Here is a 288,358-nt window from a genome sequence, read left to right on the forward strand (position 1 = left end):
CTATAGTCTTCACGTGTATCATATTTCAGGGATTCAGTAGTGAACACCTATTCATTCCCTACCATTATCTCCGCAAGATAACACCCGAATAATGGTAAAACGTGTAAAACATGCCTTCCTGTCAACTATGATATTTTTTTAGAGAGTACAGCCCTTCATGAAGCGATCATTTAGTGTATTGTAACCTATAAGACAACGTTTACTGTTAACATCGCGAAAAATAAGCACTTCTCGATACGTATAAACCTATTTTCTATGTGCATGCCAATTTTCAGACCGATCTTTCACGTAAAAATGCTTGAAAATGCATTTTATTATAACGCCTGATAAGCCATGTGGCTTTCGCGTTCGGAGCTTTGATTTATAACGGGCGTTCAGGCGTAAAACGATTACCCTAAGTAATTACAATCGGTCAAAATACTTGAATGTTGTTACAAGCTATGTAGAAAAAGAAGTAAACAACTATTAAAACGTGTTCATGAGCTCTTTCAGAACAAATTGTTGCGATTTGAGATGCTCAAGACGAGTTTTTGTACGTTTTTTTTTCTTATTTTCCTCTGAAAACGTATTTTCTTCTTAAAAACTCACGATGCTCCTTAAATTCGTGAAACAAACGCATTTATTCCGTGAAATTCGCCAAAACGCGTCATATCCCATTAAAAGAATGATGATTTTTTGTAAATACAGCTCCTTTGAGACTTGACCTGGTTTTGCGTTTAGGTCATAATACACTAAATAGTTTCCCTATATAATTCAATGTAAAAGCGACAACTTTGAGCGAAAATAAATGCAACATTTTGCACATAGAGACCCCCATAACCATACCTTTTCTAAAAGGCCATTCTAAGCGGAATCGATTTATGCAATAAAAAATATATGTCATGTACAATGCAAGAAAGAACTTGACACAAATCAAAATCGACTGTTTTTGCAACTTTTTTTTTCGGCCTTTTCTTAGTGGAATGTAACCTTTTCTAGTGCAATGGTTTACTATAGTCTTCACGTGTATCATATTTCAGGGATTCAGTAGTGAACACCTATTCATTCCCTACCATTATCTCCGCAAGATAACACCCGAATAATGGTAAAACGTGTAAAACATGCCTTCCTGTCAACTATGATATTTTTTTAGAGAGTACAGCCCTTCATGAAGCGATCATTTAGTGTATTGTAACCTATAAGACAACGTTTACTGTTAACATCGCGAAAAATAAGCACTTCTCGATACGTATAAACCTATTTTCTATGTGCATGCCAATTTTCAGACCGATCTTTCACGTAGAAATGCTTGAAAATGCATTTTATTATAACGCCTGATAAGCCATGTGGCTTTCGCGTTCGGAGCTTTGATTTATAACGGGCGTTCAGGCGTAAAACGATTACCCTAAGTAATTACAATCGGTCAAAATACTTGAATGTTGTTACAAGCTATGTAGAAAAAGAAGTAAACAACTATTAAAACGTGTTCATGAGCTCTTTCAGCACAAATTGTTGCGATTTGAGATGCTCAAGACGAGTTTTTGTACGTTTTTTTTTCTTATTTTCCTCTGAAAACGTATTTTCTTCTTAAAAACTCACGATGCTCCTTAAATTCGTGAAACAAACGCATTTAATCCGTGAAATTCGCCAAAACGCGTCATATCCCACTAAAAGAATGATGATTTTTTGTAAATACAGCTCCTTTGAGACTTGACCTGGTTTTGCGTTTAGGTCATAATACACTAAATAGTTTCCCTATATAATTCAATGTAAAAGCGACAAGTTTGAGCGAAAATAAATGCAACATTTTGCACATAGAGACCCCCATAACCATACCTTTTCTTAAAGGCCATTCTAAGCGGAATCGATTTATGCAATAAAAAATATATGTCATGTACAATGCAAGAAAGAACTTGACACAAATCAAAATCGACTGTTTTTGCAACTTTTTTTTTCGGCCGTTTCTTAGTGGAATGTAACCTTTTCTAGTGCAATGGTTTACTATAGTCTTCACGTGTATCATATTTCAGGGATTCAGTAGTGAACACCTATTCATTCCCTACCATTATCTCCGCAAGATAACACCCGAATAATGGTAAAACGTGTAAAACATGCCTTCCTGTCAACTATGATATTTTTTTAGAGAGTACAGCCCTTCATGAAGCGATCATTTAGTGTATTGTAACCTATAAGACAACGTTTACTGTTAACATCGCGAAAAATAAGCACTTCTCGATACGTATAAACCTATTTTCTATGTGCATGCCAATTTTCAGACCGATCTTTCACGTAAAAATGCTTGAAAATGCATTTTATTATAACGCCTGATAAGCCATGTGGCTTTCGCGTTCGGAGCTTTGATTTATAACGGGCGTTCAGGCGTAAAACGATTACCCTAAGTAATTACAATCGGTCAAAATACTTGAATGTTGTTACAAGCTATGTAGAAAAAGAAGTAAACAACTATTAAAACGTGTTCATGAGCTCTTTCAGAACAAATTGTTGCGATTTGAGATGCTCAAGACGAGTTTTTGTACGTTTTTTTTTCTTATTTTCCTCTGAAAACGTATTTTCTTCTTAAAAACTCACGATGCTCCTTAAATTCGTGAAACAAACGCATTTATTCCGTGAAATTCGCCAAAACGCGTCATATCCCATTAAAAGAATGATGATTTTTTGTAAATACAGCTCCTTTGAGACTTGACCTGGTTTTGCGTTTAGGTCATAATACACTAAATAGTTTCCCTATATAATTCAATGTAAAAGCGACAACTTTGAGCGAAAATAAATGCAACATTTTGCACATAGAGACCCCCATAACCATACCTTTTCTAAAAGGCCATTCTAAGCGGAATCGATTTATGCAATAAAAAATATATGTCATGTACAATGCAAGAAAGAACTTGACACAAATCAAAATCGACTGTTTTTGCAACTTTTTTTTTTCGGCCTTTTCTTAGTGGAATGTAACCTTTTCTAGTGCAATGGTTTACTATAGTCTTCACGTGTATCATATTTCAGGGATTCAGTAGTGAACACCTATTCATTCCCTACCATTATCTCCGCAAGATAACACCCGAATAATGGTAAAACGTGTAAAACATGCCTTCCTGTCAACTATGATATTTTTTTAGAGAGTACAGCCCTTCATGAAGCGATCATTTAGTGTATTGTAACCTATAAGACAACGTTTACTGTTAACATCGCGAAAAATAAGCACTTCTCGATACGTATAAACCTATTTTCTATGTGCATGCCAATTTTCAGACCGATCTTTCACGTAGAAATGCTTGAAAATGCATTTTATTATAACGCCTGATAAGCCATGTGGCTTTCGCGTTCGGAGCTTTGATTTATAACGGGCGTTCAGGCGTAAAACGATTACCCTAAGTAATTACAATCGGTCAAAATACTTGAATGTTGTTACAAGCTATGTAGAAAAAGAAGTAAACAACTATTAAAACGTGTTCATGAGCTCTTTCAGCACAAATTGTTGCGATTTGAGATGCTCAAGACGAGTTTTTGTACGTTTTTTTTTCTTATTTTCCTCTGAAAACGTATTTTCTTCTTAAAAACTCACGATGCTCCTTAAATTCGTGAAACAAACGCATTTAATCCGTGAAATTCGCCAAAACGCGTCATATCCCACTAAAAGAATGATGATTTTTTGTAAATACAGCTCCTTTGAGACTTGACCTGGTTTTGCGTTTAGGTCATAATACACTAAATAGTTTCCCTATATAATTCAATGTAAAAGCGACAAGTTTGAGCGAAAATAAATGCAACATTTTGCACATAGAGACCCCCATAACCATACCTTTTCTTAAAGGCCATTCTAAGCGGAATCGATTTATGCAATAAAAAATATATGTCATGTACAATGCAAGAAAGAACTTGACACAAATCAAAATCGACTGTTTTTGCAACTTTTTTTTCGGCCGTTTCTTAGTGGAATGTAACCTTTTCTAGTGCAATGGTTTACTATAGTCTTCACGTGTATCATATTTCAGGGATTCAGTAGTGAACACCTATTCATTCCCTACCATTATCTCCGCAAGATAACACCCGAATAATGGTAAAACGTGTAAAACATGCCTTCCTGTCAACTATGATATTTTTTTAGAGAGTACAGCCCTTCATGAAGCGATCATTTAGTGTATTGTAACCTATAAGACAACGTTTACTGTTAACATCGCGAAAAATAAGCACTTCTCGATACGTATAAACCTATTTTCTATGTGCATGCCAATTTTCAGACCGATCTTTCACGTAAAAATGCTTGAAAATGCATTTTATTATAACGCCTGATAAGCCATGTGGCTTTCGCGTTCGGAGCTTTGATTTATAACGGGCGTTCAGGCGTAAAACGATTACCCTAAGTAATAACAATCGGTCAAAATACTTGAATGTTGTTACAAGCTATGTAGAAAAAGAAGTAAACAACTATTAAAACGTGTTCATGAGCTCTTTCAGAACAATTTGTTGCGATTTGAGATGCTCAAGACGAGTTTTTGTACGTTTTTTTTCTTATTTTCCTCTGAAAACGTATTTTCTTCTTAAAAACTCACGATGCTCCTTAAATTCGTGAAACAAACGCATTTATTCCGTGAAATTCGCCAAAACGCGTCATATCCCACTAAAAGAATGATGATTTTTTGTAAATACAGCTCCTTTGAGACTTGACCTGGTTTTGCGTTTAGGTCATAATACACTAAATAGTTTCCCTATATAATTCAATGTAAAAGCGACAACTTTGAGCGAAAATAAATGCAACATTTTGCACATAGAGACCCCCATAACCATACCTTTTCTAAAAGGCCATTCTAAGCGGAATCGATTTATGCAATAAAAAATATATGTCATGTACAATGCAAGAAAGAACTTGACACAAATCAAAATCGACTGTTTTTGCAACTTTTTTTTTCGGCCGTTTCTTAGTGGAATGTAACCTTTTCTAGTGCAATGGTTTTCTATAGTCTTCACGTGTATCATATTTCAGGGATTCAGTAGTGAACACATATTCATTCCCTACCATTATCTCCGCAAGATAACACCCGAATAATGGTAAAACGTGTAAAACATGCCTTCCTGTCAACTATGATATTTTTTTAGAGAGTACAGCCCTTCATGAAGCGATCATTTAGTGTATTGTAACCTTATGGAACGGGCGAAGCGCGACACGTATTATTGATTGTAACAATGAGATGCGATAAAGGAAGCAGCCGCTTATCCAATCTCCACGCAGAGTTGTCGTTCCTTGCTCTCACATACAACTCTGCATAAGGCTCAGCACGCCATTTTGTCTACCAAATAGCTAAAACCGAACAAACGCATATAATGTATATTTGAGTGGATATTTAAGATCGCATGCATTTAATTAAGAAATATGAGTTTTAAATGTACGATAAATCGTGCAAAAACTTGTGAGTTTTAATGCAACTCTTTGGAACTATTTTATTGCCCATTTACACAGATGTAATCATTCCACGCACTTCACAAATGTAAACAATTGTACATATATTTTATTGAGTGACGTTAGGCATTGCTTCGACGTATTTATGTATGTCGGTTTCTTAACATAAAAAACATATCAATTTTATAATAATTAATTAAGACTGATATAAGATATCATGGTATGAGATGGTTTTCTTTAATGCAGTTAATGCAATGTAACCGTCGTGCAAGAGACTGTTTAGTATACTGTAACCTTACTGATGAACGCTTGGAATGATCATGACATCAATGAGACGCTTTCATAACAATAGTCCGTTCTGAGCCCAACACAGAGGTGAATGGAATGTGACCGTCGTGCAAGAGATTGCCGCTTATCAAGGAGGAGCTGTGTCCCAGCAACCCGTTTCCATAGAGTCAAGCCCCCCTCGGATTTTTTTTAAGAACCACATATAGAGCGAGAAGCGCGACACGTATTACTATCCAGGTGGTATGGGCCCTTTAGCATTATCCGACCATTATGTTACGTCCATAGTTATCTCCTTAGAATTTGAGAAATTTGAAATCCTTGTTCAAAGTCCAAAATTCTCATCCGATTGTTCCCAAACTTTCACAAGTTTTTTTTTTATCAATGAGGACCCAACTCAAACTCTATATGAGCAATATCGGACCATAAGTCCAGAATTATGCCTCTTTGAATTTAAAAATAAAAGTGAAAAACTGCTTGGTTAGGTGATTTTTCATCAGATTCTTTTCAAACTTACAGTGTCTTCGTATCAATGAGCATTTTTACCTCATTTAAAATGAGAAACATCGGAACAATAAGTCCAGAACTTTTTTCTATTAAATTTGAAAAAATAAACAATTTCCACGTGTTTTAAAGATTTCACAACTTTCGTCTGAATCTTTCCAAACTTGTTAAGTGTTTTTATTCACTACTCGTACCCTATTGAAAATGTTGAATATCGGAGCAATAAATCTATTATGATCTTTTACTGAATTTCAAAGTATTGTGAAATGCCGCTTCTTTATACAATTTACAATTTTCATTCAATTTTTTTCCATACTTTTACAGTGTTTTCATATCAATGAGTACTCAACCCCTATCGTAAATGAGCAACGTAAGAATAAGTTCAGAATCATCTCCCCTTGAAGTTGAGAAACATATGAAATTACGCTTACAAGATGAAGCAGATTTTTTAAAACCTACACAGTTCTGTTCCATTAATGAAAACTGCACACGGATACCAGTAAAAAAAGGAAACCAATGTAAATAAAATGAACTATGAAATATTTGGGAGTTACAACACAAAATCATAGATAATGGTTATTTGGGGGTTATAACACAACATCATAAATAATGGTTATTTGGGGGTTATAACACAAAATCATAGATAATGGTTATACCAGTATTTTTTTCTATTTTGTTTAAAATAATCGGCCTATATATTAATATTTACAGTAGAAAAAAATCGTTCCATGTAACTTCATTGAGTGCCTTTTACACTGAAATTCCCGACGCCCTTTGATACTTTGCATCAATACTTATCTTGTACACTTTTGCAATAGTGATACAAATTGTCATTTAAAATACTCAGAGACCAGACTAAAGCATACATTGTTTTCTTTTGAATTTGGACGTGATGTTTTTATAATTTATGTATAGCTCTTGATACATTCTGCTGTACTGATGACCTTTTATTGAATATAATTTAATAATTTAACAACCAGCTTTATCCTGATCAGGTAGACATAGAAGTCGTGGGCATAGGTCGCTGATACTGTTTTTGTTTTATGATAAGGCTTATTTGCATTTAAATTATTAGAAAGGTAAAGGAAAGTGTAAAATGGAAACTGCACGTGCGCGAAAAAAATTGCATGTCAAAAACAACAGTCAAATGATTTCCACTCACGCAAAATCAAGTACAATTTATATAAACAGCCATATGAATACAATGTATGTTCTTTTGCACATTTTGTAAACTATGAATCTACAATTTGTATATCTTCGCGCCTTTGAACGCACTCGCTCAAAAAAATAAAATACATATTGATTTAAAGCAAGTTTGAATCCTTTAATTATTTCGCTATTTGGATTACCGATTTATTAAAAACATCCGTATTCTTTGCTGAATGAAATTGCTGTTTATCTCTGGTGTCTTATTGCACTTTGAGCCATGTTTGTACTGCTTTAGACATACTGTATATATAAAACGCAAATATATAATAAAGTTTTTTCAACATTGCGTCGAAGCGACTTACATTTAAATAGTGTTTTTGTATGCTCCCAATTTCGGGGATGGGTTTTCGCATGTCCGTCCGTCCTCAGCAAACATCTCGACCCGATTTTGACTGGATAATGACTTACATGTGTATTTCATTACCATAGTGTGTGTTGATGAACGGCAGATTGCGTCCGCGTTTTAAAACTATAAAATTAGCATGCAACTATTATACCGGCACGAAATGTCGATTTTGGCGGTGACCCTCTTGCTTGTCCAGAACATAACCCTTTGTGACCCGGACATACAGTGAACAAAACCATTACTCTGTATCGCATACTTGTGTACAAAGTTATTGCCTGGACATTATCTAATTTGATACTATTACACAATATCAAATAATAATACATAACTTTTATAGAGACCTTATTTTGGACCTTATTCTTCTCAACTTGTGATTGATAAAAGATTAATTATGCGGAAAGTAATTTTGTGCGAAATATGAATTGGGTTTCGTTTTGTTTAAGCAATGAAGGTTATTATTCAATCAATTTTTAAAAGCATCCAGCAGTAACAAAAAAAATCCTCTGGAAATAAAATTGCTTTAAACTTAACATTTCATTATCTCTTGTCGAAATTGTTTTAGTTACACTAAAGACGAAATTCCGCCAAAACGGTGTAACATATTAATTGCCCTTCGCCAACCATTACATACAGGCAGTATCATAGATCCTGTAATGGCAATATTCACCGTACCCTACTTGATATTCAACTTCAATGGGGAACATGCAACATGTATCATATCGGTCCAACATAAGGCCATCATGTTTGTTAATTGTATCATTCACATTGAAGCGGCAGACGGACATCGGGCCAATGTACACCTTTAGATCGGTCATTAACATTAGTGCAAAAGAGCGATGTGATATTTTTCACAAATCCAACATCATATGAACGTTTTCACTCTTGTCTTTAGTGAAGTGTACATGAATGTTATGTGTGTTGATGTATGTTCCAATTGTACGCTATTGCATGTTATGTGCAGCGTGTAGAGCATTTGAACGATTGGTAATTGTTTAATATTCCGCCCCACATCCCGCCTCCCTCTAAACAAAAATTATGAATCCTTCATATAGATCTGCATTAAAGGCGATGTTCGTGATAAACATTTAAACATTACTGGGCATATTGGAGACCATTTCTGTGCATTCGATGCGCTACATACTTAACAATGGAACAGATAGCCTGTTCACGAAATATATTTGTTCATAATGTCGCTTAAAGGGGCCTTTTCATGTTTGGGTAAATTGACAAAATTGAAACAAGAAATATCTTTAAAAAAGATCTACGGCGTTGATAGTTCATATATATCATCTATTCCATTTAAAACAAATTATGGAAAACGAGCGTTTTCGTTTCGGTCACATATGGAATTCAATTCCAATAAGCATCCGACACGTGTCTTCGAATACTACATTCAAAATAAATTTTAAAAAATACCTACAAACAAATCATTGATATATATATATATATATATATATATATATATATATATATATATATATATATATATATATATATATATATATATATATATATATGTGCTCATTTTGTTTTTAAATTTTTCTATGTAAATACTTTGTTGTGATGTGTCTGATGTGATTTATTTTGAAAGATTGATTTTTGTAAGATTGATTTTTGTATCAGATATTGCGCATATTTTGTATTATCATACTCATCATCGTCATCATTATCATGGTCGTCGTCATCTTCGTCGTCGGAATTGATAAGGAAGTCATTATATAGAGAATAATGTGTTGGTTTTGATTATAGATCAGGTTTATCATGCGAGGCTTAGAAAACAAAAAGCACGAGCCTTGGCGAGTGCTTTTTCGTTTTCGTGCCGAGCATCATGAACCTGATCTATAATCAACACTAATCTATTATTATATTTATCCCACTTTTAATTTAGTAAACCTTTTTATTTAAACAGAATGAGTTTGACTGGATAATTTCGATGGATTTATGACGTCATTTCGTCGAAATATTGACGTCATTTCCTGCCGTTGATTATAGATGATATTTAATCAACGGGACTTCAATCAACCGAATTCGCTGTTAAAGTGGGATAAAACAATTAAACTGTATAGTTAATTTTCTTTTTTCTTTTGTATGTTCGTATGCATGTTTCAATATGTATACTTGTGTTTTGTTACTGAAGACCACATTGTAAAAAAGAAATTATTTCTTAATGTGAATTCTTCATGAAATAAAGTTATAATAATAATAATTATTATTATTATTATTATTATTATTATTATTATTATTATTATTATTATTATTATTATTATAGTTCGATGAATGAGATCAAGGACAGCGAATGTCTTTTTCTGTTTCTGTGCAGTTCTTAGCTGCATCACACGCAGTACGGGATGTTACGCGGAGTTTTCGCGGCTTATTTTACATTATAACATATTGCTGGTCATAAACCTATAGATACAAAACAGTAAACCAAAAAAAGAATGGAAGTGAAATTAAAACATTTGAGTCAACCGGCCACACGCGAAGTATCCGTATTTATAGGCGCGTTCTTCGAACAAACCTGTTTTAGTGGTTTGTCGGGCATTGCTATTTGATTCGATTATTACACGCCGGGTATGCGAATACTTCGTTTACGGATGGCACTTCACTTACAGAGAACAACAAACGCCACGCGCGAGAGGTGAGTTCTTCAGCTTTTTTGTATTTATGTTCTGTTTATTTGGTTTTTAGACACAGAACATTGTTTGGGTGATTAATGGTATAGCACTTCGTATTGCGAAGAAAGAAATTCGCGGAAAAACGGTGAATTATTTTTTAAAAAAAACGATAAAATTCCATCGATAATCAGCATGAATTGAATGATCAGTACATATTTAAACAAAATAAACATACTTGGAAATAAATCAAGAACGTGCTTACTATTCGAAATAAAAGATCAATATATCCAGTAATGTTACAACATGTTACATTTTAGTTTACTAATGTATTTGAGAAAATTCAAATGTTTTAAGAGTCGCATGCACATTTTTCATCTGCACTTCGTTTACCGATCATCTAAAAAACAATGGCACTTCGTTTCCCGACATCTAGACACTTTTTTCCAGATATAACACACTCGTTTATTGTGAATCAAAAATACAAAATTCGCTGTGGAATACTGTTAAAGTAAGCAGGCAATAAATAAAAATGTATGTACTTAGTACGCAAATAAAAAACGAATAACCGAAGCATGTTCTTATCCCTTTGAAATATGATTATGATTTGGTATAAATGTGAAAGATAAATGTTAAACAAATTGGATATGTCTAATGAGTAAAATCTATATGACCATATATTTTAAATTACGTTCTAAGCGGTTGATCTAAAGCATTTATCTTTATGTCCAAATGAAGGTACTAAGGCTATTTTCTTTTATATTAGATAGCATGTCATGAATAATCACTCTGCTTAAACTGCCTCTCAGAGATTAATATCAGCAGCGATGCAGGTTCGAAATTCTATTGGAATTTTTTTGCTCAATGCCAATAAACGAAAATAGCAATAAAAGAACGGGCGGGGTTGATTTAATCACACGATAGTGGTGTAAAAATGATGCATATCCGTCTTTGTTTAAATATAAACACAACACATGCTGCATATGAAGTTCTATCCAATATAGCACCCTAAACTTCGTTTGTGTGGGTATACTAAGTACTGACTCCATAATATGACATTTAAACATTTTATGTACGCATTCCTTTTTTTCCAGAATCAGTTGTTTTTACGATTTAATTTTAACCGTGATTCTTAAAACTCAACCAATACAGTGATTTAGGGTCAGGTGAATCGCACTTCGAGCAAACGTTAGCGTTGCGTAAAGGGAAGTGCTCCCTATAAGCAGGGCTCAAAATACAGGGAGTTTTACCATTCTCTTTTTAATTTTGTTGCTACGCATAAGTATCGTCTTGGTGATGCGATTCAAATAAGCACAACCGACATAGGATTTTATGAAGAACAAATGTGTATTTGCGTCATAAAGACCCCTTCACTACCGTTATCTAGAGCCCTGCTATAAGTAAAATTAAACACGATTGTGTTGATCCGCATTATCCGTACACATTTATTTAATAATAAATATTATCTTATTTGAAAATTGCAATTATAATAAACATAGTATAAATTAATAGTAATGTGATTTTTGAAAAATATATTTTAAAAATGTTTCGTATGAAAAGCCATAATATAAATAAATGCATTTGAGGTAGAAGATAAAACTCAGTTATTAGAGTGCCCGCTTTGTTGAAAGTCTCCGTAATCTGAAGTGCCCTTTATCGGTAAACAAAGTGGCTGCAACTTTATGTATGCCACCTATTACAAAATGCACTATCTTTATTTATATTTCATTGAATGCTATCAAAATTTCAGTATTTGAAGCACAGTGATTACTCTACATGCTGGAATAGAAAACAATTTCTTGCAATAATTCTAAGTAGTTTTATTTTGTTAAAATGTTTACTGTTCATCCAGTTTATGCTGTTTTCCGATCGAATTTTCTATTTTTGGGGCAAAACTGTACCATTCTTCCGTGAAATTGTGTATTCCCAATACAAAAGGATACACCATTTATCAACTCGACCATGTGTCTTGTCTTAAAAACTAATCTTTAGGATATAACTTTAAATAAAACAGAGGAACTTACCTCTAGCGCGTGGCGTTTGTTGTTCTCTGTTAGTGAAGTGCCATCCGTAAACGAAGTATTCGCATACCCGGCGTGTAGCCGCGGGAAATTTTATTTGAATTTTAATGGACACTTACAAAGGTCGGGTAAGGTGAAAAGCTGGCTTAATACAGCTATGCCGAAAAAAGTTGTTTCAGCTTAGCAAATTTTCGTTTTAGTTATGATATTTGTAAGGAAACGGTAATACTGAACATTTACCATGCTCTAAAATAGCCATTATATACATCTTTTGACGATTTAAAGACCTGAAAATCATAAAGCGTTACAACGCGAAACGAATTAATAATTTGGAGAGTTCTGTTGTTGTCGTTATATTCTGTGAAACTACGAGGATTGGTTATATAAAGTATACAATGCATTCGATATTGTATAAGGAAGGATGGCCGAGAGGTCTAATTGGAGGACTCTTTTCTCCAGGACTCCAGGGGTCAGTGGTTCGAGCCCTGCGAAGGGTTAGATTTTTTTTCTTTTTTAAATTTTATTCTTAATTTTTTACTGGAGAATTTAAGATCTAATGTTTACATTAATCAATATAAAGAATTCAATGACAAATTTCAAAACATGCCAAAATCTGTGAAAAGGCCCATTTAAGACTGGAAAATTAAGAGCTAGCCGGCCAGTAAATGGTTGTTTGTGTCGGCGCGTTTGGTTGCGGCGCTATTCCTTTTGCTTGTCCAAAACATAATCCTTTGTAGCCCTGATATGCAGAGAAGATTGCCGTTACTCTGCATCACATATTCATGTACAAAGCTAAAGCCATTTCTGGGGATTCTTAAGTATCGTCCGAATCATAAATCGAAGCCTTTAACCGCTGGGAATTTGAAAGTTCAAGTCTAGATAAATCTCATTGACGGGAATTACAACCCATACGAACCGTCACTCTGACTCACAGTTATTGTCTTATGTTTTTTCGGCGTAAGCTGTATTAAGCCTAGCTTTTCACCCTGACTTGACCTTTGTAAGTATCCAATAATATGCAAATAAAATTTTCCGCGGCTAGGTACGAATGAATACACTTCATTTATTCCATTGGCTGATTTGAGTATAACACCAGAACATTGGAAACATATCCGCGTCTTTGTAACACTGTTTTACTGCATGAAACAATTTTATCTCTAATGAAAAGGCTCAATAGATAGAACAGTTTTACAATCAATTTTCGACATAAATACAGTTTGTGCGTTCACTTTTTATTTTCAGAGAATTACCAACGCAAAAGCGTTTATACTAAAGGCTATATTCTCATATTTAGTACTTACTTGCATTGCATTTCAACCCGCGAAAGTCAGAGTTTATATACAGTTCATCACCGGAGTTCGCAGAAGGGGTTGCGACCTTTTCATTGAAGGACAAAATTGGAATCTATGCTATTTTTGTCTGATGGAGTAAATAGTTCGTTTAGTCGCTTTATCAATATTTTAGGCACAGCTGTTGCCTTGGTCGAGTACAGTTGGCGTAAACAAGCCGTCGTTTCAGCAGCAGAATTGTTACCTAACTTTAATGCATTGCATTCCAATCCGCAAGGTATCAAGGTCAGTTTGCGGTCAGTTGCAGAAATCTTTATATAAACGCCGTCTCGTAAACTTTGTGCACTTGAAGTCTGTTTTGATCAGAAAGATACTAAATAAAGATATTCGGCAATATTATTGTGGTATGCCAATCATCGATTTTAATATGTTTTCAACATTTGCATGATAAGGACCAATTTTGATAAAATTAATTAGAAATATTTATCCATTTTGACCAGTTTATTAAGCATGAGCACAATAATTCACTATACTATAATTATGCAATTAAATAAGATTCGAGTATTGCCGGCTGACCTATATGCACTCGTGTATTTTCATGTTTCTTGTGTTTTTCTATTCTGTAAATATAGACATCTGAGTAAAAATATCACATAAAGCAAAATAAGCCACGAAATCTGGCGCAACACCCCGTAATTGATTTGCTTGTGATGTAGCTAAGAACTGCGCAGAAAAAAGGCATCCGCTACTTTTTATCTCATAGAGATAACTTTTGATCGTTCATAAACATCGACCACAATCAACGCCGTATATCTTTTTTAAAGATATTTCTTGTTTATATTACAGTATATTGTATTATAATTTACCACCACAGGACTTTTTTTAAGTAAGAATCTAAATGGAATAATGATTGGAAACAACGATATTACATTCTTTTATATATTTTTATTTTGAACAAAGCGTACTGATAATACTGGCAGTAGTATTATAGTAGTAAACACATATTCGGGGGCACAACATATCTGTAGGATATGAAAAATTAAACTAAAAGGCATTTACATGTACAAAGCAAAAGCTTTTGGGTCAGCCTGTGGATGAAGGCACGTGCCCTCTCTGCCCCCCCCCCCCCCCCCGCCCCCCCCCCCCCCACGGTAAAATCGGGCCCGAATCATTGACGTCAGGATGAAACCATGACTCAATACGGATAGTAAACACAATTTTTACTAGCATAATTGCTAGTATCATGAAAAGAATACATACTCACACCGGGTAATGAAAAATACGACTCAATAACAATTTGCTTTCTTCAGTTAAACATTCAATTGAAGCCGGCGAGAAAAGTTTTAATGAGAACTGCACACACGCGAAAAACAAGTATGTTTTATTTTGGTTTTCTAGTAAATGGGAACAGCACACACGCGAAAAAAACAAATATGTTTTATTAAGGGATTCTAGTAAATTGGAACTGCACACACACGAAAAAACAAGTATGTTTAATGGGGCGGGGGGTCTAGTTAATGGGACCTGCACACCGGTGAAAAAAAACACGTTTTATGGACTGATTCGTCAATATTGCCATGTTGTTTAATATTGAAAGTTATGTGAAAAAAATTACATTTTGAACATGCATTCGAATTGCAATCCGACATCTGCCCGATATCTAGCGAAACATGCAACATGTATCATATCGACCCGACATAGGGCCGACATAATATTTTTTAACAAATCCAACATTATGTGAACGTTTTAACTCTGGTCTTTAGTGACGTGTACATGAGTGTTTTTTCTAGATGTGTGTTGATATATGTTCAAATTGTACGCTATTGCATGTTATGTGCAAGGTGTTGAGCATTTGAACGATTGGTAATTGTTTAATATTCCGCCCTCGCCCCCCCCCCCCCCCCCTCCACCGCACCCCTGCCTCCCTCTAAACCAAAATCCTGAATCTTTCATATACATCTGCATTAAAGGTGATGTTCGTGATAAACATATAAAAAATACTGACCACGTAATGAGATAATTTCTGCACACTCGATGCACTACATACTTAACACTGGAACAGATAGCCTGTTCACAAAACAAATGTGTTCATAAGGTCGCTTAAGACTGGAGCATTTAGAGTTAGCCGGTCAGCAAATGGTTACTGGTGTCGTCGCCTTCGGTTTAGGCGCTGTCCCTCTTGCTTGTCTGCAACATAACCCTTTTTAGCCCGGACATGCAGTGAACGGAAAGCTATTGCCCTTTCTGATCATTTTTGATTTTTTGTCCGAAGCATAAGACTCTAAGTCTTCAAACGCTGACAAGTTTAAAGTTCATGTCAAGAAAAATCTCATCGACAGGCATTGCGTTGCACGAGAACTGTTTCTCTGCCTCGCATACTTCTGAAGTTATTTTCTTATGTTTATTTTAATGCTACATTGTATTTTGGTTAGACGAACCATCAGACGAGTGTTTACGTTGGTGCTGTTGTTATATTGTTGTTGGTGGTGCTATTGATGGGTTTTCTTTCTTTAAAAAGTCCATCTATTTCCTTGTTAGCATAGTTGTCCATAGATCCACCTTTGTTAACGGGTCTATATAATTATGGATTAGCGATACTTTTACTTGTTAAATAGCTGTAACTAAATAAGGTAACTATCATCATGAGTAAAACGGTCCGAAACAAATCTTTTGGAGTTATAATATAATATGTTTTCTATTTTGATGGACGTAGTTATTTGCCAACTACTATAAATATAAACCCCTTTGAAGTAAAGTAAAGCTATAAAGTATAAAGACGTAGTTCTTTCCAAACGGCTTCACATTGACAAATCAATTGCCCTTCGTCAACAATCACATACAGGTAGTGTCACACATCTTATTATGACAAGAGTTATCCTTACATACTTGATATAAAACTTCAATGTGTGGATTTTGTGTATATTAAGGGACTTCTGTTTGATAGTAATGGACATTCCGCTTAATTAAATTGCCTGAGCGAGTGACGAGCGTTTGTACACGGCCTTTTGTTAATTATATGATTATTGCATTCAGCGACACTCTGTTCGTTCTTAATTAGCCTACATTTTTATGTTTTCCGACAAGTCTCATTTCATTGGCAACCTAACGATGTATTTGATTTTCAGTACTTTCGGTCATCGTCAAGCTCACTGGCGTACAAAGTACATTTGTACCAGCATAATACATGCGTTCGGAAATAATATAATGACACTACATTTATAGAGATTTTCCTTGCTCGAGTATACTATTTGTAATTGTCATAACATCACTTACCAGTAAAATGATTACCACCTACCTTAATTAATACCATGTGATATGAGAAATACTTTATGTAAAAGTATAAATAGATTAAATGTGAACCACGAATATCTATGCGTTTCTTTATATACTCAACAAATAACCCCTTAATGTATGTAAATTGTTCAAAACACCTAGGTGCAGTATTTGATCAATTACTACATGGAGCTTAACCCATTTAAGCCTAGTGGACTCTCCCATCCTTCTAAATTGGATCAATCAATTTCCAAAATTCGGGATGTCTAGTATATTTATTTCTATATTTAGAATATTTCTTACAGAAATTCCTTTAAGCAATCAGCGCAGACCCTGATCAGACGCCGCATCATGCGGCGTCTCATCTGGGACTACGCTCTTTGCCAAGGCCTTTTTTCTAGACGCTAGGCATACATGGGTTAATATCCAGTACCCATTAAGGACAAACGACGCCATAGTCAACGCGCTCTTAAAGTGATCTTTTCACGGTTTGGTAAATTGACAAAATTGAAAAAAGTTGTTTCAGATTCGCAAATTTTCGTTTTAGTTATGATATTTGTGAGGAAACAGTATTACTGAACATTTACCATAGTCCAATATAGCCATTATATGTATATTTTGACGATTTGAAAACTTAAAAATTATAAAGCGTTGCAACGCGAAACGATTGAATAATTTGGAGAGTTCTGTTGTTGTCGTTTACATTTACGAAACTACGAAGATTGCTTATATAAGGTATAAAATACATATACTGCGTATATCCGGCGGAATAGCCGAGAGGTCAAATGCGTTTTTACTTCAGACTAACTCCAGGACTCCGGGGGTCACTGGTTCGAGCCCTGGTACCCAGAGCATCAGATAAGGATTTAGTCTAAAGGGTATTTCACCACCTGATATTATTGTTAAAGCGTATTTTACTCCTTTGTTTCAGCCATAAAGAGTATTTAGGAATATTTAGGGGTTCTTTCCATTTCCATAGAAAACTGGAAAAGTAAAATAAAATGGCGTGTTAAATCTAGAAATATTATTATTTGTTATTTATATTATTAAATGCAAACATAATGAATTAAAAATGATGATATGAACAGACTTTCTTTAAAAATATTCCCGCAGGAGCCGTTGGTCGCTTTAAACGTCCCTTTTTGATCCACAAACATGATGGGCCGCTATTTTTATGGGAAATTCTCTTTTCCATGTTCCTGATTCCATTGGCTGTTTCGATAGGCTGTTTCGGCTATGGAAAATAGTTGTATGGCCATAGACGAGAAAAACCGGTTAGTGAAGAGAAAGATCGGTTATAGAACATTTAGTTTTAGAAAGACGTCGGAGGACTAAAAGATAAAAAGTAAATAGTAACATAAATTGCATTCTTAAATACGAATGAAATTATATGTACTGGTACTAGTCTTCTATCTGCAATGGTCAAATATAAATGTGTATGGTGTACTACACGTATGGTTTATAAGTTTAATATACATCGATAATAAATATATAATCAGGCAACTTGATAGTGCGCGTGCATGTGATGAGCGCTACTGCAAGTCGACTATGGCCACAGTAAATAACTATTAAAATGACAACATTGCTCATTTCTTCAAGTCGACTATGGCCACAGTGAATGACACTAAAAATGAAACAATTTTTCGTTACTGCAAGTCAAATATAGCTACAGTAAATGAAACTTAAAATGTCACCACTGTTCATTAATGAAAGTCGACTATGACCACAGCAAATGATTCTTAAAATGACACAATTGTTCATTACTGCAAGTAGACTATGGCCACAGTTAATCACTCTTAAAATGACACCATCGTTCATTACTGAAAGTCGACTATGGCCACAGCAAATAGCTCTTAAAATGTCCCCATCGTTCATTACTTCAAGTCGACTATGGCCACAGTAAATGACTCTTAAAAAGACACCATTTTTCAGTACTGCAAGTCGACTATGGCCACAGTAAATGACTCTTTAAATGACACCTACGTCCAATACTACAAGTCGACTATGGCCACAGTAAATGAATCTTAAAATTACACCATTGTTCATTACTGTAAGTTGACTATGGCCACAGTAAATGACTCTTAAAATGTCACCACTGTTCATTACTGCAAGTCGACTATGGCCACAGTAAATGATTCTTAAAATGACACCATCGTTCATTACTGAAAGTCGACTATGGCCACAGTAAATTACTCTTAAAATTACACCATCGTTCATTACTGCAATTCGACTATGGCCACAGTTAATGACTCTTAAAATGACACCACCGTTCATTACTGGAAGTCGACTATGGCCACAGTAAATGACTCTTAAAATGTCACCACTGTTCATTACTGCAGTTCGACTATGGCCACAATAAATGACTCTTAAAATAACACAATCGTTCATTACTAAAAGTCGACTATGGCCACAGTAAATGACTCTTAAAATGTCACCACTGTTCATTACTGCAAGTCGACTATGGCCACAGTAAATGACTCTTAAAATGTCACCACTGTTCATTACTGCAAGTTGACTATGGCCACAGTAAATGACTCTTAAAATGACACCATCGTTCATTACTGCTAGTCGACTATGGCCACAGTAAATGCCTTTTATAATGACACCATCGTTCATTACTAAAAGTCGACTATGGCCACAGTAAATGACTCTTAAAATGACACCACTGTTCATTACTGCAAGTCAACTATGGCCACAGTAAATGCCTCTAAAAACGACACCATCGTACACTACTGCAAGTCGACTATGGCCACAGTAAATGACTCTTAAAATGTCACCACTGTTCATTACTGCAAGTCGACTATGGCCACAGTAAATGATTCTTAAAATGACACCATCGTTCATTACTGCTAGTCGACTATGGCCACAGTAAATGACTCTTAAAATGACACCATCGTTCATTACTGCAATTCGACTATGGCCACAGTAAATGACTCTTAAAATAACACTATCGTTCATTACTGCTAGTCGACTATGGCCACAGTTAATGACTCTTAAAATGACACCACCGTTCATTACTGGAAGTCGACTATGGCCACAGTAAATGACTCTTAAAATGTCACCACTGTTCATTACTGCAGTTCGACTATGGCCACAGTAAATGACTCTTAAAATAACACCATCGTTCATTACTAAAAGTCGACTATGGCCACAGTAAATGACTCTTAAAATGTCACCACCGTTCATTACTGCCAGTAGACTATGGCCACAGTAAATGACTCTTAAAATGTCACCACTGTTCATTACTGCAAGTCGACTATGGCCACAGTAAATGACTCTTAAAATGTCCCCATCGTTCATTACTGCTAGTCGACTATGGCCACAGTAAATGCCTTTTAAAATGACACCATCGTTCATTACTAAAAGTCGACTATGGCCACAGTAAATGACTCTTAAAATGACACCATCGTTCATTACTGAAAGTCGACTATGGCCACAGTAAATTACTCTTAAAATTACACCATCGTTCATTACTGCAATTCGACTATGGCCACAGTTAATGACTCTTAAAATGACACCACCGTTCATTACTGGAAGTCGACTATGGCCACAGTAAATGACTCTTAAAATGTCACCACTGTTCATTACTGCAATTCGACTATGGCCACAGTAAATGACTCTTAAAATAACACCATCGTTCATTACTAAAAGTCGACTATGGCCACAGTAAATGACTCTTAAAATGTCACCACTGTTCATTACTAAAAGTCGACTATGGCCACAGTAAATGACTCTTAAAATGTCACCACTGTTCATTACTGCAAGTCGACTATGGCCACAGTAAATGATTCTTAAAATGACACCATCGTTCATAACTGCTAGTCGACTATGGACACAGTAAAAGACTCTTAAAATGACTCCATCGTTCATTAATAAAAGTCGACTATGGCCACAGTAAATGACTCTTAAAATAACACCATCGTTCATTACTGCAATTCGACTATGGCCACAGTAAATGACTCTTAAAATGACACCATTGTACATTACTGCAAGTCGACTATGGCCACAGTAAATGACTCTTAAAATAACACCATCGTTCATTACTAAAAGTCGACTATGGCCACAGTAAATGACTCTTAAAATGTCACCACCGTTCATTACTGCCAGTAGACTATGGCCACAATAAATGACTCTTAAAATGTCACCACTGTTCATTACTGCAAGTCGACTATGGCCACAGTAAATGACTCTTAAAATGACACCATCGTTCATTACTGCTAGTCGACTATGGCCACAGTAAATGCCTTTTAAAATGACACCATCGTTCATTACTAAAAGTCGACTATGGCCACAGTAAATGACTCTTAAAATGACACCATCGTTCATTACTGAAAGTCGACTATGGCCACAGTAAATTACTCTTAAAATTACACCATCGTTCATTACTGCAATTCGACTATGGCCACAGTTAATGACTCTTAAAATGACACCACCGTTCATTACTGGAAGTCGACTATGGCCACAGTAAATGACTCTTAAAATGTCACCACTGTTCATTACTGCAATTCGACTATGGCCACAGTAAATGACTCTTAAAATAACACCATCGTTCATTACTAAAAGTCGACTATGGCCACAGTAAATGACTCTTAAAATGTCACCACTGTTCATTACTAAAAGTCGACTATGGCCATAGTAAATGACTCTTAAAATGTCACCACTGTTCATTACTGCAAGTCGACTATGGCCACAGTAAATGATTCTTAAAATGACACCATCGTTCATAACTGCTAGTCGACTATGGACACAGTAAAAGACTCTTAAAATGACTCCATCGTTCATTAATAAAAGTCGACTATGGCCACAGTAAATGACTCTTAAAATAACACCATCGTTCATTACTGCAATTCGACTATGGCCACAGTAAATGACTCTTAAAATGACACCATTGTACATTACTGCAAGTCGACTATGGCCACAGTAAATGACTCTTAAAATGACACCATTGTACATTACTGGAAGTCGACTATGGCCACAGTAAAATGACTCTTAAAATGTCACCACTGTTCATTACTGCAAGTCGACTATGGCCACAGTAAATGACTCTTAAAATTTCACCACTGTTCATTACTGCAGTTCGACTATGGCCACAGTAAATGACTCTTAAAATAACACAATCGTTCATTACTAAAAGTCGACTATGGCCACAGTAAATGACTCTTAAAATGTCACCACTGTTCATTACTGCAAGTCGACTATGGCCACAGTAAATGACTCTTAAAATGTCACCACTGTTCATTACTGCAAGTCGACTATGGTCACAGTAAATGACTCTTAAAATGACACCATCGTTCATTACTGCTAGTCGACTAGGCCACAGTAAATGCCTTTTAAAATGACACCATCGTTCATTACTAAAAGTCGACTATGGCCACAGTAAATGACTCTTAAAATGACACCATCGTTCATTACTGAAAGTCGACTATGGCCACAGTAAATTACTCTTAAATTACACCATCGTTCATTACTGCAATTCGACTATGGCCACAGTTAATGACTCTTAAAATGACACCACCGTTAATTACTGGAAGTCGACTATGGCCACAGTAAATGACTCTTAAAATGTCACCACTGTTCATTACTGCAATTCGACTATGGCCACAGTAAATGACTCTTAAAATAACACCATCGTTCATTACTAAAAGTCGACTATGGCCACAGTAAATGACTCTTAAAATGTCACCACTGTTCATTGCTGCAAGTCGACTATGGCCACAGTAAATGACTCTTAAAATGTCACCACTGTTCATTACTGCAAGTCGACTATGGCCACAGTAAATGATTCTTAAAATGACACCATCGTTCATAACTGCTATTCGACTATGGACACAGTAAAAGACTCTTAAAATAACACCATCGTTCATTACTAAAAGTCGACTATGGCCACAGTAAATGACTCTTAAAATAACACCATCGTTCATTACTGCAATTCGACTATGGCCACAGTAAATGACTCTTAAAATGACACCATTGTACATTACTGGAAGTCGACTATGGCCACAGTAAATGACTCTTAAAATGACACCATTGTACATTACTGGAAGTCGACTATGGCCACAGTAAAATGACTCTTAAAATGTCACCACTGTTCATTACTGCAAGTCGACTATGGCCACAGTAAATGATTCTTAAAATGACACCATCGTTCATTACTGCTAGTCAACTATGGCCGCAGTAAAAGACTCTTAAAATTACACCATCGTTCATTACTAAAAGTCGACTATGGCCACAGTAAATGACTCTTAAAATGAGACCATCGTTCATTAGTGCAAGTCGAATATGGCCACAGTAAATGACTCTAAAAACGACACCATCGTACATTACTGCAAGTCGACTATGGCCACAGTAAATGACTCTTAAAATGTCACCACTGTTCATTACTGCAAGTCGACTATGGCCACAGTAAATGATTCTTAATATGACACCATCGTTCATTACTGCTAGTCGACTATGGCCACAGTTAATGACTCTTAAAATGACACCACCGTTCATTACTGGAAGTCGACTATGGCCACAGTAAATGACTCTTTAAATGTCACCACTGTTCATTACTGCAGTTCGACTATGGTCACAGTAAATGACTCTTAAAATGAGACCATCGTTCATTACTGCAAGTCGACAATGGCCACAGTAAAACCATCGTTCATTACTGCAAGTCGACTATGGCCACAGTAAATGACTCTTAAAGTGAGCAATGGTATCATAGGATTTCTACATGTTTTAGTGGTTACAATATTTTAAAAGAAAGTCATATATATTTTACTTTTCATTGGATCACATAAGTTCATAGGAATTTGGTCGAAGTTCTATCGCCATTTCATTCCGATCTTTTTTATATATATTTCAGTGACGTTTTGTGGTTGCTTAACCATTGCAAATGTATTACAAACGTAGACGCGGCACCAAAAAGTTCCATCGGATATGGATTTTGCGTTTTCGCGTTAGAGGTATTAATTCATACATTACTCTCCGTTGCATGCCTATTGATTATCATATTCAAATATTAATGCACAATTTCATTAACGTATTGTCATACTCTTGAAACAGTGTACATGCTATAATAATTTGGTTCATTTTTATCAGTTTTTTCCTCATGTAATTCAGGCACTGACTGTCGTGGAGAAAAACATCCAAGATACCTTTTCAGAAAACGGGTAAGTTGTAATTGTCATAAATAAGGTAGCTTTTCTGCAATTAAATTCAATGCACTGATATACTAAGCTTATTCAAAATGTGCGTTAATGCTTACAAAAACTGACTTTGACAGCAGAAAAGCTTTGTAAACGGCGTAGTATTCGAACTCGGTCTTGCCACCGAAACCTATGTGTGACGGTGTTGTGGAATTGGTCTTGATGCGTCTGTTACTTGCCCAAAGTCAAGAGCTACTTCGAATTCAATGAGCTCCGAACGAAATAGATAAACTCTATGTGAGAAATTCGTAAAGACCAAAGTATCGCAATGATCCAGTTGCATTACGAACAGGCACTTAGTACAGTACAATGCCTAGCAATGGCAACTGTATATTGCATAAGCGCTTGGCATTCAAAATACCAATTATATTGAAAGCTATCTGTGTTCCCTTATTTATATAACCACTTTATATTTAGGATAAGAGCAGAAATATTTTGAATCAATTAACGATAAAAGTCGAGGTTCGATTGTAAAGAAAAAATATGTGTTATTCGCTTATTCACAATTTCTCCTGACAAACGGTACCATACACAATGTAAAACTTTCCCTTTCTTTGATTTCATACAAATTTCACAAAACATGGGAAATTGATTGCTTACTTAAACTGTCAATAATGACGACATTTACAGGAACCACCCTTTGGTAAAGCTCGTAGCTAACGAAAAGCTGAAATCAGCTTTCAAGAAGAACAAAAGGTATTTCGTATTATATTTTTTTATTGAGTATTGATTTTTTTCATGAACTATTCCAGTCAGCCATAACATAATCATTGGGCCGTTTACAATGGATTTAGAAAGTGAAAAATAAACATAATCTTGCATATGACCGATTTTGTAAAGGTTAAAAATTAGTATGTGGAAAGATATACATCTAAGGTCGTGCTCGATCGAGACTGCCATCAACATTTGTTAAAAACTAAACTTAAACTTATAAAAATTAAAACCAATACCATTTCTATATTAAATTACAGACTAGTTTCATCGTATACAGAATCCGTCCTCGTCAAGGAAGCGTGTTCAGTGATCATGCACGAGGTATAGAGTATGGTCTTTGATTATTTTTTGTAACAAGTATTATCTTACAATAATATATACGTTTTCAAAACATGATTTTATTTATAAGAGTGCGTAACATTTTGGTCATTTTGTGCACAACCACATTTTATTCACGAAAGTATAAACTTGCGCTGTGTTTGTGTAAATTTAATTCGTTAAATGTAAATATTTTAAATGTTAATGGGAAGAACAAAGTCTTAAAATGTACAATATCTCCATATAACATGCCTGTTAGACTGTCAATAGACATAGAATCCCGTTTTATTTTTTACGCGGTTTTTAAAGGCGAGTCCGAACAATATAAATAGTAAAAGCAAAGATTTAAAGTTATATTATTAATTGAAAAAAGTATATCGGTTTCGAATGTCATACAAAAATTATTTTCTTCTTTGGTGTCAAAGTAAACTACATATTCGTACAGAAAATATTTCACAGTACATGTATGTAAAATTTGTTAAATATTCTCATAATCGTTTGTTTCAAATCATAAAACTGCAGGCGACTGGATGTAGTTATAAAGAGGCCACAGAGGCGCTGCAACGAACGGTGGCCAAAAGTTTTTTCACAGCATATAGCCTGGCAACAACTCACCGTATGTATTGTCCATATCATTAATACTACAATGATCAGTTTTGTAAAAACATATAGCAGTCATATTAGGTTTTTCTTTTCGTATAAATATCATAGAAATTTCATTCGGATTTACGTTTTACAAAATGGTTTAAAGAGATATCTGTAACGTGTTTTGGCATAACCAAGCCATTAATACAATTACTAGTCACAGGCAATTTATGATAAGTAAAAGTTTATCGTATCATCGAAATAAAACAATTACTTATAAGTGTCTTCGTAGCCTTTGACACTTTAAAAGTTTGACTTGTTATGTAACTTGATGTGTTTTTAGTTCATTTTCACAAATATTTTGGGTTTTTTAATGCAGGCTCGAGCATAAAAGAATATTGGTCAAGCGCCCTAGCGGATAGACGTAAGTAAAACACGGAACATAAATTTTACAGATGAAATTGTAGGTGCTCATGAAGTTTCATTTAAGACATTTTTCTGGATAGTAGATGTATATTCATGTTAAAAAGCATGTTTTCTTGTAGCTTATGTCACAACTTTCATGGTACTCAAAAACTGTGTGAGAATCCTAGTCAATATGTCGTACCAGATTGGATTTTGTTGCAATCTATTTCAAAGGTAAAGCCTGGTGAACACAAAGACGCTAACATCCTGCAGAAAAGTTCAACATGGCTGACAACACCGTACGGTCGGAAGATGTGTAAGGACAAAAGTGGGATCGTTGCATTACAAACACCGGTTTACTGTTAACTGTTGAGTTATCGATTCCTACAGAACATAAGTGTGCACCACTGCAGTATGATGAAATTTAAGTTTTATAGACTTTCATGCAATAGTTACTGTCACACAGCTCCGGACATTGAAAGTGGAAGGACGGAGAACCACACAGAAACAATATCGGCGAATGATGATGTATATTTGTTTTAAGTTTCGTGAAATAGGTACTGTGAAACAGCCCCGGACGTACAACCTTCCTGAATTTCAATCAATTAAGGGGCAATAAATTAATTACGCGTGCACCGCAGTATGATTGAACACATTCATATTAAGTTTAATGAAATTTAATAAATAATTATTGATAAACACCTCCGGACATCGCCAAAATAATATTCATTCACTGTCTTAGAGGGGTAAAAAGCCATCATAAGGGAGGTGTCATTTTGTCTACTTACAAGAGTTGGTGCATTCGGATTAAATGCGTATTCTACATGCAATAATAAATGCATGCAAAAATAAATATCTTTCTTGCAACAAGCGTAAATCTACTGCAAATCTTAGCAAAACATTTGCAAACGTATATGCGTGTGTATAGTGACGCAATCATACGTTTTTCCATAGATAATTTGTTTCTTAATGACAATATGTTTGTATTTGATTAATAAAATACCTGGATATTATATGAATATGTCATTTTCTGTTCCGAATCGCCACCCTGCTTCTTTCTAGCAGCACCATGTACCTTTTGGGATCCAAGATCTTACCCTGTATTATACATACGTACGTGGTCCTTTATTCATGGCAGGTGATGAATTGCCAAAACAAAACGGCACAAAACGAAACAAAATACAAAAAGAGTACAATTAAGAGTCATTTACTGTGGCCATAGTCGACTTTCAGTAATGAACGATGGCGTCATTTTAAGAGTAATTTACTGTGGCCATAGTCGACTTGTAATAATGAACGATGGGTGTCATTTTAAGAGTCATTTACTGTGGCCATAGTCAACTTTTAGTATTGAAAGATGGTGTCATTTTTAGAGTCATTTACTGTGGCCATAGTCGACCTTTAGTAATGAACGATGGTGTTATTTTAAGAGTCATTTACTGTGGCCATAGTCGACTTGCAGTAATGAACGATGGTGTCATTTTAAGAGTCATTTACTGTGGCCATAGTCGACTTTCAGTAAAAAACAATGGTGTCATTTAAGAGTCATTTACTGTGGCCATAGTCGACTTTAAGTAATGAACGATGGTGTTATTTAAAGAGTCATTTACTGTGGCCATAGTCGACTTTTAGTATTGAACGATGGTGTCATTTTAAGAGTCATTTACCGTGGCCATAGTCGACCTTTAGTAATAAACGATGGTGTTATTTTAAGAGTCATTTACTGTGGCCATAGTCGACTGCCGGTAATAAACGGTGGTGTCATTTTAAGAGTCATTTACTGTGGCCATAGTCGAATTGAAGTAATGAACGATGGTGTCATTTTAAGAATCATTTACTGTGGCCATAGTCGATTTGCAGTAATGAACGATGGTGTCATTTTAAGAGTCATTTACTGTGGCCATAGTCGACATTTAGTAATGAAGGATGGTGTTATTTTAAGAGTCATTTACTGTGGCCATAGTCGACTTTCAGTAATGAACGATGGTGTCATTTTAAGAGTCATTTACTGTGGCCATAGTCGACATTTAGTAATGAAGGATGGTGTCATTTTAAGAGTCATTTACTGTGGCCATAGTCGACTTTCAGTAATGAACGATGGTGTCATTTTAAGAGTCATTTACTGTGGCCATAGTCGACTTGCAGTAATGAGCAGTGGTGACATTATAATAATCATTTACTGTGGCCATAGTCGACTGCCAGTAATGAACGGTGGTGTCATTTTAAGAGTCATTTACTGTGGCCATAGTCGAATTAAAGTAATGAACGATGGTGTCATTTTAAGAGTCATTTACTGTGGCCATAGTCGACTTGCAGTAATGAACGATGGTCTTATTTTAAGAGTCATTTACTGTGGCCATAGTCGACTTTCAGTAATGAACGATGGTGTTATTATAAGAGTCATTTACCGTGGCCATAGTCGATTTTTAGTATTGAACGATGGTGTCATTTTAAGAGTCATTTACTGTGGCCATAGTCAACCTTTAGTAATAAACGATGGTGTAATTTTAAGAGTCATTTACTGTGACCATAGTCGACTTGCAGTAATGAACGATAGTGTCATTTTAAGAGTCATTTACTGTGGCCATAGTCGACTTGCAGTAATGAACGATGGTGTCATTTTAAGAGTCATTTGCTGTGGCCATAGTCGACTTGCAGTAATGAACGATGGTCTTATTTTAAGAGTCATATACTGTGGCCATAGTCGACTTCCAGTTATAATCGATGGTGTCATTTTAAGTGTCATTTACTGTGGCCATAGTCGAATTTCAGTAATGAACGATGGTGTCATTTTAAGAGTCGTTTGCTGTGGCCATAGTCGACATTTATTAATGAACGAGGGTGCCATTTTAAGAGTCATTTACTGTGGCCATAGTCGACTTTCAGTAATGAACGATGGTGTCATTTTAAGAGTTATTTACTGTGGCCATAGACGACTTGCAGTAATGAACGATGGTGTTATTTTAAGAGTCATTTACTGTGGCCATAGTCGACTTTTAGTATTAAACGATGGTGTAATTTTAAGAGTCATTTACTGTGGCCATAGTCAATTTGCAGTAATGAACGATGGTCTTATTTTAAGAGTCATTTACTGTGGCCATAGTCGACTTTCAGTAATGAACGATGGTGTCATTTTAAGAGTCATTTACTGTGGCCATAGTCGACATTTAGTAATGAAGGATGGTGTCATTTTAAGAGTCATTTATTGTGGCCATAGTCGACTTTCAGTAATGAACGATGGTGTCATTTTAATAGTCATTTACTGTGGCCATAGTCGACTTGCAGTAATGAGCAGTGGTGACATTATAATAATCATTTACTGTGGCCATAGTCGACTGCCAGTAAGGAACGGTGGTGTCATTTTAAGAGTCATTTACTGTGGCCATAGTCGAATTGAAGTAATGAACGATGGTGTCATTTTAAGAGTCATTTACTGTGGCCATAGTCGACTTGCAGTAATGAATGATGGTCTTATTTTAAGAGTCATTTACTGTGGCCATAGTCGACTTTCAGTAATGAACGATGGTGTTATTATAAGAGTCATTTACCGTGGCTTTAGTCGACTTTTAGTATTGAACGATGGTGTCATTTTAAGAGTCATTTACTGTGGCCATAGTCAACCTTTAGTAATAAACGATGGTGTTATTTTAAGAGTCATTTACTGTGGCCATAGTCGACTTGCAGTAATGAACGATGGTGTCATTTTAAGAGTCATTTGCTGTGGCCATAGTCGACTTGCAGTAATGAACGATGGTCTTATTTTAAGAGTCATATACTGTGGCCATAGTCGACTTCCAGTTACAATCGATGGTGTCATTTTAAGTGTCATTTACTGTGGCCATAGTCGAATTTCAGTAATGAACGATGGTGTCATTTTAAGAGTCGTTTGCTGTGGCCATAGTCGACATTTATTAATGAACGATGGTGCCATTTTAAGAGTCATTTACTGTGGCCATAGTCGACTTTCAGTAATGAACGATGGTGTCATTTTAAGAGTTATTTACTGTGGCCATAGACGACTTGCAGTAATGAACGATGGTGTTATTTTAAGAGTCATTTACTGTGGCCATAGTCGACTTTTAGTATTAAACGATGGTGTAATTTTAAGAGTCATTTACTGTGGCCATAGTCAATTTGCAGTAATGAACGATGGTCTTATTTTAAGAGTCATTTACTGTGGCCATAGTCGACTTTCAGTAATGAACGATGGTGTCATTTTAAGAGTCATTTACTGTGGCCATAGTCGACATTTAGTAATGAAGGATGGTGTCATTTTAAGAGTCATTTATTGTGGCCATAGTCGACTTTCAGTAATGAACGATGGTGTCATTTTAATAGTCATTTACTGTGGCCATAGTCGACTTGCAGTAATGAGCAGTGGTGACATTATAATAATCATTTACTGTGGCCATAGTCGACTGCCAGTAATGAACGGTGGTGTCATTTTAAGAGTCATTTACTGTGGCCATAGTCGAATTGAAGTAATGAACGATGGTGTCATTTTAAGAGTCATTTACTGTGGCCATAGTCGACTTGCAGTAATGAACGATGGTCTTATTTTAAGAGGCATGTACTGTGGCCATAGTCGACTTTCAGTAATGAACGATGGTGTTATTATAAGAGTCATTTACCGTGGCTTTAGTCGACTTTTAGTATTGAACGATGGTGTCATTTTAAGAGTCATTTACTGTGGCCATAGTCAACCTTTAGTAATAAACGATGGTGTTATTTTAAGAGTCATTTACTGTGGCCATAGTCGACTTGCAGTAATGAACGATGGTGTCATTTTAAGAGTCATTTACTGTGCCCATAGTCGACTTGCAGTAATGAACGATGGTGTCATTTTAAGAGTCATTTGCTGTGGCCATAGTCGAGTTGCAGTAATGAACGATGGTCTTATTTTAAGAGTCATATACTGTGGCCATAGTCGACTTCCAGTTATAATCGATGGTGTCATTTTAAGTGGCATTTACTGTGCCCATAGTCGAATTTCAGTAATGAACGATGGTGTTATTTTAAGAGTCGTTTGCTGTGGCCATAGTCGACATTTATTAATGAACGATGGTGTCATTTTAAGAGTCATTTACTGTGGCCATAGTCGACTTTCAGTAATGAACGATGTTGTCATTTTAAGAGTTATTTACTGTGGCCATAGTCGACTTGCAGTAATGAACGATGGTGTTATTTTAAAAGTCATTTACTGTGGCCATAGTCGACTTTTAGTATTAAACGATGGTGTCATTTTAAGAGTCATTTACTGTGGCCATAGTCGACCTTTAGTAATGAACGGTGGTTTCATTTTAAGAGTCATTTACTGTGGCCATAGTCGACTTGCAGTAATGAACGATGGTCTTATTTTAAGAGTCATATACTGTGGCCATAGTCGACTTGCAGTAATGAACGATGGTGTCATTTTAAGTGTCATTTACTGTGGCCATAGTCTACTTTCAGTATTGAACGATGGTGTCATTTTAAGAGTCATTAACTGTGGCCATAGTCGACTTGCAGTAATGAGCAGTGGTGACATTTCAATAATCATTTACTGTGGCCATAGTCGACTGCCAGTAATGAACGGTGGTGTCATTTTAAGAGTCATTTACTGTGGCCATAGTCGACTTGTAGTAATGAACGATGGGTGTCATTTTAAGAGTCATTTACTGTGGCCATAGTCGATTTGTAGTAATTAACGATGGGTGTCATTTTAAGAGTCATTTACTGCGGCCATAGTCGACTTTTAGTAATGAACGATGGTGTCATTTTAAGAGTCATTTACTGTGGCCATAGTCGACTTTGAGTAATGAACGATGGTGTTATTTTAAGAGTCATATACTGTGGCCATAGTTGACTTGCAGTAATGAACGATGGTGTCATTTTAAGAGTCATTTACTGTGGCCATATTCGACTTGCACTAATGAACGATGGTCTCATTTTAAGAGCCATTTACTGTGGCCATAGTCGACTTTCAGAAATGAACGATGGTGCGATTTTCAGTGTTATTTACTGTGGCCATATTCGAATTTTAGTAAAGACTATAGACTATTTATAGTCAAGAACAATAATTCGATTTTAAAATAATCTTTAGTGGTTAAGGATGAGGTGTGCTAACGAATGCAATTTGAAATATTATTTTCTCACGCCGTGGCTAGACTTCTAGAAGGAAAGAACTGAAAAAATAGACTTTTTGTTTTAAATGTATTAGTCCGTCGGTACCGTACATATTACGAACAAACGTATTCGCTTTTAAATGTAACTTAAATCTTTTGAACATCATGCACAAACTATTTAGCGTTGAACTGTTTTGCTGAATAAAAAAAAATGTAGCGTAATTTGGTGTTTCACTGCCTTTTTGCAGACAATGGAAAAGAGATATTTCAGACAATGGAAAAGAGACGTTCCCTATTTTTATTACAAGCTCATTTTGATTGACTTACTTTTGATTCAAAGGAATGGTAAACTTACACTAAAAACTCAACTAGATTATTGGTTAACCGGTTACGCACTTAAATCAATTTAAATTACGTACCAAGATTTGTATTGCGTTTTGTTACGTACTGGGCTGATTTTTAATGCGTTTTTTTGTATTTTTTAAATGCGTAAATACGCAGATACGCCTCTTATCTAGAGCTCTGCTGGTACCGGCTACTTTTTTTCCTTTTTTAAATTTTATTCTTGTTTTTTTACTGGAGCTTTTAAGATCCAATGTTTACATTTATCAATATAAAGCATTTAATGACAAACTTCAAAATATGCCCAAATCTGTGAAAAGGCCCCTTTAAAGGTTTGCACATGGTGTTGTTAAGTAAAAATTTAAAATTATCAAAAATATATAATTGTTATAGTACATTCTCCTATACGAATAGTTCATAATATAGTGGTACTCAATGTACTTTCATCGTGATTTCATTTCTGTAGTTAACATTATAAAATATTTTATAAATGTGGTTCGGAAACATGTTGAAATAGAACACCTAGTAGTAGTAGTATCGTAGTAGTATACACATATTAATTCATCAATTGGAAGAATTTGTCTAAATATTGTTCCTTTCTGCAAGGGACACGAATGCTGATCGCAGATTTGATAAAATAGTGTTGACCATTCTGAAAGTTTGGGCATTTTGGTAAGCGTGTATTTGGTCTATTGGTAACGCGTTAGATTTTGCTTCTAAAGATCTAGGAAGATACCTGTATATATTACAGAGTTTCAATAGGTCTTTGATCAGTGCTAATCAATAGTTTTTACACACTTTAATTTTCTTGCTGTAATAATTATTTCCGATAATACATATTTTATATTTTTTATATTTTTGTTTGTAAATACATTTAATGACACTTTACAAAAATGTGATAATCTATACAGATGTTTCTTTATTTAGTATGTACTTTTATTGCGAAAAGATTGTGCGTGTATACAAAACACAAATAAAACACGACAGAATAATAAAGAAAATATTTGCTTAGTAACACGATGACAACACTTTACGACAAACACTGTAAAAATCAATTTACGAAAAAGACATTTATATACATATTTATAAATATCTATCTAAGATTTTGTTAACTTTTTGGTAATCAACATTAATGCAATCTTTGATCAACATTTAACAAAAGACCAACATGGACCTGGCGCTCCTATGGTCACACTAATTTACTTTAAAGTTTCATACATCAAGAATTTCAAAGTTGTTATTGTACACTTGATCCAAATTGCTTTGAGTAGATTCTTGATACTCTTTTTTCCAGCAGATAATGAATTTCCAATCTCGACAGTGACTATCAATGGGGAATCAACCTGCAGCACTTTTTGTTGTAAGAAAACAAGAGAGCAACGACTGCTCTTTATTACACCCGAGTTAACTTGATCATGCTATTGTTTGTTCAATACATGCACTGTTATTGATAAGCTTCCTTGTCAGATCAATGCTTGCCTTCCCTGAAAATACGTGGGTTTCAAGATCTTTAGTACCTTGCAAATAATAGTTCGTAATTGTCTGCTTAACATTTGTATCCACATTTGTTTTAAAAAGGCTCATCTCAACAAAAATCTGGTATGTTTTTCTTTATATTTTAAAGCAATTTATTCATTTTCCAGTATAATGCTGGTTAATGGATTTTCTGATAATACATCAAGAATAAACTAGCAGATCATTCATTACACAATAATAATATCCTGACCGCATCTGTGTCTACAGAAAGTCAACACAACACCTTAGTGCTGATGGTTTATTCTTGATACAGGCAAATAACATTAGATTGTTGAAACATACCATGGCTTCATATCATAAACTAGGAACATATAGGCAAAAATATTCCCCTCCCTGCACTGGTTGCAATCTTTACAGACCAGTAGCAATACTTTAGTTCTGTTTGACAGTAGTTATAAAACAACCAACGTTTCCTGTGAAATAATTGCTCAGAATGAGATGTTGTGCCCAAATGACCTACTTATGAAACAGATCGGAGTGATTATATACCGCCTGTACAAGTCCACCCAAAGTACATTACTTTGAAGGGTCATCCAAAATATTTTTGGTTTAGTAGATATGTCATCTTAATAAAGTTTGGACACACAAGGCACTACAAAAGTCAAGGTCAATCGCCGAAGACAGCAAGACGTTCAGTGAAACTATTGTATGTTTCCCGGCGATACACTTTGTAGATATATGGATTAATTGTGTGGTTATGAATTATTGTGCATGTGGCAATAACTCTCCGAAAAATCACTCAAGTTGAACGACAATACAATATGAACATATTTCCCTGAAGGGATAGCATATTAAGATTCATCAAATTATGATAATTAGTTTAAGTAAACTTACTTAGAAACTTAAAATGGATTAAAATGTCATATAAATTATCAAACGGCAATAAGTGCAGAATCAATTATTGGAGCGGAACGACCTGAGAACGTACACATGGCCACCAAAAAGGTATGCGACATATAACGTGTCATACAATTTGGTTCATTAATTTCTAACATGGAATAAAAATATTAATCTAAGGACAATAACTGCCTGAAAAAATAACGGAACGGAGCGACCTTTCATTGCGCGTTAGTCAACCCTAACAATTAAGTGCACATTACGTTTCATGATGTTCAGATCATTACTTCCTGAGTAAGATCATTTCCTGATATATTGCGCCGATACGAACTCACTTTAAGGAAATTACAAATTAATAATCAAATGACAACATCTTGAAAAATCATTTTGCTCGAACGACCTGACAAGGATGTGCATGTTATAAGAAAGCAGCATCCTGCATTTACAGTTTAATCAAATTCGGAGAAAATATGATGCGCGGCAGCAAAACAATTACATTAAAACGACAATAACTTTCCTGCAAAATAATTGGATCGGAACGAACTGAGAATTATGAAACAGGGATCATTAAAGTCTTAGATCTAAAACAGAAACAAAAAAAGACCAACAAATTAGCAAAAGAAAATAACACACCAAAATCATTGGATCGTAAATGACCTGACAGAGATGCACCTTACTGGGATGCTGCGTTTTGTTATATATGGATCATTAGTATCTGAGATATCACGCGGAAACAGAAAGTAGCATATGAATATCATATGGTGCCTGACATAAAGATGGTGCACATTAAGTGTCATCACATTCGGATAATTAGTTTCCGAAATTTTAGAGGAAACAAAAGTGTGACGGACGAAAGAACAGACAAACGTTGGACATCAAGGTGGAAAAACTATCATCAGGGAGCTCGTTTCACGCCCAAACAAACTCAAACTTTGGAGTATAAAAAGTTCAATACATTATTCAAGTTAAGTATTATATATATGCCCGTTTGCCCGGAATATATGCCTAAATCGGCAATTAACACATGATGCATTTTACATTACTTAGCTGGATTAAACTTGTGATTACTCGTTTATAAAGCATATTCACACTAATATGAAAAAGTTGTAGAAAAATACATTTGTAAATATATATTTTGATTTATATAACTAAAATAACATTCGAAGACACAGTGTGGTTGGTGGTGCCTGTATATATCCCCACATGGATGGGTCCCATGTCTTTGGTAGCAACTGTTTCTATCCCCATAAGAATGGGTCTCGACCAGCCTGCATGGCTCCCCTGAAACAAACACAGCAGTCAACATACAACAGCTAGAGGGATTTACTGGACAACTGTTAAATATGCAGAGATGCGTACTTGTTGTATGCAGAAGGGACGCGATTCTGTTAAATTGAAGGTCACGGTCATAGCCCTTGGTCAGTGATCATATATTACAACACCCGATGACATGTGCTAAATTTAAATTATATATCGTTATTAATTCATTTGCTGTGAAAATCGACCAAATTCATTGTCTACACCCATGTTGTTTAAATTGCCCTTTGCTTCTTCACCGATAAGGCCAGCACTATTTCGTACTCAGCAGTTTCATGAATTATTAATGAAACATCAAATGTATTCCTTATCCAAATTTGCAAGCAAATATACTGAATGAAACAACCCTTCATTTAAACATTTACAAGGCAAGCGATTTTTGCGTTTTCATATTATTATACCGTTATCCATTCATTTTTTGTAATATTTAGTCATCGGAGCAAACGATAGTTGCTTTCCAGACTCTGGAAATATGAATATTCAATAGAGATGTTTACTTCCATTGGTCATTGGGACATCAATATTTTTTAAATACAAAACTGTATCAGAAAGTTCAGCTTACGTTATATGATGAGTTTGTGTATTTAGAATTTTTTGAGGTCCATACCCACCCAAGGCTGCATTATATGAGGACCTGGCGTGGGTCTAAGCATCACATCCTTGCTAACTAACTACACATTCTTAAGTTTGGACGAATTTTTAAATAAACCTGCGATTTCCAGCCATTTAGATTTTACTGAAAGATATTCAATTTTGCTGTGGTCTTGTGCTGTGGGGAGGGGAGGGGGACTGGAGTACGAGGAGGAAACCATCCAAGCTCACATGCGCGGCTGAAGCGTTTGATCCAGGTCCCATGTTTACAAAACATTGCAGCTTCATTCTCCGTCAATTCTTATCAGTTATTAAGTTCAATTGACATATATCCTTTATATATATCCATATTCTAAGGATAAAAAGGGAACATAATTCTTAATACAGTTGTCTGCTCTTGTTTATAGATTGGGGTCATGTTGGTTAAGAAGTATGCAAAATATAAAAGCAATATGTCAAGGGACATAGACTATATTTGAGGTGGTACGCAAACTTTAACATAGATTTATCCATAATATGCATATTCTAAGTGGAAAAAGGGTCATAATTCTTACAAAATGCTTGATACAGTTGTCTGCTTTTGTTTATAGATTGGGGGCCATGTTGGTAAAGAAGTATGCAAAATATAAAAGCAATATGTCAAGGGACATGTTTGAGGTGGTACGCAAATTTTAACATTCCAACGCTCACGCTTACCCCGGGATGAGTAGGATAGCTCCACTATATATATTTCATATATAATAGTCAAGCTAAAAATCATTTCTGTGGAGTTTTTTTTTTTTTAATTTGCCCAGAAGTTTAGGGGAGGGGGATATCAATGAAAAGTTTATGGAAAACGCATAATTAACAAAAGGCCACAATTTGCAAGTTGTTTGACAGATGAGCAAAAAATTACACTGTAATTCATGGATACTGGACATTTATTCAATATCCACATTAAAGGATAAGAACAGAAGGGTGAGCTGTGTACTGACTCATTGAATTCCAGCCTGTCTGGTCGCTTGTTCCATTCACCCACATACCTGTCAAAGAAACATGGACAAGTGTCAAAAGAATCACAGACTAAACTAAAACAGAGCAGTTGGTATAAAGGCACTTTTATCTCATAAGAAACACATAACTAGTGTTAACGAAACATTATCTAAATCTACACGATATTTTAAATATTCTTATAACATTTACCCAAAACCCGTAGTAAATAAACACATTGTTAAACTGTTACAAACATGATTTGTACTTACGCTGTGTTGCGCATGTCTGTAAAACTTCTGGCTCGTCTGACAGGCGGCTCATAGTAGGTCCTACGGTTGTAGTTGGTCCTGGGAAGCAGGGCCTGGTCATCAACATATCTGCAACCATGGCAACCATGCAGGGGCAGTGAGAACGAAGGCAACTATGTGCACAAGTCATCACAAAAGAAATGGTTGGAATTAAAAATGTAGAAATGCATTCTTAATCCAACTACAAAAGATAGAGACTCAGTATCTTGCCAGGCTACACCTTAAACAAGCTTATGGAACCAATGGTTGGTTTATTAAATATGAAGTAACAAACATCTTGTACAAAGTCTGTACCAGGGTGGTTTGATCGCAAGTATAATAAAGTACTAGTACTAATAATGTTAAATACCCTAGATTCACTTATAAATGCCCCTGTTGCGGTATCAATTGTTTACTTTCTGCCATAAATTCCACTATAAGGAAAACATAACCATTTTGCTGTGTTGCTATGGTGGCTTATTTCAGCCATATCCTACTGGTGTGTTGTCGTATTGGCAATCTTCAAACCAGCAAAAACAAAAGAACTACTAAAATACCCGCCAGAATGACACAAACGGGCAACAAAATATCATTGCGGTCTTATCAGCGCTCTTTTCGATCTTCTGGAGAGTATAATTGTGATTCTTGACTGTTAGTAATCTTCAAACATGTCAATACAAAGAAACGTCAAATGTACCCGGAAGAAAAGACAAAACAGAGAAACAATGTCACTGGCAATTTGTGTTGATATCATTAGAAACTTAAGCTAAGCTTTTGACACTTAAATCAAAATAAAACAGTGTTTAACTTCTTGATTTAAGCGAAAAAGTCTATACTATATTATGCAAACTTGCTCAATATATGAGCTGGGAAAACTTGGTTAAATGCATGTGCCTAAAGTGTCCCTGATCAGCCAGTGCAGTCTGATGTACTAATCAGAGGCAACACTAACCACTTTATGCGGATTTTTACTAAGAAGAAACTTCCATTTAACAAATTTATTTATAAAAGATAAGTCTGTGCAAACTGTACAGGCTAATCTAAGATTACATTCACATGGATTAAGACCGGTTTTCCCAGAGCTCATATAAATACTTGAGGTAGATGACGTCCTGCTCTGCTCGTGGCCTGTCGTTGTACACCACCTCTGGCTCTGCAATCGGCACTACGATAGGCTCCTGCTGGTACCGAGCCTCACTGTGTGTTGGAAACATTAACACATCATTAGGATTGCAATCGGCATAAACACTGTAATTATTATGGAAGGGACCTTATGGCAGACAATGTCCAGAAAAAATTGGGCACATTTGACAAGAGTCCACATGATTTGTAGCTAGGCCGAAGGACAGTAAATCAGTAGTTTAATTGCTATCATTTGTGTCCCTGATATCTTATATGTATTTTTTCACAAACAATAGGCAATTTGATTAAGTTATTATTAGATTATGTTTGAAAACATATTCAAAATAATGTGATTATAAAACTTTAAGCCAGTCTTAAATCACGAGATGTATGCCCCCCCCCCCCCCCTCACAGACTTGAAGTTTAGTCATCCCTGTGACCATTTGATCTTTTGATTTGAAAATCATGAGAAGTCCTTCTCCGTCAATTCTTATCAGCATATTAATTTATTGGTCCATAGAAATCTAAACATATATTGTGTGAAAGTAATTTTAATGTTAATTCCACATAATACTTGATCAAGTGTACCTCATATTCAATATGCATCTTTCCTTTTGAGCCAAGTAACCACTTTAACAGTTTGCATGATGATTGATTAAAGCATTCTCATGATATTGTGCAGAGACTAATTTTGGTGTTACAAGCCCCTGTGACTCTGACCTTTGACCTCTTGACTACAAAATCTAAAGGCCTCATTCTCTTATCCAAAGTGACCATCATTCAAAATGAGATGATCATAGGTCAAAGCCTACAATATACTCCTGCTAGTTCGAAGAGGGGTATAATTATGACAATGAATGTATTAGTTATGGGCCGGACAAGATCATTTATGGCCATTTTTGACCTTTGAACTCAAAGTGTGACCTTGACGTTTCATATATCGACGTAATTCTTTTGCTTGAAACACCGTCCAATGATAGTGAACAAATGTGCCAAATGACTTAAAAATCTCACAATGAACGACATAGTTATTACCCGGACAAGCTTGTTTCGCCCGCCCATCCGCAGACATTCGCCAATCTAATAACCAGTTTTTTCCTTCCGAAAACCTGGTCAAAAACTCAACTTTAGTAGCCCTGACTAACATAGCTAAAAACTCAACTGTAAAAGCCTTGACTTAAAGCTAACAAGAGCTGTGTTCGTGAAACACAATGCCCCCTACTGCACCGCTTTGAAGCCATTATTTTACCTTTGACCTTGAAGGATGACCTTGACCTTTCACCACGCAAAATGTGCAGCTCCATGAGATACGCATGCATGCCAAATATGGAGTTGCTATCTTCAATATTGCAAAATTTGACCTTTGACCTTGACCTTGAAGGATGACCTTGACCTTTCACCACTCAAAATGTGCAGCTCCATGAGATACGCATGCATGCCAATTATCAAGTTGCTATCTTTAATATTGCAAAATTTTACCCTTGACCTTGAAGGATGACCTGGACCTTACACCACTCAAAATGTGCAGCTCCATGAGATACACATGCATGCCAAATATCAAGTTGCTATCTTCAATATTGCAAAATTTTGACCTTTGACCTTGACCTGCAAGAATGACCTTGACCTTTCACCACTCAAAATGTGCAGCTCCATGAGATATGCATGCATGCCAAATACGGAGTTGCTATGTTCAATATTGCAAAATTTGACCTTTGACCTTGTAGGATGACCTTGTCCTTTCACCACTCAAAATGTGCAGCTCCATGAGATATGCATGAATGCCAAATATTAAGTTGCTATCATCAATATTGCAAAATTTGACCTTTGGCCTTGACCGATGACCTTGACCTTTCATCACTCAAAATGTGCAGCTCCATGAGATACACATGCATGCCAAATATCAAGTTACTATTTTTAATATTGCACAATTTGACCTTTGACTTTGACCTTTCACCTTGAAGGATGACCTTGACCTTAACCTTTTACCACTCAAAATGTGCAGCTCCATGAGATACACATGCATGCCAAATATCAAGTTGCTATCTTCAATATTACAAAAGTTATGGGCAATGTTAAAGTTTTCGGACGGACGAAAGGACGGACAAACAGATAGACTGACTGACGAACAGACAGATGGACAGTTCACATACTATATCCCACCCTTCAGAAGCATAAAAAAGTTATGGGGAAATTTAGTTTTTGGATGGATGGACAGATGCTATATATTTGACCTTTGACCTTGAAGGATGACCTTGACCTTCCACCTTTCAAAATATGCAGCTCCATGAGATACACATGCATGCCAAATATCAAGTTGCTATCTTCAATATTGCAAAAGTGATGGCCAATGTTAAAATTTTCGGACGGAGGGACAGACGCCATATATTTGACATTTGACCTTGAAGGATGACCTTGACCTACACCTTTCACTACTCAAAATGTGCAGCTTTATGAGATACACATGAATGCAAAATATCAAGTTGCTATCTTCAATATTGAAAAAGTAATGGCCAATGTTAAAGTTTTTGGACGGACGGACAGACGCCATATATTTGACATTTGACCTTGAAGGATGGACTTGACCTTCACCTTTCACCACTCAAAATGTTCAGCTCCTTGAGATACACATGCATGCCAAATATCAAGTTGCTATCTTAAATAATGAAAAAGTTATGGCCAATGTTAAAGTTTTTGGACGGAGGACAGACGCCATTTATTTGACATTTGACCTTGAAGGATGATCTTGACCTTCACCTTTCACCACTCTAAATGTGCAGCTCCATGAGATGCACATATATGCCAAATATCAAGTTGCTATGTTCAATATTGAAAAAGTTAGGCCATTGAAGTTTTCCGACGGACGGACAGACTGACACACTGACTGACTGACGGACAGTTCAACTGCTATATGCCACTCTACTGGGGGCATAAAAACCTGTAGTAGCCCTGACTAAACTCAACTGTTACGTAGCCCTGACTAACATTGCTAAAAACCCAACTGTAGAGCTTTGGCTAAAAGCTAAAAATTCGCCAGCAGTAGCTCTGACTAACATAGCTAAAAACTCACCTGTAGTAGCTTTGACTAACATAGCTAAAACTCACCTGTAGTAGCTTTGACTAACATAGCTAAAAATTCGCCAGTAGTAGCTCTGACTAACATAGATAAAAACTCACCTGTAGTAGCTTTGACGAACATAGATAAAAACTCACCTGTAGTATTTCGACTTACATAGCTAAAAACTCACCTGTAGTAGCTTTGACTAACATAGATAAAAACTCACCTGTAGTAGCGCTTCTCCATTCGAGGCTGTTCGCCTCGTCCACCAAAGGAATCATAGAAGCGAGGAGCCTCCAGGGGGCGAGGGTGGTTGTAAAACACTGGAGGTGGCGGGGGTTGTGGGGGCAGGTACGGGGGATCATAGAAGGGGGGTGGCGTCTTCTCATACACCCTGATAACAGAAAGCATGATGAGTTTAGGTACAGACTTCCAAAAGCTTTGTGTTAATAGTCCCATGCAATACATTATTATGTCTTTAGCTTATGTAACTAATAGACAAATAAGATTCTATACTTACGTATATGGCTTCCTGTCATAATATACATCTTGATCAATAATGCTGCGACCTTTGTTACTGTAACGTCTACAAAATATAAAAACATCTGTTTGAACACATTACAAAACATGATTGTGTATGCATTTTAACATGATTGTCATTGGTCTATAGGCAAACACACAATTATTGTTGTAAAACTAATATTTGTCAAACTCTGTTCATGTCAGTGGTGAAAATATTTGTCAGATCAAGTTAGAATCATTTGTTTGCACTATTGTGTATTTGCCAATTAATAAATCTTTATTCCTCTTATGTGTATCTATTAAACCTAAAATGTGATAGCACTTGTATGTATCAAAACTCCGAATGATTGTAATTACTGGTCAATATACCATTACCATAATCAAGACCAATCAATTAACAATAAATACCTGAAAAAACAACAATAGGGGTTGAAATTACTGTTGAGATTGTACTCTATAAATTAACCATGAAACGACCAAGGTGTATGGTAACATTATTTCTTGGACCAAATAATATATTGCATACAAAAATAGTTTATCACAAAATAACAAAGATTATCCTTGAAGCCACTTATTGATACATGTACAATAGTGAAAATGATGAGTCAGACAGATGCCCATGATGATTCAAATATACCCCTTTACTCCATAGAGCCGGGTTTTATAAAAATGTGTATCATTAGTACGGGACTGGTTGTATTCTTGCTTAGTGAATCAGAGATTATTACTTGACAAAAAATGTGCTGCATAACGTGACTTTTTTTAACTTCATATTGCACTTGCAGAAAGATGTTCAACACATTTTTTATGAAAAAAGTAAAAGGACGGTACAATTATACCAAAGTTTTTATAAATTGCCACACAAATTGCAATAAATATGAATATTAACTGAAATATTATTCAATTTAAATTACCCATTTATTGAATTTCTTGGTTTGACAATTATATTTTACCCATGTATGGGTTATATAATATCAGCATGTTACAGTGTGCAATTGCTAGAATGATTTAATAATTTATTGACTGGATCCCAGTCCTTAAGAACTAACCATACAAGTTTTACACACTGATACAAGAACTTAGTAAATACAAGATACTAAGGAGTGGGTACCTTTTAGTTTCGCGCATTTTTAGCATGCAGCAGACAAACACAACTATCACCAGGAGAACAAGGCCTGCCACGCCCACACACACACCAATTATGATCTTATGCTCATCTGTCAGAGCTGAAACAAACCAGAAAACAGCACCTCCAGAACAAGGCCATTGTGGATTAGTTAACTTATCTGTCATATGTTCAATAAAGTGCTGTTATAAATTCATATAAATGGACACATGAAAATATTTATTCATTACGATTATCGTAGTCATAATCATTATTAATTCATTATTATTATGCTTATAATAATGATAATTAATTTTTAAATGTTTAAAATAATAATAATAATAATAATTATTATTATTATTATTATTATTATTGAACTTATAATAATAAGTATCATATTTCTTGATCACTTCTGTTACAGACCCATTGCGTTGATGTGAACTAGGATGTTCTGGACTGAGCACAGATGGTTTCACACCATACTAATTGCGGGTAGGCTTGCACTGCTTGTTTGATCCTCAGGAACGAAAAGCACACCCTCTGAAACAACCAACAGCTTGTAACATTGGCCCATGGTCAACATGGTATGGGCCTTTAAAGGGGCCTTTTCACAGATTTTGGCATTTTTTAACTTATTCATTAAATGCTTTATATCGATAAATGTAAACATTGGATCGTAAAAGCTCCAGTAAATAATCAAGAATAAAATTAAAAAGAGGAAAAGTACATTGCCCGGACCAGGTTTCGAACCAGTGACCCCTGGAGTCCTGCCAGAGTCATGAAGTAAAAACGCTTTAGCCTACTGAGCTATTCCGCCGAGTACATATTTCTGAAGTATTTTATACCTTATATAAGCAATCTTCGTAGTTTCACAAAATTTTAACGACAAAAACAGAACTCTCCAAATTATTCAATCGTTTCGTGTTGCAACGCTTTATAATTTTTAGGTTTTAAAATCGTCAAAAGATGCATATAATGGCTATATTAGACCATGGTAAATGTTCAGTATTACTGTTTCCTCACAAATATCATAACTAAAACGAAAATTTGCGAATCTGAAACAACTTTTTTCAATTTTGTCAATTTACCAAAGCGTGAAAAGATCCCTTTAAATATCACTGTAACAGAACTGAAAGTGTTTTTGTTTACATGGTTTTGATATTTGTTGTTTCATTGTAAAGTTTAGATACATCACTCAAACACTGAAATGGTCCTATATGGGCAATCTACTCCTTTAGGAGGTTTATAAGGTTCACAAATGCCTGAACAACTGGGAAATGCACAAGTGCACAGCATGAGTGCTTTAACACATTGTAAGAACACTGCTGTCACTGCATATACAAATAATCAACTGAATATATGAAAGCTTTTCGTAAAATCTCATGACAAAGATTATTATACAGAAAACTTCTAAAACCAAGGCCAATAACTTTTCAAAAAATGTGTGGACCAGAACAAAACTCACATTTCATCTATTAGTCATGTAGGTAGACTCACATACCATAAATCAGCTAAATATCTGAAAGCGTTTGTAAAAACCTCCTGTAAAAATAAAAATTACTAAGTTAAAGGCCCATTACTTTTCCAAAATCAATGGACCGAAACATAACTCACACTTCACCTGTAAGCAGAGGGCCAGATAAGATGCGTATTTGCGTAAAATACGCATGAAAACAAAGAATATACGCATGACTTAAAATTGTGCTGAGTAAAAAAACTCCTGGCTAAGTTCGGAATTTCTCATCGTGTGCAATTTCAATGTGTATTAGCCGTTTATATAAGTGACATCACCATCTATGTATAGAATGTGGTTCCCGACCTACTTTACTCCTCAGTCAGAGCATTTTATTTTCACCAACGATAATGGCCGATGTTTACACAACGGGCTCCTCGCTGCCTTGTTGAGAATCGATATACGCTTACGGTGACAGGGCCCTCAATCCATTTTAGGGGAAGCGGGTCGCTACCCATAGCAGGGGGAATTTTCGCGGCGTTTCCCTTTTGGGGGGGATTTTTTACTTACTCTCTAATTATAACATTTGTACATGTTGCACTATATTCATTGCTTTTTTCATAATTTAGTATGTTTGACAAGATTAAATTAAAATAGAATTGAGATATAATAATCATGAGACACATCTAATCTATAAAAAAAAAAAAAAAAAAAATTTTAGGGGAAATTTTTCCCCCAAAAAGGGGAAAAAGTATACTTTTAAGGGGGGGGGGGGGGTGGGGAATGCGGCCGAATTTCGGCCGTGGATTTGACAGATTGAGGGCCCTGGGTGAAAACGTTTGACATAACATTCGATAAAACCCGAATCGTCCAACATCAAGCATATAACTTTTGCTATCAGTTCATCTCTTGTGTGGCACTATGGAAAAACCTTTTTCCTTCAAGCACTTTTTAAATGGCGGCCGAAATACACATATAATAAACAAGTTTTGTGGCCCAAGCTTAGAAGATGTTGATCGTGGCTGTATAGTGTGTGCTAAACAGTGGCTTGCCAAATCAAGACGGAAAAAGAGAGTATTGGCTGCTTATAAGCCAAGGGCAAATAAAACAAAAAAACTGTTAAATAAAACAAAAGGGATTGCTTTATTGTGTACAAGACTGCTTGTTATAGCGAGTTAGCACTACATGTACAATTTATTATTAATTCTGATCCTTTGAACATAAATTCTCCTTAAAATGATCGGATTTCGATTTTTACTCCTCAATTAAAAATTTCATGAGTGAAATACGCCTCGGCTGAAAAAATTATCTGGAGCTCTGCCTGTAAGTCATGTAGATATAATCATATTCCACAAAAAAGCTAAATATCTGAAAGTGTTTCATTAAAAATCTCCGAAAAACAGTTATTATAGAAAAATGTGTAAGTCCAACAAGAGCTGTATTCGTTAGAAACACAATGCCCCCTACTGCGCCGCTTTGAAATAAAATTTCTATTCATCATTTGGCAGGTATAGAAATCATCTCCCTTTAAAGCTTACTACTTCCCTTGGATTTTGTTGAATCCAACTAGGGGGGGGGGGGGTCTGTAGACAGTCAAAAATTACCAAGTCAGACATCACTGACAACCAAGGCCTTTGGTTTATCAAAGAGATCATAGCCAGAGTTCATCATGTATCTATGGACATAAGTCCACAGTTATGTAATGAACCCTACCATTCACAAATTAGTACAGGAAAGAAATGATAATTATTTCATTAAAAAAAAACTTTGACAAATCAATCATTTGAGTTATAAATAATCAAAATAAAAAATCTGTACAGTAACTGTGAAAAGAACTTAAATATTCTTGGTAAGGAAATATATAATCTGAGATTTATAATTATATAAATTACTTCCCTTGAAAATAATTGTTTCTAACAAATCTCTATTTTTAGTAACAAATAATTTAAAGCCACTACCGTGACTGTAAATTCACCACTCAAAATGTGCAGCTTCATGAGATACACATGCATGCCAAATATCAAGTTGCTATGTTTAATATTGAATTATTATCTCCCTTTAAAGCTTATTACTTCCCTTGAATTTGTATTTTTGACCTTAGACCTTGAAGAATGACCTTGACCTTATACCACGATGTGTTTGTCAGAAATACAATGCCGCCTACTGCGCTGCTTTGATTTATCTAACAAAAATATATAATTTGGCAGGTCAGATAACTATGTCCATTTAAAGCTTATTACTTCCCTTGGATTTGTTTTTTCGACCTCGTGACCTAGTTTTTGACCCAGCATGACCCATATTCGAACTTGACCTAGATATTGTCTAGATACAACTTCTGACCAAGTTTCGTAAAGATTGGATGAAAACTATTTGAATAAGAGAGCGGACATGAAAAGTGTGACAGATGGACAGTGCGAAAACTATATACCCCTTTTCTTCGAAAGGGGGCATAAAAAGCAGCGGAACAAACCCACACTTCATCAGTCTGTTAGTTGTGTATGTAGACTCACACACCAAATATATGGCCAGTATTTATAAGCCTTTAGGAAAAAAGTCTCACACTTCATATGTAAGTCATGTAGGTAAACTCACATTCAAACAATCAGCTCAATATCTGACAGTATTGCATAAAAAAACATCCGGACAACGGAAAAATATTACTTCCTTTGTCAAAAATGATCTGTACATGCCAAATGATATATAAAACTTATCACCCTTCAGATCAGTCAAAGGCCCGTATCGTCGTTTAAAATAAACAGACCGGAACAAATTTTACTCTTCATCTGTAGGTCATGTAGGTGGACTCACATTCCAAAAATCAGCTCAATATTTTGCGCCAATTTAATTTTGGAATATGGAATTCATGGAATTGATGAACATGCAGGAGAAGTGGGCAGGACAGGAACACCCACTCTCATGAGATTGTTTGATCACGAATACACACAAAGTTTACACACTCACAGTGACCTTGACCTTCATGAAAACAACATGATTCTTGCATGCAACATTTTGTCTATAAGGAAGTATTTTTTGTGCGAATTATTTTCAATTGCTATAATGCACAAACAAAGTAATGAGATAGAAACGAATGTCTGTTTTCATTATGTCCATCTAAAATGAAGATTCAAAAAATAAAATGTGTCAATGGTGTACTTGACCTTGGAGTTAGCAATATGGCAAGTTATGGCAACATTTTGTCTTGCTATAATGATTATTTGTGCAAATTTATTTTGAAACCCCACCATGCACAATTAAGTAATGGGTCAGGCACAAAGGTGATCTTCACTTTACCCATATAAGAAATGTGAACAAATGTCAACTGTAACCTTCCCATTTAAACAAGCAACATGGCACGTGACATGTCATCTTGATATGATGATCATAATTATGTCTCTATTTATTTTGAAACCCAATCATGCAAGACAAAGGTATGTGCTGGAATGAAAACCCACACACCCATACACTAACAAGGACAGGGTAAACACTTTAATTCCTTCATGAAGAGGGAAAAATATATAAATTGGTAATTCACTATAAAATCGTAGTTTTATTGTCATACTCTGACATAAACATCACAGCTTTACGATTTCCATATTTCATACCTGGACTAGCACTGGTAGGGCTGGTTATGGAGGGCTTAAATACCCAGCTGGTTAATAATGAACTAATATGACATCCTTTCCATCTATAACTGCCTACTTTTTGATAGTTAACAATCCACAATGATAGACTTTAAGCCTCAGTGATCAAACTACAGCCTTGGAGTAACATTATGTACATTATATTCTTTCTCATTCATGCATGAAATCATTTTTCCTTAAAAATTGCTTTTGTGAGACTTGGCATAACATTAATATTGGAAGATCATTTTTAAAGGGACATGTTTGCAAATTGCGCAAATGACCAAGAGGACGAGAATCAATATCATGTAGAATATTTATAATCCTCAATTGAAAAGGATAAAAAAATTATGCATTTGTTGCAATGTTTTTATTCAATAATTTGGATATTAATACTCTATAATATAATACTCTAGACCACTGGTTTGCAGCTACTTCTGACAAAAGGGGCATAATTAAAACATAAATTATCTTGCAATACAAGTCTATTCACACCACCACACAGATAAGGCCACAGTGAGAAGGTAATTTTGACTAACTTAGTAGATTTCTGTTACATTCCAAATATATGAAACTAATGGTCACTGACCTCAAATAATGACCCAAAAACACATGTGTAAAGTTTCAATTGAATACCCATTGAAGAAACAGTGATTTTGAGAAGTTGTATATTTACCTCAACCAAATTGCTGCATACAAAAAGGGGTATCATTCTACTGAATTGAAGGTCAGATTTATAGACCTAGGTCAGTAACCTGACACTATGACCCATTTGAGGAGGCTGTAAGTTGAAGTGGGTTGTTGTATAGTTGGTTGTGGCTTTGAGTTTAAGTGGGTTGTTGTATAGTTTGTTGAGGCTGTAAGTTGAAGTGGGTTGTTTTATAGTTGGTTGAGGCTGTGAGTTTAGGTGGGTTGTTGAATAAGTTTGTTGAAGCTGTGAGTTTAAGTAAGTTGCTTATAGTTTTTTCCCAACAAAGCTCAGATCCATTAGGTTTAAAAACTGTCAAGACTGGTATCATTTACAGATGTTGGGTAAAAAAACAAAACCAAATAGAGATCTACAGACAATTTACACTGTATTTGAAATTGTTTAATAAATGTTTGCGATAGAGTTGGTCTGCGCTTGTAGATACAAATGTATGCCTGTTTAATATAGAGTACACAGATCGTCAATCTTAGACCATCAGCAAATGTTCACTCACAGAATTTACTAACTTTAAAGCAGATGCATTGTAGACACGCAAGTCTAGTTCCAAACCCTGTGCTGATTTTCTGTCTTTTGGTTGAACATTTCATATAAAAAAATTTTTTAAGGAATGGCCAATAGACAGAACAAATCTTAAAGAGCAGTAAATAAAATGGTAAATGTATGTTGTTTTTTATGTATCTTCTAAAAAGTTTGGTTTATTCAGTGTGGTCTATGTCCTGAGTTATTGTGTAAAAAGTAAGAGTAACATCCATTAGATCTTCCCTCCAGCAAATAAACACATTAGAGACTGATCTGATAACCAGTCTTTTCTCCATTAGTGAGGCCCATATCTGATAACCTGAGTCTCATCTCCATTAGTGAGGCCCATAAGGGAACACACACTTCCATCTTAGACAATATTTACACAATTGTTATTATCACCACGCTTTTTGAAAAGCATGGGGATATTGTGGTTATCTCCGCCGTCCATCTGTCCGTTCGTCTGTCCGTCCTAGCCACTATCTCCTCCTACACTATAAGCACTAGAACATAGAAACTTACACACTTGGTAGCTATGAGCATATGTGCTACACTGCACTATTTGGAATTTTGATCTGACCACTGGGTCAAAAGTTATGGGGGTTGGGGTGGGGCCGTTTCAGAGATTTTCACTAATTTTTATGCCCCCCCCCCCCCCCCCCCAGTATGGTGAATTGGCCATAACTTTTGCAATATTGAAGATAGCAACTTAATATTTGGCATGCATGTGTATCTCATGGAGCTGCACATTTTGAGTGGTGAAAGGTAAAAAAAAAAAATCCAAGGGAAGTAATAAGCTTTAAAGGGAGGTAAGTAATGAACCTGCCAAATGATAATTTTTTTTTTAAATAAATCAAAGTGGCGCAAGAGGGGGGCATTGTGTTTCTGACAAACACATCTCTTGTTTTATGTTATTTTACATTAACTTCTTCATTTCTACACCGATTCACTTTCAATTGATACTGAACATCTCTTATGACAATACGGTCAATCTCAACTATGCATGACCCCATTACCAACCCTGGGGTGCCCCCTGGGTCAAACATGCGGCGTGGGGACACGCGTCGGCCTCTGCTGCGCCATTTCTAGTTATCATTACATGCAACTGCAAAATGGTAAGATATCAACCCTTGTCACAATGGATTTATTGGTTACACAACAACACTTCAACTATTGCCAGCAAATCATTTTAGTCCGGTCAATGCAGATGTGCAGTCTGCACAGGCTAATCAAGGACAACACTCTCTGCTTTATGGTATTTTTTGTTTAAATGAAATCGCTTCTTAGCGAAAGTCCAGTTTAGTCTGAAAGTGTCATCCCTGTTTAGCCTGTATGGACAGCACAGGCTCATCTGGGACAATTAACACACATGCATTAAGCCCCATTTTTCCAGAGCAAGGCTCATATATTGTAAGTTTACATTGAAAATCTGTAGAGGAAAAGGAAAATGTTAATGACAACTTGAAATTTGTTATGCGTAACAAGATATATCTTAACAAAAGATTTAATTCGGCGCATATCCTGACTTTGAAATAAAGGTAGAAAATGACTTTTATACTTTATTAATTTAATAATAAAGGTTAAAGTATTGTTGAGTTCTTTTTTCAAGACAAATGGCATTTAGCGATAGGTTTTTATTCATTTCTCTCCCTAAAAATTGTGTTATTTAATATATAGAAAGCAATACTGTGACCATTTTCATCTGACAATTTACTGACCCAGCTTTGACCCTGAAAGTCTTGGGGATGCAATTGTGTAATTATAACTGGGCAAAATTGTTCAGCAACTCCCTACACTGAACAGTGTGACATCTTATACCGGTACTTAAAAGATGCAGTGATGTCGCCAATGTTCCGGGTGATTATGCTCAAATCAGCCAATTGAATAAATGATTGTATTCATTTGGGTCTGCTGCAGTTATGCAAAAGGTCATTTAAGGTGAAAAGCTTGGTTAAACAGCTATTCCTAAAAAGAATGCTCACTTTGACATGAATATTAGTCACACTTATCAAAATTTGCCAATGACAATATGATGTTATCCTGAAGACTTAAAAAATTTCAATTGATCATCTGTAGCAGAAACACTGATGCATACTAATTGTTGAAAGAGTCATTAACCTGAATGTGTGTAAGTGCACATGAGCATAATTGTGCAAAAATCTGGCTACAGTTATTGGTCTGCATCAGTGTATAATAACACTATTGAAAGACCCTGAACACACAAATGAACTTTATATTTTATGTCTGTTATGCCATTAGATTGTTGCCACACTCTTTAACCTGAAATACCGGTAAATAATAATACAAGATAAGTCATCATTTTTCTAAATTGCATGCCAGAGATACATGTTCAGGAGCGGACCCAGGATTTCTGTTTAGGAGGGGCGGGATATTGAAAGATTTGCTGGGGGTCCAGGGGGCCCTGGCGGGCCCCTGGTGGGTGCAGGGAAAAGCTCTGTAAGGGGGTCCTTTTGATAGCAATAATGCAACCCAATTTTAGTGATTTTGAAGGCTTTGACAACCACTTCTTGAGCATGCCACGCCTTATGTGAAATGGGAAATGTTGTGTACGAAATAGAAGAAACAGAAGTTCAAATAGGTGATTTAGATCTAGTTAAGTGTGAAACATCAAATGAATTGACTTTACTTTGGTAACCCCCCCCCCCTTTGATCCGCCTTTGATGTTTGCAATTACAATTGAAGACCTCTACTAATTAAAGAGATATTTTCAGTAATAAATGCAAACCTTAACCAAAGCATTACATTGGTGAACACTCACACAAACAGTAGATATTTTTGTACACAGCAATCAAATACAGACACAATCTCACAGATAGACTTGAAAAGTTGGATGGCTTTTGCAGATGAGGAGACATGGACACAGTTCATGGACTATTAAATATGACAACAGAAGATTGGGCTACCTAATGTACCTACACAAGACATTGACACCTCCACCCACCAGTCACACTTAACACATTTATCAATATCAACATGGGTTACATATTTTGATCTAAGGAATGTTTAAAATACAAATATCATTTAAAATAATACACTGTATTTTAACACTTTGAGCATTTGTTAACTAGATTTTATTGTGAAAACCCCGGTGAAAACAGATGGAAAATTATACCTCAATAAATGCTTTAAATCCAATAAAATAATTTCTTCACCAACACACCTTGTTGGTTAGTAATGTGACAATATTTTCAGAGTATACATTACATTTAATGCTTGGTTGATTCCATGCCCTACCCATATAGAAAACCACTTAAAGGTGGGTATACAGGACTTACAGTGTCCACAACTGGGTTTGCACATTTTAACTCTTCAAACTTTACTCTTTATTGTCAATTTTCTATAATATCAATAATAATGTAAATATTTGTTAAGTAACTACAGTTATAATGTTAACAAGCAAAATTCTATCTCACAATTATACAAAAATGCCATGATACAAATTAGCATCAAAGGGGCACCATCTAAGAGTTAATATTTAGACAGAACCAAAACAAAATAAGGCGTGATAGTATTTCAATATAGATGGTTCAGTCACAATAATTATTCATTTTTAATAACTCAGTTTTCTTTCATAATTTACAATACAATAAACATATAAATATTTATCATGTCATGTCTATTTCTATGATGTAATACAATGTTGTTGTTTTATTTCAGCATAAATTGTAATCAAATCAAAAGAAGCAATACAAATTCAGTCATTAGGCTAATAGCCCATTATTTAAAATAGTATCTTTATGCTCTCTGCGAACCATAATACTAAGATGCCAATTCAAATCAGAGCTATTTATATTCACCAAATTATAAAAAATATGATTTCGATTTCATAAAATATTAAAGAATGTGACATACTGAAATAATTAAAGGGGCCCTTTCAGGTTTTGGTTTAAATTGACAAAATCAATTAAAAAAATGGTTTCAGATTCGCAAATTTTTGTTGTAGTTATGATATTTGTGAGGAAACAGTAATACTTAACATTTATCATGCTCTAAATTATCCATTAGAGGCATCTTTAGACGATTAAAAAAAACCCAGAAAATTATAAAGCATTGCGATGCAAAGGATTGAATAATTTGAGTTCTGTTGTTGCTACTTTATTGTGTGACACTCAGGGATTGCTTATGTAAAATATTAAATACATCACTCATTGTATGAGCATGGAGTGGTTAGACTTTTACTTTAGGGATCAATGGTTTGAGCCCAGTTAAAGGCTACTTTTTTTGTTTCTATTTAAATGTATTCTTGTTTTTTACTGGAGCTCTTAAGATCCAAAGTTTACATTTATCAATATAAAGCATTTAATGACAAATTTCAATACATGCCAAAATCTGTGAAAAGGTCCTTTTTAAGGGTTCAGCGGAAAATCTTTTTTTGTTTTAATGATGGCGTTATATTTGAACTTATTGTCTTTGAAAGAAAGCTAAATGGTATTAAACGTTGAAAAACTAAATAAAGCAAATTCCTGAAATCTATTCCAAGAAGAAAGCAGTAGATATAAAACAAATTATTTGTCAGCTTGATTACTGAAATGTTATTGTAAGTAATTTTAAAATAAAATGTTCATTTTGTAAATTAAGCCATATGTTTGTGAAGAAGCACTTCTTATTCAGGGTGCAGGATCACGTGACTTTTTGGGGTTCCACCTTTTAACTTTTACTGATTTAAACAACAGTAAGTGGTGCTTTATATGTGAATTTAACTTGGGTGGCAGGGGATATATCAGTGAAAGGGGGGTCCCCTTTGAAAATTACATATCTTTAGGGTAGGGGTTACCTATGGTGTTTAAAAATCAATTAGGTATTTATAAGATGTATTTCTTGTGTTAGGTTGTAGAAAGAATGTCTCAAAATTTTGGAAAAAAAAACATTAAAACTAGCCACAGCTCCCTAGCAAGAAAATTTTGAATCTTTAAAAAAGGAGGTTTTCACTTTTTGCGGAAGTCAATATTTTTGCTGCAAACAGAACAAAACTTTGAAGGTTAATTGTGAAAAATCTAAACGTATGGGAGACACTTTTCTAGGTAAATAAACAAAGCACAGGGATGAAATTAATGAGTGATGTAGCCAAAACTAGGATTGCATTCTGTTTGAATGTTCTGTGCATGCCATGAAATGGGTCAAATTTCTCAATTTTCATTAAAAATGAGGTGGGTGGGGGAAAAGATCAAGGGCCATAGTTTCACAAGTGAAGAAGCCAGCCTTGTCTTTGATTGTATTTTCAATGTATATTGCCTATGTTATGACACTGACACAAAAAGGCTTTCTTGTGTCACTTTCTGTTTTGATGCAATGGATTTTACTGTTTGCCGCCTTTCGGAACTCGAAATTTGGTCAAAAATATATCCCTTGCCCGCTTTGTTTTTATATTCCGCTCACTAGAGGTTGTACAACTAGAAGAGCTCTGATTGACAATATAAAGCTACTTTTTAAACTTGTTAAATTGTCTCACAAACTTCCACATATAAATAACCTTTGGGACAGAAACTGCAACTGTTGTGTTTTTGATTTATTGATATTTTTTCTAATTTTTCTGGATATTTTTCTACTTGGATGAGGGTGGGCAAATTTTTTGTTTAAACCACTATTTTTTATGCCCCCGGATTGATAGATCAGGGGTATATTGTTTTTGGCCTGTCTGTCTTTCTGTCTGTCATTCTGTCCCAAAACTTTAACCTTACAGTAAAGTTTTGCAATAACTTTTGAAATATTGAACATAGCAACTTCATATTTGGCATGCATGTGTTTCTCATGGAGCTGCACATTTTGAGTGGTGAAAGGTCAAGGTCATCCTTCAAGGTCAAAGGTAAAAAAAAACACCAAAACTTTAACCTGACAGTAAAGTTTTGCAATAACTTTTGAAATATTGAATATAGCAACTTCATATTTGGCATGCATGTGTATCTCATGGAGCTGCACATTTTGAGTGGTGAAAGGTCAAGGTCAAGGTCATCCTTCAAGGTCAAAGGTAAAAAAAAAAGTGGCGCAATAGGGGGCATTGTGGTTCTGACAAACACATTTCTTGTTGATTTAGGTTATTGACCCTAGAGCAATTTGATCATATATTTTCATTGAAACAGAAAACAACAGGCACATGTTTAAAATTGTTCTCTGTTCTCTGTTATATAAAATGACTTGTACAATCCACTTCATAACTTTTAATAAGACATAATTTATGAAAAATAACAGCATTTTACAAGATTTTATTTCTTTGATGAGAATAACAGAAATATCCCAAAGTATTTAATAGTTTTTTATTTTGCATGCTTTATAATTTTCTTAATTTCAACTCTTGTTATAATACAGTAACTAACAGAAACTAACAGAGGGATCACCTATTATGTACTAAGCACTTAAGGTACTTTTGAATAATTATGCTGTATATTAGAAGATTCTTTGCAATAAACCCTCTTCCTCAGCTAGTATATGCATTATGTACATTTCACACATTTTTTTTATACCACATTTATATACCCAGTGGGCATCCAACGTTGCTGCAACGTTGTATTTAGGTTGCATTCGAACGTTGCAGTTTGGTTGTACGAAGAGTCCAAATGAAAGTTTTCTCGATGTTTTTTCCAAACGTTGCTGCAACGGTTTTTGCAAACGTTGCTGCAACCTTGTATTTAGGTCGCATTAAAACGCAGTATTTTTAAATTCTATTTTTTTTTATAATATAAAAATTTAAAACTATTTACTGCCAACCGTTCTTTCGATTATTATCGGCAGTTATGGAACATTATCGAGTTTGTTTCATACAAACAACCATTATTTGATGTCTAGAGAAAGTTCGCTGAAACGCTCCCCGAGTGGGAATCGAACCCACCAACTCCCGATCACTAGGCAGATATCTCATCCACTACACCACATCGACTGTTAAATGTTGCAGACAAAAATGTTGACTATTAATTTTTGGTTGAAACTTTGAAACTAGATTCTACCATTTTAATGCATAACGCAACTTAAGCAATATATTTTATCCGGCGATTTTGAGTTAAAGTTAATATTTAGCATCGTAAAGTTTAAGCAACTGATATGTAAAATTTAAAAAAAATAATTTCTAAAATGTACAATAAATCATATATGCATGAACTGCATTATTATAAAGTATGATTCCTACTCAGGGAGCGTTTCATTAGACCCTCTGTAGACACCAAGTACTGGTTCTTTCTAGGAAACGGACTCGACAGTGTGCATATCTGCCGATAATACTCGAAAGAGCGGTTGGCAGTAAATAGTTTGTTTATTTTTTTATATTATTTAAAAAACGAAATACTACGTTTGAATGCAACCTCATTTAAATACTGTAAACGTATAGAAATTCGTTGGCATGAAATTTCGTGGTTTAATAATAAACAACTAATTCGTTGACACGTTATTTCGTGGATTTATAATTTTGGGGAAGACTGACCGTCATAATATAAACTTTTATTAAAACAGCCAGAGTAATAACGAAGCATAATCTGCTTATCTGTGTTTACAGCAAGATTTGAGGTTGATATGCACTGAAGCATGACAATGTTTCTCATAATTGTCGATAAGAGCGATAAAGCGGCGTACTTGTGGGTCCCCGCTCGCTAATTGCCATCAACGTTGTTTTGACAATAATTGCAATTCTCAGCGCAATCGGTCACCTAGTAGTAACAATTGAGTAATAAGGTCCCCAAAATACACATGTGAAAACCGTTATGTCTCTTTTACCCCTAATTGGCACTAATTGACATATGAGATAAATCTGCAAACTGTTAATATGACGACGTCAGGTAAAAGAAAACAATCGTTGATGTACAGTTTAAATACCCTGCTTGATTGAAAAGTATTATTACCCAAACACTTATCAAGAAAACAACATATTGTATTAACTAGCATAAATCAATCTCAATCGAAAATGACATTCGGAAATTACCGATTTCGGATTAAGAATGTATAAATGATGGTTGGAACTTCAATTCGTGGTTCAACTGACCAACGAAATCCAAAAAAATTCGTACCACACGAAATTTAATGGTTTAACAGTACAACGTTGGAAAAAAATGTAGAAGCAACGTTGGAAAAAAAACGTCAGGAAAACTTTCATATAGACCATTGGTACAACCAAACTGCAACGTTCGAATGCAACCTAAATACAACGTTGCAGCAACGTTGGATATTGTGACAACAAAACTGCAACGTTTGAATGCAACCTAAATACAACGTTGCAGCAACGTTGGAAAAAAACATAGGGAAAACTTTCATATAGACCATTGGTACAACCAAACTGCAACGTTTGGAAAGAACATTGCAGCAACGTTGGAAAAACCGTCGGGAAAACTTTCATATAGACCATTGGTACAACCAAACTGCAACGTTTTGAATGCAACCTAAATACAACGTTGCAGCAAAGTTGGATGCCCACTGGGAAACTGCAACATTTGAATGCAACCTAAATACAACGTTGCAGCAACGTTGAAAAAAAACGTTGCAGCAACGTTGGAAAAAAACATCAGGAAAACTTTAATATACACCATTGTGACAACCAAACTGCAACGTTTGATGAAACATCCGGGTAATGTTTTGTTTGCAACGTTGTGACATCGTTCGGTAATGGTTGCCGACGTTGCTACCTAAATATTACGTTGCAGCAATGTTCCCACAACGTTTGATGCCCACTGGGATAGTGCCCTTTTCATACTTGAGATGTGTGTTCAAAGGCGCTTTACATTTTTTCCATGATCACTGGGTCATAAGTCGTCCGTTAACATCTTGGTGCAGTATGCAGCCACGGCACATTGGCTTATTTCCCTCACAGGTACCCATTTATACACCTGGGTGGGGCCCGGAGGAGCAGATTTTGGATAAATTTCTTGCGCAAGGAAATTCCAGTGGTCAGGGCGGGATTAAAACCCGGGACCTCTCAATCCCTAAGCCAGCGTCATTCCATTAGACCACTGCTCCAAAGAACCATCTTTATAACTATTGCGTGGAGTGTGCTACTCACTGATGAAAATGACAGTCATTATGGCATCTAATACCAAACCTGGCATCAATTACACAAAAAATACAGTATTCTAATACCAAACATGTTTCAACATGCCAAATTTTATCAAGTATACATTTGTTAATGCCTGCATATTTATAAATTTTAAGAAATAATATGTTTAACTTATAGGAACTTAAAAGAAACATGATTTCACCTATTTATACAGACTTACAGAGAAATACTGTATGTAAGTCAGAGAATAATAAAAATTCGTGATTGTTTTTTAAACGTGAAAATTACTCAATTTGTCTTTTTATTGTGTGAAAAAATACCAACCTAAGCACTAGGCTTTTCACCAAATAGGTGTGAGTCTTCTCTGGACCCAATATTGTGTGTGTTATTTTCACAATATTAGGTATTAATGCCATGGTCAAAGCATGTTCATCTGATTCTTTATACCCAATTCACTTGTATTCTATCAGTCATGTCACATATTTGAACTCAAAATGAATGAATTAACATTTCACTTTCCAAGTTATGCTTTATCTGGATAAAATCAGAGGTTTTGCATGTTGCACAGTCTAACACGTATGAATTTTATGACCCGGTCCTAGTATCACGAACATACTTAAGTCGATATTTTGACTCAACTTTGAGATTTTGCTCAATTATTGAGATGAATGTAAACACCTTGCTCAAGTTGGTGATCACGAAACGTTTTTGAGTACTCACCTTTGATTTTGAGCAAAAACATTTGAGCAAGCGTTCAACCTGTCTCATGTTATAAAGCAGTACTCAGTAAAAGGCCGCTTTTGTTGAACACATTCAACGTTTACAAGGGCGTTAGCCAATTGAATGCGTTTTTGCAGACAGCAGCAACCTGTAAAAAAAGTCACAGGTGGAAGTAACGTACCCTGGATAGTATGTGGACCCAAGAGCCCAATATATTCAAAAAAATATATAAAATCATGTTTAATGAGAGAAAAATCGACAAAGAGCCGTGAAAAAATTCACCCTCTGATATTGAAATCAATTAATTCATTGTTATAATTCTAATATCAGAGGGTGGGGATCCTGCGGTTACAAACAACGCACCAGTACAGGGAGCAGCAGTCAATATGAGGCAGCATCTGATCCAACTGTTTAGTTGAAAATGTCGTAAAGTGATAGTTAAAAATATTTAAAGTGATATATTGCCTTAATATTATATATTCTCCAAATAGGCAGATCTAGTAACAACACACCCAAATATCAGTTTTTGCTTCCTCATGCTTTGGTTCAAGTAAATACTGGGTTACAAGTTTGCGAAAGAAAGAGTTCTTAAATATTCTTCATATTTATTCAAGCTTCATTAAAGATCATATACTGAAGGTACTTTTTCCTATTAACACTTTTTCAAGTAATTTTTTTTTTGCCAACTGACCATGGGCCTTAATGGGTATTGGAGATCATGAGTACTGCCCTTCTCGAAAAAGTGCACTAAATGTGCATTTAATGCGCATTAAATGCGCTTTTAATGCGCATTAAAGCTCATGTTATTGGCACCCTATTTTTTGCTAAAAAAAATACGGTGCCAATAACATGCGCTTTAAAGCGCATTTAACTTAACAAGTGCATTTTTCCTTTCAAATAATACACTTTTTGAGTGTATAAATGCACTTTTGTGTGTATTTTAAAGTGTATGTAAGTGTTTTTAAGTGAATTAATATGCTTAAGTATATTTAAGCGTATTAATTCGCTTAACGTTTTTTTTTGTTTCCCAAAAAGTACACTTGAAGCGTATTTTAAGCGTTTTAATTTACTTAGGAAAACATAATAAAATACACTTAAATACGCTCTAGTGTATTTTTTTTTAAATACGCTCTAGTGTATTTTTTTGAAAAAAATACGCTCTAGCGTATTTTTGGGGGAAAAAATACGCTCAAGTGTATTTTTTGAAAAAAATATGCTCTAGTGTATTTTTTTAAGAAAAAAAACGCTCTAGTGTATTTTTTAGTGTATAAGTGCACTTAAGTGTATCTTTGAAAATGTCTATTAAAAAACACACATTCATTTGGATATGAAAAGTGGCCAGTTTAAATATGATCTGAAAGAACAACAGCAAATAAACTTTGAAATAAACACATTTATTAACATAAATCATTTTAAAATAAACAAGTAGTTAAGACCATTCTATGGGTGCTTAAAAGCTTTTCCGCTTTCCTCTGCAACTGCTTCCCCCTGTGCCTATACTTTTTGGTTTACATTGTTCCATTTAAAGAATGCATTGAAAAATAACATGTCAATATACATTTTTTTCAAACAATATCACAATAAATAACAATGGCAAATAAAATATGTTGAAAGACAAAGACATAGGCTTACCAAATTGTCAAATAGCAAAAAAGTTTAAAAAAATCTTTCTCAATCCTCACATGGTTGTTAATATTGTTAGAGATTATTTCTTGCCAAACTTGTAATGTGGCGCACAAATTATGTAAGTTTCTCGAGTTTATATAAAAAAAACACTAAAATTACATCAAAGATAATTCATTCTAATTATTAAATATATTAGCACTATGGACGTGGAAGCTCATTTGAGATCTACATAACTTTCCAAACTTGAAGATATATACAACCATTTACAACTATTTACACACAAGATATCTCAGTTTAAACTATTAAGGGGACATATCAACAGCTAAAACAGTATTTTATATTCTGAAATAAATAGATATATATATAAATATATTAAAAATAACTTATTAAATGATTTTTTAAAACAGACACTTTCAGAGGGTGCAAGAGACATTTTGAGGTCGTGGGAAAATCTTAGGAGCGACACAAATTTATTATCTAAACATTACAAACAATCTTCTCAATGCACTTCGCATTTTGGTCTCGATGACTGATCGGTCTACCTCAAATTTGCGGGACATAACATCTGAAACGAAAAGTCATGAAAAGTGTTAACAAGAAAACAATTGTATTTTAATTTTAGAGTTTGAAAAATGTAGGTAGCTGTGGCAAAGTGAATATGTTGTCCTCATAGATACTGACAAGTGGTCTCCTTTCAGATCTTTCCAATAAACGGCTTATATCCACGATTTTGAGCTTCAGTACCTTAGTATGCAGTAAGATTTTATTTAAATAACATTCATAATTGAAGTCTTATTAAATAACAATTTAATGTCATAATTTGTTCTTTAAAAACCTGTTGCCATATATAGTTTAAATTCAAGATTATTACCAATGATAGCTTCTCGTTCAGCCTCTGGTAGGCCGACAAGAGGATCCCCCATGGTGGTTATGCCACCCTTGAACAAACAGGTGGCCAGCTGTTCCTCTGTAAATACAGCTCTCGTAGCTTTTGCCAGTGCCTTGGGCATTCTCCTCTCAAATTGGATCACACTTTCAATGATCTCCTGAAAAAAAAAATTTAAAACAAAAATTCCGATCAATGTGAATTTCACCTTGGGGTTTAACCTTCAAATATAAAATATAAAAGTTTTTATTAAATATGGGGGAAAGAAATCTGTTCATTAATGACAAGAAATAGGTATAAATAAATTTTAAGATGACAATAACCATAAAATACAGCCATAATAATTCAAATGGTGTTTTTTTCTTTAAAATTGCATTACATTTACTTATCCATTTACATTTGCCAGTGACAATACATAAATATGATAATGATCATTATTAATTAAATTAAAAAGAGATGCAGAAATGAAAATATAAACCTGTTACAGCTGTTCTAAAGTATTCCAAAAAAAACGGCAGTTGTTGAACTATGAGACCATATCACTTTAACCACCCACTTTAAATCTTCTTTGCAACAAACTTATTGTTGATTTACACATTGTAGTAAATACACATTGTTTTCATCACACAATATTTCATGTGCTGAAAGAATTTGTAGATATTTGACAATAGAATTATAAGTCTTAATGTTGCTCAATATTTTAAGTTGCTAAAACCAAATTGTTTACAAAAAATAACTTCCTGTGCTCCAAATAACTTGCTTTGCTCCAACCAATCAAAAGTGGTTTGTTTTCAAATAGATGGTGCCAGAACCAATCAAAAGTCTATAAACACCCCTTTGTTTGGGCTAGATGGAGCACTGATAGAGGGATTAGTGTTTATGATGCTAATGGATCTCTTATCTGATCCTGATCTTATCTGATATTTATTGAATAATACACAGCACACTTAGCATATTATATTTAATTGTGAATATTTCAATATAACATACTGAATGGTGTTAGCAAATAATAATAATATTATAAATATTATTTAAATTGTCTTTTAAAATGTATGTTAATAGTCAATGTGGTAGACATTAATTGAATTGGGGTTAAATATCAGTGTAAGAAAGTTCAAATACTTATTTTTTATGTTGTGGAGATATAATTGATTCTGGCAAGCCCACATAATATTTTTGACACTTTCAATATTTTTAATTAGTTTCCCACAGCCTGATTTAGTTGTACTTTTCCCTTTAAAAGCTGCTCTACTGATTCACATATTTTATGAGCAGACAAATTGCAACAATAAGACCATAAACATTATGTGAAGATAAAAAAGAATTCAGTACAATCCTCCTATTAAACTATATCTCTGTCCTTTAACTTCAGTTATTTGCTATAGTGTTGCTCTTTTTTATGAAGATGCACTAAAACTACACTTGTACAGAAAGACTTTTTTTTGCAAATCAGAAGATACACTAAAATGCACAAAAAATGCACTTCATTAAAAAAATGCACTTATTATTGCATAAAAAGATGCACTTTGTCTACAAAAGATACACTAAAAGTACAGTAAAATACACTTAAAAAGATAATGAAAATACAGAAAAAATGCACTTTAGTGCACTTAATTATGAAAAAAGTGCAGGAAAAATACACTTTTTAGTAAAAATGCAGAAAAAATACACGTTTTAAAGCGTATTTTGTTAAAAAGTGCATTTTATTTTGACAAGGGTGAGAATCCTCAAAGTGAAATTAACAAGAAGGCTTTAAAATGTATTTTTACCTAATAATAGAGAGTGTAGAGTCTATAAACATGGATATTATTGTCATACTAGAAGCTTGGTAAATAAACAATTACATATATTTGCTAAATGTAACAATTCATGTACTAAAAGACATCCTTGATGATGATGCTTTGTTAAATAATCAAGTTGTTAGTTATCCCCCGCCATAGGCGGAGGGATATTGCTTTGGCATTTCAAAAAATGTAATATACCAGTCATGATATTACAATCAATATAAACTAATAATTGTAAAAAAATATGTGGGTTTTTTTGTCGTTTGTGGTTGGCGGTCCCTTTAAGCTCATTTAACGTTAATGCGAATCGTTATGCTAGCGCTAAGTCAGTTTTGAATGCAGAATAGTTAAACAAACACGCTTTGACAACAGGAGAGCGTAACGGTGGTAATATGATAATACATAATATATTAATTCATTTTGCTTCAGACTGTCTTTAGTCCAAATTGTTTATGTCATATCCCTATCCATTAGACTAGTTTGTCACATCTCACGTGCTCCCAGGGAATGTTAGCATTACAGCAAAGAATATTCTGATTGCGTTGAACAGAGATCAAGTCTATCAAGCACTGTAAGCCATAGAAAGTTAAATGCTAAACTAGTATATAAGCGTGGGGTTAATTTTCATATGGAAATGCCAGTTGATATTGTTACATGGGAAAATATATATTTACCTAAAGTAAATGCATATTTCGGGTAATATAAGTTTGCACATGGTTCCTTGTTATATCAGATAATTATACATGAATATAAAACGGACATTCCGAGTTGTTGCTGCAAACTAGTATAGCATTATATATTACGTGATGGTTCATCCAAGGACTTAAAACCACAAAACAATTTGATGCCCAAGGCTCTTGCAATAGACATGTGCTGATAATGAACACTTTCACATTAATTATACATGTAGCCATTTGGATTACATGACACATTGCGTATCCAATGGAACTGTATGAACAACTATCACCATTGTCTGTGGTAGCTGGAATGACCGGGAGTCATTAAATACTTAAATGCTATAGGAGAACTGCTTGCTTTCAATTTAATTTTGCATTTCAAATTTATGGTTTTTAAATCACATGCGTGTTACGTTTGCAGTGGCGTAGCTGCTATTAGGCACAGCTGGCCTGGGCCTACAATTTTTTTTTTGAAACATGAAAAAATAATACTGCTTCAACTTCGAAAAACGCATTAAAATGTTGACCCTGAGAGGGTCGAGGTGTTAGAAATCTGCATTTCATATTGACATAATCCTCAGACAATGGATTCTGGTAGTGTTCAAATGACATATCTTCCCATTATCAACTCTACTTCTTTCTATGTTCATAGATTCTAGCTCGCTTCTTTTCACGTGCGTTGCTGTTACAAGTTAACATAGATCTACATGAAGATCTACTTGTCTCCCTTTCAACACTACAGTAATTTGTAATTGATTATCGTTGGATATCTAGATATGCTTTAAATCTCACCACAGGCATTATAGGATTTAAAAATTCTCAGGAGGAGGACCCCGAACCCCCCGTTTTGATGTAAACTAAAAATAAAATAAAAAATTATATCTTTGTTGCTCGACACATGTATTTTTTACCCACCAGATAGCTTTAGATGTAAGGCAAAAAAATAGTTTTTTCCCACTAACCCAACAGACACTTTACTCTTTGTTTGATTATTTTTGCAAGCATTTGATCATATTCACTTAAGAAATTTTTACATAAAGACAGAAATATTGCAAAGATTTTTGTCAATTGAACATCCTGGTGGGAAATTCCAACATTTTTTGGCTGTTAATAATGGTCAATTAAGGTGAAAACCTGGTTGTGACAGCTACTCCAAATAAACCCATACTTTTTTGTGTCAACCATAAAGACAAATGATTATGTGTTAGTAGGTAGACTGTCCTTGTAGGAGAGCAAGTTACAACAGACCAGAGTGTGTTGATTTATGACCCACCTCTCTAGAGAGAGTGCAGTAACTGTCACACCTCACTGCTCCTTTGTATTGCAAGTTAAAGGTACACCCTTGGACACTCTAGTGTGGCTAGTGCAGTGGTCGGTACCATGTCATCTCACTTAATAGAGTCAGCTTGTTTGGTGGTCACCGGGATGTGGTCTTGCCATTGAGTACTCTGGTTTCCCACCACCGCACAAGATCACATACAAATAAAAATCTGTTTCAGCACAATAAAATATTATGGGATGACTGGGAAATGAAGCAATAATTTTAAATTTGTCCCAACTTTCCATGCGTTCTGTTTAACTTAATGTGACAGTGGAGGGACTCACCACAGATTCACTTCATATGTGCAATCAAAGAGGTGCACACACAGATTTGCAGTGCATTCAGGAAAGAATAAAACAAGTAAATAATTAAGAAAAATTAAAAAGCTATGAAACGCGAGGAAAAAAATAATTGGCTTCTTAAGCTTTAAACATTGTAATATAATTTTGTAGTATTACTCTGTACCGGTAAGTATACAATTAATTAGAATAATTGACAAATTGTTTTTAGTATTTTAGTGTTCTTTTGTTTTTGAGACTTTTCATTTCAAAGCTGTCCTTTAAATAAAAGCTGAGTCGGTCTACATTAAAAGTATATGTTGAGGCCTTTACACTTTCAACTATTTTACTGTCATTTGCAATGCATTAAAATGGTTCACTGACTTTCTGAGTTTTAACTTTATAAAAGTTTGATATGCAATTGTTTGATAAAGAGACAGTTAATGTGGCAGACTACATGTAGATGTTTTTTTTTTCATTAAACAGGTCTACTATCCATCAGAACTGCTGTCAACACTGAGGTATGTACCTAGTTGCTTACTTGTGATGAAATGAATTTAAATACTGCATGTACTTTTTGGTCAATGAGCATGTTTTCTTTATTAATCATAAATCTCTTGATAAATGCTTGATAAAAATAAAAGATCTCCATTTTAATAATGTCTTTAAACAAATCATTACTTTGTTGAAAGTATTAATGGGCATTGCTTGTTATACTTACAAATAAAATGAATTCAGGCGATATCAAAGTGTTTTTACAGTAAAGGCATTTTAAGAAATTACATCAATAAATGATGTACTTGCCACACAGACAGCATGAGATGTTTTGTGAATAACTGAATATAGAGCTAATATTACATCTTTAAACATTCAAATGCTGCATGGCCTCTTTAGCTGACCACATATAGATCTACCTGGCACTCCTTAACTCCATTAACATAAACTTTAAGCATGGACAATTATTTGTTGTATTAACATTCGGTTTTGTTTGTGTATGTTTTGCACGAGTTTAATAAGACTATAAATGTATACTGTAATGTATGCTTCAATTGATTAAAATTGCTTCCTGTATGGTCATCGATCAATTGTTTGTAACAATACTTTAATATATTAATGCATATAGGTCAGTGCCAGGTTAATATGGGTGATCTTTAGTAATTAACCTTATACAGATAGTGCTCTATATCAAATCTCCACATTAGATTATTACTACCAGCCATTCAATTGATGTATACAACATTTATACTGAAAAAGGTGTAATAAGTTCTTTATTCAACTTACTGTCCATACGTCCCCATTTTGTCCTGTTTTTGGGAGGTTTGTACGGCCCTCTTGACATTAAATTATTTTTCCCAACATTCATGACAAATGATGATTGCACTATGATTATGTACTATAAAAGTAGCAAAACGTGTTCCAAGTATATTTGTTCGTACAGATTTAGTCCCACGATGAAGAAATTAACTCATGGTTATGTTTTATTGTTATAGGGCCAGTAGTAGTACATGTATATATGTATTGTGCGCATTTCCTTTTATACAGTCATCAGTTTAAAATTTTCTTAAATGTACTACTGATACAAGCTTGGAAAAAATACATTCCAGCCTGCTTCATATAAAAATTAATAGAATGTATAGTATGAGATGTTCCTTTAAGTTTATTGTCAAAGGAGGGAAATATCAGTTCAAAGGAGTTTGTGACTAAATTTTGTTAAAATAGCAGAATTTTATGCTTAAATAATGAATCAAAACTTAGGAATGGATAATGAATAATTTCAAAAATACCATAAGCTAGAAATGGTGCGGCAGAGGCCGACGCGTATCCCCATGCCGCATGTTTGACCCAGGAGCACCCCAGGTTTGGTAATGGGGCCATGCATAGTTGAGATTGACCGTATTGTCATAAGAGAAGTTCAGTATCAATTAGAAGTGAATCGGTGGAGAATTGAAGAAGTTATAGTAAAAGGCAATTTGGGGTGGGTGTGGTCTATGTGGGCGGGGCACCCCAGGGTTGGTAATGGGGCCATTCATAGTTGAGATTGACCGTATTGTCAAAAGAGAAGTTCAGTATCAATTAGAAGTGAATCGGTGTAGAAATGAAGAAATTATAGTAAAAGGCAATTTTGGGTGGGTGTGGCCTATGTGGGCGGGGCGCCCCAGGGTTGGTAATGGGGCCATGCATAGTTGAGATTGACCGTATTATCATAAGAGAGATTCAGTATCAATTTGAAGTGAATCGGTGTAGAAATGAAGAATTTATAGTAAAAGGCAATTTTTGGTGGGTGTGGTCTATGTGGGCGGGGTGCCCCAGGGTTGGTAATGGGGCCATGTATAGTTGAGATTGACCGTATTGTCATAAAAGAGGTTCAGTATCAATTTGAAGTGAATCGGTGTAGAAATGAAGAAGTTATAGTAAAAGGCAATTTTGGGTGGGTGTGGTCTATGTGGGAGGGGTGTCCCAGGGTTGGTAATGGGGCCATGCATAGTTGAGATTGATTGTATTGTCATAAGAGAGGTTCAGTATCAATTTGAAGTGAAATGGTGTAGAAATGAAGAAATTATAGTTTCAAGCAAACAGTAAACAAAGCGTGGGGATAACAACATGAAAGAGTACATTTTTATGTGTTGATGTTTAATTATCCCCATGCTGTTTGAAAAGCGTGGGGATATTGTGGTTATTTCTGCCATCAGTACGTCTGTCTGTTCGTCCTGGCCACTATCTCCTTCTACACTGTTAGCACTAGAACCTTGAAACTTACACACATGGTAGCTATGAGCATATGTGCGACCCTGCACTATTTGGAATTTTGATCTGACCCCTAGGTCAAAAGTGATGGGGGTTGGGGTGGGGCCGGGTCAGAGATTTTCACTCATTTCTTTAGGTTATTTTACATTAACTTCTTCATTTCTACACCGATTTACTTCAAATTGATACTGAACCTCTCTTATGACAATGCGGTCAATCTCAACTATGCATGGCCCCATTACCAACCCTGGGGCGCCCCGCCCACATAGACCACATCCATCCAAAATTGCCTTTTACTATAATTTCTTCATTTCTACACCATTTCACTTCAAATTGATACTGAACCTCTCTTATGACAATACAATCAATCTCAACTATGCATGGCCCCATTACCAACCCTGGGGCACCCCGCCCACATAGACCACACCCACCCAAAATTGCCTTTTACAATAATTTCTTCATTTCTACACCGATTCACTTCTAATTGATACTGAACTTCTCTTATGACAACACAGTCAATCTCAACTATGCATGGCCCCATTACCAACTATGGGCCGCCCCACCCACACCCACCCAAAATTGCCTTTTACTATAACTTCTTCATTTCTACACCGATTCACTTCAAATTGATACTGAACTTCTCTTATGACAATACCGTCAATCTCAACTATGCATGGTCCCATTACCAACCCTGGGGCGCCCCTGGGTCAAACATGCAGCATGGGGATACGCGTCGGTCTCTGCGGCACCATTTCTAGTTTTAGGTTATTTTACATTTACTTCTTCATTTCTACACCAATTTACTTCAGATTGATACTGAACCTCTCTGATGACATTACGGTCGATCTCAACTGTGCATGGCCCTATTACCAACCCTGGGGCGCCCCGCCCACATAGACCACACCCAACCAAAATTGCCTTTTACTATAATTTCTTCATTTCAACACGATTCGCTTCTAATTGATACTGAACTTCTCTTATGACAATACGGTCAATCTCAACTATGCATGGCGCCATTACCAACCCTGAGGCCCCACGCTCACATAGGCCACATCCACCCAAAATGGCCTATTACTATAACTTATTCTTTTATTTAGGTTATTTACATTAACTTCTTCATTTCTACACCAATTTACTTCAAATTGATACTGAACCCCTCTTATGACGTTACGGTTGATCTCAACTATGCATGGCCCCATTACCAACCCTGGGGCGCCCTGCCCACATAGACCACACCCACCCAAAATTGCCTTTTACTATAATTTCTTCATTTCAACACCGATTCACTTCTAATTGATACTGAACTTCTCTTATGACAATACGGTCAATCACAACTATGCATGGCCCATTACCAACCCTGGGGAGCCCAGCCCACATAGGCCACACCCACCAAAAATTGCCTTTCACTATAACTTCTTCATTTTTACACCGATTCACTTCTAATTGATACTGAACTTCTCTTATGACAATAAGGCCCCATTACCAACCCTTGGGTCAAACATGCGGCGTGGAGATACGCGTGGGCCTTTGCCGCTCCATTTCTAGTTAACATTACATCAAGATAGAAACATAATTTTAAAAAAGTAATGCACACAACTTTAGATGTCAAGGTGGCATTTATCCTCCATAATAAAATCTAACAGCTTCTTCCTGTTCTTCTTCTTGAAAACTGCCTTGCACACAAAACTCCCTGTCCATCAGACCTTCAGAGAAGTTACTTCCCTTTAAACCACACTTTTATCATGGTCCTGGCCATGTTTGATTCTGAGGGTATCCACTGTTTATGAGTAATATGACAGCAATACAAAATTAGTTTTGATTTTCTTTGTTATATTAAGAATAAGCTTGTTAGGAATTTTTGTATTCAGTTAAATGAATGAAAACTGAGGTATGTGGGATGATAACTAAATTACAGAGGTATGTATAGGATGATAATGCAATTACTGAGGTATGTGGAATGATAACACAATTACAGAGATATGTATATAATCATAACACAATTACTGTGGTATGTGGAATGATAACACAATTACTGAGGTATGTGGGGTGATAACACAATTACTGAGGTATGTGGGATGATCACACAATTACTGAGGTATGTGGGATGATCACACAATTACTGAGGTATGAGGAATGATAACACAATTACTGAGGTATGTGGAATGATAACACAATTACTGAGGTATGTGGAATGATAACACAATTACTGAGGTATGATGGATGATCACACAATAACTAAGGTATGATGGATGATCACGCAATTACTGAGGTATGTATAGGATGATAACACAATTACTGAGGTATGTGGGATGATAACACAATTACTGAGGTATGTGGGATGATCACACAATTACTGAGGTATGAGAGATGATAACACAATTACTGAGGTATGAGAGATGATCACACAATTACTGAGGTATGTATAGGATGATAACACAATTACTGAGGTATGTGGAATGATAACACAAATACTGAGGTATGTATAGGATGAAAACACAACTACTGAGGTATGAGAGATGATAACACAATTACTGAGGTATGAGAGATGATCACACAATTACTGAGGTATGTATAGGATGATAATACAATTACTGAGGTATGAGAGATGATAACACAATTACTGAGGTATGTATAGGATGATCACACAATTACTGAGGTATGTATAGGATGATAACACAATTACTGAGGTATGATGGATGATCACACAATTACTGAGGTATGTATAGGATGATAACACAATTACTGGGGTATGATGGATGATCACACAATTACTGAGGTATGTATAGGATGATAACACAATTACTGAGGTATGTGGGATGATAACACAATTACTGAGAGGTATGTGGGATGATCACACAATTACTGAGGTATGAGAGATGATAACACAATTACTGAGGTATGAGAGATGATCACACAATTACTGAGGTATGTATAGGATGATAACACAATTACTGAGGTATGTGGAATGATAACACAATTACTGAGGTATGTATAGGATGAAAACACAATTACTGAGGTATGAGAGATGATAACACAATTACTAATATATGAGAGATGATCACACAATTACTGAGGTATGTATAGGATGATTACACAATTACTGAGGTATGTGGAATGATAATACAATTACTGAGGTATGAGAGATGATAACACAATTACTGAGGTATGAGAGATGATCACACAATTACTGAGGTATGTATAGGATGATAACACAATTACTGAGGTATATGGGATGATCACACAATTACTGAGGTATGTGGGATGCTCACACAAATAGAGGTCTGACGGATGATACCACAATTACTGAGTAAAGTGGAATGATCACACAATTACTGAGGTATGTATAGGATGATATGACAATTACTGGGTTATGTGGAATGATCACACAATTACTGATGTATGTATAGGATGATAACACAATTACTGAGGTATGCGGAATGATAACACAATAACTGAGGTATGTGGGATGATAACACAATTACTGAGGTATGTGGGATGATCACACAATTACTGAGGTATGTGGGATGATCACACAAGTAGAGGCATGAGGGATGATACCACAATTACTGAGTTATGTGGAATGATCACACAAGTACTGAGGTATGTGGAATGATAACAAAATTACAGAGCTATGTATAGGATGATAACACAGTTACTAAGTATGTATAGGATGGTAACACAATTACTGAGGTATTTGGAATGACAACACAATTACTGAGGTATGTGGGATTATCACACAATTACTGAGGTATGTGGAATGATAACAACATTACAGAGGTATGTATAGGATGATATCACAATAACTGAGGTATGTATAGGATGATAACACAATTGCTGAGGTATGTGGGATGATCACACAATTACTGAGGTATGATGGATGATCACACAATTACTGAGGTATGAGGGATGATATCACAATTACTGAGGTATGTATAGGATGATAACATAATTGCTGAGGTATGTGGGATGATCACACAATTACTGAGGTATGAGGGATGATCACACAATTACTGAGGTATGAGGGATGATAAAACAATTACTGAGGTATGATGGATGATAACACAGTTACTGAGGTATGAGGGATGTTCACATAATTTGATACTTACAACCATCATGACCAGTGAATGTTTGATATTTCAGGGTTGCTAGGGATTTGGGCTAGTATGACGATCTCTGACGGCACTGTGGCTGCTAAGGGTGCTATAAGGGAGGCAGGTAGCTGCGGGATGTGTGTGGCATTGGCGGCGATGTTGGAGACCCCACCATGGCTGCTGTCAGGAGCAATGAATTCTGCTCGGGCCCACGAGACATGGTGCCACAGACGAGCTGTGTACCAGATGTATAACGTAAGTATAACTACTAACCATCTCAGCTATTGGATTAGGATCACATGCCAGTAACCTTTTTTGATGTATATTAAGACAGGTTAAGAATCTCTCATAGCTACTCTTGTCATGCTTACAAGAATGATTATAAAAATATCTATCCATTATTAAAGATCATTATCCCCACGCTTTTTGAAAATATTGTGGTTATCTCCGCTGTCTGTCCGTCTGACTGTCCATCCGTCCTGGCCACTATCTCCTCCTACACTATAAGCACTAGAACCTTGAAACTTATACACATGGTAGCTATGAGCATATGTGCGACCCTGCACTATTTGGAATTTTGATCTGACCCCTGGGTCAAAAGTTATGGGGGTTGGGGTGGGGCCAGGTCAGAGATTTTCACTCATTTTTTATGTTATTTTACATTAACTTCTTCATTTCTACACCCATTTACTTCAAATTGATACTGAATATCTCTTATGACAATACGGTCAATCTCAACTATGCATGGCCCCATTACCAACCTTGGGGCACCCCACCCACATTGACCACGCCCACCCAACATTGCCTTTTACTATAACTTCTTCATTTCTACACCGATTTACTTTAAATTGATTCTGAACATCTCTTATGACAATACGGTCAATCTCAACTATGTATGGTCCCATTACCAACCCTGGTGCGCCCCCGCCCACATAGACCACGCCCACCCAAAATTGCCTTTTACTATAACTTCTTAATTTCTACACCGATTTACTTCAAATTGATACTGAAAATCTCTTATGACAATACGGTCAATCTCAATTATGCATGGCCCCATTAGCAACCCTGGGGCCCCCTCGCCCACATAAACCACACCCACCCAAAATTGCCTTTTACTATAAATTCTTCATTTCTACACCGACTTACTTCAAATTGATACTGAACATATCTTATGACAATACGGTATATCTCAACTATGCATGGCCCCATTATCAACCCTGGGGCGCCGCCTGGGTCAAACATACGGCTTTGGGATACGCGTCGGCCTCTGCCTCGCCATTTCTAGTTAACACTAATGCTCATTTTGAAACAATTAGAAACAATGAGGGTCTGAAGATACCATTTAACAGTTCACTTGAAGATGTGTTTCTAACCAAGTATAACAGGTGCATTCTGTCATTGGTCAGGCAGGACTTCCCAACATGGGCCATCATCTTTCTATTTGATTGAGCCACTTTACAGAAGAGAATGCTTAAAATAAGTTTATCCTTATGTATTTTTTGCGGCATACCTGTTTAAACCAGCTTTTCACCATAGCTACTTTTGTAAGCGACCAATCAATTTGAACATTAAATTTCCTGCCTGCAGGCCTGAAACTTTTCCAAGTAGAAAATGCGAAAACTATAAACAGTTTTCAAATTTACATTAATATTTTATTAAATCGACTTTCTATTTTTGGAAAGTATAGGGTATGAAAAGAGATATTACAGTGCCTTTAGCAACAATGTTCACTGCGTGTTCAGCATGAAACAATTTTATCTCTGATAATAAGGCTTGAGAAATAGAGCAGTTTCACACTCAACTCTTAACATAATTACAGTTTGTGTGTGACCCTTTATGTTTAGAAGATTGTCAGCGCCAGAGTGTTTGTACTTAAAGGCTGTGTTCTCATATTTAAGCACCCTTTTGAAGAAGAGGGGGTATATGTTTGCACATGTCGGTTGGTCGGTCTATCGGTCAGTCTTTATCCACCAAATGGTTTCAGGATGATAACTCAAGAATGCTTAGGCCTGGGATCAGGAAAGTTCATAGGTACATGGATCATGACTGGCAGATGACCTCTATTGATTTTCAGGACTCTAGGTCAAAGTTCAAGGTCACAGTGACCTGAAGCAGTAAAATGGTTTCCGGATGATAACTCAAGAACACTTAGGCCTGGTATCAGGAAAGTTCAATGGGACATTGGTCATGATCCGCAGATGACCCCTATTGACTTTCAGGTCACTAGGTCAAAGTTCAAGGTTACAGTGACTTGAATCAGTAAAATGGTTTCCGGATGATAACTCAAGAATGCTTTAGCCTGGGATCAGGAAAGTTCAAAGGGATATTGGTTATGACTGACAGATGACCCCTATTGATTTTCAGTACTCTAGGTCAAAGGTCAAGGTCACAGTGACTTGAAACAGTAAAATAGTTTCCGAATGATAACTCACGAATGCTAGCCAATCATACTCTAACGTATTCACACAACGGCTGCCACTACAACTGACAGCCCATTTGGGGGGCATGCGTGATTTACAAACAGCCCTAATTGTTTAAAGATATTTCTTGTTTTAATACTTTGTTTTCAGTTTGTTCAGTACTAAGTTACATTTGTATTCCAATAACTGACAACAGCCCTACAGTCAATTCAATGGTAGGGGAGAAAAAGCACATTAACAACGAAATTCATTACCCCATCCAATTCATGTTCTCTGCAAAACATAAAAACTTAAGAAAAATTCATCATAGTTGTACAATTTTACTTTGATGAACTGTTTTTTTATAAGAATGTTTGCTACAATTTAATAATACGAGTATTTGCTTCATTTGAGCGGTGCAAGTTTGACATAGTCTGTGGTAAATTATTTAATGTTCCATCAATAAATAAAAGCATAAGTGGCTCTCAAACATGAGGAACATGTCTGTAAAGTTAAGTAGGAGAGTTTTCAAACCTGTTTGCATTTTTTGTGACCACAATAAATTTTGAGGATTGGCAATGTTCACTCTGTATAACAACCCCTGTAAATTTAAAAGCTCAAAACTATAATTTTTTTAACTATATTTTTTACCAAGCTTTCAGCTAACTACATTATATTAGATAGATAATCGCTCCAATGACCTAAAATACCCAACATTGTATTATATAAGCAGTTATGTTGAAAACCGTTTAAATATCGGTATTGGGCCTAAAATATAACAAGTGGTTATGTTGAAAACTGTTTCAATGTAATCATTTGTAAAATTTTATAAGTGGAAACTAAACATGTGTCTACTCATATTGTAAACTGAATTTAGGTAAGCATTTCTTATCAAATATATATCTTATGAACAATAGGATTGTTGATATAATGTCTTATGTAGGCTAAACAAAATGAGTTACAATACAAATATAGCTTGAATTTTGCATTTATGTATGAACCCTGTATTTGCAATAATACTTATTGTACTTAGTATATAATAATGTCAGAGTTAAGGCACAGTTTTGTATACTGATTATCTTGGTTCTCTTTTATTTAATTTTGAGCCTACAATCTCAGCATTAATATAAAGGCTGATTGTCTTTTTAGCTCAGCTGTTTTCGGAGAAAACCCGAGGTATTGTCATAGCAAGCTTGTTGTGTCGTGTCGTGTCGTGTCGTGGTCGTCGCCCGCATCGTGCTAAAACCTAAACATTTTGTCAAGGTTTTGAACATTGGCTCTAAAATCAAAGTTCTTCAACCTACAACTTTGAAACTTTATATGTAGCTGCACCTTGATGAGTTCTACATGCCACACCCATTTTTGGGTCACTAGGTCAAAGGTTAAGGTCACTGTAACCTCTATAAAAAAAAAATACTAAAAAAATCTGACAAGCTTTCATTTATTCAAAACTGCACCCGCAGCCGAGAGTGGCACCCGTTATGCGGTGCTGTTGTTATAAAGACATTTTTATGCCCACGGGAGGGTGGTATATAGCAGTTGAACTGTCCGTCAGTCCGTCTGTCCGTCTGTCCAAAAACTTTAACATTGGCCATAACTTTTGCAATATTGAAGATAGCAACTTGATATTTGGCATGCATGTGTATCTCATGAAGTTGCACATTTTGAGTGTGAAAGGTCAAGGTCAACCTATAAGCATATCATGAATGAACTCGCGTCAAACCATCATTGAATTCACAACCATAGGCACTATAGAAATATAGTCCGAAGGGGCAAATGTCCACCTTGAAAAATGAAGTGAAGGGGCAAATGTCCACCTTGAGAAATGGAGTGAAGGGGCAGATGTCCACCTTGAGAATTTGAGTGAAGGGGCAGATGTCCACCTTGAGAAATGGAGTGAAGGGGCAGATGTCCACCTTGAGAATTTGAGTGAAGGGGCAGATGTCCACTTTGAGAATTTGAGTGAAGGGGCTGATGTCCACCTTGAGAATTTGAGTCAAGGGGCAAATGTCCACCTTGAGAATTTGAGTGAAGGGGCAGATGTCCACCTTGAGAATTTGAGTGAAGGGGCAGATGTCCACCTTGAGAATCTGAATGAAGGGGCAGATGTCCACCTTGAGAATTTGAATGAAGGGGCAGATGTCCACCTTGAGAATTTGAGTGAAGGGGCAGATGTCCACCTTGAGAATTTGAGTCAAGGGGCTGATGTCCACCTTGAGAATTTGAGTCAAGGGGCAAATGTCCACCTTGGGAATTTGAGTCAAGGGGCAAATGTCCACCTTGGGAATTTGAGTCAAGGGGCAGATGTCCACCTTGAGAATTTGAGTGAAGGGGCAGATGTCCACCTTGAGAATTTGAGTGAAGGGACAGATGTCCACCTTGAGAATTTGAGTGAAGGGGCAGATGTCCACCTTGAGAATTTGAGTGAAGGGGCTAATGTCCACCTTGAGAATCTGAGTGAAGGGGCAAATGTCCACCTTGAGAATTTGAGTGAAGGGGCTGGTGTCCACCTTGAGAAATTGAGTGAAGGGGCAGATGTCCACCTTGAGAATTTGAGTGAAGGGGCTGATGTCCACCTTGAGAATTGGAGTCAAGGGGCAGATGTCCACCTTGAGAATTTGAGTGAAGGGGCAGATGTCCACCTTGAGAATTTGAGTGAAGGGGCAGATGTCCACCTTGAGAATCTGAATGAAGGGGCAAATGTCCACCTTGAGAATTTGAATGAAGGGGCAAATGTCCACCTTGAGAATTTGAGTGAAGGGGCAGATGTCCACCTTGAGAATTTGAGTGAAGGGGCAAATGTCCACCTTGAGAATATGAGTGAAGGGGCAGATGTCCACCTTGAGAATCTGAATGAAGGGGCAAATGTCCACCTTGAGAATCTGAATGAAGGGGCAAATGTCCACCTTGAGAATATGAGTGAAGGGGCAGATGTCCACCTTGAGAATCTGAATGAAGGGGCAAATGTCCACCTTGAGAATCTGAATGAAGGGGCAAATGTCCACCTTGAGAATTTGAGTGAAGGGGCAGATGTCCACCTTGAGAATTTGAGTGAAGGGGCAAATGTCCACCTTGAGAATTTGAGTGAAGGGGCAGATGTCCACCTTGAGAATTTGAGTGAAGGGGCTGATGTCCACCTTGAGAATCTGAGTGAAGGGGCAGATGTCCACCTTGAGATATTGAGTGAAGGGGCCAATGTCCACCTTGAGAATCTGAATGAAGGGGCAAATGTCCACTTTGAGAATTTGAATGAAGGGGCAAATGTCCACCTTGAGAATCTGAATGAAGGGGCAGATGTCCACCTTGAGAATCTGAATGAAGGGGCAGATGTCCACTTTGAGAATCTGAATGAAGGGGCAGATGTCCACCTTGAGAATTTGAGTGAAGGGGCAGATGTCCACCTTGAGAATCTGAGTGAAGGGGCAGATGTCCACCTTGAGAATCTGAATGAAGGGGCAAATGTCCACCTTGAGAATTTGAGTGAAGGGGCTGATGTCCACCTTGAGAATCTGAATGAAGGGGCAAATGTCCACCTTGAGAATTTGAATGAAGGGGCAAATGTCCACCTTGAGAATCTGAATGAAGGGGCAGATGTCCACCTTGAGAATCTGAATGAAGGGGCAGATGTCCACTTTGAGAATCTGAATGAAGGGGCAAATGTCCACCTTGAGAATCTGAATGAAGGGGCAGATGTCCACCTTGAGAATCTGAATGAAGGGGCAGATGTCCACCTTGAGAATCTGAATGAAGGGGCAAATGTCCACCTTGAGAATTTGAGTGAAGGGGCAGATGTCCACCTTGAGAATTTGAGTGAAGGGGCAAATGTCCACCTTGAGAATTTGAGTGAAGGGGCAGATGTCCACCTTGAGAATTTGAGTGAAGGGGCTGATGTCCACCTTGAGAATCTGAGTGAAGGGGCAGATGTCCATCTTGAGAATCTGAATGAAGGGGCTGATGTCCACCTTGAGAATTTGAGTCAAGGGGCAAATGTCCACCTTGAGAATTTGAGTGAAGGGGCTGATGTCCACCTTGAGAATCTGAATGAAGGGGCAGATGTCCACCTTGAGAATTTGAATGAAGGGGCAGATGTCCACCTTGAGAATTTGAGTGAAGGGGCCAATGTCCACCTTGAGAATTTGAGTGAAGGGGCTGATGTCCACCTTGAGAATTTGAGTCAAGGGGCTGATGTCCACCTTGAGAATTTGAGTGAAGGGGCTGATGTCCACCTTGAGAATTTGAGTCAAGGGGCAAATGTCCACCTTGAGAATTTGAATGAAGGGGCCAATGTCCACCTTGAGAATTTGAGTGAAGGGGCTGATGTCCACCTTGAGAATTTGAGTCAAGGGGCAAATGTCCACCTTGAGAATTTGAGTGAAGGGGCTGATGTCCACCTTGAGAATTTGAGTCAAGGGGCTGATGTCCTTCTTGAGAATTTGAGTCAAGGGGCAAATGTCCACCTTGAGAATTTGAGTGAAGGGGCAGATGTCCACCTTGAGAATTTGAGTTAAGGGGCAAATGTCCACCTTGATAATTTGAATGAAGGGGCAGATGTCCACCTTGAGAATTTGAATGAAGGGGCAAATGTCCACCTTGAGAATCTGAGTGAAGGGGCAGATGTCCACCTTGAGAATTTGAGTCAAGGGGCAGATGTCCACCTTGAGAATCTGAATGAAGGGGCAGATGTCCACCTTGAGAATTTGAATGAAGGGGCAGATGTCCACCTTGAGAATCTGAATGAAGGGGCTGATGTCCACTTTGAGAATCTGAATGAAGGGGCAAATGTCCACCTTGAGAATTTGAGTCAAGGGGCAGATGTCCACCTTGAGAATTTGAGTGAAGGGGCAGATGTCCACCTTGAGAATTTGAGTGAAGGGGCAGATGTCCACCTTGAGAATCTGAGTGAAGGGGCAGATGTCCACCTTGAGAATTTGAGTTAAGGGGCAGATGTCCACCTTGAGAATTTGAATGAAGGGGCTGATGTCCACTTTGAGAATCTGAATGAAGGGGCAAATGTCCACCTTGAGAATTTGAATGAAGGGGCAGATGTCCACCTTGAGAATTTGAGTGAAGGGGCAGATGTCCACCTTGAGAATCTGAGTGAGGGGGCAAATGTCCACCTTGAGAATTTGAGTGAAGGGGCAGATGTCTGTTTAGTCCTGAGTTCATGTATACAAAGAAGAACTCCTCCTAGAGACTGATTCATTGGATATGCTGCAAGCGTCGAAATCTCCTGTGTTTATTATGTGCATGCATGTTTGAAAATTAGTTAATAAAGATAATGATAAAAAAACAATGTTTATTATTAATGCAATCGAGGGGCAAATGTCCGAAGGGGCAAATGTCCACCTTGAGAAATTGAGTGAAGGGGCAAATGTCCACCTTGGGAATTTGAGTGAAGGGGCAGATGTCCACCTTGAGAATTTGAGTGAAGGGGCAGATGTCTGTTTAGTCCTGATTTCATGAAGGGGCAGATGTCTGAAGGGGCAAATGTCCTACATTCGAATTAAGAAGTAGTTTTTAAATACAACATCTGAATACTTAATTATGCAATTTAAACATGATTTATCACAAAGGCTCACTATGTAAAGAAGGCATGTAATGTGCAGTTTCTGTTTTCCTTGCAATAATGTCAAAGTCTTTTGTATAGGTCAAAGGTCAAAAATGAACATGGTGTATGTTAAATAATTACAAAATTTCTTAACAACCAGGGCTGGACATGTTTCTTTACATGATGCTGACTGGCATGCACTTGTGAATGTTGGGTATGAAGTGCTTATTTGGCTATTTGGTTGGAGTATTTTTCACTATATATGTTCCTTTTGTATAATGCTTGCACATTTTATGGTGGTGTAGGCGTTTTAAAAGCGAGGACTGTTTATATTAAAACTTAACAGCATTATTTATGAGGTTTGATTATACCAGATGATAAGGCATGTACTTGTCAATAAATCGGATTTCTTTGATAAATAGTCATTATTTGCGCCTGATATTAAAACCTGAACTGATAAGATTTAATGGGCATGCTGGTACTTGAGTTCAAGTGAAGAATAGAGGGAACCCATCTCCATGTGTCAATATTAAATTAGTCATATATTGTTTTTTGGGTGTTTAACTCAGATAGTTTTTCACTTTTAATGATCTTTCTCAATAGTTGGGGAAATTTCCTGCCCGTTTACCCGAATGAAAACATCTAAATTTTATAATTGGCTGAATTTAGAGAAATCCACCAAAACATGGGCCAAATTACTGCGTCTTTGTACAGCTTATAGGATGTAACACTGTTCAGTGTAGAGAAATCCGTACTACTCTCGGCATGTTCATACAACAAATAGGCACACATTTTGATCCTGGTATAGTAACGCATTTAATGCCATGTCACAGATTTTCGGAGTTAGTTCTTGGTGAGTAAATCATCCCATCAATGACAAAATGAACTATCCATAAACAATGTATGTCGATAACTCAGTATTACTTAAAAAATATCACATAACAAGAAATGCATTGTGAGAAAAAGTACCGAAATAGAAAAGTAACATGATAAGAGGGAAATCATTTATCTTTCATGATGTTGACGGTCAACTTGTCTGGAAATCATTAAATGGAGAAAAGGCTACAGATTTTTACCAATGTGCTATTAATAACACAGTCTGACTTCAATTTTCTGTCAACAAATATCGCACTTGGTCTAAGATGTTCCCTTTACAAGACACAATGAGATTGTTAAAGACTTGCATCATGCAAAAATTGGTCTTACAACATATGTGCCCAGACTTGTACTACGCTGGACACCTACGCCATAAGACACATTCTTGCATGATTTGGCACTAAAAGTGTGACTTGATACAGTGGACAGAAAATTTATAATGTGAGGACACATATAAGTGATTGAACATAGTACACTTTTTATCTACGAACAATATTGATGTTTGAATACATGTTCACTTCATAACAAACATTTCATGCTGTGTATGCAACTAACAAGTGAAAATAACAACAGCAACAATTTAACCTTTGTTTTCAATTAAATCATTTACAAATGTTTATATTCTCCCTTTATTAAAAAATCAGGATATGCCCTGAATATCTTTTTTAATGATATTTCTTTTTTAACATAAAAAACCAGAGGCACTAATCTTTTCATGTCTGTACTTAAAAAAGTTGTATGCTTGAATAAATGACAAAGTGGATACAGTTTATAGTAAGCCTACAATTTTGCTAACCTGCATCATTTTTAGAATGACTAATGTTTATCCAATACCAGATGAAAGTCAATAGTATAACGACGATCGTATAAACTTGAGCTTTATACTATCGCTATTTTTATGCCCCCGGTAGGATGGCATATAGCAGTTGAACTGTCCGTCAGTCTGTCTGTCCGTCCGTCTTTCCGTCCGTCTGTCTGTCCATTCATCCGTCCGAAAACTTTAACGTTGGCCATAACTTTTGCAATATTGAAGATATCAACTTGGTATTTGACATACATGTGTATCTCACGGAGCTGCACATTTTGAGTGATGAAAGGTCAAGGTCATCCTTCAAGGTCAAATGTCAAAAAAACAAATCCAAGGGAAAAAACAAGCTTTAAAGGGAGATAATTTCTATTTATCATTTGGCAGGATCAGTTCATTCTCACAAGGGAAGTAATATTTTTATCATATCCCTTTAAAAATTATTACTTCCCCTGTAAACATTATTTGTATCTGCCAAATGATAAAAAAATAAAATAAATCAAAGCAGGGCAGTAGGGGGCATTGTGTTTCTGACAAACACATCAACACATCTCTTGTAAGACCAGATTTGGGTTTTTCAAAAAATTGGAAAATCTGTTTTTGTCCAATACGGAAAAACAAAATCGTAAAAAAATGCGATATTTGATCATTATTAATGGAAAATAGGGAGGCAATAATAGGATAAATAGAATATAATGTTTTGGAGTCTCGCGCTACCTCGGTTATAAGCCTCGCATGATAAACTTGATCTTTATCCAAAACTCACATAATATTCTATATTTATACCACGTTTTCCAAGCCGGATTTGTTAGAGATCCAAAACCTGATAACCGCTGCATCATGGGCCGACAGAGAGTTGTATCATTTATGCCAGAGGTATAAAGTAAAAAAATCAATAAACAATTTTTAAATTATACCTGTCGCGGAAGAGAATGTTTGTGACTGATTAAAATAGTCCACTATTTGCTGCGTCTTAATCACGTTGTATTTTTGCGCTGCACAGGTCATTCAATATCTGAGGCTATTAATAGGTAAGGGAAAAAAAAACTACTGCTGATCAACAAGTAAAGTGGGATATAGAGAGTGGAATACACTATCACGCGTCTGTTAAGTTACCTCTTTAAAAGTGCTTGCTTATACAGTGGGGTAAAATATTGGGTGCTCTTCCCAAAACATTAAATATGTTGTTTAATTAGTCTTAATTAGTCATTAAAGCATGATTAAACAATTTTTATATGTGTTAAATTGTAATATATTGATAAAAAAAATTTACAATAACACAAAATAGGCAAGAAAAATTATACATTGAAGACGAATTTCATAAAATGCAGCAAATACAAATAAGCCCCCCCCCCGAGCCGATTGTGACGAAGATATTTCGTACATATTTTCCTACAATAACCTAAGCATTTGTCTTTTTATAAGCTCATCTATTTTTTGAAAAAAATTATGAGCTATTGTCATCACCTTGGCGTAGGCGTTAGCGTCCGGTTAAGTTTTGTGTTTAGGTCCACTTTTTTCATAAATTATCAACGCTATTGCATTCAAACTTTGTACACTTATTTACTATCATGAGGGGACTAGGCAGGCAAAGTAAGATAACTCTGGCGTGCATTTTAACAGAATTATGTGCCCTTTGTATACTTAGAAAATTGAAAATTTGGTTAAGTTTTGTGTTTAGGTCCATTTTATTCCTTAAGTATCAAAGCTATTGCATTCATACTTGCAACACTTACTAACTATCATAAGGGGACTGTGCAGGCAAAGTTATGAAACTCTAACTGGCATTTTGACAGAATTATGTGCCCTTTTTATACTTAGAAACATGAAAATTTGGTAAAGTTTTGTGTTTAGGTCCACTTTATTCCTAAATTATCAAAGCTATTGCTTTCATACTTGCAACACTTACTAACTATCATAAGGGGACTGTGCAGGTAAAGTTATGAAACTCTGACTGGCATTTTGACAGAATTATGGGCCCTTTATACTTAGAAAATTGACAAGAGCACCGCATAACGGGTGCCATGCTCTGCTGCGAAAGCTTGTCAGAATGCTGCGAAAGCTTGTCAGAATTTTTCTTCTTTTTTTAGGGGTCACAGTGACCTTGACCTTTGACCTAGTGACCCAACAAGAGATGTCTTCGACAAGAACACAATCCCCCCTACTGCGCCACTTTGAAATAAAATTTCTATTTATCATTTAGCAGGTATAGAAATCATCTCCCTTTAAAGCTTATTACTTCCCTTGGAATTTGTCCAATCCAACCGAGGGTAGACAGTAAAAAATGACCAAGTCTGACATCACTGACAACCAAGGCCTGTAGTTTATCAAAGAGATCATAGCCAGAGTTCATCATGTATCTATGGACATAAGCCCACAGGTATGTAATGAACACCACTATTAACAACCAAGTACATGAAAGAAATGATAATTATATAATTTAAAAAAAAAACTTTGACAAATCAATCATTTGAGTTATAAATAATCAAAATAATAAATCTGTACAATAACTGTGAAAAGAACTTCAATTCTTGGTAAGGAAATATATAATATGAGATTTATAATTATATAAATTACTTCCCTTGAAAATAATTGTCTCTTACAAATCTCTATTTTTAGTAGCAAATAACTTAAAGCCACTACTGTGACTGTAGATTCACCAAATGTGCAGCTCCATGAGATACACATGCATGCCAAATATATAAAGTGGCTATGTTCAATATTAAAGCTTATTACTTCCCTTAAATGTGTATTTTTTACCGTAGACCTTGAAGGATGACCTTAACGTTCAACTTTTACCATAATGTGTTGGTCAGAAACACAATGCCGCCTACTGCGCCGCTTTGATTTATTTAACAAAAATATAAACATGGGCAAGTCAGATAACTATGTCCATTTAAAGCTTATTACTTCCCTTGACTTTGTTTTTTCGACCCTAGACCTTAAAGGATGATGTTCACCTTGAAATTTTACCACTCAAAATGTGCAGCTCCATGAGATACACATGCATGCCAAATATCAAGTTGCTATCTTCAATATTTAAAAAGTTATGGCCAATGTTAAGGTTTTAGCACGACGCCTATGGCGGACGGCAGACGAGGAGCTGGCTATGACAATAGCTCGGGTTTTCTCCGAAAACAGCGGAGCTAAAAATTTGGTTAAGTTTTGTGTTTTGGTCCACTTTACTCCTAAAGTATCATAGATATTGCTTTCATACTTGGAACACTCGCAAACTATCATAAGGGGACAGTACAGGACAAGTTGCATAACTCTGGTTGTCATTTTGACGAAATTATGGCCCTTTTTTTACTTAGTTACTTTGAATATATGGTTAAATTGTGTGTTTAGATCCACTTTACTTCTAAAGTATCAAGGCTATTGCTTTCAAACTTCAAATACTTTTATGCTATCATGAGGGTACTGTACCTGGCAAGTTGAATTTTACCTTGACCTTTGAATGATTTTGACTCTCAAGGTCAAATTATTAAATTTTGCTAAAGTTGCCATAACTTCTTTATTTATGATCAGATTTGATTGATACTTTGACAAAACAACTCTTACCTAACATACCACAATAGACTTCACCCAAACCCCCCACGCCACCCTCCTAAATTTTTTTTTTTTTTTTTTTAAAGATCATCTAATAAATGACCACACCCTCACACTATACCCCCGCCCCGACCCCCTCCCCCACCCAAATTTTTTTTTTGTGAAACATGGTTAAAAATCACAATTATTTATTATTTTATTTTTGAAGTACCGTCCAACCATCCCACCCTAGAATCCCCCCCCCCCAAAAAAAATAAATATTTGGTTTGCTTTTTTAACCAGGTTTTCCGAAGGAAAAAACTGGTTATTAGATTGGCGAATGCGGGCGGGCTGGCGGAACAAGCTTGTCCGGGCCATAACTATGTCGTTCATTGTCAGATTTTAAAATCATATGGCACATTTGTTCACCATCATTGGACGGTGTGTCGCGCGAAATAATTACGTCGATATCTCCAAGGTCAAGGTCACACTTTGAGATCAAAGGTCAAAAATGGCCATAAATGAGCTTGTCCTGGCCATAACTATGTCATTCATTGTGAGATTTTAAAATCATTTGGCACATTAATTTTGTTCACCATCATGGGACGGTGTGTCGCACGAAAGAATCACGTCAATATCTCCAATGTCAAGGTCGCCACGACTCAAAATAGATTTTTTTTTTAAAAACAAACTTACAAAGGGGGTTAATTTTGTTTGTTCATTTCAAAAGTTCAGTTTGAGTTTTCTCCCTTTATCAGATTTTTTTTTCACAATGAAAACCTGGTTTTGTGACAATTTTGTCCCTTGTTTTTCTTATTTTTGGAAGATAATGTAATAAATGACCACACCCCCAAACTATATACTCCTCTCCACCCCACCCCTCCCTCCTTTGTGATTGAAGTATTGAGATAGGACCCTTCACTTAAAAAAAAAAAAGAGGAGCGATCTGCACCTGCAAGACGGTGCTCTTGTTATCCCCGCTAAAAATAAATTCAGAGGGGATATAGTAATTGGTTCTGTCCGTCTGTCCGTCCGAAACTTTGTCCGGAGCATAACTCCAAATCTATTCTATGGATTTACTTTAAACTTAGAATATAAACAGATGGCAACTAGGAGAAGTGCAGTGACCAAGAACCATAACGTTATCTACCTTAGTTTTTGAATTATCTCCCCTTTTATATAACTTTAAAGTAAATTTTTGTCCGGAGCATAACTCTAAATCTACTAAAGGGATTTACTTGAAACTTGAAACATAAACAGATGGCAACTAGGAGAAGTGCAGTGACCAAGAACCATAACTTTATCTACCTTAGTTTTTAAATTATCTCCCCTTTTATACAATTTTAAAGTAAATTTTTGTCCGGAGCATAACTCTAAATCTACTGAAGGGATTAACTTGAAACTTAAAATATAAACAGATGGCAAGAAGGAGAAGTGCAGTGACTAAGAACCATAAGTCTATCTACCTTAGTTTTTGAATTATCTCCCCTTTTATATTATTTCAAAGTAAGTTTTTGTCCGGAGCATAGCTCTAAATCTAATGAAGGGATTTACTTGAAACTTGAAATATAAACAGATGACAAGTAGGAGAAGTGCAGTGACTAAGAACCATAACTCTATCTACCTTATTGTTTGAATTATCTCCCTTTATTTAATTTCAAAGTAATTTTTTGTCCGGAGCATAACTCTAAATCTACTGAAGGGATTTACTTGAAACTTTAAATCTAAACAGATGGCAAGTAGGAAAAGTGCAGTGACAAAGAACCATTACACTATCTACCTTAGTTTTTGAATTATCTCCCTTTTTTAATTACAAAGTTTTTTAATTACAAAGTAAATTTTTGTCCAGAGCATAACTCTAAATCAACTGAAGGGATTTACTTGAAACTAGAAATATAAACACATGGCAACTAGGAGGATTGCAGTGAACATGAACCATAACTCTTTCAGCCATAGTTTTTGAATTATCTCCCTTTATTTGTTTTACAAATATTATTCTACTCTCTAAAACAAATGTTGTCATACAAGCAAACACATTTCGGCGGGGATTTGGCACTACTGTGACAAGCTCTTGTTATAAAATGGAGTTAGTGTTCGTGTGTCGTATGAATAGATATCGTTGCAGGAAATTAAAATGATCCATAAAACTAAATTGTGTCTTTGTGTTGTATGAACGAATCTGCACTATAACTAAATTTAGATTCACATTGTACATGCATGACATACATGCTGGCGAATTCGACTGTACAGACATTTTCAATTTAGAAAAAAATATCGGGCTTATTTCGCATTTTTTCGACCCATGTTCTTCTTAACTTATATTTAGATTTATATTGAAATATATGTATAATAATTTTTTTACACATTTTACATAAATTCATAAATATCTGACAAAATCTCGCTTTAAATAGTCACATTTTTAAATATTTTTAAACTTTATGTTAATGCGCAAAACGGTTTCATATAAGGTGTTTGGTTACAACTCTTGTTTTATAGCTAAAATCACTTAACATATCACCGTTCAGTTGTTAAATGTCACAGCTATTTGTTCTTATAGAACAAATTGGAAATTATATATTAAACACCTTGCACTTTACAATGCCATAAGATTTAAACAATTGTTTTATTTATTCTCCTTTTGTCCTTTCTTTCTTTCAATATTGGCAGTACTAATACAACCTAAACATGCTATTATGTAAGGTGACGTTAAAAGTAAAACATAGGGCACATTTTAGCATCCGCTGCCGATTATTTTGCTGCTTAAAACGTCAAGAGGGTGTAAGGGGTAATACTAGTAGGAATATGGGACTCAGGGGAAGGGGTATTACAGCTCTTAAAATGAATATAGGACTAAAATGAGTTTTTTGTAAAATCAGTTCTGAATTTACATAGCAAAGGGGCAAAGAACAAGAAGTGTGATAAGAGACTTATTATAGCCCTATCTATTCGGCTGGATTGACATGAAATACCGGTAAGTTGGGAAATAATTTAGATGTCAAGAATGTGATCCTTTCTATTTGGGAAAATACAATACCTGGAAAAACAACTGAACATATTCACCTCTTCTTCCCTTAGGGCGTGTCTTTCTCCCCGAAAAAAAGCACATAAGAAGCCATGCTGATGGAAATTAGTGATTTATTCTTATGTAAGGGGAAAAAATATGCACAAAAGGCCACTTATCAGTTACCTCCCCTAGACAGCAGCACAGAGAAAATGCCAATAAACAAACAAGTTTATTTATAGATCTTTGCACAGCACCACTCGTTTTTCAATTTTCGTTGACCGTAATATCAAACCAAGAATGGTAAACGGAACCAAACAATCAGTTTCAAGTTTTAATAATTGGTTTTCGTTATATGAAAATTAAAACAAAATATGAACTGTGTTCTTGTTTTGCTGTATAATAATATAGTACAACAATTTAATTTTGTTTTCATATTTTGTTTTTGTTTCGGTTATTAGAAAATGGGAGTATGAAATAATATGAATTGATTTTCATGTTCGTTTTCTTAAATGAAAAACAAAAAGACTGTATATACAAGGACCAAGTTAAAATCATTGCAATACGCACTGTGGTATCCTTTTCATACCTTATACTTCCCAAAAATAGAAAGTCAGTTGAATAACATGTTAATGTAAATGTGAAAACTGTTTGAAGATTGCACGTTTTCTAATTCAAAAAGTTTATCGCCAGCCAGCGGGAAATTTTATATTCAAATTGATTTAAAGGTCAGCTAAGGTGAAAAGCTTGGTAAAACATCTATGCCGAAAAAAAAGCTCATTTTGTTTTGCACACAGTGTCACTGTCTTTCCAGTCGTTTCATATTGCAATCCAATCCACAGCTTCATTTAAAATTCACTTGTTTCATTGTTGGAATAGAGATCCCAGATGTCGCTCAGCTGATAATTATCTAAAACCGATAGATATTATAATGTAATATGGTTTCAAATATATTGACTTGATTTTTTTGTTTCAAACTGAATGATGATATGTGTATATTCATAAAACATCCTAACTGCAGAGTTGGGTTAGAAGTTAGTTTACCTTAAATGAAGATATCACATATCAAATCCAGTCTTACAACACATAAATAAAAGGTTCATAAATGATGTAATTATTTTTTAAACTATTTGGATGATAAAATTGCTATGAATTAATGCATAATTGGTATACTTAATCAATTTCAAATTGTTAATTTGTGTTTTTAAATCCCAATATCAACGAATATTTTGTAAAATATTTCATAAACTAAACTTAGCACATAAGCATCATGGTACACAGTGTTGTAATCATTTAGTGATGAACATTTCATGGTCAACAGTGCTGTAATCATTTAGTGATAAACATTTCATGGTCAACATTGTTGTAATCATTTAGTGATAAACATTTCATGGTGCACAGTGTTGTAATCATTATACAGTTCATTGTCAACAGTGTTGTAATCATTAAGTGATATACATTTCATGGTCAACAGTGTTTTAATCATTAAGTGATATACATTTCATGGTCAACAGTGTTGTAATCGTGCAGATACATTTCATGGTCAACAGTGTTGTAATCATTTAGTGATATACATTTCATGGTCCACAGTGTTGTAATCATTTAGTGATATACATGTCATGGTCCACATTGTTGAAATCATTAAGTGATATACATGTCATGGTCTACAGTGTTGTAATTATTTAGTGATGTTTATGCACTTGGTGAAAGTAACAAACAAAACATATGCTGTGGTTAAATGGTCATTGACTGACCGTTTTTAATACATAACAAAAGTTCAAAACATATATCAATATATACACCAATATACATATTTAAGACATCATGAGATAAAACAATTATGCTATTGGGTAAAATGTGGAGGTTTCTTAAGAAAATGGCCTGGAGTAGTTATAACAAAACAATTTATTTTCTGCAGGTAAGTGCTTATTTGTGAGGAGATAGGGGTGGGAGGTGGGTAAATCAAAATTGTTCTTTGTTCTCTTTTGTGAAGCGGCGTGGCATCTGAATGCGCATAATTAAAGATCGTATCTCTTCGTGTGTTTCCGTCATGTACATTTCATGGTCCACAGTGTTGCAATTATTTAGTGATGTACATTTCATGGTCCACAGTGTTGTAATCATTTAGTGATACACATTTACCGGTAATGGTCCACGGTGTTGTAATCATTAAGTGATATACACTTCATGGTCAGGAGTGTTGTTATCATTTAGTGATATACATTTCATGGTCCCCAGTGTTGTAATCATTTATTGATATACATTTCATGGTCCACATTGTTGTAATCATTTAGTGATGTACATTTCATGGTCCACTTGTAATCTTTTAGTGATAAACATTTCATGGCCAACAGTGTTGTAAATTAAGTGATAAACATGATAAACATATCATCGTCAACAGTGTTATAATCATTTAGTGATATACATTTCATGTTTCAAGGTGTTGTTATCATTTAGTGATATACATTTCATGGCCCACATCAATAGCGTTATTTTGTCAACTCTGCAATGTTTTTCAACAAACTTTGAAAAACATGCAAAAGTTACGCCCATGTCTGAGGAGAGAATTTTGAAAAAATGAACTGAGACATTCATCTAACTCAATATGATCTGCTTTCTGTTGGCTTTCCAACACTTACCATAAAAATATCTAATCAAGACAGATAGTGTCATCGTCCTTGATTTTCCTGTGCAGACTTGACAGGCTAATCTGGGAGGACACTTTATGCATTTTGAACCAGTTTCTCAGAGCACGGCTCATACATATCTTAGCAGATGTTCACCTTGCATGATGTCTCTCTTACTGGTCACTGTGTATCTAATCTAGGGTTACATGGATTGATAAACATTGGATACCAATGCAGGATAACACATACCTCCATAGATAATATTCACAATAATAGAACATACATGGACACAGACTGCACTGACCAACAATATATAAAGATAGGATATAACACAGACTGCACTGACCAACAATATATAAAGATAGGATATGCTTATGCATGATAATACCTGTAATAGTTAAAAGATTTGTCTCCTTCATATAAGTATACAAAATAATAATCTTCTTGTGCTTGAACCTGAGTCCTCTTGACCTCTTGACCTATTCAAGTGACACAGAGTTTTAAAAAAATGTCAAAAATATTTCTCTAATTCAGTCATTACATTTTTGTTAAGGAATCAATATTACTGGAAATGCAGGCCCACTCATGCCAGATGATGTGATAAAAAATCCTGTCTGTACTATTTCCTCAAGCCTTTGAGTCCCAATTCTTGCCCTACACCTAGAGCTGATCCAGTGTGATGTTGGAGCTCAAGGCAAACATGCAGCTCAACAACCAAAGAGTCACTGAGCAATTTGGTGACAGTCCAGTCCCCATGTTTATTGTCTAACTGGGTGGGGGTGACAGCCCTCTATCGAACTCTTAGATAACCTGTTATCTCCACAAGTCATCACAGCCCACACAATTTGCCCAAATATTTACACAAGACTTTTATTAGGTGAATATCAATAATCTAAATATAGAGGCTATCTCAGGTATGCTGTCATAAATGCTCTTAACTGGACCTGCCCATCAGTCAACTGTCAACAGGCTTAAAGGGTTATTTTAAATATATCAACTTTGACCGGGATAGATGTTAAAATTTGTATAAGTTTGTTTGTTATCATAGAAATCTTGATAAACAAAAAGCAAATCATAAGAAAATAACAAAGAATAAAACATATGTATATATACAAGAAGTTACAACAAACAGAGCAGAATTATATGATGTACCATAAGTTTGTTTTCTGTAGTATACCTGAGTTCTTTTGCAAATCTTTTTTTTCCATTTATGTATTTTTATTGGCCCATCTGAGCACAACATGCTCACATTGAGCATTTGTGATAAAATTTTTATCCCTCGCTAAAGGCGGAGTGATATAGAATTGAGCTTGTTCGTATGTCTTTCCATCCGTCAGTCCGTCCGTCTGTCATAAAACATTTTAGGCTTATATCTTAGAAACTATATAAGACATTTACATAAAACTTCATGGATGTATTAATATCAATGAGAAGTAGTGCCATGCTTAAAAACCATAACCCTTCAATTTATTAAATAAGAGTTATTTCCCTTTGTTGTTTTTGTATGATGGGACTTTTCACGGCTTAACCTCAGGTATAATAAAACATTTCAACATGAAACTTCATGGGTGTGTAGAAATCCATTGGAATAGTGCCATACACAAGAACAATAACCTTGAACTTTCTTAACTATGAGTTATTGCCCTTGTTTTGTATGATGTAACTTTTCAAGACTATATCTCAGATGCGCTACAGGATTTCAACATGAAACATCATGGTTGTGTAGATATCAATTGGGAAAATTGCAAAAAATAAAAACAATTACTCTACACTTAATTATAATCTATTAACTATCACCCAACACTAAATGATTATAGTGTTTATCAAGGGATTTGCACCGATACACAAACAAACTGTATTTGGGGGAACATAAATTCAACAAATTTGTGTGTTTTTATGTCCCCCACCACTATAGTGGGGGACATATTGTTTTTGCCCTGTCTGTTGGTTTGTTTGTTGGTTTGTTTGAAAATTGCCCCAACTTTAACATTTGCCATAACTTATGCAATATTGAAGATAGCAACTTGATATTTGGCAAGCATGTGTATCTCATGGAGCTGCACATTTTGAGTGGTGAAAGGTCAAGGTCATCCTTCAAGGACAAAGGTAAAATATAAGGATCAAAATCGCTCATTTAATGTCACTGTTGCAATATTGAAGCTAGCAACTTGATATTTGACATGCATGTGTATCTCATGGAGCTACACATTTTGAGTGGTGAAAGGTCAAGGTCAAGGTCATCCTTCAAGGTCAAAGATCATATATATGGGGACATAGTGTTTCACAAACACATCGCTTGTTTTGCATTGTTTTTCATGCCTTATTCTTTTTGCATCAATTTTTTTGGCCAACACTAGAGTCAAAATTTGTTTTGACAATTTTTCCTGAAATTTATTTTAATGATATCTTAGTGGAGTTCCAAAATGATCTGGTCTTTTTATGGTTGCAATGAAGCCAAATGAACAATTCAGAAATCACATTTTTTCCAGGAACAAAATAAAAATCTCTTTACAAAATTGTTCTTATGATATCTCAGCCAAGTTGGTCTTTGGTACTGGTCCAAAAGAGGAAGAAAACATCAATTATTTATATCAAGAGACATTATTATTTATGTCCAAAAAAAGAAGAAAAAAACTATTATTTTTATCAAGAAATACTATTATTTATATCAGAAAAGTTATTGTTGAATTTCAATTAATAATTTACTGATATCAATAAATATTATCTTTTTCAAAAAGCAATTAATTTATTGATATAAATAAATAAGTTCTTGACATCAAAACATCAAATTTTGATAAACCGGGCTATATGTGAAAAGTTCTAAGATTGCATACAACATTACCTACACATTATATAGTAGTGTTACTCAATGTATAGAGAACAAGTGGGATGCATATAGAAGCACCTAAATATTATTTTAATAATGGTTATAATTCACAACCAGTTATGAATAGATATGCTTAGTATTTCATGTCAAACCAAGTCTTCTGTTTCATTCTAGGCCTGCTATACAGGTCATAAGTGCTAGGTTTGCCCTTGTGCTTGGGTCTCAGTAGTTGCTAAAACATCATGATTTTGTAAATTATGTGCTTGTTCTTAATTGTTTAAGAAAAAATTGAATAGTTAATAATTGTATTACTCACAATTCAATCATAAATAACTTAGTTTTTTTTTCGTATGTGATGGAGTATTCAAATGTAAAGTGACTAATATCTTGTTGATATAGTCCGTTTAATAGTTAATGTATATATCTTACAATGAGACTAACGTGTAAAAACTATACTACAAGATCTTGTATCATTATTATATAATCACAATGATAAACATTTATCTTCAGTTCATTAATCACATCTAACATTGTGTGGCAACATACTGTCACAACAGATGCCAAAGGAGTATATAACATTTGAGCAGAAAATTCAATTATTTATCTCGTCCACTAGGGATGCAATTTATATACATTAATACTCAGCACTCTTTGTAAAAGCATATCAAACTCAATGGATCATTGCTGTTTGCTTGATAATGTCATATTGAAAAGTTATTAACTTTTTGCTATATTATGTCATATTTAAAGATCTTAACTCTCGGATATATAATGTCATATTAAAGGATCTTAACTCTTTGATATATCATGTTAATATATTGAAAAGATCTTCATGCTTTGCTAGAGAATATTATATTGAATGGATCCTTCACTCTTTGTTTGGGCAATGTCATATTGAATGGATCTTCGCTATTTGCAATGTTATATTGAATGAATATTCACTCTTTGCTAGAGTGATTTTATATTGAATGGATCTTCACTCTTTGCTAGAGCAATGTCATATTAAATGGATCTTCACTCTTTGCTAGAGCAATGTCAAATTGAATGGATCTTCACTCTTTGTGTGAGCAATGTCGTATTTAATGGATCCGTCACTCTTTGTTTGAGAAATGTCAAATTGATTGGATTTTCATTCTTTGCTTGAGCAATTTTATATTGAATGGATCTTCACTCTTTGCTAGAGAGATGTTATTTTTATTGGATCTTCACTACTTGCTATAGCGATGCCATATTTAATGGATCTTCAATTACTGCTATAGAGATGTCATATCAAATGGATCTTCATTTTTCACTAGATCAATGTCATATTAAATGGATCTTCACTCTTTGCTTGAGCAATGTCATATTAAATGGATCTTCACTTTTCTAGAACAATGACATATTGAATGGATCTTCACTATTTGCTATAAAGATGTCATATTAAATTATCTTCATTTTTGTGCTATAGGGATGTCAAATGAAATGGATCTTTGCTATAGAGATGTCATATCAAAATTAATGGATCTTCACTCACTGCTGTAGAGATGTCATATTGAATGGATCTTCACTATTTATTTCAGCATTGTTACTGTGAAACTATTATTATTCGTCAGACATTAATTTTCGTCTTTTTCGTCCTTGGACCGATGGACGAATTCAAGATCCTAACAAACAATCATGTCCCATATTTGAAACAAAGACTGAATTACCGTAGGCATGAGGCATTTAAATCCAGCGTAATCCACGCATATACACAGGGCTCGAAATTAACACTCGCACACTCGCTAAATGCTAGAAGAAAAGATTGCAAGGTAAGTTATAAGCCACTAGTATTTTTTGCAATTAAAAAGAAATAGTGAGAAAAAAACGAGTTATATTGCTAAATGCCTGCGACGGCGTGAACGCTAAACCGTAGGTAAATTTTTTGAACGTCCGAATACCCATATGGGGAAGCGCGCACCTTGTTTGTAGACTGGTATACTTATAGTACAGATACCCGGATGGTATTGATACAAATAACATGAAACAGTCGACTATTCACACTCAAGTTAAATCCGGTTTGACACAAAGGGGTGTACATTATACAGTGTACTGACAACTGACATTTCCTGTTAAACGCGAATGCAATAAGGCTGTATCGAATGTGTCGACTTCGTTTAGGTATAATAGTGTTGATTAGCGCTAATTGTTAATAACTTTATTACCCATTGTGTGTATTGTGTTTTTTAGGGGTGTTGCAGATTATACTGCCAAAACACGGCAAATCCGGATTAAAGACAATACTATTAAACGCAATTAAAATATGACGATGTCTGATTAACATCTGACTGAAATATATTCTGCGCTTTTATTACAAATTAATAAAGAACATATTGATTTGTGTTTGGTTGTCCGTGATTGTAATGGAAAAAGACTAATTGGCAATTGGCTTCGTTGTTTAAAACACTCGTTAACGGTTATTCAGTCCCACTTATCTGCTAATCATAACAAAGAACGTGTCAATGACATAAAATAATAAGGGACAGTTACTATCACCTGAAATAACAGACTTGTTAATTGGCATATGCCAAACAAGGCCCACCTTCTGCAAGTGACTACCAAGTGTCACCCCTCTTTCCCCAGCACGATTTTTTCGCAACGGCGTATTACATGTATTACAAACATTACAAACAAATCGGACGTGTTTTTTTTCAAAACCAGAAATGGACGAATTTAAGTGCTGACGAAATAGTCATTTTTTTTAAAAAGGACGAAATTTCGTGCTGACGAAAATAAATGGTTTCACAGTATATTGAATAGATCTTCAATAGATCTATATTTGCTAGGGAAATTTATATTGAATGGATCTACACTCTTAATGTAAGAGTGATGTTATATTAAATGGATCTTTACCCTTTGTTTGAGCAATGTCATATTGAATGGATCTTTGCTAGAGCAATGTCATATTGAATGAATCTTCACTTTTTGCTTGAGCAATTCCATATTGAATGGATCTTCACTCTTTGCTAGAGCATGCCATATTTAATGAATCTTCACTCTTTGTTAGAGTGATGTTATATTGAATGTATCTTTACTCTTTGTTTGAGCAATGTCATATTGAATGGATCTTTGCTAGAGCAATGCCACATTGAATGAATCTTCACTCTTTGTTTGAGCAATGTCATATTGAATGGATCTTCACTCTTTGCTAGAGCAATGTCATATTGAATGGATCTTCACTCTTTTCTAGAGCAATGTCATATTGAATGGATCTTACTCTTTGCTAGAGTAATGTCATATTGAATGGATCTTCACTCTTTGCTAGAGCAATGTCATATTTAATGGATCTTTACTCTTTGTTTTAGTAATGTTATATTGAATGAATCCTTCATTCTTTGTTTGAGCAATGTGATATTGAATGGATCTTTGCTAGAGCAATTTCATATTGAATGAATCTTCACTCTTTGCTTGAGCAATGTTATATTGAAGGGATCTTCACTCTTTGCTAGAGTGATGTTATATTTAATGGATCTTCACTCTTTTCCAGAGCAATGTCATGGATCTTCACTCTTTGTTTTAGTAATGTTATATTGAGTAGATCATTCACTCTTTGTTTGAGCAATGTCATATTGAATGGATCTTTGTTAGAGCAATGTTATATTGAATGGATCCTTCACTCTTTGTTTGAGCAATGTCATATTGAATGGATCTTTACTCTTTGCTTGAGCAATGTCATATTGGATGGATCTTCACTCTTTGTTTTAGTAATATTTTATTGAATGGATCATTCAATCTTTGTTTGAGAATGTCATATTGAATGGGTCTTCACTCTTTGTTTGAGCAATGTCATATTGAATGGATCTTTGCTAGAGCAATGTCTTATTGAATGGATCTTCACTCTTTGTTTGAGCAGTGTCATATTAAATGGATCTTCACTCTTTGTTTGAGCAATGCCTATTTAATGGATCCTTCACTGTTTGTTTGAGCAAAATCATATTGAATGGATCTTAACTCTTTGTTTGAGCAATGTCATATTGAACGAATCTTTACTCTTTGCTAGAGCATTATCATATTGAATGTATCTTCACTCTTTGTTTGAGCAATGTCACATTGAATGGACCTTCACTCTTTGTTTGAGCAATGTCATATTGAATGGATCTTAACTCTTTGTTTTAGTAATGTTATATTGAATGGATCTTCACTCTTTGCTATAGAGATGTCATATTAAATAGATCTTTACTATGTGCTTTAGCACTTACATTTTGGATGGATAATCACTATTTGCTTGACAATGTAATATTGAATGGATCCTTCATTTTTTATTAGCTCGGCTGTTTTCGGAGAAAACCCGAGCTATTGTCATAGCCAGCTCGTCCGCCGTCCGTTGTCCGCTGTCCGCTGTAGGCGTCGTGCTAAAACCTTAACATTGGCTCTAAAATCAAAGTGCTTCCACCTACAACTTTGAAACTTCATATGTAGATGCACCTTGATGAGTTCTACATGCCACACCCATTTTTGGGTCACTAGGTGAAAGGTCAAAATCACTGTGACCTCTAATATAAAACTTTAACATAAACCTTTACATTCGCTCTAAAATCTAAGTGCTTCCACCTACAACTTTGAAACTTCATATGTACACATGCTTCTTGATGAGTTCTACACGCCACACCCATTTTTGGGTCACGAGGTTAAAGGTCAAGGTCACTGTGGCCTCTAACATAAAACTTTAACATAGGCTCTAAAATCAAAGTGCTTCCATCTACAACTTTGAAACTTCATATGTAGATGCACCTTGATTATTTCTACACGCCACACCCATTATTGGGTCACTAGGTCAAACGTCAAGGCCACTGTGACCTCTAATATAAAACTTTAACATAAACCTTAACATTCGCTCTAAAATCAAAGTGCTTCCACCTACAACTTTGAAACTTCATATGTACATGCACCTTGATGAGTTCTACATGCCACACCCATTTTTGGGTCACTAGGTCAAAGGTCAAGGTCACTGTGACCTCTAATATAAAACTTTAACATAGGCTCTTAAATCAAAGTGCTCCCACCTACAACTTTGAAACTTCATATGTAGATACACCTTGATTATTACTACACGCCACACCCATTTTTGGGTCACTAGGTCAGAAGTCAAGGTCACTGTGACCTCTTATATAAAACTTTAACATAAACCTTAACATCGCTCTAAAATCAAAGTGCTTCCACCTACAACTTTGAAACTTCATATGTACATGCATCTTGATGAGTTCTAAATGCCACACCCAATTTTGGGTCACTAGGTGAAAGGTCAAGGTCACTGTGACCTCTAAAAAAAAAAATTCTTACAAGCTTTCGCAGCTGAGCGTTGGCACCCGTTATGCGGTGCTCTTGTTAGAGAATATTAAATTGAATGGATCTTTACTCTTTGCTAGGCAATTTCAAATAACATTAATCTTCAATCTTATATTGACTAGATCTTTACTTTTGCCAGACAATGTGAAATTGAATGGATCCTTCCCTCTTTGTTAGAAAATTATATATTAAATGGACCTTTGCTCTTTGTAAAACAGAATGCAATATTGAATAAATCCTTCAAGCAATATCATATTTAAGTGATCTCAACTCTTTGACAAGCAATTTTATATGTAATGGATCCTTCATTCTTTATGAGAAAATATGATATTGAATAAATCTTTGTAATTGGCTAGAGAATGTTATATTGAATGGATCCTTCACTCTTTGTTTGAGCAAGAACATGTGATATTGAGTGAATTTTAACTCTGTGCTAGAGAATATCATGTTTAATAAGTCTTTACTGACTTTACTTAAGCGAACATTATATTAAATTGGTCTTCTTTGCTTTGCTAGAGAATGTCATATTGAATGGGTCTTCTTTGCATTTGCCAGATAATGTCATATTGAATGGATCTTCTTTGCCCTTGCTAGAGAATGTCATACTGAATGGGTCCTCTTTGCCTTTGCTAGAGATTATCTCATACTGAATAGGTAGTTTTTGCCTTTGCTAGAGAATGCCATACTGAATGGGTCTTCTTTGCTTTAAATTGCTAGAGAATATCATACTGAATGGGTCTTTTTTGCCTTTGCTAGAGAATGTCATACTAAATGGGTCTTCAAAGCCTTTGCTAGAGAATGTCATACTGAATATGTCTTCTTTGCCTTTGCTAGAGAATATCATACTGAATGGGTCTTCTTTTCCTTTGCTAGAGAATATCATACTTAATGGGTCTAATTTCCTTGCCTGTGACAGAGAATGTCATATTATATAGGTCTTCTTTGCAGTTGCTTTAGAACTTCATATTGAATTGATCTTTTCTGCCTTTGGTAAAGAATGTCTAACTGAATGGATCTTTACTATTTTCTAGAGCTATCCAATATGAATGGATCTTTACTTTTAAGCTAGAGCAATCTCATATTGAGTTTATCTTCACTCTTTGGTAGAGCAATGTCTTATTGAATGGATCTTGGCTTACGTTGCTAGAGAATTGCATTCCAAATTGATCCTTGACTCTTTCGTAGAGAATGTAATTTCAAATGGATCTCCATTCTTTGCTAGGCAATATCATATTGAATGGAACATTCACTAATTGATAGAGAATTTCATATTGAATGGATCTTCACTTATTGCCTGAGCATTTAATTATGAATGGATTTTCACTCTCTAGGAAATTTCATATTGAATTGATCCTTCACTCTTTGAAGCAGTACAATAAAAATAATAGCTGGTTTGTATACTGCTTATCAAGTTAAACAGCAATGATAGCAATTTATATTTAGCTGATTAAGTACGTTACAGCAATTATAGCAACTTTATATACCGGTACTGTTGATTAATTTCAACAGCAATGCTAGCAACTTTGTATACTGTTGATTAAGAACAACAGAAATGATAGCAACTAAGTATACTCCTGAGTAAGTTCAACAGAAATGATAGCAACTTGGTATCCTGTTTAAAAAGCATGCATGAACTACATACAGAGTTAAAAGGTCAGATGACTTTAATGAGGATGTTTCTTTAATGCTGACAATACCTGCAAAGTCTTGATGGAATTAATAAAGTTAAAGTCACTATAACGCTCAAAATCAACGAAAATTTCGTTAAGTATTTCGTAAAATAAAGTTAACACCTTAACAATCAGTGTTCCTTATAGCAATAGCCAAAATTTCAACGCTATATGTGTTATGATTACTTAGATTTTTGTAGATACAAAATGCTCGTTTTTATTTATTTGTGGCAACAATTAATTCCCGCGAATATATCTATTCATACGACACACGAACACCGTGTTAGTGTTCAAGTGTCGTATGGATATATATGAAAAACAATAATAAAAACGAGCATTTTGTATCTACAAACATCTATTTTATCAGACCTATTCTGGCGTTGAAATTTCGACAATTGCCATAAGGAACACTGAGTTTTAATTGGTTAAGTTTATTTTACGAACAATTGTACGAAATGTTCGTTGATTTTGAATAGTAATGTTACTTTAACTGGCAATAACAGAGAAACCTGTTTAATGATATGACCCATCCCATAGTTGTTAAATATGGAAAGATCGAGTTGACTTCCATTTGTATTAATTTCCAGTTGTGTATCTGAGAAGTGTTGTTTCAATTTAAGGTGCTAGCCTTTAACCAAGTTATGATGGTACTATAGTTTCTCTGATATATCACCAAGTATGAACAGACACAATAAATATTGGGACCTGCACAATAGCTTGCTCAAAGCTAACCTGAAGGTCCGCAACGTTTAACTTTTTCAATTCAAGGATATAGACTTTGGATTAACAAAGGTTTGAATTGATAATTTCATTTTGTCATTTTAAAATACTTATGGTCATGTGCAATGTAAATAACCCTTTTTTTAAATTTTATTTGTATGATATTGACCGAAAATATATTTGATTTATTTTGCATTATTCTATTAGGAGTTTGCAGCTATTTATAATTTTTCAGGAATCATAATATTGATAGTTAAAAAGAAATTATTTTCCAACTGGTGAACTATTAAAATGGTATGTGCTCTTTTTATACAACATTTTTTTTATCTTAAATAATTTCATAATATTTTCTTTATAAGCATTTAGAATTCTTTGAAAAAAGATAATAGGGATTAAAAAAAAAAAAGAGTACAATTCATTCTTAAACGGTCATAATGTTAAAAAAAACACAACATATTCAGTCCTTTTGAAACTGTATAAAATTATTATTTAAGCTAATGAAGGCAAATGAACACCATAGAAATGCTGAATTGCACAAATTTGCAAACAAAAACATATAAACATGTCTAGTCCAACAAGTTTGATTAGTTTATTGGGTTTTTGATGTAATAATGTACAATCAAACAGTATGTTGACATTATTTATAATTAGTAATTAAATGTTTCAAAAATGCAAAGTGACCTGTCGTAAATTGAATATACTGATTTTATATAACCAAAGACATGTTGTCTATTTGTGTATACATGTAACCATTTTAGAATTTCTGAAGATGAAGCATGATTAATTATTATTATGGAGAATATAATACAATTATAATTGAAATTGACAAAAAACACTAGGGTGAAAAAGGGGGAAAAAAAAGTCCATATGAGATAGATTGTGATGAGAAAACTTAATTCATAGGCAAAACAAACTATATATGAAACATGCAATTATTAGCAATAAGGAAATTTGTTTGAGTGTTTTTTCTTTGCTGATAATATCAAGTTTGCTTCATGTACTTCCTGAATCTTGGCTATAAAAGTGAAAGATTTTGATCTTTGCATTATCCAACACTTACGATTATAAATCTTTTATAATGAAGAGTTTTGTCTTATTCATAACAAGTCTTAAAAGTGTTTAGTGCTCATTTTTATTAACCAATGGGTTCCTGGTGTATGAAAGATAAAGAGTGCATGCAGGCCAAAGAGATCTTGAAATTGCCTGTTATTAAAAAAACATTTCTTCTATTGAAAGTTAGGTTTAGGTATTGGTTTGTATAATGACACAAAATTTACCATTCTATCGTTCACATTGAAATTGGCATACAAGGCACTAATAATTGTATGGTACATGTAAGATACTTGCTTAAATAACCATGAGTATATAACCAATATAAGTAATTTGTCATTCATGTGTGTTTCTCCAAATGTTAATTAATGGTAAGAGCCTTTTACAGGCCAGACAAATGTTACACAAAGGACTTGAAGGTATTGATTACCATTCTCTCAATGTTAACATCTCAGTATATGATCTTTGTCTCCTGGTTTATTTCTTCTACCTCAACCTTTAGTTTCCTGGTGGAAGGGAATGTTGTCCAAATTTAAAGCTATGAACATGTCAATATTTCAATGATTTGCAGAGAACTTACTTATAGAAGCTTCAATTCCATAAACTGATCATTAACTACAATTGAAAACGATTTTAGTTTCATTCAATATTAATTCATTATAACACTTGGTTCATAATTGGTTCATGAACAGTATAAATATGACCTGTTGTTTTCTTATTGTCCATCATGCCTTTTTTATAAGTGAACATAATTTACCATTGTTGACCATGGTTGTTCAATGCCAAGTATGCTTCAATTAATTTAAACTGACCTGAGGACATAAATGTTCTTTGTAATTGCACGGCTTGGTTTTAGGCATGTAACATTGTATAGTGGTCGTCTACCACATTTGTTCAAATAATCATGCACCTGGGATCTAAATTGGCCCCACCATGGGGTTTGCTTATTTTCCTCATATGTATTTAGTGAACACTCAAAACATTGTGTCCTCTTTAACAGCTTGACCCAAACATTTAATTTGTATTTTGCATGTAACATCATATGGTGGTCCTCTACCAAGTCTGTTCAAATCATGCCCCTCAGTTCAAAATTAGCCCCACCCTGGGAGAAACTTAATTGTTTCCCTTAAATATGTTTGTATGAAATTTGAAGAAATCTTAACAGAGACATCAAGGCCTTAGCTATTTGGCATATTGCATTTATGGCTGTTCTCTATGAAGTTTGTTAAAATTATGGCCCTGGGGTCAACATTGGCCCCACCCTGGGGTCATTAATGTATATTGTGCGAACCTTTAATATATAGTATTTCCTGTCAAAGGCAGATGGATATAGAATTGGACTTGTCCGTTGGTCCATCTGTCAAGATGTCCATATGTCTGTTACAAAACATTTTAGGGCTATATCTCAGAAACTTTATAAGATATCAACATGAAACTTCATATGTGTATAGATATCAACGAGAAGAAGTGTCATGCTCAAGAACCATAACCCTACACTTTCTTTAATAAGAGTAATTGCCCTTTGTTTGCTGTTTGTATGATGAATTATTTCAGGGCTATTATTATCTCAGATAATATGCATGATTTCAACATGACACTTCATGGGTGTATTGATATCAATGAGGAGAAAAACTATGCTTAAGAACCATAACACTTCACTTTTTATGCCCACCGAATGGTGGCATATAGTTTTTGAACTGTTCGTCAGTGACAGTCTGTACGTACGTCCGAAAACTTAAACATTGGTCATAACTTTTGCAATATTGAAGTTCGCAACTTGATATTTGGCATGCATGTGTTTCTCATGGAGCTGCACATTTTGAGTGGTGACAGGTAAAGGTCATCCTTCAAGGTCAAAGGTCAAATATAGTCTGTCTGTCCAAAAACTTAACATTGGTCAAAACTTTTGCATTATTGAAGATTATAAGCAACTTGATATTTGGTATGCATGTGTATCTTATGGAGCTGCACATTTTGAGTGGTGACAGGTCAAGGTCAAGGTCATCCTTCAAGGTCAAAGGTCAACTATATGGCTTCAAAGCGACACAGAAGGGGGCATTGTGTTTCTGACAAACACATCTCTTGTTTAAATAAGAGTAAGTTCCCTTTGTTGTTTTTACATGATGGAACTGTTCAGGGCTATATCTCAGATATGATACAACATTTCAAAATGAACCTTCATGGGTGTTTAGAAATCAGTGGGAAGAATTGCCATGCACAAGAACCATAAACCTGCACTTTCTAAATTAAGAGCTATTGCCCTTTGTTGTTTTTGTATGATGGAACTTTTCAGGTTGTATCTCAGATACGCTACAAGATTTCAACATGAAACTTCGTGTGTGAAGATATCAATGAGGAGAATTGCAATTCATTAAACAAATTACCCTACACTTAATTATTGCCTAATAATTATTACCCTACACTTAATGACTATACTGTATATCAAGGGATTTGAACCGATCCATAAACACAGTTTATTTGGCAGGGGATATCAATTCAACAAATATTCTTGTTTCTCCATTTGATAACAAGTTTATTATAGACTTGATATATAAATGACTTAAACTTATGGCAATTGAGTACAAATACCCTCCCTTGAGCCCACTTGTTTTACTTATCTGTACACAGTAACATCATAGTTTCTTTCCTTCTTAAATCACAATGCCCAGAGGTTAGTGGGTATTTTGTTTGTAAGTCTTGACTAAGAGTGCGTTTCACTAACATAGCGTATATTTACGCAACTTTATGTTTACCCACAGAATTTACACCGAACGTAAATAAATGTGTACGCCGTTTCACTAAAATGTGCGCAAAATTTATGCTGCGTGTAAGTGTTGTTTTGCCTGTCAGCTGCGCGCGGACGCGTAAGAAAGTAATCGTCTGCAACAGTATCTACTGTAAAGCGAGATTATACTATTTTTTACATGTGTTAAATTGTAATATATTGATAAAATATGTTACAATGACATAAAATAGGCAAGAAAAATTATACATTGAAGACGAATTTCATAACATGCAGCAAAGACAAATTAGCGCCCCGAGCCGATTGTGACGAATGTATTTCGTACATATTTTCCTACAATAACCGAAGCATTCGTCTTTTTAGTTAGTGTTCGTGTGTCATATGAATAGATATTGTTGCAGGAATTTAAAATAAACCGTTAAACTCAATTTAGATTCACATCGTACATGCATGATTTACATGCTGGCGAATTCGACTGTACAGCCTTTTTCGATTTCAGAATTAAATATCTGGTTTATTTAGCATTTTTCGACATATGTTCTTCTTAACTTTTATTTTTATTTATATAAAAATATATGTTTAATAAGTTATTTACACATTTTATATTAATAAATAAATATTTGACAAGATTGTATATAATCGTTACAATGGACGTGAAAACAAAGAAAAAGAAAACAAATTGGTCAAAAAACGAGTTTGATACGCTCGTTTCCAGTATGAAAACTAGTTTGACGTGCTCAAGGGTGATCTGTCCGTTTCCCTCACTGGTTCGGACAAAGAAAAGCCTGGGAAAGCGTTATGGAATGGACGCGTAAGTGGTTTCAACATGCAAAGCCCCAGATTAATCATATCAACACAAAAATTCAAGAAACAAAAGAAAATTTAGACAACTAGAAATGGCGCTGCAGAGGCCGACGGGTATCCCCACGTCGCATATTTGACCCAGGGGCGCCCCAAGGTTGGTAATGGGGCCATACATAGTTGAGATTGACCGTATTGTCATAAGAGAAGTTCAGTATCAATTAGAAGTGAATCGGTTGTAGAAATAAAGAAGTTATAGTAAAAGGCAATTTTGGGTGGGTGTGGTCTATGTGGGCGGGGCGCCCCAGGGTTGGTAATGGGGCCATGCATAGTTGAGATTGACTGTATTGTCATAAGAGAGGTTCAGTATCAATTTGAAGTAAATCCGTGTAGAAATGGTAAATGTAAAATAACATAAAAAAATGAGTGAAAATCTCTGACCTGGCCCCACCTCAACCCCCATAACTTTTGACCCAGGGGTCAGATCAAAATTCCAAATAGTGCAGGGTCGCACATATGCTCATAGCTACAATGTTTGTAAGTTTCAAGGTTATAGTGCTAATAGTGTAGGAGGAGATAGTGGCCAGGACGGATGGACGGACAGACGGAGATTAATACAATATCCCCACTTTTTATCCGAAAAACGTGGGGATAATAATTTAGATATAAACTTTTTAGTAACTGATGATCGATCAATTTTCCTGAAGCCCCTTTTTGAAATTAAACTGATACAATTTAAGCATGTAGTGTCATTGCTAAATTTAAGTTACAGTGTTAAATCTGAAAACATGTATTTATTCTTTATCGTTTGTATTTTTTTCATTGTTGGAGCTTATAACTGGTGCTGGTGGTAAAAGTATATCATGTGATGAATTTTTGCTAGACTGAAATTGCATTTTTTAGTGAACATATATTTGCAACTCAAAAATCTGCGTATCAATACAATTCTGTATACTGCAGTTTTGAAACATCATCATGAAAACAAGCAATCACGTTTGATCATAATAGGGATATAAAATACTTGCGTAAAATAAATTAAATGTATCGATTTATGGTATCATAAAATGCTAGATTTGTATTGATCATTATCACTAGTAAAAAGTTTTCAATATTCATGCACATGCACAGACATTCAATTTACAAAATATTCAGGTCCTGGATGAACGTTTTTTTTTATTTGAATGTTCAAATTTATTAATATTTTCATTCAATGTAAACGAAACGAAAATTCATTCAATGTAAATAAATTAAAAACTATATTTGAAGATTGTAATGTATTGCGATTTTTTAGGGCTTTGTTTTATAACTGATTCAATGCACCTCTTACACTAAATTTCGATCGCTGATTATCGCATCCACACCACTTATAATTATAATCAAATTGTTATATGTTTTATAATTTTTGAAATATCATTTATTAAAGTCTTACTTTAAGAAAGAAAATGGGTATTTATAGTTTTGTTTTGTGAAACTGTCAGTATTTAGTCTACCGACGACCTTTACTCTGATAATAAGATCTGACGATCAACGCAAGGGAATTGCCCTGCGATCGCTCGACATCGGATTAATTGAACGTGTATCGGCAAAAGTAAAGGTATTTCCCAGAGGCATATACATCGGCCGGCGACCGTCTGATTGCCGGAGGGCCTCCGCACGATCCCAGACGGACGCCTGACAATGCTTGTTATGATACACATACAATGAATCCGATGTCGGGCGCAACCAGGGCGATAACCGTTCGTTGATCGTCCGATCTTTTTTGGATCTCAACTCGATTCTTTCCCGGGCCCGATGTCGGGTAAAACAAACTGTGATATAAAAAATTAATCCGGACGCGGCCCGATGCTACAAAATGACCCGATGTGCATGCGATCATCGGCCGGCGCCAGCCCGATGAGCGGAAAAAAACGTCGGCCGCTGATCGGACAGTGATCGGTGTCTATTTGTGACTGAGGTTTTAAACTTTGTCACTCATCGGACGGCGGACGGCTCTGACGTGTCCAGTCTTCCCGATGCCTGGAGATCGGACACATCGGCCAGCGACCAGATTATTTTTGACTGAGGCATTAGATAACTTAAGGGGTCGATTCGTGCTCGAAATATTCGAGGACGTATCTCGCGTACTGCTAACGCTTCAGCAACGGCAGCCACGACAGATTGGCGTTACGCCAATTTTTCTGATTTACGCGAAGTACATATCTGGCTTAAATTTACCACAGAATTTACGCACTGCGTTAATTTACGCTGTTTAGTGAAACGCGTTTTTGAGAACAAGATTTGCGTACGCAAATATTTACGGAAATTATTTGCGTATGCAGCTTAGTGAAACGCACTCTAGGTGTCCAGAATTGGCCCCACCGGCTAAGGTAACTTGGTTTCCTCATTCAACATGCTACCTATTGGATTTTTTTTCCAAAGATCACTTAATTGTATCAAAATGTGAATTTAGATAAGGAAAATTAGGGCCCTGTTTGTATAGTAAACAAAATACATGACCACAGGAGGCTAGGCAGTTTTCTGTATATGGCTAAAGTCATATTTTGCGAATACTCTAGAATTCATATTTTTGTCCAATCATTCTAAAGCTTGTTCAGAACATTTGTTCTAATGATATCATGGTTGAGTTTTTAAATGGTTATGGAAATGTCAAAGAAGCTTCGTAAAACAGTTTAATTCCATTGGGTCTCAGCTGATCCCTTGTTTTTAGGTTGGTGAAGTTTGATAAAAAAAAGATGTCCTTGATTATTAAAGTAGTATCATCCCTTATTTCTCCCCAACGGCCAAACTGGTCAAGGGATTGATGATGATGATGATGATGAGGAGGAGGATGAGGATGAGGATGAGGATGATGATGATGATGATGATGATGATGATGATGATGATGATGATTGTTGAAATGTTAACCAGTATTGACCTGGATGTTATGAAATTTCATGCATAATTTTACAGGGTGATTAGGTTGTTGTTTTTTTTTCAACATATTTCGCATTATTTTTTAAATCAGGAGATGTATTGAGAATCATGGAAGATAAATTCATCAAAAAATGTACAGAAACATACATTCTCAACCTATTTAAAAACATGAGAACCTAATGCTAAGTTGTGGTATGGTGGAGTTTTAAAAAGGACATCGATGAGTATTTCCTGTGTAACTTGAAAATTTCCACCCAATTAAATCGCTAACGGCATCAAACAATTGCGTACAACATTTATTAGATGCTGCATGCACAAAAATATTGGCTTGTTGCCGATGTAGTAGATAATTATGCATTTTTCTAAAAGAGATGGTGCCAATGCTTAGGAGTTGGCACTAATTAAAGGAGGTCGCGCAAATGCAGGACGTATCAATTAACAGTCGTATCGCAATAACATTATCACATGATGTACATTTGATAGATTATGTTATTTGTTATATTTAATTTATTTTGCAATGTACATAATTATGAAGGCCTAAATCTTCACAGAACATAAACACATTCTACAATAAATAAGATGTAGTTTTAAAAAATTATATAAGTGATCAAATCAATTAAGCAGTCAACAACATGAATAAAACATATTTTACGATTAACGAACATTTGTAATACTAAATAAAACCAATAACTTAATGTTCAACGTTATCAAAATAATTCATTGACAGCAATATTTGTATACAATATGATAATTCACGAAATAAATATAAATTAATACTTCTTCTTGAAACGATGATTTGTGTCCCTTAATCCAAATGCTTTATTTACTAAAAGGCCAATGTCAACAAATCTTAATTAGGCTCATATATGTTGTTTTTCCCACTATCAACTAAAAAAAAATGAAAATAGCTGGTCTTTTTCCAATAACTTTTTTGTATAATACATGTTAAATGTTCTTATCTTACAAAGACAAACGTTTAAATCCATCAAGACATTATTAGAAAACTACTTTTTCTAATTAAAAATGCATGCAACTCAAATGTGCTGAAGTAGTAAACACACAAAAAAATATGTAAGTCCTGAAAACATAATAGAAACCATTACATAAAATATTCCACTTTGAAATAGCTATAAATGTGCATTGGCGCCACCTCCTAATCTGAGCACCAATCCTTGGCATTGACTGCATCTCTTTTTGAAAAATGCAAATTTATCTATTAGATTGGCTAGAAACCAATGTTCTTGTGCACGCATTAACTTGTACAGGTTCAAAGCAATCGTTTTATGTAATAAACGATTTAAATGGCTGGGAATAAGCTCGTCACACAGGCAAAAGACATCAATTTGCTTTTAAGAAATTCTTCCATGCCACAACTTATAAAGGTCCTCACTTTCCAAATGGGTTGAGATTGTACATCTGTGGTTGATTAATAATCGCCAAATTTTTGCCGATTAAAAAAAAAGCGAAACATGTTGAAAAAACATATAAAACCAAATCACCCTGTAAAATTATCCCTTAAATATCAAACATCTGGGCCTGAGCGCCACCTTGGAAGTAGCATCATGGCTCATTTGATAATGCATCTCAAAAAAGAGGTGGTGCGCGTGATTACCGGCCGTGTAAATATGCTTTAATGTATCTGGAAGAATACATGCTTTTATTTAAAATGATTAAAAAATGTTTTTGTCTTCTATATAGTGTAAAGCCCCGTGAATGATATCATGTGTGTTCTTGTTCTTGACTTGATATACATGTATTGCATTTCTAGCATGGGATATAGCCATGTTTACAGCTTTTAGTTTTGATTCATATATATGTATTTGTTCATAGAATGTCCCTAATAATAGTGCTTAGTATAAAATAAGACATAACATTGACAACTTCAGAATGTGTTGTACAGACCTCAGCTATTTGCTACATTTCATTTAAAGGGACCTTTTCACGTTTTGGTAATTTGACAAAGTTAAAAAAAAATAGTTTCAGATTTGCACATTTGTGTTGTAGTCATGATATTTGCGAGGAAACAGTAATACTGAACATTTACTGTGCTTTAAAATGTCCAATAGGTATATGTATCTTTTGAGGATTTAAAAAACAAACAAATTTTAAAGCTTTACAAATGCAAAGCAATTGAATAATTTGGGGAGTTCTGTTGTTTTTGTTTTATTATGTGACACAACAGAGATCGCTTATACAACGTATAAAATACACTTCTATCTGTATGAGAATGGATGGCTGATTGGTTAAAGTGTTAGCCTTTTACTCCAAGGGTCAGTGGTTTGAGCCCTGTTAAGGATTACTTTTTTTATTTGTTTTATTTTATTATTGTTTTGTACTGGAGATTTTTAGGTCCAATGTTCTCATTTATCAATTTAAAGTATTTAATGACAAACTTCAATACATGCCAAAATCTGTGAAAACTTAGGTCCCTTTAAACTTTAATGTTAACATTTACTATAATTAGTTTAATTATAATAATATTTTACAAATGTATTGTAATTTTAAAAACCTCTTACTGTACCCAAATAAAATGACCATACTGCAATTTTCTAAACCGATTGATACACATATTAGATATTAGTTTTTAAATGGATTATAGTTCAAATATTGGATTTAGGTTTGGGGAATTCATACAAATATCACTGCATTTCATTTATGCTGATAGTAACTATGAAATCAACATTTCAGGTTTGCTTACAAAAAGTGGTTATGAAATATTAGAAAGGAATTTCCCTTTAAAATTACACAATACTTTTTGTGCAGAATGATCGTGTTTCAGTATAAAATTGTGTATAACCAACTATTATGTGCATTTGGAATTAGATATAAATCTTTGAATAAACGGTATTGAATTTCAAGAATGCTTTGTGCGCCATGTTGCACGCAGTAATTAATATTGACAACTGAATAGAATAATAGATACCTGCATACATAAGTGCATAATAAAAATGGTTTTAATGACGAAAACTGTATGCTTTTATGCATAAAGAAAAACACCTTAAAATGATATCGTATCATGCGTGCATAAATAAAATTAAAAAATTATCACAAACAGCATAATGTTCATTAAAAAATCTTGGAAAAGTGTTTTTAAGATGGGAAGGTATAATATCCATTTCTGCACGTAATTACCATGGCCTTTAAGCACGGCATAGACATATTATTTCCCTGAGCGGTAAATTTTACAATTTCGTTCGATAGAAAACCATTTGATCATCTTTATAAAAAAAAATAATTTCGAGCTGCTTAAAAGTGCAAACTATCCTCCACATTAAAATAAATATATTCACGGGAAATTAACATGGAATTAATTGTGTCACAAATAAATAAAAAAGAGCATTTTGATCTACAAAACTCTATGTAATCATACCACATCTAGCATTGAAATTGTGGCTATTGCTATAAGAAACACTGATTGTTTAGTTTTTAACTTTATTTTACGAAATACTTTACGAAATTTTTGTTGATTTTAAGCGTTATAGAGACTATAAACTGTCACCCCAAATTATAAGATGAAGTGTGCAAAGAGCGTCCAGTATAAACATAAAATTGACAGTTTAAAATTTACCCACATAACCATAAAGCAATTAACTTTTAATATTACAGATTTAACCTTATATTCATCACAAGAATGAGCAGCTGTTTAACCCAGCTTTTTACCTTAAATAACCTTTCTCCACAGCCTATTAAATGTAGGCAAAATTTCCTGCCTCTTGACCTGAATGAATACATCAGAATCTTTAATTTGCTGATTTGAGAGAAATCACCCAGGACATTGGTCACATTACTGTGTCTTTGTACAGCCTATAGGATGTAACACTTTTCAGAGAAGAGAAATCAAGACTACTATCTGCATATAAATACTACACATAGACACTGTTACAGTAACACATTAGATTCAATCTTGCAGAATTTCAGGGTCAGTTCTTGGTCAATAAATGGCCACGGAAAGACAGAAAGGACTATTAATAAACACCTTATGTGGGTAACTCAGTATCAAGATTCCAAAGATCACGAATTTTGGGGAAAGAAATGGATTGTCAGAAAAACGTACTGAAATAGAAGAGTGTTATGACAAGACGGAAATCATTTATATATCGTTGTGTCACATTGGCAGTCAGCTTGTCTGGAAATTGTTCCTGTCAGCCAGAATAGGCTACCTACATTTGCCAGCGTGCAATTAATCATACAGTCTGACTCACATTTTATATAAAAAAGTATCATGGTAAGATGCTCCATTTACAAGATACAATGAGATTTTCAAAGACTCACATAATTCCTAAATAGGCCATATGCAGCCAGAATTCCTCAGGCTGAGCATTTGCTCTGGCAAGGCTTGAGCAATGCAGGCTGCCTATGCCATAAGACACATTTTCACATGATTTGGCACTAAAAGTGTGATAATGTGGAAATCCTTAAATTCGGACAAGGCTACCGATATTTACCAATGTGCTATTAAAATTTTTGAAAGACTTGCATCATGTAAAAATGGGTCTTACAACAGACTTCCTCAGGCTGCGCTTGACCTACACTGGACTCCTCCATAAAACACATTTTCACATGACGCGGAACTAGAAATATGACTTGAATGTGTGGAAAAAACAGCATCTTACTCAAATGTTAACGTATATTACTATGGCAAAACATTCATTTCGTAATGAGCAATGTGAGGAAACATATGGGAAAAAAAACACCATTATATCGTTTTTTTTCCATTTAATTATTTACAAATTTAAAGTTTCCTCCTTTATTTTAAAATTATGTTAAACGCCCAATATCTTCTTAAAATGTTATATTGTTTTGGAATATACAAGGTTAAATGCTGCTTAGACTTGAGTTACTCAAGCACTTCTGTTGATTGCAGGGGAGCAAAATGCCAGACAAGAAGTTTATAGATGAGATGGTGAAGGCCCACAATGAGTACAGAGCAACTCACCAGGTAGGTATCACAATGAGTACAGAGCAACTCACCAGGTAGATATCCACAATAAGTGCACATCAACTCAGCAGGAAGGTATCACAATGAGTACAGAGCAACTCACCAGGTAGGTATCCACAATGAGTACAGAGCAACTCATCAGGTAGGTATCCACAATGAGTGCACAGCAACTCACCAGGTAGGTATCACAATGAGAACAGAGCAACTCACCAGGTAGGTATCTGCAATGAGTACAGAGCAACTCACCAGGTAGGTATCACAATGAGTACAGAGCAACTCACCAGGTAGGTATCACAATGAGTACAGAGCAACTCACCAGGTAGGTATCACAATGAGAAAAGAGCAACACACCAGGTAGATATCCACAATGAGTACAGAGCAACTCACCAGGTAGATATCACAATGAGTACAGAGCAACTCACCAGGTAGGTATCACAATTAGTACAGAGCAACTCACCAGGTAGGTATCCACAGTGAGAACAGAGCAACTCACCAGATAGGTATCCACAATGAGTACAGAGCAACTCATCAAGTATGTATCACAATGAATACAGAGCAACTCACCAGGTAGATATCCACAATGATTACAGAGCAATTCACCAGGTAGGTATCACAATTAGTACAGAGCAACTCACCAGGTAGGTATCACAATTAGTACAGAGCAACTCACCAGGTAGGTATCCACAATGATTACAGAGCAACTCACCAGGTAGGTATCCACAATGAGTACAGAGCAACTCACCAGTTATGTATCACAATGAGTATCGAGCTACTCACCAGGTAGGTACCCACAATGATTACAGAGCAACTCAACAGGTAGGTATCCACAATGATTACAGAGCAACTCACCAGGTAGGTATCACAATTAGTACAGAGCAACTCACTAGGTAGGTATCCACAGTGAGAACAGAGCAACTCACCAGATAGGTATACACAATGAGTACAGAGCAACTCACCAGGTAAGTATCACAATGTGTACAGAGCAACTCACCAGGTAGGTATCACAATGAGTACCGAGCAACTCACCAGGTAGGTATCTACAAATAGTCCAGAGCAACTCACTAGGTAGGTATCCACAACCAGTACAGAGCAACTCACCAGGTAGATATCCACAATGAGTACAGAGCAACTCACGAGGTAGGTAACCACAATGAGTACATAGCAACTCACCAGGTAGGTATCGCAATGAGTACAGAGCAACTCACCAGGTAGGTATCCACAATGAGTGCACAGCAACTCACCAGGTAGGTATCACAATGAGTACAGAGCAACTCACCAGGTAGGTATACACAATGAGTACAAAGCAACTCACCAGGTAGGTATCACAATGAGTACAGAGCTGCTCACCGTGGGTAGCGCAATAAGTACAAAGCAACTCACCAGGTAGGTATCACAATGAGTACAGAGCAACTCACCAGATAGATATCACAATGAGAAAAGAGCAACACACCAGGTAGATATCCACAATGAGTACAGAGAAACTCACCAGGTAGATATCACAATGAGAACAGAGCAACTCACCAGGTAGGTATCACAATTAGTACAGAGCAACTCACCAGGTAGGTATCCACAGTGAGAACAGAGCAACTCACCAGATAGGTATCCACAATGAGTACAGAGCAACTCACCAGGTAGGTATCACAATGAGTACAGAGCAACTCACCAGGTAGATATCCACAATGATTACAAAGCAACTCACCAGGTAGGTATCACAATTAGTACAGAGCAACTCACCAGGTGGGTATCACAATTAGTACAGAGCAACTCACCAGGTAGGTATCCACAATGATTACAGAGCAACTCACCAGGTAGGTATCCACAATGAGTACAGAGCAACTCACCAGTTAGGTATCACAATGAGTACCAAGCAACTCACCAGGTAGGTACCCACAATGATTACAGAGCAACTCACCAGGTAGGTATCCACAATGATTACAGAGCAACTCACCAGGTAGGTATACACAATGAGTACAGAGCAACTCACCAGGTAAGTATCACAATGTGTACAGAGCAACTCACCAGGTAGGTATCACAATGAGTACAGAGCAACTCACCAGGTAGGTATCTACAAATAGTCCAGAGCAACTCACTAGGTAGGTATCCACAATCAGTACAGAGCAACTCACCAGGTAGATATCCACAATGAGTACAGAGCAACTCACCAGGTAGGTATCACAATGAGTACCGAGCAACTCACCAGGTAGGTATCTACAAATAGTCCAGAGCAACTCACTAGGTAGGTATCCACAACCAGTACAGAGCAACTCACCAGGTAGATATCCACAATGAGTACAGAGCAACTCACGAGGTAGGTAACCACAATGAGTACATAGCAACTCACCAGGTAGGTATCGCAATGAGTACAGAGCAACTCACCAGGTAGGTATCCACAATGAGTGCACAGCAACTCACCAGGTAGGTATCACAATGAGTACAGAGCAACTCACCAGGTAGGTATACACAATGAGTACAAAGCAACTCACCAGGTAGGTATCACAATGAGTACAGAGCTGCTCACCGTGGGTAGCGCAATAAGTACAAAGCAACTCACCAGGTAGGTATCACAATGAGTACAGAGCAACTCACCAGATAGATATCACAATGAGAAAAGAGCAACACACCAGGTAGATATCCACAATGAGTACAGAGAAACTCACCAGGTAGATATCACAATGAGAACAGAGCAACTCACCAGGTAGGTATCACAATTAGTACAGAGCAACTCACCAGGTAGGTATCCACAGTGAGAACAGAGCAACTCACCAGATAGGTATCCACAATGAGTACAGAGCAACTCACCAGGTAGGTATCACAATGAGTACAGAGCAACTCACCAGGTAGATATCCACAATGATTACAAAGCAACTCACCAGGTAGGTATCACAATTAGTACAGAGCAACTCACCAGGTGGGTATCACAATTAGTACAGAGCAACTCACCAGGTAGGTATCCACAATGATTACAGAGCAACTCACCAGGTAGGTATCCACAATGAGTACAGAGCAACTCACCAGTTAGGTATCACAATGAGTACCAAGCAACTCACCAGGTAGGTACCCACAATGATTACAGAGCAACTCACCAGGTAGGTATCCACAATGATTACAGAGCAACTCACCAGGTAGGTATACACAATGAGTACAGAGCAACTCACCAGGTAAGTATCACAATGTGTACAGAGCAACTCACCAGGTAGGTATCACAATGAGTACAGAGCAACTCACCAGGTAGGTATCTACAAATAGTCCAGAGCAACTCACTAGGTAGGTATCCACAATCAGTACAGAGCAACTCACCAGGTAGATATCCACAATGAGTACAGAGCAACTCACCAGGTAGGTATCCACAATGAGTACATAGCAACTCACCAGGTAGGTATCGCAATGAGTACAGAGCAACTCACCAGGTAGGTATCCGCAATGAGTGCACAGCAACTCACCAGGTAGGTATCACAATGAGTACAGAGCAACTCACCAGGAAGGTTTACACAATGAGTACAAAGCAACACACCAGGTAGGTATCACAATGAGTACAGAGCAGCTCACCGTGGGTAGCGCAATGAGTACAGAGCAACTCACCAGGTAGGTATCACAATGAGTACAGAGCAACTCACCAGGTAGGTATCACAATGAGTACAGAGCAACTCACCAGGTAGATATCCACAATAAGTACAGAGCAACTCACCAGGTAGGTATCCACAATGATTACAGAGCAACTCACCAGGTAGGTATCCACAATGAGTACAGAGCAACTCACAAGGTAGGTATCACAATGAGTACCGAGCAACTCACGAGGTAGGTATCCACAATGATTACAGAGCAACTCACCAGGTTGGTATCCACAATGAGTACAGAGCAACTCACCAGTTAGGTATCCACAATGATTACAGAGCAACTCACCAGGTAGGTATACACAATGAGTACAGAGCAACTCACCAGGTAGGTATCACAATGTGTACAGAGCAACTCACCAGGTAGGTATCTGCAATCAGTACAGAGCAACTCACCAGGTAGGTATCCACAATGAGTACAGAGCAACTCACCAGGTAGATATCCACAATGAGTACAGAGCAACTCACCAGGTAGGTATCCGCAATCAGTACAGAGCAACTCACCAGGTAGATATACACAATAAGTACACATCAACACACCAGGTAGGTATCCAGATCCATATAAAGCCATCTTTATACCTGACACATAAGAAAGTAAGGCATGTGAAATTCTAAAGATTCATATATGTTCTTGCTTCAGCAGTGAAACTATATTTGAAATTTTATGTTAAAATAAATTCTGCTTAATTATTATGACCCAAGGAATGCCAAAACTGAGAAGACCTGATGCTTCAGGAATACTGATAAAGTAAATTCTGTATGATACTAATAGCAGACTTCTATATGCCAGACAAACTGGCACGAAAACAGAAAAGCACTCGCCAAGGCTATTGCTTTTTGTTTTCGCATGATAAACCTAATCTATAACCAACACTAACCTATTATTCTCTATATATGTAAAAGTATTTTAGTATGAACTAGATATGTGACGACGAAAGGCTGCATTCATTACTTATTTTAGAATGACTTAACTCTCTTGCATGTAGTTTAACATGTTTTTAAGATGTATCCAAGTAATAAATATCACATAAACAAGATGTTCTTGTGAGTCACGTTAGTAGAAATATCCCTCTAAGTATCTAGTTTGTCATAATAATGTGTCTAGACTTACAGATACTCTTCTCTCTGTAGGCCCCACCATTAAAGCATGCCCAAGATCTTACAGACTACGCCCAGAAATGGGCGGACCACTTGGTGGCCACAAACTCCTTCAACCACAGCCCATGTGACCTCAAAGGTCAAAGGTTAGGGGAAAACATCGCCATGAAGTATGACTCCAGTATGACTGAATATACTGGTAAGTAACACTCGGTTATTTGTTTGTTTTATGTCAAGCAATGTCAAGCAATATATTTTGTGAAACTTAATATTGTATAACTTTTGATCAGAATTTACATACACAATAATTTTAATGTCACTACCTAATATTTTGTTCAAAAAACAACTAAATATTTTCATAGTTGTATATGAACAGACACCAAATAAATCAGATACCATTAGTCTGTGTCACTTAACTATTGTGGGGGACAAAATATGGAAATTACACCGACACTAATTTTGTATTGACCTCAATAATACCTGAAAAACAGACTTGGCGTTTTACTGAAAACTATTTGTTGTCATGCATCATCAACTTACTTCCTTCCTAAAGTGATACGTTGTTCATATTGGTGACAAACAGGATATGACTGATAATCCCAACCTATACCACTTGTGTTCAACATCGGTTAAATATCCCAACCTATACCACTTGTGTTCAACATCGGTTAAATAGCATGCATTAGATCACAGTTGTAGTCAGTAACATACAGAGCAGAAATGTATTATGCTTTTTAAATATTAAATGTATACAGTTGGGCCATCTGCTAGATGCGTGTTATGTGTTATACATTATAAATAATTTGTATGTTAAATGATTCATTAAGATGCGTAACCAGTAAATGAGGCAATTTATAGTGGTTGTTGTCAAGAAGTTCTGGTTCAAGTGAATGTTAATGCAAGATTTAAAATTCCATTGAACACTTCAGTGATTGTTTTATGGTGCTTAATTGGGTCAGGCCAAGATAATTAACTTAAACATTGCACACATAAATGGACTTCAAGGAGAGGAAGTTTATGTTCACACAAGGGTCACAGAGAGGTATACTTTCAATTAACATGACTGTGATGTTTGCACTGGGCTGAGTTTTATGTTATTGATCATGGCTAAAGTACTTTGACAAAGAATTTAGTAAACATTGGGTACTTGTTTTATTGAAATCCGTAAATACACAAGGCAGTCATTTGTTGTTTCAGGAAAGCGATAACTGTTATGAAAAAATTGCATGACAAACTTGTAGCCTGAAAACATGAATGAAAATTAAGTATAGCAAAACAACTATTTAATGTCATGAGATTTGTATGATGCCCACGCTTTTAAAAGCGTGGGAATATTATGTTGATCTCCATCTTTCTGTCCGACTGTTAGGCCACTATCTCCTCCTACACTATTAGCACTAGAACCTTGAAACTTACACACATGGTAGCTATGAGCATATGTGCCTCGGTGACAGCAACAGAATTTTGATCTGACCCTTGGGTCAAAAGTTATGGGTAAATAAATGGGTAAAACAAACCTCATTTTGCTAACAACATGTTGCCCACATGATAATAACTTTTGACCAAGGGTCAGATCAAAATTCCAAATAGTGCATCTTCGCACATATGCTCATAGCTACCATGTGTGTAAGTTTCAAGGTTCTAGTGCTAATAGTGTAGGAGGAGATAGTGGCCGACCACGCCCACCCACAATTTTGTTTTGAAATAACTTCTTCATTTATTCACCAATTGACTTCAAATTAATACTGAACATCTCTTATGACAACACAGTCTATCTCAACAATCCATATCCACATTATCCACCCCGGGCCCCACCAACATAGGCCTTGTCCACCCAAAATTGCCGTTTAATATAACATCTATTCAGCATGGGGATACGCGTCGGCCTCTGCCATCGCCATTTTTTTAGTTAGAAGTTGTGTTTATGGGCATAAAGAAATCTTATTGTCTATTTGCCCATCTGTTTGTCAGTTAGGCTTTTTCTCAGAGCATAGATCCATTAGTATTGATTTAAATGAAACTTTTATAAACAATTATATTAAGAATAATATGATGTGTATAAAACAAGAACCTTAACTCCTTTTATGTTTATTTTTACTTGTTCTTAGTATTGCAGGTTTTCAAATGATTCGTCTTATGACAATAGAGGACAAAGAGAGGAAGGGAATAGTACATGGTCGTCAACATTTACCTGTTAACACTTTAGATGCCACATTTATTGTCCAATCTTCATTAAACATGATCAGAATATTTGTTCTAATAATAATATTTGTGCTGAGTTCGAAAAGGGTTCCAGTCTGTTGCCCAATAAGGCTGCCAGGGGGCCGGGAAGTTTCATTATATTGCCTTAGCTTAACCTTGTTCATACTAAAGTAGTCACTCTTTTAGTCCAATCTTTATGAAACTAGGTCAGGATAGTTGTTTTAATGATACGCAGACCAAGTTTGAAAACTGTTCCTGTCCACTGAAAACATTGACATTAGGGGGCAGTGCAGTTGTCTAAATAAGGATACAATGAAACCTTGTTTAAACTCTAGATGTCACCTTTTTAGCTCGACTATTATATATGAAATACATATAGTGGAGCTATCCTACTCACCCCCGCGTTGGCGTTAGCGTTCCCGTTTCCGTTAGTGTTAGCGTGCAAATGTTAAAGTTTGCGTACCACCCAAAATATATTTTTTCACTTACAATATTCATATTATTGATAAATCTATGTTAAAGTTTGAGTACCACCTAAAATATTTTAATTGTCCCTTTACATATTGCTTTCATATTTTGCAAACTTCTTTACCAACATGACCCCAATCTATAAACAAGAGCAGACAACTGTATCAAGCATTTTGTAAGAATTATGGCCCTTTTTTTACTTATAATATGCATATTACTTTAGTTACATTGCCATAACTTCTTTATTCATTATCAGATTTTATTAATACTTTGACAAAACAACACTTACCTGAATACCACAATGGATTCCACCCAAACAATACCCCACGCCCGAATCCATAATCCCTGCCCCCCCCCCCCCGCCTCCTCCCCCAAAAAATAATAATATTATTTTTTCCTTTTTTTATTTTTGAAAGTTCGTCTAATATATTACCACACCCCACATTATACCCCCCTCTCAACCCCCCCCCTACCCAACTCAAAACGATTACTTTTCTTTAAAACATGCTTACAAAAAAAAATTAAAAAATATTTACTTTATTTTTGAACGTCCGTCCAAACTTCCCACCCAAGCTATTGCTCTCAAACTTGAAATAAAATCTTATTAGTTTGTTTTATGTCTTTACAAATGTTCAATAGATTGTAGAAAATATACCTGAACTATTACCTTGACCTTATTGATTAATTTGAACAATTTCCCCATGATGGCTTACGTTATACTGTCAAGCACTCAAATAGTCGAGCGCGCTGTCCTCTGACAGCTCTTGTTAGTTCAATCATCACCTTCTCAGAAAAGTTAAGTTCCTTCAAGTGCAAGGTGAGCGCCTTAGGGCCTTGGCCCTGTTGTTAGTATTAATAGGTTTGAAAGGATGGCAGCCTTTCAGATTGAATGCATATATAACATGGACCATAACTCTCTCTCTTCTGTGAAAACGTATCTTCAGGGACATTCGTCACTTACAAATAGTAATAACAGTTCCTAAAAAGACGAGGTATTTCCAGAATGAAATTGTTGCCAAAATTCAACCATTTAACTTGTGGTGTTGTTTGTTAAAGTTATTAAATGTACACTTGACATTGAGACCTGTATCCCTTTGATCAGATGTTGCTGTGTTTGCAGGTCAGGATTGCACAGATCAGTGGTACAGTGAAGTGGCCAAGCATACATTTGGAGGCAGCAATGGCAGCAGTGGAACAGGTACAGAATCAGCATCTTGATAAATTAAGACACACAATTTAGTTATATTTTTATGTCCCCCACTAAATTGTTTTTGCCCTGTCTGTTGGTTTGTTTGTTGGTTTGCGTCAAACTTTAACATTTGCCATAACTTTTGCAATATTGAAGATAGCAACTTCATATTTGGCATGTATGTGTATCTCATGGAGCTGCACATTTTGAGTGGTGAAAGGTCAAGGTGATCCTTCAAGGTCAAATATATGGGTCAAGATTGCTCATTTAATGTACACTTTTGCAATATTGAAGATAGCAACTTGATATTTGGCATGCATGTATATCTCATGGAACTCCTATATTAGGGAGACATACTGTTTCACAAACACATCTTGTTTAAAGTAACATTACTACTCAAAATCAACAAAAAAAATTTGTGCTATATTTCGTAAAATAAAGCTAAATAATTAAAAATAATTGTTCCTTATGGCAATTGCCGAAATTTCAACGCCAGATGTGGTCTGGTAAAATTGATGTTTGTGGATACAAAATGCTCGTTTTTATTATGTTTTTAACATGGTACCATTTAAGTGTTCGTGTGTCGTATGAAAAGATATATTCACAGGAAATTAGCGTGGAATTTATTGTGTCCACAAATAAATAAAAACAGCATTTTGTATCTACAAAAATCTATGTAATCATACCACATCTAGCCTTGAAATTGTGGCTATTGCTATAAGGAACACTGATTGTTTAGGTTTTAATTTTATTTTACGAAATACTTTACGAAATTTTCGTTGATTTTGAGCGTTATAGAGACTTTAATTTGGCATTGTCCAATATTTATATTAACAAACTAGGAAGGTAAATTCATAGGAATCATCACAAGGTGAACTTCTTTTAAAATTGTTTAAATCAAAACTGTGACACTTTCTGAAGACTTAAATCCACTTGATCACAGATTGGAAAATTGACAAATTTCCATCTTTTTTCACAGATTCAACAAATAAGAAGATGTTATTCACGATTGAGCAAACAAATTTTTGTGACGTAAACATATACTACACATATGCACTTGTAATAAGTGTGTGTTATTGAATTGAATATATTTGTTGTAACACTTGTGATATAAATTATATACTATACATGTGTGAAATAGACATAAACTGTACATACATGTGTGATATAGACATATACTGTACATACATGTGTGACATAGACATATACTGTACATACATGTGTGATATAGACATAAACTGTAGATACATGTGTGACGTAGACGTATACTGTACATACATGTGTGACATAGACAAATACTATACATACATGTGTGACATAGACATATACTATACATACATGTGTGACATAGACATATACTATACATACATGTGTGACATAGACCTACACTATACATACATGTATGATATAGACATATACTATACATACATGTGTGATATAGACCTACACTAAACATACATGTGTGACATAGACCTACACTATAAATACATGTGTGACATAGACATATACTATACATACATGTGTGATATAGACATAAACTGTACATACATGTGTGATATAGACATATACTGTACATACATGTGTGACATAGACATATACTGTACATACATGTGTGACATAGACATATACTGTACATACATGTGTGACATAGACCTATACTGTACATACATGTGTGACATAGACCTATACTGTACATACATGTGTGACATAGACATATACTGTACATACATTTGTGACATAGACGTATACTGTACATACATGTGTGACATAGACCTATACTATACATACATGTGTGATATAGACATATACTATACATACATGTGTGACATAGACCTATACTGTACATACATGTGTGATATAGACATATACTATACATACATGTGTGACATAGACATATACTATACATACATGTGTGACATAGACCTATACTATACATACATGTGTGATATAGACATATACTATACATACATGTGTGATATAGACATAAACTGTAGATACATGTGTGATATAGACATATACTGTACATACATGTGTGATATAGACATATACTGTACATACATGTGTGACATAGACATATACTGTACATACATGTGTGATATAGACATTAACTGTAGATACATGTGTGACATAGACATATACTGTACATACATGTGTGACATAGACATATACTATACATACATGTGTGACATAGACATATACTATACATACATGTGTGACATAGACATATACTATACATACATGTGTGACATAGACATATACTATACATACATGTGTGACATAGACATATACTATACATACATGTGTGACATAGACCTACACTATACATACATGTGTGATATAGACATATACTATACATACATGTGTGACATAGACCTATGCTATACATACATGTGTGACATAGACATAAACTGTAGATACATGTGTGACATAGACATATACTGTACATACATGTGTGACATAGACATATACTATACATACATGTGTGACATAGACATATACTATACATACATGTGTGACATAGACCTACACTATACATACATGTGTGATATAGACATATACTATACATACATGTGTGACATAGACCTATACTATACATACATGTGTGACATAGACATATACTGTACATACATGTGTGACATAGACATATACTGTACATACATGTGTGATATAGACATATACTGTACATACATGTGTGACATAGACATCTACTGTACATACATGTGTGACATAGACATATACTGTACATACATGTGTGACATAGACATATACTATATATACATGTGTGACATAGACATATACTATACATACATATGTGACATAGACATATACTATACATACATGTGTGATATAGACATATACTGTACATACATGTGTGATATAGACATAAACTGTAGATACATGTGTGATATAGACATTTACTGTACATACATGTGTGACATAGACATATACTGTACATACATGTGTGACATAGACATATACTGTACATACATGTGTGATATAGACATATACTGTACATACATGTGTGACATAGACCTATACTGTACATACATGTGTGATATTGACATATACTGTACATACATGTGTGACATAGACATATACTGTACATACATGTGTGATATAGACATTAACTGTAGATACATGTGTGACATAGACATATACTGTACATACATGTGTGACATAGACATATACTATACATACATGTGTGACATAGACATATACTATACATACATGTGTGACATAGACATATACTATACATACATGTGTGACATAGACATATACTATACATACATGTGTGACATAGACATATACTATACATACATGTGTGACATAGACCTACACTATACATACATGTGTGATATAGACATATACTATACATACATGTGTGACATAGACCTATGCTATACATACATGTGTGACATAGACATAAACTGTAGATACATGTGTGACATAGACATATACTGTACATACATGTGTGACATAGACATATACTATACATACATGTGTGACATAGACATATACTATACATACATGTGTGACATAGACCTACACTATACATACATGTGTGATATAGACATATACTATACATACATGTGTGACATAGACCTATACTATACATACATGTGTGACATAGACATATACTGTACATACATGTGTGACATAGACATATACTGTACATACATGTGTGATATAGACATATACTGTACATACATGTGTGACATAGACATCTACTGTACATACATGTGTGACATAGACATATACTGTACATACATGTGTGACATAGACATATACTATATATACATGTGTGACATAGACATATACTATACATACATATGTGACATAGACATATACTATACATACATGTGTGATATAGACATATACTGTACATACATGTGTGATATAGACATAAACTGTAGATACATGTGTGATATAGACATTTACTGTACATACATGTGTGACATAGACATATACTGTACATACATGTGTGACATAGACATATACTGTACATACATGTGTGATATAGACATATACTGTACATACATGGGTGACATAGACCTATACTATACATACATGTGTGATATAGACATATACTATACATACATGTGTGATATAGACATAAACTGTACATACATGTGTGATATAGACATATACTGTACATACATGTGTGACATAGACATATACTATACATACATGTGTGACATAGACATATACTGTACATACATGTGTGACAAAGACCTATACTATACATACATGTGTGACATAGACAAATACTATACATACATGTGTGACATAGACATAAACTATACACACATGTGTGACATAGACATATACTATACATGCATGTGTGACATAGACAAATACTATACATACATGTGTGATATAGACATATAATGTACATACATGTGTGACATAGACATATACTGTACATACATGTGTGATATTGACATATACTATACATACATGTGTGATATAGACATATACTGTACATACATGTGTGACATAGACCTATACTATACATACATGTGTGACATAGACATATTCTATACATACATGTGTGATATAGACATATACTGTACATACATGTGTGATATAGACATATACTGTACATACATGTGTGATATAGACATAAACTGTAGATACATGTGTGACATAGACATATACTGTACATACATGTGTGATATAGACATAAACTGTAGATACATGTGTGACATAGACGTATACTGTACATACATGTGTGATATAGACCTATGCTATACATACATGTGTGACATAAACCTATATTGTACATACATGTGTGATATAGACCTATACTGTACATATATGTGTGACATAGACATATACTATACATACATGTGTGACATAGACCTATACTATACATACATGTGTGACATAGACATATACTGTACAAACATGTGTGACATAGACATATACTATACATACATGTGTGACATAAACCTATACTGTACATACATGTGTGACATAGACATATACTATACATACATGTGTGATATAGACATATACTATACATACATGTGTGACATAGACATATACTATACATACATGTGTGATATAGATATATACTGTACATACATGTGTGACATAGACATATACATTACATACATGTGTGATATAGACATATACTATACATACATGTGTGACATAGACATATACTATACATACATGTGTGACATAGACATATACTATACATACATGTGTGACATAGACATATACTATACATACATGTGTGACATAGACATATACAAGTTTTCATCCAATCTTGATGAAACTTAGTCGGAATTTCTAAACTATATATATGGGCCGAGTTTGAATCTCGGTCACATGCCTCCAATCGCAAGGTCATCAGGTCAAATAAAAAACCTCCACCTTTTACCATCTAGAGGGCACAATTATGACTCAATCCATGAAACTTGTTTAAATGTTTATCTGGACAATTTCTTGGCTAGGTACAAATGTGGGCCATTTTTGTATAAAAACTTGAGCACCAGGTCAAATTTTAGAAAAACTTTGTTACCTTTCAAGAGGCCACTTTGAAGACTCAATCTTGATGAAACACGATCAAAATGTTTATGTGGACAATATCTAGCCCGAGTTTGAATCTGGATCAAGTGTGTCCAAAATCTATTTCACAAGGTAAAATCTTAGAACGACCATGTTCCCACTCTTTGTAAGAATGTATTTCGACAATATCAAGGCTGAGTTTGAATTTGTGCTACATTTATGCCTCAGTCTTGATTAAACTTGGTCAGAATGTTTATTTTGACAATATGAAGGCCATATAAGAATCTCGGTCAAGTGGGGTAAACTATAAGATCATCAGGTCATGTCTTTGACAATTCATGTCCCTGTACTCAGGTTAGTGTTTAAGCCTCTTATATCTTATTAATATAACCTCTCTTCTCATTTTTTTTTAAGTTAAGGTTAATATCTGAGTCAAATAACGTTTTCAAGAACACCACTTAGCATCACAAACTATTTTGCAGGCCATTTCTCCCAAGTTGTGTGGAAAGGCAGCAAGGAGGTGGGTGTGGGGAAGGCCCAGGACAAGAGTGGCAAGTACATCGTGGTGGCCAGCTACCGTCCAGCCGGCAACATGATGGGCGACTATGCAGAGAACGTGCTGCCACCCCGGGACGGCAAGATCAGGCTCCCAGTACAGAAAGGTCAAACACAACTGTCATATAGAGGAACTGTTTCATTACCTGCAACTGAGCACTGTATAAAAAAAAATTGAACACAAAAGCATTCGTAAGCAGAGATGGTATGATTATGTTACTTCAGTCAATGGCACTATTGTATTTAAATTTGAGTTGCTAATTCACTTTTATTACTGATTGTGTGTTGTCTATGTCTATGTACACTGCGTTTCTAACTTGCTGTTTCAGACAAGGAAGTGAAGCCATTCAGTGGCAGGTTCGAGGAGGGACGCAGGGGGGGAGGGGAGCAGGGGGCCACCGGGGGCACCGAGAAGAAGACTGTGAAAACAACCACCAGGACAGAGGGTACTTGATTTTATTTCAAACTTTTTACTGATAACAGAGTATTCATTGATATCACAATTTTGTAAAGAACAAATAATGTTGGAGACCTGTCGGTTCGAATTAATTGTGCTTAAGTTAAGTTTCAAAAACAACGGAAATGGACAACTTACACAAGCAGAAACTTTTTAAATAAAAAATTGCACTGGTGCTGCACGGACATTTACAAATATTAGTAGTAAAGCTATTATTATTATTGAAGATAAGTCATTATTGTTAGATTTCAATGACCTTATGTTGTTAACATTTGCTTAATCTTATGATCTGCAAATTGTATAGAAATACTGGGTCATTTTGTACAGTCTACCTTAATAAACTTACATAAAGTTGCAAATGCTTAGATATGCTGATGGGCAAAAAATATATTTGTACACTTATAAACTGTTCAACAAAATTATTCGCTTCATGCGAATGTTTAAAGCAAAAATGCTTTCAATTGAAACCGAATATAATACTGCGTTAAATTTGATCATCAGATGCTTTTGCAATTTAGAAACAAAGGGAGACAATAATTTAACAAAAACAGTAAAATAAATTACTCTCCCTTGCAATATTGATATTTCAACATCAATAATTTTAAAATACAGGTAAATAGCTTGATTATTTTCTGCTATTCACTTTAAACTGACGATTGTAAAATTTGTCATGCAATTATAGTTAACAATGAAAAGGAAGTGACCTGTTACCTGCACCTCATTTTATGTGTACAGGTGGGGTAACAAAGACCATTGTTGAGGAGACGGTCATCAAGCCAGATGGTTCAAAGGTCACCACCACAAGGGAGACAACAACAACAGCAGGATCAACATCTTTTAAAGTACTCTCATATTCCTATGTCAGGGCATTAATAAATTAATGTGATTGAGTATCAGGAACTATAATCGCAGATACTCTTAACACAAAGGGCTCAACTTTAAAGAGGCATTTCCATTCAACTCAAAATAAAAATACTTACTTGTTGTTTTTATGCCCCGGAAGGAGGGCATATAGTGATCGCACTGTCCGTCTGTCTGTCTTTCCGTCACACTTTGCGTTAGGTTTCGAAACATGCTCATAACTTCTATGTTTCTTCAGATGTAACATTCATATTTGGTATGCATGTGTATATAGACAAGGCCTTTCCATACGCACACAAATTTTGACCCCTTTGACCTTGACCTTGACATTAGGGTCTGCGTTTAGGTTTCGAAAAATGCTCATAACTTCTATCAAAGCGTTTATCGGGGGCATATGTCATCCTATGGAAACAGCTCTTGTTTGCTGTTAAAATGATATTTCTGTTATGTAAAACATTTTATTTTATACTTTCCGGTGGTTTATAGAGAAATATCAGTGAATTAAAACTGATAATTTCACTGTTTCAAACAATGAAAACTATCAGTGAAAATTATCGATAATTTTCACTGTTTATGTTAAATGACGTCATTTTTTGGACGAAATGACGTCATTTTCCCAACGTAATTCTTTAGTTAAACTCTTTAACAATGTATATAAACTGTGAAATAAAGCATAAAATAAAAAGAAAATTTGTTGGGTTCGGTGGATTATCGATTTTAATTCACTCGTGATCATATAAAATGTATATTTTCACTCGTGGCTGCGCCACTCGTGAAAATATTATTTTCTATGATGACTCGTGAATTAAAATCGATAATCCACCGAATCCAACAAATATCCTCTATGTTATTCAACAATGAACATTTGCATCTGCCTATAAAATCATGTAAGAATTGAGATATGTTTGTTAAAATTAGTAATCACATACTGCCAGTTAATCAAGAACTTACTTGGAACTGCAAAGCCATTGGTGGGTTGAAGATCAATATCACTGTAACTGTAGATAAATGTGTTTTGTCTTCAGTAACTGGAGAAGGAAGGGAGTCATTTACATTTAGATTCCATGTAAGTTTTCAGAAATTTCTGCCAATTGAAATGTATATGGGGTAGGTCACTGATGTTAAAATTAGGCCAATGGTGTGTGTTCAAAAACAATCTTCATTACTAGACATGTATAGATGTTCATAGTGTCTTCACTCAGAAGCTGTTGAACTGGAAACAATCAGCATGTAGTCGCACTATAACAATAAGGGAGTATGAAGTTAATTTGAGAAAACAAACGTGACATGTAAATATTTGGGATTATGTACAGTATCACATGAAAACAATATTTAAAAAAATAAATTCATTTTTTCGGTGAACGTGGAATGTGTTGATAGATCTTACATGTTTATTCCAAAAAGAAAGGCCTATGGTCAATATTTTGTCCACTCATCTTTCAGTCGTTCATTCTGTCATTCTGTCCCACCTCTTTTGCAGAGGAATAAAGGAATTCAAATGAAACTTCTAATACAGTGGAAACCCTCTAAACCGGATTCTCTCTATACCGGAATATTCTCTAAACTGGAAAAATTGTGCGGTCTCATTTTTCCCCTATAAAACCATGCGTATAATATCTCCTCAAAACCGGAATCCCCTTAATTCCGAATACCGGTCATTCTTTGAATAAAAATTGGGTCATTCCATACGTAATTGTACCTCTCTAAACCGCTCAGGGCCAGTTTATTGCACCTTAGACCTATCGTCAAAAAGTTGTGAATAGCGTATTAAAGACGCGTGAAATTAATAAAGGTGGTCAAAAAAATTGCAAACTGTAAAAATCTCAAAACAATTTAAAGATACTTGTCCTGTGATGTACATATCGATCAATAGAGGTGATAATACTGATCATAATTACTACACTAAAGATACTGTCAGAGAAATATGGGGTAGGAAAATAGACGATCAGGGATATCGTGCGAAAAAAGTAAATTCACCTAAAAAATGCATACATGTATAAAATAGTTTGTTTTTCAGGGTGCACTGTTTGATTTATGTTGTGGCTGAAATTGCTGATATATATAAATAAAATATTAAAATTTGCTGAAAGTGTGTTTTCCACATTCGGCTATGTAATTGACTCTCTGAAAGTAAAATAGTCAATGTCCCCTCTAAACCGGAATCCTCTCTAAACCGGAATTTCCTCACGGTCCCGGGGTTTTCTGGTTTAGAGGGGTTCCACTGTACTTAAAGAGCTAGCTGCTTTTGTCAGGATTCACAGAGCTTTAAGTCATTTTTCTTGTGCAGGGAAAACTCTTTCAATATTGAATTTATTTGAATGAAATTGTGTACATTCATAAATGGCATTTATAGGAAGTGCGGAGTAAAAGAAATTCAACTCTCTTCAGTATTTTAGGAGTATTTTAGGAGTAATTGCCCTTTACTGACTTTTGCATGCATTTTAATGTATTAGTCTGTGTGATATAATATGCACGTTGATGGACTGGCCTTTATGACCTATACATGATGATGGACTGGCCTTTATGACCTATGCATGATGATGGACTGGCCTTTATGACCTATGCATGTTAATGGACTGGCCTTCATGACCTATGCATGATGATGGACTGGCCTTTATGACCTATGCATGTTGATGGACTGGCCTTTATGACCTATGCATGATGATGGACTGGCCTTTATGACCTCTGCATGTTAATGGACTTGTCTATATGACCTATGCATGATGATGGCATGTCCTTTATTACCTATGCATGTTAATGGACTTGTCCATATGACCTATGCATATTGATGGACTGGCCTCACTGACTTATGCATTTTGATAGACTTGCCTATATGACATGTGCATGTTGATTGACTGGCCTTTACGTCCTTTGCATGTTGATGGACTGGCCCCTATCATCTATGCATGTTGATAGACTGGCCAGATCACCTATGCATGTTGATGGACTGGCCTATATAACCTATACATGTTGATGGACTGGCCTATATCACCTATGCATATTGATGGACTGGCCTGTATGACCTATGCATGTTGATGAACTGGCCTTTTATGACCTTTGCATTATGATGGACTTGCCTTTATGACCTATGCATGTTGATGGACAGGTCTAAATGACCTATGCATGTTGATGGACTGGCCTGTATCACCCATGCATGATGATGGACTGGCCTTTATGACCTATGCAAGTTGAAGGACTGGCCTAAATCACCTATGCATGATGATGGACATGCCTTTATGACCTATGCATGTTGATGGACTTGCCTTTATGACATATTCATTTTAATGGACTGGCCTTTATGATTAATGCATGTTGATGGACTGGCCTTGATGGTCTATGCATGATGATGGACTGGCGTTTATGACCTATGCATCTATACATGATGATGGTCTGGTCATTACCTATGCATATTGATGGACTGGCCTTTATGACCTATACATATTGATGGACTGGCCTTTATGACAAATACATGTTGATGGACTGGCCTATATCCCCAATGCATGTTGTTGGACTTGCCTATATTGTATGTTTCCACTGCATGTCTATCTCTCGCAGCATGTACTCATGTGTATCTGCCTCTGTACTTTGTCTGCAGGGTGACACCGGTGTGGCCACCCTCAGTCTGCATGATGACAAGGTAAACTGGACATGTATACTGGCTGCATGTTGCCATGGATACCCACAACATCAACACAGTCTCTTCTCTTTTCACACATTTAATAACCTGACACAGTCCTTTATGCAGAAATGTATCACAAATCTGCAGTGATTATTATAGTATTAAATTTATATTTTAGTATTACCAAATGTAAATCAAGAACTAAATACAAAAAATAATCTTTATGCTATAGTCTATTACATAATTATTTTTTGAAACATGATGCATTCCAATAATTCTGACTTTTGATAAACAATTGCTCCAGGAAAGAAAGCATGCTAAATTGCATGGAAGAATATCATTGCGATGGTTGTATTTGTTATAAATAGTTCGGTAATCACTTAATAGTGTTTCTGTATTCAAATTGATGTTTGTTTATATGAACCAATATAGAAAACAATTCTACAAAACAAACACAAAAATGTATAAGAGTGGAAGAGGTTTATGACCAAATTTTGTTTTTGTCGCAAGATGTGAACAAAAGAAATCAAAAAATAATTAATCATAAGAGAGAAATATTTGCTAAAAGAAGTAATACCAATAACAGACATCAATGAAACACTGACACAGCATATAATTTGAAATATACAAAATATGTTGTCTAGCCACGCCTTAGATAGACAAACATCTTGGTATGTTGCGCATCCCTTCACACACAGTATACATACCTTGGCTCTTATGATTAATAACAAGTATTACCTGTTCAGTAGAGCAGATCGGTTTTTAAACGTTGTATACCATTCTTTTGCACTTATGTGGGAATAATGTAACTTGATGTGAACGACCTTTTTATTGTAAAGTAAAATCAAATGTGACTTTTTAAAATTGAGCCTTGTCCTGGGAAAAAAGGTCTTAATGCATGTGTGTAAGGTGAAGTTTCAGATTAGCCTGTACAGTCCACACAGGCTAATAAAGGAAGATACTTACAGCCTAAACTGTATTTTCGCAAAGAAGATACTAACTCTAAGCAAAAAAGTGCAATAAAAGCGGAAAGTATTGTCCCTGATAAGCCTGTGCAGACAAACATTCAGTAAGACCCATTTTCACAGAACGAGACTAAAATAAAAGATGGAGGTAAAATTTTACATGACAAGATTTAAAGAGCACATCTAGACTCCCCCACTGTATTATAGAGTACAAAGGATGGCAAGAGTAAGCAGGGCCACTCCAGCTCCTCGGATGAAGACACCAAGAAGAAACCCCAGAAGATGAGTGACTTCATTGATGAGGCTGTCAAAGTGCACAATGACCTCAGGTCCATACCTTATACGTCTTTGATTGTCGAACGTGCTCATGTGTCTAACGTGAATAATCAGCCAGTTCTTACAATAGATCTTTATTAATGGAATGTGTTTCTACTCCATTGTTGAACTGATCTTTGATATATATTTAAGTACCACACCTAGGCATGATGTGCTCAAGTTAAGCATAGTTACCACTCTAGATTCCGCATTTTTTATCCTATCTTGATGAAAGTTGGTCAAAAGGTTTATCTAGACAATATCTTTGCCAGCTTTGAATCTGATTAAAGTGAGTAAAAAACTAGGTCACCAAGTTAGATCTTAGAAAAACCATGTCATTGTCTACATCTAGCGCCTTACTTCTCTAGAGGCCACATTTTTTATCTTGATGAAATTTGGTCAGAATGTTTATCTTGACAATATCTATGCGATATTCAAATCTGGTTTAAGTTGGATCAACAACTTTTTCATAAAGTAAAATCTTATAAAAAAACAACCTGTTACCATTTTAGTAGCCACATTTATGACTCATTCTTGATAAATAAGGATCCAAAGATTGATCTTGACAATATCTATGCCATGTTAAAATCTAGGTCAAAATTGGCAGGAAACATGGTCACCAAGTCCACTTCTAGAAAAAAAAGTTTCCACTCTAGATGCCACATTTATGACTCGTTTTTCATAAAACTTGGTCAGAATGTTTATTTTGACTATAACTATGGCAAGTTTGAATTTGGGCAATGTGGGATAAAAAATTTAGTCACCAGATAAGCTTTATCTTCAAAACATTTTGGTCTGTAGCTGCATTTGATATGTAACAAAAGGACTGTTTGTCAAGTGAACAATAAAGCGACATCATGGCCCTCTAGTTACATTGTACATTGTATAATGTTTCCTCAAGGCACAAGCATAATTGTATTGTATTTACAATAATTATGTAGGGCCAAGCACGGAACAGGAAAACTGAAACATGCCAAAGATTTGTCAGCATTTGCTCAAAAGTGGGCGGAGCACCTTGCGTCCAAAGATCTGTTTGAACACAGCGACTGCATGCTGGATGGAGAAAGGCTTGGTGAGAATGTCTGCTGCAAATGGTCCTCGGCAGGGGCGGACTACACAGGTGAGCGTTCCTCTTAGTAATGGTGCACATCGTCATTTTGTGTGAAATATGCTACATTGTTTCAGTATTTAAAGTTTTGGGACAGATTACTAATAGTATGAAGTAAGGCACATCAGTTCTAACTCAGTTACTCGTTCTGTGTGTTTAGGTCGTGAGGCATGTGAGCAGTGGTACAGTGAGATCAGCAAGCATGACTTCAGCTCCGAACCCCGATCACTGGGCTCGGGTAAGTAACCAACATCCACCAGAGGACGATATGAAGAAATACTTCCCATGCTTGTAATGATCCTTTTTTATTATAATCAGGTGGGTAGTTGTAGTTGATTATGTGTGGAGTTATAGTTAATTATGTGTGTAGTTGCAGTTGATTAGGTGTGTAGTTGCAGTTGATTATGTGTGTAGTTGATTAGGTGTGAAGCTGTAGTTGATTAGGTATGTAGTTGATAATCTGTGTAGTTGCAGTTAATAAGGTGTGTAGTTTCAGATGATTATGTGTGTAGTTTTAGTTGATTAGGTGTGTAGTTGTAGTTGATTATGTTTGTAGTTGCAGTTGATTATGTGTGTAGTTGCAGTTGATTATGTGTGTAGTTGTAGTTTATTAGGTGTATAGTTGTAGTTGATTAGGTGTGTAGTTTCAGTTGATTGTGTGTGTGTGTAGTTGTAGTTGATTAGGTGTGTAGTTGTAGTTAATAAGGTATGGAGTTGATTAGGTATGTAGTTGTAGTTGATTATGTGTGTAGTTGCAGTTGATTGTGTGTGTAGTTGTAGTTGATAAGGTTGTAGTTGATTAGGTATGTAGTTGATAATGTGTAGTTGTAGTTGATTAGGTATGTAGTTGTAGTTGATTATGTGTAGTTGTAGTTGATTAGGTGTGTAGTTGCAGTTGATTGTGTTTGTAGTTGTAGTTGATAAGGTTGTAGTTGATTAGGTATGTAGTTGTAGTTCATTAGGTGTGTAGTTGTAGTTGATTAGGTGTGTAGTTGTAGTTGATAATATGTGTAGATGTAGTTGATTAGGTATGTAGTTGCAGTTAATTAGGTGTGTAGTTGTAGTTGATAATGTGTGTAGTTGCAGTTAATTAGGTATGTAGTTGTAGTTGATTATGTGTTTATTTGTATGGGATTAGGTGTGTAATTGTAGTTGATAAGTTGTATGTAGTTGTGGTTGATTAGGTATGTAGTTGTAGTTGATCAGGTATATAGTTGTAGTTGATTAGGTGTGTAGTTGTAGTTAGGTCTTAACCTGAATGCTCTAGGTATTTTTTAATTGATTTTTCACAGAAAAGGCAAGCTATTCTCATGGTCCAATGTCGGCATCCAAGCTAGTTTAAAAATATCTTCTAGTTTCTTAGGAATAACTGACAGGACGTAATTCAATCCTCAAGTATTTAAAATGAGTTGATCAGCCAAGTTTGGTAATTCAAGTATGAAATTTGAGGAAGAATAAGGGATGCGCTACAAATTTCCAAATATACTTTACAGTGTATGCAAGGTAACGTTTTTAGTTTAATTATTTTCTCAGGAATTGCTTGAGGTAAAATAAAAAGGTATCCTTTATTCCCTTTATCAATGGATTTCCAAATTAACAGGTCTTTGCTGTGCAAAAAGTAAAGAGTACAGAAGGACCAAAATTGTCCGTTACTTAATAAACAAGATTTCTTTAGATCCAATTAACATTAGAATGTGAATGCTGCCGTTTGTGACGCTGCTTTGCCCACAAGATCCGAAATATCGAAATCCATGTAATTACAAAATCCCAGGAAATGTATAGTTTACTTGTTAGACTTAACAATGTTAAGTTATTTAATATGGTAAAAAAATGGAATATATGAAGTGTTAAAATGAATCCTTTAATTATTTTGAACATATTAATATAGTGTTCTTTGATAACCTGGATTTCGATACTTGTTTTCTGTATTTAATCGTAGGTAGCTTACAAGCAAACCTATGTCTGGATTGCACTTGGTGCCATTGAGGTAAAAGTCGTCTTACAAGCAAACCTATGTCTGGATTGCACTTGTTGCCATTGAGGTAAAGGTCGTCTTACAAGCAAACCTATGTCTGGATTGCACTTGGTGCCATTGAGGTAAAGGTCGTCTTACAAGCAAACCTATGTCTGAATTGCACTTGGTGCCATTGAGGTAAAGGTCGTCTTACAAGCAAACTTATGTCTGGATTGCACTTGGTGCCATTGAGGTAAAGGTCATCTTACAAGCAAACCTATGTCTGGATTGCACTTGGTGCCATTGAGGTAAAGGTTGTCTTACAAGCAAACCTATGTCTGGATTGCACTTGGTGCCATTGAGGTAAAGGTCGTCTTACAAGCAAACCTATGTCTGGATTGCACTTGGTGCCATTGAGGTAAAGGTCGTCTTACAAGCAAACCTATGTCTAGATTGCACTTGTTGCCATTGAGGTAAAGGTCGTCTTTTACTAATGAAAACCCCATTTTCCCAAGGTTGTGTTATTCAAGGTACAGCTAGACTGTTGCGACTCCCTGCCAAATAAAACCAAAACATAGAAATTAGACCTGCCATGCTATTCTCACATTGTAAAAAAGCTACAGTTATTGTATTTGTAGTTCCTATTTATTATTTATTTTCAGGTCATTTCACCCAAATGGTATGGAATGGATCAAAGGAAATGGGAATTGGCAAGGCAAAAACCTCTAAAGGAAAGTGCATTGTTGTTGCCAACTACCGACCTGCCGGCAATATTGTTGGCCATTTTGTTGAAAATGTTCCACCATTGAAGAAGTAGACAATCTACTTTTTTCTTTTGAATAAGATTTTTTAGACTTTGTTTTTATTTCTTTCTATTCAGCTTTCTGTCTATATATACATTGTTTATCATATACATTCCATTTTGTTTAGAATATGCATTCCATTTTGTGATAAAAATAAGTTTAATTTACTAGTGAATTCGTATATAAATATAACCTTGTTTACCATATGCATTCCATTTTGATTGAAAATTCTGTTTAATTCTATGCAGCAATTGTTTTGAAACAGATATCTATGTTTGATATCATAATTTTCATTTCCATGATTTAACATTTAACAATGATTTATAATCATTTTTATGAGGCTTTTTTATTGACATTCATGTCTTAATTGTTATGTTATGAGAGTTATTGTCTTATTCTTGTTGATGTAACAACGTTTTCATTGTTTTTCTTTTAATTAACTGTATTCTTACTGAAGCTTTTAATAATAATATACGAGTTGTTATAATATTCAAATAAAACAGTAAATGATTGAAGTTTATAAAGACTCGTGTATAAAGAACTCCGGAGGTTATACTGAAAATCCATCGTGCAGTAAATCCATCGTGCAGTAAAATGCAATTAGATAAAACGCACGTCGTGCGGTAAAGAACACTGGAGATGAGTCTTTTTTACCGCATCTTTACCGCACGACGTGCATCCAGTCTCATCTCCAGTGTTCTTTACTGCACGACGTGCGTTTTATCTAATTGCATTAGTCTATGGGCTGTACTAAGCGTTACTGTGGATATACAGCTGGTTATTCTCTTACTGTTCTAACGAGGCCAAACTGAAGTTATGAGGAAAACTATTAGTTTGGAAAAATACGCTATAACAGCTGTCGCTTTTTTATCCGAATTCTTACGTATCAAATAGATTTTGTTCGGGTGTAAAACAATTTCGCCGACAATTTTATCCGTCATACTCCAGGTCCGTTATTCCGTACTCTGCGCGAGATATCCGAAAATAATAATCCGAGTTTGAAGAACCTATATGCAGCAACCAATGATTTCAATCATTTTTAGCTCGGCGTTTTCGGAGAAAACCCGAGGTATTGTCATAGCCAGCTCGTCGTCTGACGTCCGCCGTCTGACGTCCGCCGTCCGCGTCGTGCTAAAACCTTAACATTGGCTCTAAAATCAAAGTGCTTCCACCTACAACTTTGAAACTTCATATGTAGATGCACCTTGATGAGTTCTACACGCCACACCCATTTTGGGGTCACTTTGTCAAAGGTCAAGGTCACTGTGACCTCTAAAAAAATAATTCTGACAAGCTTTCATTTATTCAAAACTGCACCGTAGCCGAGCGTGGCACCCGTTATGCGATGCTCTTGTTCAATGAGTTATTGCCCTTCGATATAAGTATTTCATTTTAATACCCTCCTGAAATGAGAGGCATTAAGTATTGCACATGTCAGTAAGTCTCGTAGACAGATGACCCGATTTACTTTTTAACTGTAGTACCCTTAAAGTGTGGATAAATTAATATTATCTATTTGTATTTGTAAATTAATATTGATTGGCTACAACGATTTTCCAGGGAATTGTTGCCCTTTGAGTTATAAATGTCTCGAGTATATAGTCAGGTCCCTCCGATCATTTGATCTTTGGGGGAGATATTGCCCATTTCTTTTTCCCATGCGTACAATACACCCATTCATTGACAAGCGCATGGTTATATTTAATTTCGAATAACAGCAACCGCATTTGTACAGCTGGTTTAGCCTATTGAATTGCTTGTATATCACCGGTATTGAACATAAATACTTTGAATAGAACACATCCTTGTAGCAAAGTTGACTCATATGGGTTCGCCCTTACGTTCGCAATTTTACCTTATTACAGGAATAATGTCACCAATTTAACAGCCATACCAAGCGCTATTTCGCTAGTCGAAGGTTTGGTTTGTTTAGGCGAAACCTGTATTTAGTTCTTCATAATTGGGATAGAAGCACGTAGTAAAAGAACTACTGGGTATTCAGCGTAAATATCGAATAATTGTGTTAAAATTATTATGACTGAAGAACACAATCCATGTGTTACGAGTTTTTAGATTCATTATTTGATCATCAAATAAAGGCTTCCACTTTTATTAACTTACTCCGAAAATATTTATTTTTCCTCCTGTAAATATTTGGACATATCCTGGAAAAAATACGTGGTTTATTAATTTTGATGTGACTGTACCCTTTTTAAAACACATGTATTAAGGATAGTGGACTATACGAGTAACCTTTATACATGCATTATAACATTGAAATGGTTAACAGGCTTATATTAACAATGTTTCTACTATGTGTATGAACCGCAAAGATGATCTAAACGCAGAGAAATCGTTATTGTCCATCCGTATCGTGGAGACCCACGCATGAGCGATTATGATTTCCGGCTTGTTTACTACGACGATGAATTGATAGCTGAATTGGGGTAGTTTCACGTAATTCGTGGTTTCGTCAATGCATGGAATTAGTTTTCTGAAGAGGTAAGACATTTCATATTGTACCTTATTTATTGAATATAAATCGCTTTATAATAATACACTGCGTAGCAAGTATTGTACATCTCACTGATGAGACAAGAACAATTGGACAATATCTGCGTTTTTTAGTGGATTGTATATCTGACCGCTGTCTCACTGATGAGACAAGAACAATTGGACAATATCTGCGTTTTTTAGTGGATTGTATATCTGACCGCTGTTACATAGCTTTACAATTTTTTGTTGTTGTCCGTGTATTTTGTTAGCAGAGTGAATGTACCGAAACAGCTAAATAATTTCAGACAAATTTCGTAAAACAGATAGTGTTTTTTTAGAAACCATGATACCGTTATTAAATGAAAATGAATTAAAATAGGTAGCGTGCATCATACTGATAACATTTAAATGTTGTATTAAGTATGTAAAAGGAAACGACACATTATTATATGTACATCAGATAATACTTGTTTTACGTTTATAAAAAGAAACGACGTATTAACGGTGTTATGGTTATGTTTGACACCCGAATAACGGTTACAGTAAAGAGCTACATTATCACGTTAGATGTGAATCAACGAACAGAGAGACGGTTGTTTATTTTTAATAGAGTTTTAAGTGTCTACAGGTCGTTAAAGCAGCAAATTTGCTTCATTCATAAACGTAGTGTGGGCCGCCACTCCGATTCTAAATAAAACAAATACATGCGTCATTAACAAAAAATACGTCAATTGACATTTTTGTGTGCGTACCATGGAATACCTACAGCTTTAAGGACAATTTAATGATTTACTGTTTGCTGTTAGCAACACGTTCTGATATCGGACGACATAACAACATCACAGGCATGTAAAGAGCCGTTAAGACTCTAAAATAAAACCAATACACACATGGTCGTCTCGCTAATTAATAAACACGCCTTTGGATTGTATATAAACTACTGCGTTTCTGTGAAATGTTGACAAAATATTTCAGAAATACAAAGTACTATATATATATCTCATTACATATGTAATTTAATCTTTAATGTCTTCTTGTTGACTAAAGCAGGGTTAACAGATCAACCAATGGAACGATCGGTTATAGGTTTTTTTATAGTAAATGTTAATCCCAAACGTTTCATGGAATAAATTAGCGTTCGTCATACTGCCTATCAATACTATTGCTTACTTCAAACAACATAACTCGCCGATGACGGAATTCAATATACACTGACTGTAGCGTCCGTCAACAAAGTAAAACAGCAAACGGTAGCGTCCATCAACAAAGTAAAACAGCAAACGGTATTGTTGAGTTTCAACAAAGTAAATCAGCAAACGGTATTGTTGAGTTTCAATGAGACTTGATCACCAAATTTGGTATCTTTGAAAATGTCCTTGAATGAATTTATTTACAAAACTGTAATATTTTGAATACTTTTAAATAATGATAATAACAAAGAAAATGATAAAATATGCGTAAAATGTGCCTGTCCTGGGAATCAAACCCGGTTACTCTACAAGAAAAAGCTAAAGCGCTACCACGACACTACGCCGGCTTTTCAAATTAGATGTTTGAAACTAAATGTCGAGTGTACTAGAATTACCCACTAAAAGCGTTATTTTTCGGTTTCAATTGAAGCAGACATATTTTTCACATTTTTCTTAGGCAGGAGTGTTATTTTGCTTGTTTAAAAATAATGGATATATTTATGTTTAATCTATGACACGTTTGTTGAAAATTGTTATTAAGCAAAACTGGGCAAGTCCCTTTAAATAATATGGTTTTGTTTTATTTCTTAATAATAACATTATTGAATTTCAATAGCCTGTGCTTTTATTAATTTAATCATCCAAATAATTAAGCACTAGCAAATAATGAAACGTTTCTGGATTAACGATCTACCAGTATGAACACTGATGTTTTATTACTGTAACATAAGTACATGAGTTTTGTCATATCTCGTACATTAAAGGCTTAAAATTTGCACTTACAAAATGAAGGCAAAGGACAATGCCCCCCCCCCCCAAATCAAATACCATTAACACACTTTGTCGGTTACCCCAGCGATATACCACGGCATGTTCCATGTAACAAGTAACAGTGTCGACTACAATAGTTACAATAATATTAACTGTAGCCTCCAGCTATTGGTCATTGTTTGGCTTTCAAGTGGCTGAGAACATAAATGTTTCCGCTAGGTGGATGATTATTAAATTACCATTCAACGACCAATTGTATTCGTTCATAACCGTTTTCAATGACATTCCGAATCGTGAATGTTCAGACCTAATTATGAAAAGTTGGAGAATCGGATTGTACATGATTTTCCCATAATGAATAATGAACCATCAAAGTAACAATGATCGAGACAATATATCTTGAAATAGGTTTGTTGTATTTCTATTACCAAACTCTAGTGGAAATGCACGCTCAAATTATTCATTACGTATTAAGAGATCCGTCCCAAAAACATCCTTAAATATCTAAGCTCTCATTTAAGCTATACTGGTTGTAAACAATTGCCACTGACGACAGTGTCGAGCATTGTTCTCTGGTTAGCGCATATCAGATGTGGAGTCACGTAAGGCAACTTTAAGGGTTTTGTTTAGGGTTCTACTCTGTTTACTCGGAGGTATGTTTACAAATTAATTACAAGCAAGAAATAAAACGCGTTCAGTTCGCCTTCGGTATCGTTGACATGTTCAATATGGATTAACACGTACAAATATGTGTATTGGTATTGCTGAATTGCACTGCCTTGTTGTCTGTACGAGACTTTAGCGACAAGTGAGTGAGGATTCTGACGCCCATCAGAGTATTTGAATAATACACAATTCATAGGGCGCAACATCAAAGTATTCCGACCAATAAAACACCATTTAGCTGAGTATTGATTTTTAAATCAAGAATCTAATGCAAACTTTGTTAACTGTTATATCGTTGTTCGGCATATCTTATTAAATCAATTATTTATTATAAGACATCATTTACATGCCATAAGCTCTGCGAAAATCATCGTTTAGGCCGAAGATGGAGATGATTTGATAGCATCAAACTATTCTGTACACATTATACACATTGCTAGTCGATATGAGTAAAATCAGGCGGAACAACTTACAAATTTTCAAAGCAATTGTTCGCTGTTGTAAGTGATTTCATCGAATGGAAATTTGATCGAATAGAATTATCCGTGACATTTCATAACATCCGGTCCTTAGCGCCACCTCGGAAGTTGCAGTGGCTCATGTATCAATGCATCGCAAAAAAGAGGTGGCGCCCGTGATTCACGGCCGTGAAGATATGTGGCCGACTAGTCTCCTCGTTCCTCATGCAGGCACAACGACAAAGTACCAGGATCACCACCTCTAGTTTCGTCAGGACTTGTCACAGTAATATTTACTTAAGGTTTAAAATCTAACACACTTAGTCAAACATGTGAGTATCAAAACCATGCTAAAGGAAGCCGTCAAGCGCGTCCCTTACATTGCCGACGACGGTAACTCTTAAATGTCATTTGTTAAAATGTACAACAAACTCGGGTGCCATTTTAAAATTATTTGTTTACAAGATAAGTGTTCTTGTTAGGCGGAGTACGATTATCGTCTTTGACACAGGATCATGTACGAGTGTTAAGGCACTGCAGTTCTCGTTATTGCATAACATTTGACACAACTAATCTTTCCAAGAAAATATTACCTTGTAAACATTGGATCTAAAAAGCTCCAGAAAAAGAACACACAAGAATACAATTAAAAAAAGAAAAAACGTAACCATCAACTGGGCTCGAACCACTGACCCCTGGAGTCTACCGCTTTGAACACTTGGCCATCCGTGTTCATACAAAGACAAAAACAGAACTCTCCAAATTATTCAATCGTTTCGCGTTGCAAGGCTTGATAATTTTCAGGTTTTTAAACCGTCAAAAGATGCAAATGGCAAATGGTAAATGTTCAGTATTCCTGTTTCTTCACAAATATCATAACTAAAAAGAAACTTTGCGAATCTGAAACAACTTTTTTTTTATTTTGTCAATTTACCAAAACGTGAAAAGGTCCCTTTAAAATCAGAACATTCGAGTTTATTGAGAGAGTGTCTAAACTCAAACGTCAAGTGTTTGAACTATTTATCAATGAATGCTAACCAGATAAATTTCTCTAAATAACACAAACAGGCATATTTGAGACTTTCTGAAACTATAACAAAATATATTATTTGCAATCAACAATAAATGAATTTGTCGTCGCAATATCAGATTCCGTTTTCGCGGGGAATGCAATTTCACGAAACAAATTCGCTTTAAAAAAACCTTTTAGCGTATGATACTTCTCAATACGATAATTAATGGAAAAAAAATGTTTTTTTGAATCCGCGAGCAAGATTGAACTTTAGAATTAGGTAGTATCTCAGACAACGCTGTTGAACAGCACGTTAGTTTAGGCGATGTTACATTAGGGCCGCAGTTTTGGTTTCAACCATGCTCTTACCGAAATAGTTCACTTCAGTGAAATTTGATATTTTGTGTTAAGAGCGATTGTACCATAAAAGTGGGTTGCTGGGATACAACATCTTTCCATGTTTCACTGCCTTGTCTAAATGTTATACTAATTTACACATGTGAATAAGAACAAACGCCCATGTGCACTCTACTATGTAGTAATATCACCCGTGCGATTGCCCTACATTCTGTTAGGTTGGCTTTTCAAAATTCGAAAGCTTTATAAAAGCGCTACGAAAACAAAAGCTCAAAACCACATACACCACGCGTCATGCGAAAATGGGTCTTATGAAATATGCTGCCAGCTTAGCTCCAGCCCAGCCTCCGCATCAGCACAGTCTTGTCAGAAAATGCATTCCGAGGAGTATACTTAGGAGATACGAAACCTTGTGTGCTTTTTTAAAAGAGGAAAGCGTAGCCTACGATTAGACTTCGCATGTGCGCAGGCTGGGCTTGAGCTACGCATGCCGCATATGCCATAAGACCATTTTTTTGCAAGACGCGGATGTTACCGTGTTATTTGAAAATGTTAAAAGAAAACTTATTCTTTACCAAATATCAATATACCATATGTTTAGATGACGAAGAAATAACTTCATAATAAGTTATGTGAGGGCACATTTGATGTGAAATCACATTGCTAGTTTCATATCTACAGACACTATTATGTAGTTTAATACACGTGCACTTCATAATAAACATTCCGTGTGGTGAATATGCGACTAGTACGTGAACAAAGTATACAACAAAACTAAAAACTTATATTTAATGTAATAACTTAAAAATTGTATTTTGTTATCTTTATTTCAAAGTCATGATATACGCCGAATATATATTTAAAGATGTTTCTTGTTTCTTGTTGATCGACCTGAAGTGCTGCTTTTTATTACTTGCAAAGTCACTTTCCCAATCTTTATTTTTTGTTTTATAATTTCGACCAACTAAATAACTTCAGCAGAGTAGGTGATAACCATTATTAACTAATGCGTTAACTATTCAACTGTAACGTTCAATCGAATCGGCGATATCGCGACGAAGAAGAGATGAGATGGTTTAAATGTATTCTCTTATGATCCATTTTTGTAACTTTTTTATACATCGCATTATAAAGATATTTTATGTAAATTAACATTTTATTGCGAGCAACTTAACACCTTACCGTCCATCAAACAGTATTATGGAGAACGTTAAACGGGAAATCAACGGGCGATATATTTGGGAGACTCTTTAAAGCAGGCTTTTTTAGTATCTCGCAATGTCGATAAAAATATTGCGAAATTTTGTTTAAACTATAAAATAAGCAATAAAAGACACATGTAATCTTTATTATTATAAAAAAACAACATCAATGGTTATGACTTTACGTTAATTCATATGCGTACATTCACGATCAAAGTCAGTTTACTTGATATATGATACAAATCGAGTATAATACGATCCTTCCATGCTGCAATAAAATATAAATAATGTACAACTGTATCTTTGTGAATTTACTGTAGTAGATCTTTATCATAATAAGAAATCGTTCATCATTTTTAAGAAGTAAACACGTCACATGATATTTCGATTTATTAAATGTTTTATTTTCAGAACCAACAATCATATGTATAAAGAATAGCTTGTCCGTCACACAGTTTGGACTGTTCACTATCAATACAATGACAAGTAAGTACCGTTTGATCCTATATGCAAGATCAAAGCAAGGTTATGGCAAGCGAAATGCACATTAATTCATTAAACCACGGTTTAACAATTAACTATATAGTTAAGAGACTTTGAACCCGGGTTCAAAGTGCCGTTTGCAGATTAATTCCTTAAACCCGGGTTCAAGACTTTGAACCGCGGTTTAAAGTGTGTCTAAAAATAGATACAAATCTGTTATCTGAGACAACCAATCAGCGGAGCTTAAACCACATTTAGAAGGTAAATACCGCGACTTCATTGGTCATCTCTTAACTATAGGGTTAAGAGACTTTGAACTGCGGTTAAAAGTCTTAAACTGCGGTTAAGAGGCGCGGAATGCACATTAATTATTAAACAGTTAATTATATAGTTAAGAAATTTTGAACCCGAGTTCAAAGTGCCGTTTGCACATTAATTCCTTAAACCCGAGTTCAAGAATTTAAACCGGTCCTCTCTTAATTATAGTGTTAAGAGACTCTGAACTGCGGTTCAAAGTCTTAAACTGCGGTTCAAAGTCTTAAACTGCGGCTCAAAGTCTTTAACTGCGGTTAAGACGCGCGGAATGCACATTAATTATATAACAGTTAACTATCGGGTTAAGAGACTTTGAACTCGAGTCCAAAGTGCCGTTTGCACATTTATTCCTTAAACCCGAGTTCAAGAGTTTGAACCGCGGTTGAAAGTGTGTCTAAAGATAGATACACATCTCTTATCTACATAATTCAGAGGCAACCAATCAGCGGAGCTTAAACCACAATTAGAAGGAAAATGTCAAGATTTCATTGGTCGTTTCTTAAATATATAGTTAAGAGACTTTAAACCGCGGTTCAAAGTCTTGAACCCGGGATTTAGGGATTAATGTGCAAACGGCACTTAGAACCCGGGGTCAAAGTCTCTTAACTATAAAGTTAACTGTTAAACCGTGTTTTAAGGAATTAATGTGCATTTCGCTTGCCATACAAGGTTATATGTACGATATGTTTCGCCCATATGTTTTACTAAAATTTAGATCCCCACACATAATTCCTTATGTATGTGATTTCATTAAACAAACACCCATACATTGTTTAAAATGGCGGTTAACGGATGATTTTTCAATGTTTTCGTCGGAATATTTGAACGGTTTGTACATTGACCATACTTATTCGACAGTATACTAACACGCAGGATGATCTGCTCATATCCATTTAGCCTCGGTATATATCATGTTGATGTATTATCAATATTAACAAAGTTATTGAAGACTTATATAGGATGCTTCCAACAGGCAATTGCAATGTATGCATTCGATAAATGAACCTCCATAACTGTTAAGCACAGTACCCCACTTTCAGTAACTGGTATTGATGTAAAAGTACACAAATAAATAAACATGGTAAATGTGGGGTTATTTTATTACACTTGCAGCATTTAAAGATGTTATCGTAATTATATTGACATACACAGCGCATAAAAGGTTTCAAAATACCTGAAAATCAAAAATAGCAACAGAATAAATATTCCCTCGTAACAAACCCACCTATCCCGAACCAATTAAAATGCCATAAAGTGAAATGATTTGCGCAATTTGTGTTTTATAGTCAGATATTATTACTGACAAGTGAGGTTGCATAAAATATAGTTTAAATTTATTCAACTTAAAGCCGACCTTGTCCGGATAAATAGGTACCCCAAATCTGGAACACTTTCAATGTGTATGGTAAAAATGATGCTAGTGTATCATATTGATTAAAATAATGTCCCTGATAGATTAACATTACTTGCCAAATTATGACATATTATATATGTTATGGTGTTTAATTTAATTACTTATTTTACCTGAGTATTTTTACCACGTTAACCTATAAATCACGTGTATCCATGTATTATCTTCCTCATGTAATTGTCTCACGCGAAACGTTTTTAGCTCACCTGAGCACAACGTGCTCATGGTGAGCTTTTGTGATCGCCTTTTGTCCGTCGTCCGTTGTGCGTTGTGCGGCGTCAACATTTGCCTTGTTAACTCTCTAGAGGCCACATTTATTTTCCAATCTTCATGAAATTTGGTCAGAAGATTGGTCTCAATGATATCTTGGATGAGTTCGAAAATGGTTACCTTGGCTTGAAAAAACATGGCTGCTAAGGGGCGGGGCATTTTTCCGTATATGGCTATATATGGCTATAGTAAAATCTTGTTAACACTCTAGAGGCCACATTTATTGTCTGATCATCATGAAACTTGGTCAGAAGATTTATCCCAATAATATCTTGGAAGAGTTCGAAAATGATACCGGTTGGTTGAAAAACATGGCCGCCACGGGGCGGGGCATTTTTCTTAAATGGCTATAGTAAAACCTTGTTAACACTCTAGAGGCCACATTTATTTTCCGATATTCATGAAACTTTCTCAGAAAATTTGTCCCAATGATATCTTGGATGAGTTCAAAAATGGTAACCTTTGCTTGAAAAACATGGCTGCCAAGGGGCGGGGCATTTTTCCTTATATGGCTCTAGTAAAATCTTGTTATCACTCTAGAGGCCACATTTATTGTCCAATTTTCATGAAACTTGGTCAGAAGATTCATCCCAATAATATCTTGGACGAGTTCGAAAATGATGCCGGTTGGTTGAAAAACATGGCCGCCAGGGGGCGGTGCATTTTTCCTTATATGGCTATAGTAAAACCTTGTTAACACTCTAGAGGCCACATTTATTTTCCGATCTTCATGAAACTTGGTCAGAAGATTTCTCTTATTGATATCTTGGATTAGTTCGAAAATGATAAAGTTTGCTTGAAAAACATGGCTGCCAAGGAGCGGGGCATTTTTCCTTATATGGGTATAGTAAAATCTTGTTAACACTCTAGAGGCCACATTTTTAGTCCGATCTTCATGAAACTCGGTCAGAAGATTCATCCCAATAATATCTTGGACGAGTTCAAAAATGATGCCGGTTGGTTGAAAAACATGGCCACCACAGGGGCGGGGCATTTTTCCTTATATGGCTTTAGTAAAACCTTGTTAACACTCTAGAGGTCACATTTATTTTCCGATTATCATAAAAACTTGGTCGAAGATTTGTCCCAATGATATCTTGGATGAGTTCGAAAATGGTTTTAGTTGCTTTAAAAACATGGCCACCAGGGGCGGGGCATTTTTCCTTATATGGCTATATATGGCTATTGTAAAACCTTGTTAACACTCTCGAGGCCATATTCATTGCCCAATCTTCATGAAATTTGGTCAGAAGATTGGCCTCAATGATATCTTGGATGAGTTTGAAAATAATTATGTTTGCTTGAAAAACATAGCTTCAAAGGGGCGGGGCATTTTTCCTTATATGGCTATAGTAAAATCTTGTTAACACTCTGGAGGCCACATTTACTGTCCGATGTTCATGAAACTTGGTCAGAAGATTCATCCCGATTATATCTTGGACGAGTTCAAAAATGATGCCAGTTGGTTGAAAAACATGGCTGTCAGGGGGCGGGGCATTTTTCCTTAAATGGCTATAACAAAACCTTGTTAACACTCTAGAGGCCACATTTATTTTCCGATCTTCATGAAACTTGGTCAGAAGATTTGTCCCAATAATATCTTGTTATCTCAGGTGAGCGACTTTGGGCCTTTCAGGCCCTCTTGTTTCTGAATTTATCAAACCAAGGCTAATTTTATCGAAGGTAATGACTAAGGATATTTTAGCCTCGCGGATCCAACCTATGAGCGGATATTTGACTGGTTTCGAGCATAGCTGTATATCAAATCCATGCCGTTATAACCAGTCACGTGATGATAGCCGAGCCTCGTGGTACAATAATTGCTTATCAACGACCAATCAGTTGTTATGTTTATTTTCTTTTACTTAAGGTACTTCTTTGCAATGAACCTAAACTTATACACTATTTTCAAAATGTGAAAGAAAATAATACTACTTCACCATCATATTAAATGAACATTGTTTTAATATCGAATACCTATCACACGAAGAATATAATTTCATGGTGGAAATTCCCTTTTCAAAACTTGTTTGACACCATATACACATTAAAAATGTACAAGTAGACTTTAAATGACCTTTACATAACGCCAGCAGACACGAATGAATACATTCGAATATTTCATAGGCTGATTCGAGAGAAATCCTCGTCAGGAAAAGACATAATTGACTATCGATGAACACATTTTTGCTTTCAATGTGAGAAAACAAACACTACCGAAATAGTGTAGGGTCACTATAAGAGGAAATCGTTTCATTATATAACCACAAATGTTTGCCGTACTCGGTCATCAAGTCTGGAAATCGTTCCAGAATGCCTGAAAAGGCTACCCTAATTTGACAGTTTGCTATATTTGCTATTTTGATTTCAATTTTATATCAAGAGGCATTGTGCTAAAATATGCCATTCACAATACACAACGAGATTGTTAAAGACCCGCGTCGTGCTAAAATAGGTCTTTTGCTATATGCGCCCATCATAGCTATAGCCCATCCATCCTGCGCATCTTGCAGTCTGGTCAGGAGATACAAAAAAAAAACCATAAAACATTGAGTTATTTTATAGCGGACAGCATCACATCTGAGAAGACTGCGCAAAAGCGCAGGCTGGGCTTGAGCTACGCTGGCTGGAACGCCATAGGACCCATTTTCGCATGACGAGGCTATGAATTGGATTTGAATGTGTCGAAATAATACTGCGAGTTAATCAAATATTAATATACGATATATTTCGATGGTGAAGAAACAAAACTGCGTGTTTATCAAATATGAACATACGATATATTTCGATGGTAAAGAAATAAACGCATGCGGTGAATATGCAAAATTGTGAAATAAAAGAAAACAATAGTTAAACTTTTGTTTTCAATTTAATTATTCAGAAACGTAAATTTTCAAACTTTATTTCAAAGACAGCATTTCGCCGAATATCTTTTAAAAAGAAAGTTCTTGTTATATTATTATATATAGTAGTTTTTAGCTCGGCTGTTTTTGGAGAAAACCCGAGGTATTTTCATAGTCAGCTCGTCGTCCGCCGTCGTGCTAAAACCTTTACATTGGCTCTAAAATCAAAGTGCTTCCACCTACAACTTTGAAACTTCATATGTAGCTGCATTTTTGGGTAACTAGGTCAAAGGTCAAGGTCACTGTGACCTCTGAAAAATAAAAAATACAATTCTGGCAAGCTTTCATTTATTCAAAACTGCACCCGCACCCGAGCGTTGGCACCCGCTATGCGGTGCTCTTGATTTATTAGCTCGGCTGTTTCCGGAGAAAACCCGAGGTATTGTCATAGCCAGCTCGTCGTGTCCGCCGTCCGTGTCAATGTTTGTTAAGGTTTTTTACATTGGCTCTAAAATCAAATTGCTTCAACCTACAACTTTGAAACTTCATATGTAGATGCACCTTGATAAGTTCTACACGCCAAACCCATGGGGTCACTAGGTCAAAGGTCAAGGTCACTGCGACTTCTAAAAAAAAATATTATGTCAAGCTTTCATTTATTCAAAACTGCACCCGCAGCCGAGCATGGCACCCATTATGCGGTGCTCTTGTATTCGGTTTAGCGATTGTAAAGCATTTTTGTCGTCTATAGTATGCCTGTAGTTATTGGTGCACTCATGTTCAACGTTTTATAAATTGAGAACTGTGAATATAAACAAACTTTACCTTATATTATAGGAGGTTTTGGGGATTCCGATAATGACGTCACGTTTGCGCATGCTCAAATTTTGGCCGTCAAAACTGCGGCCATTCTGCTATTGTTTGCATGTGATGAACCGCATCGTGATAAGGTTACAATCATATTCGCGACCCTTTTGAAGAACAAAAAAAACTCAGAACTTAAAATTCTTCAGATTAAAATGAATTTAATGAAGGAACACAAATAAGGACGAAAACAAACAACAAATTGATTGAATTTATGTTATCAACATATAGAAACTGATTTGAACCTATTTGTCTGTAAACTTACCTTGTTACAGATTAACGAAATCCTCTTGATAAATGTAAATGCTTTTATTTAATTGTTCACACCAGTTTTGACACTCTTTGTTTCAGCATTTTTAACCCAGTGTTTAATTGCCCTTTGTTTATCACTAACCGATTATCTCGATATGATCGGATACTGTCCAGACAATTACTAAGAAAACAGTGTGTAATAAACCCAGGGACCTATACTTGTGTGACTCTGTATGGGGTCTCTGCATAAACCACATGTGTCTGGTCATTAAACACAATTTATGAAACCTCCATGTCATCTCTTAGTATATTAAGTCAAAAACTTAACAGTTGCTTTAATAAAATATTTGAACATATTTAAAAAATAGACATTTGTCCGAAATGGATGAACAGCTAGGAACTATTAAGTATATATATTAGCCAGTTTAAACATAACAATAAAGTGTTTAATAACTATACATTTAAAATATTTTACAAATTTACTGCTACACAATTAACGTATTTAACGGGTACCTGCAAATGTAAACTCTGCTATAATGTGTAAAGATCGTGCGTTACTGCAGCAGTGTTCGAAACCTCATCATCATGAAAACAAGCAATTGCGTTTGGTCATTATATACAGATATAAAATACTTGCGTAAAATAAATTAAATGTGTAGATTTATGGTATCATAAAATACTAGATTTGTATCGCTCATTATCACTAGAGAAGATTTTTCAATATACATGTACATGCAAAGACAGTTCAATTTGCAAAATATGCAGGTGTTTTTTCAATTGGAATGCTTAAATTATTAATATTTTCATTCAATGTAAACGAAACGAAAATTCATTCAATGTAAAAGAAAATTAAAACTACATTTCAAGATGGAAATGTATTGAGCTATTTAAGGGCTTTGTTTTATGACTGATTCAATACACCCCTTACACTAAATTTCAATCTCTGATGAAAAATAACACTATCGCACCCACACCACTTATAATAATATTCAAATTATTATATGTTTTATAATTTTTGAAATATCATTTATTAAAGTCTTACTTAAAAAAGAATACGGGTATTTGTAGTTTTGTTTTGTGAAATTGTAAGTATTAAGTCTTCCGACGACCTTTACTCTGATACAATATAATAGGCCGCGATCGAGAAGTTGACGGCCAATCTATTTTTAGTAACGGAAAACCCCTCTTGTGACGTCACACAAAAACCTCCTATTGCGTTGTTAGCACCGGTGCACTTGAGATTATAGGAGAAATCGCCGCTACCTGTTGAGAACGTTTCCCAGACATATCAGAATCAACCCCGCTGTACTAGCAAGCACTATCAACGAGGTTGCGCAACAGACGCGTGATAGTGTATCGGACTCTCCATATCCTTTGTTAATCAGCAGTACTTTATTTTCCCTTATCTATAAATAGCATCAGATTTCGAATGACCTGGGCTGCGCAAAATACCACGTGATTAAGACGCAGCAAATAATGGACTATTTTAATCATTCGTAGAACATTCTCTACTGCGACATGTATAATTCAAAAATTGTTTAATGGTGTTTTCTTTATACTCTCCGTTATTCCATTTAACACGATATTCACATTATGTGTTAATTTGTGAATGAATATAGTTGAAGAACTGAAACCTCTGACATAAATGGCGAACTCTTTCTCGGCGCGGATGCGGCAGTTATCAGGTTTTCGGTCTCTAACAAATCAGGCATGCAACCCTTGGGTGGTATTAACTTTAGCAAGCAAACAACTTAAAATGGAAAACAGAATGAAATACGCATGTTAATATTTGCTTTTTTAATAAATGATGCGTAACTATAATTTGTGGAATCACAATAAATTGTACGGTGGCGTAGAGGTGACATGGAAAATGTATTTTTTACAATACACGTTAGGACGTATTGCTTTCATTTGTGCACGAATTTCTTTCGAATGCTCACGAATGGCTTTCACGTACGCACACAATAGTGAAAAAGTGCGCACGTATCCATATTATATTGTTACAGCGATATTTGAACAGTACAAATATCGCGTGGGGCCGCGACTGTAGCGCAAATTATCGAGTATTGCTTCGTGCGTCGTGAGTCGCGGTCTGAAATTGACATGACGCCTTATCAGTGATCGCTCCGCCCACTTAATCACGTGGCTTAGCGGGAAGTAAACCTAGACAAGCTAACACCAAAATGGCTTCTTTGCCTATAGACTGCATATAGATATACGCGATATTCCGGATGATTTTATGGACTTGTTTAACACCATATTACACTTGTAAAGGGGTTGATGCCATTTAGTTATTCTGCAAATGCAAAAAATATACGATTAAAGAGAACATCAGCTATTTATAACGGGTAAATCGGTACATTAAACACGCTCTCAAACGCTTGCGCGCTTACCGAAATCGAACCCGTTATTACGTGTAATGGTGGTATTTGCAATAAATTAACACTTCACCGGTATTTACCCGTGTTATTAACAAAATTATTACCGAAACATTCCCCCCTACCCGTGTATTTGACACGAAATAGCGCTTTATAACTGGGAATTCGGTGAAGTTTTACGCGCTTTCTGACGCCGGGTGGGTACCTCAATCCCACATGTTATTGCGTATAAAAGTGATATTAATCATAAAAAACATTGCTTACGGGACATTTATCAATCACTATATTTTAAAGCGCAAAAACAACACAACAGTTTGGACATTGTCTGATATAAAATTAGCGTTGTACGAAATGGAATACGGTCAGGCTATTATAAATTAATAAGGCTACCAATATCAGACGCTCGCGAAGGTACCGACTTCCCCGAAGTAACCGCATTTATTGATGAACTTATATCAGTAATAATAATTCTTTTACAATAGCATTTATCGATACGTCTTTATTAAAATAATAACAAAATGGTTTTCACTTGTTTCTGACACACACAGAAACGCGATTTTTAACGGGGATTTCGTAAAGTTACACGAATTGGGTACCAAAATTCTCAATTATTTTACATGCACACGTGACATAATACATACTTAATAATGCTTAGTTATTGCTTATATGACATTTCAAGTTTGTGAAATAAATTAATGTTCTTTAAAGGGGATCTCGGTAATTCTTGAAGCTTCCACTCGCTCTTGTCAAGACCGCATTGCCGCGTTGGAAATGGTATAAATTCAATTCATCTAACTTATCTTTCTGGATGCCAAATGTCAGAGTTGCATTAACCCTTTTTACACCGTTTTTGCCATATTTCATTTCCGTTTTTTAATCCGAACAAAATAAACGAAACTCGTTTAAAAAATGAGATCTAGGCATTCGAGCTCCGAGTGTGGATTAAAAGCGTTTATTGGTGACACCACATGTGTGCAAATGTGTAGATACCGTTAATAAGATAATATATCACATGTCACCTTCAAATAACATGTATGATGTCAATTAAGTTCATTAGTATCAGAGTAATAAAACACAGCATTAATTAGGCTTCATGCTGGGTTTTAGTTCTCTTTAAATAATGCAGATGAACCTCGCTTCTGACCTAGTAACTGATAAAACTTTATAAAAAAAAAGTGAAATACTATGTGATAATCAGATCGATAACATAAACTATAACATAAACTATTTAAATCTGCTAGTATATCCGATAAAAATATATTATAATTGTCTTTGACAGTGTTGACGTTCAGTTGTTCGTGGTGACGACCGCATGTATTTATACATCTCTTACACTTCTCAAGATCTCTTTTCGGCTTTGGAAACGATATAAATTAAATGTCACCAACTAATCTTTCATGATATCGATTGTCCGAGTTACATAATCCCCATTGACACCGTTTAACCATTTTTAATCGTTTTTTTAAAGAGGAAAACAAAAGAAACTGGTTGGAATAAAAGTGAACCTAAACATGTAGCTTGTCTAGAAAATGGCGGACAGGTCGTTGCTAACGAGTGCGCCCGATTAATCGATCGCTGATTGGTGGATCAATTCTAGTGGGCGGAGCGATCATAGATAAGGCGTCATGTCAATTGACATGTGATCGCTTCGCCCACTTAATCACGTGGCTCAGCGGGAAGAAAACCTAGACAAGCGAACACCAAAATGGCTTCTTTGCCTATATACTGCATATAGATTTACGCGATATTCCGGATGATTTTATGGACTTGTTTAACACCATATTACACTTGTAAAGATGATGATGCCATTTCGTTATTCTGCAAATGCAAAAAATATACGATTAAAGAGATCATCAGCTATTTATAACGCGTAAATCGGTACATTAAACACGCTCTCAAACGCTTGCGCGCTTACCGAAATCGAACCCGTTATTACGTGTTATGGTGGTATTTGCAATAAATTAACACTTCACCGGTATTTACCCGTGTTATTAACAAAATTATTACCGAAACATTCCCCCCTACCCGTGTATTTGACACGAAATAGCGCTTTATAACTGGGAATTCGGTGAAGTTTTACGCGCTTTAATTTCTTACGCCGGGTGGGTACCTCAATCCCAGATGTTATTGCGTATAAAAGTGATATTAATCATATTAAACATTGCTTATGGGACATTTATCAATCACTATAATTTAAAGCGCAAAAACAACACAGTAAGTTTGGACATTGTCTGATATAAAATTAGCGTTGTACGAAATGGAATACGGTCAGGCTATTATAAATTAATAAGGCTACCAATATCAGACGCTCGCGCAGGTACCGACTTCCCCGAAGTTACCGCATTTATTGTTTAACTAATATCAGTAATAATAACTCTTTTACAATAGCATTTATCGATACGTCTTTATTAAAATAATAACAAAATGGTTTTCACTTGTTTCTGACACACACAGAAACGCGATTTTTAACGGGGATTTCGTAAAGTTACACGAATTGGGTACCAAAATTCTCAATTATTTTACATGCACACGTGACATAATACATACTTAATAATGCTTAGTTATTGCTTATATGACTTTTCAAGTTTGTGAAATAAATTAATGTTCTATAAAGGGGATCTCGGTAATTCTTGAAGCTTCCACTCGCTCTTGTCAAGACCGCATTGCCGCGTTGGAAATGGTATAAATTTAATTCATCTAACTTATCTTTCTGGATACCAAATGTCAGAGTTGCATTAACCCTTTTTACACCGTTTTTGCCATATTTCATTTCCGTTTTTTAATCCGAACAAAATAAACGAAACTCGTTTAAAAATGAGATCTAGGCATTCGAGCTCCTAGTGTGGATTTAAAGCGTTTATTGGTGACACCACATGAGTGCAAATGTGTAGATACCGTTAATAAGATAATATATCACATGCCACCTTCAAATAACATGTATGATGTCAATTAAGTGTATTACTATCAGAGTAATAAAACACAGCATGAATTAGGCTTCATGTTGGGTTTTATTTTTCTTTAAGTAATGCAGATGAACCTCGCTTCTGACCTAGTAACTGATAAAACTATTTTTTAAAAGTGAAATATTATGTGATAATCAGATCGATAACATAAACTATTTAAATCTGCTAGTATATCCGATAAAAATATATTATAATTGTCTTTGACAGTGTTGACGTTCAGTTGTTCGTGGTGACGACCGCATATATTTATACATCTCTTACACTTCTCAAGATCTCTTTTCGGCTTTGGAAACGATATAAATTCAATGTCATTAACTAATCTTTCAGGATATCGATTGTCCGAGTTACATAATCCCCATTGACACCGTTTAACCATTTTTAATCGTTTTTTTTTAAAGAGGAAAACAAAAGAAACGCGTTGGAATAAAAGTGAACCTAAACATGTAGCTTGTCTAGAAAATGGCGGACAGGTCGTTGCTAACGAGTGCGCCCGATTAATCGATCGCTGATTGGTGGATCAATTCTAGTGGGCGGAGCGATCATAGATAAGGCGTCATGTCAATTAGACCGCGATACACGAGATTCGGATAATATGGGCGATATTTGAATAATAAAATATCGTGCGTCGCCGCGACTGTCGCGCAAAATATCATGCGTCGCTTCGTGTTTCGTGCGTCGCCCTTTGAACGCGAAACACGACACACGAAGCGATACACGATATTTTGCGCGACAGTCGTGGCGACGCACGATATTATGCGCGACAGTCGCGGCGACGCACGATATTTTGCGCGACAGACGCGGCGACGAACGATATTTTGCGCGACAGTCGCGTCGACGCTGGATATATTGAACACGATATATAGCCTTTTGGGCTACCTACACAAGGGCGACATTTCGTGGTACATTATCGCGCAAAATATCGTGCGTCGCCGCGACTGTGAAAGGTAAAAAGCTGGGTTTAACAATTTCGCCGAAAAATTCACTGCAGCGTCACACCTGTTTCCACACCGATAGTCCAAAAGTTTCTTGGCAGTGCGGGAAGGTGTTCACTAGGATGTATTGGCTAAACAGGCATGACAAGAACCGGTCGGAGACGGTTGATGCTCCCCAAAGGTTTTTTGTCACAATATTGCAATATATATTCAGATAAATGGAAACGTCTTGAGGACACAGTAGTTGGGGGGACAATAATTTTTTTATAGAAAATTTCAAAGGGCTCTGTGAAAAATCATCCGTTTGAACCCGCTGAAGCTTATCATAAAGTTTCATTGAATTCCAGTCATTAGTTGCTGAGAAATAGCCCGGACAAGAATTGCACTATATGTACAGTTAATGAAAAATTTCAAAGGGCCATAACTCTGTTAAAAATCATCCGACCAGAACCCGCTGATAATTTGCACATCTCCTCTTGGTAGTGAAGTTTCCCAAAAAGTATCATTGAATTCCGGTCATTAGTTGCTGAGAAATAGCCCGGACAAGAATTGCACTATATGTACAGTCAATGGAAAATTTCAAAGGGTCATAACTCTGTGAAAAATCATCCGACCAGAACCCGCTGATAATACATGTATGCACATATCCTCTTGGTAGTGAAGCTTCCCATAAAATTCATTGAATTCCGGTCATTAGTTGCTGAGAAATAGCCCGGACAAGAATTGCACTATATGTATAGTTAATGGAAAATTTCAAAGGGCCATAACTCTGTGAAAAATCATCCGACCAGAACCCGCTGATAATATGCACATCTCCTCTTGGTAGTGAAGCTTCCCATAAAGTTTCATTGAATTCCAGTCATTACGGTCATTAGTTGCTGAGAAATAGCCCGGACAAAAATTGTGTACGGACGGACACACGGACACACGGACGGACATACGAAGCGGCGACTATATGCTCCCCCCCCCCCCCCCAAGTAAATTTTGGGGGAGCATAAAAATGAGCTTCACCTACGCAATGCATCGAAATATACGTGTAAATAGTGTGCGAAGCCATTAAGTCAAGATGCGCTTTCCAACACCATTTAAGTAAACATTCAGATGAAAATTATACACCTTTGAAACATGTTCGAAGTCATATAAAAACCCTTATCAAGTCTTCGAATGCACAAACAGCCTTTCGGACCAGGGAGAACCATGCCTGTGCAACATGCAGCAAAACATTTAAGGCAAGAAGACTTTTGAAACAGCTAGCACATTAATAAACACGATGCTCCGAAATTTCATTGACACGTCTGTGGAAAATTGTTTAAATGGAAGCATTGCATGAAAAATCATATTAAGGAATGTGGTGTGGTAATAAATCAAGAGTAGTTCTAACACCTTTTGTTGCAAAACTACAACTTTTGCCACTCTTATTTTATTTTTTTAGTTATTTGTATTAACGTTGAGTACTGTGTCAGTTTTTGTTTAATTTACGAAATTCCTATTCAACAAAATATCACGATGTTTCCTTTAAAGAGACATTTTCACGTTTTTGTTAAATTGACACAATTAAAAAAGTTGTTTCAGATTCGCTTTTTGTTGTAGGTAAAATATTTGTGAGGAAACAGTAATACTGAATATTAACCATGCTCTAAAATATCCATTAAATGCAACTTTTGACGATTTAAAAACCTACAAATTATAAAGTGTTGCAACGCGAAAGGATTGAATAATTTGTTGAGTTCAGTTTTTGACGTTATATTGTGTGATACGACGAGGATTGCTTATATAAAGTATAAACTTCATCACTGATTGTATCAGTTCAGATGGACGAGTGGTCTAAGCAATATACTTTTACTCCAGGCCCAGTCGAGGGTTACTTTTTTTTCTTTAATTTTATTCTTGTTTTTTACTGCAGCTTTTTAGATTCAATGTTTACATGTATCAATATACATCGTAAAGCATTTAATGACAAACTTGAATACATATCAAAATCTATGAAAAAGGCCACTTTAATTACTGTGAGCTTTATCGTCGTTCTAATGTCTGTTGAAATGTCGGAATTATTTTCGTTCACGCCAATGTGTTTCACCAAATATCCCTATTTAAGAGCGAGATATCTTGAACGTTTAATGGCACAAAGGTTTTATCATGAGACCTGAAATTCAGCATGTCGCTTAAATTATCAATACCATTACAACCTGTTTCACTAGTAAAAAGAAAACATGTTCGATTAATTTCGGTAATTAGAAATTCAACACAGTCATTTTGAAGTTATTTTTTTATGATCTGAAACTTATAGTCTTGAATTGTATTACATGTTTTAGGTCACAATTTTGACGGTATTACACATCCATGCTAATATAAATAGGAAAGTTGGATTTTAATGATTAAGTTACCACTGTTGATTTTTTTAATTTTTGTCATCTTACATTTTGTTATATACTAAGAGTCGACATTCTGGAAATGTCTGTTTTTGTATGACGGTACTTGTAGTTGTTTCGTTTAATTTTCCAGTATGAATATACCAACTACATGTGATTTTATTTTTCTGTGATTATAACACAAGGAAACATCGATAATTAAAACGTATGTATACATTGTGTTTGAATTTTGGCTTACATATTTATTGTTATTATATTTGAACAATTTTTGTTGGAATTCATGTTTTATATAGTATCGATTTTGGTTAATAAAGCATATTTTTAAGGCACTAATTGTGTTAGTTAAGTTTCATATTAGTGACGTAAAGTATAAGTTAATAACGTAGTATAATTTTCAAGTCCTTTTAAGTTCGCATAGAGTCCGAGTGTGCTATAATGCTGCAATCCCGTTTCGGGCCACCGTGGTGGAAACGGGATGAACGTGAGGCAACGTCGGGGAACGGTATAGCCAAACGTGACACAACGGGGTTGCCGTGGTTGCCGTGCCAAAATTTTTAACTGTCAAAAAATTTGCCACGGGAGCCACGGCGGAAATGACAAACGTGATAGCGCAACAAAACTTGGCAGTACGTAGCAGGCCGTAACAGAACCCGAAAAGGATCCGTACTCTGACGGGAATCTTAATTATTCCCCGACATGTTAAGTTTCTCTCAAGTTTTGTTACGTTTTGTCAAGATTACCACGTGTTTATACCGACCCGTTACGGTGTGTTGCGTTGTGCAGGCAGATGCGTTACGGCCAGTTGAGTTGTTGTACGGTCTGACACGATTCGCGCGGCCTGAAGATGAGTATATAAAAGCCGGCTATTCAGGAAACTTTCATTTCAGTCCTAACACTCGATCAGTATAATGCCACCAAGAAAGCGCCGAACAAAGGCTCCCCGCGCTGCAAAGGACGCTCAAGTTGAGGAGAAACCTGAAAGTCCATGCCTACCACCGCACGATCAATAAGAACCCACTGATCCTGTTGATCCGCCCCTTACACATGAGGACGAAGAAGCAGAAGGAGGTGCATGTGCTAGGAAGAGAACAACCTGTAGGGTCATAACAAATTTTGCTTAAGAAGAAAAAGAGTTAATAATTGACTTCCTCCAGCAAAATCCAATTATTTACTCAAAGAGGCTGACAGGTTACAAAGACGCCGCGGCAAAAGACAGGCTCTGGCTGAAAGATGAAACGCAGCCCAGTGAATTGAAGACGTGGTATGAGACCATGCGCACTTTACTTGGTAAACTGAAAAAAGCACCCACCAAGTCAGGGCAAGCGGAAGATGAATTCACTTCTGGGGTCATCCTCAGATAATTCTGAAATGTGTTGATATCTTCGTTGCGGAGTTCCCCGGTAAGAAATGCATCAAAGTGCCATTGCTTTAGCTCCCGATAGCCATGTACGAACCCACAGGGACCTTGGTCTCCTTCCTCTTTTCCCGGACTTTTGTGCTTCTTTCAGCTCTTTACAACGCAAAGGTTTTATTAATGCTGCATAACACAAAATCGTCCTCGTCGTTCACATCCATGTCACTGGAATTATTTTGTTATAATAAATACTGTTGCTTGAGAGTATTTTTTTATACCAGGGGCACAATCGTGCCCGAAACCTCTCGTATGTCCACGTTTGATCTGCATGGTACCTTGACATAACGTGACAAATAAATGACAAACGTGTGCAACGTATCAAACGTGTGCAAGACAAACGCAAACAACGTGCGGGAGCTTAACAGAACGCATCGTACCTTGAAGCAACACTTATACATCCGTGGCAGACCGTGGATAAATACTTAGCGCACCGTCGAAGGGCCGCGTTTTCGCTTCGACGGCACGTCACGGATACCTTGATAAATCGTGAGGAAACTTAGCACAACCTAGCAAACCTTGGATAAAAGGTCAAAAATCGCAACAGTCACACGGCGCGATACGTTTCGGACAAACGGGACTGCCGTGGCTGCTGGGATCATCATGTAAACGCAGCATTACATTTTATTGTGATAAATATCCCCCAAACCGTTGTGATTCTCTTTACAAATAGTAATGTACTGTTATGTTTCATTATTGTTTTACATTCTTAAATAGTAAAACCGTGTTTTACATGTTTCTAGTCAATTTACATTAATTTGAATTTATTTTGAATCAATAATAATTGTTAATAAACGTTAAAATACATCTAGTACACTATTTCTATCATGTCCTATGCTTATAGAACAGCTAATGTGTAGTATATTATACAGATTCATGCATTCATGTAAAACACAAAGCCGCAAAACGGTTAAAACAACTGATGCTGTGCAACACATGTATTAGTTACTTTCAATCTCATACTGATCAATATTATGACATCTTTGCCCTCTAAAGTGTAATCATAGATATAAAAATGTAAGAAATAAAAAATAAAAACACACTTTCACTTAGACATATCTTACCAAATATAACACAATGCAAAATGATGAATATTAAACTTAATAAACACAATCACTAACAATGTTTTTCAGAAATAAATCAAAAGCAAATGTCAGCATCATGGCTAAGGAACCATAACACGAAATCTAACACGACATCTGTCAAGTAACATATAAACGTTGATAGAAATCAAGTGTGGGTTGTTCTGCATTAAATATTGGCGGTGATTAGTTGTTTGGAGAAAAAAAATGAGGTGTCATATTCAATAATGATGTTAAGTCATTTTACTTGTTCAAACTACAGTGTTGCAGTATTTACTTCCTTGCGAATACCAATACTTTTGCATGTTATCACCTTATATTGTCATGACACTGAAATTGTTATGTATACCTAATACATGTTCTTACTCGTTTCGGCGAGAAAGACATTTTTCCAATTTAAGATTAAGGATAAAATATAAATTGGTATGCTTCAGGTTTACATCCGGAATTGTTCATGATTTTTTACCAGTAAAATACCCAATCTGAACCGCGCAAAACGATATTAAACAATGTTTTTTTTGTATGCAATACGTATAGTTTTCCTGTTATCAAATCACTTGAGCTTATTTAACATTTATATGTATTATAAGAAATTTGACAGTACCTTAACAAATACATATATAACTATTTTACAAGACAATCATTTATACATTTAGTACGGTTTTATAGAATATTCACTATTGAAAAAAGGGTAAAAAATCATATATTAAAATAATTTCATGATTTCATGTTCAAATACTGCTAACATGAAATGATCTCTTATTCTTTGCTTACATCATACTATTAATTTATGATAAAAAACATTGTCAATATGAATCCCTTTTTATGTCAAAGTCACTTTAAATCATGTATTATAAAAAGGGCATTGTTCGTTTTCTATCTAGAGTTCGTTTAAATCATTAGATATTATGCCAAGTCTTAAAGAAGGTTGTATTTTTGCTTCATTAACTGTGTGAGGTCCCAAATGGACTGAACGCCTTTCGGAATTCCGCCGAGATTGCTGACCGTTCCATTATTTTTTGTGCGGAGTCCTTTAATACGTCAAACTCATGCATTCTGAGACATTAGTGCATAAAGAGAGAAACCCAAAAACTGCAGTTACATTTAAATACTGTTTTGTAATGCTAACGAAGTGAGGCATATAGTTTTTACACCGTCGGTCGGTCTGTCTGTCTGTCGGTCTGTACGTCTGTCAACAAGTGTGTGTCCGGTCCATATCTTTGTGACTTTTGTCAAAATACCAGTTACTGGAAGTGGGGTTACAGTTATGGAAATGTGTGTTAAATTTCGAATGTTGATGCATATCATGCGATTGCCTGTTGGAAGCATCCTGGTGTTCATGCAAGGTAACATGCTGGTTCTTGAGTCCACCTTTCCTTTAAAAATGCTGAGAAAACCTTAAATATGGCCTAAAAATGCACATACAATGAACCGTACCAATCGTTATAAACGAGGCATTTGCATATTAAGTATTCAATAACTTTTTCAATATTCATAATGCATCAACAGGATTTATACCAAAATTAAATGGATATCAGTAGATCATCCTGCGCTTAAGTATAGTGTCAAATAAGTATGGAACATGTACAAACGTCGAAAATTCCGACGAAAACATTCAAAGATCGTCCGTTAGCCGCCACTTTGAACTACAGTTACTATTTCCCTCACTTACGTCACGCCATTTACTTGCGTACGACCGACTCCCTGATTACGCTCTCGCCCAATATACATTTATTACCCTGTATCACACAGTACGGGACAGTAAGATGCCGTGCCGTGGAGCGAATTTTAACTATGACATTGGCTACATGGACGTTGTTCTTGAGCGCGGGTTTCCGTCTCATCACGCTTATTCTTTCTGTCGTATCAATTGAACATCTATTAATGGTGGACCGAAAGCCTTGGATAAAGGGGGTCTGATACTCATTCTATAAATACGGTTAGAAAAAGCTCTAAAGGTGAAATTTATCAAGAAAGGAAAATAATGTTTCCCTTTTTGACGATGAAGGAACAGCGTCGTCTAAGGTTTGATAACCAGTAAAAAAATTCTTCACAATGGGAACCTATGAAAAAGACAGAGCCAGTCCGATTGAGATAACTCGATTTTTCAGTTACTTCCCTTGGCATTCGCCACTGCGTAGGAGATTGCTCGTTGATTTTCATTGATAACATTCTCCTAGCAGGGTTGTCGTTCGTGTTGATAAAGGTAAATATTAATAGAACAGCATATCCTGGGGAAACAGATTCAATAAGTGTATCAGAACGTTAATTTAAAATTAGTAATTTTACATCCATTTTATTTTTATGGACCAATGAAACAACTATATATTTTCTCTATTTTGTTTGATATTTGTTCTCGATTTAGTAAATAAATTGCGAATAAAACATGTAATATTAACTTTTTACGTGATCACAAAACTAAAGAATGCGAACAATTTCGAACCTGCAAATTGTAAATGCTGCACTGCTATGATATATATAGATATAACAACATTTTTTGCGTAATTGTCCGTCCCGCTAGCGCAGTGGTAAGGACGTTCGCTTTTTCACCTTTACGACACCGGTTCGATTCCCGCTCCCGGCGCAATGTTATATTTTGTCTGTTTTGTGGTCACCATTCCGGACAGGTGTTTTTTCCGGATAATCTCATCCCCCCCCCCCGCAGCATTTGACCATATAAAAAATTAAAAAGTATTTCAGTACAAAACAAATTGCTGGAAATTGCAGCTATCATTCAAAATTCGTCCCAACTGTCGCCAATCTAATCTTATTAGGTAGGAGTGCTGGACACACTCCGGGTCCCAACAATATGCAGCCTCAGCGCGGAGGTAACTCATTACCTTGGAAAAACACAAATACACAGACTGGGTGCAGCCTAGGCGAGTATAGACTCAAACAAGGCAACAAACTCAAGTGCGGGCACAATCATTAAAAATTTACATATTGAATACGATATTCTAACAGAAATTACACAACCACCTAAGTGTACATACCATATTTGATATTTCGTTCGATTGTTAGATTTCAGCATATACATGTATAAGGTCATTTCGCTATTAGTTAACTTATCCATATGTTCGTGGGCGAACTCGGATAGTCAAGTGCTCATACGATTGAGCTCACATGGTCCGGCAATGTGCTCATACCTACTTTCGAGAATCATCATGAAGGTATTGCCATACTTAATGAACAAGAATGTGACCCGCCTCCCAGTTTTGCTCAATGGGTCAAGTTACCCACGGGTACTACTTCCCCGTACCCCTAAACTTTTTTTCGTACCAAAAATGTTTGGTACGCAAATTTTTTTCGTACCAAATTTTTTCTCGTACCCAAAATTTTCGTACCCAAATTTTTTATCGTACCCAAATGTTCGTATCAACATACACAATTGTGGTGATATAGATAGACTTAAATTGATGTTTTATATCCATCCTCTTCAAAAGCATCGTCACACCAGTACTGTCAGTACTTTGATTATATCTTTATGACTATATAATATTGAGCTAAGGATAAATAAAAACAATACATATATTTTAAGCAAGCAATACTTATAAATTTAATGACAGTTTATATTATTTTTTGAAAATATAATACCATATAAGCCATCGTTATGCCCTTCTTAAGCCGGGTTTTACATGAACCGGAAAACATAATACGCATGCGAAAGTCAGTACGGAGATTTACTGAACTTTTCAGTTAAGTGAATGTTCGGGTGTACAATTTAGTCTGTTTGGTCGCACATATTTACGTTAGAATTTTTCCGATGACATCAATACATTAATTTTGTTTATGATATCATGTATGTTGTATGTATTGTTACCCATACCGTGATCACATATTTAGTTCAACAATATATGCCCTTTAGACATATTTATCATAACTTTACTCAATTTTATAAAATGTAAGATTGATGGCATATTCATTAGAAAAAAAGGTTATTTGAAACACTGGAAACACGGCATAAAGACAGCAAACCTTGCATTGCAAACCCCTTAACATTGTAGTTTCACGCCAACAGACTATGCTGCAGTTCATACGTTATTCCGTCAAGCTCGACACCACTAACCGGACACTCATTAGGCCTACCACCATTAGCATAATTCTACGCATGGATTGTCTTATATAGTTGCATTCAATTTTGTTCGTGCACGTTTAACACAAGTTGAATAAGGCGTTAGAACATTCCAATCGATTAAAGTCGCTTACATTACGGAAACGTATAAATCCATTGTAACGTATTCTGATATATTTATAAAGGTTAGTGCCTTATTAATATAAGAAAGTTGTATTTTTCACCCCGTGCAGCGTGCCCTACATTTACCACTGTGACCACGGAAACCCAGTTTATCACCGTTGACAACGTCGCGCAGCTGATTCCCTCCACGGATGAGCGCAAAGTCGGCACGACAGTCACGGTCACGTGCTCCAGCGGTCTTGCGCTACAGGGACCCAGCACCTTTCAATGCCTGAACGGCGGCAAATGGTCGTATGAGACAAAACCTGAATGCGTCGGTGAGCAATTAAGCGCTACAAGCGTCTACAATAAAGATAGAAACACGAATATACCGGTACTGTGTGATTTGCCATATTAATAATTACATGTATACTTTAAATCAATTTACAATGTAATTTGCCATATGAATAATTCCATTTAAAATCAATTATTTGCCGCGTTGTTTCTCAGATTTAATAATATCTAAGCATTATTTTATTGCACATAAAAACAGTAACACTTGTTAACAAGCTACGGACTATGTCATAGTGTATACCATAACATTTTGTAATGTTAATTAGCTGTTTAAAGACATGTCCAATTATTTAGTTTCAAATTGTTTTATACAAAACGATCACCTTTCCATATGAATGCCCTTGAGGTTTTGTGCGGTGTGACCCTCTGCCTGACGTCACGTGGATGTGTTTCAGTGGCCGGCGCTACGACTCCGGCCCCGCCTGCCGACAACACCAGTAAGATAGTAATCGGCGTGGTGGCAGGCCTGGGCGGTGTTATCACCCTCGCTCTCATCATCATGATCATCTTTATCTACCGAAAGGATCGCCAGAGGCGGGCAGAGTAAGACAGTAGATAGTCAGTAAACATGCGGGCCTACTAGAAAAACTGAGATTAAATCACACCGTTTTTATATTATAGTTAATAACTGGATCACTAGATACACTCTTCATATTTGATTTGAATGTGTTGGCATGAAAAAAAATGTTGTTTAAACACTTTGGCAAATGAATGTTTTTTATATTTTATTACAGTGTTAAATGAATTGTTGTTGAATTATTGTGTTTTAGAGTGAACAAACTTTAAACATTTAATGAGCACAAATGCCTCAAATGGCGTTGGCATTAATAATGAAATGTCCATTGTGCTGTAAATATTCAGAACAGATTATTTATTCCAATTTAGCATTACATTACATTTACATTACGTTTTGGTAAATTTACAAAATAAAAAAAAAGAAGTTTAGATTCGTAAATGTTCATAGTAGTTATAATATTGGCGAAGAAACAGTAATACTGAACATTTACCATGCTCTAAAATATCTATTACATGCATCTGTTGACGATTTAAAAACCTGAATATTATTAAGCGTTACAAACGCTAAACGATTGAATAATGTGCGATCGTTATATGTTATGACACTTTGAGGATTGCTTATATTAAGTATAAAATACACCTTCTCTCTCTCTGTATGAGCGCGGTTGGCCGAGTGGTTAAAGCGCTAGACTTTTACTCCACGTAGTATTTTCGGAAAGAATGGAGAGGGTAAGAGTAACCATCGATGTTAGAGTTTTGGTTTGTCTTGAATTCACTTAGACGCATACTATCATTCTCACAAAGCAAATTAACAAAATCGGTTGACTTGTTTTTTCTTATCTAAGTGCTTTTACATTCAATGAAAGGCATTTAAAAACACTCTCACTTTTGACCTAGCACGGTCCACGGTAGAGTTATTTGCTAATGTAGAGATTGTTCACCTTACGGTACGCCTCCTTCATATCCTTTCGTGCCTGCAATATGATAAGTTCGAGATGCCGGCGCTTCTCGACGACATTTTTAGGGAAATGCTCTGAAATCCCAAGGTGTGTTCCCTTATGGTTTCTCCGCTCGTCTGACGTTCTCCCGGACTGGATACTCGACCTTGTCTTGTTCTGATTGAATGATCCAATACGACGAGCACTCTGTAACCGGACCTCTTATTCCTAAATGTTAAGCTTTTAAAATGAATGTTAACATGTTTTGTTGACAGCTCTCCTCCTTTTCCTCGAGAATACATGTATAACGAAAAAAAGATTCTCACGCATACTGCGTCATTTAAAGTTTTGTATTTCATTTTTTAAGTCGCTGACCATTTCTGATTTGCTGATCCATTGTATTTTGTTTTTCCCAAACGTTTCAACGTATTTGTGTTTACTGTTTATTTCTGACATTGTTTGGCTGTCGATTTCGCGACTCTTTTCAATGTCACGCACTTTGACATGTTTTGCATACAGCAATTTAAACTATTTACAGTTGTCTGAATTGAATCTAGCCGAGCAAGTTTACTATTCATGCTATCCAATATTTTAATTAGCATTGCTATCAGGTCATTGTTAACAATACCTGGTGAGGTGGGAATTGGCTTCATCAGGACCCCCCGGGGATACCGTACCCCATGGCATGTTAAGAGTATTGCGTAGGAGTCTGTTTGCCCAGTTTCGGGAGATGGGGCGGCAGAAACGTTCCTGGCCAATTTAAGATCAATGTCATGTTTAAGTTCAAAATACAAAACTTAATAGGGCTAGTCATTTTACTAGCCTGACCATGTACTAGCGTATTAAAATAGTGCCTCAACAATAACTCGACGCTACGTTCAGGAAATTAAAAAAAAACATTGCCACTGATGTCATAGAACATTAAACAGTTGTGTAGAAATGGGCATTGTGCGCTCAAACAAAGCTCATCATGAATTCAGTGATTTCGTAATAATGTTGCCTAAATGGTTCGCGATATCAGGTGGTTTGCCTCGCACTCGAACCACATAATTAGCTTTAAATCCAAAGTTAAATTGCAGCATGAATTGTCAAGGTTGTACATATGTGACAAAGCGTATGGGGGTATTAATAACCGTCGGTGTTGGCTCGAGTTTTGATTCACATAATAATTCTGTCAATTATAGTGAATGTCTTGTGATATTAAGATTTGCACATTAATGTTTTAAAGTTGTCTTCCATTACAGAAAGAGAGATCTTCTCAACAATTTCGACAAAACTCTGCGACGTGATTACAGGTATGACCATTGGACTCAACAGAATCAGAGCTGATTTGGATCAGTGATGTTTGCTGCATTATAGTGTAGTGTATTATATTGCTTGTGATTTAAATCCATTATAGTGTGGTGTAGTATATTGCATGTGTTTTAAACTCATTATAGTGTGGTGTAGTTACTGTAGTATATTTATGTGTTTTTAAGAGCTTTATAGCGGGATATTGTATATTGAATGTACTTTTAAGCGCATTATAGTGTGATGAAGTATGTTGCCTGTGTTTTTGAGTTTATTGATGTGTGATTTAGTATATTGAATATATTTTAAGTGCTTTATAGTATGTTGTAGTTTATTTCATCTGCTATCACTACTGTGGGTAAATTACGTCACTGTTCCGTATGTAACTCTTCAAACAGCAATTATTAAAAATCATGAATGGAAAAATAACACTTCTCGAAGGATACAGTGTATCCAACAGTTATTAAATGGTTGTGATAACATACACATTAGTAATTGATACTGGCTGCTTGATTGATGCCAATACTGATTTGTGTCCCCGTTCTCCACAGCCCTTCCGGACCTTCCACAATTGAAATGAGCGAGAGTCATCCTTACAGAGACGACTATAAGAGGGGCGACCCAAACAGGTGAGCCGATGTACAAGGGGAATCAATACACAGGTCAATACACAGGTGAGTCGTTCTACAGGCGCGGGGGGGGGGGGGATACAGGTGTTTTAATAAACAAAGGGACCCCATGAGGCGACAATACACGGGCGGTGCATACACGTGAACTATTCTACAGTAGGAACAATAAAGTTTCAAAAGAGGTCCCGTAGGGAAATCTTTCTACAGGGGGACCCATACAAGTGAGCCGTTCTAGAGATGGAGGAGACGGATTGATGTGAGCTGTTCGATATGGTTGAAGGGGCTAAATACAAGTGAACCGTTATAAGGGCTGGGGAGACGGAGTGATGTGAGCTGTTCGAAATGGTTGAAGGGGGACCCATACAAGTGAGCCGTTCTAGGGGTGGGGTAGACGGAGTGATGTGAGCTGTTCGATATGGTTGAAGGGGGCGCCTATACAGGTGGGATTTTCTAAAGGAGGGCCCAAAAAGGTAAGCCGTTTAATAGAGGCGACCTGAGAAGGTCAGCCGTCCTAAAAGGGGACCCTAAAAAAGGTAAGTCATTCTACAAGAGGATCGTAAAGGCGAACCGTTTTACAATGGATACCATATACGTCTTTGAGCCGATAAACATCTTGGGTAATCATTCTACGATCGGACCCACGAAGATAAGCCGTTCTACAGGGGAACCCAAAAAGAGTTCAACAGGCTTGGGGAACATTAACATGTAAGCTGTTCTACAGGGGAACACAATAAGAGAAGAAGTTCAACAGCCAGGGGAACATTAACATGTAAGACGTTCTACAGGGGAACCCAATAAGAGAAGAAGTTCAACAGGCCGGGTTAACATTTACATGTAAGCTGTGATACAGGGGAACCCAATAAGAGAAGAAGTTCAACAGGCCGGGTTAACATTAACATGTATGCCGTTCTTCAGGGGAACCCAATAAGGGAAGAAGTTCAACAGGCCGGGTTAACATTAACATGTAAGCCGTTCTAAACGGAAACCCAATAAGGGAAGAAGTTCAACAGGCCGGGTAAATATTAACATGTAAGCCGTTCTACTTGGGAACCCAATTAGAAAAGAAGTTCAAAAGGCCGGGTTAACAATAACATGTAAGCTGTTCTACAGGGGAACCCAACAAGAGAAGAAGTTTAACAGGCCGGGTTAACATTAACATGTAAGCTGTTCTACAGGGGAACCCAATAAGAAAAGATGTTAAACAGGCCGGGTGAACATTAACATGTAAGCCGTTCTAAAGGGAAACCCAATAAGGGAAGAAGTTCAACAGGCCGGGTAAATATTAACATGTAAGCCGTTCTACTTGGGAACCCAATTAGAAAAGAAGGTCAAAAGGCCGGGTTAACAATAACATGTAAGCTGTTCTACAGGGGAACCCAACAAGAGAAGAAGTTCAACAGGCCGGGTTAACATTAACATGTAAGCTGTTCTACAGCGGAACCCAATAAGAGAAGATGTTCAACAGGCCAGGTGAACATTAACATGTAAGCTGTTCTACATGGGAACCCAATAAGAGAAGAAGTTCAGCAAGCCGGGTTAACATTAACATGAAAGCCGTTCTACATGGGAACCCAATAAGAGAAGAAGTTCAACAAGCCGGGTTAACATTAACATGTCAGCTGTTCTACAGGGGAACCCAATAAAAGAAGAAGTTCAACAGGCCAGGGAAACATTAGCATGTAAGCCATTCTACAGGGGAACCCAATAAGAAAAGAAGTCCAACAGGCCGGGTTAACATTAACATTAAAGCCGTTCTATAGGGGAACCCAATAAGAGAAGAAGTTCAACAGGCCGGGTGAACATTAACATGTAAGCTGTTCTACAGGGGAACCCAATAAGGGAAGAAGTTCAACAGGCCGGATTAACATTAACATGTAAGCCGTTCTTCAGGGGAACCCAATAAGAGAAGAAGTTCAACAAGCCGGGTTAACATTAACATGAAAGCCGTTCTTCAGGGTATTCCAATAAGAGAAGAAGTTGAACAGGCCGGGTTAAAATTACTATGAAAGCTGTTCTACAGGGGAACACAATAAGGGAAGAAGTTCAACAGGCCAGGGGAACATTAACATGTAAACCCATACAGATGCGCCCATTCTACAATAAACCCCATACAGATGAGCCCATTCTACAATTAAACAAACCCATACAGATGAGCCCATTCTACAATTAAACAAACCCATACAGATGAGCACATTCTACAATAAAACCCATACAGATGAGCCCATTCTACAATAAAACCCATACAGATGAGCCAATTCTACAATAAAACAAACCCATACAGATGAGCCCATTCTACAATAAAACCCATACAGTTGAGCCCATTCTACAATAAAACCCATACAGATGAGCACATTCTACAATAAAACCCATACAGATGAGCACATTCTACAATAAAACCCATACAGATGAGCACATTCTACAATAAAACCCATACAGATGAGCACATTCTACAATAAAACCCATACAGATGAGCACATTCTACAATACAACCCATACAGATGAGCACATTCTACAATAAAACCCATACAGATGAGCCAATTCTACAATAAAACAAACCCATACAGATGAGCCCATTCTACAATAAAACCCATACAGATGAGCACATTCTACAGGGGAACCCATACAGATGAGCACATTCTACAATAAACCCCATACAGATTAGCACATTCTACAATAAAACCCATACAGATGAGCACATTCTACAATAAAACCCATACAGATGAGCACATTCTACAGGGGAACCCATACAGATGAGCACATTCTACAATAAAACCCATACAGATAAGCACATTCTACAATAAAACCCATACAGATGAGCCAATTCTACAATAAAACAAACCCATACAGATGAGCCCATTCTACAATAAAACCCATACAGATGAGCCCATTCTGCAGGGGAACCCATACAGATGAGCCCATTCTGCAGGGGAACCCATACAGATGAACACATTCTACAGGGGAACCCATACAGATGAGCCCATTCTACAATAAAACCCATACAGATGAGCCCATTCTGCAGGGGAACCCATACAGATGAGCCCATTCTGCAGGGGAACCCATACAGATGAACACATTCTACAGGGGAACCCATACAGATTAACACATTCTACAGGGGGGGCTCATACATGCTGGCCGTTCCACAGGCATTTCAACACGGGACCCAAATAGGCTTCATATAAATGTGTATTTATATTTGCAGTGCCTCATCTTTTTAGAAAAAGTACATAACATAGCGTTTACATTTATAACATCCATATGATGTATAATTATCATAAGGTCTAATAGTGCTTCAGTGTAATTTTTAATTAAAAAATGAATATTACGTCTTTTTGAAGTTTTCGAATAACCCACTCTTTGACACACTCTTGTTTAGCATTTCATTAGATATGAACGTGTTTTCAATCGCTTAATTCATACCAAAAGCATGCACACGACTGATTGAATGATATAATGTGTGGTTTGTATTTCAAGGACATACACGCAATATTGTTTTCAATATTGAAAATTTGGTTTCAAACGGAAAACACTTGATCTCTTTCTCTCTCCAGGGCGGGTAAGCAGTTTGGTCGGCCCGTCTACTTACCGCCCTTATCTCGGGGCGAGGGGGCGCGATACCCGGACGACTACCCCCCGTCCTACTCTCAGGGCGCCGGAGCGCGACACCAGGACGACCACCACCGAGCCGACTACCCCCCGGTCGACTACGACAGGCGGCCAGTTGACTGGAGAAAGGCCGTCCTCGAAGATCGTGACTTGCCGCGCAGACAGGACGGGTAAATAGTACTGGCGGAATTATTACAATAGCGACAGTGCGGATAACTAAAAGTTGGCGCCGCTTAAGTGACAAATGTGGGCGCAATATAATATAAAATCACAAAATCTGGAACTGATCCCCATCATGAAAGAATACCCAGAGTCGTCAAAGCGGAAATTCTGGTCATGCGTGCTCGGGCTCAAACCCCTTAATCTTACTACTTACCAATAAATGAGTCTATAAAGACTACCAGCAGGAATACTGGTAAAAAACAAGAATTGTCTTTTAAAAGACAATTGTCGTTGTTTATTAACCTTCATGTATTTTTGTCGTAAATATAAAACAGTTGCAGATAAAAACTTGAATATCACTAACATGGTATATGTAAGTCACTTGTGGATATTAGTAGCAAGTTTAAAAATATGATGTGTGTTGACTACAGCTTCTAACAAAAGGAAGAGTTCGACATTCAAGTACAATAAATAATGCGCCGGCTAGAGTTAATTGACTGGTTGAGCAGTCAGCTGCATTGTGCAATAACACTTTTATACAATAATACTTGGCAAAATATAAGCTCAATCGCATTTTAATTTATTTATTGTGTTCCTATTTATTTGAAATATGATATAAATCTACTATTTATACTTCACAACAAACTAAAATCTATTATTTGGCAAACATGGTACTAGAAAAGAGATATTTCCAGTAGGGAGTAACTTACTTTGCAATTACATTATTGAATTGAATTTCATAATTGAAATGGCCATGTATATAGTGTTTCGTGAATGTATACTTACTAAAATACATTTGTCTATATCTATAACATATACTTACTAAAATACATTTGTCTATATCTATAAAATTATTTTAACTTCATTTATAAATAATAACTTAAATTATAACCTCCAAATTTATGCAAGGGCTGTTGGTATAAATCAAACCATTAATTTGTTGTAAGTTTGCACTACAAAAAACAAGAAATTTTCTGCAAGTCTTTTGGTCACCAACTTTCCTTCTGCATCGCACGAAATCTTTGTTAAACCCATCTATGACGAAAATACCAGTAATAAATAATTTGTAGTATGTAAAACTCGATAACACGACAATATTTACCTGGCACACGTGTACTCCATTAACATAAACTATGTGCTTTGTATGTCCTGTTTTTGCCCTGGCTGTTTATTGGTTTGCGTCAAACTTTAACATTTTCATAACTTTTGCAATATTGAAGATAGCAACTTCATATTTGGCATGCATGTGTATCTCATAGAGCTGCACATTTTGAGTGGTGAAAGGTCAAGGTCATCCTTCAAGGTCAAAGGTCAAATATATGGGGGGGGGACATAATGTTTCACAAACGCATATTGTTTCATTTATTTTTATTCGATTTTGTTCGTGCCTGTATTTCACGAGTTTAGTGAGGCCATAATAGTAAACTGTTTGCGATGAGCTTTAATCGATGAAAGTTTTAGTCCATTACAAAAAAAATGTATTCAGCGTAATGGTATTTTAATGAATTCATGTCAGTGCCAGGTTACTATTGGCGAGTTATTAGTCACTCGTGCTTTATATGCTGTGCCCAAGTAATGGTATGTAAATACGTGTTTCAGTTATACAGGTCGTTGGATATCAAGGCATTCTAACAGAGACCCCGAGGAGCATTTAGAGTAAGCAATTTACAGCTACGAAATGTACTGTATATGTACCATGTGAGCGTTCAATAAAGAGAAGTGCCGATGGAGGCATAGACCGCTGGGAGCGTGAGCCATCTCTGTATTCATCACTTGTTCTAACATCCGTGATATCACATCATTCACATCTCATTATACCTTTCTTAAAAAAGACAAGTTTATATAATCGCAAAATGACACATAAAAACATATATTGAAAAAGTGTTGTATTTATAATATTCAAATGCACAAATGACAAGGACAAAACGTTAGGAATTTCTAAGAATTTTATGGATAATTAAAAAAAAACTTTTTTTCTCACAAGCCTTGCAAGAATGGCCTAGTGGTATCGAGCTAAAGTTTTCTCCCGAAGTCATAAACTTTTCTTTCATCATTTGACTTGTTTTTATAGTTATATAAGATTCCTCCAAACATTATAATTTACTTGGTAAGTATATTAAATACATTGAATTACATATTTCTCACATAACAATCTGTGAAGGAAACACAGTAAATGATTTTATGTGTTACACATGTGAAGACTCGTATAAAACATATTTACTTTATTAAGCATGCTTTTGTATATTCGTTCTAAAACTAATGAAATCTACATTTTGTAAGAATTGTGTGCTTTGTATATTTCAGTAGAGCGCATATACATGGTGGATATAACCCCCCAAGAGATCCTTTCCTATGGAGAAATGTAAGAAATTAAACAGACACGTATTCGTCTTGTATATTCAATAAGACATTTCTTCTATATATGTTTATACCGAGATCACACCAGTGATTTTAGTGTGATTGAACAAAACATGAATAGTTATAAGAACTTAAGTGAATGCAGATCATATCAATACTTCATAAATGAACATTTCACCTTGTCACCATTTATAAGAGCCTGTCAAGCGTCATGATTCACATGACTACATTTTGGATTGAAGGCCTCATTAATGTGAAATATGGGTTATTAATCCAAGTCAGTGATAGCTTACATAAATTTAAAGAGTATAACTTAGTTGTCGCTACAAGATAACTGCATATTTTGCCACATCATTTGATTAATCATCTTGTTACTTACAGGCGCCCCAATATTGAGACATGTGGCTCAGGACAGCGATGAGCCTGCGTGGACATCAGAAACATGTTTTATGAAGTACGATGGGGAAGAAAATCGTCGACGTTTCCAATATCTACAAACACATTTATGGAACGTTCATGCAGCAAACAAAATATTTATTCATTGTAAATTAAAGGGGCCTTTTCATAGATGTTGGCATGTATTTAAGTTTGTAATTAAATGCTTTTTAATGATAAATATAAACATTGGATAAAAAAGCTCCAGTTAAAAAGAACAAGAATACAATAAAATAAAGAAAAAAAAGTAACCCTCAGCTGGGCTCGAATCACTGACCCCTGGAGCCCAGGAGTAAATGTCTATTGCTCAGACCACTCGACCATCCGTGTTCATGCAATAAGAAACGTATTTTATACTTAATATAAGCAATCCTCGTAGTATCAAAAAATATAACAACAACAACAGAACTCTCCAAATTAGCCAATCGTTTCGCGTTGCAACGCTTAATAATATTTTCAAGTTTTTAAAACGTCAAAAGACGCATATAATAGATATTTTTGAGCATGGTAAATGTTCAGTATTACTGTTTCCACACAAATATCATAACTACAACGAAAATTTGCGAATCTGAAACATTTTTTTTTAATTTGTCAATTTACCAAAACGTGAAAAGGCCCCTTTAATGTTAACAAACTATAGCATAATCATCAACTTATCTTTCGTTTACAATATATTGTGTTGGCTTTTGTCAATTTTGACGTTTAATTCTTAATTCATGTAATATTTACAGAGTTTGTTTTTGTAATAAATATGTACACTCGTTCATTCGCATTTTTGATAGAAAGTTGTTTAATATTGTCTACAGTCTGTACATGTTCTTCGCACTTGTTGAAGAATTCCGGTACATGAACTGTCAAGATGAAATGTTGTGTTTATCAGTTGCGATCGACCTTGGAAGTCCTACAGGTAGACTGCAGCCACTCGTATTAACGATGCAACCACTCAGTAACCTTAAGATCATGTGTGCAGCAGGCTGATATATTACTTGCTTAACAATAAGCTAATACGTGTCGTGGTTTGTAAAACTGTCCATTGTGTACCGTGTTTTTCAACAAATGTCAAACTAAGTCTTTCAATTATGTTGGACCGTATAACATACGCAGTTGTGTTAGACATTATACCATGTGCGGCCGTATATAACATGATTAAAACTGACAACAGTGGCGTGTTAGGAACTATATAACGTATGGCATTCACAGCACTGTTAGGCTGCATTTAAGTTTTAAGATGAAATAACACGTGAGAACAAATCACCATCTGCAAATCTTAAAAAATACTCTGTTACCTACATAAATACAAATTGCAGTTTGTTTGGTGTTCGATGCAAGTGCTTACGTTCCAAAGAATTATGATACGCGTACTTTAAAGATTTCATACATAAAATGTGGAATCCAGCTTGCACAACGCAGTTTTGCGTGAACTATTGTAGCTAAAATATTAATGCACCTATGATTTGATAAGAATGTTTGTGAGTATATATATGTAAAACCAGTATGTTAACGTTTATTGCTGCATAACGCGAACTGTTATTGCAACTGTTTATAACCGGGAATCGATCGTTAATCTTGTGAAACTTCTACATATAAAGAATTAAAGCCGGTCTTCAAAATTCCCTGAAAGTACTGAACTCTAGAATGGTAATGTTATCAGATGAAAAAGACAAATAAAAAAGCTAACTTTTTGACATTAATTCACAGAGAACACTGAGTCGTTAGAGAAGAATTTGTTTAAACTTATAATCAAAGCTATATCAAATAGTTTTCCCAAATTAGTCTCAAATGTAAAGGATTTACAGAAAGACAGTGTTCATGGCATACATCGGGGAATGTATGACTGGAATCTATGTTGGTTTTATTACATGCGCCTCGTACTGAACTGCATTTTTTTCTTAGTGTTAATATCTTTAAATACAAACATATAGCAAATTGTATTCATAATATTGTCAAGTTCACATAGCAAAAAAGATTCTTAAAGCTTACTTGGTTTGCAAAATAATTTTAAAACGGCGACGTCACTCATATCTGTAACGTCAAGCGAGCGGTGAACAGTACTTGTTTCTTGATGAAACAAAAGTTAGCGTAACTCGATATCGTTCATTGTTTTCGTTCCTTCCAGTTAGGTCGTTCTCTGTGGTTTCTGCGAGTACGCCGTCCCGTCTATTGCTTATCCTTTTGCCCACCGATAACTCATCACATTCATCACGCTATGTTTAAGTCGCCTCGTTGTCGTCGGGATCAATATTTTCACCTTTCAAGTCAGAAATAAACTCTTCCTTTACACGATGCACACACACTTTCCTGTCACGAGGACTCACTTTCAAAACATATTCAAATACTGCATCTTCATTGAGCTCTTTCTGCTCCTCTGCATAGCATTTTCTGTGCCTTAGTATTGCTCTAGATTGGCTCCTAATGAAGTCGTTCATTCTCCACAACTTTGCCTTCATCATCCCCGGTCCCATGCCCTTTATCAGTGAAAAAATGTTCGATTACTTTCTCATTTCTACTATTATGAACTATTTTCCCTCGTCTTCATTTACAATAACACACTCGTTCATATCGCGGTTTTAATACAGTAGACTCTGCCAATACCGGACTCTCGGAATACCGGAACTCTCCCGATTCCGGACGGTCGGGCCAGTCCCGTATTTTCTCCTTCTATTTCTTTGTTAAAAAATGTTGAATAAACCGAACTCTCTGAAAACCGGAAACCGGACGGGTATCTCCGTAAATTTTGTCATTTTCAACGTAAAATACATTGAGTATACCGGACGGTCTAAATTCTCAAGATGCCCGAGGCGTGAAAATAACAATACCTAGTCGGCAAAGAGAGTGCGGTGTCACATTTTGCTCGCGCAATTATCGATAATCGGATAAAACATACCATAAAGGTGTCAAGTCGTTACCGCGCTATGGGATTCCGATTAAGTAATGTAAACAAACTGTGAATGTCTATAATAGACGTTCGGTAACACCAAAAAGTGATTGACTCGATCGTTTTATTAATTATTTATTATCGCCTATGATAAACAATTTAATTAAGAAATTAATGCATGTCGTTGCGACGATCACTTTCTTGTGATCTTCTCGGGTATTTTAAAAGATCTTATAGCCATGTTTTTAACGCTGAAATGGTTGTTTGTTTGTTTGTCAGATAAACTGTTAGAAATATCACTGTTAAATATCCATCCATCTGTATTTGCTTTTAATCGATTAAAAATACATTTTTTAAGAATGCAATTAACATCATCAGTACCTGCGTACAGTTATCACATGGTACTTGTAAATGTATACGGTTTGTTTTATTTTTATGTGATTCTGTACACAATGAATACCGTGTATATTTCGGCAATATGAAAACTCTTGGTAAACCGGAACTCTCTGAAAACCGGACGATTAGGCCGGTCCCAAGACCGTCCGGTTTACAGAGAGTCTACTGTATATGTTTCTACATACTGTACAAATACCAAAAAAAATTATTTACAAGTTCTTAAAGAACGGTTGATGATAAAAGGATGTCCAAATTATTGTTCACATCACACCGAATCTTAACGACGCACATTGTACAAATTAAGGGATAGATAATCGCCAAAATTTATCATTTGTATAGATTATTGTAAAATAAAATGGAGAAATAGCCATATAGAATGATTGATGACATAATATAGAAGAGATTCTGACCCAGACATGCCTGTTCTTTCTGATGGTTGTGCGGAGGTGCGGAGGGGGCACAAGTCAGCTTGGTGGATGGGGGAGGACGTTCATTTTATTCATTCATTTTTCAGACACTCAGTAAGTCAGTTTTTTATTATTTTATTTTTTCTTCTTGATGGCTGTTCATTCGAGGGACACAACATATATGTAGGAAATATGCGTTGTCTATTTAAACGTAAGGTGAATACCGTGCATAATATTATGGGGTCTGTCTAGGGAGAACGGTTAAACTGGCCCTAAAGAATTGACGTAACTGGGCATCGTGACATCATACAGATAGAAAGCACATTTTAACCAGCATAATGACTAGCATAATGACAAGCAATTATCCACCACACCGGATAGGGCAAACATGAAACGAGGACCAAGAAGGACCCTATTCGTTATTATGAGGAATGGTTTTCGAGAAATTTATAGTTAATTTTATTTATAACAACTGAAACGTAGCATAATGTAAAATGAACTTCAAAGAAAAAATAAAACTGTAACATGCACAACTTGAGTCAAATAGGAAAGTCACTTGTATACATGTATATTTAATACACATTTTACTTCAGTAACCATAGTTGTGATGAAACAGTTAATGTGCCGTGCTGCCTTTATAAAATCTTACTTTTTAATTGAGAAAACCAAAAGTAATACAAAAAAAGGCTTATGCTACAAAAGGTTACCAAGCATTTCAAACCCGTGGCCTGTGCGTAAGGTTCGGTGGATCATTCAACTCTGTCCATCGTGGTTACACATTACAATCCAAAAGGCGACAGTGCGATAGTACGATGGCGACAAAGCAATAATACGATGGCGACAACGTGAAAGTACGATGGCGACAATGCGATAGTACGATGGCGACAACGCGATAGTACGATGGCGACAAAGCGATAATACGATGGCGACAACGTGAAAGTACGATGGCGACAATGCGATAGTACGATGGCGCCAACGCGATAGTACGATGGCGAAAATGCGATAGTACGATGGCGACAGTGCGACAATGCGATGGCGATAGTACGATGGGGACAATGCGATAGTGCCCACCATCATCGGGTACTTACGAAATACCGTTAGGACCATCGTGGTTACACATTAAAATCCAGAGGGCGACAGTGTGTTAGTACGATGGCGACAATGCGATAGTACGATGGCGACAACGTGATAGTACGATGGCGACAATGCGATTGTACGATGACGACAGTGCGACAATATGATGGCGACAGTGCGATGGTACAATAACGACAATACGACAATGCGATAATACGATGACGACAGTGCGACAATACGATGGTGACAGTGCGATAATACGATGGCAACAATGCGATAATACGATGACGAAAGTACGACAACGCGATAGTACGAAGGCGACAATGCGATAGTACGATGGCGACAATGCGATGATACGACGGCGACAGTACGATATGAGTATCGCATTGTCGCCATCGTACTATCGCGTTGTCGCATTGTCGCCATCGTACAATCGCATTGTCGCCATCGTACTATCGCGTTGTCGCATTGTCGTCATCGTACTATCGCATTGTCGCCATCGTACTATCGCACTTTCGTATTGTCGCCCTCTGGATTTTAATGTGTAACCACGATGGCCCGATGGTATTCCGTAGTTACTGGTCGTGGTACCTGATGTCGTTCATATACTTCGCTCTTCTCAAACCGCGGTGTAAGAAAGTCTGACAGTTTGTGACATGGGGTAGGTGGGGGTGGTGGAGGGTCAATTCATGTGTGATGCCACATATATATTAAAAAAAATATTTCTAATTTATTTATTATTTCTTTAGTAGAATTTTAAAATAATTTTCAAAAAAATTGTGAAACATTTTAATTGGTTTTATGTCAAAATAAGACGAATTGCGTATCTCCTGAATGTGTTGTTCGAATTTTTAATAGGCACCTTGGCTGGGCCGGCTTATTCAATAGGCAACCCCCACGCAGATTTCATTAGTAAATAATAAGTAATTAGTAAATAATTTATTGGACGGTTCCATTTTTTAGTTAGTTAAGTTCTTTAAGATGAAATTTTAATACGGTTTAATAGTGAATTGTGTTTTAGATTAAATTTGAAATAGGTATTTTTTTTTTTTAAATGTTCCAAAGTGTGAGTTTGTGACGTACTTTAGGGGAAGGGGGTCCAAAATTGTGTGACAGTTTGTGATAGGGGGAGGGGGGTTTAAAATGGTCAAAAAGCGTGACATACTTTATGGACGGCCCCTACCACCCCAGGAAACCCGAAACCTTGTGAGCAGTGTAAAATCATTGGAGCAGTGTTCTATATTTTACAATATGGTTATAAATTGGAAAAAATAAAAATTTTCAAGTCCAATTTGAAACGACTGTGTATCAACATTGATAACAGGTATTGGCCTACATGTAGAAAAAGTCCTGACAAATTTTCTTAAAAAAATTGATCGAAATGTGGTTCCCTGAAGTAGAAGATCGGGCAAACTGGGCCATGTTCAGGCATTTAGGGGAGAAAACTGCTTTAATTTGCAAGCCACTACAATAATTAAAGGATTTATACAAACATACACATGTCTGTCATTGCCTCTCAGCAGGGTTTCTCCAGAAAACTATTTCCTGTAAAGAAATTTGCGTTTTTATTTGCGTTAATTATTGTAGTGGCTCTTTTTTTTACCCTCACTCAAATCTTTTTCAACTCTCTCTTCTCCCTCTCTTTACTATTACTTTCCACGTCTTTACTCTTATTTATCTTTACTACCATACGGGCTTTATTATATAAGGGTTCGGAGTATTTCCCAGCACTCATATTTAATTTACCTGATATCAGTTTAATTAATAAATATAAATAATAAATATTAGAACGAAACACGACGAAACTAACGCGTTCCTTGTCTTGCTTTGAATTGAACGCCAGTTTAGCATAATGCCTGTTTACCATTTGATACGTTCTGCTGTAGTGATGTTCTTTTACTGAAAACAATATACTTATATCTCACAACAGCCTGCTTGATCCTGATAAGGCAGACATAATAGTCGTGGGCAAAGCTACATTTTAATGAACATTCTGTGTTCGGAGGTGGGCAATTAACATTTGAAAGCATGAGGATTGATCATTTTTCAATCAATAACATTTTGCCCTCTTCAGTAAAACATTCAATAAAAGCCGGCGAGAAAAGTTTTAATGGGAACTGCACACACGTGAAAAACAAATATGTTTTATTTGGGGATTCTAGTAAATGGAAACTGCACACACGCGAAAAAAAAAAAAAATATGTTTTATTGAGGGATTCTTGTTAATTGGAATTGCACACACACGAAAAAAACAAGTATCATCATATCATATTTTTTACTAATGTTTGTTGATTGTTTCATCAAGATTGATATTGAAGCGGCAGACGGATATCGGTTCGATGTACACCTTTAGATCGGGCTTGTCTCGGGCTTCTATACAACGTTTCCTGGACCCGATCCCGCCAGTCTGTAGCTTTTTCATGTCGAACGTCATTCAAAACAGTGCAAAAGAGCAATTCGATTTTTTTTTCCACATATCCAACATTATGTGACAGTTTTAACTCTGGTCTTTAGTGAAGTGTACATGAATGTTGTTTCTAGATGTGTGTTGATGTATGTTCCAATTGTACGCTATTGCATGTTATGCGTGTAGAGCATTTGAACGATTGGTAATTGTTTAATATTCCGCCCCCACACACCGCGTCCCTCTAAACAAAAATTATGAATCCTTCATAAAGATCTGCTTTAAAGGCGATGTTCGTAATAAACATTTTAAAATTACTGGCCATGTTGGAGACAATTTCTGTGCACTCGTTGCGCTACGTACTTAACAATGGAACAGATAGCCTGTTCACGAAACATATGTGTTCATAATGTCGCCCAACAGATTTTGGCATGTATTGAAGATTGTCATTAAATGCTTTAAATGCTTTATATTGATAAATTTAAACATTTGAACTAAAAATCTCCAGTAAAAAAAACAAGAATACAATTTAAAAAAAGGTAAAATAGTAACCCTCAACAGGGCTCGAACCATTGACCCCTGGAGTGCTGGAGTAAAAAGTCTCCAGCTAGACCACTCGACCATCCACGCTCATGTTTATTGCGGATGTATTTTTTAGATATATAAGAAATCCTCGTAGTTTCCCAAAATATCGTTTCGTGTCGCACGACGCTTTATCTGTTGGACGGCCCCTTTAAGACTGGAAAATTAAGAGCTAGCCGGCCAGTAAATGGTTGCTTGTGTCGGCGCGTTTGGTTGCGGTTGCTTGTCCAGAACATAACTCTTTGTAGCCCTGATATGCAGAGAAGATGACCGTTACTCACATACTCATGTACGAAGCTAAAGCCATTTCTGGGGATTCTTAAGTATCGTCCGAATCATAAATCGAAGCCTTTGACCACTGTCAATTTGCAAGTTCAAGTCTAGATAAATCTCATTGACGGGAATTACAATCCATACGAACCGTAACTAGATCTGCCTCACAGTTATTGTCTTATGTTTTTTATATTACAGTATATTGTATTATAATTTACCACCACAGGACTTTTTTAAGTAAGAATCTCTATTGAATAATGCTTTGAAACAACGATATTTCATTCTTTTATATATTTTCATTTTGAACAAAATGTACTGATAATATTGGTAGTAGTAGTATAGTAGCAACACATTCGGGTGCACAACATATCTGTAGGTAATGTGCGTTTTCTATTTAAAATTAAACTATAAGGCATTTACATGTACAAAGCAAAAGCTTTTGGGTCAGCCTGTGGAAGTAGGCACGTGCTCTCTTTGCCCACGCCCCCCCCCCCCCCCCGAACGGTAAAATCGGGCTCGAATCATTGGCGTCAGGATGAAACCATGACTCAATACGGATAGTAAACACAATTTCACTAGCATAATTGCTAAAATCATGAAAACATACACCACACCGGGTAATACAAAATACGACTCGATGGGCCAAGATGCCGCTCATGTAAGAAATGGTTTTTGAGAGATTGTATAGTTAATTTGCATATGAAATCTATATAAACTATGTGACCCGATTGTGCAATGAAATATCAGAGTTGATTGTGTACATGATTTAGTTAATAAAATGTCATTATATAAATAAAATTATACTTACTATTTTAAGGAAAACAATAATTTCGCTAGTGTATTAAACAGGCCCGTAGCCAGGGTTTTGAAAAGGGGTGTGCTAATTTTTGCCATCGACGATTGTTATTGAGCAACGAAGTAGCGAAGGGGTGTGTGCAGTCACTGAATCTTGGAATCTTGATAAAATTGGTGTGTTTTACCATGCCAATATTCTACCATTCATAAATCGAGCAAATTAAATGGAAATATTTGACTTTTTTTAAACAATTATTTGTCTGCTACTATGGATAGTACCAAAGGCCTAGCAACGCTCTCAACATGCTAATTGTGTATTGTACAAAAAACACTGATTGACAAGACTGGGTCTTCTCTAATGTACATCAATACTAGAAAGAAATCAAAATGGTATAATTGGTATTTTATTATTTTTTTTTATTTATACTATTTTTAACTAATTAGTTCTTTTTCTAAACGAATTTCAGAAACATATAACACTTCAGGCATCATTAAGACCCTATAACCACAAACTACTGGCCCTATGGTCTCAAAGTCCTTAACAATGTATGCCAGGACGTTGAAGAAAAAAGATGTACTTATTTGCCCATTATATGCTCAAGATCCGTCACAGTTGATGAAAATTAAACGTTAACGTCCATCTGATCATATGTTATGACGTTTTAAATTCATTTAAACAACTGTTTAAGAATAGGACATTCCTAGTGTCAAGTTTGACATTATTAAAACATAGTGGAAAGTTATGTATGTGGAGCAGAACAGATGACATTAAGTGTTTGTTAACAATAAAAAAAAGCTTCATTGCTTTGAAACAATGATTTGTTTTTGTTTTTGTCATTCAACAAAAAAATATCATGACTTGAGCATAGCTGATATTTTTTGCTGGAAAACCCTTTAGGGGATCCGAAAATGGTTGTACGGGGATATAACAAAAAGACAACTCAGTATGTCGAAAATGCTGTGCACAATGTGTTCTTGTTATTTAGAAACTACTCACGTCCAGAATTATGCAAAGACTGGCTTCTCGAAAGTTCCAAAACTGCTAGTCTATCAAAGCTTATTCTAACAGCTTTTTAAATGTCAAACATCTATTCATGAACTCAATTTGCTGCAGTATAAACAATAGCATGGTAAAATTAATGCTCTTTCAACAGAGTGTGTTAATGTAAACAATCTGGCAACACAATGTTTTTATAAACTTTATGGTTAAATGCAATTTCCCTTCAGAACATTCCCGGCTAATACCCTTACTAAATCGTGACACTCACGTATAAAATAGAGAGTGGGGAGGTCAATGACATAAAAAAAAATATGTTGGCATAAAATGTTATAAATCGTGGTATAATGCAAAGTTATTAACCAGTGACTCATTAGTCTTCGGCAATAGTCGAAGGGTGTCCTTTGATTTCAGTCATTTTTGGAAGCTGATATAACATTCCGTTAATTATCATCTAAAATGTATTTTCTTTTTTATAAGATTATTTATTTATTCAAATAAATCAAATTGTTTTTCCAGCCATTTAGATAATTGTCGAAAAAGGTTATTGAACTGGGATTTCAAACCACAATAAGTAGGCTTCAACATTTTGTTATGATATCTATTACAGTTATAGACATTATGGACGATGACAAAAGTTACCAAGCAATCATTTTGTATCAAATATCTATAAATAAGTATCGATTTTATACAGATAAGAGTGCCAGGTTAATAATTTTGCATTATACAGAAAACAAATATCTATTTGTAACAAAGTTTCCAATTCCAAGTTGCGGGGACCGGCTTCTTATATCTTCTTAAATTTTGCTGTCACAACTTATGTTGATTTCAACAATTCTACGGTTAAAACTTGTAAATACAATTCACGCGCTATCTTGGAAATGACTTAATCGAGAAATTAATTATATGGTGACCTGTCGGTTGCATATTGAATACAACATTATTTTAACGCTTAAATAATCACTGGGTTCCTGAAAAAATAAATAACCGTTTTTGCGTCAAATAAAGTTGAGTGCAACTTATAGTACAATGTTTTAGTCGTCCAAAAACATTGGATGCGAACGCCCCCTTATCCCCCCCTCTTTCTCAGCTCTTTTCAACTGTCAATCCTCTGTATTTTCTCTACTCTCATTCTCCTAGCGCTCTATAACTTCTATGTTTCTGTACTCTCTCTCTCTCAACACGACGAAACTAACGCATTCCTTGTCTTGCTTTGAATTGAACGCCAGTTTAGCATAATGCCTGCTCACCATTTGATACGTTCTGCTGTAGTGATGTTCTTTTACTGAAAACAATATACTTATATCTCACAATCAATAACAATTTGCTTTCTTCAGTAAAACATTCAATAAAAGCCGGCGAGAAAAGTTTTAATGGGAACTGCACACACGCGAAAAATAAATATGTGTTACTGAGGGATTCTAGTTACATGTATATGTTTCACATTGTTTCATTTTTTTGTAATGAAAAATATCCTTTTTTATATATTTAATTATTATATATCGTAATTTCCTTATTGCATAGTATATGTACCTTCTAAATATTCATTGATTAGTTATAAGTGTAATGGAATGCAAGATTGAACATCTAGTGTCATGAAAACAAACGCAAAGCGACTGAGGATTCCTGAAATAAACACAAAATACTGTAGAATGCGACAACATAATCGCTCCGATTGACCTGTATAAAACTGCGGCTACATTGGACAGCGTGTAATTCGACTGCTGACTTAAACGATCTCGTAAAATGAATAGCTTTATATAAGTTAATAGATTTATCGTTTTGTTCATTTTGGCTGACTGTATTTTATAAAATTACAATACCGAAGAGTGCAGATGGTCATTTCATCACGAATGGTTTCACCTTAAAACTGATTAGTAATTCGGTACGTTGAACCGAATGTAGTTATCATAGTCAACATACTTAGTGCTTCATCATGAATATAAAATACCGATATCTACTTATAACAAACTACAGTTTATCTTGTGAACAAACAAAACACATATTTAAATTTATGGTTATTTAAAATGATATTATTATGCCCCCTTCGAAGAACAGGGGGTATATTGTTTTGCACATGTCTGTCGCTCGGTCCGTCGGTCGGACCGTCCATCAAATGATTTCCGGATGATAACACAAGAACGCTTATGCCCCAGATCAGGAAAGTTCATAGGTACATTGATCATGACTTGCAGATGACCCCTATTGATTTTCAGGTCACTAGGTCAAAGGTCAAGGTCACAGCGACTCGAAACAGTAAAATAGGGTCACAGTGACTCAAAACAGCAAAATGGTTTCCGGATGATAACTTAAGAACGCTTGCCTGGGATCAGGAAAGTTCATGTGGACATTGGTCATGACCGACAGATGACCCCTATTGATTTTCAGGACTCTAGGTCAAAGGTCAAGGTCGCAGTGTGTTGAAAAAGTAAAATGGTTTCCGGATGATAACTCACGAATTCTTAGGGTTAGGATCAAGACAGTTCATGGGGACATTGGTCATGACCGGCAGATGGCCCCTATTGATTTTTAGGTCACCAGATCAAAGTTCAAAGTCACAGCGACTCAAAGCAGTAAAATGGTTTCCGGATGATAACTCGAGAACGCTTAAACCTGTGATCAGGAAAGTTCATAGCGACATTGGTCATGACTGACAGATGACCCCTATTGATTTTCAGGTCACTAGGTCAAAGTTCAAGGTAACAGTGACTCGAAGCAGTAAAATGGTTTCCGGATGATAACTCAATAACGCTTAAGCCTGGTTTCAGGAAAGTTCATAGGGACATTGGTCTTGACCGGCAGATGACACCTTTTAACTTTCAGGTCATTATGTCATACTCTAACGTATTCACACAACTGACAGTCCATTTTGGGGGAGGGGGGCATGCGTGTTTCACAAACAACCCTTGTTTCATATAACAATTATAGAATTTAGCTCGCTTAAAACCCTGCCACACATTTGGCGGCATACCTATCTGACAAGTTTATCGTATTCGTTGCCTATCAACAAATGGGCAAGCTGTACATGTACAAACAATATGCAACGTATGCAAATGTATAAAATATGATTTGTTATTTATAACGTTTAAATTGTTCGTTGCCTTTATACTTGTATTGCTGACTACCTTACATGCACGGGAAGATATGTAAAAATAAGTGCTTTCGTTTCGTTTTATTGCTACAAAGCGTAAAATGTTATTGCTTATAACGTTCTATATAATGTTTTCGATAATAAATCTTGTGAAGATCTTTAAAAAGGAGTATACAAATTTGCGTGTAATTGCGACGTTGTAGCATATATAGATCACCGTAAATAAGCGTGTTGCTAAAATAGTTATATCATCGCAATACATGATTGGGTCCAGCGTGTTAATGTTTAAAGGGACTGTGGGGTAGTAATGGTCTTTTACATTTGACATAGTTTTCAATTAAGAACAACTACATGGTTGGTTGACAAAGATAAATTAAATGTGGAACCAAAATCTAGCACGTTAACACTGAGCAGATATTCATGTTTTATTAGAGGAGTTTAGCGTTTTGTTATATTTATTGACCTGTATCAACAATTGATTACTTGCGAATTTTAACACAAATTTCACCTCCGAAATTGGTTCTTGAGTTTCATATTTATATATTGGGGACAATCTGTTCTGAGACACGTTCATATAGCTATAGTTTGACGCATTTTGTTAACTAGTACATCCAAACCACAACGTTATTGGACATATCTGTTCTGAGACACGTTCAAATAGCTATAGTTTGACGCATTTTGTTAACTAGTACATCCAAACCACAACGTTATTGGACATATCTGTTCTGAGACACGTTCATATAGCTATAGTTTGACGCATTTTGTTAACTAGTACATCCAAACCACAACGTTATTGGACATATCTGTTCTGAGACACGTTCATATAGCTATAGTTTGACGCATTTTGTTAACTAGTACATCCAAACCACAACGTTATTGGACATATCTGTTCTGAGACACGTTCATATAGCTATAGTTTGACGCATTTTGTTAACTAGTACATCCAAACCACAACGTTATTGGACATATCTGTTCTGAGACACGTTCATATAGCTATAGTTTGACGCATTTTGTTAACTAGTACATCCAAACCACAACGTTATTGGACATATCTGTTCTGAGACACGTTCATATAGCTATAGTTTGACGCATTTTGTTAACTAGTACATCCAAACCACAACGTTATTGGACATATCTGTTCTGAGACACGTTCATATAGCTATAGTTTGACGCATTTTGTTAACTAGTACATCCAAACCACAACGTTATTGGACATACACATTTTATTAATGCCGATCTATAAAAAATGCTCTCAATATAATTGTCCATTATCACCGAAACTTGAGTGGTTATTATGTCCTTTATCTTGGATTTTGATTAAGGATCTTTTGTGCATGACATCCTATTGTCATGTTTATATCTACAGTGCAAAGATATCGGGTAGGCATTTTGTAGAACAATTGGCTATTATAAGCGTGTGTGGCTATTGTAAGCAGCTAATATAAGAAGCTAAAGTGTGGCTAATATAAGCAGGTTATGTGCGGCATTCAAAGAAGCTTAAGTGTGGCTAATATAAGCAGTTAAGTGCGGCTTTCAAAGAAGCTTAAGTTTGGCTAATATAAGCAGGTTAAGTGCGTCATTCAAAGAAGCTTAAGTGTGGCTAATATAAGCAGGTTAAGTGCGGCATTCAAAGAAGCTTTAGTGTGGCTTATATAAGCAGGTTAAGTGCGGCTATTCTAAGAAGCTTAAGTGTGGCTTATATAAGCAGCTAAAAATTGGCTATTATAAGCAGCTAAATTTTGGGGTATTATAAGCAGCTAAATTGGGGGTATTATAACCAGCTTAAGTGGGGCAATTATAAGCAGCTAAAATGTGGCTAGTATAAGCAGTTAAAGTATAAATGTGTCTGATTGTATCACTCCTTCCAAAAAAGATAATGCTTCATACTAATTATAGTCCCTTTTAAATGTTATTTTTGCTACTATAAGTCGGTGTTCTATTATTGGTCACAATCGTCAATATGACCAGTGATTGCCATTTTTAATCAGGATGTGGTTGCTTTGGACCAAGCTACGGGAAAAGTAAGTCCACATAAATGTAGCAAAACCTAGATCAGTCTGCTCATTCTTGGACAGGACACGTCTACAAAACATTGGCTGTAAAACGCTTAAGAGTATTTAACTTAACATACACATACTATCACGTCACCATAAAAGACTGCACCGGAGGCAGCGGTCCATGTGCCTTTAGCAGACTGAAAAGTTTCATCGGGATATTTAATTTTATTGTATAATTAAAACACATGCGCGCATACAAGCTGTAAAGGTGTTTTTTCTTCATATATTTGTTTGAGTGCAAATACGCGTTTTCTCGCTCATGCAGACCAACGTTACATTCGGCGACTTTCAATCTCGGCACACGATTATTGACCGTGGGATCTACAAAACGGCGGTGGTCTTGATGGTAAACAGTCTTTCGTCGTTCTTAGCGTAACAGTTGCGCTCTGTATTCGCACCGAATGTCAATATGTCGGACAACGTTTTCATCAGTGCGACGTCCCTGGCGTCACCATAAAGGCGATACTGCGACGGAAGCAGCGGCCAAGGTGCCTGGAAAGTTTCATCGAAACGTCTCTGTATTTTTTTCAATTAAAAACGAATGAATTATCATTAAATAAAACCAAGTAGAAATGTACTGTGATTATTTTTTTCTATACCCAACGTAAAGTAAGAAAATGCCAAATATTCGACTTGAATAAAGAATAAGGAACTGGTTTATTTTATTTTATTCAGCCGCAAAAAAATGAACTGGATAATAAATAAAAATAAAAAAAACACGTTGAAATGTACCAGATTGCATTTTTTATCGCATAAATGTAAAATAATGTAATATAGTTTAGATTTTGTTGATTTGCAGCTAATATTCGAAGCAGAAAATACCGGTTCGGTTTAAACAAAAAATCCAATGCAATCGTGATGAAGAAACATGAATATGTTACGTAATACATGTATATAGAGTAAACGTATTGGAGTCAATTTTTTTTTTGATTTACTGAAGAATTGTATACATTTTTTTTTATATTTAAACCCTATATCAAATATGCTTAGCTTGAATAAGGAATAATTTTAGTTACCCGAGCTCATTGAGCTCACCATCATCGGGTACTGGTCGTGGATGCCGATGTCTTTTCTTACACTGATCACTTTTCCATCCTACTACCGCATTCACACCAAAATAATCCTGTCTCTATTTTTACCAAGCCTAGTTGGACATCACGTTTATTATCTTGTCTCGCTCATCGATCTGTTTCCCTCTCTATTATCTCTAAGTATACTTTTCTCTTTCTATTTCACAACTATAGACCGTTCCAGAATTTAGTCATTACCCAATTATCTCCCTTGAATACTCTCCGCGTCCGCCATTACACTGCTGCTAACAACCGGTAACATATTTAAGAGAGCACCGATTATTCAACGGATGCATTTCTTTCTAAATTCTAAGGCCGTCATGACATGACCTTGGTTGTATGTAATAAAGTTTTTCTGCCAGGGGAGATGTTACGCTAGTGTTATGACAGAAACAATGTTTGAAAAACGTGCGCTTTTAGGTATTTGTCTAAGAAAACTAACACATTGACACATTAAAAAAAGCATTTAATTAAATTAAATGCAATATTTTTCATTTGATTATTTGCATCAATCTTAAAATCGTGTAAGCCTTTGCATTCCAGTGTTTAATTGCCCCTTTGTTCTGCACAATCCGATTATCTCGTTTTGATCAGATATTGTCCAGACTTAACTAACAACATGGTGTCATAAACCACACTGGGTGGCAGATGACAGTCTGGTAAAAAAACAACAATTGATGATGCCACCATGTCTCCTCTTTCTGGTAGTATTTAGCAGTCATTTGGTTGGATAATTTACCCCCGACATACTTAACAGTTGCGTACATAAGATATGTTACATATTGTACAAATTAAAAGTTATGTCCAATATAGAATATCATAAATTGTGCACCGTAAAGATACTAGCCCGTTTAATTTATGAAAAAATAAAGTATTTAATAATTATAAAATTTAGGTAAAAATATTTAACGTATTTAGCGGGTATCGGTTAATTAAAACTACGTCATTTATGTATGAAGATTTAATGTTACGGCATGCACGAACGACATCATAAAAACAAGAAATTACATTTGACACCAACAGAGGTAAAAAATGTTTTTAAAAAATGTATATAAATATATGTGTGTTAAAATGTTACATATTTGTCACCCATACTCATTAACGAACTTTCAAGTCTAATCAAAGACATAATATGAGCGACTGAACCGGCAAATTTTCGCCGATGATTACCACTTGATTACACACACAAAAACAAATACACGAAAGCATTTTAAACATTTTATTTGTAACAATCAATCTCAACTTCAAACAATCATTTTAACAACAAAAATGTGATAATCGGCTGAAAATAATTCATTAAGTAATTTATTTATCCGACATGGGCGAAGCGGGTATCCTCTACGTCTTTGGCTTTTGGAATCGCAGACTCGCACAAGTTAGCAGAAGTGTAATGGCGGACAGTCACGTGACTGACAATATGGCGGCGGTCAATTTATCGATTCCGGAACGGTCTAATCTCTATCAAGCGCGTTTCCTCTGTATTCAATTCTCTCCCATACCTCCAACACAAGCTCACTTCTTCACCTCAAGCGTTATCACACCCAATCTTTACTATCGTTCCTCTCTCTTCATCTCACTCTCCTCCCCAATAATTCCATTACCAACGCAGGAAACGTGCACTGTGACTGCACAAGTTCATGACAGTACTACTCTATATATCGATATTATTTGATCGCGCCATATTTATGTGCGAATTGTTTTTAATTGCACGGCTACAAACAAATGAAGTTATGGTGAATTGCCACAGACCAGAACTGGGTCTACTCTGAATTACTTAAACGCATCGTCTAGACCAAGAAAGAAATGCGCATTCTGTAGCCGAAGCGTTTTTTTATCATTCGTATTTTTTTTTTTAGATGGAATTGTTGAGATGATATCTATTATATTTATCTACAAAAGTCTGCGAACATGTTCTTTAAAATAATGTTGGGAAAGTCATACAATCTTAGAGTTTCCTCTTATTTTGTATTAATTTATTTTCGCTCGATTGCTATAAATTGATTAAACTTAAGGCTTATTAAAAAGCTTTAGAGTCCGTGGAACCAAAATTACGGAGAGATCTGAAGAACGCTCACAGCAGGGATGCAACCCATGACATATCGGTCGCTAGGCAGCCTGTGCGGACATTATACGCCTTAATGCCATCGGCGTACCGTGAACAATTTGACCTATAATTTAGACCATACACCGCAAAATATAACATTTTACAATTATTTAGCGTAACGTAATTCATTCGGGATATGGGTTTTTGTTGCAAATAAATCTTTCCCGTTGATATTGTATTGTATATTTGATACAATCATACTGTACTTTCTTACTTGCGACTGGGGCCAATTCTTAGACGTAGGTCTAATGTATGATTATCAAAGTTAAATATCAAATTATGTTATAATTTGCAATCAATTCATGTGATGCAGTAATTGTTTTGTGCTGTTTTTCATTTGTGTTTCACGAAGATAACATAGTTGTGAACACAGTGAACTCTTCACTGTATTTGTGTGCAACCTACAATGTTGCTGACCACGATGCCTTAATTCTAGCGAGACGGAAATCAATATAGTTACTTCCCCTGATCTATACGTGACAATAACAAAGTTTTTTCACGACCGTATTTTGTCGTCAAATTATTCGGACGGATCTATTAGATAAGTCATAAACTTCTCAATACTGGGAATAATTGAGTAAGCATGTACAATTTCTTGTTTATATTTTGTTTCAGTATTTAACTATTTGTAGCTGAAGGCTTTAACTTTCAACTTTTAAAAATCAAGCAGGTATGAGGTATCCTTTATTCCTATAACTTCGTGCAGCCCTATAGACCGTTCCATAATTTAGGTCATAATACACCAAATAGTTTCCCTATATAATTCAATGTAAAAGCGACAACTTTGAGCGAAAATAAATGCAACATTTTGCACATAGAGACCCCCATAACCATACCTTTTCTTAAAGGCCATTCTAAGCGGAATCGATTTATGCAATAAAAAAGATATGTCATGTACAATGCAAGAAAGAACTTGACACAAATCAAAATCGACTGTTTTGCAACTTTTTTTTTCGGCCGTTTCCTAGTGGAATGTAACCTTTTCTAGTGCAATGGTTTACTATAGTCTTCAAGTGTATCATATTTCAGGGATTCAGTAGTGAACACCTATTCATGCCCTACCATTATCTCCGCAAGATAACACCTGAATAATGGTAAAAAGTGTAAAACATGCCTTCCTGTCAACTATGATATTTTTTTAGAGAGTACAGCCCTACATGAAGCGATCATTTAGTGTATTGTAACCTATAAGACAACGTTTACTGTTAACATCGCGAAAAATAAGCACTTCTCGATACTTATAAACCTATTTTCTATGTGCATGCCAATTTTCAGACCGATCTTTCACGTAGAAATGCTTGAAAATGCATTTTATTAAAACGCCTGATAAGCCATGTGGCTTTCGCGTTCGGAGCTTTGATTTATAACGGGCGTTCAGGCGTAAAACGATTACCCTAAATAATTACAATCGGTCAAAATACTGGAATATTGTTACAAGCTATGTAGAAAAAGAAGTAAACAACTATTAAAACGTGTTCATGAGCTCTTTCAGCACAAATTGTTGCGATTTGAGATGCTCAAGACGAGTTTTTGTACATTTTTTTTCTTATTTTCCTCTGAAAACGTATTTTTTTCATAAAAACTCACGATGCTCCATAAATTCGTGAAACAAACTCATTTTTTCCGTGAAATTTGCCAAAACGCATCATATCTCACTAAAAAAATGATGATTTTCTGTAAATACAGCTTCTTTGTGACTAGGCCTGGTTTTGCGTTTAGGTCATAATACACCAAATAGTTTCCCTATATAATTCAATGTAAAAGCGACAACTTTGAGCGAAAATAAATGCAACATTTTGCACATAGAGACCCCCATAACCATACCTTTTCTTAAAGGCCATTCTAAGCGGAATCGATTTATGCAATAAAAAAGATATGTCATGTACAATGCAAGAAAGAACTTGACACAAATCAAAATCGACTGTTTTTGCAACTTTTTTTTTCGGCCGTTTCCTAGTGGAATGTAACCTTTTCTAGTGCAATGGTTTACTATAGTCTTCAAGTGTATCATATTTCAGGGATTCAGTAGTGAACACCTATTCATGCCCTACCATTATCTCCGCAAGATAACACCTGAATAATGGTAAAAAGTGTAAAACATGCCTTCCTGTCAACTATGATATTTTTTTAGAGAGTACAGCCCTACATGAAGCGATCATTTAGTGTATTGTAACCTTTAGTAATTACCCAATTATCTCCCCTGAATACTCTCCGCGTCCGCCATTACACTACTGCCAAACAACTGGTAACATATATAAGAGAGCACCGATTATTCAACGGGTGAATTTCTTTCTTTTTGTAAAACTTTTTTGTGTGTCATGCAAATTGTATGAAATAAAGTTTTTCTGCTGGAGGAGATGTTTAGCTATTGTTATAACAGAAAAATGTTTGAAAAACGTGCATTTTTTTAGGTATTTGTCTAGGAAAATAAACACGTTGACACATTAAAAAACCCATTTAATTAAACTAAGTGCAATATTTATCATTTGATTATATGCATCAATCTTAAAATCGCGTAATCCTTTGCATTCCAGTGTTGAATTGCCGGTTTGTTCTGCATAATCCGATTATCTCGTTTTGATCAGATATTATCCAGACTTAACTAACAACATGGCGTCATCCCGGGGTGTCATAAACCAGACTGGGTGGCAGATGACAGTCTGGTCATTAAACACAATTGATGATGCCACCATGTCTTCTCTTTCTGGTAGTATTAAGCAGTCATTTGGTTTAATATTTTACCCCCGACATACTTAACAGTTGCGTTCATTAGATATGTTACATATTGTACAAATTAAAAGTGATGTCCAATATAGAATATCAGAAATTGTACACTTTCTATTACTCACGTGTTTATCACACTAACGTACTCATGCCATTCATAATTATATTTTTATAATTAGATGTATTACTATTGTAATTTATTGAAGCTTTTCTGCAAAAAATATTACGGCTTATGCATAGAGCTCTTTGTTGTGTCAAATTGTTGGCCTTTCAGTCTTCAGATAATCTTTAATTTGATGCTTATGCCGCGTTTTTAAAGTTGAAAATAAATGTATAAATAAATTCGTTTGGCGCTTAATAATATATTTTTGAAATATTATTTAGGTGTTTTTTTCGGAGTTTTTTTTGTGTGGATTAATTGACTAAACATTTGGTGTCGTTATCCATATGTTTTGCGTTAATTCAAAGACCTATAAAATACATTTTTTCAGTATTTTTTAGCTTTAAAGCTGTTAAATGATTCACAGATGAAAATATAGATATATCACATAGATCGCATTCTCTTCATCTTCCGAATAATCACATAAAATATCGTCAAGATCAATATCACTCTCTCATGATAAAAAGCTCGTTTTTTAACGTGACAAAATTCCATCTAAAAAAAAAATATAAAAAAATCCAAACCACAATTTTTTTATCTTTGATATCAGAACAAGAAAAATAATGGAAGGCGTATCAAAAATATCATACCGTACTTAATATAATATGTTATGATTTTGGAATGTAGATTTTCACCAAATGAGACCAATTACAAACAATTAGCGGTAATTTATTGCGCGAGAATCTTTAATAAGTATTAATTAAAATATAAATTGCTTGATGTTGTGGCTATTAACATCAACACAACAATACATGCGTGAATTGTTTGTGAAACGTTAAAAGTAACAAGTCTAATCAAAGACATAGTATGAGCGACTGAACCGGCAAATTTTCGCCGATGATTACCACTTGATTACAGATATAAAAAAAACAAATACACGAAAGCATTTTAAACATTTTATTTGTAACAATCAATCTCAACTTCAAACAATCATTTAAACAACAAAAATGTGATAATCGCCTCACATTAATTCATTAAGTAATTTATTAATCCGACAACGGTTAAGCGGGTATTCTCTACGTCTTTGGCTTTTGGAATCGCAGACTCGCACCAGTTAGCAGCAGTGTAATGGCGGACAGTCCCGTGACTGACAATATGGCGGCGGTCAATTTATCGATTATGGAACGGTCTATAGGCCAGTTCATTGTTATTGTTTTGATTCCCGATTTTCGCGCATGCGCAATGCACTGGTAGTCAAAAAGCATTGCTTACAGCTAACGCAAAGCATATGGATAACGTGGATTAACGAGACTTGTTTAGTCAATACATCGAAAAGAAACTTAAAAAACAACACCTAAATAATATTTAAAAAATATAATGTTCAGTGCCAAAAGAATGCATTAACACATTTATTTGCATTTTAAAAGAACGCGTCATTAGCATATAAGTAATTAAGATTGTCTGAAGACTGAACGACAGACAAATCGACGCAACAAAGAGCTCTATGCATTAGCCGTATAATTATTTGCAGAAAAGCTTCAATAAAAATAATGATACATCTAATTATAAAATTATAATTATCAATTGCATGCGTAAACTAGAATAATAAAAAATTAGTGATAGCTAGAATGTGTCAGTGTTTCATTGAAAATAAACGTACTACAAAGCCCTATTAAAAGCGAAGTTCATGACGGTATTAACATGTAATTTTAATTTGGATGGGTGTTGTTCAGAGAATGACTTGAGGAATATTAACATATAACTGAAAAACACTACCTCACATGATGCAAATTGAACTTCGTATTCATGTATTTTGTATACTCGTTACTAGTGATCGAGTATGAGTGACAACTATCTAACATTTAACACACACGCACAAACACACACACACACACACACAACATAATATATATACAAATATAATATAATATATACACATTGTTTCATTTTTATTTACCCCCATTGATGTCAAACGTAATTTCTTGTTTTTATGATGTATTTTGTGCATTGCCGTAACATTACATCTTCATACTGAATGACGTATTTATAATTAACCGATGCCCGCTAAATACGTTAAATATTTTTTATTTACATTTTATAATTCATAAATACTTTATTTTTTTCATAAATAAAACGGGCCTTTTTCTTTACCGTGTTCAATTTCTGATAATCTATAGACTTCAAATTTGTACAATAATTATGTAACATATCTAATTTAAGCAACTGTTAAGTATGTCGGTGGTAAATTTATTCAACCAAATGCCTAGTTACTTAATACTACCAGAATGAAGACATGGTGGCATCATCAATTGCGTTTAATGACCAGACTGTCATCTGCCACCTAGTGTGATTTATGACACCATGTAATTGTTAGTTAGGTCTGGACAATATCTGATCAAAACGAGATAATCGGATTAGGCAGAACAAAGGGGCAATAAAACACCGGTATACAAAGGCTTAAACGATTTTAAGATTGATGCAAACAATCAAATGAAAACTATTGCATTTAATTAAATTAAATGTTTATTTAATGTGTCAACATGTTAGTTTTCCCGGACCAGGGTAAAGGTCCCTGCCCAGACATTATGGTTAATTTGTAAATGTTTTTTATTTGGATTTGATCTATTTATTCATTGTGTTCAATCTTATTTGTTTCAGTAACGTAGAACAACTTGTTGGCATGTTGAAAAATAAAATCTAAATATAATCGTTTAAATTTAACCGATCACGTTCTATTTCTCCCCATTGATTGTATCTTTCTTTTGACTACCTATATAGCCCGGATGTAAACACGCAGGTGCGCGTGACGTCACGCGTGAACTGGTCTATAAGATCGTGTACTTTTTTATGACGTAAACTTCTAAGCAACATTCGAACGAACGTGCCCGAAAACTGTTCACTTTTGTAACGCGAGAATTTCCACAGCCGATAAGACAAAAATCATGAGGAAAAAACAATAAATATGATATAAATTGTCCGTTTTTCTGACCTCGTTCCAAAGAAATAGCCAAAACAATGTTTAAAATCTGCACATTTCCTTCACCAGACGGCTATGTTTGTCAATGTTTTGATCGTAAAATGTTGTAAGAGTAGTTTCCCTTGGAGGCCCGTCTCGAATTTGTATTGTGCTCTCTGTACTTTGCATTATGATACGATTAAAGTATGCTGTGTATGCGGGAAATTTTACCCCCAAATGATGACACGAGACCATACGTTAAGATCGTGTCCGGCCTATTGCGATAAAGGTTCTCACTGCGTCAATTTGGGATTTTGTCACAAAACAACTGTCATTAGAAGGGGTGACAGCCTTTTATGCCCCCATTGTGAATAGAATTTTATTTTACTATTTTGCTGTTAGTAAATACACTTTATCTAGACCTCTGAATACAGTTATCACAGTTCATATTTCGTTTTTATGAAGACCAGTTTTGTTTAAACCATTATTTTCAATACAGTTTATTCACGAAATTCATCTAAAACAACACATATTTAAAACAAATAAACACATATTCACAAAAACATATATCGGCTATTATAAACACATCCCAGGGCCTCGCTGTGACGTCATCAAAATCGGTGCACGATCTTATAGGGTAATTCTGTGTGACGCAGACTACCATATACATGAATGTTTAAAGGTACGTAACTCCATTATTATTATCTGTCAACCAACATATTTCACTCGTTATTTGTTAAACAAAAGATAAATCATAAAGTATATATCAAGTTTAGTTATTGTCTAATGAATTTTCATGAAAGATATGCCATTGAAATTTAAGGTGCACGAACTTATAGGTTTAGAGGCTAAGCGGATTAGTCCACAGTCCATATAATTTATAAACGTACTCCCAGAGCGTTTGATAATTTTTGCTATGGCGGCCCTGGGAGTCCATATGCACCCCTTAATAAACTCAAGAGCAAATTGTGCACAGATTTTGTGCGCATATCTAAACAGACGTCGTTCGTTACCAATTAAGGAAAGCGATGAATAAACACATTAAGTTTACCTAAATGGCAGCCTACGGACATTATCCCTTGCATGCAACTTAAAAAACACATTGATATTTCAACACACTAGTCTTGCTGTCATTTTCATTTTGAAATTTCAAACAGTGTAAATATTCGGCGACTCAAAACATCGTTATTGACTTAACGGGTACACTGAATATCACAATGTGGAAAATATTAGTGTAATGCGACCTAACCAATAGCGACACATTTTATCTGCAACATTACAACAGATCCCAATATGGTCGATAGAGCGTACAAAGGAATAACAAAGTAAATAAAAACAATTATTTGTTGCTTTAAGTTTAATGGTACCATTTGCATAAGTTTGTGCTTGAAACAGGTAAACGTTGATAAGTTTTTGCAGTATCAGTGTTCCTAAGCCTTTCCAGTGGTGATGAAATTTAGCACCTTTGGACAATAGACAGCGCATTGCAACTCTCAGCAACTCTCAGCATTGCAACTCTTGGGTTATAAAGCTGAGAGTTGAATTATTGCAACTGGTAGTGGTAAGCGGATCTGGTATCTTGTCCCTTCATCGAGGAGTAAATAGTAAAACCTACAATTTTTGCTTACTTATAATTTGTTCATTAAGTTTCCCGATCAGAAGATTGTCGTTCTACTTGTTGGCAGTCTTCAAATTCTAAAGAAATTGAGAGGAAGAACGCTGAACTGTACGTATGCAGGGCTCCCCCTGGCCCAAAAATTTCTGTAGCCAACATTTTAGCCAAATGGATTTTTTTGTATCCAAATTTTAGAAACTGTAGCCAAAGTTTTAGCAAAGCATTCGGAACCGCCTGTTGTAAGTATAGGCTACAGTAGTGTAAAAGAAGCAACTAAAAAAAGAAGTTTAAAATGTTTATTACTATAATCATCATGTGTGCATGACAAAAAAAACACAGTTTACAACAAACCATTTATAGATGTACATACATCATAACTCAAGCATTTGTTAATAAAATAAGCACATGATAAATGTACATTATATTTGTCAGAGTCCAAAGGACGCTTATTACCTATGGTTGCCATTATGGCAGTCACAATTTCCGACACTTTCGCCGTAAATGTTAAGGGTATTATACCCCTTCATCTATCGTCATTCACAATTGTAACGCATTTAGCCTTTAATCATTACAAACATTACAAACTTCTCGAAATTAAAATCAATTATCAACTTATTTACTTACGTTCATTGTGTGACTAAGTTGATAATTCGCTAACGGCTTTTACTCAAATTGATTGAAATCGGCAGCAATCTTGAATCGATGTAATTGTTTATTTAAGCCGACAAGATCCACGGTTACACCATTGTTTTGTTTTCACACCAGTCTGTCAGTTTCCTTTGTCTAGATATCCGGTTCTGACAGGTGTTAATGCAGACTGGGTATCAATTTTTCGGGTCAATAACACGGCGATGTATTGAAGCACAGTCTACAGCTGAAAGAGTTTACTATCTGGGACAGCATTTGTCAGGAAAAAAATCGTTCGCCGGACGTTTTCACCAAACGATTATTTTATCTGCAGAATTTGCTAAATTTTCGCGATTGGCCAATCTGGCGAACGGGAGCGGGAGCCCTGCGTATGTACCCATAAAAGCTCAGAGCATTCAAGAAGAACTAGCAATTAGACATTCTGGGCATAGTGCAAAGTTTTCAAACCCCTCAGGGGTCTCACTAGGTTTTTAAAAAAGAAGTCATTGGACTCCTAACTTGGAAAAAGAAGGAGTCTGAAAAAGGAAAAAATAGGAGTTCCAACTTGTTACTTAAATAAAAAATCATGAAGAAAAAAGTAAAATAAACAATTCTTTTAAGGCAAGTATGCATAAAAGTGCTTAATATATTTACATACATACCCCACTTCTATACATTCACTTTTTTGTAAACAAAACATTATCATTACCTTGCAATCATATTTCCATTTGAAACAACAATAAAACCAGTTAAATACAAAAGTCTTTTACAATCACAACAGTGTAACTGAATGACATTAATTAAACCTTTGCCTAAAAAAGGCAAGTTGTGAATGGTGTTGGCAGACATCAAAGGTCTTTGATGTGAATGTCCAGTTGGGGCAAGTTTCTAGGAAGTTAAAACTGAAAATTTGTATCACATCAGCAAGTGGCCATTTCAAATGGCATTAATCAATACTAAATTACTGGAAGCATGCTCATACTGTCAGACAAAGCATTAGAGCTTAGCTCCATAGAGGATGGGATGTGAGAAAAATAGTCAATTTGAAAACATTACTGCATTTCATTAATTGGATTATAAACAGGTGTGAGGAGATAAATTATGGTGGGTTGAGTTTAAATAGTAGGTTGCTGTACAGGTTTTGTTTGTTAATGGATTGACTTGAAGAACCCAGTTATTCAAAAAGGTGCGTCCTGGGGACTCTCAATTGGTTTCCAATAAGTGTCATGTTTCAAATGTATGCGTACAAATACGCTTGATTAAGTGTTTCCGAGAGCCCTGGGCCTGTTGTCTCCATTATTACATTGTTGCTAGGTTAAGTAGTTTAGGGATCGTTATGGTGCCACTTAACATGCTTAATCTAGTTGGCAGTCGCTACCTAGCTTGCATTTTGAATACCCAGATGTGCTTAAATATGTGTCTTTGTTTTATTGCCCCATCAAGCAACCAAACATCTCATGTTCTATGTCTTAACACAAATTTAGATAAGCAGGCGTCATCTGTCATAACAATGATGTAATATTATATGTCAGTAAGCATATCAAATTATTTACGCTGTTCAATCCCGGAGATAGTCTCGGACACGAGACTTGATTGAAACATTGAAAATAACAATAATTATTTTATAAGATGAGCTAAAATAGAAATTAAAACAAAAGAAACATACACAGACGACCCAAAATATAAATAATTTTAACTTTGAATACAAACAAATGTTAGTATAAGGTTATTTAAACATGAATTACTTTCACTTAACACCTATTTTAGACTTTAACGTGTACATGTTGAGTGAATATGTTCATCGCTTCAATAAATTTTGAAAATAATGTAATTGTTGATTAATTTACCCATTTGTCCAAAACGCTATCAATAGGTTTCACACCTACAATCTCATGTTTGCATTCGCACCTTCTAATTGGCCTGTTATTGACATGTTGTTACATCAATAAACGACTAGTAACAGGGGCCAGGAAGCGAGCAAACTCCAACTATCCCAGGTTTAAAAACACATGCAACATGTGAAGTTGCGAGTCATTAACTCATGAACTTGCTATATCTGCACATGCATAATTCAAATGTCCTACTTCTAAACAAAACTGCTGTATAATAACATAAGTACTTTCAAGGATATCCAGACATTCATTTTTTGTATATGACAAAGTAATTATTTAGTTGAAATTAAGACTTACATAACTATATATGATAGGTGTGTGTTACTACTACTAGTGTTTTGTTACCTGCACATTATATCTACTCCTAGGATGAGAAGAGGCCTGTGTGCTCTTATTCTATACAAAATTTATTTTGCAATCTGTGAGCGAAAATGATAGTGATCACGAACATGCCCCTGTCTCAAGTGCAAAAGATGAATGATTCACATGCTTCTTGTCTTAAAGTTTAAAAGCCATCAAACCAACAATATGGATGATAACAATCAGGTTGTCAGGGTTAAAGGGTTTTACATATAAGTTCGATTTAATATGTCTACATGTACTTCTGCGTTTCCATTTACGGTGTTATTAGATAAATAGACATTAGACGGCAATGATACATAAAAATTGCGCAAGTAGAACATTCCCGATCGTTGCAGCAGCCTGACTTTTGAAACTGTGCTGTCAAAGGGAAGCAACTGATGTAACGACGCTTTCATAACGTAGTTGTTGTGAGCTTTTCAACAAGATTTCACAAAGATTTGTCTTAAATTATAATATCTTTTATTTCTCTTTAACAACATGTTTTAATACAGAACAAGTATTTACATACAGGTGATTATAGAAAGTCAATACAGAAACATTTGATGTAAAATCCACCCAACAATAAACAACACTATTATAAAGGAATCTAAGATTAAGACGTGATACATATTGCATAATTCAGATGTTTGTTGATTGGCAAGGAATGTCTCAATAACACATTAACAATAGGTAAAAGGCAAACTTGCTAAATACAAGCTTTAATATTATAAAAAGTTGTTAAACGGTAAATTCCATATAGCAATTTAATCATGTCATGTAAATACTTGTTCTGTTTTAAAGCATGTTGTTAAAGAGAATTAAAAGATATTGTAATTTGAGACAAATCTTTGTGAAAAAAAAACAAATGGCAGAAATTAATCTGTTTTCATCATCTGCCTGAAAAAAGCTCGAAATGAGTTATATCATAGTTTTAATATCAGGAAAATAGTGATTGTTAAGTAAGTAAGATGCCCTTAAAATGGTTACAACTTTAAAACAACATAAACATTTATCATAATCAATCAGTTCATAGCTGTTTTTCTTAGAGTTATAAAGCACCCTAGAACGTCAATTGACACGTTAAATGTAAAAAAAAAATCATTGTTGGTAGGGGACACCCTGCCGAACCCTCCCCTAAAAGCCCCAGGGCTTCTAAAAAAAATCCTGTGGAAAGCACTGTAACCTTAATAATATAAAAACAATGTTCATAAATGATTTCCTTGAGATTTTTTTCGCTGACATCAATGCAGTTGTGGAATGGGGTTGGTGTGGATGGTTGATCCTATTTGTCATGCAGATTTTTTTTAAACGAAATCAACACTACCTTAGAGCTACTTAACCTAAAGAAGTATAGATTTTCATGTAGGACATGTAGAAACTTGTATAAGATTAACTTGGGCAAGGAGCACCAAATCCCTTAAAAGGTGTACCTGCAAACATTTCCCAGGGAAAGAGCCTGTTTGTAAATGATGTAATTGTGCTGTTTTAACTTAAGTACATTGTACTTTTATTTAATCATCCATTCAGCATATATTTCATGAGGTATGCTAATTATTAAAAAATAAACTGATAATACCAAAAAATGCTTATGTTGGATTGGACATATTTTTATGAACCATTGTCAGATTAATTTTTTATTATGCCCCCCTTCGAAGAAGAGGGGGTATATTGCTTTGCTCATGTCGGTCGGTCGGAAGGTCGGTCCGTCCGTCCGTTCGTCCGTTTGTCCACCAGGTGGTTGTCATACGATACCTCAAGAACGCTTGGGCCTAGGATCATGAAACTTCATAGGTACATTGATCATGACTTGCAGATGACCCCTATTGATTTTGAGGTCACTAGGTCAAAGGTCAAGGTCACGGTGACCCGAAATAGTAAAATGGTTTCCTGATGATAACTCAAGAACGCATACGCCTAGGATCATGAAACTTCATGGGTAGATTGATCATGACTCGCAGATGACCCCTATTGATTTTGAGCTCACTAGGTCAAAGGTCAAGGTCACAGTGACCCGAAATAGTAAAATGGTTTCCTGATGATAACTCAAGAACGCATACGCCTAGGATCATGAAACTTCATGGGTAGATTGATCATGACTCGCAGATGACCCCTATTGATTTTGAGGTCACTAGGTCAAAGGTCAAGGTCACAGTGACCAGAAATAGTAAAATGGTTTCCTGATGATAACTCAAGAACGCATACGCCTAGGATCATGAAACTTCATGGGTAGATTGATCATGACTCGCAGATGACCCCTATTGATTTTGAGGTCACAAGGTCAAAGGTCAAGGTCACGGTGACCCGAAATAGTAAAATGATTTTCGGATGATAATTCAAGAACGCATATGCCTAGGATCATGAAACTTCATAGGTAGATTGATCATGACTCGCAGATGACCCCTATTGATTTTGAGGTCACAAGGTCAAAGGTCAAGGTCACGGTGACCCGAAATAGTAAAATGATTTTCGGATGATAACTCAAGAACGCTTTTGCCTAGGATCATGACACTTCATAGGTACATTGATCGTGACTTGCAGATGACCCCTATTGATTTTCAGGTCACTAGGTCAAAGGTCAAGGGCACAGTGACAAAAGTTGTATTCACAGAGTGGCTTCCAGTACAACGGACAGCCCATATGAGGGGCATGCATGTTTTACAAACAGCCCTTGTTAAAATAGAAATTCAAATATGTGAGTAGAAACTTGCGTATTGAATTTTTAGACACTTCACGTTTGCCTTCACACCTGCCAAAAAAAACTGGATGTTGTCAAAAAGAAATTTCTTCAATAGACGTTAATTTGTCAGTATAGAAATATCATCAACATAATGACATTAGTAAACCAGCAACATTGTACATACATGTACGTTTATCTGACTATCCCGGAATGTTCAGTGTTAATTAAATTTCATCGTGGCAATTTCATGTTTTTGTGAAGATCAAATCTGCAAAATGTGAAATTCAACTTGTAGGTCAACTAAGACAACTTCTATTACATCTTGCTAGAGTATTTTAATTGTTAATTGTTTAAAGTTTCCTAAGGAAAAGTGTTCTCAAATAAAATGACATACAAAGTAACAAGGCATTTTATAAATTGAATGTTTTTGTTTCCAGAAAACATATTAAATGTATTTTCCACTAAGTACTTAGGGATTTAAAAAGGTTCAAAATTTGAAGAGAAATCACTTTTTTGAAAGCCAAAATAGGGAAAAGTGACAACATTTTGGGGAAAAATGGTACATATTGTTGTCGTACATCCCTGTTTTTAGCTCACCTGAGCAATCAGGTGAGCTTTTGTGACCGGTCTTTCTCCGTTGTCCGTCGTCCATCCACATTTGTTCGTAAACACTCTAGAGGCCGCATTTATTGTCCGATCTTCATGAAACTTGGTTAGAAGATTTGTCCCAAAATAATATCTTGATCGAGTTCAAAACTGGGTCATGCTGGGTCAAAAACTAGGTCACTGGGTCAAAAAAAAGAGAAAAATCTTGTAAACACTGTAGAAGTCACATTTAATGCCCAATCTCCATGTAACTTCGTTAAAATGTTTGTCTTAATGATATGTTGGTTGAGTTCAAAAGTGGTTCAGGTCCGTTGAAAAATATGGCTGGCAGTGGGCGGGGCAGTTTTCCTTATTTGGCTATAGAGAAACCTTGTAAACACTCTAGAAGTCACAGTTTTTGCCCAATCATCATGAAAGTTGGTCTAAACATTTGTTTTATTGATATCTTGGACGAGTTCGAAAATGGTCCAGATCGGTGAAAAAACATGGCCGCCAGTGGGCGTGGCATTTATCTCTATATGTACAATGTATGTATATAGTGAAAACATGTAAACTTTCTAGAATTCACATTTTTGGTCCAATCTTCATGAAATTTGGTCAGAACTTTTGTTTCCTATAGATATGTGAGTAAAGTTTGAAAATGGTTCCGGTACGTTGAAAAACATGGTTGCCTGGGGGACGGGGCAGTTTTCCTTATATTTGTATAGTAAAAAGGCTTGTAAACAATCATGAATTAAGGTCATGTAACATGCGAGACAACTCTCTAAATATTGCATTTAAGTTTACAGTAGTTACTCCCCTTTGACTATAAATGTTTTCATAATCATACAGTGTAGTTGTGTGTATCATTTATGTGTTAATTGTTATTCGAGGTTCGATGTGTTTTTTTTTAGCTCACCTGATTGCTCAGGTGAGCTTTTGTGACCGGTCTTTGTCCGTCGTCCGTCCGTTAACATTTGTTCGTAAACACTCTAGAGGGCACATTTCTTTTCCGATCTGCATGAAACTTGGTCAGAAGCTTTGTCCCAATGATATCTCGGTCGAGTTCGAAACTGGGTCATGCCGGGTCAAAAACTAGGTCAAAAAAAGGAAAAACCTTGTAAACACTGTAGAAGTCACGTTTCATGCCCAATCTTCATGAAACTTTGTCAAAATGTTTGTCTTAATGATATGCTGGTTGAGTTCAAAGTGGTTCTGGTCTGTTGAAAAACATGGCTGCCAGTGGGCAGGGCAGTTTTCCTTATTTGGCTATAGAAATACCTTGTTAACACTCTAGAGGCCACATTTTTTGTCCGATCTTCATGAAACTTAGTCAGAAGATTTGTCCCAATGATATCTCGATGGAGTTGGAAACTGGGTCATGCTTGGTCAAAAACTAGGTCACTAGGTTAAAAAAAAGAAAAACCTTGTAAACACTGTAGAAGTCACATTTCATGCATAATCTTCATGTAACTTTGTCAAAATGTTTGTCTTAATGATATGTTGGTTGAGTTCAAAAGTGGGTCTGGTCTGTTGAAAAACATGGCCGCCATTGGGCATGGCAGTTTTCCTTATTTGGCTATAGAGAAACCTTGTAAACACACTAGAAGTCACAATTTTCATAAAAGTTGGACAAAACATTGGTTTTATTGATATCTCGGACGAGTTCGAAAATGGTCCAGATCAGTGAAAAACATGGCCACTAGTGGGCGGGCCATTTTTCTCTATATGTATATAGTGAAAACATGTGAGCACTCTAGAAGTCACATTTTTGTCCCAATTTTAATGAAATTTGGTCAGAACATTTGTTTCCTTGATACGAGAGTTGAGTTAAAAATGGTTCCGGTCAGTTGAACCGGGGGGCCGGGGGGGGGGGGCTCACCTGATTTTAGCTCACCTGATTGCTCAAGTGAGGATTTAAAATTGGTCTTTGTCCACCGTCCGTTCGTCCACATTTGGTTTGTAAAAACTCTAGCATTCACACTTCTCAAGCATTCTTTATGAAAGTTGCTGAAGATCTCAGTCAAGTTTGATAATGAGCAAAATCACATAATTAATGCCATAATTATTTCTCTTAGATTGTCCAAATTTTCATTATATTATACAAAATCCTTGTTAACACTCTAGAGGTCACAATTTTGTTTCAGATTTTATGAATCTTGGTCAAAATATTAATTTTTGTAAGCAAAGTTTGATGTTTGGTAAGGGGGGTCAACTCAAAATATAGGTCACCAGGTAAAATCTTACAAAAACAAAAACACTCCACACGCCAGAGTTTTGGTTCAATAATGATGAAACTTGACCAGGATGTTTGTCTGGACAATATCTAGGTCAAGTTTGACGTTTGGTAAAGATTAACTGAACTGACTCCTCTCAGGTGAGTGAACTAGGGCCATCTTGGCCCTCTTGTTGTAAATTATGTGTTAAAAGATAAATAATATTTGCTTCTAAAATGTCAGATTGTCTGATACAATCTGCTTTAAAAGATACCCATTGATAATTTGCTTCATAACAAATTTATAATTTCTTACATTTGATTTGTATGCTAGCTGAAGGACTTGAAGGGGAAGTCAAACAGATTGACGAAAAAAGAAAAGTTGTAAAATACTGTCATTAAATGCTTTATATTGATGAATTTAAACATTGGATCTAAAAATCTCCAGATAAAAAATCAAGAATAAAATGAACTAGAAATGGCGCGGCAGAGGCCGACGCGTATCCCCACGCCGCATGTATGACCCAGGGACGCCCCATGGTTGGTAATGGGTCCATGCATAGTTGAGATTGACCGTATTGTCATAAGAGAAGTTCAGTATCAATTAGAGGTGAATCGGTGTAGAAATGAAGAAATTATAGTAAAAGAAAATTTTGGGTGGGTGTGGCCTAATATGGGCCGGGCGCCCCAGGATTGGTAAAGGGGCCATACATAGTTGAGATTGACCTTATTGTCATAAGAGATGTTCAGTATCAATTTGAAGTAAATCGATGTAAAAATGAAGAAATTATAGTAAAAGGCAATTTTGGGTGGGCGTGGCCTATGTGGACGGGGCGCCCAAGGGTTGGTAATGGCGCCATGCATTATGACTAAGTTGAGATTGACTGTATTGTGATAAAAGAGGTTCAGTATCAATTTGAAGTGAATCGGTATAGAAATGAAGAAATTAAAGTAAAAGGCAATTTTTGGTAGGTGTGGCCTATGTGGGCGGGGCGCCCCAGGGTTGGTAATGGGGCCATGCATAGATGAGATTAACTGTATTATCATAAGAGAGGTTCGGTATCAATTTGAAGTGAATCGGTGTAGAAATGAAGAAATTATAGTAAAAGGCAATTTTGGGTGGGCGTGGCCTATGTGTGGCCTATTATGGGCGGGGCGCCCCAGGGTTTGTAATGGGGCCATACATAGTTGAGATTGACCGTATTGTCATAAGAGAAGTTCAGTATCAATTAGAAGTGAATCGGTGTAGAAATGAAGAAATTATAGTAAAAGACAATTTTGGGTGGGTGTGGCCTATTATGGGCGGGGCGCCCCAGGGTTGATAATGGGGCCTTACATAGTTGAGATTGACTGTATTGTCATAAGAGATGTTTGGTATCAATTTGAAGTAAATCGGTGTAGAAATGAAGAAATTATAGTAAAAGGCAATTTTGGGTGGGCGTGGCCTATGTGGGCGTGGGGCCCCAGGGTTGGTAATGGCGCCATGCATAGTTGACATTGACCATATTGTCATAAAAGAGGTTCAGTATCAATTTGAAGTGAATTGGTGTAGAAATAAAGAAATTATAGTAAAAGGCAATTTTGGGTGGGCGTGGCCTATGTGAGCGGGGCGCCCCAGGGTTGGTAATGGGGCCATGCATAGTTGAGATTAACTGTATTGTCATAAGAGAGGTTCAGTATCAATTTGAAGTGAATCGGTGTAGAAATGAAGAAATTATAGTTAAAGGCAATTTTGGGTGGGCGTGGCCTACATATGTGGGCGGGGCGCCCCAGGGTTGGTAATGGGGCCATGCATACAATGTAGCTGAGATTGACCGTATTGTCATAAGAGAGGTTCAGTATCAATTTGAAGTGAATCGGTGTAGAAATGAAGAAATTATAGTAAAAGGCAATTTTGGGTGGGCGTGGCCTATGTGGGCGGGGTGCCCTAGGGTTGGTAATGGGGCCATGCATAGCTGAGATTGACCGTATTGTCAAAAGAGAGGTTCCGTATCAATTTGAAGTGAAGCGGTGTCGAAATGAAGAAATTATAGTAAAAGACAATTTTGGGTGGGTGTGGCCTATTATGGGCGGGGCGCCCCAGGGTTGGTAATGGGGCCTTACATAGTTGAGATTGACTGTATTGTCATAAGAGATGTTCAGTATCAATTTGAAGTAAATCGGTGTTGAAATGAAGAAATTATAGTAAAAGGCAATTTTGGGTGGGCGTGGCCTATGTGGGCGGGGCGCCCCAGGGTTGGTATTGGTGCCATGCATAGTTGAGATTAACTGTATTGTCGTAAGAGAGGTTCAGTATCAATTTGAAGTGAATCGGTGTAGAAATGAAGAAATTATAGTAAAAGGCAATTTTGGGTGGGCATGGCCTATATGGGCGGGGCGCCCCTGGGTTGGTAATGGGGCCATGCATAGCTGAGATTGACCGTATTGTCATAAGAGAGGTTCAGTATCAATTTGAAGTGAATCGGTGTAGAAATGTAGAAATTATAGTACAGTCAATCTTGTATTAGGAGACCACTCAAGGGAGTAATCAAAAGTGGTCTCTTAATAAAATGGTCTTTAAATAAAAAAGGCCATTCTAGAAGAATGCTTACCCTCAATTTTAATCTTTATGAAGGATTATCTCTTTTGTCAACAATGATTTTAACATTTATAATAAAATGAATATAATCACAATACATAAACAATATTTTACTTATAATGTGTTTTATTTTTTCACTTATAAATTGTCATTTATTATAAATGAATTGTGTGTTCATAATTATTTGCAAAAACAACATAGACAAGGAAATATTTTTCGCATTTTTTTTCACCGCACACATTATTTTCCACGTCTTCAAGCACCTCGGCTTAACGCTTAAGAATGTTCTGAATTTGAGTTTTACCGACTCCAAACTCATCTGCGATTTTACGTGCACTTTTACTCTTTGACAATTCCAAAACCCGAATTTTCTCGTTCAACGTTAACACTTTTCGTTTTGACATTTTAATTTCTGCATGTACGATTAAGGAAATCTGACTCGATTATGATACATAATGAGCTGAAAAAATTAAAACACGTCAATTGAAAACAAACAAACAGACCTGATTGGAAAATTTATTAAATAAATAATGTGATTGGCTAACAAATATCTACTAATTAGCATAATTACAAATTGGTAATGTACGGATTTCGACAGATGTTGCCAATTAATAGTTTATTTTCCGCACTACTCAGGAAATGTTTGTCGCGTACAGTGCATTGTTTCTGCACCTGTTATCTATACTCGAGAAAATCGGCGTTATCTCTTAACATTCCACATAGTAAACTATTTAAGCTGTAGACTGTGCGTAATACGTTCCTCTTTTATTCAACTCAATAAATTGATACGCAGTCTACAACAATATTGGTCAGAACCGGTCAACGAGACAAAGCATAATCATAATGGTTGGTGTGAAAACAAAGAAGAGGTGTAACAGTACATCTTATCGGCTTTAATAAACAATTAACACGGATTTGTCCCTGAAAGATCAATAGATTAACCACTTTGACCTCCTAGTGGTTGCTTAATTCAAGGTTCGGACATCAAAATACACAAAAATCAGCGGTCACTGGTCGCATAAGACAAAAGTCGCTTAATTCAATATCATAATATAGTGAAAAAGCTCCGTGGGATTTCAAAATGGTCGCATAAGACAAAGGCCGCTTAATACAAGTGGTCGCATCCACAAGATTGAATGTAAATGGCAATTTTGGGTGGGCGTGGTCTATGTGGGCGGGGTGCCCTAGGGTTGGTAATGGGGCCATGCATAGCTGAGATTGACCGTATTGTCATAAGAGAGGTTCAGTATCAATTTGAAGTGAATCGGTGTAGAAATGAAGAAATTATAGTAAAAGGCAATTTTTGGTAGGCGTGGCCTATGTGGCCGGGGCGCCCCAGGGTTGGTAATGGGGCCATGCATTGTTGAGATTGACCTTAGTGTCATAAGATAGGCTCAGTATCAATTTGAAGGTAAATCGGTGCAGAAATGAAGAAGTTAATGTAAAATAACATAAAAAATTGAGTGAAAATCTCTGACCCGGCCCTGCCCCGACCCCCATAACTTTTGACCCAGGGGTCAGATCAAAATTCCGTCACTGTCACCGTCACACATATGCTCATAGCTACCATGTATGTAAGTTTCAAGGTTCTAGTGCTAATAGTGTAGGAGTGGCAGGTGGCCAGGACGGATGGACAGACAGACGGACGGACAGACGCACATCAATACAATATCCCCACATTTTCTCCGAAAAACGTGGGGATAAAAAAGAAAAAAAAGTAACCCAGAACAGGGCTTGAACCACTGACCCCTGGAGTCCTGGAGTAAAAAAAGTTAAAAGTCTCCCATTTAGACCATTCGGCCATCAATACTCATACAATGAGCGTCGTATTTTATACTTTATATAAGCAATGCTCGTAGTTTCACAAAATATAAGGACAACAACAGAACTCTCCAAATTACCTGGTAGACATACTCAGTATAATTGTATTACCGAATGTACTGAAAATATGAAAACTTGACAACATTTTTCAAGTAATGTAATATACCAGTTGTGATATTTATGCCCCTCTTTGAAGAAGAGGGGGTATATTGTTTTGCACATGTCGGTCCGTCGATCTGTCGGTCCGTCCGTCCACCAGATGTTTTCCGGATGATAACTCAAGAACGCTTTGGCCTAGGATCATGAAACTTCATAGGTACTCAGGGGGTTTTCTGCCTATTCTGGGAACAGGAGTCTGACCATATTGGGAATTTTTTATCAACAAAATTGTGCATTTTGGGAATTCTTGCTTTGATTAAACGGCTCATTTTGGGAAAACATTGTGAATTTATCATGCTTAAATAAGTCAGTGGTTTAACAAATAAATTTGTTTTTATTTGTTATTTTGTCTTCTTTATATAAACACATGCAATATTGGGCATGATCAATGTTTATTCAAAAACTGCAATTTTGTTTTTCAGTTACAGTAACACTCTTCAGATAAAAACTGTACAGTCAAAAACTTATAGCAGATACTTTTTACCCAAACAAACACTGCATGGTTAGTCACACAAGTTACAGCATAATTTTTCTCTGCTTTCTGTTTTTGAAAGCATCACACAGCTCCTCCAATGTTTTGTCATTCAGATCAAGACCTTCAATGAAGGTAAGCATCAGATGAGTAAGTTTGGTTTGTGTGAATGTGCTGCGTAATGGGGAGCACAGCAGGTTCATGGTGCTGAATCCTCGCTCAACCACAGCAGTGCTTGTTGGTATGATACACATCAGCTGGACATTAATAATCTAATTATCATAAGTCATAAGACACTGCTTTCTAAAAAAAAAGTTTTTTTTTTTGGAAATTAGGATTTTTTCTATAATTTCGGTTTGGGATCGGGTCCGTTTGCTTTGGGAACGCTTCTGTTTTCCGGAGGCGCAGACAGTGCTGAAAAATCCCCGGTACTAGGGCTGTAACGAATACACTAGGTGACGAATACGATACGAATCACAAATACAGAGTGGCAAATACGAATATTTATTCGCCAATATGAAGTTCAATGAACAAAAGTAATACTGACAACTGGACATGACATAATGTAGTATGAAACTATGAGTATTTGTCAAAATTTTGATTAATTGAGTACCATTGCATAGTCTGAAAGTATGAAATATAACACTTTGAAATCACAAAACACTGACTAGAACTGCTTAAACTTTGAACAGTTTTGAAAACATGACTAGTACCAATAAAATCCTTGAGTAGAACAATTAAGAGTCAACAGTTGACACATTAGTGACAGTACCCATTCACATTTTTTTAGCTCACCTGAGCACAACGTGCTCATGGTGAGCTTTTGTGATCGCCTTTTGTCCGTCATCCGTCGTCCATCGTGTGTCGTCAACATTTTGCCTTGTGAACACTCTAGAGGCCACATTTATTGTCTGATCTTCATGAAATTTGGTCAGAACATTTTGTCTCATTGATACCTGGACTGAGTTGGAAACTGGGTCATGCTGGGTCAAAAACTAGGTAACTAGGTAAAAAAAAAGTAAAACCTTGTGAACACTGTAGAAGTCACATTTGATGCCCAATCTTCATGTAACTTTGTCAAAATGTTTGTCTAAATGATATGTTGGTTGAGTTCAAAAATGGTTCCGGTCCATTGAAAAACATGGCCACCAGGGGGCGGTGCAGTATTCCTTATATGGCTATAGAGAAACCTTGTGAACACTCTAGAAGTCACAATTTTTGCCCAATCATCATGAAACTTGGTCAAAACATTGGTATCATTGGCATCTCAGCCGAGTTCAAAAATGGTCCAAATCGGTGAAAAAACATGGCCGCCGGGGGGGGGGGGGGGGCGCAGTTTTCCTTATATGGCTTTAGTAAAATCTTGTTAACACTCTAGAGGCCACATTTATTGTCCAATATTCATGAAATTTGGTCAGAAGATTGGTCTCAATGATATCTTGGATGAGTTCGAAAATGGTTACGTTTGCTTGAAAAACATGGCTGCCAAGGGGCGGGGCATTTTTCCTTATATGGCTATATACGGCTATAGTAAAACATTGTGAACACTTTAGAGGCCACATTTATTGTCCAATCTTCATGAAATTTGGTCAGAAGATTGGTCTCAATGATATCTTGAATGAGTTCGAAAATGGTTACGTTTGCTTGAAAAACATGGCTGCCAAGGGGCTGGGCATTTTTCCTTATATGGCTATATGCATACATGCCATACGTCCCGGATTGTCCGGGACAGTCCCGGAAATGCAGAACTTGTCGCGCTGTCCCGGAAATCTGTCAAATGTCCCGGAATTTACAAAATCCATATATACATGTACCTTATCTTAGGCTTAACTGCACCTCGAATCTGTGTATATCTGCAGCGTCTCCATGACAATGCCTACCCTAATAGGCAGACTACGCTACATGTACGTGTCAAAATCGATCAATTAGCAGGGGTCCTGTTATCATATCGATTGTCTCAAGTTCGCGGTCAAACCAAAAAGGCGGCATTGTTTAATGTGGTTGTTAATTGACTTTAATCTACAGCGAAACAAGTGTGTAACTAATGTGTGACTGTCCGGATTTTAAGTTGGCGATCTACCGGTACTGTTTTGTTGTATTTGTTTTATTGTGATTGGTTGTATGTATTGTGAATTAATTTGAGTTGACGATCTAACGGTACCGTATTGTTGTATTTTTAACCAGGTTTTCCGAAGGAAAAAACTGGTTATTAGATTGCGAATGCGGGCGGGCTGGCTGGCTGGCTGGCTAGCTGGCGGGCGGGCGGAACAAGCTTGTCCGGGCCATAACTATGTCGTTCATTGTCAGATTTTAAAATCATTTGGCACATTTGTTCACCATCATCGGACGGTGTGTCGCACGAAATAATTACGTCGATATCTCCAAGGTCAAGGTCACACTTTGAGTTCAAAGGTCAAAAATGGCCATAAATGAGCTTGTCCTGGCCATAACTATGTCATTCATTGTGAGATTTTAAAATCATTTGGCACATTTGTTCACCATCATGGGACGGTGTGTGGCACGAAAGAATCACGTCAATATCTCCAATGTCAAGGTCGCCACGACTAAAAATAGATTTAAAAAAAAAAAAACTTACAAAGGGGGTTAATTTTGTTTGTTCATTTCAAAAGTTCAGTTTGAGTTTTCTCCCTTTATCAGATTTTTTTTTCACAATGAAAACCTGGTTTTGTGACAATTTTGTCCCTTGTTTATTATATAAATGTGATAAATGAATAAAGGCGTATCAACAACTACGCGTAACACATTGGTCTTAATAACAATAAGCAGTGACGTCACCATCTATGTTTAGAACGCTTACACTCAAAACGCGTGGCTTGTATCTAGTAACAGAAGTAGTAATGTTTAATTTGACGTTAATAGATCAAGTGTATTTCGGATAGGCTTTCAAACTTTTGCAATTAACGATGCGAAACAAAAAAAAACGTACCAAAAATGTCTATAAATATCACTACATTTTATACATGTCCCGGAAAATCGGCAAAAGTCCCGGACAATTTAACTCAATGTCCCGGAATTGGTCTAAAAAATTATGGCATGTATGCTATATGGCTATAGTAAAATCTTGTTAACACTAGAGGCCACATTTATTGTCAGATTTTCATGAAACTTGGTCAGCAGATTCATCCCAATAATATCGTGGACGAGTTCTAAAATGATGCTGGTTGGTTGAAAAACATGGCCGGCAGGGGGCGGGGCATTTTTCCTTATATGGCTTTAGTAAAACCTTGTTAACACTCTAGAGGCCACATTTATTTTCCGATCTTCATGAAACTTGGTCAGAAGATTTGTCCTAATGATATCTTGGATGAGTTCGAAAATGGTTTTGGTTGCTTAAAAAACATGGCTACCAGAGGGCGGGCATTTTTCCTAATATGGCTATATATCATGCTTTAGTAAAACCTTGTTAACACTCTGGAGGCCACATTTATTGACCGATCATCATGAAACTTGGTCAGAAGATTTGTCCCTATCATATCTTGGATGAGTTTGAAAATGGTTCCGGTTGGTGGAAAAACATGGCCGCCAAGGGGGCGTGGCATTTTTTCCTTATATAGCTATAGTTAAACCTTGTTTACACTCTAGAAGCCATATTTATTGTACGATAATCATGAAACTTTGTCAGAAGATTTGTCCCAATGATATTTTGGACAAGTTCGAAAATGGTTCCAGTTACTTGAAAAACATTGCCACCAGTGGGCGGGGCATTTTTCGTTTTACGGACTTATGAATCTTCATGAAATTTTGTCAGTATATTTGTTTAAATGATATCTTGGATGTGTATGAAAATGGTTCTGTTCTGTTGAAAAACGTGGCTGCCAGGGTGTTCACTAGTCATGAAAGTTGGTAAGAACATTTTGTTCTAATGACATCTTGGGCTGCACAGAACAGGTCAGTTCCTTTGAATCTCAGGTGAGCGACTATGGGCCTTTCAGGCCCTCTTGTTAATGAGCATATGCCAGATAGGTGATGTAGATGATATTTCAATGTCACCTATCTGACATATGCTCATTTGATATATTGAATAAAAACAGTGTGACAATAGAAAAAGTATTGAACAAGAAATAGTTTTCATTACCCCATAAATACTGACCACAACTCAAATATTCAATCGGTGACCGCCATTTTTGTTGATAATCTCACTGTGTAACATAATGGGTGGGATAAACATGATGAAAAAGCCGGAATAAGGAGAACATTTAAATATAGGGTTTTATTGTATGCACCTTCATTTGTAAGGTTAGATGAGATTATTAAACTGTCAAACTCGAATTGTATTCGTCAAGTATTCGGTTCGGGAGGTGGCAAATAACGAATACGATTAATCCACAGCCGTATTCGAGTAATTCGAATAATCAAATGTATTGTTACAGCCCTAACAGGTACATTGATCATGACTGTCATATGACCCCTATTGATTTTCAGGTCACAAGGTCAAAGGTCAAGGTCACAGTGACTCGAAATAGTAAAATGGTTTCCGGATGATAACTCAAGAATGCTTAGGCCTAGGATCATGAAACTTCATAGGTACATTGCTCGTGACTGGCAGATGACCCCTATTGATTTTCAGGTCACTAGGTCAAAGGTCAAGGTCACAGTGACTCCAAAAAGTAAAATGGTTTCCGGATGATAACTCAAGAATGCTTACGCCTAGGATCATGAAACTTCATAGGAACATTGATCATGACTGGCAGATGACCCCTATTGATTTTCGGGTCACTAGGTCAAAGGTCAAGGTCACAGTGACTCGAAACAGTAAAATGGTTTCTGGATGATAACTCAAGAATGCTAACGCCTAGGATCATGAAACTTCATAGGTACATTGATCATGACTGGCAGATGACCCTATAAATTTTCAGGTCACTAGGTCAAAGGTCAAGGTCACAGTGACTCAAAACAGTAAAATGGTTTCCGGATGATAACTCAAGAATGCTTACGCCTAGGATCATGAAACTTCATAGGCACATTGATCATGACTGGCAGATGACCCCTATTGATTTTCAGGTCACTAGATCAAAGGTCAAGGTCACAGTGACTCGAAATAGTAAAATGGTTTCAGGATGATAACTCAAGAATGCTTACACCTAGGATCCCCCTTTAACACCAGTTTTTATAGAACTGATGTCTGCTTAGTCAGAAAATAAAGAAAGCAACATTTATAACTATTTAAGCCAGATATGTTTATATGCATATGATTAACATTTATTGAACATTCTGGCCTGGGGGAAAACATGGCTGCCAGCTAGGCACATAGAGAATACTAGGTTAGCGTTGAATACAGAGGAGTTTTAATAATGTTGCGAGGCTAAGAATGCAGGGAACGCGAGCCTTGGCGAGTATTCTCTTTATCCCATTTGACTGTTTTTCAACGTGACATCGTTAAGAACCTTAACAATAATTTTAATTAGCTCTGCTGTTTTCGGAGAAAACCCGAGGTATTATCATAGCCAGCTTGTCGTGTCGTGTCTGTCGTCGTATCCGCTGTCCGCGTCGTGCTAAAACCTTAACATTTTGTCAAGGTTTTGAACATTGGCTCTAAAATCAAAGTGCTTCAACCTACAAGTTTGAAACTTCATATGTAGCTGCACCTTGATGAGTTCTACATGCCACACCCATTTTTGGGTCACTAGGTCAAAGGTCAAGGTCACTGTGACCTCTTAAAAAAAAGAAAAAAAAATCCTGACAAGCTTTCATTTGTTTAAAACTGCAGCCACAGCCGAGCGTGGCACCTGTTATGCGGTGCTCTTGTCTTACATTGCTATATATAGTGATATTTTATTAACTCTCAAAAGTCACATATTTTTGGTCCAATCTTCGTGCTCAGAACAATTGTTGTAATGATATATCTGGACTGATATGATATCAGGGGCAAGCAGTTTTCATAAGATAGTGAAACCTTATGAACCTTATGTGTACTTTTTTTTGGCCAATTTTTTTAATCAAAATTTGCTCAAAAGCTTTGTTCTGTCATCAAGAAATGTCTGCCAAATTAACAAAAAATGTTAGTGATTTGTTTAAAATCATTGCATCCAGGGGTGGAGCAGTCTATCCTATATTGCTATCATAACAAGTATTATTGCAAGAAACAAACTATCTTATACATGTACACATACAAAAGCTTATTTGATCAGAGTAATGTATGCAGTGTTATTGAAGACATAATTTTATATTGAATTAATGTCACTACACCTTTGCATGCAATCATTCATATGAATATAGTTAAATTATTGTTCCTTTTATTATAGCGTGACTTGTAAATCTACATTTAAATTAAACGTGTAAAAAATGTGTTTGCTCCATTGTGATGTCCCTGTTGATGTATGGATACAAGCAAATGCAGATGTGTGTTTACCTGATACTGAACTTGCCCTAAATTGCTTTTATCTCTGGATATCAAGTGAACATACAGTGTCATACAGCTCTCTCTAGAGCTTGTGTATCAGTAAACACAGTTTTTTAGTTACTATAATTATTGTGATATTACATCTACATAATAACATTCTAAATAACAAGGATTTGTACTGCTTACATGTATGTGCTGCATTATTGTTTGGGATTCAAGAGTTGAAAGTGAATTTATTATACATTAGAGTATTACCTACCTACATAACAGTTCACAGTTTAATATATGTACAGGTACATTTTGTATGAAGTCAGCATTTGCATCTAAACTATCCCGCTGTCAAACAGTGTAAATGCCAATTGAACATTATAATCAACATCTTCTTTTAGCCTTCGTATTATTATTTTTTTAATTAATCATTATGCAATCTATGTATACCAATCACATTTAAACTAAATGTAGCTCAATAATGTATTTCTGAATTCTTTACTTGCCTGAATAACATTTTACTCGCCATGGGCTTTCAGGCTGGTGGTTATAACTTATAATGACTGTTGTGATCTTATCATAATGTTTGCAAATACATTCCCACTTTACGCAGTTGCAAATGCAGGATTGAACTTCTTATTTGTTAGGCTATATTTTTCTATGTCTTTAAGGGTTTTTTCAGTCCATGATAGGTACATGAATACATTCACTTATCTTCTAAAATGGTGAATTTCATACGCACAGGCCTAATCAATTAAATTAACTTGTTCAGTTCCGTTTTAGTCATATTGATGTGTTTTGTTAAAACTGGCCCCGAAGATGCTTTATTGAACTGAGTTAACAATTGTCCTGACAATTCCTGATTCCATGATAATGCTAAGATACATGAACCATTCCATATATTCTAAGTCTGACATACCATTGTATGCACAGTATTCATTCCGAAAACTCACCAATAATGTCCACTCTTTATTTTTCACAATTCAAAACAGGGAATTTCAAATTCAACTTTATTTCCAGATAAGCCAAAGGAACAATAAGTGTTGTTATTGTTGTTTAAACAACAACTATTCGGCCCATCTCCTCACTTATTGCAGGCAAAGTTCCTCTCAGCTGATGTTGAGAACCCATTCATGACCTTGATAAGAACTGTCCGGCCAACGTTTCAAGCCTCTCTGTCTCTTGTTGCTATCTTCACTGTGTATTTGATTTGGACTTGGCAGGTCTGTATGTGTGCCCATGTAGGTGTGGCCTAGGCTTGTACCGGTGTAGATTATATATCTGTTTGCAAAAGTATTCAAAAGGTACTTTATGGGTACAACTTTTTGTGGGCGTTATGTTTGGAACTATTTTTAGCTTGACTTATTTTATGCACTTATTTAAGGAGATGATTGGGAATCACTTATTGGGAATGATTTGAGTTTACTTGTGCATGCACCTTTTCAAAATAAGTTTGTTTTATTATACCTCTCTTCAAATATCATTGCTTTGCACCTGTTTGTTAGCTAAATGTCAGTCTGTACTGTAGGGCATTGCATTTGGGCACCCTGTCTTGAGGATGGGTTGACCCACCATACAAATTGATATGATGGTTACTTGGGATAAAAAGGAGATGCCCATTGATTTTGAGGTCAACAGGTTCATACCCATGCTATCAATCATTTAAGCAGACTTTAATTATCAAAGGTCAAGGTCACAAGGGAGTTCAACGTGACATATCATAAGTTCAACAGTCATTTTGAGTACCGTTACGTCCCTGCCATCAGGGAATGTGTGTAGTTATTAAAATCCTATTCAAAACACATTTTTAGCTCGGCTGTTTTCAGAGAACACCGGAGGTATTGCCATCTCGTCGTTGTCGTGTCCTCCGCCGTCGTGCTAAACCTTGACATTTTGCTCTACAATCAAAGTGCTTCCACATACAACTTTGAAACTTCATATGTAGATGCACCTTGATGAGTTCTACACGCCACACCTATTTTTGGGTCACTACGTCAAAGGTCAAGGTCACTGTGTCCTCTAAAAAAAAAAAAAAAATTCTGACAAGCTTTCGCAGCCGAGCGTGGCACCCGTTATGCGGTGCTCTTGTTAGCTCACCTGAGCACAATGCGCTCATGATGAGTTTTTGTTATCGACTTTTGTCTATCGTGTGGCATCAACATTTGCCTTGTTAACACACTAGAGGCCACATTTATGGTCCGATCTTCATGAGACTTGTTAAGAAGATTTGTTTCAATGATATCTCAAATACGAAAATGGGTTTGGTGGTTGAAAAACATAGCTGACAGGGGCAGGGCATTTTTCCTTGTATGTCTTTAAAAAAACGTTGTTTACACTCCAGAGCCACCATTTATTGTCTGATCTTCATAAAAATTGGTTAGAAGATTTGTCCCAATAATGTTTTGCTTGAGTTCGAAAATGGTTTTAGTTAGAAAACATTGCCGCCAGTGGGCAGGGCATTTTTCCTTATGTATGGATATAGTAAAACCTTGTTAACCTAGTAAAACCTTGTAAAAGTCACAGTTATAGTTCAATCTTGGTGAGAACATTTTGTTCAAATGATATCTTGGGCTGCAAAGAACAGTTCAGTTATATTGTATCTCCGGTGAGCAACTATGGCCTTTCAGGCCCTCTTATTTAATAAAAACCTGTCACAGCCAGTTAAATTAACAATGTCCCATTTTCCGCCACAAAAGTTGCTGGAGTCTTTCCATACGTCTTATAGATGGACGAAATGAAAAAAATTCAAATAAGGATTTTCAATGTTAAAAGTCAGAACTTCATGGATGTGCGAGTGCATGATAACCATTACCGGTAATTTGTTTTGCTGATATTTTAACAGCAAATGCTTTATATCTCACAATTAACTCTATTTAAATTGATCTTAACTAATAATTATAGTTCTTGTTATACAAATAAATACAAAATGGCATGTCAAATCTACAAACCTGAGCTTCTTTGACCAACCTTTTGATATAATATTTTACAGTAACTGTTCACATGGTATTCAAAAGGACATAACAGGTAGTTTACGTGTATGTGGGTTAATTGGACACAGCAGTAGGCTTTGATGTTACCACAAAATTTGGGACATGCATTTGATTTTTAGGTGATTTTGGGTATCATAATATTATTACTTTGGCAAATGTAAAAAGGATTAATTCGTAAACAAATGTTTATCCTCTGCAACGAAGATGAAAACAGTTTTTCACCCCTGTGATATAGATATACTGACAAAATACAAGTAAGAATGAATAAGACTTAATGTTTCATACTTAACAGTGTTGCATTGGGCACATTCATAGGCTTATCAGAATTGTATAATTGAACAACTGGATTATTAAACTTTGTTGCCAAAACAGCAGTATGTTGTGTGTTACAGACAACAATCCCAGCATCAGCCATGAGTCACAACCACAGTATGATGACAACAGCGAGCAACATGAATCATGACCACATGAATCACAACCCAGGCATGCACATGGACATGAACGATACTAGTGGCTGTGACAGCATGGGCATGATGGTACGTCAACATGACCACTCTAGGGGGCCTGAGAAACACTCTGCAACTGTAAAATAGAAGCTTGTGTAATAATAATAGCCTTTTGTTGAATTCTTCTATAATATAAAAGTTGATTTGTGAGATAGTTTGTTAGACAGTTTGTTAACCATTTTATTTCAAGTGTTAACAGTTTATTTAAATTTCATTTGAAAATGTGTTAAGATCAGCACAAATGAGGATCTTTTGCCCCTTATCTTTTCAGCATCTTTTACAACAATATTTACAGGGGTGTGATTTTTCCGCGGATCCGCGGATTTCCGCGGATCGGGTTGTCCCGGATGTCACTTCTGAGATTTGCGTAAATTCATTTTAAAAAATGTGGGGGAGAGGGGCTACCACCGATTCCGCGGACGTATTTCGTAAGCGGCCCGAAATATCCGCGGCCCGCGAAATCTCTCCGCATTTTACACTGGTAGATTCTGCCTAAGCATTTTTAAAACGAGCCATATAATTGGCTGTCGTTTCCCAATCTTCCAATTAAAATCGTGTTCTTAAAATGCGCTCTGTGATTTGTTTGCAAATGGCGCCGTTGTGAAGAGAAAATTAAGATTATTGAAATAACAAATAGCAATCGAATAAACGACTGACATCACCTATTCTGATAGGAATAATGAAATGTGTTTGTCAAAAAAAGACCACGTTTTAGATACAAGCAACACATATTTTGTTAAGAAATGTGCCCACTGAATTTGTGTCACGGAAACCAGTGTTTGCAAATTGGAGTTTAGTCTACTCGAGAAGTAAAACAATTTAGAAGAGTATGGTTCGAACATGGAAATAGACAAACATGATTTGATTTTTATATGTCTGTGGGTCTGTGTATTATCAGATTCATATGCATATTCTGCTTTATTATGTTTGTCACGCTGTTCAGTTAACTGAAATAGCTTTGAACTGAGTGAAGATGTGAAATGCAAGATATTGAAAGGTAAACAAATTAAATATATTAAGTTAACTCAGTTAATACATCATTAACACCAGAAGAACACTCAAGTGTGTTTGTTTATATTTAGTCTATTAACTGTAATTCAATACATTGAAAAACTGCTGCTATTGATCACACTAAATACTTACTTAACAGTTTACTTTGCATCCTCAGTATGTTAAATGTGAAGTTTAACAGGTTTTTATAAAGAAATATTGTTATGAAGTTCAAAAAGTTGTTTATTTTAATGTCTGTTTTTATGTTTGTCATTTCGTTATGCGCGCCATTCGCGTAGTCAAAATCAGTCAACAGAATTTTCCTCCCCTCTGACTTTGCCTCAATCCCACCCCTGTATTTACCAATTCTTGTGTTTATATGATAGAAAAAGCTATCAGTGTACATTCAAATCCTTAATGCTTGTGAAATCCCTACGTATACCATTGATTTCATACGTATTACGTATTACCATTGAATGTGTTGTTATTTGGTTGTAGATGTACTTTCATGAGGGCAACTGTGAGTATGTCCTGTTTGAGGGACTGCATGTGACCACAGCGGGAGGTAAGTACGCACACCTTCCCTCCTATAACTTGGCTTTTAATGGATGAAAAGTATGTCCTGTAAGCTCCTTGCCAGTCGAACATGTAAATACTAATATAATTCATACATCTTAAACTATATTTAATACCAAACTGTCATTTCTGCTGAGTATATTTAAGGTAAAGTTGAAACCTTATTACAAAATACTTTTTGTTTTCTGCTAATTATTGTGGTCTTTCTGCCAAGTATGTTTAAGGTCAAGTACAAACCTTATTACAAAATACTTCTTCTTCTCTACTTATATCAAGGTCTGCAGCGAGTAGATTCTAAAGTGGTTGTGTCCAAAATGTAAAAGATCAATTGAATGTTCACAGTACTGCTCAAAAGATTCTCTCCTTTTTATGCCCCAGGATCGAAAGATCATTCATTCATGGTGCTCATGGTGAGCTTTTGTGATCGCCTTTTGTCCGTCGTCCGTTGTGCGACGTCAACATTTGTCTTGTTCACTCTCTAGAGGCCACATTCTTGATGAAATATGGTAAGAAGATTTGTCTTAATGATATCTTGGATCAGTTCGAAAATGGTTACGTTTGCTTGAATAACATGGCCGCCAAGGGTAGGGGCTATTTTCCTTATATGGCTATAGTAAAACCTTGTTAACACTCTAAGAGGTCACATTTATTTTCCGATCATCATGAAACTTGGTCAGAAGATTTGTCCCAATGATATCTTGGATGAGTTCCAAAATGGTTTTGGTTGCTTTAAAAACATGGCCACCAGGGGCGGGTCATTTTTCCTTATATGGCTATAGTAAAACCTTGTTAACACTCTAGAGGTCACATTTATTGTCTAATCTTCATGAAATTTGGTCAGAAGATTGGTCTCAATGATATCTTGGATACGTTCGAAAATAATTATGTCTGCTTGAAAATAATGGCTTCCAAGGGGCGGGGCATTTTTCCTTATATGTATATAGTAAAATCTTGTTAACACTCCAGAGGCCACATTTACTGTCCGATCTTCATGAAACTTGGTCAGAAGATTTATCCCGATAATATCTTGGATGAGTTCAAAAATGATGCCTGTTGGTTGAAAAACATGGCTGCCAGGGGGCGGGCATTTTTCCTTATATGGCTTTATTTAAACCTTGTTAACACTCTAGAGGCCACATTTATTTTTCGATCTTCGTGAAGCTTGGTTAGAAGATTTGTCCCAATAATATCTTGTTATCTCAGGTGAGGGACTTTGGGCCTTTTAGGCCCTCTTGTTTTATGTGTGTGTCCCAAAACTTTAACCAAAACTTTAACCTTCATTAAAGTTTGGTTATAATTTTTTATGCCCCTGGTAGGGTGGCATATAGCAGTTGATCTGTCCGTCAGTCAGTGTGTCTGTCCGTTCGGCCGAAAAAAAACTTTAACATTGGCCATAACTTTTTAAATATTGATATTTGGCATGCATGTGTATCTCATGGAGCTGCACATATTTAGTGGTAAAACTTCAAGGTGAACAAAGTCAAGGGAAGTAATAAGCTTTAAATGGACATAGCTATCTGACCTGCCCACGTATATATTTTTGTTAAATAAATCAAAGCGGCGCAGTAGGCATTGTGTTTCTGACAAACACATTGTGGTTAAAGGTCAAGGTCATCCTTTACGGTGTACGGTAAAAAATACAGATTTTAGGGAAGTAATAAGCTTTAAAAAGGGAGAAAATTATTCAATATTGAACATAGCCACTTTATATGTTTGGCATGCATGTGTATCTCATGGAGCTGCACATTTTGAGTGGTGAATCTACAGTCACGGTAGTGGCTTTTATTTATTTGCTACTAAAAATAGACATTTGTTACAGACAATTATTTTCAAGGGAAGTAATTTATATAATTATAAATCTCATATTATATATTTCCTTACCAAGAATTGAAGTTCTTTTCACAGTTACTGTACAGATTGATTATTTTGATTAATTATAACCCAAACGATTATTTTGTCAAAGTTTTTGTTTAAATGATATAATTATAATTTCTTTGATGTTCATTACATACCTGTGGACTTAAGTCCATTGATACATGATCAACTCTGGCTATGATCTCTTTTAAACCACAGGCCTTGGTTGTCAGTGATGTCTGACATGGTCATAATTGACTGTGAGACCCTGCCCCCCCCCCCCCCCCCCACCCCCGGTTGGATTGGACAAAATGTTCACAGTACTGCTCAAAAGATTATCTCCTTTTTATGCCCCAGGATCGAAAGATCAGAGTTATATTGTTTTTTGCCTGTCTGTCTGTCATTCATTCATTAGCTCAGTTGAGCACAACCTGCTCATGGTGAGCTTTTGTGATCGCCTTGTGTCCGTCGGTTGGATTGGACAAAATTCAAGGGAAGTAATAACCTTTAAAGGGAGATGATTTCTATACCTGCCAAATGATAAATAGAAATTATATTTCAATGCGGCGCAGTAGGGGGCATTGTGTTTCTGACAAACACATCTCTTGTTGAATATTGAAGATAGCAACTTGATATTTTGCATGCATGTGTATCTCATAAAGCTGCTTATTTTGAGTGGTGAAAGGTCAAGGTCATCCTTCAAGGTGAAAAGTCAAAAAATACAATCCAAGGGAAGGAATAAGCTTATAAGGGAGATAATTTGTAAACCTGCCAAATGATATATTGAAATTTTACTTCAAAGTGGCGTAATAGGGGGCATTGTGTTTCTGACAAACACATCTCTTGTTTTCCATGGCTGTACTGTACAAACACGTGTATGTTTACAGGCATGGTCGGTGCGTGTTTTGCCATATTTGCCCTGGGCGTGCTTTATGAGGGGCTGAAGGTGTTGCGGGAAACGTTGCTGCAGCGTGCCATGGTCAGCAAGTATGCAAGCAGCGCCAACGGAGGTTCACAGGATGCCATGGTTATCAACAACAAAAATGTTGGGTATGTCTACATCTTGCACACAGTTGTCTTGTAAACAGCTTATACTTGATATTAGCTTTACTGCTTAACCTGTTATCCCTCTGAATGATAAGTAACATGGTCAAAAAGCTTTATTAGCCACATTTATTTCTAATTGTCATGAAACTTGGTCAGAACATGTGTTCCATTGAAATATCGGATGACTTTGAAACAGGTCCTGGTGAGGTCAAAAACTATGTAACTAGATCAAATTTATATATAAAAAAGTTTATTAATAATTTAGATGTTGCATTTTTGTGTGAAATCCCTTCTTCCTGAAAAAAGTTCATAGCATTTGTTCTAATGATATTTCACCTGAGCTTAACATTAAAATGTGCCTAGAAACAGTGTTTGTGTTTCATAATGTACACATTATTCTTTACTCCAACTTCTCACAATAGTGTAGTTCCTTGTGGTCTCAGGTGGGCACCATAGGGCACATTGCCCTCTTGTTTAACAGAAGATGAAGGTCTGGTGACTGTTACTAAAAATACAACAAAATAAGATATTGTTGTAACTAAACAAATACGTCAGATATGATCAAGAAACAGGTACAGCCCAACCTGACATAGAGGTCACCTCTGACCAGCGGTCACCTGCCTACAGTGGTCAGTCTAGATTTCCTCTGATGAAAATCAGTCAATATTACACCTGAGTATAACTGTCAACTAGTTACTGCAGCAAACTGCCAGTTTATTTCACTCAGAAAGTAATTTTTTACTTGTGTACAGCGGTCACGAGGCAGTCATTTTGGGGTGCGAAAAGTAAACCCTCAGATCAATCTGTGTTGTTATCTCTTACCAATGACGTCATAGCGTCTTTTGTGCTTATATGTTGCGGCTAAAGAATCTGATTGCAGTAACAGCCATGGATATGATTAATGCAACCCATTGTGAGAAAACAAAAAATAAGGTGTTGAGAAGATTTGTTCTATTGGTATAATTATGGTGGAAATCAGTCATAATGCCATAGCATGAGTGCGTGACAAAATCAATAGGTCTTTATTGCTAATAAGATGTCAACAACATAACTTTGATAGCGATTGTTGTTTTAAGCAGGAAATTAAAGGATGAGTTATTGTCAATGTTTGAAAAACAGATATTGAATTGAAATCTGTATTTGCAAACTTTTGGCATTTATGTAAGTGGATTTTTTTTTAATGTAAAACTCGGTTTATGACAATAAATCTGCTATTTATACTTTTTCTGAAGTTATTCTTAAGAATGTTTTATGAACTGGCAGATTTATTGAATAAATGAGACTCACAAGTAAACAAAAATATTATTGTTTATAAGTTCATAAGTTTAACAATAGGTATGGAGGTAGATCAATATATAACATATTTATACCGCCATTATCATTGGTAATGGGGGCTATATAGGAGTCACTTTGTCGGTCGGTCTGTCTGTCCCGAAAGCTTGTCCGGGCCATAACTATGTTGTTCATAGTTTTTTAAATCTTGCACATTATATTACGGTGTAAATCTGTTAAGCGCAGAAGCAGATGATTTAAATACATGCAAATGCAGGTTTATGGTGAACACAAATTTACATTCACTTTCACCCTGTTTTCAGATAATAATGTCTACATGTTGCATTTAGTATTAAGTTAAATTTACTTGTCCGCTGGCTGTTATACTTATACCCCCATTACTGGTAATGGGGGCTATATAGGAGTCACTTTGTTGGTCTGTCTGTCCCGAAAATTTCATCCGATATTCACCAAATTTGGTCAGAAGTTGTATCTAGATGATGTCTAGGTCAAGTTTTAATATGGGTCATGCCGTGTCAAAAACTAGGTCACGGGGTCACTTAATAGTGCGTTTTAAACAGAATGTTTGTCGGGACCATGACTATGTAATTTATCGTTAGATTTAAAAATGACTTGGTACATTTCTTCACCATAATGGGACGTTGTGTCACGGGAAAGAAGTACATCAATATCTCAAAGGACAAGGTCACACTTTGAGTTAAAGGTAAAATGCTTGTCCGAGCCATAACTTTGTCGTTTATTGCGAGATTTAAAAATCATTTGGCATATTTGTTCACCATCATTGGACGGTGTATCAGGCGAAAGAATTACGTTGATATCTCCAAGGTCAAGATCACACTTTGAGTTCAAAGGTCAAAAATGGCCATAAATAAGCTTGTCGGGGCCATAACTATGATGTTCATTGTGAGATTTTAAAATCATTTGGTACATTTGTTCACCATCATTGGACAAAGTGTCGCGCGAAAGAATTACATCGATATCTCAAAGGTCAAGGTCACACTTTGAGTTCAAAGGTCAAAAATGGCCATAAATGAGCTTGTCGGGGCCATAACTTTAACATTTATTGTGAGATTTCAAAATCAATTGGCGCATATATTCACCATCATTGGACGGTGTGTCACGCGAAAGAATTATGTCGATATCTCCAATGTCAAGGTCACACTTTGAGTTCAAAGGTCAAAAATGGCCATAAATGATCTTGTCCGGGCCATAACTATGTGGTTCATTGTGAGATTTTAAAATCATTTGGCACATTTGTTCACCATCATTGGACGGTGTGTATGCGCGAAAGAATTATGTCGATACCTCCAAGGTCAAGGTCACACTTTGAGTTCAATGTTCAAAAATGGCCATAAATGAGCTTGACCCGGCCATAACTATGTTGTTTATCGTGAGATTTTAAAATCATTTGGCTCTTTTTTTTTCACCATCATTGGACGGCGTGTCGCGCGAAAGAATTATGTCAATTTCTCAAAAAGATGTGCACTCCAAAATATGCAAGGTCAAGGTCAAACTTTTAGTTCAAAGGTCAAAAATGGCAATAAATGATCTTTTCTGGTCCATAACTCTGTCATGCATTGTGAGATTTTAAAATGACTCTGTACATTAATTTTGTTCTCAGTCATTGGACGGCGTGTCATGTGAAAGAATTCAAGAGTTCAAAGGTCAAAATGGCTATAAATGATAATGGCATAATAATTCTTAAAAATCGCCATAAATCTTTTTTGTGAAGACAGCATGCAAAATAGTCTGTGTCATTGCGGCACGTGGAGGTATATGTCACGTCTGTGAGAAAGCTCTAGTTGTTTCTATTACTGGTATTAAATAGTAATAATTTATGATATTATACTTTGTTATCTGCAAATGCGCCTTTGTTTTCATAACACTGTGTGCAAACATCTGGATGAGGTAATAACCTGACAATACTACCAACTGACCAAATCATCTAAAAACTTGTCACCTGGGAACTTTGACTATATATGGGCCATCTGTCTGTTTTTCAACATTTGTCTGTTCATCCTTCCTTATGTCTGTCTTCAAAATCTTAAATAAGTCAAGGTGTAAGATAAACTTGGATCCTGCGCTTTTTCAAGAATAATTTTAGACCCTTATAAATAATGTGTATACTTAAAGGCCATTGCAATGATTTTGCACAACCTTCTGGTTTTCAGCATAGGTCAAAGGGCATTTGATTTTTATTAAAAATGGACATTAGATTTGATTATGAAAATTACAGGTGTACAGATATAGGGTATTATGAAGGTATTGGGTAGGGGCAGATAGGGGTATTTAATAGAGGCAGAAGACTCCAATTTGGCCCGTAATACTGTCAAAGGCGTGTTATTATAACCCCACAAACAAAGTTTAGGGGACTATAATAGGAGTGAGCTTGTCGGTCGATCGGTCTGTCTGTCGGTCCCTATTAAGTGTCCGCTCTTTAATTATCCCCCGCCAGAGGCGGAGGGATATTGTTTTGGCGTTGTCCGTCCGGCACTTTTGTGTCCGGAGCCATATCTTGGAAGTTCTTTGGTGGATTTCATTTAAACTTGGTATGAGTATATATATGCATAAGAGGATGATGCACGCCAAATGGCATTGTACACCATCTGTTAAAAACAGACTTATGGCCCTTTGTATCTTGAAAAAATGCTTTTTAGTGTCCGGAGCCATATCTTGAAAGTTCTTTGGCGGATTTCATTGAAACTTGGTATGAGTATATATATGCATAAGAGGATGATGCACGCCAAATGGCATTGTACACCATCTGTTAAAAACAGACTAATGGCTCTTTGTATCTTGAAAAAATGCTTTTTACTATAGGCACTTTTGTGTCCAGAGCCATATCTTGGAAGCGCTTTGGCGGATTTCTTTGAAACTTGGTATGAATATATTCTCGCGCCAGAGGCGGAGGGATATTGTTTTGGCATTGTCCGTCCGAACCTTTCTTTGTCTTAGTTTTGTGTTATTGTCCTCCGTCCGTCCATCTATCATTATGTTCATCCGTCCAATTTGCACTCATCCTCAAACAAAGCATATGTTGCGGGGGATACCTTGGGCCTTTCAGGCCCTCTTGTTCAAGTTGTTATCATCCGATCTTCACCAAACTTGGTCGGATGTTGTATCTAGATGATGTCTACATGTAAGTCAAGTTCGAATATGGGTCATGCCGGGTTAAAAACTAGGTCATGGGGTCACTGAGTGCGGTTTAAACATTCAGCATGGTGTCTGCTCTCTAATTCGAGAGATGTGATTTAAACATTGAGCATGGTGTCTGCTGTTTTATGTGTAGACAACATGCAAAATATTCTGTGTCAATGCGGCATGTGGGGGTATTCGTCATGTCTGTGACAAAGCTGTAGTTTATTTTGCTCAACATCACTTCATATATTATGTTAGTATCATTAGAGTTATATTACCAAATCTATTCAATAGCATATGTTACCAATCATCTGCCTCTTTTTGTAATCAATTTATCTTTGACATTACAGTTTCCATCATGCATGTAGACTAAATGTGCGCAGCATTTGTTGAATTCTAGAACATTGCCTGTGAAGTATTAACAGAACACTTATCACTTAAACTGATTAGGTGACAGGTGACAGCTTGTCACAGATAGCTTGTTAGTTTGGTCATTATCACTCATGTCCTGCATACTGTAAATTTGAAACAAGTACATTTGCCAAATGGACCTACACCTTTTGTCTTACCCGTCATGTTACCTGAAATAAAAACATGAATGTTAAACAACTAGTACAGCGCACCAATAAATGTTCAGATCATGAGGTGCCAAACAAGAAAGATAATTTTGGCTATGCTGGATTCATAGACTCCAATCATTTTAAGTTTGAAACGATTTAGTCAGTTATTATTAATGGTTTTGGCTGCAATTCCGTGTCAATATGCCCCTCAATCAAAATTAAGTGCTATATCAGAACACATCCTTCATTGTTAGTTTGATTGTAAACTTTTAAAATTGAAACTAATGTATTTTTGAGATTTATTACATTTATAACAATATTGGTCTTACCAGCACCATCGTAGCACTGTGACCGCATCATGGAAGGGTCTAGACCAACGTCTGTTAGCACGTCGAGGATAGCTTGGGAGAGAGCTTCGCCACTGGTATCTGGACTGACATCTACAAACCGGAGAAACTCTTCTCGGATCTTGTCAGACTCGTCTATAAACCTGACACACACGGCTAGCTGTTCCATGTTACCGTTGTCACGTACCTCATCGGCAGACACACAGTAGAATTTACCACCAGTTTTTATTTCATTCACTATCTTGCGTTCAACTGTCTGTCCCATAATGTCAAGAAGTTCATTCTGAATTGTAGGACTGCGATAGGTAGCATTCTTCCCACAAGTAGCAAAGTGTTCCTTGAGAACAGAATCACCTGACTCAACACGAAACTCTATAAGTGATTGGAAATTACCACAATTCACTGATTCATCATCATAATATTTTGAACTGTCAGAATGCCCACGGAGGGCTATGTTCTGGCGCGCACATAACAACACTGTCTTGGTGATAGACTCAAGAACCACAGCATTCTTCTTCCGTCTGGCCTGCAGAGCTGCATCGACCTGCTTATTTACGGGAGCGTTGTTTTTTCTCACACTCATAAACTGCTCACAACATATGCGCGAATCAATGTGGGCTTGATACCCAGTACCCCCATCTTTGGAGTGTTTCTTTGCATCTGGAAAAAAATGACCATCGAAGACTTCAATGGCTTTCTTCCAGTTTTGAAATGGTTCACTAACTAATTTTCCACGTTTTTTGTTCCCTGGAAATGTGACGCAATGTACGCAATACGCTCCATCTTCTTCGACACTGTACACAAGTCCTGGATATTTCTGGAGCCAGGATGACTGGAATGTCCGACTTGTTTTGCCGAATTGTGTCTTTTTGTACATGTGTTTCTCTGATGGTTTCCAGTCCGTAGAGAGAAGAGTGTCACGTTCCTCATCAGTAAATTTACCATGTTGTCTAGCGTACACACTAATGTCATTGGTGGATGTTGCTGAGGGTGCCAGAGGTACCGGAGAGCTGAAAGCAGCAACAGACTCATTTTCAGTTGGTTCATTAGTTTTTGGTTTCTTGATCCAAATGGATTCAAGTGTTGCCTGTTTGCGTTTCATTTTGAAAATGATTTAGTTTCATACTAGAAAAGTAATTCATCATTTTTGAGTCCTTTTTAATTTAAATAACTATAGATGAACAACAAATAAGTTAGTCCAATTTGTAAAAACAAACAAATTAATTGCCATTCATTAAGTGTGCTGTTGAATTTCAATGGCAATAACTTTTTACTCAAAATGATTATCACTCTCAAGAGCTAATACCAATTAAATTCATCAAAGAAACTTACCGAAAAATTAATGATGATTGTCCATTGTGTTCGTCTCAACTCTTTAATTGCTACAAATTGAAATATTGTTTTTCACAAGTCCCATGCGGCAGCCATTTGTAAACATTTACCTATAGCTAAATGCATCGATAAATTTCATTAGTTGAATGTATCTCATTCAGCCAATCAAATAGCGCAGTTTATCACTTACAGTCAATGAAGCGTGCAGTTTAGCTGGCGTAGGTTAGATCGTCAGTACACATGCCTGGGGGCTAATCACACAAATCGACAGCTGTTTATGGCTTAATTATGGGCATATGGCAGGAAATACACAAGTGGATATGTTTGATACTTTAAGGGGCTCATTTTTTTTTTAAATCGTATCTAGCCAGCCAGCTGGGGGGGCTTTAGCCCCCTAGCCCCCCCCCCCTAAATACGCCACTGTTTGGCCAGTCTGTAAACATATTCGTTCTATACTTTCTTTAAGATCTTTAAAAGGCATGTCTCATTATTTTCACTGGAAACAGTTATATAAGCTAACCATAAGGTTTGCTACTTGTGCAAAGTGGTCAATATCCTCAAAATAGTGAAAAAAATTCAAATGCCTAGTCTTAGGTCCAGTTGATGCATAATATTATTTTTTATCTTGCAAACTGTTCATTCTGTACTGTATATCGGAATGGTTGTTGTTGTGTTGACTAATGGTACTAAAAGTACATTCATTGATTGTCTTTGTATGCACAATATCACTTATATGTAACTTATATGTGCCAGAAATAAAATTAAGTTCTCTAAAATTGCTTAGAAAAGAAACAAAATATAATATGTGGACAGCTTAACAACGTATGCATGCCTTAAACTACTGTTGATGAAATGTTAACTGGAATTTGTTTGCTTTTGATGCATGCAGGTCTCGTAGGAGGTAAACTTTAGAGTTCACTAATGATTTGCTAACATAGCTGTTAATGTATATTACCAATATTTGACTGGAGATGCTTATAATAGAAATGTTTGAATTCCGATGTTCTTTGCTTATAAATGTTCATTAAATTCTGTACCTAGATTTATGCTTTATTTCTTCACTAAAATGTTTTCTCTGTGGTTTTCTCTAGTCTACTGCCAATTGGATGCATGAGCAGACATTTTCCTTAAGTAAATGATTTCTAACTCAAAAGACTAAATAAAATACTCCTTAAGAAATTGTATGTAATAATACCAGGATATCATTTCTCCTACTTCAGTGAAGCACTTCACCTGAGCACACATGGTCAGACTCTGTGATCACTGAGCACACATGGTCAGACTCTGTGATCACTCTCCACACATGGTCAGACTCTGTTATCACTCTCCACACATGGTCAGACTCTGTGATCACTCTCCACACATGGTCAGACTCTGTGATCACTCTCCACACATGGTCAGACTCTGTGATCACTGAGCACACATGGTCAGACTCTGTTATCACTCTCCACACATGGTCAGACTCTGTGATCACTCTCCAAACATGGTCAGACTCTGTGATCAATCTCCACATATAGTCAGACTATGTGATCACTCTCCACACATGGTCAGACTCTGTGATCACTCTCCACACATGGTCAGACTCTGTGATCACTCTCCACACATGGTCAGACTCTGTGATCACTCTCCACACATGGTCAGACTCTGTGATCACTCTCCACACATGGTCAAACTCTGTGATCACTCTCCACACATGGTCAGACTCTGTGATCACTCTCCACACATGGTCAGACTCTGTTATCACTCTCCACACATGGTCAGACTCTGTGATCACTCTCCACACATGGTCAGACTCTGTGATCACTCTCCACACATACATGGTCAGACTCTGTTATCACTCTCCACACATGGTCAGACTCTGTGATCACTCTCCACACATGGTCAGACTCTGTGATCACTCTCCACACATGGTCAGACTCTGTGATCACTCTCCACACATGGTCAGACTCTGTGATCACTCTCCACACATGGTCAGACTCTGTGATCACTCTCCACACATGGTCAGACTCTGTTATCACTCTCCACACATGGTCAGACTCTGTGATCACTCTCCACACATGGTCAGACTCTGTTATCACTCTCCACACATGGTCAGACTCTGTGATCACTCTCCACACATGGTCAGACTCTGTGATCACTCTCCACACATGGTCAGACTCTGTGATCACTGAGCACACATGGTCAGACTCTGTTATCACTCTCCACACATGGTCAGACTCTGTTATCACTCTCCACATATGGTCAGACTCTGTGATCACTCTCCACACATGGTCAGACTCTGTGATCACTCTCCACACATGGTCAGACTCTGTGATCACTCTCCACACATGGTCAGACTCTGTGATCACTCTCCACACATGGTCAGACTCTGTGATCACTCTCCACACATGGTCAGACTCTGTGATCACTGAGCACACATGGTCAGACTCTGTTATCACTCTCCACACATGGTCAGACTCTGTGATCACTCTCCACACATGGTCAGACTCTGTGATCACTCTCCACACATGGTCAGACTCTGTGATCACTCTCCACACATGGTCAGACTCTGTGATCACTCTCCACACATGGTCAGACTCTGTTATCACTCTCCACACATGGTCAGACTCTGTGATCACTCTCTACACATGGTCAGACTCTGTGATCACTCTCCACACATGGTCAGACTCTGTTATCACTCTCCACACATGGTCAGACTCTGTGATCACTCTCCACACATGGTCAGACTCTGTGATTACTCTCCACACATGGTCAGACTCTGTTATCACTCTCCACACATGGTCAGACTCTGTGATCACTCTCCACACATGGCCAGACTCTGTGATCACTCTCCACACATGGTCAGACTCTGTTATCACTCTCCACACATGCCCACCTGAGCACATATGGTCAGACTCTGTGATCACTCTCAGTATACCCACCTGAGCACACATGGTCAGACTCTGTGATCACTCTCAGTATGCCCACACATGGTCAGACTCTGTGATCACTCTCAGTATGCCCACCTGAGCACACATGTTCAGACTCTGTGATCACTCTCAGTATGCCCACCTGAGCACACATGGTCAGACTCTGTGATCACTCTCAGTGGTCAGACTCTGTGATCACTCTCAGTGGTCAGACTCTGTGATCACTCTCAATGGTCAGACTCTGTGATCACTCTCAGTGGTCAGACTCTGTGATCACTCTCAGTGGTCAGACTCTGTGATCACTCTCAGTATGCCCACCTGAGCACTCTCCACATATGGTCAGACTCTGTGATCACTCTCAGTATGCCATCTATAATGACTCGTGGGTTGTCAACCTTTACTCCATTTACACTCTAAACATATCTTTTTTGTCCAGTCTTTATGGACTTTGGTCAGAACATTTGTACTGATGATGTCTTGCAAACTGGTTGTATCCGCAATAGTGGACTTATGTTCTATGTGCAGTTTTTATGCCCCCGGTAGGGTGGCATATAGCAGTTGAACTGTCCGTCAGTCAGTATGTGTGTATGTCAGTCCGTCCGTCCGTCCGAAAAAAACTTTAAAGTTGGCCATAACATTTGCATTATTGAAGATAGAAACTTGATATTTAGCATGCGTGTGCACCTCATCAAGCTGAATATTTTTAGTGGTGAAAGGTGAAGGTCAAGGCCATCCTTCAAGGTCAAATGTCAAATATATGGCGTCTGTCCGTCCGAAAACATTAACATTGGCCATAACTTTTTCAATATTGAAGAAAGCAACTTGATATTTGGCATGCATGTGTATCTCATGGAGCTGCACATTTTGAGTGGTGGAAGTTCAAGGTCAAGGTCATCCTTCAAGGTCAAAGGTAAAAAAAAATATATAAATTTTAAAGCGGCATTCTCATGAAGCTGCGCATTTTGAGTGGTGGTAGTTCAAGGTCAAGGTCATCCTTCAAGGTCGAAGGTAAAAAAAAATTCAAAGCGGCGTTCTCATGAAGCTGCACATTTTGAGTGGTGGAAGTTCAAGGTAAAGGTCATCCTTCAAGGTCAAAGGTAAAAAAAATAATATAAAAATTTTCAAAGCCGCGCAAAAGGGGGCATTGTGTTTCTGACAAACACATCTCTTGTTAATGTATGTTCTGTGTACAGTAATGAACTAATGTTTTCTTTGCAATAGTAAATTCATGTTTTCTGTGCAATAGTGAACTCATGTTTTATGTGCAGTAGGGAACTAATGGTTTGTGTGCAATAGTGAACTAATGGTTTGTGTACAGTAGTGAACTAATGTGTTCTGTGCAGTAGTTAAATAATGTTTTCTGTGAATTAGTGAACTTATGTGTTCTGTTCAGTAGTGATCTAATGTTTTCTTTGCAGTAGTGAACTAATGTTTTGTGTGCAAAAGTGATCTAATGTTGTCTGTGCAATAGTGATCTAATGTTTTCTGTGCTGTAGTGATCTAATATTTTATGTGCAGTAGTGATCTAATGTTTTCTTTGCAGTAGTGAATTAATGTTTTCTGTGTAGTAGTACATTAATGTTTTGTATGCAGAAGTGATCTAATGTTGTCTGTGCAATAGTGATCTAATGTTTTCTGTGCCCTAGTGATCTAATGTTGTCTGTGCAATAGTGATCTAATGTTTTCTGTGCTGTAGTGATCTTAAGTTTTCTGTGCTGTAGTGATCTAATGTTTTCTGTGCTGAAGTGATCTAATGTGTTTTGTGCAGTAGTGATCTAATGTTTTCTGTGCAGTATTGACCTTATGTTTTCTGTGCAGCAGTGATCTAATGAGTTCTGTGCAGTAGTGATCTAATGTTTTCTATGCAGTTGTGAACTAATCTTCTTTATGCTGTATGAATTTTCTATGTGTAGTAGGCTAATGTTCTGTGTGCTGTCATGATGCTATGTTCTTTTGTTATTGTGTACAGTCATAAACTAATTTTCTGATTTAAGTTGTGAATTTATGTTCTAAATGCTGTAGTGAACAATGACGAAATGTTCTCTGTGTTTTGATGAAATTATGTGCAGTATGCCGTAATAAACTAATGTTCTCTGTTGGGTAGATATCTTATGGTTCATGATTTCAGTTTCAAGTTCCCTTATGCTTGCATTAGTTCATGAAGTAGTATTTCAAATTGTTTCGGTAACCAATTTTATTTTAAGTTTTATACCTTCTTCCAAATTAACATATAAATTGAATGGGTGTTATGGTTTAACAGTTTTGTTTATCCTTGTTTTCTTGTTTTCTCACTGAGGATAAAATGTATTTTATGTATTTAAACAGAAAAACAACCTGTTTGGAATGTTGATATCATCAGTATGACATTAAACTTCTTAGGCCAAAAACAAAGTTGTTTGTTTCCACTGTCATCTGTAAAAAAATTGAGAAGTTATTTTACAAAACTTGTTTTTGATATTTTTCACTTAAATAAGTATATAAAATTACAGAAATGTTCCTTATATTTTTGCAACATATGTAACTTTATATATTTATGCCCCCTTTCGAAGAAAAGGGGGTATATTGCTGTCGGTCGGTCGGTCCGTCCACCAGGTGGTTTCCGGATGATAACTCCAGAACGCTTGGGTCTAGGATCATGAAACTTCATAGGAACATTGATCATGACTTGCAGATAACCCCTATTGATTTTGAGGTCACGAAGTCAAGGTCACAGGTCAAGGTCACGGTTATTGGAAATAGGAAAATGGTTTCTGGATAATTACTCAAGAACGCTTACGTCTGGGATCATGAAATTTCATAGGGACATTGGTCATGACCGGCAGATGACCCCTATTGATTTTCAGGTCACTAGGTCAAAGGTCAAGGTCACAGTGACCTGAAGCAGTAAAATGGTTGAATGGAAGTAGGAAAATGATTTCCGGATGATAACTCAAGAACGCTTACGCCTTGGATCATGAAACTTCATAGGGACATTGGTCATGACTGGCAGATGACCCCTATTGATTTTGAGGTCACTAGGTCAAAGGTCAAGGTCACAGGTAAAGGTCACAGTGACTGGAAATAGGAAAATGTTTATGGGATGATAACTCTAGAACGCTTATGCCTGGGATCATGAAACTTAATAGGGACATTGGTCATGACCGGCAGATGACCCCTATTGATTTTCAGGTCACTAGGTCAAAGGTCAAGGTCACAGTGACCTGAAGCAGTAAAATGGTTAGCTGGAAATAGAAAATGGTTTCCGGATGATAACCCAAGAACTCTTCACCTGGGATCATGAAACTTCATAGGGACATTGGTCATGTCTGGCAGATGACCTCTATTGATTTTGAGGTCACTAGGTCAAAGGTGAAGGTCACTGTGACTGGAAATAGGAAAATGGTTTCCGGATGATAACTCAAGAACGCTTAAGCCTGGGATCATGAAACTTCATAGGGACACTGGTCATGACCGGCAGATGACCCCTATCGATTTTCAGGTCACTAGGTCAAAGGTCACAGTGACCTAAGTGTAAAATGGTTTCCGGATGATAACTCAAGAACGCTTAGGCCTGGGATCATGAAACTTCATGGGGACATTGGTCATGACCGGCAGGTGACCCCTATTGATTTTCAGGTCACTAGGTCAAGGTCACGATGACTCAACACAGTAAAATGGTTTCTGAACACCACCGCCGCCACCACCACCACCACCACCACCACCGTTTTTACAGTGACAAAAAACGTATTCACACAATGGCTGCCACTACAACTGACAGCCCATATTGGGGGCATGCATGTTTTACAAACAGCCCTTGTTAAAATTTTATTTGTGAATATAATTTGATGTAGCAAAAATGATTGAAAACTCAACCTGGAATACCAATTAAAATGTTTATGGTTGGCAACAATATTTAGTGGAAACAAACCACTTTTGATTAAAGCCTTTCGAAGATTCATTGTGATTTAATATTTGAAAATAGATATTAAGAGTATCAAAATCCGGTTTGTATAAATAAGATACCTCATTTATACATGCAGCTGCATATAAATTAGCCAATAGTTTACCTTCAGGATGTTCATATTTGTTGTTTTTGTTTGTTTCAAATTCTTCAATTTTTTCTGTGTTTCTAAAGATGAAACCAAATTGATCTTGCAGTAAGGACCATATTGAGAAAACAAAACCTGTAATTCAGTTTAAGAATTTCAATGTTAATGCATGCAATTACAATAAGTACAGTCAACATTATCACATTTGAAGCTTACTTACTTTAATTACAGTAACAGTATGAATGCTTGGTCAACAAATCCATTTGGTACAGTACCACATGATTGGGTATTGGAGTATTGACATTCACATATAGAATGAATTCTTGTCAGCTTGTACTTCACAAGGCCTGCGGTGATAACTTTCACTTGATATATGTTAGATTTGGCCTGTGCAAATCTATTTAAATTGTTTTTAGTATAAAGCAAATTATTGTTTTTGCTGAATTGCATCAAAAGCCTTATGCTTATTGAAACGCACTTGAGTTTGAAAAGTTTGTACTCACTGTTCGACAATACTTTTGTATTTATTGACTACTAACAAATATATAATAACCCCATTGAAATCGTATGATATAGTTTTAAATCTTGCACATTATATTACGGTGTAAATCTGTTAAGCGCAGAAGCAGATGATTTAAATACATGCAAATGCAGGTTTATGGTGAACACAAATTTACATTCACTTTCACCCTGTTTTCAGATAATAATGTCTACATGTTGCATTTAGTATTAAGTTAAATTTACTTGTCCGCTGGCTGTTATACTTATACCCCCATTACTGGTAATGGGGGCTATATAGGAGTCACTTTGTTGGTCTGTCTGTCCCGAAAATTTCATCCGATATTCACCAAATTTGGTCAGAAGTTGTATCTAGATGATGTCTAGGTCAAGTTTTAATATGGGTCATGCCGTGTCAAAAACTAGGTCACGGGGTCACTTAATAGTGCGTTTTAAACAGAATGTTTGTCGGGACCATGACTATGTAATTTATCGTTAGATTTAAAAATGACTTGGTACATTTCTTCACCATAATGGGACGTTGTGTCACGGGAAAGAAGTACATCAATATCTCAAAGGACAAGGTCACACTTTGAGTTAAAGGTAAAATGCTTGTCCGAGCCATAACTTTGTCGTTTATTGCGAGATTTAAAAATCATTTGGCATATTTGTTCACCATCATTGGACGGTGTATCAAGCGAAAGAATTACGTTGATATCTCCAAGGTAAAGATCACACTTTGAGTTCAAAGGTCAAAAATGGCCATAAATAAGCTTGTCGGGGCCATAACTATGATGTTCATTGTGAGATTTTAAAATCATTTGGTACATTTGTTCCCCATCATTGGACGGTGTGTCGTGCGAAAGAAGTACGTCAATATCTCAAAGGTCAAGGTCACACTTTGAGTTCAAAGGTCAAAAATGGCCATAAATGAGCTTGCCATAACTATGTAGTTCATTGTGAGATTTTAAAATCATTTGGCACATTTGTTCACCATCATTGGACGGTGTGTCGCCCGAAAGAATTACGTCAATATCTCGAAGGTCAAGGTCACACTGAGTTCAAAGGTCAAAAATGGTCATCAATGAGCTTGTCCGGGCCATTACTATATCCTTCATTGTGAGATTTTTAAATCATTTGGCACATTTGTTCACCATCATTGGACAGTGTGTCGCACAAAAGAATTACGTCGATATCTCCAAGGTCAAGGTCACACTTTTAGTTCAAAGGTCAAAAATGGCCATAAATGAGCTTGTCTGGGCCATCACTATGTCGTTCATTGTGAGATTTAAAATTATTTCGCACATTTGTTCACCATCATTGGGCGGTGTGTCGCGCGAAAGTATTACGTCGATATCTCCAAGGTCAAAGTCACACTTTGAGTTCATAGGTCAAAAATATTGTCCAGGCCATAACTAGGTTATTCATTGTGAGATTTAAAAATCATTCGTTCACCATCATTGTGTGTGTCACACGAAAGAATTATGTCGAAGTCACACTTTGAGTTTAAAGGTAAAAAATGGCCATACAAAATATTGTCCGGGCCATAACTAAGTTATTCATTGTGAGATTTTAAAATGACTCATGCGGAAGAATTCAAGAGTTCGAAGGTCAAAATGGCCATAAATGATAATGGCATAATAATTGTTAAACTTCACCATAAATTAGCTTCTCTTGTTTTGTGAAGACAGCATGCAAAATAGTCTGTGTCAATGCAGCATGTGGGGGTATATGCCACGTCTGTGACAAAGCTCTAGTTTAATCTGAAAAGTGCCCAATGCTTACACATGGTGTTACCTGGTTTTGGCATGTTCAGTGGGAAAACCTATAATACGCTGTACATTTAACACATCCCAAAAATGGTGTACATTTTATGAAATTCTTAAAAATCAATATTGGCCAGAATAATTATATTTTAAAATGAAGTAGTGATTATTGTGGGACTATCATATACATATATAAATGACATGATGCCAACTCAACATGGCAATATATTAGCACTGAACTTATAAAGTGGTCCATTTATAAGGGTTTGATGCTTGGACCCCATCTTCTGCATTATGTTAGAGTTACAGTACATGTTAAAATGTAAGTAAATGTATGATAACTTTGGGCTTGGTCAAAGATACCTTGCACTTAATATCTGCATGAAGATATAACCAACTTGTGACAATGACCATATCTGTCATGTAACGCTATTTTCTGTGAAATCATCATTATTTGTCAGGCATTTATTTGCGTCTATGCCGTCAATGGACAGAGTGACCAATTTAAGATCCTTACAAATAACTATGTCCAATGTTCTATCAAAATTAAGATAAGCATGAGACATTAAAATCAAATGTAATCCATGCATACATACTGAGTCTGTTTCGTAGTCAAGATCAATCCAGTTTTGACACATTTGAGGGGTGCACATAACAGTGTAGTTTACTGACATGTGGCGTTGCTGTAAAACACGCATGCAGTTAAGTTGTATCGAATGCATTGACTTTGTTTAGGAAGAATAGTAATGAGTAGGGCTAATTGTTAACAACTTTATTACCCATAGTGTGTATTGTGTTTAACAAGGGTATTGTCTTATTGGTAATTGTCTTAATTGTTTCAAATACTCATTAAGGGTTATTCAGTCCCGCTAATTCGTTTATCATATCAATGAACTTGTCAATGGTGTGTGTTTCAGCATCCACATGATGAGTGGCAGCCACTTCCTCCAGACACTGCTGCACATGATCCAGGTGTTCATCAGCTACTGCCTCATGCTCATCTTCATGACCTACAATGTCTGGTTGTGCCTCTCTGTCATACTCGGTGCTGGCGTAGGCTACTTCCTGTTTGGCTGGCGCAAAGCCATTGTCGTCGATATCAACGAACACTGCCACTAGTGACTTGCAGCCTTCACTTGCCACTCCTGCAGTTTTTGAGTATTTTTTTATGTATGAAAATGGTTCTGAACAAAGTGATATTAATATTTTACTGTTGATTTTAATAAAGAAAGTACATAATGAATGGATTTAACATATTCAATAATCAGAATTCAAGCATTCATTGTATATTATGCGATTTCATATTTTTATAATGATTGTAATATATTTCTTTGAAGCTGTACTTTATAATTTGCTAAATCTGCAGTTAATTAAAGAATTAATAATTATTTCAATGCCCCCAGTATCTACAGGTAATAGGAGGCATTTAGCAATTGGCCTGTCCCTTCGTTTGTTCGTTGCTTGTTCTTCTGTCAGTCGGAAGTGAACCAAAAGTGGTGTACTTACATGGATGATGTCTGTGAACACTATCAACACACACATCACCTGTTCTCATCTTTACCTTGACAATGCCTTATTTATGACTTTGCCTCATGCACAGGTTCAATATTCTTGCGTTATCCAAAAAGAAACTTGTTGTCTAACATAAATAATGCTTTCTACAAAGCTTGGATTGTTGCATGGATGTTATTTATGAACTCGCTTAACACACACTTATCACCTAACCTAGACCTCGACATTAACCTATATTTGGACTGATTCAAATAGGCCAATGGTCAATTATGACAAGGCTTCCACCCAGGGCTTATGCATTCATTGCACCCAGCATCTTGCTTATATGTTGGGTCCCACTGTTGTATTTTGTGATTACCTATTATCAGCATGTAAGCACTCCTACACTACAAAACATGCACCATTCAAACCTACATGAATTGTTTGTTATGATATGAAGTTGTGCAGGGGCAATGTCTATTATCCTACGTTAAAAATTGTGAAAGTTTTGAACCTCTGTCAACTTTGGATTTCATAACAATATTATTACCATTTGCTATGTATTATGAAATGAGGCGTTGACAACTTTTGTCACTTCTGTAGCAAGGTCTATGTAATAATTGATGTAATTTAACCATTCATATAACTGTATTCACATTAAAACTTGTTTATTATTTAGTTTACCCTCCAGTGCACAGTGTATGTAGAGCTACCCTCCAGTGCACAGTGTATGTAGAGCTACCCTCCAGTGCACAGTGTATGTAGAGCAACATGTTGATAGCATACTGGTATATTTTAAGATTATTGAGTTTGGCAAAAATGTTCATGAGGGTTTTGTGTATGATAAATATCCACATTCCAATGCACACACATGTGTGTTGATTATAACAAACATTAATTTTGATGTTGATTTTAAATGTTTTTAAATTAAAGTTTCAATTATGTAAAAACAGTGAGATGACTGTGTAGTGTTAAAATGTTTTATATTTTATTTAACAGTACGTTCTGACTGTTCCAGACATATTAAAATATTTCTCTAATGCTATGGAGCAACCTTTTATTGTAATGGGTCCTGAACGTGAACTGGAGCGTAAACATTTCAATCTGTCCATGGTACCATGTATGAACATAATACCATGTGCAATGTTTCATGTCTGTGTAAGCTGACACTCTATTTGTCAAATAATGGACAGCATAATAGTATGATCCTAGCTCTGGAAGGACCAAGCTTAATGCATGTGTGTCTGGTGTGTCCTGATCCTAGCTCTGAAAGGACCAAGCTTAATGCATGTGTGTCTAGTGTGTCCATGGACAGTATAGTATGATACTAGCTCTGGAAGGACCAAGCTTAATGCATGTGTGTCTGGTGTGTCCAAGATTAGCATGGACTGAATTTTCTGGACTTCCTTAAACAAAATTTCCATAAAAGCATAGTGTCATCCCTGATCAGCCTATGCCTGGGATGACACTAAACGCACCTGCAGTAAGCCTGGATTTCCCAGCCTATGCCTGGGATGACACTAAACGCACCTGCAGTAAGCCTGGATTTTCCAGCCTATGCCTGGGATGACACTAAACGCACCTGCAGTAAGCCTGGATTTCCCAGCCTATGCCTAGGATGACACTAAACGCACCTGCAGTAAGCCTGGATTTCCCAGCCTATGCCTGGGATGACACTAAACGCACCTGCAGTAAGCCTGGATTTCCCAGCCTATGCCTGGGATGACACTAAACGCACATGCAGTAAGCCTGGATTTCCCAGAGTGAGGCTTATACAGATTTTCTATGGTTGAAATGCTTGTGAACAAGGTTGTTATATCTTGTTTGTTGTAGATCTATCAAATCTGTTGTACACACAGGTAATGTTACCATGTATATCCTGTTTTAAACTTTACTTGTATAGACATGTGAATTTTTTATTAGGAAACATGATATCACTCTTTTATATATTTACCTTGAAGAGAACTTGATAGGCAATTGTTGTTGTTGTTGTTTTTATATAAATATAAATTCATTAATTAAAGAAAAAAATGGAAATGAATATTTATATAGGTTTGTTTATATATTGTTGTATTGTTTTATAAGGAGGCAAGAAAAGTTTATATTAAGTCTAAAAGTTAACATAATCCTTATGTAATAAATTAATATTACATTATGCTCTGTATAATTGCTAATATTATAAATTATATTTTGTTAAAATCTTTTATACTTGCAAAAATATGATATTTTCAAACGCTAAGTGGAACACATTTTTGTCTGCGAATCATGTTTAATAAAGCTGACAGGGTACTCAGTTTATTGTTTTGATATTGTTTAAACCTCAACGCTGTTCTTGGGTTTGGTGAGGTAATGGGAAGTGTTGGTGGGCTCATAGTATCAGTATCATAGTGTTGGTAGTCCCAGATCAGCATAATATAACATAGAACTGTTGTGCATACTGTAGCTTGTAAGACTTGATCACATCATTCTTCTGTGCTTGTTAAATCATGGATGATTTTCATCATATATGCTTGTCTATTTTACACTTCACAATGCAGGAAACATGTTCAAGTGATGTCAGTTGTTTGTGACGTCAAGTACGACAGAGGCTACAGATTTCGAAGATTTTCTGTATTTTTCATCATCAGATTTAAACATCCCAAAATCTGTTAACCCTTTGCATGCTGGGAAATGTGTCGTCTGCTGAAATGTCATCTGCTGTATTTCTAAAATTAGCATTTTCTTCGATTTTTTTCAAAGCATACTATCAGAATAGCAAACAGTTTCTCATCTGGATCCAAACTGTTTGCAAAGGCCTTCAAAATTCGGTTCCATCACTGAAAGAGTTAAGTTCATTTGGGTCTGCAGTCAGTGACCGAAAATCGTTGGTCTTTTTGTTGGTTGAATGGTATACAGTTCTGCATATTCCAGCTGCAACATTTAAGAAAGATAAAAAAAAATGTACAAATTTTGAAGTTGTACTTAAATTTTGTTTAATGTTATTTTTGTAAATTGTGTCTTGTTCTGAGAAAACTGGGCATAATGCATGTGCGTAAAGTGTCGTCCCACAGGCTAATCAGGGACGACACTTTCCGTTTAAAGTAGATTTTCAGTAAAAAGGAACTTCCTTTAAACGAAAAATACCATTAAAGCACAAAGTGTTGTCCCTGATTAGCCTGTGCGAACTGCACAGGCTAATCTGGGACGACACTTTACGCACATGCATTTTGCCCAATTTTCACAGAACAAGACACAATTTATCAACTGCCCAACTAGATGATTGATGTCAAGTCCTACATATATGTTGTACTGGGATTTACATGCAATTATTAACTAAGCCTTTGGTTAATAAGAAATAGTAAACCACTGAACATACATGATTTATTTTTGTATTTGGTAACAGCATTGAAACACATTTTGACTGGGAAAAAACATGCATGCCTCATTGTATATACATGTAAATGTATCTGGTCAGTTATATATTGTAAAAAAAAAATGATCCTTTGTGAAATCTTTATTGTTGACAATTTTATGTATTGAATGAATATTGAATGTTTAAAAGATATGTTTTTATCATACCTCTACGTCTGATTATAAAAAAAGATTTGTGTTTATCATGTTGGTAGGTTTTGTAAGGGTCAATGTTTGGGGGTATGACATACAACTTGGAATCAACTGTAAAGTCTTCAGTATCAGTTGGAAATCTTCAGATTCTTCGATACAATTTGATACCAAGATTAAATACATTTTAAAAACTAAAACCATCAAAAACACTTAATATTAGGGTAACTGCTCATGACGTCATTATTACCACGTGAAACGTCATAAAATATACACATTCCTGCTTAAATTGCAGAGTCAAGCTATTTAATTTAATTGTTTCTTTATATATAGTGGTGTAGAGGTATTATAAACAGAAAAACAGGTTATTGTCCAATTTGTTTTGTAATATATCATACTCGTCACGTATAAAAAATGGCCCTGCAAGCCTCGTGATATATGACAAAACAATAGGGGCACCTGTTATCCATTATATATACTATCATTTCATGAATAAATTATATTTACACACAAAAAAACTGTTTTTTCTTGATCTTCCCAATACCAACACCTCCTCTATGCAAAGATTGCAGAAACCTTTAACAAAATGTGCAAGTTCAGTGTAAATTTGTCCATGTTTTTTATTAGCTCACCTGATTGCTCCGTCCGTCCATCCACATTTGTTCGTAAACACTCTAGAAGCCACATTTATTTTGCGATCTTCATGAAACTTGGTCAGAAGCTTCGTCCCAATGAAATCTCGGTCGAGTTCGAAACTGGGTCGTGCCGGGTCAAAAACTAGGTCACTAGGTCAAAACAAGAGGGCCATGATGGCCCTGAATCGCTCACCTGACTAACCTTGCTTCATAAACTTAAATTTTATTAGACCCATATACAATCCCAAGCCAAATTTCATTAATAATACATTCTGACAAAATTTCATTAAGACGTGATGAAAACTGTGACCTCTTTCATCTACACAAGGTTTTACTAGAATTGGCCCGGTGACTTAATTTTTGACCCCAGATGACCCATATACGATCCAAAATCAGATATTATCAAGATAAACATTCTGACCATATTTCATTAAGATCATATGAAAACTATGACCTCTATTGTCTTCACAAAGTTTTTCTATGATTTGACCTGGTGACCTAGTTTTTGACCCCAGATGACCCTAATAAAATCCAAACCCAGATTTCATCAAGATTAATATTCTGGTCAAATTTCATAAAGATTTAATGACTGTGACCTCTACTCTCTACAAAAGTTTTTTTTAAATCTGACCTAGTTTTTGACCCTAGATGACCCAAATTCAATCCCAACCCAGATTTTAACAAGACAAACATTCTGACTCTATTTCATTAAGGTCTGATGAAAACTGTGACCTCTATAGTCTACACAAGGTTTTTCTATTATTTGACCTAGTGCCTAGTTGCTGACCCAAATACAATCCAAACAGGGCTCCCCTGGCCCAAAAATTTCTGTAGCCAACTTTTTAGCCAAATGGAATTTTGTGTAGCCAAATTTTAGAAACTGTAGCCAAAGTTTTAGCAAAGCATTTGCAGGGGTCAAAATTGGATATTTTGAAAATCCTGAACTTAAAGCTGCGGGCCAGGGGGCCGCAGGGCCCTCAGTGGGTCCAGGGGACAAGGGGGCCAGAGGCCCCCGGAAGCTCCTGGATTCGACGTATTAAAAGGGTGCCTGTACCTGTTCTGGTGATTCTATTTTCTTAAAAAAAACAACATACACATATATTTGAAAATCTTCATGTATTTGATAAGGAACACACAAAAGTTAGTCAAAAGGCAATACATTCTCATGCACCCACTGTCTGGCATGGACTCGACTGCAGGTGTTGCTTTTGAAGAACCCGGTCAAACCTGTAACAGTCATTACAAATTATTATATTTTTCACACATACTTTAAAAGTCAATAATACATGTTTAATAAATGCAGAATCAAATGTTTGTCACCATTTATATTCACAGAATCATGCTTCCAGAAGCCTCCACATTCACCTAAGAAAATTGGGTATGGTGGCTTCTGCTCAAGTTAAAATTGAAAATTTCAGCATGGGTTCCCCTAGTTTTTATCCCAATCGTTTTGTTTGAATGCTAAATAATTGTATCCCGGTGTGACCCAAATTCGACGATGTAATGGTTACATGAAGCAATATTTAGCAAATAATTAAAGAAATAATAAAATGTTAAATAGCACAAAATAATAATTTTAAACTCGGCTGTATTACTTTGAAATGATTCCAAGACAATAATCATCCATTTAATCGATAAAAATAGAACATCGTCGAATTTGGGTTACGGTAGGTTGCCCATATTTGTTTTACAAAAAGTAAAAAAAAACATTTCTTGCTGCTGGGCTCATATGTTGGGGACAATAAAACATTTTATTTAACTAAAATAGACCTGTCCCAGTCAGCAAAAATGGCGTATTTGATCGTATTTTCAATTACTGTTAAAATTCTTTTCCTGTTTTATGCTTTATTCAAAGGTCAAAATATTTTAAAAGCTCACAATCAATGAATCAAACGTTATTAATAAAAAAAATGGCAAATTTGCTAGATATATCATGCGGATTTTTGATGCAAAAAAAACTAAACAATAAACTTTAGCAACAGAAAATACGACCAAATTCGGGTTGTTAGTTTAAAAAAAAATAAAAACCCTACCTGGTTGGTCTTGATGTAGTCCAAATTTTTGACGCTCTTAAATATTAAGCTACTTCTTATATGGGTACTATTTGGAGCGTTCAAAGGGTGAAAGACCAATTATGTGGTGGGAATTTTTTGTTCTTTGTCTATATTGTTGCGCAAGGATTTTGTGCGCAACATTCAAGCCCCGATATAAGACACTTAATAACAACGGATTGCAATAATATTTACATACCTGTGTAGATAATTCATTTCTCGATAATGTTTCGTAAAAATTATATAATGACACTTTGAATTTTGCACGCCTGAGCAATTTAAATCCAACCACTATTCAATTTTTCAATATCTCTCGATTCGCTCGCTGTGTAGATATAAATCGATAACACGACCTCGATGTAAAGCATCTGGTTTAAAGTGGAAGAATAAACAGCTTAAAATACAGTTTGCGTTCGTCTGTTGTGGTGCAGCGCGTTACATAGTAAACCGATGTTATACTTTTCTGGATTAATTTAGCATTGTTTTTTTTCTAAATTGACAATTAAAAAGTTCTGAAATAAATTACATCTTTTATTTTTATACTGTACATAAATAATATTGATACAGATCGTACAGTATACCGTCCTTTGTAACGTAGAATGTAAGTACATAAAACAACACAGATAGAGGTGCGAAAAAGACATGCATAAACACTTCCTGAAACTTAGAACAGTGAATAGAAACTGCACCATATCTGTTTTGAACATATGCTTATTAAATCGACAAATTTTAGCATACTAGATCTAGTTACGTAAAAGTCGGTGTTAAAAGCTCATGTTAAATAAAATTACGCGTACACGTTACACCGTAATGCCTTCTTCTGATTGGTTCATATTTAAATCAGTTTCATGACATGGCTACAGGTCAGTGATTGTTTTACGATTTAAGCAGAAGTTAACTGAAGAATTTATGCCTTTCTAACTTCGAATCGACGATATTTGATGTAAAAATGAACTTCTGAATTAAAACTGAATGAGTTGGTAATGTTATTTTGCAATTTTACGCAAATTGATGAAAATTTAAACTTTCTGGTTTCCACCACAAAAAAGGTCCTTCAACGATGAGACGTTCCAAAGAATTTAGCCCATATAAAAAGTATCTCTAAATTCTTTGCGCGTCTTGTAAATGAGACTAGTCTTGATGGTTCTTATATATTCTTTATGTGATTAGGGTCCTCTGCGTGGAGACGAAATGCCTTCTTCCCACAAGACTGATAATTTAGGGTTTTCTTACAAACTTCTCAAATCGCTTTTCCACAAGCTTCCACTTTTCTCAACCAGTTCACTCCCCGCCCGTAGACTACAGCGTAGTCTTTCTCGTGTAACCATTCCCAGCGCCACTTATTTTATGCACCTTCAAGATCTTTCACCTTATATCCAACAGGCAAGTATCTCGTTGCCATTTATGTCAACTTGAGTCTAAACACAGCTTCCCATTCGGCATTAAATATATGCAAAAAGTACTCAAATTGATTTAAATCGGCAGCAATCTTTAATCAGATGTAATTGTTTATTTAAGCCGCTACGATGTACAATTTGTTTTCACATCAGTAATTTGTCTCGATGACCGGTGTGTATGCCGACTGCGTATCAATTTTTCAGCTCAATAACACGGCGATGTATTGATGCACAGTCTACAGCTTAAAGCGGTTAATATCTGGGACTGCATGTCAGGAAAAAAACAATACCGATATTTCGCATTGTTCAATAATTAAGCAACGATTAATAACACTTATCCTTTATGGATTTTCATGAAATAAAAACCACAATAAAGAAAATTTTATTCTCTTTAATCTGATTTTTAAATTATTATAATACACTTAGTGAAAAACAATTAATTATGCTGTTAAAGGTTTTTCTATTATTTGACCTTGTGACCTAGTTTTTGAATTTTGACCCCAGATGACCCATATACAATTCCAACCCAGATTTCATCAAGACAAACATTCTGACCAAATTTCATAAAGATTGGATGTTAAATGTAACCTCTATTGTCTACACAAGGTTTTTCTATTATTTGACCTAGTGATCTAGTTTTTGACCCCAGATGACCCAAATACAATCCCAACCCAGATTTCTTCAAGATAAACATTCTGACCAAATTTCATACAGATTGCATGAAAAATGTGGAAGATTTTTGAAAGTTTTCACAAAATAGGCAAAAACGAATAAACATGCAAAGTTCAACGTGCTCCTGCGGCCATGTTTTTTGACGAATCAAATTTCTTTGAACAACTTTTTCAGGGGAGCCTTCAAAGGTCATCCCTGTGAAATTTTTTGAAAATCTGATGAGCGGTTTCTGACAAGAAGATTTTTTAAGGTTTTTACCATATATGGTCATGGCGGCCATCTTGGTTATGTGATCAAATTTTTTTTAACAATTCTTTTGTCCCATGACCTAGGGATGCTCCACATGAAATTTAATTGAAATTGGCTCAATAGTTTAGTAGAAGAAGATGTTTACAAATTGTTTACAGACAGACAGACAGACAGACGGACGGACGCCGGACGGTGAGTGATCACAATAGCTCACCCCGAGCTATCGCTCAGGTGAGCTACAAAGACAAAAATTGTAAACACTGTAGAAGTCACATTTCATGCCCAATCTTCATGTAACTTTGTCAAAATGTTTGTCTTAATGATATGTTGGTTAAGTTCAAAAGTGGTTCCGGTCCGTTGAAAAACATGGCCGCCAGTGGGTGGGGGCAGATTTCCTTATTTGGCTATAAAGAAACCTTGTAAACACTCTAGAGTCACAATTTTTGCCCAATCATCATAAAAATTGGTCAAAACATTGGTTTTATTGATTTCTCGGCCGAGTTCGAAAATGGTCCAGATCGGTGAAAAAACAAGGCCGCCAGTGGGCGGGGCATTTCTATATGTATACATGTATAGTGAAAACATGTGAACACTCTAGAGGTCACATTTTTGGCCCAATTTTCATGAAATTTGGTCAGAACATTTGTTTCCTTGATATGAGAGTGGAGTTTTAAAATGGTTCCTGTCCGTTGAAAAACATGGTTGCCAGGGGGACAGGCAGTTTTCCTTATATTTATGTAGTAAAAAGGCTTGTAAACAATCATGAATTAAGGTCATGTAATGCAAGACAACTCTTCTAAATATTGCATTTAAGTTTACAGTAGTTTCTCCCCCTTGACTATTAATGTTTTCATAATAATACAGTGTATTTTCTAGAGGGCACATTTCTTTTCCGATCTTCACGAAACTTGGTCAGAGGCTTTGTCCCAATGATATCTCGGTCGAGTTCAAAACTGGGTCATGCTGGGTCCAAAACTAGGTCACTAGGTCAAAAAAAAGAAAAACCTTGTAAACACTAGAAGTCACATTTCATGCCCAATCTTCATGAAACTTTGTCAAAATGTTTGTCTTACCGATAGGTTGGTTGAATTCAGAAGTGGTTCTGGTCTGTTGAAAAACATGGCCGCCAGTGGGCGGGGCAGTTTTCCTTATTTGGCTATAGAGATACCTTGTAAACACTCCAGAGGCCACATTTTTTGTCCGATCTTCATGAAACTTGGTCAGAAGATTTGTCCCAATGATATCTCGATGGAGGTGGAAACTGGGTCATGCTGGGTCAAAAACTAGGTCACTAGGTAAAAAAAAAGAAAAACCTTGTAAACACTGTAGAAGTCGCATTTCATGCCCAATCTTCATGTAACTTTGTCAAAATGTTTGTCTTAATGATATGTTAGTCGAGTTCAAAAGTGGTTCTGGTCCGTTGAAAAACATGGCCGCCAGTGGGCGGGGCAGTTTTCCTTATATTGCTATAGAGAAACCTTGTAAACACACTAGAAGTCACAATTTTTGCCCGATCATCATGAAAGTTGGACAAAACATTGGTTTTATTGATATCTCGGACGAGTTCAAAAATGGTCTAGATCGAGGAAAAACATGGCCGCCCGTGGGCGGGGCATTTTTCTCTATATGCATATACTTTATAGTGAAAACATGTGAACACTCTAGAAGTCACATTTTTGGCCCAATTTTCATGAAATTTGGTCAGAACATTTGTGTCCTTGATACGAGAGTTGAGTTAAAAAATGGTTCCAGTCAGTTGAATAAAATGGCTGCCGGGGGGTGGCAGTTTTCTTATATTTATATATTGTAAAAAAATTGTGAACACTCTAGAAGTCACATTTTTTGCCCAATCATCATGAAACTTGGTGAAATGATTGGTTTTATATATATATCAGATGAATTCGCAATTGGTCCCGATCGGTCAAAAAACATGGCCGCCAGGGGGGGGCAGTTTTCCTTATGTGACTAGAGAGAAACCTTGTAATCGAACACTTGTAATCATCGTGAAACTTAGTCAATACATTGGTTTTATTGATTTCCTGGCAAGTTGGAAAATGGCTCAGATGGGTGAAACACACTTTTAGCTCACCTGATTGCTCAGGTGAGGTTTTAGAATTGGTCTTTGTCCGCCGTCCGTTCGTCCACATTTGGTTTGTAAACACTCTAGCATTCACACTTCTCAAGCATTATTTATGAAAGTTGCTGAAAGATCTCAGTCAAGTTTGATAATGAGCAAAATCACATAATTAATGCCATAATTATTGCCTTTAGATTGTCCAAGTTTTCATTATATTATACAAAATCCTTGTAAACACTCTAGAGGTCACAATTTTGTTTCAGATTTTATGAATCTTGGTCAAAATATTTATTTTTGTAAGCAAATTTTGATGTTTGGTAAGGGGGATCAACTCAAAATATAAGTCACCAGGTAAAATCTTACAAAAAATAAAAACACTCCATACACCAGTTTTTGGTTCAATAATGATGAAACTTGACCAGGATGTTTGTCTGGACAATATTTAGGTCAAGTTTGACGTTTGGTAAGGACTTTGGTAAAGATTAAATGAACAGACTCCTCTCAGGTGAGCGAATTAGGGCCATCTTGGCCCTCTTGTTTTATTTGCATTCAGTTTTAAGCTCACCGGAGCACGAGGTTACTTGGTAAAATTGAAGAAAACACTTGTGAACACTCCAGAGGCAATATTTCTTGCCAAATTTTTGTGAAACTTGGTCGAGATATATGTCCCAATTATATCTCTAGATCTTGGAAACTGGGTCTTTGGGGGTCAAAGTGAAGAAACACTTGTACAAACTCAAGAGGCCACATTTATAACCCAATCTTCAGAAAACTTCGTCAAAACATTTGTTCCTATGATATATCAAAGCAGTTGGAAACTTGGTCATTTGGTGCAAAGAGTAGGTTTCTGGGCCAATTTTAAGAAAAAGACTGTGAACACTCGGTATGCAGCATTAATTGCCCAATCTTCAAGAAACTTTTTCAGAACATTTGTCCCAATGCTACTTGTATTACAGCCGAGGTCATGTTGAATCAAAAACTGGGTTTCCCAGTGATATCCCAACTGTAGTGAACTGGGTCATATGCTAGCTTACCCGGTCAAAAAACAGAGAAAGCTTGTGAACATTCTAGAAGCAACATTTATTGCATCCTATTGCAACTTATCAAAAGTTTCCTGAAATTATAGTTCAACAAGCAAAATCACTCTAAAACGCAATCTATTAAAGTAACGAAATGGTTATTCCAAAATTACTACCTTTAACTGACAATCATTAAACAGTTTATCATAATCGAAAAATTTAATAAGCATTATCTTTCTTTATTGCTGTATGTGAACTGATTGCACTGCTGACAAATTTACATATTTGCGTTCTACGAAATATTTGCCTTTCCTTCTGCCAAACATCTTGTCCTGAGGAAGATCTCAGACTAATGATCCGACTTTGATGCAGCATCCCTTTAGGATGGACATGCATATCCTTGATATGCAGTATCCCTTAAGATGGACATGCACACCCTTGATATGCAGTATCCCTTTAGGTTGGACATGCACATCCTTGATATGCAGTATCCTTTAAGATGGACATGCACATCCTTGATATGCAGTATCCCTTAGGATGGACATGCACATCCTTGATATGCAGTATCCCTTTAGGGTGGACATGCACCTCCTTGACATGCAGTATCCCTTAAGATGGACATGCACATCCTTGATATGCAGTATCCCTTTAGGTTGGACATGCACCTCCTTGATATGCAGTATCCCTTAAGATGGACATGCACATCCTTGATATGCAGTATCCCTTTAGGTTGGACATGCACATCCTTGATATGCAGTATCCTTTAAGATGGACATGCACATCCTTGATATGCAGTATCCCTTAGGATTGACATGCACATCCTTGATATGAAGTATCCCTTTAGGGTGGACATGGCCATCCTTGATATGCAGTATCCCTTAAGGTTGAACATGCACATCTTTGATATGCAGCATCCCTTTAGGTTGGACATGCACATCCTTGATATGCAGTATCCCTTTAGGTTGGACATGCACATCCTTGATATCCAGTATCCCTTAAGATGGACATGCACATCCTTGATATGCAGTATCCCTTAGGATGGACATGCACATCCTTGATATGCAGTATGCCTTTAGGGTGGACATGGCCATCCTTGATATGCAGTATCCCTTAAGGTTGGACATGCACATCTTTGATATGCAGCATCCCTTAAGGAAGGACATGACCATCCTTGATATGCAGTATCCCTTTGGGTTCGACATGCAAATCCTTGATATGCAGAATCCCGTTAAATTTGACATGGCCATCCTTGATACTAGTATTCAGCAGCCCTTGATATGCAGTATCCTTTAGGTTTGAAATGCACATCCTTGATATGCAGTATCCCTTTAGGCAGGTTTTCCATCCTTGATATGCAGTATCTCTTTAGGATCGACATGACCATCCTTGATATGCAGTTTTCCTTTAGGGTGGACATGCACATCCTTGATAATGCAGTATCCCTTAAGATGGATATGCACATGCTGATATGCAGAATCCCTTTAATTTGCACATGCACATCCTTGATATGCAGTATCCCGTTAGCGTGGACATGCACATCCTTAATATGCAGCATCCCTTTAGGTTGGAAATGCACATCCTAGATATGCAGCTTCCATTTAGAATGGACATGACCATCCTTGACATGCATCATCCCTTAAGGTTGGACATGCAGATCCTTGATATGCAGTATCCCTTTAGGATGGACATGCACATCCTTGATATGCAGTATCCCTTAAGATGGACATGCACATCCTTGATATGCAGTAGCCTTTAAGATGGACATGCACATCCTTGATATGCAGTAGCCCTTTAGGTTGGACATGCACATCCATGATAAGCAGCATCCCTTTAGGATTGACATGGCCACCCTTGATATGCAGTATCCCTTTAGGATTGGCATGACCATCCTTGATTCCCGTATGAAGCATCCCTTTAGGTTGAACATGCACATCCTTGATATGCTGTATGCTTTAGGGTGGACATGACCATCCTTGATATGCAGTATCCCTTAAGGATGGACATGGGTATCCTTGACATGCACATCCATGATAAGCAGCCTCCCTTAAGGATGGACATGGCTATCCTTGATATGCAGTATCCCTTTAGGTTGGACATGCACATCCATGATAAGCAGCCTCCCTTAAGGATGGACATGGCTATCCTTGATATGCAGTATTCCTTTGGGTTGGATATGCACATTCACGATAAGCAGCCTCCCTTAAGGATGGACATGGCTATCCTTGATATGCAGTATGCCTTTATGATGGACATGCACATCCTTGATATGCAGTATCCCTTTGGGTTGGATATGCACATTCACGATTAGCAGCCTCCCTTAAGGATGGACATGGCTATCCTTGATATGCAGTATGCCTTTATAATGGACATGCACATCCTTGATATGCAGTATCCATTTGGTTTGGACATGCACATCCTTGATATGCAGCATCCCTCTAGGATGGACATGGCTATCCTTGATATGCAGTATCCCTTTATGTTGAAAATGCACATCCTTGATATGCAGTCTCCCTTTAGGTTGGACATGGCCATCCCAAATATGCAGTATCCCTTTAGGTTGGACATGCACATCCTTGATATGCAGTATGCCTTTATGTTGGACATGCACATCCTTGATAGTCAGCTACCCTTTATGTTGGACATGCACATCCTTGATATGCAGCTTCCCTTAAGGGAGGGCATGATTATCCTTGATATGCAGTATCCGGTTAAGTTGGAAATGCACATCCTTGATATTCAGTTTCCCTTTAGGGTGGACATACACAACAATTGTCCTTTAATTATGAATACATCTTTTTTCTGCACTATCATGCTTGGTCAATAACACTCTAATAATGTTTACGTTTATGTGATGTTAGTTTAAACCTATTTATTTTAGCTCGATTGCGTCGAAAGCCTTAGGCTTATATAAACGCTCTCGAGTCCGTTTCCTGGGCCTAGAACCAGTACTTGGTGTCTTTGGGGGAGATCTAAAGAACGCTCCCACGGTGGGGATCGAACCCGTGACCTCCTGGTCGCAAGGCGGACACCATATCCATTACACCACGGCGACCTTATGTGATGTTGATGGCAGAGCTAAGTTTACATTCATTATGTGTTAGCAAGGTATAGCAAAAATGCCCCATCCCCTGCTGACCATGTTTTTCAACCAACCAGAACCATTTTCGAACTAATCCAAGATATCATTGAGAAAAATATTCTGACCAGGTTTCATGAAGATCGGACAATAAATGTGGCCATTTTAGAGTGTTTACAAGGTTTTATTACCATATTAGGATAAATTAAGTAAATAAGGATAATAATTACACATAACTCGTGCCTGACAGTGCATGCAAACACATAGGTACTACTTCTTGTTCTAAGTATATTATGCATTCTTGGCAAAAAGTATAAAAATAGAATAGTGAACACTTGCCCTTAAAGGGACTGTCAACCACGACCACATACAAAAGAAAAGTTGTAAAATGCTGTATATTTGTACAATTATTAGTTAATATTGATTAAAATAATACGACTGGTATATTACATTCCGTGAAAAAAAGTTGTTAAGTTTTCATATTTTCAGTATATTTGGAAATAAAATTTACTGGGTATGTCTACCAGGTAACTACCAGTTAACTATAAATAACGCCAGTAGATTGATCATCATCGTCACGTGGTTAACCCAGGAATGCAAATTGTGCATGCGTAGTGAATTGTATATATCTTATATAGAAAATGATCAATCTACTAGCGTTATTTATAGTGTATATCGTTATGTCACCTATTTTCGCGATGTACTTTCGATTTCACAACGCAAAATTTTATTACCAAATATACTAACTAGAAATGGCGCGGCAGAGGCCAACGCGTATCCCCACGCCGAATGTTTGACCTAGGTGTGCCCCAGGGTTGGTAATGGGGCCATGCATAGCTGAGATTGACCGTATTGTCATAAGAGAAGTTCATCATCAATTAGAAGTGAATTGGTGTAGAAATGAAGAAGTTATAGTAAAAGGCAATTTTGGGTGGGTGTGACATATGTGGGCAGGGCGCCCCAGGGTTGGTAATTGTGCCATGCATAGTTGAGATTGACCGTATTGTCATAAGAGAAGTTCAGTATCAATTTGAAGTGAATCGGTGTAGAAATGAAGAAATTATAGTAAAAGGCAATTTTGGGCGGGTGTGGTCTATGTGGGCGGGGCCCCAGGGTTGGTAATGGGGCCATGCATAGTTGAGATTGACCGTATTGTCATAAGAGAGGTTCAGTATCAATTTGAAGTGAATCGGTGTAGAAATAAAGAAATTATAGTAAAAGGCAATTTTGGGTGGGTGTGGTCTATGTGGGCGGGGCGCCCCAGGGTTGGTAATGGGGCCATGCATAGTTGAGATTGACTGTATTGTCATAAGAGAAGTTCAATATCAATTTGAAGTGAATCGGTGTAGAAATGAAGAAATTATAGTAAAGGCAATTTTGGGGTGGGTGTGGTCTATGTGGGCGGGGCCCCAGGGTTGGTTATGGGGCCATGCATAGTTGAGATTGACCCTAATGTCATAAGAGAAGTTCAGTATCAATTTGAAGTGAATCGGTGTAGAAAAGAAGAAATTATAGTAAAGGCAATTTTGGGTGGGTGTGGTCTATGTGGGCGGGGCCCCAGGGTTGGTTATGGGGCCATGCATAGTTGAGATTGACCCTAATGTCATAAGAGAAGTTCAGTATCAATTTGAAGTGAATCCGTGTAGAAATGAAAAAATTATAGTAAATGGAGTTTTTTGGTGGGTGTGGCCTATGTGGGCGGGCGCCCCAGAGTTGGGATTGGGGCCATGCATAGTTGAGATTGACCCTAATGTCATAACAAAAGTTCAGTATCAATTTGAAGTGAATCCGTGTAGAAATGAAAAAATTATAGTAAATGGAAATTTTTGGTGGGTGTGGCCTATGTGGGCGCGGCGTCCCAGGGTTGGGAATGGGGCCATGCATGGTTGAGATTGACCGTATTGTCATAAGAGAGGTCCAGTATCAATTTGAAGTAAATCGGTGTAGAAATAAAGAAGTAAATGTAAAATAACCTAAAAAAATGAGTGATAATTTCTGACGCGGCCCCACCCCAACCGCTATAACTTTTGACCCAGGGGTCAGATCAAAATTCCAAATAGTGCAGGGTCGCACATATGCTCATAGCTACCATGTGTGTAAGTTTCAAGGTTCTAGTGCTTTTAGTGTAGGAGGAGATAGTGGCCAGGACGGACGGACAGACAGACGGACGGACGGCGGAGATAACCACAATATCCCCACCTTTTTTTCAAAAAGCGTGGGGATAAAAATATGAACTTTTTTTCAAGTTATGTAATATACCAGTCGTGATATTTTAATCAATATTAACTAATAATTGTAAAAAATGCGGTAATTTAGAACTTTTCTTTTTTCTTCATTCGTGGTTGACAGTCCCTTTAAATCCTGCTTGATCAGCTACATCTCTTTAAGTTAATATTAAGAACTGTGAACCAGTCTTAACAGTAAACAATGAAACGCCTCCTCTGTCTCCTGTTGACAATTGATATTGAGGCTGTTTCATTCAATTGATGTGGGTTTAAAGCATATGATATGTGCTTATTATAGTGTGCATGCCATAGTACAGTATGCTGTGTGTTTGTGATGAAATGCTGTTTGTTTGTTTTGGTATGCTGTGCATTTGTGTTGGTATGCTGTGTTTGTCATAGTCTGCTGTGTTTGTCAGTCTGCTGTGAGATTGTCATGGTGTGCTGTGTGTTTGTCATGTTATACTGTGTGTTTGTCATGGTACACTGTGTGTTTATTGAAATGATGTGGGTTTAAATCATATTATATGTGCTTATAGTAGTATGCTGTAAGCTTGCCATACTATTACGTGTGTTTGTCTTGGTATGCTGTGTGTTTGTGATAGTCTGCTGTGTGTTTGTCATGGTATGATGTGTGTTTGCCATGGTATACCGTGTGTTTGTGATGGTACGTTGTGTGTATGTGATGGTACATGTATGCTGTTTGTTTGCCATAGTCTGCTGTGTGTTTGTCATGGAATGATGTGTGTTTGTGATGGTACACTGGGTGCATGTCATAGTCTGCTGTGTGTTTGTCATAGTTTGCTGTGTGTTTGTCATGGTATGATGTGTGTATGTGATGGTATGCTGTGTGTTTGTCATGGTATGGTGTGTGTTTGTCATGGTATGCTGTGTGTTTGTCATGGTTTGCTGTTATTTTGTTGTACTATCCTGCGGGTTAATATTACATGATGTCATATTCATCTACAATGATGTAAGTTAGCGTTATTTTTATACGGAACACTTGTTTATTGTCAAAGATCTGATGGTTACATAATATGTATGTCAATAGATCTGTCTGTCCGATACTTTACTAACATTTTCAATTAACCAATAAACAATCAATCAAAAACAAATACATAATATCAAACCAGATGTAGAGTAACATATTTAATATACAAAACAAACATAATTTTGTGAAATATGAGAACTTAAACAATATTATAACAAGGGCTGTTTGTAAAACATGCATGCCCCCCATATGGGCTGTCCTTTGTAGTGGCAGCCATTGTGTGAGCACGATTTTTGTCACTGTGACCTTGACCTTTGACCTAGTGACCTGAAAATCGATAGGGGTCATCTGCGAGTCATGATCAATGTACCTATGAAGTGTCATGATCCTAGGCAAAAGCGTTCTTGAGTTATCATCCGAATCATTTTACTATTTCGGGTCACCGTGACCTTGACCTTTGACCTTGTGACCTCAAAATCAATAGGGGTCATCTGCGAGTCATGATCAATCTACCTATGAAGTTTCATGATCCTAGGCAAAAGCGTTCTTGAGTTATCATCCGAAAACCATTTTACTATTTCAGGTCACCGTGACCTTGACCTTTGACCTAGTGACCTCAAAAACAATAGGGGTCATCTGCAAGTCATGATCAATCTACCTATGAAGTTTCATGATCCTAGGCGTATGCGTTCTTGAGTTATCATCCGGAAACCATTTTACTATTTCGGGTCACCGTGACCTTGACCTTTGACCTAGTGACCTCAAAATTGATAGGGGTCATCTGTGAGTCATGATCAATCTACCCATGAAGTTTCATGATCCTAGGCGTATGCGTTCTTGAGTTATCATCCGGAAACCATTTTACTATTTGGGTCACCGTGACCTTGACCTTTGACCTAGTGACTTCAAAATTAATAGGGGTCATCTGCGAGTCATGATCAATCTACCCATGAAGTTTCATGATCCTAGGCGTATGCGTTCTTGAGTTATCATCCGGAAACCATTTTACTATTTCGGGTCACCGTGACCTTGACCTTTGACCTAGTGACCTCAAAATCAATAGGGGTCATCTGCGAGTCATGATCAATCTAACTATGAAGTTTCATGATCCTAAGCTTATGCGTTCTTGAGTTATCATCCGAAAACCATTTAACTATTTCCGGTCACCGTGACCTTGACCTTTGACCTAGTGACCTCAAAATCAATAGGGGTCATCTGCGAGTCATGATCAATCTACCTATGAAGTTTCATGATCCTAGGCGTATGCGTTCTTGAGTTATCATACGACATCCACCTGGTGGACGGACAGACCGACCGACCTACCGACCGACCGACATGAGCAAAGCAATATACCCCCCTTCTTCGAAGGGGGGCATAAATAAGTTATGGCAGGAATACAAATTAATGGCTGCCTGTTTGGCCAACTCAAGTTGGAAGTCAAGCCTGGCAATTATCTTTTTCGAAAAACTTCAGGAAAAAAAGCGGCTTTAACCACATTTTATCAGTTAATAACCTTAAGAACTCTGATAGAAATTGCTAATTCCAAACAATCAATTGTAACAGAATAATTTAAGCCAGTGAAATTAAAAAGCGTGCACCTAACACGAACTGTGGGTAATGTGAATAGTATGATGGAATCATAATTCACTGCATCATCTGGATAATCAAACATAGAACAAGATTAAGACAACTCAAAACAACTTCCAATTATAAAATATCTAAAAGTAAATAATTATGGCATCTGGTCACTTCTGATTGATGGTAAACACAAACTCTTCACACTACAGTCACTGACACTTCACAGACATTAACTCTCCCCTTCTGAAGGTTCTAACACTATTTCTACACTCCCATTGCTTGTGGAGAGATATTTGACAGATTCACCTTTAGCTGCCATAATTTCTTCTATGTTCCTGAAAGAAAATAAAGCCAACATTTTGTAATATGTTATTTTCAATCCATACATATTAGAGTAGACAAGTTCTATATTTTTTACATGTTTACTACAGTATAAATTAGGATATACAAAAATCCACTGTTCATATCAAACATACACAGAAAATAGTCAACATTAACTATTTGCTTAAAATAAACCTCAATAGAATAATATTGAATAAGCGGTTAGCCAGTTTCTCAATACTTACATGTACACTATTTACACATGTAGATATCATGTGAAGGATCAAATTTCATAACAAGGCTGAACGTGATAACTTTCTTTTCCTTTGTTATGCAAATAGTGGAGAATATTGACGATTTAAGGCCAGATGATTAATAATGTTAACATTTGAGATTTTTATGCTCACTGAAATAAATTACAATAACAATAAACCTATGCATTCCGGCATGTGTTTAGGCAATAAATTGATAAGAAATTATAAATTAAACATTATATCACCTAAATAATCATTACCGGTAAACAACATAATTTTTAGTACCAGTACTCAAACTGTATATATACTGTATATTGTATTTCATCTTCATAAAAATATGAGCTACCCACTACATCAGAGTAAAGGTGATCTTAACACTGAACATTGATAATTGCACAAAACAAAGATATAAGAAGTATCCGTATTGGGACCTTGATAAAATCAATAAAAACAAGGGACAAAATTGTCACAAAACCAGGTTTTCAATTTAAAAAAAAAGTCTGATAAAGAGAGACAATTCAAAATGTGCATCCTAGTTATCCCCCTTGTGTCAAATTCAATCTATTTTTAGCCCTGGCGACCTTGATTTTAATTTGGAACAAGAGATGTGTTTTTCACAATGCCCCCTATTGCACCGCTTTGAAATAAAATTTCACTACGTATATCATTTGGCACACCGCAGGTTTAGAAATTATCTCCCTTTTAAAGCTTATTACTTCCCTTGGATTGTATTTTTTGACTTGACCTTGAAGGATGACTTTGACCATTCACCACTCAAAATGTGCAGCTTCATGAGATACCCATGCATGCCAAATATCAAGTTGCTATCTTCAATATTGCAAAAGTTATGGCCAATGAAAAAGTTTTCGGATGGATGGACAGACAGACAGATTGATGGACAGTTCAACTGCCATATGCCACCCTAATGAGGGCATAAAAAAGTCTGATAAAGGAAGACAATGAACAAGAGGGCCATGATGGCCCTGAATCGCTCGCCTGACTCATTAAGATCAGATGAAAACTATGACCTCTCTTGTCTACACAAAGTTTTTCTATGATTTGACCTAGTGACCTAGTTCCTGACTCTAGATGACCCAATACAATCCCAATCCAGATTTCATCAAGATAAACATTCTGACCACAGTTCATAAATATTGGATGAAAACTGTGACCTCTATTGTCAACACAAGGTTTTTCTATTTATTTGACCTAGATTTTTACCCCAGATGACCCAAATACAATCCCACCCAGATTTCATCAAGAATTCTGACCAAATTTCATAAAGGTTGGATGAAAACTGATCTCTAATGTCTACACAAGGTTTTTCTATTATTTGACCTAGTGACCTAGTTTTTTGACCCCAGATGACCCAAATAAAATCCAAACCCAGATTTCATCAAGATAAACATTCTGACCAAATTTCATAAAGATTGGATGAAAACTGTGACCTCTACTGTCTACAGAAGGTTGTTCTATTATTTGACCTCGTGACCTTGTTTTTGACCCCAGATGACCCAAATACAATCCCAAACCGGATTTCATCAAGATAAACATTTTGACCAAATTTCATCAAGATTGGATGCAAACTGTGACCTCTACTGTCTACACAAACAAATTGTTGACGGACGGACGCACGGACACACGCAGGCACGCACAACGGACGCCGGACATCACACGATCACATAAGCTCACCGTGTCACTTCATGACAGGTAACCTAAAAATATGTGTCGGAGATAAACATGAACAGTTGTGGTTAAATTCCCATAGAAACAAGGGCTGTTTGTAAAACATGCATGCCCCCCCTATATGGGCTATAAGTTGTAGTAGCAGCCATTGTGTGAATACGTTTTTTGTCACTGTGAATGGTGGTGGTGGTGGTGTCGGTGGTGTAGTAGTAGTAGTAGTAGTAGTAGTAGTAGTAGTAGTAGTAGTAGTAGTAGTAATAGTAGTTGTAGTAGTAGTAGTAGTAGTAGAAGTAGTAGTAGTAGTAGTAGTAGAAGTAGTAGTAGTAGTAGTAGTAGTAGTAGTAGTAGTAGTAGTAGTAGTGGTTGTAGTAGTAGTAGTAGTAGTAGTAGTAGTAGTAGTAGTAGTAGTAGTAGTAGTAGTAGTAGTAGTAGTGGTAAAAGTAGTAGTAGTAGTGGCAGTAGTAGTAGAAGTAGTAATAGTAGACGTGGTGGTGGTGGTGGTGGTGGTGGTGGTAGTAGTAGTAGTACTAGTAGTATAAGTAGTAGTAGTAGTAGTAGTAGTAGTAGTAGTAGTAGTAGTAGTAGTAGTAGTAGTAGAAATAGTAGTAGTATAAGTAGTAGTAGTAGTAGTAGTAGAAGTAGTAGTAGTAGTAGTAGTAGTAGTAGTAGTAGTAGTAGTAGTAGTAGTAGCAGTAGCAGTAGCAGTAGCAGAAGCAGTAGCAGCATTACAAGACCAATACTTTAGAATGATCAAATGGGAAAAGGTAACCTAGCACTGGCAGTAAATATGGGGCTCATTTACAGGTCAGATTTGGAATCTCTGCTGTAAAATGAGATTTTGAATGAATTAAAGGGAGGCAAATCTGTAATAAAAAGAACATGCATAAACCGTAGTTGTTTCCCTTGTTTGAACCATGCTAAATCCTTACAAGTTTGGAAAGAATTGGATGAAAAATTTGGACTTTATTGCATAAACACCATTTTCTCAATTCAAGGGGAGGTAATTCTGTACTTCATGGACCAATAATGCTCATTTTTTGTAGGGTTCTTGTCCTCATTGATATAAAGACACTGTGCAAATTTGGAAAGGATCGGACAAAAAATGTGGAAGATTTTTGAAAGTTTTCACAAAATAGGCAAAAACGAATAAACATGCAAAGTTCAACGAGCTCCTGCGGCCATGTTTTTTGACGAATCAAATTTCTTTGAACAACTTTTTCAGGGGAGCATTCAAAGGTCATCCCTGTGAAATTTTTTGAAAATCTGATGAGCGGTTTCTGACAAGAAGATTTTTAAAGGTTTTTACCATATATGGTCATGGCGGCCATCTTGGTTATGTGATCAAATTTTTTTTAACAATTCTTTTGTCCCATGACCTAGGGATGCTCCACATGAAATTAAGTTGAAATTGGCTCAATGGTTTAGTAGAAGAAGATGTTTACAAATTGTTTACAGACGGACGGACGGACGGACGCCGAGTGATCACAATAGCTCACTCGAGCTATCGCTCAGGTGAGCTAAAAATGTGCATTGTTACTTATTGTTCCTAGTTACCCCTCTTGTGTCAAATTCAATCTTTTTCAAGTCGTGGCAACCTTGACCTTGGAGATATCTACGTAATGCTTTCGCATGACACATCATCCAATGATTGTTAACAAATGTACCGCAATGATTGTGAACAAATGTACCGAGTAATTTTAAAATCTCACAATGAATGACATAGTTATGATCTGGACAAGCTCATTTATGGGCGTTTTTGACCTTTGAACTCAAAGTGTGACCTTGACGTTGCAGATATCTACGCAATTCTTGTGCAGGACACACAGTCAAATGAGGGTGAACAAATGTGCCAAATGATTCTTAAATCTCACAAAGAACGACATAGTTATGGCCTGGACAAGCTTGTTCGGCCCGTCTGCCGACATTAGCCAATCAAATAATGAGTTTTTTCCTTCGGAAAACCTGGTTAAAAATACATAGTATTATATAACTATAATTCTCAAAGGTATGAGCGCGTTGACACGTATTTTCCATGAAAGATCAAATTAGTAAGAGGAGTGTTTAATCAACCATAAACCACAAAGTACTATAATTAACAAGCAAAGTACATGACAATATTGAAATGTTCTGTTCATTTGTATTCACATTTAATAACTTTTACATCCAATGACAATATGAAAGGATTATTACAAACAAGTGGAAAAAACAGACATGGTGCAAATTGAACTGTCTAGGCATGTATATTGAAATCTATCTTTTAGTGAATATATATATATGAGTGATAAAATAAATAGATAGCCTTTTATATAATAAATCTGTAAAAAAAATTCGGACACATTATTTAAACCCACTTGTGCAGAGCTCCAGATAAGGATTTGTGAAATTAGTAACGGTACTGCCACTGACAGAAAGTCAAAGACAAGGAGTAACGCTGAAAATCAATTAGTACTTGTACTACCATATCCAACAAGAAACCGTCGGAGACGGGTGATGCTCCCCAAAGTTTTTTCTGTCACAATATTGCACTATATATTCAGATAAAAGGAAATGTCTTGAGGGCACAGTAGTTGGGGGGACAAGAATTTTTTATAGAAAATTTCAAAGGGCCATAACTCTGTGAAAAATCATCCGACCAGAACCCGCTGATAATTTGTATGCACATCTTCTCTTGGTAGTGAAGCTTCCCATAAAGTTTCATTGAATTCCGGTCATTTGTTGCTGAGAAATAGCCCGGACAAGAATTGCACTATATGTACAGTTAATGGAAAATTTCAAAGGGCCATAACTCTGTGAAAAATCATCCGACCAGAACCCGCTGATAATATGCACATCTCCTCTTGGTAGTGAAGCTTCCCATAAAGTTTCATTGAATTCCGGTCATTAGTTGCTGAGAAATAGCCCGGACAAGAATTGCACTATATGTACAGTTAATGGAAAATTTCAAAGGGCCATAACTCTGTGAAAAATCATCCGACCAGAACCCAATGATAATATGCACATCTCCTCTTGGCAGGGAAGCTTCCCATTAAGTTTCACTGAATTCAGGTCATTAGTTGCTGAGAAATAGCCTGGACAAAAAATTTGCACGGACGGACAGACGGACGAAGCGGCGACTATATGCTCCCCCCAAAATTTATTTTAAAAATACAGGTAGTACTGTACTCCTGTGTTCTTGAATAATGAAGGGTGTATAAATGACTTTACAGAAACATTTGCAGCAATTATAATAAATATACTTAGCTTCTTAAACAGTTACTTTATTAGGTTTTCATTCTAAAGTATGATGCAAATACAACTACACATTAAAACTCATGATTAAATACTAATTCTTCATTTAAATAATTTTTCTTGACAAGAAAACACAAGCCAACTAGTAAGCTAAGTAAATGAACACAAATGTCACTGTCTCATCTCAAAAGAACAATTGCTTTAGCAGTTAACTGTCAAAGCCACATTTTTAGCCACCGATGAAATCAAATCGTTTAATATCGGGGCAACAATGTCTTTTTCCTGGGTTTACAGATTGAATGTCAGGATGGTAAGATGACCGTATGTAGCCATTATAGGACAACAAAGTGTGTTTTTTAACCGCTTTCGGTTAAGCCAGCCTCCCTTGCGCGCAGACATATTTTTTGACGGGTTTACAAGTTACCAGAAATCACGCGACAGAATAGACAATAACATTGAACCTAGTCTACAACTTTTTGGTTATTTTAATAAACGAAAAGGCGCTGTTAGGTAAGAGACCAACAAATCACGCCGCGCTGACGCTGACGTATCGGTAAGGCCAGATTTTTTTCGTAAATGCGTAAAAGGGATATTAAAGTCGTAATTGTACGTCCAGTTTATAAAAATAAATGCGTAAACCTTCATGAAAAAGTCATATGTACGGCTGTACGGCCCTTATCTGGAGCTCTGCTTGTGGTCAATCAAAAATGCTTGTTTGAATTAAGTTTTTCCCTACATTATTGATATGCCTTTGAATGATACAAGTTTTATTTTACTGGTATACGCTTAATACGTTAAATATTTATTATTATATTTTGACAGAAAATTAACCACTTAAAATGGGAAGTGTATACAGGCTTTTTCCGCCCTATGCCACAGGTCTGAAATTCGGCCCCATTCCCAATGCAAATCTGGTTGTTTTTTTCCCAATTGAAAAAAAAAATTCCCAATTCACAAAAAAAAAAAAAAAAAATTTTTTTTTTTACCCTTAAAATATATATGTTGACCTGATCCGGTGTAGAAATTGCCTTGAATTTGTTTTAAAAACTGTAAAATATGTAAATGATTATTTAAGACTTTCCTTATTTTCCTCAAAATCCGGCGCTTCACGCGATTTTTTTCACCTCATAAAAGGCCAAGCCTTTTCACCAAATTAAGATTAAAAAACCTGCACTTATCACACATGATCATAATATTTTGAAACATTTTAATAATAAGTTATCCAAATAGTCGTTATTTACCAGTTAACGGCGTCTTTGAAATATAAGAAACACTATTTATATGCAATAATTTTTCCCAATTGAGCCAATTTTGCGATTAATTTTTTCCCAAAATGGGGGTTTTCACGACGCGAAATTCCCAAAATTCCAGTGTGGCGTTTTCCCAAAATGAAGCGGAAAAAGCCTGGTATATTTCATGCAAAGTTTTAATATGTCAAATTATGATGACAATATCATTACATCGCTTGAAGGGTCAAAATCAGATGGAGCGCTATTATATATAGAAATGGCATCACATTTAGCCTCATTCTAGAATTCTGCACATCACATGACTTTGCACTTTATAAATGTTGGCTTATTGAAAAAAGTATCAATTAGACACCAGCACATCGTCGCTGTCGTTCTCAAACCTTGTAGCTACAAAATGCCAACTTTTCAGGAGAGAGAAAAAAAACGTCTCATTTTTTTATAACGATGTTTTAGAAATTGAAATTCTGTAAAAATACCAAACAAATGAAGCTGCAAAATACGGTATAAGCCGTAGACGCGTAAGTCATACTGATAAGTCATACTGACAGTCAGACATGGTAGCTACGATATTTTGTCACCACAGTTTTGTCATTTTAATGAGGTACGACAATTCGTCCTGATAGGAAACCTCGTAGTTGCAAAAAAAAATAAATAATAAAAACGTTTTTGTCAAATTTGTCCAAACGAAACGACGTACCTATAGGTGAAATGGCGTCGCTACGACTTTTCGACCCAGAAAAAAGCCAACAATCATTCTACAACATTTCGTCATGTGGCTTATTCAAGGGCTCTGATTGGCGTAGAGCTACGAGATATAGCACAAAACACGCGCCAGACTTAATATATTCGGAAAAGACGAACAAATATTTTGAAAATTGTATAGCTACGAGGTATGAGAACGACAGTGACCACATGCTACAAATATTATTTAGAAGTAATCAAGCTAGGTGAATTGTTATGATAATTTTTTACAAGCTTACTTCTTTCCAACATCTGTAAACCAACCCAGGTTGTCGGCCAGCAGGTGATGGTTTTTGCATCCTTCACATGTGACGATCACAACCCCTTCTTCATATGCCTTTTTGGAGAACATGTGACCATTTCTTGTATCGCATACTTTACACTTGTAGGAAATAAACTTTTTTGTTACTATTTTTTCTTGGAGACTTTGAACAATTTGTTTAGTGGCAATGTTTTCACATGACAATATGCTGGATGTACTAAGGTTCCTGACAAACTGCCTATTCTCTCTCACATTGTTTACTAAGCCCACATCCGGGCACCTTTGAGTCGAAGGCCTCATCAACTGTCTTCTGTCGGACCCAGCAACTGCATGATGCAATGACCTTGAAAGATCAATGCGGCTTAAATTGTTTACCGATCCCCTTTGAAGGCGATATATAACTGAACTTAATAGCATAGTTTAACTTCGTTGTAATAACGTTTTAATGAGGAACTCAATGTTTTACACTTGCATGCTGTTTCCGGTCCCTCGACACATGCGCAATATGGCCTCCGTTTGCGTCAAAAAGTCTCTAAGCTATGTCAAATATTTAAAGTTTCGTCGTATTTTGAAACTCAATTGTTTTTCTTCAACCAGTTTTGGTGTACGACTACACAGCACTTCACAGATTGGTAGTGTTACAGGTATTGTTCCATAAATATTTATTTATATAACAGTCGGAAAAGGAAAATGAATGTCGCACCGGATAAAATGGCTGACAATGTCAAGGGTTACATACCACTGAATAGTTTCGGCGACTGATCCAAAAGGAAATAGTAATACTGAAATTATTGTACAATATTGTATAAATCTTTTTCTTGCACTGACTGACTGAACATTTATTGTACAATTTTGTATAAATCTTTTTCTTGCACTGACTGCGCGCTCTGTTAATAATAGCTGAAAGGGGAGTTAAACAGTATCCGAAGATAGATAGATTAACTATGCTCTAAAATATACATTAAATGCATCTTTTGATGATTTGAAAACCTGAAAGTTATAAAGCGTTGCAATACGAAACGATTGAATAATTTGGAAAGTTCTGTTGCTGTCATTATATTTTGGGAAACTACGAGGATAGTTCTGGCTACCATAACTTTAAATGTCACTTTTATGGTTTTTGACTGGTGCGACTCAGCTACTACGAGGATTGCTTATATAAGTAAAATATAAATCCGCACATAGCATGAGCACGGATAGTCAAGACAGAAGTGGTCTAAGCTGGAGACTTTTTACTCCAGGACTAGTAGTTCGAGTCAGTGGTTCGAGCCCAGTTGAGGGTCGTTAATTTTTTTTCATTTTTAGTTGGTAGCATAGCGACCCGCTAATGTTGTTACTCAAAATTTCAAGTCGGTTCGGCTTATCTACGGAGAGCCTACTACCTGCCACATCCGCGCGAGAAAGAGTTGTATAATTTATGCAACAGGTTTGAGTTCTCCAACTATATTCATTCACAAATGGAAACATTGTATGAATATCGTGTTAAATGTAATAGATTCAAACGGAGCTAATATAGAATGATTGTATTATACATGTCGCGGAAGAGATTGTTTATGAATGATTAAGATTGTTTATGAATGATAAAAATAGTCCACTTTCTGCTGCGTCTTCACGACGTAGTATTTTTGCTCAGCCCATTCATAATCTGAGGCTATTAATAGATGCGGCTGCTGATAAACAAGGGAGAGTCCAATTGCACGGGTGATAACGCAATAGTGTCAGGTGACGATTGTCTGAGGCTATTAATAGATTCGGTAAAACAACGCAATTGTATAAGGTTACGCTTGTTTATATTCTCAATTTATAAAACGTTGAACATGAGTTCAACAATAACATCAGGGATATGATAGACAACAACAAAAATGCTTCATAATTGCTAAAACTGAATATAACAAACAATTAAATATAACACGAATGATCTGTTTCCTAACCTCATTCATGCTTCTACAGCGGGGATTTCTGGGAAACGTTCTTTTGTTCTCAACAGATAGCGGCAATCTTTTGTATTTACGGGTGCTAATAACGCAATAGTAGAAGGTTAAGCTTGTTTATATTCACAGTTCTCAATTTATAAAACGTTTGACATGAGTTCACTTCACCAATTACTACAAGTATACTATAGACAATCTCAAAAATGCTTTATAATCGCTAAAACCGAAAACGACCAAATAGAACAAGAAATATCTTTTTTAAATGTAGTCGGCGTAAACGCTGACTTTGAAATAAAGTTTGCAATTTACTTTTGTAAATAAATAAATAAAATGAAAACAAAAGTTTAACTATTGTGGGTTTTTTTCACTTATAAGTTGCATATTCACCGCATGAAATGTGTGTTGTCAGTGTCAAACCACACATTAGTTTAAGAAGATAAAAAATATACTACAGGAGTGCACATCATGTGTCTTCACATGCCTTATTTTGAGTATATTTCTTCACTATCGAAATATATTGTATGTTAATGTTTGATTTAATTGCAGTTTTCTTTCGACACATTTAAATTACACTTTCATAGCCGCGTCATGCGAAAATGGGTCTTATGCGTTTCAACCAGCGTTTCTTAAACTCAACATGTGCATTTGCGCAGTCTGGTCAGAGGCTATGCTGTTCGCTATAAAATCACTCAATATGTTATGGTCTCATTATGTATCTCCTGACCAGACTGAGAGATGCGCAGGCTGAGTGGGCTATATATATGATGGGCGTATATGGAATGAGACCCACTTTCGCATGACGAGGGTCATTAAAAATCTCATTGCGAATTGTAAATGGCACATTTTAGCACAATGCTTTTCGATACCAAATTGAATTCAAAATAGCAAACTTGTTAATAAGGGCAGCCTATCCAGGCGTTCAGGAACGATTTCCAGACGTGCTGAAGGAGTACAGCAAACATTTTGGTTGGATAATTAAACGATTTTCTTCTTATTGTGACGCTATACTATTTTGGTAATGATTGTTTTCTCATCTTGAAAGCATAATTGAAATTCTGTGAAATAGATTTTAACGTGTAGTTGTAACTGGGCCACAATTTGTGTCGTTTGAACATTCAGAGAGTAGTCCGGAATTCCTTACACTGAACAGTGCTACATCCTTCGCGCTGAGCACAGACACAGTGATTTTGCCAAAGTTCAGAGGTTTTATCTCGAATCAGCCTATGAAATATTCGAAAATATTCATGCGTGTCTGCTGGCGTTATGTAAAAGTCATTAAGATGAAAAGCTGAGTAAAACAGCTACGCCGAAAAAGCGCATGAGTGCTCTAACCCTATGTTTAGGTAAGAGTTGTTGACACATAGTGAACTGCTAGGGTTACAAGTAATGCATAAACAACAATGTACGGGTCAACAGGGCTGTCTTGATGACTACCTTATTCGTGAGTAAAAAGTATTGCTCGCAGATTTATTATTTATTTATTTTTATCAATGATCTTCTTGTATATTTTGAATTTGTATAATTATGGTGTCAAAAATCAAAAGTTTTGTTAAGTGAATTTTCATCATGAAATTATATTCTTAGTGAGATAGGTATTCGATATTCCAACAATATTCATTTAATATGATGGTGAATGCAAATTGTCTTTATATTCAGTTCTCACTTTCACCATTTTCATCATACTTTCTATGCTTTCAGAATGTTCAAAAATGGGCCATGTGTATTTTGAAAAATGAATTGCATCTTAAATTATGCAATAGCGAGCAACTTCAGTGCCTTCAACGCTTTGATTTTAATTGTATTCTTGTTTTTTCTAGAAAATTTTTAGGTCCCATGTTTAAATTTATCAATATAAAGTATTTAATGACAAGCTTCAATACATGCCAAAATCTGAAAAGGCCCCTTTAAACAATTATTTGAATCATCAATGTTAGACAGCGGGAGATCTCTTGTTATCTAGCAGGAATACCTGAAAATTTTACAGTATTCTACAAAGTCACTTCTATTATGTAACACTTTTATAATTGTTATTTCTAAACAAGAAATACCTTGAAAAAAGATATAGGGCGTTGAATGTTGTCGGTGTTGATCATGATGAACAATAAAAGGTTATATCTCTGAGATCAAAGATAGCCAATGCTTTTTTTCTGCACAGTTCTTAGCTTCATCACACGCAAATCAAGTATGTGGTATTGGGCCAGATTTCGTGGCTGAGCTCGCATTATGAGATATTATTGATCATACATCTACAAAACAGAAATATAAAAGAGGAATGAAAATAAATGAAAACATATAGGTAAGCCAGTGACACACACATCATCCATACATTTTTTAAATATTTATACTTGCGTTCTTCAAACAGACCTGTTTAAGTGGTTTGTCTGACATTGTTATTTGATTCGAATGTTAATAGAATCGTGAAACATCGTGCTCATGCTAAATAAATTGGTCTTGATGGTGGAATATTTTCACAGTGTTTTGCATTTATATATGCAGTCATTTGCATATTTGAAGATTTTATATTGTTTTGCATTTATATATGCAGTCATTTGCATATTTGAAGATTTTATAGTAATAGTTTTATAGTTATTTGACCATTTGAAGGACTTCGCCTGGCTTCTTAGAATTTCAAAAAAAGTCGTCTAAAATTGGGCTGCTCTTTAATGGTTCGAAATCAATTATATATACAACCCATATGCCTTACAAATATAACAGATTGCCAAGGCTATATTATATTAAACATAATGCCTATTTCAATGCAGACTTTTGTTCCAAAGACAAACAGGAATCCAAGCTATAAGCATAAGATACAGGAAGTGTCCTGACTGTAGACAAAGTACCCAAGTTTGAATAAAAATCCTCAAGACAGATTAATGGATAACCGGTATATCCTATTAGCACTTTTTTCATGAGTGAGACTCATTACTTTAAAAGTAATCTGTGTGAAAGACATTTAATCATTTAGGGTAGTAAACCTACACTTAAGCTTTAAATAGTTTTTGGAAGAACTGATTGTTTTAATTTTGGAAACAATCCCAAAAGTGTACATATTTTTAATGGTATACACACATTTATAGTTGTGCAGATTTCCATAAGTTAACATTAGTATACAGACAGTTTACTGTCTTTTATAAACTTGCAATTTTTTTCGTTTTCGATTTCTATTGGTGTACATGTTATGATACTCAGTTTTAAGATTTTGAGGCACCATATGTTCATACACCCATATGTTATAACTTCCATCAATGCCTGTGTATTTGACTTTGTAGTATTTTTTGCCATTTTGATATCGATACTGCAGTATTTTATCAGGCTCTTTTTGCAAGACATTTTCGTCATTATTTGCAAGATCTGGCACTTGCTCCTCATTTGAAGTATCATCTTTTGTTATTGATTCTCCGTCAAAATATTTCTTTAGTCTGTTAGCATTTATTAATGATTTGCTTATTTTTCCATCTGCAATTGATTTTAATTGGTATGTATAATTTGGACCTATGTCAATGATCTCATATGGACCTTGGAATTTAGGTGTGAGTTTCTTTGATAGGCCAATCTTAACATTTTCTTTAGTCATTAAGACTTTGTCACCTATATTAAAGTTTGGTTCCTTAGATGTTTTGTCATGGTAGAGTTTTTGCTTTACTTGTTGTCCAAGGCGATTGGCTTTTACAATTGCATCTGTTAATTTGAGGTGCTCATTTAAACGTTGAACATGTTGCTTAACATTAACAGGCAAATTTTCTTTTGGCACAAGAGAAGTGTCTATAGGCAGTCTCATCTGTCTACCAAAAAGGACTTGGTAGGGTGTGTAGCCAGTGGAAGATGAGACTGAATTCCTGAAAGCCATCATTATTGTAGGAATGAAGTCTGACCAATTATCTTGGTTATCATTGCATAGAGATCTAAGTGCTTGACCAAGGCTACCATTTACACGCTCAACTACACTATTTGTTTGAGGGTGAAATGAGGATGTGTGATGTCTAGTCACTTGAAACTTTTCACAAACTGCTGCTACAAGTTTAGAGAGAAAGTTTGAGCCACGGTCACTGACTAGAATGTCTGGAGCGCCATACCGACAGAAAATTTCTTCAAATAAAAGTTTCGCTACTTCTGACGCTTCCTGTGTTCGAAGTGGAAATGCCTCACACCAACCAGAGAAAGAGTCTACCACAACTAAAATGTACTTGTGATTGTCTTTTGTGACAGGAAGGGGTCCAAGAATGTCAACATGAATTCTGGAAAAGCTATTAGATGCAACTGGCAGAGGACAGAGAGGGGCTTTATGGTTAGCATAATTCCTCTTAGACTTTTGACAAACAATGCAAGTATTAACATGGTTTTCAATGTCTACATACATCCCTGGCCAGTAATACTTGCTTCTAATTGCAAAATAGGTTTTATCAAAACCCAAATGAGCATGTTTTTCATGATAGGATTTCATGACATCTTCCCTTAAGTGTTTAGGAACAGCTACCTGTGAAAAAGGTTCGGAGTCCCGTTTCTTTTTCTTGTGTTTGGGGTCACAGATGTGATACAAGACATTGTCCTTTAGAAAGTACTGCTCAGACTTTATAACAATTGAGCGATGATTTTTGGTTTCATCTGGAAGTTTCTTGTGAACAAGGTAATCTAAAATTTCCTTTAACTCAGAACAAGCCCATTGTTGTTTTGAAAGATCTGATGAAAAATCATGCAAATCAACAGACTGCAGATCATCAACATCATCAACAATGTCCAACGCCGCCAGCAAGGGCACATCATGCAATACAGAATTTTGAGCAGAATAGCTGAATTCTACTTGTATAGATTGATGCTTTTTGCTGCTCAAGTCAACTGCATTAACAGAAGCACTGGTTGGATCAATGTCATATGATCGTCTGCTTAATGCATCAGCATTGGCATTTTTAAGCCCTGGTTTGTGAATGATGTCAAAGTCATAACTTTGCAGCTTAAGAGACCATCGACCTTTCCTGCCAGTCAAGTCTTTGAGATTTTGAATAAATTTCATTCCCATATTGTCAGTATAAACAGTGAATTTAGAATTTGCTAAGTATGGATGGAATTGACTTATGGCCTCAATAAGTGCTAAACATTCTTTTTCATAAATGCTCCATTTTAGTTCGTTACCCCTAAGTGAGCGACCTCCATAAGAAATCACTCTTTCTTTCTTTTCATCATCTAACTGACCTAACACAAAGCCTATGGCTGAGTCAGATGCGTCAGTAGAGAGAATGAAAGGTTTTGACATGTCAGGGAACACTAAAATTGGAGTTGAAATTAGTTTTTCCTTTAATGTTTGAAAAGCTAGTTCACATTTGTCAGTCCACTTAAAAGGAATTTCTTTCTTAAGGAGTTCATTAAGAGGACTAGCTATTGCTGCAAAGCCTGCTATGAATTTTCTGTAGTAGTTACATAAACCAAGAAATTCACGGACATTACGTTGGGTTTTTGGTCTTGGAAAAGTTTTAACACATTCTATTTTCTTTGGATTGACCTCAATGCCGGTGCTTGTGAATAAATGTCCAAGATATTCAACGCGGCTTGCTGCAAAATTGCACTTTTTGGGTTGTAATTTTAAATTAGCTTGCCTTAGTCTATTGAAAACTAGCTCTAAATGTTCTAAATGTTGGTCAAAGTTAGAAGAGTGGATCATGATATCATCAACATAAACAAGTGCAAATTTGAAATTGATACCTCTTAAGACCTGAGCCATTACCATTTGAAAAGCTACAGGTGCATTTCGAAGACCATATGGAAGGCGTTTGAAACTATAACTACCTTTATGTGTAACAAATGTTGTTTTATGCTTTGTCTCAGGGTCTAATGGAATTTGGTGAAAACCACTCTTCAAGTCCAACACAGTGAAAATTTTAGAATTTTGCTCAGAAACAGAATCAACAACATCTTCGAACCTCGGCAAAGGGAAATTGATTGGTTGAGTTACAGCATTGAGACGCCTATAATCAATTGCAAATCTGAAAGTGTTATCTCTCTTTCTGCACAAAATGACTGGGGCTGCCCACATGGAATCTGATGGTTCAATAATGTCATTGTCTAACATATCCTTGACTTGTGACTCTATTTCTGCCTTAGCCTGAGGGGACTCTCTATAAGGAGGTTGACGCTGTGGAACAGCATCACCAGTTTCAATCCTATGATGATGTAAATCAGTACACCCTAGTTCTGATGTATCTTTAGCAAACATATCCCTGTTTGAAGCAATAAACCGTTTCAATTTTTGTTTCTGTTCAATAGTAAGAAATTGGCCATCAACATCAATACCCAAGTCATTGAGAATGGTATTCACCTCAACTTCTGTCAAGACATGAACACCAGGTTCGCACAGATCATCATCATCATCGTCATCATCATCATCATCATCATCATCATTTAATTTTCTAATTGAGTCCTCATGGACAGGAATGAGTTTTCCAATCACAGTATTTGCTTTAAGATGCACATCACAAGGTAAGGGATTCATTAGCAAACATGAACTCTTGCCATTAGTCGGCTTTACAACAACCCTACCTAAAGCAATGCTTTTTGACATTAGGGAATTAACAGCTTCGACCAAAACAACCTGACCAGTTTTAAACTTTGAACATTTAATTGGCACACACACCTGAGAGCATGCCTCTATGGTCAAACTATTCTGTAGCCTTGCTAACCCAACCTTAGGAGCGGAAATCATGTTTATTGATCTTTTGGTTTGATTTGCTTTGAACTGTAAACTCTCAAAGTCCAGAACACACTTATTTTTTGTTAGAAAATCCATTCCAAGTATTAAAGCCTGATGAATGTGGTCAAAGACATAGAATTTCTGTGAAAATGAATCTTCTCCCATTTTAATGTCTAATATAATTGTGCCCTTAACTTTGATCATTTTGCCACTGACACCTACAACCCATAAATGGTCACTTGCATTGAGGTGTTTGATATCCGGTCGGATTTTTTTCAAGAGGGATTTGCTAATGCATGACAAATTCGCACCTGAGTCAACTAATGCTTTAAGCTGTCTAGTACCTATTGTTATTTGGATGAAGTTGTTTAGTAGGTTTGTTTCTGTTGAAACATTTGAAATTGATGGGACTGATTTATTATTTTTGCCTTGATTGGAATTACTTTTCAGACTAGACTTTTTGTTTTCAATGTTTGATCGTTTTATTGAAGTTTTAGCATTAGTTTTATCGATTGAATGCTTATTTTGTTGCACAGAATATTTGTCAGATTTGGACCTTTCCAGATGGTTCCCTCTGTAACCACTGGCAGGTGGAAATTGTCATCTGTTATTAGCTTTCAACCAATGAAAACATGCCTTTTGAATGTGACCTTGTTTGTTACAGAAATAGCAAGTTTTAGATTTTGCCCAACATTTTGAAATTTGATGAAGTTTGCTATCACCGCAAGCTGTACATTTTGAATTGATGCTTTTAAAAGTACTCCTAGTATTAGACCTTTGTTCAACATAATTTTGTATATTAGAAGGTGTTGCTTCAACAGCATTTACAGAATTTTGTGTGAACATTAAATTTTCAACTTTGTTGTGTAGGTCAAGTAAATTAACATTGCCTAGTGCATTCCGCACAATACCAGTAATTAAAGTAGCTGATAAATTTGCCTGAGGGGGGTTTAACTCATGTGCACTTTCAGACTGCTCAGAGGTTTTTAAAAGCTCATCTAAATTGCTTGGAGGATTTCTTATTAAATCAGCCCTAATATGCGGGAGTAACCCACAATGAATTGCACTAAAAATAGTGTCTTGGGCAATACCTGCCTTAAGTGCCTTGTTCTCAACTTCATAAACAAAATCTTTAACTTTTTGATTCTGGCTCTGTTTCATTTGAAAAATTTCAGAAGTTGTATGTATTAAATCAACTTTTTGAGAAAATCTCCTTAAAAACTGAGTTTTTAACAATTCAAAATCTTCTTTAATGTCCTCAGAGAGACTAATGAACCAATCAAATGCAGACCCCAATGTTAAAAAGAACCCAAAACATTGTGCCAATTGGCTTGGGGAAGTTTTTGAAATACCACCAATGTAAATATATCTTTCTAACCAAGCCCTTGCGTCATCCTTCTTGGGGTCAAATCTACCAACACTATCAACAGAAAAGGGCCTACCTGCAAATTCCATGGGTCCTGCACGTCTGATGTCAGGAGAAGCTTGGGTTGACTTCTGCAGTGGGCACTGTCTTCTGAGGCTGGTTGAGTCCTGGGTGGTGGTAGACTCCTCTGACGGGTCAACGGTGGGGGTGGTATCCTCTGATTGGTCCTGGGTTGGGGTTGTTTCCTGTGATGGGTCCTGGGTCTGGTTCGTTTCCTCTGACCGGTCCTGGTTTGGGGTGGTCTCCCCTGAACTGTCCTGGATTGGGGTCGATCTCAGCAAGTAGGGTCCTGGAGCAGTCGGCCTCCTCAGCATGAAGAATTCAGGGATCTTGTAGTATACCCGTATTCTCCACCAGTTTTGACAACTTTTGTTGTGAGTTTGTTGTCAAGATAAGTTGTTAAGAAGTGTTTTGTTTATAAGCGTTTTGTTTATATATTATTCAGTTATTTGGAATACGATTTGCTCATTGAATTGTCTTTTGAAAATTGAATATTGAACTCG

At 36.1% G+C, this 288,358-nt stretch overlaps 5 protein-coding genes and 3 long non-coding RNA genes across 18 annotated transcripts in view; 6 read left to right on the forward strand and 2 right to left on the reverse strand.

The window, feature by feature from the left end:
• The first annotated feature begins 23,775 nt into the window (after positions 1 to 23,775).
• LOC127838344 (uncharacterized) lies at positions 23,776 to 25,403 on the forward strand. 2 transcript variants are annotated; one of them, XR_008029776.1, is made up of 4 exons: positions 23,776 to 23,878; positions 24,036 to 24,085; positions 24,752 to 24,817; positions 25,093 to 25,403. It is a non-coding gene; the product is annotated as an uncharacterized LOC127838344 (long non-coding RNA). The 2 variants fall into 2 exon arrangements; XR_008029775.1 differs by lacking the exon at positions 23,776 to 23,878 and having other exon boundaries at positions 23,898 to 24,085.
• A 263-nt stretch (positions 25,404 to 25,666) lies between these two features.
• Positions 25,667 to 26,497, forward strand: LOC127838345 (uncharacterized). The gene is made up of 3 exons (XR_008029777.1): positions 25,667 to 25,769; positions 26,118 to 26,162; positions 26,378 to 26,497. It is a non-coding gene; the product is annotated as an uncharacterized LOC127838345 (long non-coding RNA).
• Positions 26,498 to 34,349: 7,852 nt separating this feature from the next.
• Positions 34,350 to 120,458, reverse strand: LOC127838333 (uncharacterized). Of its 4 annotated transcripts, none has more exons than XM_052366034.1 (9): positions 120,352 to 120,458; positions 44,357 to 44,473; positions 43,940 to 44,054; positions 42,827 to 42,892; positions 42,533 to 42,700; positions 39,225 to 39,326; positions 38,112 to 38,219; positions 37,845 to 37,892; positions 34,350 to 36,243 (listed from the first exon to the last, which is right to left on the reverse strand). In XM_052366034.1, the coding sequence occupies exons 2-9, from the start codon at positions 44,358 to 44,360 to the stop codon at positions 36,201 to 36,203; spliced, it is 654 nt and encodes a 217-aa protein (XP_052221994.1). In that variant the 5' UTR covers positions 44,361 to 44,473; positions 120,352 to 120,458; the 3' UTR covers positions 34,350 to 36,200. The 4 variants fall into 4 exon arrangements, with proteins under 4 accessions (XP_052221994.1, XP_052221996.1, XP_052221993.1 ...); XM_052366036.1 differs by lacking the exon at positions 120,352 to 120,458 and adding an exon at positions 83,897 to 83,915; XM_052366033.1 differs by lacking the exon at positions 120,352 to 120,458 and adding an exon at positions 53,368 to 53,483.
• On the forward strand, positions 73,401 to 140,335 carry LOC127838324 (uncharacterized). 6 transcript variants are annotated; one of them, XM_052366013.1, is made up of 12 exons: positions 73,407 to 73,606; positions 115,028 to 115,102; positions 119,845 to 120,010; positions 123,602 to 123,679; positions 129,670 to 129,849; positions 130,072 to 130,188; positions 130,935 to 131,041; positions 134,656 to 134,697; positions 135,852 to 135,973; positions 136,901 to 137,079; positions 137,228 to 137,305; positions 139,684 to 140,335. In XM_052366013.1, exons 1-12 carry the CDS (start codon positions 73,424 to 73,426, stop codon positions 139,836 to 139,838), a joined length of 1,482 nt encoding a protein of 493 aa, XP_052221973.1. In that variant the 5' UTR covers positions 73,407 to 73,423; the 3' UTR covers positions 139,839 to 140,335. The 6 variants fall into 6 exon arrangements, with proteins under 6 accessions (XP_052221974.1, XP_052221973.1, XP_052221978.1 ...); XM_052366018.1 differs by lacking the exon at positions 73,407 to 73,606 and adding an exon at positions 76,585 to 76,627; XM_052366016.1 differs by lacking the exon at positions 73,407 to 73,606 and adding an exon at positions 102,539 to 102,728.
• Positions 140,336 to 140,574: 239 nt separating this feature from the next.
• Positions 140,575 to 180,297, forward strand: LOC127838329 (uncharacterized). Of its 2 annotated transcripts, none has more exons than XM_052366028.1 (10): positions 140,575 to 142,326; positions 148,388 to 148,462; positions 169,855 to 170,061; positions 170,473 to 170,620; positions 172,776 to 172,826; positions 173,373 to 173,450; positions 176,999 to 177,223; positions 178,815 to 178,871; positions 179,523 to 179,577; positions 179,955 to 180,297. In XM_052366028.1, exons 2-10 carry the CDS (start codon positions 148,456 to 148,458, stop codon positions 179,967 to 179,969), a joined length of 843 nt encoding a protein of 280 aa, XP_052221988.1. In that variant the 5' UTR covers positions 140,575 to 142,326; positions 148,388 to 148,455; the 3' UTR covers positions 179,970 to 180,297. The 2 variants fall into 2 exon arrangements, with proteins under 2 accessions (XP_052221988.1, XP_052221987.1); XM_052366027.1 differs by having other exon boundaries at positions 140,580 to 142,326; positions 179,520 to 179,577.
• Positions 180,298 to 225,531: 45,234 nt separating this feature from the next.
• Positions 225,532 to 254,163, forward strand: LOC127838337 (high affinity copper uptake protein 1-like). Its single transcript, XM_052366042.1, has 5 exons — positions 225,532 to 225,550; positions 228,628 to 228,771; positions 230,230 to 230,296; positions 233,049 to 233,211; positions 249,997 to 254,163. The coding sequence occupies exons 2-5, from the start codon at positions 228,649 to 228,651 to the stop codon at positions 250,196 to 250,198; spliced, it is 555 nt and encodes a 184-aa protein (XP_052222002.1). The 5' UTR covers positions 225,532 to 225,550; positions 228,628 to 228,648; the 3' UTR covers positions 250,199 to 254,163.
• A 14,481-nt stretch (positions 254,164 to 268,644) lies between these two features.
• Positions 268,645 to 270,309, reverse strand: LOC127838340 (uncharacterized). Its single transcript, XR_008029772.1, has 2 exons — positions 269,528 to 270,309; positions 268,645 to 269,382 (listed from the first exon to the last, which is right to left on the reverse strand). It is a non-coding gene; the product is annotated as an uncharacterized LOC127838340 (long non-coding RNA).
• A 7,738-nt stretch (positions 270,310 to 278,047) lies between these two features.
• The window catches only part of LOC127838327 (ubiquinone biosynthesis protein COQ4 homolog, mitochondrial-like), a 25,454-nt gene continuing 15,143 nt past the window's right edge, over positions 278,048 to 288,358 (forward strand). Inside the window, exon 1 of the mRNA XM_052366024.1 lies at positions 278,048 to 278,463. Coding sequence (XP_052221984.1) covers positions 278,265 to 278,463 — 199 coding nt within the window. The 5' untranslated portion in view covers positions 278,048 to 278,264. The remainder of the gene's footprint in view (positions 278,464 to 288,358) is intronic.

Source organism: Dreissena polymorpha, chromosome 7 (assembly GCF_020536995.1).
Source record: "Dreissena polymorpha isolate Duluth1 chromosome 7, UMN_Dpol_1.0, whole genome shotgun sequence".
Classification (NCBI taxonomy): Eukaryota; Metazoa; Mollusca; class Bivalvia; order Myida; family Dreissenidae; genus Dreissena; species Dreissena polymorpha.

Excerpts from the sequence above, each read along its gene's own strand:
- LOC127838324 (XM_052366013.1), top strand. The coding sequence starts at position 73,424 with ATGACGATCTCTGACGGCACTGTGGCTGCTAAGGGTGCTATAAGGGAG. Across the intron at positions 115,103-119,844 it reads AGTACAGAGCAACTCACCAG|GCCCCACCATTAAAGCATGC; the intron begins GTAGGTATCACA and ends TTCTCTCTGTAG. Across the intron at positions 134,698-135,851 it reads TCAGTCTGCATGATGACAAG|AGTACAAAGGATGGCAAGAG; the intron begins GTAAACTGGACA and ends ACTGTATTATAG.
- LOC127838329 (XM_052366027.1), top strand. Across the intron at positions 170,062-170,472 it reads GACAAAACCTGAATGCGTCG|TGGCCGGCGCTACGACTCCG; the intron begins GTGAGCAATTAA and ends GATGTGTTTCAG. Across the intron at positions 172,827-173,372 it reads ACTCTGCGACGTGATTACAG|CCCTTCCGGACCTTCCACAA; the intron begins GTATGACCATTG and ends CGTTCTCCACAG.
- LOC127838333 (XM_052366034.1), bottom strand. Across the intron at positions 42,893-43,939 it reads AAAATGCGCGAAACTAAAAG|ACGTTACAGTAACAAAGGTC; the intron begins GTACCCACTCCT and ends TATATTTTGTAG. Across the intron at positions 36,244-37,844 it reads GACAGGCTGGAATTCAATGA|GGGAGCCATGCAGGCTGGTC; the intron begins GTCAGTACACAG and ends TGTTTGTTTCAG.
- LOC127838337 (XM_052366042.1), top strand. The coding sequence starts at position 228,649 with ATGAGTCACAACCACAGTATGATGACAACAGCGAGCAACATGAATCAT. Across the intron at positions 228,772-230,229 it reads GTGACAGCATGGGCATGATG|ATGTACTTTCATGAGGGCAA; the intron begins GTACGTCAACAT and ends ATTTGGTTGTAG. Across the intron at positions 233,212-249,996 it reads ATCAACAACAAAAATGTTGG|CATCCACATGATGAGTGGCA; the intron begins GTATGTCTACAT and ends TGTGTGTTTCAG.